The 249,443-nt window shown below is 42.6% G+C and overlaps 1 protein-coding gene and 1 pseudogene across 1 annotated transcript; both read left to right on the plus strand.

Annotated features, from left to right (window-relative positions):
• Positions 1-25,322: 25,322 nt before the first annotated feature.
• LOC124717298 lies at positions 25,323-25,440 on the plus strand (annotated as a pseudogene).
• Positions 25,441-61,075: 35,635 nt separating this feature from the next.
• On the plus strand, positions 61,076-226,863 carry LOC124783274 (tyrosine-protein phosphatase non-receptor type 23-like). Its single transcript, XM_047254012.1, has 6 exons — positions 61,076-61,169; positions 137,746-137,990; positions 208,298-208,612; positions 212,825-213,043; positions 224,431-224,544; positions 226,354-226,863. Exons 1-6 carry the CDS (start codon positions 61,076-61,078, stop codon positions 226,558-226,560), a joined length of 1,194 nt encoding a protein of 397 aa, XP_047109968.1. The 3' UTR covers positions 226,561-226,863.
• Positions 226,864-249,443: the final 22,580 nt, after the last annotated feature.

The following is a 249,443-nucleotide window of genomic DNA, read 5'->3' on the forward strand; positions in this document are numbered from 1 at the left end:
GCAGCTCTCCATGCTAGACTGTTCCATGCAAACCTTTTCAGTTCTGCAGAATGACTGCAATGTACATTTATTTGAACCTCTTTCTGTATTCAAGACTTGCTCTTCTTCTATAATTTTTAACCCTCACACTTTCTTCAATTATCATATCAGTGCATCAGGATGTTTCCTATCAACCAATCTTTACTTTTAGTCGAGTTGTGCCATAAATCTCTTTTTTTCCCCTTCTCAATTCAGTATCTCTTCATTAGCATTATTTGATCTACCCATCTAATATCGGGCAAACTACTGTAACATCACATTTCAAAATCTTCAGTTCCATTCTTGTCTTAACTGTTTATCATCTGCATTTCATATTACATACAATTGTACTCTCCAAACCATACTTTCAGAAAAGACTGTTCGATGTTAACCTCTTGCTATACTTTGACAAGTCCAACTTGTGGAAACCAATGTGGGCCAAACGTAAACATCACGTCACACTCGTGAGAACAAGATTTACGCCAAACTTTTATGTGTCGGATATGGCTCTATTTGATATATACACAATCCAAGAAACAATACACAGTCAGAGAAAGGAAATATGTTGATTACCAAATAAACATAGCAGAGGTAATGATAAAAGATGTCCAATTGCTGGTCTACAAAACTAATACTAGGTGAAACACCTCTTCGATTCCAAGTGCAATATTGAGCCCATTTCTCAAAACATATTGATCTTTGATTCAATGACAAAAAAAGTAGAAGGCACTATGCATGAATCACAAAGTACAAATTGAAACGATGTGGGAATGCATGTAGTGTAAAGTGGCATTACATCTACTGCAGTGCTTTTGAAACTACCATGCCATGCAGGACTACTAATTTTTAGAGTTGTGGGTGTTTTCCTGCTAGAAATTCATTCAAGGGGAGCATTTGTTCATGTAATTACAGTTTTGTTGATAATATCAAGATTTAGGCATATTATTGCATTCCTTTTGAAGAAGCTACACCTGGAGACACCCATGAAGATTATAGTTTCTACTAAAGTACTGTTTATGTGTAAAAATTTACAGTTTTATTTTGAAGCGTTGTTTGAAATATTCTATTACAAGAATATATATAAATAACGAACAAGAATTAGATCAGTGTTACCATCTACAAGAGTAGCTCCACTGGAAACAAATACACATGTAGCTACATAACAGGAAACTTCATGCTGGTTTGTATTGCGATTCTCTCATGAATCATGCCGGCTCGTTTCATATATGTCATCCCCAATCAATTGGGCATAGATTTCATCCAACTAAATGGTACAGCAAGAAGTTAACGATCTTCTATTTTTCAGAAACAGTTTTCTTGCTGCTGCCAACCTCTATTTTATATCTTCTGTACTTTGACTATTGTCACTTACTTTGTTGCCCAAGTAGCAAAACTCATCTACTACTTTTAGTGTTTCATTTCCTAATCTAGTTCCCTGAGCATTGCCTGATTTACTTTGACTATGTTCCATTAACCGTGTTTTAATTTTATTGATATTCATCATATAATCCCTTCCCAGAATATTATCCATTCCATTCTTCTCTTCTTCTAAGTCCTTTGGCTTTGTCATTGTCAAAAACTCAACCTGAACTTTGAGTCCTTTTTCATCTCACCTTAGTTTCCTTTACTGCTTGCTGAGTGTACGAATTGAAAAACATTGGGTACAGGCTATAACTGTGTCTCATTCTCTTCTTAATTTCTGCTCCCCTTTCATGTCCTTCAACTCTATGTACAAGCTGTAGCTAAATTTTCTGCTCTCTCTTTTTCATTCCTATTACATTCAGAATTTTAAATGCTACAGTCCAGTCAATATTGTCAAGAGCTTTCTCTAAATTCTACAAATGCTATAAATGTAGGTTTACGTTTCCTCAGTCTAACTTCTAAATTATGTCATAGGGTCAGTGTTGTCTCATATGTTCATACACTTTACCAAAAAAAAAAAAAAAACTGATCTTCCATGAGGTGAACTTTTACCAGTTTTTCCATTCTTCTGTAAATAACTCATGTATATATTTTGCAATGTGACATATTAAACTGGTTGTTCAGTAACATTCACACCTGTTAGTACCTGCTTTCTTTGGAGCAGGAATTATTACATTCTTGTGAGGGTATTTTACCTGTCTCATACATCCTGAGTACAAAGTGGAATAGTTTTGTTAAGGGTGGCTGCCTCAATGATTTCATTATCATGAGACAATGTCATCTGTTCCCAGGGCTTTTTTTTCACTTACGTTATTCATTGCTTTATCGGTTTCTTCGCACAGTATATCCCCCTGTCATCTTCATCTACTTCCTCTTCCCTTTTTGTAATATCATCATCAAGTTTATTTTCGTTGTGTAGATGCTCTATATATCCCTTCCATTTGCCATCCTTCACTTATGCTTGGTACTGGCTTGCCATATGAGATATATTCCGAAAATGACTCTTTATTTCCCATGGTAATACGTGCTGCCATAGCTTTGCATTTCTGCTCTAGCTAGTCCTGCTTCACCTTTGCTCTGCAGGTGAATCTCATTTTTTAGGCATCTGCATCCCATTTTACCTACTTGATTTGTAGTATTTTTATATTTTCTTCTTTTCTCAGTTAAAATAAATATTTCTTATGCTATGCTAGGATATCTGCTGGGCCATTTTTGCCTGTATGATTCTCTGCTGCCTTCAGTTTTTCAGATGTTTGTGTAGTCCACAGCTATCATGGTGCCTTCGATTACTGCCACAGGTTCCGCGCAACACCAGGTGAATGTCCCCTAAACATAATACTGCCTCCACCAGCCTGCATCTGTAGCACAATGCATGTGTCACGTGGGCATTCATCTGAATAATGGCATGTCCAGGCACAACCATTGAACTGACGCAACAACCGTTGGTCAAATCTCAATGATACCATGCCAATTGCAGTTGTATCTGATGATGTCATAGGGGCACTGTGGGAATACGTAGGAGCTGTCTACTGCAGAGCTCCATATTGAACAATGTGCACTGAGAGGTGTACTCCAGAACAGAATTGTACTCTTTATGATATCTGCCACAAACCACTGCCCTTCCTGCTTTGCTGTGTGGGCAAACCTCCAACCTCCATGTTATGTGACAAGACATGAGCATCCAAGACCCGGTACATGAATGATCGTCTGTCATCCCACCACCTTTTCTCTTTATTTTCCCATACAGGAAAGTTTGGAATTAGCCTAGATAGTATACTGAGGCCAATTACAGAGCTTCAGGATTGAAAAAAGAAACAAATAACATTATGCTCTCAAGTCTCATAAATTCATTCACTGTAGAAATGGCATCATCTAACACCATAAGCTGCTATTGAAGGTATTTGTCAATAAGAATGGATACTTTAATAGTGCATTTATTAATCCTTGCCAACTCCTTGGCTCCATGCAGCTGTGGAAACTCAATCATGGATTGCCTTAAGCAAGCTCTTTTGTCAGTAGGGCAGAGTTTCACTAAGGCAGTGTCTTTTACTTGCTGTTTGCTCTTAACAGTAGCTGTGTGTGCATGCACTCTCCTGTGTACCGCAGTGTCGGCAATAAAGTATACAAATCCCTTCAGTTGCTGCATACATTATTCACTACAAGAATCCCTACTGGATCTTCTACTCGAAGTCATGACAACCTCAGCGAGTAACTGCACATGGTCTTCAAAGCCAAGGTCCTGTGACCATTCACAATCTCATGATGACAGCTGCAGTGGCTTGAAACCTGGTTAATAAGATAATAAATCATTTCTAAAGATTGTGTAGTAATTGATTGCAGTTTCTATACAATTTATTTCTATTATGGAAGAGTCACAGACTTCAGTGCACAGAATACACTGCCATAAAATAAATCGCAACACCAAGAAATAATGTACAGTAATGAAATTTCAGGAATACATTGGTCTAGGTAATATATCTAAGTGTTTAATATTGTGATATCACAGGTGAATGCAAGCATGAGATAAGCTGTTGCAAACGCGAAATGCTGGTACATTAATCACCGATGTAACCATCAGGAAGTTGAATGGAAGCACACAAACGTGCATGCATCATGTCTTGCGGGTGCCAGAAGTCAGTTTGTGGGATGGAGTTGTATGCGTGTTGCTCTTGGTCAGTCAATACAGGCACAGCTAATTCTGGTTGTGGATGACACTGGAATTGTCATCCAGTGATGTCCCACATGTGCTCACTTGGAACACATCTGGTAATTAACTCTGTAGAGCATGTTGGGCCATAATGTGGTATGTGGGTGAGCGTTATTCTGATGGAAAACTTCCCATGGAGTGCTCTTAATGAATGGCAGCACAACAGGTCGAATCACCAGCCTGAAATACAAATTTGCAGCCGGGGTGTGTGGGATAACTATGACAGTGTCCCTGCTGTCATATGAAATCACACCCCAGACCGTAACTCCAGGTGCAGGTCCAGTGTGTCTAACACGCAGAGAGGTCAGTTGCAGGCTCACAGTTGATACCCTTCCAACCAACATACGGCCATCACTGACACCTAGGCAGAAGCAGCAATCAGCATCAGAAAACACAACAGACTTCCACCCTTCCCACCAATGAGCCCTCTCTCAAGATCACTTAAGTCACACATGGCAGTGGTTTGGGGTCAGTGGAATGGGCGTTACAAGGCGTCTGGATTGGAGCTGTCCTGGAAGTAACTGATTTGTAACAGATTGTTGTGTCACTGTGGTGCCAACTGCTGCTCAAATTGCTGCTGCAGATGCAGTACGATGCACCAGAGCCATGTGCCGAACACAATGACAATGGTCTTTCCTCTCAATGTGCCAAGTGGCTGTCCAGAGCACGGTCTTCTTTTAATTGTACATTTTTGTGTCTACTGCTGCCAGCAATCATATACAGCAGCTATATCCCTACGAAGTCTTTCTGCAGTACCGCAGAATGAACATCGAGCTTCTCATAGTCCTGTTAAACGACCTTGTTCAAAATGTCAGGTTTTGATAATGGTGTCTTTGTCACCTCAAAGGCGTTCTTGACTAACACCAATTCACCATGTCTACTCTCAAAGGTAACTAACGCTCACGACCTTTATAGTGTGTATTTAAAGCAAACACGATTTGCCTCCTCATAGTGACGCTACTAGCGCCATTGTTATGCGACTGGCGCAAAATTTGAATAGATATCATCTTTCACATGTACATTAACTGGCACGAAAAATGAAGCACTTCAATTTCTTACAAAAATTGAAATTCATTTTAAATTTATGACACCAATCCACAATCTTATTATGAAATATTGTGGTATGGTCCCATCTAAGAGTCCAACAATGAAAAAAGAAAGACGACTATAAATAAATTTAACAAATTAAGCCAGAGATTCGCTCTTCAAGGAAATTTTGAGTAATCTCATAAAGGTAATGCACGTCTGTTTTGATGTTACACACTTCACTCTTTACTTCACAGACCTCAGAGACACGGTCGGAGACCTTTGTTCGCATTTTCAAAAGCTTGTATTGCCACCTCTTGCACCAGTGGCGACATTCAACCTTTCAGGCATGATCCTGATTAATGCCCTACTGTCCTGTTGATGAATCATATCCCGTTCTTCCAGAAAGGCGTTGCGTAGACCCTGTAGAGTGTCTGGACGGTACTCACTGGCTCTTCTCCGCAGCCAGTCACAAACGCGCTCAGTAGGATTCAAATCAGGGCTTCGAGCAGGCCAACCCATCAGTATGAGACCCTGTTTCATCCAAGAATTCCTGCTCAATTCTCGCAACATGTGGGTGTGTATTAGTGTAAAATCATCACCAATAAATGGAGCGAAATGCACAACATGCTCCACAAGGAGTTCCTCCACACACCAATGTGCAGTAAAGCTCCCAAGCTCCACGAAGTCCAAATCCATCCTTTCAGCTGTATTGATTCGTGCCCACACTGCCACAGAACCTCCCTGAAAAGGCATCCTGGATGAGAATGTGTAAGGTGAATACCTTTCCCCTGTCCTCCAGACCCTCTCTTCCATCCGCTGATCGGAAAACGTAGTCGAGCTGTGCAATGCACTCTAGTTAATTCCGGACCTGTAGCAGGTCTTCTGGACAGAACATTTGCTTCTTCCAGTCTTCTTCGAACAGTTCTCTCAGTAAGATTGACCCATTGAATCTGGTGGAATCGATTTCGTGATTCAATAGCAGTAGTGTTTCTGTTGCGAAGAACTTGAAGTTGTGAGAAGGGTCATCTCTTTCCGATGTTGCTCTTCTCGGGCCTGTTCTTAGTCTCCTTGCAAAGCATCCAGTTTCCCTGTACCTTCGTACGGTTCTGGAAATCGTGAAAGGTGTAGTCCTCAACACTTCAACAGCTTTCGCAGCTTGTTCAGGGCTTAACGGCATGTTTACTCCAGAAAGCTGATTACTACAGTCATAGAAAGATCCTACAAACACGTGTGATTAAAAGGGGAACAATGTAGGATACAACAATAAGCGCTACAAGAGGGGGGAAAACATTATTCTCTCACATTCAGTGATGTGTTTTCGAGGGTCCGCCGGAGACAACAATTGAGGCTAGTGCAATAAACAATCGACGCTTGAATGTTTGCTCGCAAAGCACCGTCAATAACATACCCAGTCTCAAAAATTGGTTGAAATGTTTCACTTTAATTAAACCGATAATTTCACAATGATTACACATCATTTATTGGGTTTTGCGTTTTTCGTACCAGTCGGTGTAGAAACACGCCTACCAACTTTCGTTTATGTCGCACAACTCCTTCTTGGCGTCGCGATTTTATTTTATTTTATTTTATTTTTTTTTTGTCAGTGTAGATAAGATATATTCACACCTAAGATACAGTCACATCTTCGTACTAGTTCAAAAATAAACACAGACTCTTTGAATTTTCTGTTATGTCCTGTTTAAGCTATGTGGTGGTTATCCGTTTTGAAGCCATCATCAGGTAATTACAGATTAATGATGACGAGACAATGCCTCAGAGAAAAATTTATAAATAGACTTTGTATATGTAGTGGGTGGTGTCACCGCCAGACACCACACTTGCTAGGTGGTAGCTTTTAAATCGGCCGCGGTCCGGTAGTATACGTCGGACCCGCGTGTCGCCACTGTCAGTGATCGCAGACCGAGCGCCACCACACAGCAGGTCTAGAGACACTTACTAGCACTCGCCCCAGTTGTACAGCCGACGTTCATAGCAATGGTTCACTGACAAATACGCTCTCATTTGCCGAGACGATAGTTAGCATAGACTTCAGCTACATTTGCTACGACCTAGCAAGGCGCCGTATTCAATTGCTAATTAATATTATGAAGCATGTATAATCAAGAGCGATGTTCTACAATTACGGATTAAAGTTAAGTATTCCAGAAGCTACGTACTTTTCTTTATAGCATTCATTACGTATCCTGTTTCAGACCTCACGCCAGCCTGTGTGAGTTTAAGCGCGTGCCTTTCGGCTTTCTCTCATTGGGTCTAGGCTGTCTTGCCTAGACACAACATAGTGTATTGATTTAAAGTATTGCATAAGATCAGGGCCGGTTTAAGGCACGAGCAACAAAAGCGCTGCCTAGTGTGTCAAGCTGAAGGGGGCGCCAGGCATGCGACAGACGTAAGACTTGTACACGACCTCAGAGACTGCTCGAGGAGCCATGATGAGAGGGGCACCAGAGGCGCCTAGTGTAAGACCTGTATGCAGTGCGTTTCACTATTGGTAGCTAAAACTGACACGGATGAACGTGTACGAGGGAAAAGGATGGAGCGAGAGGGCGCTTGTGTGGAAAAATTAATGTTGCCGAAGCGGCCCTGCATAAGGTGTCAGTATTTTGTAAAAAAAAAAAAAAAAAAGTAATAATAATTCAATCAAACACACGCTCACCAATAATAATATTACAGTCATACAGTCTACTTATACATTCGTTTTGTTAAAGATTTGCCAAACACAAAACATAATTGGACGATGTTAGACAGTAGTAACTGAAAACTGAGTGTCAAAAAAGGTGACTCAGTGTGATACTTAAGTATGAAGAAAACTATGACCACTCGTGGAGGATCAGATTGTACTGATTGAAGGACTTAATCAAAGAGTTGACGTAGGTCTGGGAACAAAATGTCAGTTGCATGGTTAGGAATCCCACTTGCTCTCATATTACCATCGTTATTACTATAACAAAATAACGGGTCCTCCATTCCACCTGAATGATTTAGCAAATCAATACAAATACCTACGAATATGCTAATAATGGATGGTGATATCACGTTCTATGATAGCTTAGACCCACGTAACGGTAAAGCATATGATAAGACTCGATGTGCTGATAAGAAACTGAGAAGATGCAATCTGTGCACGAAAGAGATTGCTTGAAACAATTTGTACAGCCTACACAAGAATACAACTCATTATTCGATTAGTATCTTGTTGGGATAACAGAGTACACAGAATGTTCACGGTTCAGCTCGAATAGTCGGAGTCTTGTTTCGACAACAGGGAGTGTGACAGAATTCTGCTTAATTTGAAGCGACAGGTCTTTGAATTCGTCTAACTTCCTCAGATACCTATTTACTTAATTCCAGCAAACCGTTTTATGAGTAGAATGTACTTCAGCTCTCTGCATATCGTTCCTGCAAAGACTGTGAAAATGTCCTAAGACTAACACAGTATGCGCAGCGCATATATTGCAGTCGTTCTCACCATGCTCCGTTCTTGAACGGTACGGGAAGAAATCTTAATGTATGATAGAATGGAAAGCACGCCGTGCCAAACACTTTTTGTTGGTTTCAAGAGGATAGCAGCGGATATAGAAATCGTAATATGAGCGAGTTTGCACTAAAGTAAATCGACTGTCACCTAAGGGCTTCTATTAAAGGAACCATCCCGACATTGCCAAAGCTGATTTAGGAAAACGGTGAAACACCTAAATCAGGATGGGGAATTCTCTCGACTGCTTTATCACGACATTCCTTCCCACTAACAAGAGAACACAGGACATCCGCAAAGATAATGAGCAACCGTCTTAAATAGTCATTCATAGCTTTTAAGACGAATATTTTTTCTATAAGCAGAAAAAATATTAAACTAGATCATACTGGAATGACTGTTTGATATTCTGTAAGACTGTTTGATTTTCTCTAAGGTTATCATCAAACTCATCTGGTCTTCCCTCGCCCTATAAGCGGGTACATTAAACTGCTGACATACAACGTCGTTTTGTGATTTCGTGAACTGGGCTGTGGTGCACGTAGTCATTCGTAGAGGTCACAATCGTTTTACTGTATTACATATACATATGCTCCCAAATAAGGTTTTTCATAAACCAATTACCCAGTGAGGCGTCTGGCTGGTCATGTAAACAGTCGAATATTCATTCCGAAATATGGGTTTGACTGCCAAATTTTAGCTTCTACAATACGCTTCCGCTCCATGTAAACGTTATACCGCATTTAAACCGTGGTTAGGCGATCAGCTTGCCACTAGCTTAAACAATTAATGTGGATGAAGTGATTTTGTATTGTGTGTAGGGTTACCAATTTCCAAATGAAAAAAACTGTGGATATTACAATCTTTATATGAACGGCAATAACTTTTTTTTTTTACGAAATCATAAAATAAAAATCATTAATAGCCTTTCTGAATACATTAACGACCTGGCTAGCAAAAAGGACTGAATAACCACAGGAAAAGTTTAATTTTTCCTTGGTTACTGGCATCAGTGGTACCATTAAGAAAATTAACTCCTTCCAATTGAAGTTTTAAGTGATCTAGGTACTCAGAGGCTAAGACACTGCTATTTCTTCACATTTAGTTCTATATAAGAAGAGTTTCCAGCAACTTCGCAGTCATCGAGACCCTTTCCAACCAATTTATTGGTACAATCCCGTCGAGATAAACTGATTGTGTTGTAAGGTATTGAATGAAAATGCTACCTCAGCTCCTGCTATGTAGAAATGGAAAGATAAGCAGCTAATTTTCCCTAAATTTGCATTTACAGTTATCTTTAGGCATATTCGAAGCCTTCTATACGATCACAATAATTAATGTCAATGACTTGATGAGCGGTATGCTACTCTAGAGGAGCAAATGCCGTGCCATGATAGTCTACGATCGCGTGTAGTGTTGCCAGCCGGCCTTTATCTCTCCAGTTTATGTCCAGTTTCAATTTCAGTCCATCAGATGACACTTGAAGCCACAGTCCAACCTGATGACATGGAAGTCCTAAAATCGTTGTTTTTTATGAATTTGCCATTGGGGTTTGAAATGGAACATTACAAATCGGGTGGAGCCCAGATAAACCATGTGATGTGGTAGTCCTAGTTGTGTGAACCAGGTGGTACCCGGATAAGCCCCATGATCTGGTAACCTCAGTTGTATGAAGGAAAAGAAAAAGTATTGGACTGTACTGAAAGTTACGTACCTCATTTTTTAATTAGTATGAATCGCCTTTTATAGCGGTTCTAGGCGCTACAGTCTGGAACCGCGCGACCGCTACGGTCGCAGGTCCGAATCCTGCCTCGGGCACAGATGTGTGTGATGTCCTTAGGTTAGTTAGGTTTAAGTAGTTGTAAGTTCTAGGGGACTCATTACCTCAGAAGTTAAGTCCCATAGTGCTCAGAGCCATTTGAACCATATTAAAAGAGAAAAGATTGATAAATGCTATTGTCTTTACTGACGTAGCAAAGTCGAACTCTCCGGCAACAACCCTATATCCTTCGTAGCTGGCTGATTTTTAACTGCCTTACCCACTTCATGACTGGCAAAGGTTCTCGTACAGTAGCAATGGGTAGTGACAAAACATTTGTCAATTCTTAACGCAGCCATAGAACTTTACCTTTACTCATTCGGAGGTTTCCTAGCAGTTTCAAGTTCCAACATTGGCATCCAGTAATGTTCTACCAGTTATAATTTCGTAATTTTTTTCCGCAACCATACGTTCTGGGTGGGCGTAGTAAAAGGTTGTTTCGCAAAAGTTAGCTGACATAAATACGACATTTAAAGATATTTTCCTTGAATCCCAGATCCCGTAAGAATATTACGTGATCTGGGCTTGAACGATTTATTTATGAGTTTACTGACATCCATTAGGAAATCGTACTAACTGTTTATTAAAAACGTTACGAATTAGAGAACAGGACTGGGCTGGACAGCGTTCTTACCAACATTAATGCCCTAAATAATCTGCAGGCTAAAGCCATATTAATGAGCATACTGTCAGTTACGGCCTACAGCCTCGACACAGTGACTCTAAGACAGGTGCTCGTAAACTACAGCGCACACACCGAGCTACGCAGCGACAGATGCTAAAGAGTCAGCTTCAGGGATAGGATTCAGTGAGAGGACATTATAGAGAGAACACAGATAAAAGAAGTTCTAGAGAGAATTGCAAGACTGGGGTGTCAGTGGGTCAGGTAGGTAGCTCGACAAGATTAAAGGATTGGACCTATAAAATTGGTCATTGGAGACCATGGGATCACAAGAGAGGCATTGGAAGACCCTGAGAGAGATGGTTTGATGACAAAGCTGGTGGCTGGAACACAGTGGTACTAGGTGGACCATAACATAAGGAGGCCTATATCCAGCAGTGCACTAAGATAGGCTGAAGAAGAAGAAGGTGAAGAATATTTCGAAGGAACATCATGTGATGAAATTGGAGCAGGTGGTTTGTAGACTCCATTAGTGCAAAACAATTGTCGCTCGGATCACCGGTATTTTATTGGGATGTTACCAAATCGCCTGGTTTATCCAGATTCCACCCGGTTTCTAATGCCCTATTTCCACCCTCAGGTGCAAATTTATAAAACATTAAAAAAACGGTTTTTACACTTCGGTGTCGAGTTGTTATTTCGTGATGCAAAGTGTCGTGTGATGAAAAAACGGTTTTTACACTTCGGTGTCGAGTTGTTATTTCGTGATATCGTGGACTGAAACTGAAACTGGACATAAACTGGGAAAGATAAAATCATGTTAGCAACACTACAGGCGATCGTCGACTGTCATGACTTGGAGATTTGATTTTCAGCTTCGCTCCTCTAGAGTAGTGTATCGCGAATCCAGTCCAGATCACATATACTGCGATCGGGAACATCCTGTCATCTGTCACAAAAAGGATGTTGCATTTGGCAGTGGTAACGTCGATGTCAACTTTGACTAGAACGACCTGGTTTCAACAATGTATTCAGTGAACTGAAGAATGAATTGTGGGACAACATTCTAAGGAGTGGCTGTTTGTACCGTATTATACATAATGCTGATAGAAATGTTACAGACTTCATGAAGATGAATGGGGAAGTTCTTGTCCCGAAAGTATTCTCCCATTTTTCAATTTGTATTTACGAGGACAAAACTCGGTTGAATTCTGTGATTTTGTAGGAACTGAACGTAAGATAATATTTTCTAATCGTAAGACACAGATCGTTATCACTTACAGTTGAAAGAATTTTGCAATTTTACAACGCTCTTAAATCTTGCTTCATGTCTGAAAATAATATCGCCATTACAATTAGGCTTTTCCCAGAAAATCCTCTGGGTGTACGAGACCTACGGTTTCTCCATAACGTCTCTAGTTACTTGCACAAAAAAATATTGCACATTGAAAGTGAGAAAAAGATTGTAATGGAAGTGTATGCTGTCCTGACTGATACTGCTAAAAATAGCAACTTCCCTCAAAGTAAGTAGCCGGCCGAAGTGGCCGTGCGGTTAAAGGCGCTGCAGTCTGGAACCGCAAGACCGCTACGGTCGCAGGTTCGAATCCTGCCTCGGCATGGATGTTTGTGATGTCCTTAGGTTAGTTAGGTTTAACTAGTTCTAAGTTCTGGAGGACTAATGACCTCAGCAGTTGAGTCCCATAGTGCTCAGAGCCATTTTTGAACCTCAAAGTAAGAGATGTCGTCTCTAAATGTGGCAATGACCAGTTTGTTATTTTGTTCAGAAAAGAGATGAATGCATTTATTCTATTTGTAGCGATTACATCAGCAAGTAGATGAAGCAGTACGATGAACTAACTCTGTCCGATTGGTTAACTCTTAGCACAAAATTTGACTGGGAAAATGTGGAAAATGCTGTAGCTTATTTGAGAAACAGAAATGTTCTTGTGGATGACAGTGAATTGTTGCATCACGTAAATCGTCGAAAAACGCTTTTAAGCGAACAGCTCAAACAGCAAACTAGGTAAACATTTTTAGAGATAACTGTATTTGATACATGGCGTGATTTCATTAACAATCGTTCTGGATTTGAATATTCAGAACTTTTGAAAATTATGCAGTACTTTTTTGCAATCCCTGACCATAGTGTACCTGCTGAAAGGGTATTCTCCTTAATAAATATTCATTGGACTGATGAAAGAAATAGTCTTTCTGTACAAGGTGTAAAGAAATTGTTGATCGTCTGTTATAACTATAAAGTTGTCTGCCCCCGGTAGCTGAGTGGTTTGCCGGCACGGTAGCTCAGCGCGTTCGGTCAGATGGCTAGCTGCCCTCTGTAATAAAAAAAACTGAGTTAGTGGAACAACAACTAACTGAAATTGGTGTCTTTCGACAAGGTGGTCAGCGCGACAGATTGTCAATCGTAAGGGCCCAGGGTTCGATTCCCGGCTGGGTCGGAGATTTTCTCCGCTCAGGGATTGGGTGTTGTGTTGTCCTAATCATCATCATTTCATCCCCATCGACGCGCAAGTCGCCGAAGTGGCGTCAAATCGAAAGACTTGCACCAGGCGAGCGGTCTACCCGACGGGAGGCCCTCGTCACACGACATTTTTTTTTACTATAAAGTTCTCACTTGTTGTCAGTACTATGACAACATCAAATCCACGAAAGTTACCCAAGAAGGTTCGCGCAATCGAGAAACATGCTTTTTGTGGTGTCAACGCCAGACACCACACTTGCTAGGTGGTAGCCTTTAAATCGGCCGCGGTCCGTTTGTATACGTCGGACCCGCGTGTCGCCACTGTCAGTGATTGCAGACCGAGCGCCGCCACACGGCAGATCTAGAGAGACGTCCTAGCACTCGCCCCAGTTGTACAGCAGACTTTGCTAGCGATGCTGCACTGACAAATTACGCTCTCATTTGCCGACACGATAGTTAGCTTAGCCTTCAGCTACGTCATTTGCTACGACCTAGCAAGGCGCCATTACCAGTTTATATTGAGATTGTAATTATGTATAAACAAGAGCGATGTTCTCCAATTATGGATTAAAGTTAAGTATTCCAGCCGCTACGTTCTTTTCTTCATAGTATAACTCCTTTAACTGTTCCAGACCTCACGGCAGTCTGCGTGAGCTTAACGCGTGCATTTCGGCCTCCTCTAGCAACACGGTGTTGGCTCTTCTGCCAAAACTACACTTTTGTAAAAAAAAAAAAAAAAAAGCCGCTGTGGTTCGCATAAAAATTACTTGTAATATGCCCCCCCCCCGATTTTTTCATTTGGAAATATATGGTAACCCAAGATCGGGCTAGCGAAATCGATTAAGACTAAACATGCAAATGAGGCAATGAAAATCTGTTTCGGAAATTCCATTTTCGCCTTCCGCAAGTTGTAAAGTTATATCGCACGTAAACGTGGTGTATGTATGGGAAGATGATTGAAACCTGAGCAGCAACGAAAAATCTCGCTATATATGAACAGAACGAGCAGCAGCCCGTTTAATGCCTTACTGGAACCAAAGCACGTGGCCTGCTTGTGTATGCGTCACTTCGGAACCGAACGTCAGTTTCAAGCGCCGTTAGCGTGATTCATCCGACTGACCACGTCCCCGGTTCTCGGTAGTCCCGTAAGCGAAGCACTGAGCCGAGACGAGAGGCTGGTTCTCTGCCGCGACCTTGGCAGTGGCGCTTTGCTGAGTCTCTTGCCCTGTGATCCATAATGTTAATACTCGCCTATTGCCTCGGTCAGCTGTCGTTTGGCACAATTATGAAATATCCATTCAAGAAGACAGCGCCTTCTACCGTGGTTGCTAATACCGTTACAGACGTACAGGAAAATCAGAATTACTCCATACCCCACCAAAGAAATTAAGAATGTAATTAATTCCATCAATAGTAAAAACTCTCACGAAGTTGATAATGTCTTCAATATACTACCAGAACCCTGTTCTTATGCAATATATTCACTCACAAGTGCATCACTATCGCAGGCAATATTTACAGGTAGAATGAAATATGCTATTGTAAAGGTAGTAGTGTGTAACCCGTTGCCAACGATGTTGAAATCGTAGGATACTCTCAGCAGTGTCAATTGTGTTGACAGTTCGAGCGGCGTGGTCTATTGCCCGATGAATTTGTAGCAGTTCTGAAGCGAATACCGTGAAGTGTTTCCTTCAGTTTAGAAATAGAGTTAAACTTAAGAGGGCTTCAGTAAGGGGAGTGCAGTAGGTGGTATAGCACTTAGCAGCCCCATCAGTCTAACAAATCAGTAACAGCTTGCACTATACGTGCTTGAGCATTGTCCTGCAAAATGATGGTCAGGTCCTGCAGAAAGTGTCATCACTCCTGCCTCTATGCTGTTCATTTTTGGAACACAACCTACGACCACATACAGCGCAAGTTTTACTGATTTGTTTGACTGATGGGGCTGCTAAGTGCTATACCACCTCCTGCACTCCCCTTACTTAAGCCCTCCTGAGTTCAACTCGATTTCTAAACTGAAGGAAACACTTCATGGCAATCGCTTCATAATTGCTACAAATTCGTCGGGCAATAGACTGCACCGTTCGAACTGTCAACACAACTGGCAGTGCTAAGAGTACCGTATCCATAGACCTCCACATCGCTGGCAACGGGTTATACACAATGCTGGTGATTGCTTTGAAGGTCAGTAAAACTTTGAAACACGTATCTATTTTATACGAGCTGTAAATAAATAGTTGCCACTATTAAAGTTCCAACCCTCGTAGATATCAATAATTACCGATTAATATCACCACGTACTTCCTTCTCGAAGGTACTGGACGCAACAGCCGTAACAGACGTCCCTCAAAATAAGTCCATCAGCCTCAGTTTGGATTTCAGAAGGGTATCTCCACAGAACACCCTATTTCCCAATCACGAATCAAATTAACGAAGTTGAAATGGCAAAATATTCCAACTGCTAACACTTTATTGTGCAGTTAACAATATCCTAAGGAAGCTAAAATATTATGGTTCTCGGATATCTTGTTGGAAACTGATTTCCCACTTATCTCACTAAATGTATGCGAGGTGCCCCATTAAGAAACGCAAAGGGTTTGCACAACAAAACAGCATCTTCATCATGGGGAATGATCACTACAGGGGCATTACAGGCACCGATATTGGATCCCTTCTTGTTCCTATTATATTTATACCATCTACAATAACATACACAAGAAGTAGGAATATGTAATTATCTTTGCTGACGATACAGTTATTTTAATCAAGCCTACTGGATAAACATCGACACTTGAAAATGTAAATAATATTTCCTTGGAAATTAATAAATGGTTCGTTGGAAACGGGTTATATCTGATCTGAGATAGAACACCATACATGCAATTCAGTACTGTACAAGACCTGACCACATCATTAGTAACATTGCATGAGAGTAAACCAATAAATGGAAGAGAATATCGTAAATTCTTGGGTGCATAAATTGATAAAAGCTTGACCTGAAAGTCACATTAACAGAACTTCTGTTTCTAAGCTCTGAAATTTTTGCGTTGCCGATCATACTAGATTTTGGAGATGAAAATATACAAAAGTTGACTGATTTTCTTTCAGAAGTTCGTTAATTAATGTCTTATGGTATTACTCCCTTATGAATGTTGTTGCCCACAATCATCCACAGTTCGAAAACAATGACATACAGAAATGTATTGCTAGAAAGAGAAATGACTTGCACTATCCATCACACAGCTTTAATGTGACACAGGCGAGGAATGAGATATTCAGCCATCAAACACCTTCGAACACCTACTCAGTTATGTTAAGAACTTTATAAACAAGAATTTCTGAGTGTATAATAATATGGTGTGTGTGTGTGTGTGTGTGTGTGTGTGTGTGTGTGTGTAAAAAGCTACAGGGACTGGACATCGTTAATAAATAAAATAAGAAACCAGCTTCAGAAAATTTTGTAATTGTTCAGTATGTTGGCACATGTTTTACTGAGAAAATGTAATATAATCGTGAAACTGATTCGCCCCACAACAGAAACTGCAAGTGTGACCCATGGCACATCCAAATAACTGACGTATTTTGAGAGAAGAAAAGTTCCACCCATTTGGAATCTATTATGACGCTTCCTTCGCCTTGTGATCTTTCCCTAAGCAAACTATAATAGCCTGTCTTCATTGTATGTCAATGAACACCGAAAATGATGTTCTTCAGATAGTCATACGCCTTCATTTTGGAACTCTACCTCTTCATGATTGTGTTGTATGGCCGTGAAAACCGCATTCCTTGTCATGCCACGTGGTTCAGAGGACACATCTAAATATCTCCTTTTCCTTATCTTTCATGCACTTCTCACAGTTCCAAGCAAATTTCTGTTACATACAGAGCACTGTGAAAATTAAATACCCTTCATTCATAAAAAAGAACTCCTATAAAAAGAAATCTTACCTTGAAGCACGCTATTTCTTTACATCTTAGCCGTTTCGACTTACGCTTATCTCATTTGTTTTTCGCCGCTGTGAACTCTTTTTTATTTGCAAACTTCCATCGTGTAGGCTGATGTTATCACCTTCAAGTTTCTATATCGTCCCAAAGTCGCGACGAGCGTGTGACCGTTGTGCCTATAATACCACATAAGCCACGAAAAATACTCAACTCATTTGTTCCATGTTTGTTTCGAGCAGCAAACTGTTTATTACTTTTTCGTTTCTACGGTTACGACACAAAACAAAAACCGTACATCTATGGTGATTTTTGTCAAACGGGCATTAGGCGCATTGTATGATCAAACACCATAATAAAAAGTGGTTCAAATGGCTCTGAGCACTATGGGACTCAACTGCTGTGGTCATCAGTCCCCTAGAACTTAGAACTACTTAAGCCTAACTAACCTAACGACATCACATACATCCATGCCCGAAGCAGGATTCGAACCTGCGACCGTAGCAGCAACGCGGTTCCGGACTGAAGCGCCTAGAACTGCTCGGCCACAGCGACCGGCTACATCATCCAATTTTCTAAAATTGTAACCATTTGTTTGTCTGTACACGTACATCACGTCTACCGATTTTCGTCCATTCCGATAGTTCCTTTGTAATCCGTCGATTTTCTTTTCTGTTTTCCTTAGAGCGTATTGTTATTGTGAATAGCAATTCCACAGGACTGATAACGATTTTAGAACGAAAAACAGTTTAAACAAGAAGAGAATAGAAGCCTTTGAAATGTGGTACTACCGACGAATGTTGTAGATTAGACGGGTAGATCGGACACCTAATGGGGAGAAACAGAATCGAATTGAGGAGAAATTAAATTTATGCTCAGCTTCACTAAATGAAAGGATCAGTTGATAGGACACGTTCTGAGGCGCCGACGAACGGTTAATTTGTTAATGGAGGAAGGTATGGTGGGTAAAAGTGGTAGGAAGGGACCAAGGCGTGCTGCAGTAAGCAGGTTAAAATGGATGTATGCTGCAGAAGCTACGCAGAGCTGTAGAGGGTTGCACAGGGTAGACTAGCGTAGAAGACTGCTTCACCCCAGTCTCTGTACTGACTACATGCGAGTGTGTGATGTGGAAGATGAAATCGATTTATAAAAATTACTTTATATTAGCCAACATGCAAGTGAATATTAAAACCTTAACTCAAGTACCTCAGAAATTTCCAGCTGTGGGAAAAGAAAAGTAGCATCAGCACATTTGAAATTGTCAGTTGCCCTGGTTCACCGCTATCTGCTGTGACCTAGACTACACGCAAACATTTCTTTCGAAAAACCCACTCGATAACGAATAAATATCACCTATCAATCGCTACAGTTTCCTAGATGAATGAACACCACATCAAAACATCGCCATTCGGAAATCTTGATGTAGCGATTTTGATGTACTGCGAAGAGATGTGGAAGGAAAGTGTATGAAGAACCAGAAATGAACCCGTCACTCAGTATTATTTAGCGTCCAGTCAAGTTTGATGTCATTGAAGAGGAGCGTTATGTTGTACTCTGATAGGCGACTGATACGTTACATCTCTAGGTTTTAGCACTTTATGTGAGTTATCTTTGTAGTCAGCAACGAGTCTAAGTCTTTTGTTTCCCTGAAAGACTGAAATATGCAAGAGGATGGTGCCCTATAATTATAGCTCTATCTTCTTCCTTCTCGTGTTCTCAAAAGTTTTTGAAATGGTAGATCATAACACAAAATGGAACCATTTTTCTGACAATAACCTTTTTACTGCTGCCCAGTTTTACTTTCATAAAAGCTTCTCCACAAATAAAGCAATGTACGATGTGAAAAACTCACAATCAGCTCAGGTAGAACTAGATAATTAAAATTACCCTATTAGCATTTTCGATGAGCTCGTCAAGCCTTCGAATATTAAGATCATAAACTTCTATAAATGAAATTAAAATGGTATGGCATGAGTGGAGTTATACCTTAACAATATAAAACAGATAGTTTACTGTCGAGCTGCTGTTTAGCTAGTTCAAAGTAGTACACAAATACGTCGGCTGAAAAGTGGAAGAGGGAGAGAAGTAGCTGCTTTTCTGCTAATAGACACTGTAAAGTGATTTGATAGTAATTTCCAGACTATCAATGTGAGTAGGTTAGCACTAGTCGTAAATGGTTGTCATTATATTTGACACAAGCAGCTTGCAGTAGTTGCTTCTCTGCCAACTAATATGAGATTTAACTCCTTCTACTCCTTGAAGGCACTGCTTCATGATGGGATTTATGGAACATGAAGGGCGAATGAATTAATTAATGAGTGAACGCGGCATCGTAGACGCAGTAAAGCTCAATTGGCAAAGACCTGGAAGTCGACGGAATGTTAAGTCCCAAACTTCCTTCAGTGGCAGTCCCATCTGTAGCGTACATTTGTCGCCTCGTTCGTTTTCCTTGTAATCAGTTCCCCGTGGCCTTTTTTCTCTCCTGTTGCAGTTTTCTCACTTTTAACCCCACCGTTGATTATTACTGACTCATTTGTCCTTGCCAAACGAAAAGCTATCTCTTTGATGCCTAGGCATCTGCACAGCTATGAACAGATTCACGACGATTAATTATCATGAAAATCACTCCGCTGTCAGATTGCTGGCTCCCAAATCTCATATACAGAATGCTTCACTGTGATCCGGACAGTTTTTGGGATAGGGATTTTTCCTCTACGTCGTACACCGACTTCAAGAAAGCGTCTCTTGAAAATTATTAACCGATCTGTAAATAGTTCTCACTGAATTTACATAAAAAAGACAGGCAATTCTGTACTATACAAGGCCTGGCCACACCGCTAGAATAACACTCGAAGAGATATCAATAAATGACGCAAAATGTTCTGAAGTTTTTGGCACAGTATTTACACGGGTAAGAACAAGAAACTGGGATCACGTGTTACAGTCTTTTTTTTAACATATACATTCTCCAACTTTTGCTTTGCAGGTAAAAGCAGAATTCCGAGATAAAAAATCCAATAAGTTGACTTACTTTTTTCTATTTTCATTTACTAATGCGTTCTTGTTCATGTTCTGTGCCAACTTTTCAGTGTTAAAGAAAGTGATACATCACATAGTAGCGCGTAAGAAAGCTGGTGTGCGTTGTCCACGGAATCCTGACAACGGCCTCGCAGCATATTTATCCTTTAGGAGTGACTGGGTTGAGGGATTCTTGGTAACGAGAAAGCGTCAAGTTGTCTTGGATAGAAAGTCATCGACAGAATAAAAGGACCTTCAAGCATGCCTCAGGGAAGGATGTTTTGGATCCTTGTTGCTCATGTTGTACATTAAGACTCGTCAGGCAATATTAGTAGCGATCTGGGACATTTTACAGATGAACTAGTTATCTATGGTGAAGTTCTGTCTGAGAAAACAAGCTTCAGGAATATTCAATCAGATCTTGAGAAAATTTCAGTTTGGTCCTAACATTTCTTTTTTTTTAAACGCTGAGAAATATAAAATTGTGCAAAAGCCTAAAAAATTTAGTGTCGTATGACTGCAGTATCAATGAATTATTTCGAATCAGTCAAGTCACACAAATATCTTCGCGTAACAATTTGTAAGGGAATGAAATAGAATGATCACATAGGCTCAGTTGGAGGTAAGGCACGTGGCAGATACTGGGAAACTGCAGCTACTCTACAAAGCAGGCTGCTTTCGGATCACTCATACGTCTCATATTAGAATACTGCTCAAGTATGGAGGACCCATAATAGCAGGGAGTATTTGACTGTATACAGAAAAGGGAGATACAAATGGTCACAGGTTTGCCTGACTGACGAAAGAGCGTCATATAAATGTTGAAGAAACAAAATTGGCAACCACTTGAAGACAGATAATTATCACGCGAAAGCCAACATACACTGAGGTGACAAAAGTCATGGGATACCTCCTAATATCGTGTCGGATCTCCTGGCATAGCGCAGCAACTGGATGTGGTATGGACCCAACAAGTCGTTGGAAATTCCCTGCAAAAAATATTGATCCATGCCGCCTCTATAGCCGTCCACTATTGTGAAAGGGTTACCGGTGCAGGATTTTGTGCACGAACTAACCTCTCTATTAAGTCCCATAAATGTTGTGTGGGATTCACGTCGGGCAACCTGGGAGGCTAAACCATTCCCTCGAATTGTCCAGACTGTTCTTCAAACCAATCGCGAGCAGTTCTGGCCCATTGACATGGCACATTGTCATTCATAAGAGTTCCATCGTTCTTTGGGAACAGAAAACTCATGAATGGCTGCAAATGGCCTCCAAGTAACCGAACATAACCATTTCCAATCAATGATCGATTCAGTTGAACCAAGGACCCAGTCCATTCCATGTAAACACAGCCCACACCATTATGGTGCCACCACCAGCTTGCACAGCATCTTGTTGACAACTTGTGTCCATGGCTTCAAGTGGTCCGCACCACGCTCGAACCATACCATCAGCTCTTACCAGCTGAAATCGGAACTCATCTGAAAAGGCCACGGTTTTACAGCCCTCTAGGATCTAAGCGATACGGTCAAGAGCCCAGGAGAGGCGCTGCAAGCAATGTTGTGCCGTTAGCAAAGGCACTCGCGTCGGTCGTCTGCTGCCATAAACCATTAACGCCAGATTTCGCCGCACTGTCTTAACGGATACATTTGTCGTACGTCCCATATTGATTTCTGCGGTTATTTCACGCAGTGTTGCTTGTCTGTTAGCACTGACAACTCTACACAAACGCCATTGCTGTCGGTCGTTACGAGAAGCCCTTCGGCCACTGCGTTACCCATTGTGGTGTGCGTACTACAAGACCTTCGGTGCACACACCATCAGATTATTTGACTTGTCACTCTAACGAAGTAGGCGAGTGTCAGCAATATGTCTCGTGGTCTTATCGTGGCGTGTTTATCTTCGGCCGTTAGGTCAGACGATAGAAATGCCACTTGCACGCTTAGAGTAGCAGATTGACAGTGACCAACGTTAAACAGAACTTGATTAATTTTCACACACATTTATTAAAATAATAAAAAGCATAGACATTACGTAACTTGATTCTGGATGTTGTTTACAATTGACAATCTGAAGTTCCTTTGGTCTTGTTACGTTAATCTTATTCTCACATATCTCTGATACTTGACAAAGTGTCCATTTATCTTCATGGCTATGTACAGGAATATGGTAATCTTATTAGGCGCAGACTGAAACTTGACTATAGACTGTCATAGACTAATGTAGACTGGTACAGACAGGTGCAGACAAATGCAGACTGACTAATCGGAGGTCTGTAGACTCATTATAATACCTCGCACGTTCAGGTATCGCTGCACGAATGTGATCCGCAAGGAGAAAAGCTTCTACGTTAGCAGCAATCTCATTGGCTGCGTTACATATTAATACGCAGATCGGCGGAAGCAGAATTTGGTCCGTCTCTACGGCAGCGCCATCTCGTAGTGTGGAGACGGACGAGCGCTGCGCCTGTGCTGTTGTGCTTAGTGGGGCGCGCTCTAGTGGGAAAGTTGTGTACGCGCTGACTAGGTGGAACTATGTACACAACACCCATGATGAGAGCTAATACTTCAAAGTTGGTATTCCCAGCACACTCTTGACCCTGTGGATCTCGGAATATTGAATTCCCCATCGATTTTCAAAATGTAATGTCCTTTGCGTCTCGCTCCAACTGCCATTCTGCGTTCAAAGTCTGTTAATTCCTGTCGTGCGGCCATAATCACGTCGGAAATCTTTTCCCATGAATCAACTGAGTACAAGTGACAGCTCCGCCAGAGCACTGACCTTTTATACCTTGTGTACGTGATACTGCCTCCATGTGTATATGTACATATCGCTATCCATGACTTTGTCACCTCAGCGTACAACGTCTCAAGAAACAATGTCAAGTGCAGTAGTGACGGTGTGCAGTCCATTACGTATCACTTTCGCAGGGATCGTGGAGACAATAATAGAGTAATTAAAGCAAGCATAGAGTCATTTAAGCATTTCATTCTCCCTGCACTCGATACATGATTGCATTGGGGAGTACACTGTAACATGGGGTGCCATGCTAAGAATCCTCTGTCCTTCACTTCACTGTGTTTTGCAGAGCATAGATGTAGATGTTGACGTTGTGGGGTTTGTTGCCAACCATTAACTACATTTAAAATACAACAGTTACATTCTCCAATACAATACTAAACTCACAAGTGAGCTTACACCGTCATTTCTCAGCCTTGGTCGGACACACAAACAAATGAAGTACTCACTCGCAATTTTTTTTACCACATGCCCAGTGATATGAAGAATCTAATAGATTCAAACAAAAATGGAAATCATACGTCCTTGACAACTCCTTCTATTCTGTAGAAGAATTTCTGAATGTGTAACACTGTAATGTGTGTGTGTGTGTGTGTGTGTGTGTGTGTGACAGAGAGAGGGGAGAGTGTGGTTGCACATGTGATTACATGTACAACATCATAAAATTAAAGTAGGTAACTGGTGTAAATGTCAGTCAAGTAAATAGTCAGTGTGTTGCCATATTTTCACCGAGGAAATGAGACAGATTTGAAAAGTAATTGAAACGTTCCACATCATAGTTAGAGATCGTAATTATTATCAACAAAAGACACAACTAACTGAATCAGTAGAGGTCGTTATGGTCGCTTCGAGTACTTGCGCGCCAGCTGAGAGGATCAACACGTTGAAGTGCTAGGATTCCTTTGAAATTGGAATAAACATAGAATCCAGAATTTTCTTTGTATGTTGGGATGGCACCCATTTCATTTACCTGCTCAGCCTCTTAGTGTCAGCAGTCAGCTATTTAATGTGCTCACTTATGGCAGCAAGTCATGGACGTCAGTAATTAGAACCAATAATCTCGACACACCACCCCGGGAGCTGAATCAGTGGTCAGATAAGGGAAAACACTAGCCAGGCTATAATAGCGTACGTGGATACTTCGTGATGATGGCACAACAACAACAAACTCTTTCTTCGCTATTAACAAACGTAACTCTACAGAGAACGAAGAGGACAATAGTTAAAATATTACTTAATTTCAGTATAGGCCCTCTTCTGTTTTGAGGAGTGCATTCTATACACGTAAGAAACTTATAATGCTATGCTCTCGCAGCTATTAACTACGATGTGCTCTTTATAGCCGTCTTCCCAGACCCACCTAACGTACGAAATGTAATCGAATGTTACAATCTGGTAGTTACTCAAATACGTTAGTAACGTTAAACACATGTGAAACTTGATGGAATATAGTGATTTCGGTGGTTTAGTCGAATGGAGAAATGTGGTGAAAATCATGAGTAGATGAATGCTAGGTTTTAGAGTACAATACAGTTTTACGAAGGAGTGAAATCAACTTTTCTAACTGGAATAACAATATAAAAGTGCTAAACAGAATTTTAATTCTGAAGGAAACAGCGTGGCATTTTCGACTTCAGGATGGGGTTTTGAAATAATTCTACGTCGTGGATTTTCTTGCCACGAAAATTGCACAGAAATCAGGTTCTACATTTAAAATAATATATTAAGAAAAGGGAACAAAAACAGAAAAATGATCTACTTTTGGCAGTATTTGATAAGTGTTATAATATAACTTTTATACGTAAAATTTTAGTCTGCATTTTTTTTTTTTTTTTTTTGCTCACAGAAGTCTAAAAGTAGTCAGTCGATTGCTTTGAAAGTTAAAGTTGCATATGAATACGCGCGTGTTCTTAGATACCTATTTAAAAAAATATAATATATAAATAAATATGTAATATATAAAGGGGAATTGCCAACGGCCTTGCCGCAGTGGCAACACCGGTTCCCGTCAGATCACCGAAGTTAAGCGCTGTCGGGCTGGGCTAACACTTGAATGGGTGACTATCAGGTCTGCCGAGCGCTGTTGGCAATCGGGGTGCACTCAGCCCTTGAGGCAAACTGAGGAGCTGCTTGATTGAGAAGTAGCGGCTCTGGTCTCGCAAACTGACATACGGCCGGGAGAGCGGTGTGCTGACCACATGCCTCTCCGTATCCGCATCCAGTGACGCCTATATGTTGAGGATGACACGGCGGCCGATCGGCACCGTTGGGCCTTCCAAGGTCTGCTCGGATGAAGTTCATATAAATGGGAACATTCTAACCTAACATCTCGAAACGTTTACTTAAAATTTTACACGATACTCTGTCGAATTTGCAGAACTACAGTAGGCTGTATATATTTTTTACTGTACAGAATTCCTAAATATACACGTAGCCAACGGTTTTGTCTCAGTGGTAACACCGGTTCCCGTCAGATCACCGAAGTTGAGCGCTGCGCTAGCACTTGGATGGATGACGTTCTGGTCTGCTGAGCGCTGTTGGCAAGCGGGTGTACTGAATCCTTGTAAAGCAAACTGAGGAGCTACTTGACTTAGAAGTAGCGGCTCCGGTGTAGTAAACTGACAAAAAGACCGGGAGAGCGGTGTGCTGACTACGTGCCCCTCCATATCCACATCCAGTGACGCCTGTGGGCTGAGGATGACACGGCGGCCAGTCGGTACCGTTGGGCCTTCGTTGCCTTTTCGGGCGGAGTTTAGTTTTAAATATATACGTAATATGTAGAGGAAGCATTGTTACCAAAAATCTCAGTAAGTACTTGGCCGATTTACTTGCTCAGGACCTTACCGCTGCCACTGGAACAGTTGTCTCCAGACACACAGTCTACAGGCGACTGAACAGGCATAGTTTATTCGCCCGGAGACCTACAAGGTGCATTCCACTGACCCCTGGTCACAGGAGAGCCCGTAAAGCCTGGTGTCAAGAACACAGTACATGGTCATTGGAACAGTGGTCCCAGGTTATGTTCACAGACGAGTCCAGGTATAGTATGAACAGTGATTCTCGCCGGGTTTTCATCTGGCGTGAACCAGGAACCAGATACCACCCCCTAATTTGTGCTTTAAAATGACCTGTATGGAGGTCGTGGTTTGATGATGTGGGGTGGGATTATGATTGGTGCACGTACACCTCTGCATGTCTTTGACAGAGGAACTGAAACAGGTCAGGGGTATCGGAACGTCATTTTGCACCAGTACGTCTGCCAATTTCAGGGGTGCAGTGGGTCCTACCTTCATCCTGATGAATGATAACACACGGCCCCACCGAGCTGCTATCGTGGAGGAGTGCCTTGAAACAGAAGATATCAGGCGAATGGAGTGGCCTGCTTCTTCTCCAGATCTCGTCTTCAAACCCCTATGACACTTCAGGAGCTCCAAGAGGATGGGAGGCTATGCCCCAGCAGCTGCTCGACCACCTGTTCCAGAGTATGCTAACCCATTGTGCGGCCTGTGTACGTGTGCATGGTGATCAAAATGGCTCTGAGCACTATGCGAATTAACTTCTGATGTCATCAGTCGCCTAGAACTTAGAACTAATTAAACCTAACTAACCTAATGACATAACACTCATCCATGCCCGAGGCAGGATTCGAACCTGCGACAGTAGCGGTCGCTCGGTTCCAGACTGTAGCGCCTAGAACCGCACGGCCACTCCGGCCGGCTGCATGGTTATCATACCCATATTGATGTCGGGGTACATGCACAGGAAACAGTGGCGATTTTTAGCACATGTTTTTCGGAACGGTTTTCTCAACTTATCACCAATACCGTGGACTTACAGATCTGTGTCGTGTGTGTTCCCTATGTGCCTATGCTATTAGCGCCAGTTTCGTGTAATGCCACGTTGTGTGTCACCACATTCTGCAGTTATCCTTAATTTATGAGCATGAGTGTATTATTATTATTATTATTATTGTCATTATTGTTATTACTATCGTAACTGGAAGCAGCAGTAGTGGAAGTACTGCCACTATTAATGTTATTAACTCGTAGTACTATTTATTCAAATTGTCTCCACAGACGCTCAAATCATTTTATTAATATTCGTCATGTTAAAATTATTGTTATTTCTTATGGAACTAATATGTAAAACAGGTACTGTATGCGTGAAACTCCGGTGCGGTGTAAGAGAGGGTCTTGAGTCTCTAATCTGATCAGGTTAAATAAATAAATAATACGGTACTTCCTGTTCGAAGAGGTTTCAGGATTGCAGCTGGTCGTGTTAAGCTTCAGTCCACGACGGCCGACTGCAATCCCTAAAGCTCTTCGAACATTTAATTAACCGGGAAAACTTTAAATTTCACACGGTAGTCCCTGATGTCATGCTTCACATGTACACAGAAAAATGCGGCTGGTTTATTTGATTCTTGATAGTTCAGTCAGTTTGTACGGAATATTTGTAAATTATCTACCCAAATAATCTATGTTAGTCAGTTTGTCTATTAGTGAAAACCGTACCAAAAACTCTGCTGTATTTCCTGAGATTAGTCTTCACATACAGACAGAGAAACGTGGCAGGGGCCTTTTATCTAGTGATGTGTATTGATAATAGATCAATCAATTGCATTTGAGGATGTGATAACGCAACAAATTTGGATGGAAACAACGCGTCGGATTACTCAACGGTGGCTACGGCCACTATCTAGTCCTGGTTTAGCTTTTATCAGGTTTTTATTTTGTATCTGTTTACGGAAGAAGGAAGCAGCACTTAGTTCTGCCTTAAATGTAACAGTCACAGCCATCACACTGTGCTTGGCTTCAACCGTTAGCCGGTATGCAAGACAACGTAGCCACTGGGGTTACGGCGGCGGCAAGTTTTTGTTCAGGGCAGTGCCTGCAGCCGATGACTACTTACGGCAGAAGACAAAAAATGGTGAAGCCGACAACCGCTAGCAAGCCGCTGCCGGGAGCCGTGATCTCAGGATTGTTGCGATAGCAAGGCCGCCAGCACCACAGGCCCTCAACGCTCCCATTGATCCTATAGAGTATGTTTTTATTGTCTGCATACCAAGTGTATCGTGCTGAAAAGAAATCCTACACAGATAGCACAATATTATGTGTCACTGTTATCGATCCGATGGTCAAATCTGATCTCATTCTTTATTAGGTTCCCTTCGTTCTGCTGTTCAAACAATTTCATATGAAGTTAGTTTGGCTTTGATTTTATTGGAAGTCGTAGATGCAAGCAATTCGTACAGTTTGTTTGTTAACAACAAAGACACGACTCAAATACTTTTCCCTGTGTAACCACACCACTCTTTCCTAGTTTCGTTTAGTCCTAATGTGTGATAATCACTCAGTACGTTTGCTGAATCGCCTGTTAGGTAGTCACAATTTCCACTTCTCTGTTCCCAGATGCACCAGTCCCTCACCACCCACCTTTAAAAGACACTCGGTAATTGTATCCTAAGTCACTTCCAGTTTTTAAAGTCCGTTCGCTCCAGTGGCGGTTTGGAAATTTGTGGTAAGGTCTTGCGGGACCAAACTACTTAGGTCATTGGTCCCTAAGCCTACACACTACTTAATCTAACTTAAACGAACTTACGCTATGGGCAACACACACGCCCATGCCCGAGGGAGGACTCGAATCTCCGACGGCGGCGAGCCGCATGGACCGTGACAAGGCTACCCCGCGCGGATCCCGTGGCGGTCATTTTATCTGAATGGCAAATGCTTCCGCTTTTGTCTGCTGCGGCTCAAGGGGTCACGGGGAGATCGTCGCATAGGGATAGCTGCTGGCACGGTATGGGAAACAGATACCCGATCCGGCGCCTGGATCAGCAGATGGTATCTTATTATTAGAGGCTCTGTTTGCTGTCCTCAAACAGAACTTACCTCGCACTCTGGACCTTCTGAACTGGAACTCTGGCTGCGTTTGTTGTTGTTTAAGGCGATTCTGGCGTTATTCATTGGTACTGATTTCAGCTCACCTTAGTTATAGGCTAAACATTCGCTCCTTTCTACCGGATCATTATAATTAAAGTCCAGCTACTCATGGAGATCCAGTGTGGTGTTTAATTATCATTTGGCAGCGAAACATGGTAGATAATATGCTAATGCGTTAATGTGGAACCGATTTATTCCAAAAAAAAGTTAGTTCCATTATGGCCACCAGACGCAAATCTGGCATAACTACAGCCATCTCGCCGACGTCTCCAGTGCTCATATTGAACGAATTGTATGAGCGGTGGTTAATAATAAAAACAATATTATGCCTTTCTCACTCGTTTGAACTTTTCTGCCACCTCGCATTTCTATTCCATCGCATATGTAAACATTTATATACATCTTTCTTGTATTCACAGCGCCAGATTTGCACCTAGTGGTGAGAATTGAAACTATTTTTTTTCAGTATAAATCTGAACTGCGGTAACACATTAGAATATCTACCAAGTTGCGCTGCCATATGATATTTACAACCCACATTGCACCTCTTTGAGTAGCTACACTTTAATTATAACCACAAAATAACGTTCTTGTCCGGCGTCTTAGATTCTATCAAGGTTTCCACTCACAATACGTCATTCGAGCCAGTGACTTTCCTAGTTTGTGTCTGAATTGCACATAAAACAGTTCTTCATCCCAAAAGCAATTATGCCAAGTCTTTGAGTGTTGCTAGCACTCTACCTTCAGATAAAGTGCCTCACAATACCAGAAATTTCCACATATCCCATACTTTCAAAAATAAGCAAGTGGTTAATTTCTTTAAATAATGGCAGCACAGTATTTGTTTTCCACGCTGTCTCTGTATGACAAGAACTTCAGTATCTAGTAGTTCTACATCCAATTACTTAGCATTTTACCCTGACGCTTTCTGTAGTCTTTCACCTTTGTAAATAATTACTCTCGTAAGTTTTGTTTTCGTACTGCAGTCACTATGTAGTTAGATGGAGGGTTGGAGTTTTGTCCTTGCTATCCAGTCTGTGAAATTAGCAACCAATAAAGGAAACCGACGAGAGATTCGAAAACTGCACTAAACTTCAGGGAGAAGAATAGAATCTTTAAAGTTTGCCGTAAACATTGTGATTCTGGAAGGGGCATCGAATGACTTGGAAGATCAGTTTGAACGGAATAGACAGTATCACGAATAGAGGCTCTATGAAGAACGTTAACAAAGGTAATGCCGTGTAGTAAAATTAAATCAGGTGCACTGAAAGAATTATATTACGAAATGAGATATTGAAAGAAAAAAAATGGTTCAAATGGCTCTGAGCCACTGCGGCCGGCCATTGAAAGAAGAAGAGGAATTTGTTTACATCGATAATAAATTCAAGTCTGAAATGTAGATTTATATAGGAGTGAAATACTGATGGTAAAGAATGCAGACACGGAGAGAATAGAAGATTTTGAAATGTGATGCAACAGAAGATTGCTGAAAATTGGATCATATAACTAATGAAAGCCGGCCGCTGTGGGTGAGCGGTTCTAGGCGGTACAGTCTGGAACTGCGCGACCACTACGGTCGCAGGTTCGAATCCTGCCTCGGGCATGGATGTGTGTGATGTCCTTAGGTTAGTTAGGCTTAAGTAGTTCTAAGCTCTAGGGGACTGATGACCTCAGAAGTTAAGTCCCATAGTGCTCACAGCCATTTGAACCATTTGAACTAATGAAGAGAATATTTTCATTCATCATAATCGGTATTTGTAGTGACCCTACAACTGTGTCATTAATGACTGAAATAATAAAACACTTCACCAGCTACGTTTTTTCATGCAAAACACGACGCGCTTGATGAATTTATTCCCATTTTCTAGAGAAACTATTCACATAGGTATTTTATGTGTTGTTCGGATATGTGCTATTCTGTCTCTCTTAATGTAAATGTAGATCTTGAGGTTTTTTTACATACTAACGTTAGATAATAATATTTAGATAATAATATCCTTGCAGATATTGTGCCTCCTTCATCATACAGAAATTCACAGACACACACTTACAATTACTCACACTGTTTGCTTCTGTGAAATCAAAATATAGCACAAAGTGCTTGGATACAGTGAAACGTGTTCCATTTTTAGTGAATTACGTTATTTACATCAAGTCGTCACTTATAACCTCTATCACTATGGCCACTAACTTCTTAAACTGTCAATTATCAATTATTATATTCTATTTTATGCAGTTTGATACACCTATTGATTGGAATATATGAAAGGATGAACATATTTTTGGATTTACTACACGTATTATCTACAGGAGAAACATTTGAAGGAATCGACTCGCTATCTAGCTTGTCATTGAGTATTTTTACTCCTGAATTTTTGTGGTGAATAAAAATTTACAGCTTCTCTATTAAAACTGTTGTATGTGATTCACTGTACGTGATTTCTGGAAGTGATGAAGTGTTTTGAACCTTCTTCTTTGTTTGTGAATGGGTGTCCAGTGATTTTTATGTGTGTTGCTATGGCTGATTTTGTGAATTAGTTAGTGTGTACACAATTGATGTGTTCATTATATCTAATATGAAATTTCCTAACCACTGATTTTACACGTGATTTTATACATGCCTGAATCTGAAAATTTATCTTTACTGTTTTTTAGGTGTGAACTAATTTTGTAGTTTGTTATTTATGAAGAAACCTACACTGTTGTGCAGAGCTTAAGGGCAAAATTAGCTGTCCTACTATTTATCACTGCCAAGTAACATAGCTCGATGAAACTTAGACCATGCATACGGGGGGGAGTCAAATGAAAACTTTAAATATTTTTTAAAATATTATTTATTGTGCAGAAGTTGTACAAAGCTGTATCACTTTTCAACATAATCTTCTTCACGCTCAATGCAAGTCCTCCAGCGCTTACAAAGTGCATAAATTCCTTTAGAAGAAAATTCTTTTGGTAGTCCACGCAACCACTCATGCACCGCGTGGCGTACCTCTCCTTCAGAACGGAACTTCTTTCCGCCCATTGCGTCTTTGAGTGGTCAAGACACATGGAAATCACTTGGGGCAAGATCGGGTGAGTATGGTGGATGAGGAAGACACTCAAAATGCGGGTCTGTGATTGTTGCAACTATTGTACGGGCAGTGTGGAGCCTTGCATTGTAATGTTGCAAAAGGACACATGCTGACAGCAATCCACGTCGCTTTGATTTGATTGCAGGCCGCAGATGATTTTTTAGGAGATCTGTGTATGATGCACTGGTGACAGTGGTCCCTCTAGGCATGTAATGCTCCAAAATAACGCCTTTTTCTTCCCTAATGAGAGTCAGCATAACATTCCCTGCTGATGGTTCTGTTCGAAACTTCTTTGGTTTTGGTGATGAGGAATAGCGCCATTCCCTGCTCTCTCTCTTCGTTTCTGGTTGGTGGAAGTGAACCCAGGTTTCGTCCCCAGTAACGATTCTTGCAAGCCGTCACATTCTCTTTCAAAGCGCCGAAGAAGTTCTTCACAAGCATCGACACGTCGTTCTCTCATTTCAGGAGTCAGCTGCCATGGCACCCATCTTGCAGACACTTTGTGAAGCTGGAGCACATCGTGCACAATGTGGTGTGCTGACCCATGACTAATCTGTAAACATGCTGCAATGTCATTCCGTGTCACTCGGCGGTTTTCCTTCACTATGGCTTCAACTGCTGCAATGTTCTGTGGAGTCACAACTCGTTGTGCCTGACCTGGACGAGGAGTATCTTCCACTGAAGTCACACCATTTGCGAACTTCCTACTCCATTCGTAGACTTGCTGATGTGACAGACAAGCATCACCGAACTGAACCTTCATTCGTCGGTGAATTTCAGTAGGTTTCACACCTTCCACTACGCAGAAACCGAATAACAGAAAGCTGTTCTTCCCTGGTGCAAGTCGCAAGTGGGGCGGCCATCTTTATACTGATACTGCGACGGTATGTGTGCATCTGCACTATGCTGCCACCTACAGGCCATTCTGCACGCTGTTTGTAGCACGCTTAACTTACAGGATAACGGCGCGAAATTTCGATTTGTTATTACAAATTTAAGGTTGTGATTTGGCTCACCCTCGTAAAACGAATTGCTACAGTGTAGTACATAAGGTAACCCAAAAAAACGCGCAATGGGACGAACAGATGACATTTTATTCAAAGACAATAATTACACGGAAGACATTGCGGTTTGTGATGATCCCCTGGAAAGTACAAAAGTTGGGACGTGGATCTTAATAAGGTGTGTCGTCGCCACAGGTAGCTGTGCGTGGTCTGCAATGTGCTCCCACACTGGTCACAAGTTTGGTGAGGAGTTCATGTGGTAGGGTGTTCCATCCACCACCAGCGTGGTTGATAACTAATGGAAACCTGGGTGAAGTTTGGTTTCTGTTTGCAACTGAGGCAGACGTATTACATGTTCACCTCCATTAGGACCTTGCATAGTACGGCGGTGCGGGTCTCCCGCATCGTTCCCCTACGCTCTGTCAAGAAGCACGGTACTTCATTCCATTTCCAAGTAATTAATGTTTTTTAGTTAATCACGAATAGTAATTTTTCTCTGAATTCGTTGTTCGTCTTTTGAATGAATTTCGCCAAACTCTGGAAGTAAGCGAAGCACATCGTACATGCGCGCAATGTAGGTTCGGAGCCTACGTCGCTATGTTTACATGCGACACATCTTCCGAAAGACGAGAACCGAATTTTGGAAACTGTTTTTTGCTACCGAGTTTACATTTTAAGACCTGAAGCGGATTTCCTAGCCCAGTTAAACATGACGTCTTGAAAACTGCTGTTCCAGTTTCTGGCTTAGTTGGCACAATCGCTATTTCTCTTCACTTAAATATTTAAGATAGACAGTTTTACGCTCTGTATGATATTTCTTCTACTCCTTCATTGCACAGGAAGTCACCCCACCGATATTAGTCGAATATTTTGAAAAAAGACTTAACATGACAATACAAACACATTTCAAAAACTCGATTGTGGAAGTGGAAAACAGGCAGTTAGAAAGGGATTTTCGGAACCATATTGACCAAGGAGGAATGGTATTGTAAAATCGGTTTACAAAATACTTTTTTGGGAGCCCTATGCAAACATATTTTACGCAAGTGAATGCACGCGCGTGGCATCCACATGGCCTTGAACAAGAGCACACTCAGCTGTGCCATCCACGTGGCCGTGTACTGTGAGCGAAGTAGCATCGGCGATCTTCGGCAACTTCCGCCAAATTAAGCGAAGTGTTTTCACGCCCTATCTCGCGCACCGTTGCCATTTCTAGTTGCCTAGTAGAGGGAAGATTATTGTAGGCGAAACACAAGCTCAGATTGTTTCAAGGATGGGGAGGGAAAACGGCCGTGCCTTGTCAAAGGGACTATCTCGGCATTTGTCCGGAGCGGTTTGGGGAAATCAGGATGCCCGGACTCAGATTTCGAATGTCGTCCTCTCGAATGCGATCCAGTGCGCTAGCCACTGTCCCACATCGCTCGGTGCCACGCAGATCAGGCATGCGCTTGCAGTGCTTTAGAGGACCGACCTTAATGTTGTGCTGACGTGGTAAGGAATGCAAAGTTGGTAAATTTCAACAGACCGGACCTCACACTGCCAGCTGTTTTTACGAAAAGTTGCACTGCCAACACAGACGTGTCTCCTGTAGGCCCCACTATTCTATACAGAAGCATTAGAACGTCACTCAAAAAAAGTACGCCTTTCCGTTAAAAGAAAATGGTTGCTTCATAATTATGGTAGTCAAAAATTTATTTATTTACTGTTTATTAGCCTGACCAGATTAGGGCCTTAGTAGCCCTCTCTTACATCTGACCAGGAACGTCACATACAAAACACGTTACCTTACAATCACAATATTAATAATAACTATTTTTACAAAAATAATAATCGGCAATAATGTAAAATAAAAGTAACACTAAAAGTTATCATAAAATAATGGAGGAATTAAGAATGGTATTGATTAGTTATTACATGAATAACTCAATATAAATAATTAGCATTATAAGTCTTAGAACCCTAAAGGGGGGAAAATGTTACATTGTAACTAAACTGATGTAAGTTTTACTACTACATGTTTTATTCAAAGCAAGTCATAATTTTTAGTTTATGAGATAATTAGAATTATGTCTCCAACAGTATGTAAAAAGTATCCTGTTGTGTACTGTATACTGATAATACAGGATTGGCAGGAACCACGAATTGGTACCAACTGCAATCGCATGTTAGTAGCATACGGTTAATGTTTGAAATGGCTCTGAGCACTATGAGACTTAACATCTGAGGTCATCAGTCCCCTAGAACTATTTAAACCTAACTAACCTAAGGACCTCACACACATCCATGCCCGAGGCAGGATTCGAACCTGCGACCGTAGCGGTCGAGCGGTTCCAGTCTGTAGCGCCTAGAACCGCTCGGCGACCTCGGCCGGCAGCATACGGTTAATAAAAATAATAATAATAACACAAATAATAATAATAATAAAATAATGGAGGAATGAAGAATGATATTGACAGTTTAGCCCTTTTCAAGCCTTGTTTGGTTCAAATGGCTCTAAGCACTATGGGACTTTAACATCTGAGGTCATCAGTCCCCAAGACTTAGAACTACTTAAACCCAACTAACCTAAGGACATCACACACGTCTATGCCCGAGGCAGAATTCGAACCTGCGACCGTAGCGGCAGCGCAGTACCAGACTGAAGCGCCTAGAACCGCTCGGCCACAAAGGCCGGCTCCTTATTTGGTATTAGAAGAAGCGGCAGGGATAATGGAAGAGGAGATGATTGAAATGAAAATGGTAATGGCTGCCAGGACAGAAGAGATTTTCGACAGAGAACTCTGTAGACAAGGGGAGGTAAAGTGGTGGAGGAGGTGGGGTTGGCGAGACTGAGCTGCTGCAGAGATAGCTGTTTTGACAGAAAGTGTGCCATTAGCTGTCTTTTGAAGTTTGGAAGGATTTTAATTTTCTAATATTTTGATGAATAATATCGGGTTCCTTATACAGAAAATGATTTAGAGGAGGAGGGGGAGACGGAGTGACGGAGCATAAGCTCGGATTAGGGAAAGTTGGGGAAAGAAATCGGCCTTGCCCTTTCAAAGGACCTATCCCGGCATTTGCCTGAAGCGATATAGGGAAATCACAGAAAACCTAAACGACGATGGCCGGACGCGGGTTTGAACCATCGCCGCCCCGAATGCGAGTCCAGTTGCTAACCAATGCGCCACCTCACTCGATAACATGATGTTGTATAGTGGTACAGAGAGGATTTTACTATGTTGAGAATGTACATAGTAGCGTAAGAATGAAGATAAATAGGAAGGAGAGCAATGATTGAGTAGACGATACATGATAATCTCTCTGCTAATCGGCAACCAGCCATGATAATTATTCATAGGCAGGAGTCATATGGTGGAAATAACGTACGGGTACCTCACAAATACATCGCTTACAAGCATTCAGCGCCAGTTCCTGCTGACATGAGCGGGCAAATTGAAGACGTTTGGGGAATAGGTTCTCCATGATCAAGGAACGGGAGTAGGCCTATTAGCCACTCTACAAGTTTCTATTTAAACTCGTCAGGAAATAATTTTTTTTTTATATTTCTGTAATGAATGAAGTGACACTGACACCTTACAGGCTGTAGTTACGTTTTCAGTCCTGTCTTGCCCGGGGTCTGGGTGTTTGTGTTGTCCTCATCATTTCATCCTTATCACCATCGTTCCTGAAAGTGGCTAGATTGGACTGTGTAAAAATTGGACAGTGTACAAAATTGGGACATCGTACGGGCGCTGATGACAGTGCAGTTGAGCACCCCACAAACCAAACATCATCATCATCACATCACAACCATCAATCCTGTCTACGTGGTGGTCCAGAATTATCCCTAGAGTCTTTGCAGAAGATGAAAAAGTTATTTCTGAGCTGTTTAGGATTAACAGTGCAAAAGGTTCTCTGAAATGAGGAGTAATAAGTATTTTGGAGCAACTGAGATTGCTTGCTTTAGATGGTTTAAGTTTCAGACCTATGTTCTGCAGCCTTTCTCATAAAGCAAAGAAGTGAGCATTTACGTTATACACTATGTGATGAAAAGTATCCGGACACCCCCAAAAACATACGTTTTTCATATTGGGTGCATTGTGCTGCCACCTACTGCCAGGTACTCCATATCAGCGACCTCAGTAGTCATTAGACATCGTGAAAGAGCAGAATGGGCCGTTCCGCGGAAGTCACGGACTTGGAACGTGATCAGGTGATTGGGTGTCACTTGTGTCATACGCCTGTACGCGAGATTTCCATACCCCTAAACATCCCTAGGTCCAGTGCTTCCGATGTTACAGTGAAATGGAGCCGGCCGGAGTGGACGAGCGGTTCTAGACGCTTCAGTCTGGAACCGCGCGACCGCTACGGTCGCAGGTTCGAATGCTGCCTCGGGCATGGATGTGTGTGATGTCCTTAGGTTAGTTAGGTTTAAGTAGTTCTAAGTTCTAGGGGACTGATGACCTCAGATGTTAAGTCCCATGCTGCTCAGAGCCATTTGATGTTTGAAACTTTGGGATGTTTTGGAACGCCGACTTCATGCCAGACCTCACCGACCGACATCGATATAGGCCGTTACTAACCAACACGCTACTTAGACTGTATTACTCATCCAAATACAGCATATCACTTCCCTCTATATATTACAAATTATTCTTAACCTCGCTCACTGTGTTACATTTTTTTTTTTATTTTTCCTTGACATTTGCATTGTATAAATTATATTCTCATCAAGTAGGTAGTAACAAATTATATGGAACCGTTTTACAATTGTTAAGCATTCAATTCGCCGGACGGGGTGGCCGCGCGGTTCTAGGCGCTACAGTGTGGAACCGCGCGACCACTACGACCGCAGGTTCGAATCCTGCCTGGGGCATAGATGTGTGTGATGTCCTTAGGTTAGTTAGGTTTAAATACTTCTAAGTTCTAGGGGACTCATGACCTCGGATGTTAAGTCCCATAGTGCTCAGAGCCATTTTTTAAGCATTCAATTCGCTGTAAGCTCAGAGAAATCTTTATATATTATGTTCTTTATATTATTTAAAAACAGCATTAACAACTGTATACCAATAAGACTGTGACAATGAGAAGTCTTCGCTATTCAGAAGCATCCGACCCACCTTACATTTCAAGGCGATGGGTTACTCTGTAGTGTTAATGAAATGAAATAATGAAATCGATACCTCTCCTCAGCGCAGCACTCCGTGAAGAATGGGCTACCATTGTCCAAGAAACCTTCCAGCACCTGATTGAACGTATGGCTGATAGAATGGAAGCTGTCATCAAGGCTAAGGGTAGGCCAACACCATATTGAATTCCAACATTACTGATGGAGGGCGCCACGAACTTTAGTAATTTTCAGCCATGTGTCCGGATACTTCTGATGACATAGTGTAGATTATTGAGTGGAGATTTGTCGTGCTTGCTCTTAGGTATAACTGTAGGTCGTCAGCGTGTAAATGGTATTTGGCATGGGAGATAATAGTTGACTCATCATTAACATATAACGAGAAAAGTAACAGTTGCAATACAGGTCGTTGCCGGCCGGAATGGCCGAGCGGTTAAAGGCGCTACAGTCTGGAACCGCACGACCGCTACGGTCGCAGGTTCGAATCCTGCCTCGGGCATGGATGTGTGTGATGTCCTTAGGTTAGTTAGGTTTAAGTAGTTCTAAGTTCTAGGGGACTTATGACCACAGCAGTTGAGTCCCATAGTGCTCAGAGCCATTTGAACCAGCCAATACAGGTCGTTGTGCGATGCCTGATACTACATACATCCATTGTGATCTTGGCTCCGATCATTACACGCTGCTGGCGGTATGTAACGTGTGACTGGAACCATTGTACTTGAGTGGAAGAAAATTTCAGAGTTCTGAGTTTAATAAATTAGTCATAGACAAAAACATTCTGCCCTTTGAATGCTACAGTGTAATACAAATTTATTCGGTCGCACTGTTGCTGTATGGCGGTGCGTTTATGGATCGTATTGTGCAGATGTCCTCGTCTGTGCCGCCGTGTATGTTCGTGAAAGACAGTTTCTAACCTTGTAAAAATAGCGGCCCAGACAATCGACAGTACAGTTTCGACTGCAAGGACTCCGGATTTGTAACCCAACCAGACGAAATTCCAAGGCTGCTTTATAAGCAGGACTCGCTTCTTGCCTAAACGTCGCGTAATGAGAGAGAAGCGACTTTTTCGCGCCATTCCTCGCGTAAGAGCAGATAGGGAAAGCGATATCGGCAGCGGCCAGCTGTTTTCGAGTAGCGGGAAGAGAGCGGGCAGCCGGAACAGGGGGCGGGCGGGCTACGGCTAACACGTAAGCAACGGCGCGCGACAAGAAAGGCAGTCACGCGACACAGGGCGGCGTTGACTAGCCAAGGCCGCGTCCGGGCCGCAGCTGTGCGCGGGTGCTAGCCAGCTGCGTGTCGCCCGCTAGCCACGCCGCCGGCTGCGGCCGCAGCAGTCAGAGCGGGGAAGTTCTGTCCCCGATCTACGACAGACGCTAAAGCTGTCGGCACACGGACCGTGCATCCGAACGTTGAGCGTGCCGAGTTTCAGACGTCATAGCGTGGAATAGCGCGTTCGGGAGTCTTTCCGAACGTGCAGAGCAATATCTGGCATGTCAGATATTCTGAGCGTGCGTCTGAGCGTTGACCAATGAGATGGCACAACGCCACTTACGTCACACGCACGCCGTGTCCCTTCGGTACAGAGTTGTGAGGCGCCATATTGGCATTCCTTTCAAGCCTATATGTATATATGAGTCGCTTAGATGCCAAACTGTCCATGTCCACTTTTTAAAAAAATTGAGTTGGCAACTCTGGATTGTAGAGCATGACATTTTACACATGCTTGAAATGCTATTTATGCTCAAAGGTCTCCATGTCCTATGGAAAACAGCTCACGAAAAGTGTGGTTAAATTCAAAACTGTCCATGTCCATCAGTAAGTTGGGTGCAAAACTTGCCTTGTCCCTTTTGACAAATCGCATTGAAGGCTGGGGTCATGTGACTGTAATGCAAGATGGCTACCATAAGCATGTAAACATTCTACTTGTGTGGTCTCTTACAGTTGTTTATTCTGAAAGTTATACACATTCTCAGAATCCTATAAAAGTCCAAGGGGAGCCTAATTATAAAACTGAAATCAACCTACCAGTGTCCGTATGCAAACGTGGGAAACACTTAGGACACATAAACCCGAGCTGCATTACGAACACGGTTGTTCCTATTAATGAAAAGAAACTGGACGATGTTTCAAATCTCCTCGAGAAACACTATGGTGAGTCCTGGAGGGAACGTGAATCCCTGTCGTGGTACATGACATTACTGGGGTCCAGCGGGTCAGGGGCATCAGTTGAATCAGAATGCCTAGCAGGAGAAGATGAAGACATTGTTCCAGATATGATGTATTAAGTGGATTGCAGTTTGTCAGTTGTTACACCATGTACCTTCAGAAATATTAAAAGAAATTAAAACTGAATACACAGTTTTGTGTTCACCCCATATCCTCTCCTCATGTACAACTAGTCATGTTCAAAACTGTCCATGTCCATTTCAGTTGCATGCAAAAGTGGCCATCTGCAAAGTCAGATGCAAAACTGTCCAAGTCCATTTTTATTTCGCTTATATCTTATTATCTAGTTAAAATGAAGTCTTTCTGGCCATGAAAGAATGCAAGGAGTGATACAAGTAACATAAATAAAACAAAGCAGACTAAGAAAGATGAAAATTTACCTCTTAATATTGACAGCCTACAAGACGAATGTATCAGAACACTCTTTGCGGCCAGGATGGAAAGGAAACTGGTTGAATCATTTGAAGGAAGTACAGAGGAAATATATGACTACATAAAAGCTAATGTGAAAATCATAGCAACAGAGGTGTTGGGTAAAAAAGATAGCAACCACAACCGGAGGTCCTCGTTAGATAAAAACGAAATGCGTTCCTTCAGTGGTTGAATGATAAATCAGAACAAACAAGATCAATATACAAGGAAAAGAAGAATGAAGTGATGAAAAACATAAGGATGGCAAAAAATGAAGCATGGGAAAGAACATGTGCCAAGGTGAATCGCAAATTAGAATTTGGGAGAGCAAAAGAAGCATGGTCAGTATGGAAAGGGCTTCGACAGGATACAAAAAGCAAAACTAATCTCCAACTGATAACACAAAAGGAATGGAAAGAGTATTTCCAAAAATTATTAAATGAGGACAGAGAAGAATATCCGAAGAAGGAACAGGGGAAGAAAAAGGACATGAAGATGATGAGATCCAGATTTTAGAAAGTGAAGTACTTCAGGCGTTGAGAACAGGAAAGAATGGTAAATCACTGGGACCAGGCAATATCAATCTGGAGTGTCTGAAATATGGTGGTGACAAAATTGTGAAACTGATAACACAGCTCTTCAACAAAATGATACATGGAGATTCAATACCCAACGAGATGAAGCTAGGCTACATTAATACAATATTTAAGAAAGGGGATCGCAAAATTTGTTCAATCTATCGAGGAATTTGTGTTACAAACACAGTAATGAGAATTTTTGCGAAAGTAATTAAAAACAAACTGGAAAAAAATTTTAGAACCCAAGAAGAACAATGTGGATTCACGGCTGGGAGATCATGTGTAGACCATATTTTCACATTACGACAGATTTTGGAAAAACATAGGGAAAAATAAAAAAAATATAGGATTAATTTTCATAGATCTAGAAAAAGCGTATGATACTGTTCCAAGAAAATTACTTTGGAGAGCACTACATATGGCAAACATAAACCCTTCCTTGATTAAAATAATACAACAGATGTATAAAGATAATATCTGCCAAGTGAAAGTTGGTAATAAACTTTCACAGAAATTTAGAACAAGCAAAGGCCTTTTACAGGGCTGTCCCATGTCACCATCATTATTTAAGTTCTATATAGATATTAGTCTTAGAACATGGTCTCGTAAATGTAATAGTATGGGATTAGAAATAAGAGATGGAGTTTACCTACATCATTTATTATTTGCTGATGATCAAGTAGTCGTACCACAAGATGGGGAGGATGCTAACTATATGTGCAATCAACTAGCAGTAGCATACAAAACTTCGGGTTTGAAGATTAATTACCAAAAAACAGAACACTTGACTAATGATTCAGATGAGCTATACATTGAAGTAAAGCAAATCAAAAAGATAAACACGTTCTGTTATTTGGGATCCATTTTAGAAATCGATGGAAAATCAGAGTCAGAAATCAATAAAAGAAGTAGTAGCGGACGGAGGGTCATAGGGATGCTTCACTCAGTCTTATGGAGCAGGAATGTAATGAGCAGAATAAAAAGTTAATATACAAATCCATATTAGAGAGTGTGGTTCTGTATGGAACGGAGACCTGGACAATTAACATGAAGCACATTAAAAAATTACAAGCTATAGAGATGGACTTTTGGAGAAGATCGGCAAGAATCTCTAGGAAAGAAAAGATAAGGAACACCGAAGTAATAAGGAGAATGGAAATAAAAGAAAGAACATATGACGTAATGGATAGGAAGAAATTACAGTGGTACGGGCATGTACGACGAATGGAGAAAGCCAGAATACCAAAATTGATACTGGAGTGGGAACCGGAGGGGAGAAGAAGAGAACGACCTATGACCACCTGGTTCCAAAATGTACAGCACACAATGAGGAGAATGGGCGCAGAGGAAGAAGACACACAAGATCGAAACACCTGGAGGAATATTTTGAGAATATAGTTTAAGAACGTTTATTGTTTGTATTGTAATTTCCAAGTAAATTATTATGTTGGAGATAAGCCTCTGTAATGAGGAAAAGCTCAAAATAATAATAATAATCTTACATGCATTGAGTTCCTGATTTTTTTTCAATAGCCCAAATGGTTTTGCACTAATCCATACTTATGTATACAACATACAGTGTAGGGCAGTGTGTATTTACCCAGTGAAAACAGTTTTTCCACTTTTTCTCAAAACCGTTTATCGAGGACATGGACAGTTTTGCATCTAGGCGACTCCTATGCTGTTTCTGAGCACCAGCAAGTTGAGAACTACTGGAAAACCCGTTGTTAGGTGTGTGGTTCGTTCCAATAAAATAATGAGAAACATCATATTCGTTGCAAAAGAATTATTGTAACTTGCGTATTATGAGAGTAGGCTATTTGAAGGCAGCAACACACTGAAGATCCACCCAAAACGCATTGTTCTTGGTACAATTTGTTATAATTAAATTTCAATTAGTAACATAATTATCTACGATTAACGATTTTAGCAAGGGCTAACATAATATGATTTCCTATATTGTGGGTGTTGTTGGTTTAGTGTAATCAGTAGCCTCCTTGTTCCATTATGAGTTTTTGTTGGGGCGGTGTTTCGCGTCTTAACACTTCCCAATTTTTTTCCCTAACATTCGCGTTTTTATTAGGTTCTGATACTTTCTTGTTAGTTTAATATAATTATATGCAATAATATTTGATGTTATGTAAATATAAGTTGACCTTTTTTTGAGATGTGACTTTGTTTGATTGACTTAATCTACAGGACAGCTTGCGCTACTTGTATAAAGATATTTTGCTACTTTTTCTTTTACGCTTCGTTATTCACGTGTTGCAAAGATTCTGCTACTGGGTAGGAACAGTGATCAAGTAAGACTGACCTTGGGGTTTTACTAAAATGGGGCAATGATGACATAATGTTTATCTTATGCGAATAAGTATTCCAAATTTGTACCGCACTGTTTGTAATGGAACTTTTATAAGCCTGTGTCCTTATTGATTGGACATGTTACTTTCTTTTTGTGGACGATGGAGGAAATGTGCGTTGTAATAGAGCTAACGTGGGAATTTTACGCGCTCCCGTTGAGTAAACAGTGTGATTTACGAACTAGAAACATCCCTCAACTGCCGCTGGAGTGCGTTGCGATCGCGTATACCACGTTGGGGCCCATGTACCGTATGTACAAGTCGCATCGTTCCTGAGCGTTCAGCATCACGTTGAGCTTGGCACGCTCAACGTTAACGTTCGACAGCACGGTCCGTGTACTGACGGCTTAAGCAGTGGGGCTATTCCTCCAAACGAGCGGTTGGCCGTGGTCTTCTTGTCCTCCGAACCGAACTGTTGTGTGTAACTGTTCCGCTCCTAGTGAGAATGCATCGGCGGCATTTTGACTGGAGGGTGGACATCATCTGTCTGAAACAATCAGTGTTGCCTAATCATCTACATCTACATCTACATGGATACTCTGCATATCACAGTTAAGTGCCTGGCAGAGGGTTCATCGAACCACCTTCACAATAATTCTCTATTATTCCACTCTCGAACATCTCGCGGAAAAAACGAACACCTATATCTTTCCGTGTGAGCTCTGATTTCCCTTATCTTTTTATGACAATCGTTTCTCCCTATATGGGTCGGCGTCAACAAAATGATTTCGCATTCGGAGGAGAAAGTTAGTGACTGAAATTATGTGATAAGATTCCGCCGCAACGAAAAAACCTTTGTTTTAATGGTGTCCATTCAAAATCCTGTATCATGTCGGTTTCACTGTTTCCCCTATTTCGCGATAATACAAAACGTGCTGCTCTTCTTTGAACTTTCACGATGTACTCCATTAATGCTGTTGGGTAACGATCCCAGACCGGGCAGCAGTACTACAAAAGAGGACGGACAAGCGTAGTGTAGGCAGTCTCTTTAGTAGATCTGTTACATTTTCTGATTGTCCTGTCAATAAAACGCAGTCTTTGGTTAGCAATCCCCACAACACTTTCTATGTATTATTACCAATTTAATATGTTTGTAATTCCTAGGTCTTTACTTGAATTTACGGCCTTCACATTACACTGATTTATTGTGTAACCGAAGTTTAACGGATTCCTTTTAGCACTCATGTGGATGACCTCACACTTTTCATTCTTTAGGGTCAATTGCCAATTTTCGTACTATTCCTATATCTTTTCTAAATTGTTTTGCAGTTTGTTTTGATCTTCTGATGAGTTTACTAGACGATAAACGACAACATCATGTGCAAACAACCTCAGATTGTCTCCTAAATCGTTTATATAGATAAGGAACAAGAGAGGGTCTATAACACAACTTTGGGGAACGACAGAAATCAATTCTGTTTTACTCGATGAATTTCAGTCGATCTATACGAACTATGAACTCTCTGAGAAGAAATCACGAATCCAGTCACATAACTGAGACGATATTCCATAAGCACGCAATTTTACTACAAGCTGCTTGTATGGTATAGTGTCAAAAGCCTTTTGGAAATCTAGAAATGCGGAATCAATTTGAAATGCCTTGTCAATAGCACTGAACACTTCGTTTGTGTAAAGAGCTAGTTGAGTTTAACGAGAACTATGTTTTCTAAATCCGTATTGACTGTGTGTCAATTCTCTTCGAGGTAATTCATAATGTTCGAACAACATATAGCCTATGTTTCAAAATCCTGCTGCATATCGACGTTAATGATATGGGCCTGTACTTAAGTGGTTTGTCCTACTGCCTTTGTTAAATATTAGTGTAACCTGTGTAACTCCCCAGCTTTTTTAGAGCTAACTTTGACTTCTTTTTAATACCATTTAGCTGGGAAATGAGTTGTTTAGAAAGGGTCCGAAAGTATGGGGTTTTCACAACTATTTGGCTTCTTTTCTAACTTTTCTTACAGCAGGAAAGCATTAAAATCCATGTTGATTAAAGGAAAATTGCGCGTTCCATATTCCATGAAAATGTATTATTTGACTGAATAAAAAAGTACAACAAAACAAACTAAAGCTGTGTTGGCGTGTGTTTTGGGTTTATCATCACACACATACACAGGACCAAGAGCCTTATTGCCTTACTGGAAACGCTGTTGCAGCACAGCTAACATCAGCGAACTATAGCAACTTTATCACAAAGAAGGAAGCAGATCTAAAAAAAGCAAACTTTGATTTATGCATCAGAAGTCATACGTTTCACAGTTGTAGTAAACTATGTTGCAGCAACTGAATTGAGAAGAGGAACAGCGAATTTCTATTCAAGGCGGTAGTTCGCGAAGTGTATGAAATATGTAATATTACAGTGCAGATATTCTGAGGTATCCTGTAAGTATCTCCCAGAAACACTATTTATATTTTTATTGTGAAAAACAGAAAGTTATGCGAAAGAAACGGACATAAAAAGTTTATTTAAATTTATTTTTGCGTCAAAGTATTGAGTTCTTACAAATGGGACAATGGATATTTCATAGAACTAAAACCTCAGATTGTTATACCCACATCCGAAGTAGTAATACATCAAGAAATTACTTCCCTAATGAGATGCACAAGGCGCACCACTAAATTTTTATTCTTTTGCGCTTTCCTCTTCGTCTATTAAAGACATTAAAATGAAACATCGTACACGAACTTAAGATTAAGGCAAAATCCTGTGGAAGCGTTATTTCCTGAAGTTGTTGTAAACCGAATTACATACCTGATATGAGTAAATCTGAGTAAATTATTTTTCAAGAACCTGAACCCAAAGTAAAAAAAAAAGAATCAATCAAAGTAATATCAGAGTTAATTATATTTTAGCATGTCTGTGTATAAAATCTTATCCACCCGCTCTTCATACAGTTGGAGTTACCTAACAATATCTACCTTACTGGATTTTCGTATATGTCGCTCCAGCACTTAAATACCCTACACAGCAAAATTATGGCAAAAATAAAACATCACAATAATGCACCTTGTTTTAGTTCAGTTTTTCTGGCATTTTTGCAGACGCATTTAGCGTAATTCGTTTTGGAGAGTGGGCCGCACTGGAAGCAATCGGTGCTTGATTGCGTACTACAGGTGTCTCCCATTTATCTTGACAGACCCATTAGGGTATTGTCCAGAAGCAAAATAAAAAATGTACAAAGCAAAAGTTGTTCAGCCACTATGGGGACATAAACGAGCATGACTGCTTTTCTTGAAACTTCGTTCGTTACGAAGATAGGAACAGCAAAATGTCTTAAATGGCACCCTATATTTTTTATTCACTTATCCACTTGCTCTGCTCAGGATCTATTCAAAACATATCGCACTGTACCGTTGAGTAAACATGACGTTATTAAAAGCGTATCAGAAGAATGTCTTTGACTTTCCCGCATTAGCAAACAATGGAGGTAGCGGGATAATGTAACTCGTCTACGTGCTGGAGTTGAAAGTAAACGAATGGAAACAAAAGGAAAATGCGTCGTTCAGGATGATATGTGATGAGTATAATGTACAGTAGCGAAGAGAAGATCGGCCAGTGTTAATGTATACATCATTGCAGTTTTCATTGTCAAAAGTAACAGTATTTCCTATAATCGTAGTTTGTTCCGTTACTAAAAACTCATTTAGCGTTTTTAATTTGGCTACTCTACTTTAGAAACTGGTGGATTAAATTTACTTTCTCCGGTACCGTGTGCCAAAAGTTGGAGTAGGTTAAAAAGGTAAAATCAGATGCAGTTGCAGGAGCAAGCTTGCTGCAGCTCTAGTATCAATGTTTGCTTTGAATGAACCTGGCATATATTTCTCAGTGCTCATAATTGTTTCCACGTTTCTGTCATGACTAACTGAATTGTAATGAGCACTCCAGCGGGGATCAGGCAATCGCTTCAAACGTGTTCCTATTATTCCTACAAGTAATTCCCATCTACATGCAAAAGGCGAGAAGAATGAATGTAACTTCTCTACAGTTCCTAAAAAAGGTGACACTAGAGGGAACACAAAAAACTGCACGAACTCCACAAAGAAAAAGGAATGATTAACGCAGGGGCTAAACATAGCTTTTGAACTGACTTCCCGAATTTTTCATTGTACTACTCCATGCACACCTGACATTGGTCAGGTATTGCCATAAACGTGAGCGCTGCACAACGCAATATCCAGCGCGTCTATTTCCAGTTGTTGCTGAACGTCTTTTGACGTACCCTCTGCAGTCTTTACTGACATTAAGGTACCTAACAAATGAAACTACCGAGCACACCGCCGTCAGATTTACTGGTAAGAGGGCCCAGCTGACAGACCGTCAAAAACTGAACGCAGATCAAGCATGAAAACACGAAGAAGGTGTACTGAACTGTGAAAAAAAAGCAAAATAGTGAACGGTCTAAGAACAAGAAGTACAATCAAGAGCAGTCTGACTTGGAATGTGCGTCATGGGTAAGTGGTCATGGTGTTAGACTGTCATGCGGCTGAGCTGTGTTCAAAACTCCCATGTACCATTTGTTTCTTTTTTCCCCACAACATTATAAACTGTCCGTACGGTCACTGGAATGTCTTTCTGCACAGTCTTGCCAGTTGTCATACTATACGTTGCTTACACAGGCCTGCAAAAATTTTTTTTTGCCAGCTGCATGAGGTATTTTTACTAAATTATATGTTTTAGAATGCGCTGATTTCAGACGTGATGTCCATTTTTTCTATTACATAAGGTTTTTCTGCAAATTCAAACACAAAAAATTGGTAAAAACGCTCGTTTATTCAAAATTATCAAACATAATATTTTTTTTACAACCAATGAAACATTATTTTGAGACATATATTAACAATATTATACTTATTTATGTTTTTTATGAAACCTTTTCTTCTTTTCCTTGATACTTCGCCGAGTCCTTTTCCGATTTCCATCTTTAGTTACCTGCTTAAGCATCCAACAGTAGTCAGCAAGCATGGTGACATCCAATCTTCCTTGGTACCGTCTCTCGATATCACGGACATCCTAGTGAAACCGCTCCCCCTGTTCTTCACTCTAAGCTCCCAGGTCTTCAGGAAAACTGTCTATGTGGGGAGCGTAAAAAATGGACCTTCAAGCTCCTCTTGCAGCCTGGAGCTTCGTATGCTGCTAGCATCCACTGAACAATGGTTTTGTAGTCAGGATCCTTAGTATTTCCCAAAAACTTTCGCACTACATCCTTGAACGATACCCAAGCTTCTTGTTCCATCTCATTCACACTTTCCACAAAGAGGGTGTCGGTTAAAAGTTTTCTTATGTCAGGGCCAGTAAAAACTCCATCTTTCAACGTTGCTTCTGACAGCTTCGAGAATTTTATACATAGATACTTAAAACAGTCCCCATCCTTTTGCAGCGATTTTACAAATTGTTTCATCAACCCCAATTTAATATGGAGAGGGGGCAACAAAACCTTTTTTGGTGGTACCAAAGTAGTATTGATAACATTTTTCTCTCCAGGTTTTAAAGTTTCTCGGGGTGGCCAATCACTTTTAGTCCAGTGCTGTTCGCTGGCTCTACTATCCCACAAGCATAAGAAGCATGGGTATTTAGTATAGCCTGCCTGCTGACCCAAAAGCATCGTGAGTATTTTGAAGTCCGCACAAACCATACGTTGATGGTAAAGATATTTGATTTTTTCCAGGATAATGCCCAAATCGAATTAGTTTTCGTCCATATGCACAGAATGTCCCATCGGAAGCGATGAAAATCTGTTTCCATTGTGCAATACTACTACTTTAAGACTAGTTTTGGATGAATCAATGAACAGGCGCCATTCAAATGAGTCATACTGCATATCAAAGCAATGCATGAGTTCTTCCACATCATTGCAAAAAACTAAATTTCCTTCTTTTGAGAAAAGCTGGATAAATTCTTTTTCTCAGTGTCTGTACCATGAAAATGAGGTGCCAGATTATAAAATGTTTTTATTTTTTAATCTAGAACCTAACAGTTCAGCTGCATCTTTTGACAGACCTAAATCTCTTACTAGATCATTGAGCTCACTTTGAGAAAATAGTTGTGGTCTTTCACCTTCGTCTGAAGAAAAATCTGAGCTTGATTCACACTGAGGATGTAATGTAACTTCGTCCTCCAACTCGCCGTCCAAACTGGATGGTGGCTGTGAGATAGGTATTTCAGAGCTACGGGGCACTGGCCGTATAGCTGAGTCAAGGTTGGCATAACTTATGCTTCTTTTGTTATTTGAATTATGCTTCTTTTGTTATTTGAATTACGTCAACTGAACAGAAGTAGCAATCAGTGGTATGGTTTTTCTACTCACGCCATATCATAGGAATTCCAAATCGAAATGCATTTTTCTTACCCTTAAACCACAAACAAATTCTTCATCACATTTTCTACACACCTTGTGCGGGGCCCATGGTTTATCTAGATCACCAAGTTTTAATTTAAAGTAAGCAAAATAAGCTTTCCTCACAAAATCACTTATGTTTCTCTGTTGACTTTTAATAGTGTATTCACCACAGATATAACAAAAACTGTTTGGTGAAATAACACAACCTCTTGTACACATGACTAGACAGAAACAACAGCACTGTCCACTTGAATAGCAATATGTCTACTGAGAGTTTCTCTTCCTTTCATGCGAGGCACAAATCGTCATTTGACTTGTCGCAACACGATAAAACCGAGCGGTAAGATTGTTTGCATTTGCTTCTGGCGCCCAGGAGTTCACGGTAAAACCTGCAAGTGGTAACGAAGAATAGTTAACAGAAAATACTAAAAGCTTGTTCTCAACAGATAAGTAAGATTCTCAGCCACCTGTGTAATAGCTCTCTGGAACAGGGCATTTTCCCTGATAGACTGAAATATGCTATTGTTATACCTTTGCATAAAAAGGGGGATAGATCTGATGTCAACAATTACCGTCCAATCTCCCTTCTAACAGCTTTATCCAAAATTTTTGAGAAAGTAATGTATTCAAGAGTAGCTTCACATATCTGTAAAAATGAAGTACTAACAAAATGTCAGTTTGGTTTCCAGAAAGGTTTTTCAACAGAAAATGCCATATATGCTTTCACCAGTCAAATTTTGAATGATCTGAATAACCGAACACCACCCATTGGGATTTTTTGTGATCTCTCAAAGGCTTTTGATTGTGTAAATCATGAAATTCTGCTAGACAAGCTCAAGTATTGTGGCATGAGTGGGACAGTGCACAAATGGTTCAACTCGTACCTAACTGGAAGAGTGCAGAAAGTTGAAATAAGTAGTTCTCGTAACATGCAAAGATCAGCACATTCCTCAAACTGGGGAACTATCAAGAATGGGGTTCCACAAGGGTCAGTCTTGGGTCCTTTGTTGTTCTTATTATATATTAATGACTTACCATTCTATATTCATGAAGAGGCAAAGTTAGTTCTCTTCGCTGATGATACAAGTATAGTAATCACACCTGAGAAACAAGAATTAACTGATGAAATTGTCAATACTGTCTTTCAGAAAATTACTAAGTGGTTCCTTGTAAACGGACTCTCACTGAATTTTGATAAGACACAGTACATACAGTTCCGTACAGTGAATGGTATGACGCCATTAATAAATATAGACCTTAATCAGAAGCATATAGCTAAGGTAGAATATTCCAAATTTTTAGGTATGTCCATTGATGAGAGATTAAATTGGAAGAAACACATTGATGATCTGCTGAAACGTTTGAGTTCAGCTACTTATGCAATAAGGGTCATTGCAAATTTTGGTGATAAACATCTTAGTAAATTAGCTTACTACGCCTATTTTCACTCATTGCTTTCATATGGCATCATATTTTGGGGTAATTCATCACTGAGGAATAAAGTATTTATTGCACAAAAGCGTGTAATCAGAATAATAGCTGGAGTCCACCCAAGATCATCCCGTAGACAATTATTTAAGGATCTAGGGATATTCACAGTAGCTTCTCAGTATATATACTCTCTTATGAAATTTGTTATTAACAACCAAACCCAATTCAAAAGTAATAGCAGTGTGCATAACTACAATACTAGGAGAAAGAACGATCTTCACTATTCAAGATTAAATCTAACTTTGGCACAGAAAGGGGTGAATTATACTGGCACGAAAGTCTTTGGTCACTTACCAAATAGTATCAAAAGTCTGACAGATAACCAACAAGTATTTAAGAAGAAATTAAAAGAATTTCTGAATGACAACTCCTTCTACTCCATAGAGGAATTTTTAGATATAAATTAAGAAAAAAAAATAAAAAAAATAAAATAAAAAATAAAGAAAAACAAAAAAAACACAAAAAAATAAAGTTGTTATATTAACTGAAGTATGTTGTTAAATTAACCTAATTATGTCATGTATTGGAAAGTTCGACTCATTCCACATCATTACGAAATATCGTATTCATGATCCATGGAACTAGTATTAATCTAATCTAATCTAATCTAATCTAATCCAAATTTTTTATTTTATCAGTTATAATTGATATAATTTTTAATAATTATTAAATTAAAGAAACCACATAGGTTTATTATAAATGAACATAAATACTGCAATATACATAGAAACGTATCTGATAGAATTTTTTTTCCTGTTTTTGGGAGGTCAAAATCTATAAGAAAATGTTAAAAAATCCTATGCAGTTTTTTAGTTGCGGACCTGTGTTATAGAATATGAGTCATGTGGTAAGAATACGTTACCGTCGCAAGTAAATGTGATGAATGAAGAGCAGGCGAGATACCACAAAGACGTCTCACAGAAATGAAAACAACGAATAAGTGGGTGTGGACTATGTTAGGAATCCAAGAGTCAAGACTTCCAAAACGGAAGACACCTTCATAAACGTTAATAACATATGTTTTGGCAGAGCATAGAGAAACTGCGTGATTGTGAAACTGTTGCTTTCATTTGTTACAGTTTATGTGACAAACTATAATGTCCTCATAGTTTCCTTTGGAGTGATCACATTCACATTCATACGAGCACCCATATCGGGCAAGGAGACATATCTCACTCACTTATGAGTCGTACACATTAGGTGCGTCGATAACGGTTTCTTGTCATATGACACACACACTGTTCCTACTGCCGTATATGACACACTAGACGTATTTTCCGGTGGAGGATTCGGTTGACTTGTCACCTTGTCATCAAACATTTGCGGTTCCCATTCGAAATCCACTTTCTTTCGGCTGCTGATAGAGTATTTGTGCAGAATCAACTGTCATTATAGGTCCCCACCTTACACCTCGCAGTTGCAAACGGTCGTTACACCGTGACACAGACAAAAATTTGAATAGAGCAAACAGCAAGCGCAAAAAAATTGACATGTGGGAGGTTTGACCACAGATCAACCACTTCTTTTAATCTCATTTTTTTGTGATTGATCGTTGTATTTGTTTGTGGCGGACGTCCTATGACACTTGCTGAAGTCCATCGTTGATACATTAAGTCAGTTTTTTTTTTTAATTATTATTACAGAGGGCAGCTAAACCTCTGACCGAACACGCTGAGCTACCGTGCTGGCGCCTCACTTGGCAACCCACAACCGTAACCACTAGACCACGATGCTGTTTCGTTCAGCGACACCCTTATATTGCACTTGGACGGCTCACTCTTTCTATTTTACTTTTTTTTCACAATTCAGTTTCTTCCTGTTTTCATGCTTGATGTGTGTTCAGCTATTGTCGGCCGATAGGGTGTTTCTCTTGTAAGAAGGATTATTGAATTTCCACAGTGTGGTCTTCTATATGGACATTTCTAATTATTTGGCTTATTTGGTCAGTCCTGTTTTCATCGGGAGTGATTAGCCTTTTTTATATCAGAAGTAGTTTTTGCTTACCACGTTCACCCAAAATACAAATAAATTCATTTTGTATCTCTTTTGATAAATACGAACATAAGCTCTTTGACCCACGAGCGGACTCTTCAAGTTTTAAACAATGCTCAATAGTGGATTATATTTCGTCATCAGTTGCACCAGTTCTAAGAAATTTGTTTTCCGATGAATCGTCTTCTCGATGACTGCAGAAAGCAAGGTTTTGCTCGGCTAAAAGTAGTGTAATATCTATAAGACGAGTGTGTTATCGACACATACTGTTTGTTTGACATCACGTTGTCACATAAATTGCTAAGAGTCAATTGAAAATGGCAGAAAATAATGCATGTAGTGCAATTCTTTAGAATGCTTGACCTTCTCAGGTAAAGTCATTGTTTAACAGAACAACTATCACCTCTTCCACATAAAAGCATTATCATAGCTGTATGATCTTTGTGTTAAAAGAAGCTTCCTTGTACATAAATGAATAACTACGGTGTACTATAATATAACGCTTTTTTCTATATTATATAATGAATTATTAATTAAGTCTTAAAATTTGTCTTCCATTCTGCATTAGGCATGTTCCACTATATACAAAAAATAAAAATATAAAATTGTATTCACTGCTTCAGAACTAAAATATTTGTACAGTTTGCCAGATTTTGATATACGTATAGCAATCTATCGGTGATGTCAGGTAAGACACTAACACATTCTTTGCTCATACCGATGATGTAATCAGCCAGGGGTTCGGCTAGTGCACATAGAACCTGATGTGCTGCCAAAAAAGGTATGTGACGTTCTGTGAGAGTGTAATGTGAGGCAGTTGCATCACTCTCACAGCCTGCCACGTGAGTGAGAAGACATTCGAAGTACGAATATGTTTCAAAAGGTACTCGCTCCTCGTGGAGAAAATTCTTAACCTTCAAGAATTTATTCCTGTCAGTAGGCATCTCAAAATGTACATGGTCCTTGATAGAGCTATCCAGCAGTTACTGCGTTAATCGCGTACTTGAAGTAAAAAATTTCTTGTAGCCTTATTTTTCGACATTTGGGAGGAGAGAACGCGCGACATGCATCTGATCCAGCAATAGTGCTGTTTCTCACTCTGAGAAATTAACAACAAAACTGCATGTTTCTGGCATCAGCCAGTGAGTCTAGAAAAATAAAAAATTCCAACGACTTTGCATGTAACAACACAATCATCTGTCTTGCAATCCTTCTGGCTGTGTACTCTACCGTCTTGCTATTTCCAGTACGACACCTGAAGATGGGCTTCAAGAGCCCGAAATCGGTCGTGTGATAGTAAAAGAACTGTACAACTGAAGCGGTGTTTTCGCCCGCTGGTAAAATTCTCAGTTGCGGATGTTCCTCCAACAGGATTGTTTGTGTACTTGAATAGGCATTTTGGTATTCTGCCTCTCAAATGTACTGATTTCCTGAAGGCTCATTGGGAATTTAATACCATTATGTTTATAACACCTACTAATTCCAAAGTTAGTTGCAAGCCAGAAGCGACCACAGAAAGCAGTGCTTGTGATATTATCAATGGCTATAACATGCTGCCACAGGTCACACATCACGCAGTCCATGGCCACAGTGCCAGCGTGACCCCTACACATAGCTGCATCTGCAGTATCATGATAGCACTGTCCGACGTAGCCTCACTAAATAGTTACATTTTGATGCTGCTCCAACCATGCTGCGCCATGCCACCCCAAACTCACAAATGGCAGGCATATTCAAACGCCACCAGGGCTTTATAAGTGCACATTGAAACACACTCCTGAGTCTCATCCTGGACTACACTACTCAGCTCCAACGTTCTGCAAGTTTGACACTGCCGCTGTATCAACACCTTGCAGCCTACAACATTTCGGGTCATTTTCAATGATCATATTTTTTTTTCTCTGGCTGGCATAGATATCTTGTGCATTTGCATCAAGATTTTTTTCCTTTAGAGGTCTGCATCGGTTCATTTCCGAGAGTTCATTATAGCTGTCAATAACTACTTCAACTCCCAGATCTCCCAGATGTTGATCACTACTGCACGGTATAAGTTCCTCAAACAAAACGCCAATTCACCTGGTCCTATAGGCAGTGGCTTATGGAGTTATGGGGCATGATCCACACCTGCAAATTCGTATGTCCCTGCAGCAACTCATCACAGACCCCACATTGCTGACTGCTATAGTTCAAAATGTTACTGATTCTAGACTTTGGTAGGAAGTCCTAAACTCTCGAACCTCATGCTTGAGACTCATTTGTGTTATCGAGGCGCAGGAATTGTTTGACACTGCAGAGCTGGAAATGTCACTTGTGGTGGACACTAGACGCACATTGGTCTTCTCCACATGGGGTCTCTGGTCCTACTGGGCACTATAAACAACCTGCCGTAGCGTAATAGCAGAAAATTGCTATCCTGCCCCCAATGCTACATCTCTCATGATAGAGACACTTGCTGTTTCTGCTGAACCAAATGTTTGTTTTGCGACAAGACTAGTCGCATTCCAAACGTTTGCTCAAGGAAATTATGGGTCCCATCTGTTAACTCGGCCAACCATGGTTCTGAAGCAATGGACACCCACCAGGTCAATGATGATGATGCGGCATTCTTAAACCATTTGGCTTCTGAAGAGTCTTTACAGGTGCAAACCTGCTACAGCGTTTCCGCTATGCATGAATCAACTCGCTGGGCTGTCAGTCGCTCCCAGCATCCTTCTGTGCTTGTACGCAACCCAAAGAAACTTCTCATAACATTGTGTATTCAGAACCAGGATCTCCATTTCAAGTTGGATACTGGGGTTCTGTTACACTGATCTATAGTGCTTTTTCGAAAAGCTCTGCTCCCCAATGCTTGAGGCTCCACCAAAGACCCTCACCACATACAATAGGGATCACATCGCTGTCATTGGAAAATGTCTTCTACAGATGCACTAGAGATTCAGCATCAAGACAGTTCCAGTCACTCTGCTTCACTCTTCCAACAATCCTAAAATTTTTGGCCTCAACACCTTTGACATCTTCAGCCTCCAAATCTCGCATAATGTAGCAACGAACTATTCCCATATCCATAACGACAGCGACATGAAGCTCTGTGGCAAATATCATCAGCTTTTTGAGGACTCTTTTTGACGACTCGCTCAGTAAGGCAAAACAATTTTCCACCTACAGTATAACGAAAGATACTACACAATTGTGATTCATCAAAGCACGAGATGTCACCCACGTCATCTGCGAAGACGTTGCAGCAGAGTTCAGATGGATGCAGGACCTGCAGGTTATCACACTCATCTCTGTCAGTCAGTAGGCGCCAACCCATGTCATAGTCAGAAAATCCAACAGAAATCTCTGCCTTTGTGCAGATTTTAAGTCCATTGTCAAAGCACAGTCCGTTGTGGATCCACCTGGACAGGTAATGGCTAAATTACAAGGTGGCCTGTTCTTCTCAAAGACAGATCTGAAGGATACCTCTCTGCAACTTACATTGGATTACGTAACAAAAGCCTTCCTCTTCATTAACATTCATATCAGGCTGTTCCAATACAAGCGTTTATCCTTTGGCAGCGCTTCTGCTCCAACTATCTTCCAACACTTTTTACAGAAAATGTCATCGGAAGTTCCTTCCTGCTCCTTATCTGGACGACGTTGTCGTCTCTGGCAGGACTCCACAGCAGCTCCTCTGGAACCTGGAATGCCTCTTCCAAACACTCACCAATGATGGACTCCAATGCAAGTGGAAGAAATTAGAATTTTTCTCTATTAAAATCGAATACCTCAATCACATCATCGACTCCCACAGAGTTCGCCCTCCCATCAAACACTCGGAGGCTATTTGTAAGCTCCCTTCCTCAATGAATTTCGCTGAGGTCTACGCTTTTCTTGGGAAGATCTCATATTATCTTTGATTTATACCTAAGTACAATGCAGGTCGTTGACCCTTATATGCTCTCGTATGGAAAATTGTTCCTTTCGTCTCATCATATTAGCACGAAACGGCTTTCCAGACAGTAAAGAATGTCTTGCTTAGCGACAGATGTCTAGTCTAAGGCTACTTCAATCCTGCAGTGGATGCCTGCTCATATGGCACTGGGGGAGCTGCCCCACAGGATCCGCGCCAAGGACCTCCCAATTGCTTTTGCGCCATTCCATAAAAAAGTTCAAGTGAATTTCAGTCAACTTGAGAAAAGTTAGCCTTGACAATCGTCTTCTATGGCCTTTTCAAATTTTATCAGTATCTTCACAGATTGTAATTTTTTATGTTAATGGACCACAAGCCTCTCATCAGTTTATTCCACTCAGCCAAACGTGTGCTCATCCAGACAGCACAAAAACTCCAACTTTGGGCTCTTGCCCTGGCCAATTATATTTATGAAATTATTATGGGATGTCAGATCAGATACAAAATTTGATTTTTCTGAGCAAGCTTACTTTCACATTGGCCACACTGATGAAGACACGATGGTTACCTTTACGACTAACCATCATCAGATCGCCATAGATACGAGGCAAGATGGTACCCTCTGGCTCCCTCACCAGTTTATTGGAGGGAGGCTGGCCAGTGGATAGGAAGGTTCTTCCCCATGTGTCTCTCCAGCTTTGGTTCCGCAGTGGGACGTCTTTTCAGTCCAGAATGGAGTTGTGGCCTTACACACACCAAACGAACACACCTAACTGCTGATCGCTGCACCTTTGTGCCAGCAGGTGTCGTAATTACTTTGTAAAGAACATTGGGGCGTCGTCTGTAGAAAGCAGTTCACCAGGTGGCACTGCACATGGCTGAGCATGGACAAGTACATTGACGACATGACCGCACATTGTAAAGGATGCCCATAGAACCTGCCTGTCCCTTATCAACAGATTATTGACTGGCCCTGACTAGATGTCCACTGGCAGCCATTTCATATTGATATTGTAGGGCCATTTTTTGAGGTGCAAATGGCTCTAAGCACTATAGGACTTAACATCTGAGGTTATCAGTCCCCTAGACTTAGAACTACTTAAACCTAACTAACCTAAGGACATCGCACACATCAATGCCCGAGACAGGATTCGAACCTGCGACTGTAGCAGCAGCTAGGTTCCAGACTGAAGGGCCTAGAACCGCACAGCCACAGTGGCCGGCCATTTTTTGGGGTACACGATGTCATATTGTAGTGGATACTTTTCCACATTTCCTTTTGTGGTACCTCTGAATTCTGAAGCATCAGCCAGGACAACTCAAGCTTTAACAATTATATTTTAGCAAGAAGGATTACCAGTCACCATTGTGTCAGATAATGGTCCACAGTTACCTTCGATAGAAATCATGTCTTTCTGTAAGGCCAATGGGATCATACACATTAGATCGGCACCTCTCTCACCACAATCTAACAGCAAACAACAACCTATGTTATTCTTGACAGGTTGGGTCACCATCAACACAGACACTACAATAAACTGCACTCTTGACTATTCCCAGTCCTACTGCAGAACTTTCTGTTCCAGAGCATATTTGGATAGGCTTCTCCGTCAGCAGTTATCCATGGTGGGTCTCATACCAGCAACCCAGCATTACCAACAGCTTTTCCTGCACCACAGCTGCTGCTGCCAGACACATTGGAACCTGGGTCAATTCATCCATGGGCGCTGTACGATCTGCCACTGCACCCCCAACCTCCACAGCCCCTGGCACTGCACCTTTTGTTCTTAAAGTCCGCAGCACTGTAATGAACGCTGCATCTCCTGCCACCCCAGCCATGGCTATTGTCCTCTTTGCCATCATCTACTGACACACCCATGGAAGTGGACTCACTTACGACGATGGTTTGATAAGTGTGGTAAATTTCCATGAAAGAATGGAAAATTTTGTTGTGCTTTCATATTTAGTAAGCTTGATTATTTCAAGCATTGTAGAGAGAATTTCAACAACATACAATTCATTAGATAGCTAACTGAATTGGTAAGTGTGTCAACTGCGATTGAAAATGGAGAAAACCGAGTGTCATGCTGCTATTAAACATTTTCATTTGAAAGGATGAGCTACTGCACAAATAAAAATGCAATTGTATGAAGTTCATGAGGACTCTGCACCATCATTGAAGATGATTAACTTCCGGATTAATGAATTTAAATACAGACGGACAAGAACCAAAGACGAAGCTTGCTCAAGCTGTCCATTTGCGGTCACCACAAAGGAAACCATTCACAAGATCCATGATATGGTAATGCAAGACCGCCAAAAAAATTCTTGAGGTCTTTGAGAGTGTAGGCTTCTCAAACGAGTGAATGTATAATATCCTGCATGGAGAATTGCCTATGAAGAATTCGTGTGCAAAGTGAGTGCTGCAATTGCTCACGGTCGACCAAAAGAGTGCAAAGTGGGTGCAGCAATTGCTCACAGTCGACCAAAAGTGCATCCGGCATAATATTTCAACACCATGCCTGGCGATGTTTAATCGCAATTCTCAAGACTTTCTGCGCGAATTTTTGACTGTTGATGAAACCTAGAGATATCGTTACACATCAGAGTCAAAACAGCGGACGAAGGTTGGTGAAAGTGCACTGAAGAAGGCGCAGATCATTTTGTCAGCTGGTAAGGTGATTGCCACTATCTTTTGAGATTCCCAAAGAATAATCCCAATAGCTCACTTGGAAATAGGCAGAACCATAACTAGACCCTATTACCCTTTATTGTTGGACCCTTTGAAACTTGTGTTGGCAGAAAAAATACGAAGGTTGACATACAAAAAAGTACTATTTCACCAGGCTAATGCCCAATCCATACAGGAACGATAACGAAGGCAAAAGTGGGGCTTTCAACTGATTCCTCATCCATCCTATTTACAAGACTTAGCCCCGAGCACTTCTTCATGTTCCCTAACTTGGAACTTTGGCTTGCTGGAAGAAATTTTCATCAAATGAGGAAATGACTGTTGCAACCAACGAGTATTTTGCAGAGATTCACAGAACCTATTTTTCCAAGGGGATGAAAAGGCTGGAGGGTCACTGGACCAAATGTATATCCTTCTAAGTATGTTATGTCAAGAAGTATGGTGTACTCTTTACGAAACAGACATTTTTCTTGCTTTTTTATCAGACCTATCAAGCCATCCTTGTAAGTCACCAGAACAAGTTAGAGCTGCATTTTGCCTCCAGTTTATCTTTGGGTTTTCCAGACGCTCCTTCAGCGAATGCTGGAAAGTGGATCATGCTGGAATGTTGGTCAGCCATGTCGGGACCCACCTTCTGGCCTGACCTCATCAACATGCCTCAGACTCAGGCCACCCCATTGCCGCCATGGCCCCTCACACTAGACTGCAATGGTGAGACCTTTTTAGGGAGGGGGAAGGGGGAACAGTGTGGCATCATCAGTGTCTATACCATGGCACCTGCCATCACACAGCCACATATCAAACATCACACAGTCCATGGCAAGTGGTTTCTGGCTCTCGTGCAGTGCCGCACAGCCAGACGATGCAGCTGAGGCCCCTGCACATAGCTGCCTCTGCAGTATCATAGAGACACCAGCCAGCATACCCTCACAAAGTAACTCATGCTGACGCCGCTCCAGTCATGCTGTGCCACAACACGGCAGATTCACTGATGGTGGTCATATTCATACACTGCAAGGACTTTATAAGCAAATGTGGCACCACACTCCAGAGTCTCATCCAGAAGTATGCTATAACTGTTACCTCAGCACCTCATCACTCAGATTGCCTTTACCTGGACTGCAACTCTGCATGGAAATGGTACCAATCTGACCAGTGTATTCATCCACAGACTTTGCTAATCGCTGTTCCAGTGGCAGTGCTAGCTCATTTATTAAAGTTATGTATATTTTTGTTTCTTTTCTATTCACAGACGCAACAATATTTATCATTTTTCCTTGAAATTAGTAACAGCACTTTTATCAGCTATATTCTTTGGAAGGAGGATGTAGGACGACCATCCATGTACTGGAGCATACACATGTGGTGAATGTCCAAACACAGAACTCTAAAGAGGGCTATTCCCAATTCTCTTTGTTCGAATTCAGAGAGTCAGGTCTGCATTGACTTTGGGTACATTCATCTTCCAATCAACAATAGATGTGTCTCACAATTCTGTCATTATCACCTTGTTTACGAATAAAGACGATCCTTGAAACACCTTCCTTAGATGGGGAGTGAACTCACAGTGCATCATAGTGCTGCACTTAATGTTAAGATACTGTTGATCCTTTAGTATCTTGGAGAGCTAACTTTCCAGAGTGGGTAAGTACTCATTCATGAAAAGTATTAGATCTTGATACACAGCCAAATAACTGATGCGGGTGAGCAAGATCCTGTGTCCAATTGAACCCTGAATAACTGAAAATGGTAATACTGTGTAGCATACCTGAACATACTTGTCTTCACTTTCAAAATGGGTGGAGAGGGTACTGCTGGCTGATAGTTATTCACCACTAATACTATAAACACCATATCCAGATGATCCTAGTGTCAGTGATGATGGTGCTGCTGAACAGGCTGACTGATCCTGATGGTGGTGGTGGTGATGGTGACATTGATGGTGCTGCTGCTGCCCACGACAGACCAGCTGCCAACAATGCACTGCTGGCCACAGAGGATGGAGCGTGGGGTGTGTCTCAGCCACCATTGGTGCAGGCTTCGGCACTGCAGGCTGTGAATTTCCATGCACATATGTCAACACTGCTGCTCACAAAGGCCCTGTTGCAGATGACAGGAGTGGCAGCTCCAGTTATTAAGAATTTCTGAAAAAACAGCACAACAGTCTATAGGTATCAGATAATTTACACACACACGCACACACACACACACACACACACACTCAAGTAAAAGAGATAGTTAAAAACTCAGTGTCATCATAATCATCATCAAATTCTGAGAGTTGGCTCACAGTGATCCACTGACCTATAACGAATCACATGCCTTGTTGCATCTGGCTCACTACAGCAAACAAAAACAGAACAACTTTTTGTTAAGTATACATGAAAACAGCAGCACTCGACATGTGCACACACACACACACACACACACTATATGATCAAAAGTATCCTGACACATGGCTGAAAATTACTTACAAGTCTGTGGTACCCTCCATCGGTAATGCTGGAATTCAATATGATGTTGGCCCACCCTTAGCCTTGATGACAGCTTACACTCTCACAGGCATACGTTCAATCAGGTGCTGGAAAGTTTTTTGGGGAGTGGCAGCCCATTCATCACGGAGTGCTGCACTGAGGAGAGGTATCGGTATCGGTCGGTGAGGCCTGGCACGAAGTCGGCGTTCCAAAACATCCCAAAAATGTTCTGTAGGATTAAGGTCATGACTCTGTGCAGGCCAGTCCGTTACAGAGATGTTATTGTCGTGTAACCGCTCCACCACAGGCCATGCATTATCAACAGGTGCTCGATCGTGCTGAAAGATGCAATCGCCATCCCCGAATTCCTCTTCAACAGTGGGAAGCAAGAAGGTGCTTAAAACATCAATGTAAGGCGATACTGTGATATTACCACGTAAAACAACAAGGGGTGCAAGCCCCTCCATGAGAAACACGACCACACCATAACACCACTGCCTCCGAATTTTACTGTTGGCACTACACATGCTGGTAGATGACGTTCACCGGGCATTCGCCATACCCACACCATGCCATCGGATCCCCGCATTGTGTGCCGTGATTCATCACTCCATACAACGTTTTTCCACTGTTCAATCGTCCAATGTTTGTGCTCCTTGCACCAAACGAGGCGTCGTTTGGCATTTACCGGCGTGTTGTGTGGCTTATGAGCAGCCGCTCGACCATGAAATCCAAATTTTCTCACCTCCCACCTAACTATCATAGCACTTGCAGTGGATCCTGATGCAGCTTGGAATTCCTGTGTGATGGTCTGGATAGATGTCTGCCTATTACACATTACGACCCTCTTCAACCGCTGGCAGTCTCTGTCAGTCCACAGACGAGGTCGGCCTGTAAGCTTTTGTGCTGTACGTGTCCCCTCACGTTTCCACTTCACTATCACATCGGAAACAGTAGACCTAGCGATGTTTAGGAGTGTGGAAATCTTGCGTACAGACGTATGACACAAGGGACACCCAATCGCCCGAGCAGGTTCAAAGACCTTGAGTTCTGCGGAGCGCCTCATTCTGCTCTTTCACGATGTCTAATGACTACTGAGGCCGCTGATATAGAGTACCTGGCAATAGGTGGCAGCACAATGCACCTACTATGAAAAACGTATGTTTTTGGGGGTGCCCGGATACTTTTGACCACATAATACATATTCAAAAGTAATTGTACACACTTCGTGAGTGCAATGTACAATCGAAATAAGAGTACAATGTTAAATAAAGTTTTGTCTGAAACTGATTTATTATGCAGTAGAAAAGAGATTACAAGGGTAACAGAAAATTGCCGGCCGGAGTGGCCGAGCGGTTCTAGGTGCTACAGTCTGGAAACGCGCGACCGCTACGGCCGCAGGCTCGAATGCTGCCTCGGGCATGGATGTGTGTGATGTCCTTAGGTTAGTTAGGTTTAAGTAGTTCTAAGTTCTAGGGGACTGATGACCTCAGAAGTTAAGTCCCAAAGTGCTCAGAGCCATTTTAACCATTTTTTTTTTTTTTTTTTGTAACAGAAAATTAATTCTTTTCAGAGAGTAACGCTATGAAAGAACCCAAAATTCCACACACGTATGTACTGTACGTTTACCCCAGGATGTGTTCAAAATGATGTCAATATAAACGAAGACAGAGACGTGCTCGACTTTTCTCAACTCTCAGAATGTTGCACGTTCCGTTCATCTTATTCTGGAACGTTGCACACCAATTGTCAGTTCACTGATGTTGTTGCGCTACGTTCTCAATAGCAACAGCATGCAAGAGCTCTTTGAGATGGCCACGAAGATAGAAGTCTAGGGCTTAAAATCCGTAGATCTGATGGCCCAAGCAACTGATTCTGCAGACCTGTCGACTTATCAGGATAAGCAACTCTGAGATACTCTCTTGCCACCTGACTGAAATGAGCAAGGGCTCCATTGACAAAGCAACACCAGTCGATATGCAGATGAACACGACAGGTCAAAAGCCTATACTGGCCCAGAATGTAATGCTTATCGAAAATGACGTTATGCATCATAACTCGTAAATAAAACAGTTTCAGAAAAAAACAGTCTGCTCTCATATTGATCTGCACATCACACCCACGAGGTGCGTACAGTTACTTTTGAGTCACCCTGCATACAGACGGAAAGAGGGCTATATTTCTTACATAGTAAGAAGTCTAGTTTAGTGTGGCCAGTATCACAGTCCATGAGTAAATATCTAATTGTCAGCCCTCTGATGTTGGCGATGCCGAAAATGATGCGAGTGCCTGAAAATTGATCGATTCTGAAATAGTGAGAATGAACCTGAATGACATTAACACGGAGATGTATATACAACACTTATCATAAGAAATTGTAGCCAGCAGCTCAATGCATGTGCTGATGTTTGTACACCAACCTCCTGATACTGTCAAAGCTGTGAATGGTCTTTGTGGTACAACATCATAATTGGTTGTTTCTGAAACAGCAAGAATGATACTAATAAGTAAAATGTGAAAAAATATAGGCGCTCATTCACGTATAGAGGTACGTTCATACTAACATCACCACCGGGATCCTGGGATGGAATGATTAAATCAGTCACATCATTATCATCAGGGTCCTGAGATGGTGTACTCGTAGGGGTTGGCCATAGAGTATAGTCATTCATCAATCGTAAAAACAGCAAGAATATAACAGTCAAGAGTATCGAAAATACAACCATTTACAGACAGAATATGACTAATACCTACATGGAGAGGAAAGATGGCAAACTGTTATCATCAACCTCGCCTTCGAAACGACGGCACTTAGTGCTGCCACTGCCACTATCACTACCTGACCTCTTCTTGATGACGATGATTCTAAGGCTGGTACAAAAATTAGAGGTGAATACTTGGGATTAGATTGAAGTGAAACTAAGCTTGCTAAGCCTCCATATATAGGCCAGGTTGGCGCAGCAGTGGTGAGGGTACATGTCAGCCAGCATTATTTTCGCTTCCACCGGGAGTAGATCTCGTATGTCACGGTGGCTCTTGGGGTAGAGTGTTAGGGACACTTTTTGCGAAATAAGAAGACATCGAAGATACTTTTAAATTAATTTATTTATAATCCAGTTAAATAATACTTTTACGTTATGTAATGCACAAGCAAAATAATTCTTCTTCTACAGCCTAAGGCGATACGGCGAAAGACACGCCTATAGTTCTAGATCTCTAAAAGTGGCATTCTTGCAAACACCATGTATCCATGACGATACATCAGCTTTTACGTAAATAATCGAGTCTGCGTAATAGAAATTTCGAATGATGTCGCCATGTCTTACCAAATTATTCCATCTTCAACCCAGTTGCATAGCGCACTCTTACGCATTTTGAGTCACTTGATGGTGACTCGTGTTAATGCGAACGTTACCATTCCTGATGGAAAGTTTTGAGCGGCTTCAAATTCAATATCAACGTCAGCAGGACCATTTTTTGTAAATTCGTTCTGTTTGGAGTGATCTACAACGGCGATTGGAGGTAGAGTCTTAAATTCCTTTGGACTGAGCTGGCATCTCTTGTTCTCTTCACTCTCACAGAATGCTTGACGAAATCTAGCATACGTACAGAAAAGCAGACAGTGTCACTTTTAGATCCATCTTTCTGTAAGTTATTAGAGTTGATACACCATATAGCTGCTTATAATAAGTAATCTTTATTTGCGACAGACTGCTTCAGCTTAATCGCCATTTTCAAGTGTTCTAGATTGATGTGACGTTCATGTTGCGTCGTTAGTGGACTGTGTTGTAACTGTGACTGTTCTAATAAGATCGTAAATGATGTCAAGATGTTGAAATTAAATGTTAATTACGACGTGACAGCAGTTTGACAGTGCACTCTTACGACGCTACAAGGCTTCCACTCATCTGTTGACAGTGGTTTCTCCATAAACCACCCTGCGTTTTGTAAAACGCTGAAATCTAGTTCTGACGCTGAGGTGCATGCTCTTAAGATTGATATGACCCCTACATTGCTCATGCAGTAAATTTCAACACCATTCAGCTTGTATGTCATTTCTTGAAACAGGAAAGTGAATGCGTTATGTTCAAAATGGCTCTGAGCACTATGCGACTTAACTTCTGAGGTCATCAGTCGCCTAGAACTTAGAACTAATTAAACCTAACTAACCTAAGGACATCACACACATCCATGCCCGAGGCAGGATTCGAACCTGCGACCGTAGCGGTCACGCGGTTCCAGACTGAAGCGCCTTGAACCGCACGGCCACACCGGCCGGCGAATGCGATATGTGTAAGATAGGATGCTGCAGTGGGACTCCCATGCTTTTTAGTGAATATCCCCTCCAAGTACAGGAATTTTTTGCTACGAATGGTCAAAGTGTCTTCGTGCTGGATGATTATGCATACCTCATCATTTTTATCCAGCACTGCCGAAGCAAAATGTTTATGTGAGAACTATTTCAGACCAATGATTCGTTCATCATATTTGACTGAAGCGACTATGTTGAATGTTGACATTTTTGCTGCATGGCTTCAAGCCTAGTGAGGTAAGGAATTGCCGATACTTTGATATTAGCACGTTGTGTTTCGGTTATAAGGTGAAGTGCTGTTGACTGGAGGTGCTTGTCGTATCTTGTATGCCTATTTTGCTTCAAATGAAGGTGTATCACAAGTCCTTCACAGCGAATATCGACGAGACAATCTTTCTGGTCCACAGTCCTCACCTCGAGATCATCTAATGTCTGAACAGTAACTGGGATGTCTCCATAATTTTATATGGTGGACAGATGTATGCAAGAATCAGTAGATTGTATGAATCAATATATCATTGAGAAATGAATTCGCTGCAATACTTTACTCGATTCAAATTATGCTAACCAGTAGTATATCCAGTGAATGAACTGACTCGTGAAATTTATTTGAACCCTTCTGTGGAAACCTACTAACGATCCAATTGAATTTTCCTTTGGAAATTGCAGTATGCGCTTAATCATTCTTATTTCTGTTTTAAGCTTGCTGACATTCACTCATAACACAAAACCTAAAGCATCAAAGTCATATAAGCCACGAAGTACTTGTCACTTCCCAGCTGTGGATTGCAGTTTTATGCTGTGATATTAGGAATAGTCCTGCTTTTTCTAAGCCTGTCAGCACAATACTTCTATCTCCTTTGCTCAGTTCAGATGGTGAAGAGTAATTCGTGCTTAGTACCAGCGATCGACCATTGGAAGTCAAAATGAATGACATTGCTCCTAATGCGCAGCTGACAAACTGGTATTTCTGATTATCATTTTTATATCTTGTTCTTCTTTGTAGCTGTCAGGGCAAACTTGAGACGTAGACGTACTCAGAGGTATGTATTGACCTTGTAGTAATACTGATTACCGCAAAAGCAGCGGCGTAATTCTTCTGGAACTCCAAATCGCAAGCAGCGGCGTAATTCTTCTGGAACTCCAAATCGCAGAATGAGTCAAAATATTAGACATTATTTTATATTGTTCTTCTAACATACGCCACCCAGTGAGTTCCAGGTACTGCCACAATATCTAAACTTACAATTTCACATTCATTATATTTCCACGTAGTCGTAGTGCATTCGACATGAACACTCCACAAAAACTCGAGATAGAAAACTTTTTGACGAACTTAAGCAGGTCGATACCTGTAGCTTTCTTTTTTTTAATCTACCATCCAAGCCCTTTCCTGTGTGATTTTAAATATAGTCCTTTCCCAATAGCCACAGATTCCACGAATCTCTTATGTCATTTTACCTCGTCAAGCTGCTGCAGCGTGTTTTCCTCATTTTTCACTACCTGGCAATAGCTGTCACACTGCTGGCTAAAAAACCACCGCTGAAATCACCGCCAAGGCCAGAACTATGAACGGAACGATCCCAGCTGATATGTTAGGCTATGGTAGGACTCTAGGCATTTTAATCAGTTTTCCTTTTGAGGCTCTTTTAGCTGCTGCCAATGATACCTGAATGCATTTTTTAAACATCCTTACATGCCCTTCTTCTTCTTATTCTCTTTATTGTTCCGTGGACGATGAGCTGCATTTACAACTCGACTAAAATTTAGCCCATACCTAATTTAAGTTTGGCGTGCATTGCTTTATGCACTAAATGCGTAGTGATTCGCTGGCCATACAAATATCTCTTCTTGAGTGTATTTCCTTCACACGATGGGCTAATATTCGATCTGCATCATGATATCCGGGAACATCTTTATTTACTGCGTATGCGATATCTTGATGTCTGAAGGCCTCATCTAAAAGACTGATTCCCTTGTCACGATGCACGAGCCATTTCTGTAACTTGGTTCCAGGTCCACAGTAGATATATGTAGAGATATGAAGTTCTCTAGGTGACTTATCGAGAATACCACTACTTTCAATGATGAGCTTCCTATCACATATGCTATTCTGCTGTGCTGTTTCAGGTTTGTGTTATTACAATTCCTCCAAATGTTGTACGACTAAGGGAAGCTGAGTCATTAAACAAGAGCTTTTCGCCTCTCACTTTATGACATTCGACGACAAAGACATCCGGTTCATTGCTTCTCTGTACTCTTCTGTGTAAAGATCCCTGCCACTGCTACCGTTTAAGATGTAATTTCTAGGGTTTGTTCATCGTTCCTTGGAAACTGTGTATCTGCTGATCAGTCTGGGGGAGGGGGGGGGGGGGGCTACGATTTCTCAAATGCTGTCTCGTCTTTTGAAATATGTAGTAAACTACCTACATTAAATCTCTGTTTGCATGGATCTACCCTTTTGACTGTACACGTAATTTATAAGCACTTTATCATGTACGTCAATTGACCTCATTTATATGATCCCATGGACAGACTAGTTATACATGTCAATGATTTGTAGAAGGATGTCAGTCCATTTACAAGTATCATAAATGTTAAAACACATCCTCATTCGTGTTTTTATTATTCAGTTCAGACACTCAACTGGACATGTCTTCATCTAAGAGAATGTCAAGTGGTACTATAGTCATTGCTGTTCCATTACGATCTTGAAATATCTGTTATAGAGCTCGCTGTTGAGGCAAATTTCGAGTGTGTATCAATAATCATTAAAACTTGTTTAAAACCTTTATTCTCGCATCAATATTTCCTCATATCTACAAAGTCCACATACTTTAAGTCGTCTAAACCTCGAATTATAACTTTCCTACATGGTAGTATTTTGCATGCCGGTTTATGGAGCTTCTGAACAGCTGTCTCCGTAATTATTCGGTGATACAGCCTTCTCTGAACTCAGAAATTACTGAAATTATTTCGTTTAAATGTACTGTATTCCCACCTGCAGTCGATGTGAGCAGCTGTGATAGGTGAACTATTTCGTTGGGATCGTTGTAATAGATGAACTGTTGAGAAATGTTGTTAATATTCTTATTCTGAATGTCGACAATACTAGTACCTAGTACATCCACTAATGCAAGTTTAATAATATTTTTGTAATTCTAATTATTGGAGCATTTTTCTCCTACTACGTCGACTTTCTTATATGCTTCTGAATACGTTATGTATTTTGGTGAATAGCTGTCGAGTTTTCAAGTTTTTAAGAATATTAGATTCAGGAAACTAGGTTTCCATTGAAATTCTCTATCACCAGTCTGTACTGCATTCTTGGTTAAACTTATAGATTGAGTATCAAGCATATATTATTTTTCCTTCTCACCCCCTAAGTTCTGTCTATATGACTACCGCTGTAATGTTTAACGAAATCACCAATAGCCTCCTCTTCTTCTTCTCCATCTTCTTCAGCCTTCAAGAGATGTTAGATTTTGTCATTGGACTGAATGTGTGTCTGAGTGACTGATGTCTTTTCAGATTCCCTAACTTCAACAACTGCAGTTTCTGTTACAGTCTTATATGCTTCAACGACTTTATGTTCTGACGACTTTTTGTTACTAAGCAGACTTAAGAACCGTGTACAATTTATAGTCATATACCCTTTCAGTCACCTTCTTTTCAATTACAATAACCAATGCCACAAACTCTTCTGTCTTCTTTCCAGTTACCCCAACCCTTGCAGTTAATACATTGATTAACCTCGAGATGGTCTGAGAATAAGTATACAATTTCTTTATAATTTTGCTGAATGCTTCAAGTCTAGTAGTAGTAGTTGTTGTTGTGTTCTTCAGTCCAGAGACTCGTTTGATGCAGCCCTCCGTACTACTCTGTCCTGTGCAAGCTTCTTCATATCCATTTCCCTTTTTAAATTTTCTAACCTACCAGCCCGATTAAGGGATCTGGCATTCCACGCTCCGATCCGTAGAGTGCCAGTTTTGTTTCTCCTGATAACGACGTCCTCCTGAGTAGTCCCCGGCCGGAGATTCGAATGGAGGACTATTTTACATCTGTAATATTTTATCCAAGAGGACTCCAACATCATTTAACCGTACAGTAAAGCTGCACGCCCTCGGGAAAAATTACGGCTGTAGTTTCCCCTTGCTTTCAGCTGTTCGCAGTACGAGTACAGCGAGGCCGTTTTGGCTAATGTTATAAGGCCAGATCAGTCAATCATCCAGACTGTTGCCCCTGTAACTACTGAAAAGGCTGCTGCCCCTCTTCAGGAACCACACGTTTGTCTGGCCTCTCAATAGATACTCCTCTGTTGTGGTTGTATCTGGAGTACGGTTATCTGTATCGCTGAGGCACGCAAGCCCCCCACCCCAACGATAAGCTCCATGGTTAACGTTTAATACTATCATTAAACATCTGAATTTTCACATCAGTGTACAAATGAATTTTCTCCCTTCCTCTCTCAGACTGTTTGTGTACACTCACCCACCCACCCACCCACCCACCCACCCACACACACACACGCACGCACACACACACACACACACACACACAATTCATCTCTTAACATCCTCGACCATCATTTAGCATCATAGTATCAATAACTAAAAAGCTGTGCTGTGAATGATTCCAGAAATCTCTGCATAAAGTTGTAAATTCATCAGATTCATTTCAGTTCTTACGTGTGCCCTGTAAATCTGTTTTAGACTCACACTATTCTGTTAGAATGCAATAATAAGGTTTGCATTCGCTCATATCGGTAGTTCTCTAATCCTAGGATATGTCTGTGTCAGCCAAAACAAAAGTATGTGCATGTTTGATCTCGATTTTCCAGTGCCACATTGTCGAATATGAATACTCCTTCAGGTGGTGGGGCGTCATCACTTTGGGTGAAAGTATTGTCTGTAATACGGTCAATGCCTAAAAGTATTTTCTCGAGTAGCTGGTGTTTGAGCTGAAATAGTGTTTTGAAAATGCACATACAGTTTCGAAGCGAGCACCATCTGAAAACATTAGCAGGGGCATGAGAACGTCTGTCTTCCTGCATTTAGGTGGACCTACTGCAGTTGATCTAATACGGTCTGGAAGTAGTGATCCATTCTTCTTTTCAGACCTGTCAGTTACAACAAAATCCTCATGAAGAGGATGTTCCCTCCATTCATTCTTGTTGCATACTGTATGACTACTCAAGCATAACGGGGTTTTATGGGAAAAACAAACATGTCTGTCATATAGGCACTGCATTATTTCTACAGATACACAATCAAATGAGAACGCAATTCTATGCCTACATCAAGTGTTGTAAACTCATACTTGGTTCCATATACTGTCAGGCAACACACATCGAAATATTCAACCATATCTTCTTCTAAAGGATTCAGAGTTTCCTGGAACGGTTCCTGTAAACTGATGCACATTGTTTCATAGAACAGACAAGCGTAATGCTGCCAGCTCAGTCGTTGGTTGAGTGCTTGCGTATGACATACTGCTATACATTAAATTCTTGAAGGTCTGTTCCTGTATGTGAGTCAATTCCGTTGAGTTAAAACATTTTATTTTTCATGGGAAGTCGACAGCACTAATCTTAAAATAACTCAGTACCACAGCAGATGTCTAAGTGTTTTGAGTAAACGTCTACAATTACTACTGAATTGTCACACAACCTGCAGCACTCTACAGTTACTTTCATAATGTGGGTTTTCAAAAATCACTGCTGGCTTGAATTCACGACCAGGGAACATTTCGGCACTGAAACGTTTACTTCAGCTTGAATTTGGGATGAAAGATGAATAAAAAATGGATATATATATTTCCATGAACCATGGACCTTGCCGTTGGTGGGGAGGCTTGCGTGCCTCAGCGATACAGATAGCCGTACCGTAGGTGCAACCACAACGGAGGGGTATCTGTTGAGAGGCCAGACAAACGTGTGGTTCCTAAAGAGGGGCAGCAGCCTTTTCAGTAGTTACAGGGGCAACAGTCTGGATGATTGACTCATCTGGCCTTGTAACAATAACCAAAACGGCCTTGCTGTGCTGGTACTGCGAACGGCTGAAAGCAAGGGGAAACTACGGCCGTAATTTTTCCCGAGGGCATGCAGCTTTGCTGTATGGATAAATGATGATGGCGCCCTCTTGGGTAAAATATTCCAGAGGTAAAATAGTCCCCCATTCGGATCTCCGGGCGGGGACTACTCAAGAGGATGTCGTTATCAGGAGAAAGAAAACTGACGTTCTACGGATCGGAGAGTGGAATGTCAGATCACTTAATCGGGCAGGTACGTTAGAAAATTTAGAAAGGGAAATGGATGGGTTAAAGTTAGATATAGTGGGAATTAGTGAAGTTCGGTGGCAGCAGGAACAAGACTTCTGGTCAGGTGACTACAGGGTTATAAACACAAAATCAAATAGGGGTAATGCAGGAGTAGGTTTAATAATGAATAGGAAAATAGGAATGCGGGTAAGCTACTACAAACAGCATAGTGAACGCATTATTGTGGCCAAGATAGATACGAAGCCCACTCCTACTACAGTAGTACAAGTTTATATGCCAACTAGCTCTGCAGATGACGAAGAAATTGAAGAAATGTATGATGAAATAAAAGAAATTATTCAGATAGTGAAGGGAGATGAAAATTTCATAGTCATGGGTGACTGGAATTCGAATGTAGGGAAAGGGAGAGAAAGAAACATAGTAGGCGGATATGGATTGGGGCTAAGAAATGAAAGAGGAAGCCGCCTGGTAGACTTTTGCACAGAGCACAACTTAATCATAGCTAACACTTGGTTTAAGAATCATGAAAGAAGGTTGTATACATGGAGGAACCCTGGAGATACTAAAAGGTATCAGATAGATTATATAATGGTAAGACAGAGATTTAGGAACCAGGTTTTAAATTGTAAGACACTTCCAGGGGCAGATGTGGACTCTGACCACAATCTATTGGTTATGAACTGTAGATTAAAACTGAAGAAACTGCAAAAAGGTGGGAATTTAAGGAGATGGGACCTGGATAAACTGAAAGAACCAGAGGTTGTACAGAGTTTCAGGGAGAGCATAAGGGAACAATTGACAGGAATGGGGGAAAGAAATACAGTAGAAGAAGAATGGGTAGCTTTGAGGGATGAAGTAGTGAAGGTAGCAGAGGATCAAGTAGGTAAAAAGACGAGAGCTAGTAGAAATCCTTGGGTAACAGAAGAAATATTGAATTTAATTGATGAAAGGAGAAAATATAAAAATGCAGTAAATGAAGCAGGCAAAAAGGAATACAAACGTCTCAAAAATGAGATCGACAGGAAGTGCAAAATGGGTAAGCAGGGATGGCTAGAGGACAAATGTAAAGATGTAGAGGCTTATCTCACTAGGGGTAAGATAGATACTGCCTACAGGAAAATTAAAGAGACCTTTGGAGATAAGAGAACCACTTGTATGAACATCAAGAGCTCAGATGAAAACCCAGATCTAAGCAAAGAAGGGAAAGCAGAAAGGTGGAAGGAGTATATAGAGGGTCTATTCAACGGCGATGTACTTGAGGACAATATTATGGAAATGGAAGAGGATGTAGATGAAGATGAAATGGGAGATACGATACTGCGTGAAGAGTTTGACAGAGCACTGAAAGACCTCAGTCGAAACAAGGCCCCCGGAGTAGACAACATTCCATTGGAACTACTGTTGGCCTTGGGAGAGCCACTCCTGACAAAACTCTACCATCTGGTGAGCAAGATGTATGAGACAGGCGAAATACCCTCAGACTTCAAGAAGAATATAATAAATCCAATCCCAAAGAAAACAGGTGTTGACAGATGTGAAAAGTACCGAACTATCAGTTTAATAAGCCACAGCTGCAAAATACTAACACGAATTCTTTACAGACGAATGGAAAAACTGGTAGAAGCTGACCTCGGGCAAGATCAGTTTGGATTCCGTAGAAATACTGAAACACGTGAGGCAATACTGAACTTCCGACTTATCTTAGAAGAAAGATTAAGGAAAGGCAAACCTACGTTTCTAGCATTTGTAGACTTAGAGAAAGCTTTTGACAATGTTGACTGGAATACTCTCTTTCAAATTCTGAAGGTGGCAGGGGTAAAATACAGGGAGCGAAAGGCTATTTACAATTTGTACAGAAACCAGATGGCAGTTATAAGAGTCGAGGGACATGAAAGGGAAGCAGTTGTTGGGAAGGGAGTAAGACAGGGTTGTAGCCTCTCCCCGATGTTATTCAATCTGTATATTGAGCAAGCAGTAAAGGAAACAAAAGAAAAATTCGGAGTAGGTATTAAAATCCATGGAGAAGAAATAAAAACTTTAAGGTTCGCCGATGACATTGTAATTCTGTCAGAGACAGCAAAGGACTTGGAAGAGCAGTTGAATGGAATGGATAGCGTCTTGAAAGGAGGATATAAGATGAACATCAACAAAAGCAAAACGAGGATAATGGAATGTAGTCGAATTAAGTCGGGTGATGCTGAGGGAATTAGATTAGGAAATGAGACACTTAAAGTAGTAAAGGAGTTTTGCTATTTGGGGAGCAAAATAACTGATGATGGTCGAAGTAGAGAGGATATAAAATGTAGACTGGCAATGGCAAGGAAAGTGTTTCTGAAGAAGAGAAATTTGTTAACATCGAGTATAGATTTAAGTGTCAGGAAGTCATTTCTGAAAGTATTTGTATGGAGTGTAGCCATATATGGAAGTGAAACATGGACGATAAATAGTTTGGACAAGAAGAGAATAGAAGCTTTCGAAATGTGGTGCTACAGAAGAATGCTGAAGATTAGATGGGTAGATCACATAACTAATGAGGAAGTATTGAATAGGATTGGGGAGAAGAGAAGTTTGTGGCACAGCTTGACCAGAAGAAGGGATCGGTTGGTAGGACATGTTCTGAGGCACCAAGGGATCACCAATTTAGTATTGGAGGGCAGCGTGGAGGGTAAAAATCGTAGATGGAGACCAAGAGATGAATACACTAAGCAGATTCAGAAGGATGTAGGTTGCAGTAGATACTGGGAGATGAAGAAGCTTGCACAGGATAGAGTAGCATGGAGAGCTGCATCAAAAAAGTCTCAGGACTGAAGACCACAACATATATATATATATATCATCTGGACATAGAAAATAAATCGAGTTACAATATGCACGCATATATGAGATGCAAGAATACAGATGATACTTACTGGATTTTGACTCATCAATCACCTATCGCTACCTGAAATCATTACTTATCAGTGGTGTGTGTGTGTGTGTGTGTGTGTGTGTGTGTGTGTGTGTGTGTGTGTGTGTACTACATTGGCAGTGCAGTGTGGGGAACCTAATGTTAGAATCTTGGCTTGGATAGTAGATTATGTTCCATCTAAACTGTATGTGGTACCTGCTACATCTGAAATTAAACCAACTTTACTATACCAACAACACTTCTTTATTTACTTTCTTGGTGGATGTTCATCTAAGAGAAAGGTTATTAATGCGTGATTAGCATCACAAAGTTCCTTTATTCGCTGACTGAGTTCCATAATCAGTTTCGAATCAACGTAACCTCTGGTTACCACATCCAAAAAACATTTATTATTATCTGATGAATTATCGTGTTCTGATGGGATTTAAAATTTATTTGTTATGTGGAGTGATCTGAAACTCTATAATCCTGACAAGTGAATTTTCATGGGTCTGATATAAATAATCCTACAGGTCCCTACAAGACTGAGTGCTTTTCTTTATGAGTAAATAATAGGAAGGAGAAAAACATATTAAGTGGATTTTCATCTACACTGGAAGTAAGTCGGCTATATATCAGATGACTGCTACCTGTAGGGTAAAACATCTCCTATGTGAGTTTTCGGAAAGAGCCAGCAGGCTTAGACAAACAGAATTTGTCTTGGCTATAAATAGCTATAAATAGCATCTATTCTAAGTGTATTTCCACTTTGGAAAGTGGAACAGGCATGGGAGAAAAACACAAGCTCAGATTTGCATGAGGAAAACACCTTTCATCTAATGGGCTGACCTGTTGTGGGAGGGGAGAACAGACGTCATTTGCCCTGGATATGAATAACAATCCTGGTAGGTATGGACATTTCTTGGAAAAAGTACCATTTCATTATTGTGAATAGTATGCAGGTCTGGTCCTGTCAGCGATCGTAATCTCTCACATGATTGGGTGACACAGAGGCTTGAGAGGTATGCCCTGAGCACAGGGAAGTGGTAGCTGCTGACTGGAAGCCAAACGGGGGAGGGCAAGCAGATGGGGGTAGCGGCTGTTGGTGTAATATCATGTGCTGCGGAGTGCTGGGCTGTCGAAACAGTCCTCAGTAGCAGGCAGGCAGGACAGTCTGATGTGCTGGGCTGCGGGCAGACTTAACATGGTAGCCTTTGGGTGCAAGTTGCAGCAGGAGCATGATAGAAGTGAGGTGCTCCAGTGAGCTACCACTCCATGTACGAAGCAGTTAGACCTGACTGCCTAGCGTGGTGGCATCTCTGACTGACACAATAGTGCCCACAGCCCAGCCATTTGATTTGTGGATGGGCCCTGCTCTACCAGTGGCAGGTGGCGGGGGTGGTGGTGCTGGTGTGGGAATGGTACAGGTGCAGTGATGGCAATTGTTTCAGAATGATGTGGAGGGTAATGTGGAATGTGGAGCAACCTTCCCTACTAAGATGTCAGTTTCAATAAAGATAAACATTCCTGTCCTTACTCAGCACAGCACAAGTAGAAAGATCCACACTTAGAGTGGTGGCAGAAGGGAACTATACTTTAACATAGGACAAGCAGTATGTGTGACATCAGGGTGGAAAAACCCAAAGACCATCTTGAATTCTATAAGTGACCTGACAGGTCCCTATATGTCTGAGTGAATAATAGAATGAGGAAAACATGTTAAGCGGTTTTTAATGTCGCTGAAAGTAGGTCACCAGGTTTGTCCAGACTAGTTACTACCTGTAAGATGAAAAACATGTTTGGATATCCTGGAAATAGCCAAGAGTCTTAAGACTGGCTCGAGAAAACATCTTTCATCTAAGAGACCGGCTTCTACCCACAGGGGAAACAAACACTTTTGCCTTAGCTGAGAACAGCAGCCTCTGCAGGCTCCAACTAGCATGAGGTCTGAGGAAAACCCAGGAAAACTGACAACAGTGTAGATAGTGCCAATATCCCAGGTTGGTCACCTTGAATATGACAATGCACTATCTTGGATTTTTTAATTTTCCGCCAGTTTGTACATGGGAGAACACCACTACTTCCAAAGTAACAGAATGGGAGAGGGGAAAAACCTGGTAGCACAACTGGGGCATTTTGAATTTCCCAAGTTTTTTTTTAAATTTCATACCAGTTTTTGAATTTCTCACCATTTTATACATAGGGCAATTGACTTTTATCAGAGCAAATCTGGTAACGATACATAACTTCATCTTTGACATCATAGGGAAGGGATAAATTTGGCAACAACGCATTTGGTGTCAGAACTCACAATATCTACCTACAAAGGGGACCCAAAAGTAATGGGAATTGGGCTGTGGTGGAGAGGGAGAGTGGGGGAACCCATTGTCCATTATGGTCACGCCACTTGAGTCAGTGCGCGAAGTTGTGTCACTGTGAGTGCATCGGTTCGCCTGTGAAGAGCCTTTTTAGTAAAACAACTTTTTTCCATTCCGGCGAAAACGTGATGGCAGATTGTCGAGAGCAGCGCACGGCTGTGTAATTTTGTTTCTTGTTAGGGAAATCGGACGCAGAAACCATTGTAATGCTTAAGGCTGCTTATGGGGATGCTGCCCCAAGTAAAATCAGGGTCTATGAGAGGATTTCAAGTTTTAAAAATGGAGAAATGTCAACTGAAGACCAACCCCGTTCAGGACGTCCCTCAACGTCAAAAAGTGACGAAAACGTCGACAAAATTAATGCCCTCGTTCGTGAAGACTGTCGCTGAACCATTGATCAACTCTGTGAGATGTCTAAAATATCATGGAGTTCAATTCAGAGGATTTTATACAGAGATTTGCACATGAGAAGGCTTGCAGACAAATTTGTCTCTCGCCTTCTCACAGACGAGCAAAGGGAGCTTCGACTTCAGGCATGTTTTGAGCTTCAATATCGGCTCAAATAGGACCCTGAATTTTTTCCAATGTGATTACTGGTGATGAATCGGCGAGCTATGGATACGACCCCAAAACAAAGCAGCAATCAAACCAGTGGAAGATAAGTGGCTCTCCTCGTCACAAAAAAGTTCGCCGAGTCACACACAAAATCAATGCTCATTTGTTTCTTCGGTTGCAGAGGTGTTGTGCATGCGGAGTTCATTACCCTGGGTCAAATTGTGAACTGGGAGCTCTACTTGGAGGTTTTGAAAAGATTGAGGGAGAGTATCCAGAAGAAAAGAGCAGATCTTTGGCACACAGGCGACTGGTTCGTCCACCATGACAACGTGCTGGCCCACACTGCCCTTTCCTTCAAGCAGTTTTTGACCAAAAACGGCATGATACCGATTGTGCAGCCCCCCTCCCTCCCTCCTTCCACCCGCTACTCCCCGGATCTAACCCTCTATGATTCCTGTTTGTTCCCCAGCCTCGAAAGAGACATGAAAGGAAAACATGTTGCCACTGTGGAGGAGGTAAAACAAAAATTGCTGGAAAACATAAAGAACATCCAGATAAGTAAATTTAAAAACTGTTTTGAACATTGTGGTCATTGGAGAATACTTCGAAGGTGATCAAAATTTGGTGTAAAAATATTAAGAAATAAAGACTTTGTGAGGAATTTCCCGGTTTTTTTGTCCCCCCCCCCCTCGTACTCTTCCCTTCCATTGGGTGTTTGCGTGACAGCATAGTGTGGGATGGGCGCAACTGATGATACAAGTATCAGGGCATTCCACTGCAGCCAGATGCTGGGCCTGGAGGTCTTGAAGTAAGGCTCTTGATTGTAAATCAAAAGGTAATGGAGTCATATGCCTGTCAGACCCTGATTTTTCAGTCTTTTCGTTGATCAAATCTTCATCATTCAGTGATGTCAAGATTCGCCAGAAACAATAAGTGGTTGGCGTTCCACATTAAACTGTAGTCTTATCTCCCTAGCCGGCCGAAGTGGCCGTGCGGTTAAAGGCGCTGCAGTCTGGAACTGCAAGACCGCTACGGTCGCAGGTTCGAATCCTGCCTCGGGCATGGATGTTTGTGATGTCCTTAGGTTAGTTAGGTTTAACTAGTTCTAAGTTCTAGGGGACTAATGACCTCAGCAGTTGAGTCCCATAGTGCTCAGAGCCATTTGAACCATTTTCTTATCTCCCTAGTAGGATAGCTGGGTATGTTAGGGACGCTAATTCGCTGGAGTGATTTCCAATTGAAAGATTTGCACTAGACCATTAAAGCATAAGAAATTATTTATATTACTGGAGCCAGACGATGAAAGTCTGATGCAGCGGACATTTCCATCTCTGGCATCATATAGGCACTGTACTTCGCCTTCACCTGTGTGAAGCATGTACTGTAGGTAACTCTATCCAGCGAAAACCACCGCGAGGCAGGGACAAGTACTGTAAGCAACAAATGGTTTACTTCCAAGAGCCAACGTCTATTGGCATGGGCCAGGGGAATAATTCACTCCCCAACTCAGTGGTGGGCAACAGCTGGTTTACTAGCTCTTTTTCAGGAATGCCCCTTCTGATTTTCTGTGAACGCTTGGATCTGAGGTTTGATGTCAGTTCCTTGTTCTTTTCTTCTTTGGGTGTCTTTTCTGGTGTCGATATGGGAACACTCAAAGCTAAAATAGTATGTCCCAAGTACAAGTAAATATAATAAGTCGCACTAGTACCGATGTTGAAGATGTACCGTTCTGTGACGTACTATATTTCCCACAGGGGTCAGCGGTCGATCGCCTAAACCCCTCCCACAGGTTAAGGTACTCCACCTATCTGATGTGGTTCCGCCGTCACGAAATCTTGACGTTGGCGCAATGCGAGTTTGAGAGCCCAGTTTTGCACCCCTGTAAGAGATTGCCATGTGTATCGAACATGCTTTCCCAGACAAAAGCTGAGTACTTCAAAACTGGCTGCCATAGTGTTGTGTTATTCGAATATACTTGGCGTCCAACATATAAATGTGGAAGAAAGAAAACTCCTTGCCACCGAATGGTGTTGTGTTATGCGGTGGATTGCTTGAAGGCAGCAACTATTCAGCCTCGTCACAGGGCCAAGTAGGGTTAGGCGACAGCTACCGCAAAATGATGGCAACACAGATTAGAAACAATTTATTTACAGAAACATTGCAGATACTTAGTACAAATATAATAAGTCGCACTAGTTCACTGTTTGCTTGCACTGATCTGCCCTGAACTCTGGTTTAGTCTTCAACCCAATGAACAATAACTATGATCACTTGTAGCATGTGCAGTTGGGTTCTTCTTGGCAGCGACGGTAGACATGGTTCTGCAGCTGTCCTGAGATACTGTTCATACTGTGAGATACTGTGTCGATACAAACTGACGATTGGAGCCACGTGTTGCTTAGTCTGCATTTGGAGGATGCAGTCCACTTTGGGACTATCTGTTTGACGTCAGACGGATGCATAAAATAGGCCTTTCCGATTTGCGCCTTCCGTGGTCGTTAGCCATAGTCAACGGTGCCTAAAGTGTGGGCAGCTCGGCACTCTTCCATGTATGACTGTGTTTCGTGTTTTGAGGACAACAATGTGGTGTCTTGCAGAGGACAACTCTAAGGCCCTGTACGAGTGTGACATCGGATTTAGCAGCGGGTGGAGCTGGCACCGCCTCCCCACACCTTTCTCCATCATCGTGTCGAAACCCGGTTAGACTCCTGTCGAGAGTGACCGCCAGGTACGTGGCATTGCTTCCCCATTACACAGCTACATCTAAGACGTGTACCTGGCTCAGGTCCACAAGCACTGGGCGTCTCGCTACGAAGAGTGCTCGATTCTACGTTGCATTGAAGTCCAACCTCAGTTTCACACCAGGTCGTTGCAGGTTGACTAGAGACTGCATAAACTAGATCTCGTGCTGCGCGTTAATAACGCCGTGCCGTCGGCGTAAAGCGTCAACAGCCGGTCAGAAGGCAGACCATCCTGAAACGCTGTCTCGTGACGGGATGCAGAAGCTGCAGCACAACTTTACCCAACGCACGGACCCAACGGACTTAGAGATTAGTACGGTACTGCTAGTGGTACACGACATTTTATCAGTCTGAGCCCCTAAAATGGTCCCCTGAACCGGCGAGGCGCTGTACACGATGCTTCACGGCGATGGCAATATACGAGCATTTAAAGAAAAAGAGGAGAAAAAAATAAAATGACGACATGAGGTGATGCATACGCCTTGCCAAGCGGGGCACCATTCAGGCAGATGGTGAAGGTATAGGTAGTTGTTGGGGATGTTTCATGTGCACCCGTTCCTTCGACTACAGGACCCCACAGGCAGCCCGTATCTTCAGCAAGAAGACGAGTATTTTTGGGCCTCTCACTATATACTTAACATTAACAATAACACCAAAAATTAAAAATTAAAAAAACGCGATGTATCAATGAGACAATAGCATCGTGTGGCAGGAGTTTCATATTGAAAATATTCAGTTTATCATGACTTTACATAAACGAAATTTTGTGGGATTTTTTTAACGATCGTGTGATAGACTGGGCCGCTTTGATACTTGCTCTGAGCCACATGGGGCTCGCGGCCCGCGGGTTGAGCATCCCTGCTATAGCTTCTGTCCCATTCACTAGGAGAAAGGGGATGTCCATGCGTCATAAGTTAGATGTCTCTAATTCTATTGCTAATGAGCGTTTGTCTTTTGTAAATCACTGAGCCCTCGGTATATATGATGCATCGTTACGTATGAATGATGGAAAAGATCCCAAAATTACAACGCATGCTGTTCGAGACTTCCGTTTACTTAATTGTGACAAACAACACAGTTATTCTCAACTAAACAAGACCTTCATCATATAAGTTTCCGTCAGAGAAATATTGACCAGAGTAAACAACTTTTATCGTTGCAACATTATTTCTAAAACAAATTATATAATTGATCAGGGCGGTTGCAAGGGCTTCGAAGACTGTCTTTCCAGGTGGAAAAGATAGGATAGGGATGAAGAATTTTCAGTGTGTGGGAGGAATGGAGGGGCTGCGGTAGTTAATTCTCGCTGAGGCCTGCAGATGATCAAAATACTTAAAGACACTTCGTGATCTACTTGTTCCTGCACTTCACTAAGGGACATTACTGTCTCATCCAGCAGACCAGTATCACAACTACACGACGCGTACTGCCGTGTATCCATTGTAAAGGTTTAGTGTGTGATTTAAGACGCCTTTATCCATCAGTGCATGAAGAGTGTTTCATGTTGCTCATAGGATTTTGGGACGATGCGGATGAAGCTAACTGCAACCCCTGCATGAAATGCTACGGGCGGAGGTCGTCGCTAGGTATCGCGGATTTTGGTATCAAAAATACCGCCTCAATCTATTTACACCAAATAGAGACGGTCCACTCTTGTACGACATGCTTTTATGTGATTGAACAGATTTTGCAGCAATTTTTTATTCCTACAAATCGCTGGTTAATGAGTTGAAATCTATATGTCTCATTACGTTTTTGTGGCACGCCTTTACCATTTACATTTTAAATGTGGTTACTTCATGGTGTTGCCATTCTGAGGACCAAAGTCCACTGTACAAGATATTGTGAAATATCTTTTCCAGTTCGAATATAATAGTAATAAATGAAATACAGTGCTGAAGGAAAAATGTTCTTCATTTTACTATACTGTATTTACCTTTGTTTTGGAATGGACTGAAGCATGTAGCTATAAAAGTCTTCTACCCTTCAAGAAAGGAAGTAGACTGTAATTTCATAGCAGCTCCTTCTGCACCACAGATATGAAAGCAGAGGTCTGTAAATATTCAGCATGAAGTCTTATATAAATTCAGCCCAAGCGTGTGAAACTCGTGTACCTGAAAATGATAAAGATGGAAATAATTTATGAAGCTTGTAAGTGCTACATGTCATTAGATCTGATACTGAAACCTAATTTTTAGATGTTGTAAGTAGTTCTACCCCACAGAAAACAGAGCTTCCCTTAAAATCTAAGAGATTTTAAATTAACTTGATAAAAGGAAAGAAAAACCGATGTACTGACATTTTCCTTTCTCTTGAAGGGAATGAATTAAAGGACCAATTTAAGTATTATAGCTGCTACCAGTTTCATTCGGTTCTCTCACAGTTTCAACCATTTTCTTTTTTATAATAACCCATTTCTCATGACGTTGACATTATATCCAATTTTTGTCGTAACCGTGTGAGTAATCACGTGTTCCCATTTCATGTACTTCCAGAGAAACGAAGAATAAATATTTCAGTGGTAACATCAAGGTTATAAACGAAATAAGACTACTGATCGGATATTAGAGATATAATAAGAAGAAACCAGTTTTGGAAGCTGCGACAATGCGCATTTATATACACAGTAATCTAAGAGATACACGAATTGCTTCCTTTATTTCCAGTGTACGATTAGAAAACGTCAGACTATCGATTTCGGTCAATAATCGTCATTCACAGATGTTTCATCTTTAACAGATCTGAGGATGCTCATTATTGACTGAATTCGACGGTATGAGGACAATATTGAGTAATTATAGACTGGAAATAAGGAAAGAACTTCCTTAAACTAATTGTGTCAAATTTAACATTCGAAATATATTTTAAACAAATGGCTATTCTGGTTTTCTGAAAGACAAAAATTCTTTTTAAGCAAGCTTATTTTCTGCGAACATTGACGTCAGGGAGTGACAGAGCAATGGTTGCGCGGAAATGATTGACCATGCCGTGACGCCGCCGGTCGGGAAAGAGCAGGAATAATTATCAACAGCCTGCCCCACAAGGCTGGCGCGGTTGTATAACCGCGACTGCTGGGGTCTCAAAGTGAAGCAGGGACTGCCTGCCTCTCGTGTGCCCAGATTTTCAGACAGCGGTTGTACGTGCTGAGAAGCCCTATGCCTTACCACTTGTGACGTGTTGCGTAACTGCTAGCTAGCACTTTTCTATAAGCCACCCGGTGGCGGCGTAGTGCTGGGACTGCTTCTGTGCGCCTTTGCACCCTGAGGACGTGCTTTCGTAATGTGGCCTAAAGTGGCTGCAACCAGCGCAGGCATGAGCAATATCTTGTGCAGTGTGCCCGACTGCTGCCATAATTACCTGCTTTGCACGATGTACATGCACGGTAGACTTTTTTTCTGAACACATCAAGTCCTCTACGTTCCGCTTTCCTCCATGAACATCTGTCTTCATGAAATAAGCTTTTTCGCACAGCCACTTCCATAGTAGAAAGCAGGACGTTGCAACCATACCCCCACTAGAAGCGAACGTGTGAGTCCTTGATACACGTTCTCTTACCAAAGAGAATACGACTACCAACAATCGGCAGCAGCCAATCTGAACAGAGAGCGGACAAAGAGCAGTGTAAAAAGCAAAGCTGTTCTCCATGCAAAGTTTCATTCTCTCCTAGGCATGGCCCTATTGGTGTTCGTTTACCTTCCTCCAATGTTCGAACTGACTGAAGGATAAAACTGAAACTTTGGACACGTTACCAACTAGCCGATGAGCCACACGAGTGCTGCGGGCCTCGAACAATAAGAATACGAATCATTCAAAATAAGAGCGACTGTTACTTCAATAACTGTACACGTTTTGCCGCCTTCCTTTTCTATTTGTGTGCATAGAAAGAGCATTTGAAGGTCAGAGCTCGGTCAACTGACAACACATTCATTGTCCACATCCGACAGTCATACTTTGCTGCAAACCACACGCAGTGCATGGCAGAGGATACTTTCCATTGTACTAGTTTTAGGACTTTTTCCGTTCCACTCGCCTATGGAGCGAGGGAAGATTGAGTGCTTAAAAGCCTCTGGGGAGTCTGATCCGGAAGCAATACGAAAGGGGCTGTACTATTTTCCTGCGTTCCATAGTTAAAGATGGTTGCTGGAACTTTTTAGGTCGGCTCTCGTGGAATAGTTAGTGTTCGTTTTGATGTAATTGCCGATTGAAGTTTATAAGAATCTCCGTAACGCTATCCATGGGTAAAACAGACCTTTGCCCATTAGTGCTGCCCTTCTCTGCGTGTGTAAATATCCCCTGATAGTCCCGGGTCTCAAGCAACTGAGCAATATTCCAGGATTGGTCGCACGAGTGTTTATCGTAAGCAATCTCATTCATAGACTGATTACATTTTCCCAAAATCCTGTCGACGAATCGATGTCTGCAACCTGCTATGCCTACAACTGTGTCTGTGTGATCATTACGATTCATATCCCACAAATTGTTACACCCAGGCATTTGTATGAGTTGATTGATGCCAAATATGACTCACTTATATTGTAGTCATATGGTATTACGTTTTTCGCTTTTTTTTGTTTTTCGGAAATTTTATATTTCTGAACACTTAAAGCAAGTTGTCAACCTTAGCAATCCCCCTTCCACCGCCTTAAATCTTATCTGAATGAATGAATAATTGTGCAGCTCTTTCAAGTAGCACTTCATTACAGATAACTTCAGCACCTGCGAAATGACAGCAGTTACCACTAATATGGTATGCAAGGGTATTAATACAAAACGTGAATAGCAGGGGTCCCAACACTTTTGCTTCGGGTATACCTGAAGTTAATTCTACATACGTTGATGACTTTTGTGGGGCTCCATATTTTAGTGAGCAGCGTCGTCTTTCTTGTCCACTTGAGGCACATCAGGTAGCCAAGAAAAGTGTATTATTTGAATACGCATTTTGCGTATGATGCGTGTACAAAAATATTGTTTCTCTTGTTTGTTTCATGTTGCACGGGGAGGCGCTGGCAACGTGATGCAAAGGTTTCTGCCGACTCAGCAATCGGCAGTGCGGGTCATTGAGCAAAAGGGAACCGACATTCACGGTTGCGAGAACAGCCATCATTGTCAAATCTTCTTTGCGTATTCTTAGTAAATGGATGTTTGAAGTTGATTTATCTATGATGTAAGCTCACATATGATTACTGTATATGATGTCGGCGTGTTATTAATAAGTGTATTAATCTAAATGTGTGTCGACTATAAATATTGAGTAGCATAGTGAACCGCCCGACAAAACACTTTCAGTGTTACTTATTTTTGAGTCACAGTGAATAGCCTATGACTGAAATATATTTAAAGGAAAGGGCTTTAATTTTGACTTTTGTTGATCAGTTAACACTCGTTTGGAAGTTATTAACGAGTAGTCTATCTCAGAAAACATTAGGCCCGCCTGAACATGTACTGAAAGTTACATCTGTAGGCAGTAAATCAAACAATTAATTTGAGAAAAAGTGTTTGAATCATAATTCTGGAAAAATAGAAAAATGGAAACTTTAATTTCTTTAAAGTGACCAATTTTGAACAATGCTTTGCAGTAGTTTCAATTAATTCCTTGAGTTGAGATTTGACTGTGGTGGTAACTCAAGATTTATTGAAGGAGGATAGAATAAAGGGCAGATGGCGTCATGAAGGTAAAAAAAAAAAGAAGGGAGATGGTGCTATAGACTTACGTTATACGTTGTTTTGAAACCAAAGTGGGTGTGTCCCACCGCCATCTTAAATAGACCAAAACATTAGCAGACTACTGTTACGATACTAACAATTACAGTGCTTACATGAATAATACGCCAGGAAAGCCATTTCGACGTTTGAATGCATGGCTGCTGTAGTAATACGACACATTTGGTCTCGTTAATGTAACTTGCTTTTTGTTGACAAATTTCTAAAACCAAAAAGAGAAGGAAACGTGCTTTCGGAATCCGTTTAATTTCACTTTTACTATATTTGTATTGATAGCGAATGAAACTCCGAAACCAATGCTTGTTTGCTTAGTGATACTGCTTTTTGTTATATTTTCACCTTTCAACTCGTATGAACAACATTTTTAATGTTCACGTTTGCAAAAAAAATTACCTGCATGTTCTTTGCTAGCCCATAAACGTCTGCAATAAGGAAAGAAGCAAGGCTTTCTTTCGTATCTTGAGCATGTCAACAAAGTGGACGATTATTGAAATGTCAAAGAAATAGAACTGCAAACAGGTATACCTCCACGCAGAATCGAGTTCTCGTTCTATTATATTGCCAGTGCGTTAGTTTCACTGCAGTTACCTCATCTTCTCACTTTGAAATCTTGCCTATTATGCGCCATTCAGTGTGTGACCAATAGTGGCAATTTACAGGAAAAAATACATAATTTTTTTAAACATGTTCCAGCATTGTGCAATACTATAAACGTGATTAACGGAATGGAATATTGCTTGAACGGCTTTATCTACGAATGAAATACGATTCCTTTAAACTTTAGTTGACGATCCGTTCGATTAGTCCACCCATAAATTTTGGTGGAACAACTACGTCTCCACACAATAAAAGCATCAGATACTATTTGGGACACGACCCCAAAAGTCGACAGATATTTCCAACGGTCGAAACTGGGCAAGGGCACATCCAATTGGCCTCGGGCGCATCAGAGTAACATCAAATGGTTCAAATGGCTCTGAGCACTATGGGACCCAACATCTTTTGGTCATAAGTCCCCTAGAACTTAGAACTACTTAAACCTAACTAACCTAAGGACATCACACACACCCATGCCCGAGGCAGGATTCGAACCTGCGACCGTAGCAGTCCCGCGGTTCCGGACTGCGGCGCCAGAACCGCTAGACAGAGTAACATCACGGGGAAGTATCACCAAGGTGAAACATGGAGTTTTGGACTGTATAATATGGCGGACATCAGCTTCAAGTTTGGGACGTAATGAAAACTCCCTTCATTTTTACCTCCATTGATAGCTTTATCTATGCCGAATATATATGTCACTTGAAGCATGAGCATCATCTTGGTTACTCTTAGAAGTCTGCTTCTTCGTTAAAGCCCTGTTTTATACCTACCCTTTTAGTGTTACGTGTTGATTTGACAGTCAGTTCTGAGTATGTACTTTGAAACAATATACTTTCATGGATGAACACTCATCATCAGACACTGAGAACTTCAGAATGAGACTTTCACTCTGCAGCGGAGTGCGCGCTGATATGAAACTTCCTGGCAGATTAAAACTGTGTGCCCGACCGAGACTCGAACTCGGGACCTTTGCCTTTCGCGGTCAAGTGCTCTGCCAACTGAGCTACCCAAGCACGACTCACGCCCCGTCCTCATAGCTTTACTTCTGCCAATATCTCGTCTCCTACCTTCCAAACTTTACAGAAGCTCTCCTGCGAACCATGCAGAACTAGCACTCCTGAAAGAAAGGATGTTGCGGAGACATGGCTTAGCCACAGCCTGGGGGATGTTTCCAGAACGAGATTTTCACTCTGCAGCAGAGTGTGCGCTGATATGAAACTTCCTGGCAGATTAAAACTGTGTCTTAAGGCAAAGGTCCCGAGTTCGAGTCTCGGTCCGGCACACAGTTTTAATCTGCCAGGAAGTTTCATTGAGAACTTCGTTTGAAACTCCAGTTCTCACTCATTGATCATGGTGTACATCGTGGTTAAACATCCGAACGTTTTATTCCTATTTTAAGTGCAATCGAAGAGCAGAACTACAGTACCAACGCTTCACTAAGACTCAACAATATGGCGGTGATTGGCTTCATTTTTTCGGTGTAATGGCGTCTCCCTACACTCTAACCTCCCTGGAGTTAATATCAAAATATTACGGTTACGGGAACTTTGCGTCAAGTCATAGAACCTGTTGTAAATTCTTCATAACAGTTTAAGATTGGATGGGCGCTCGACGTTTAAGTGAAGAAAAGAACTTTTAAGAATAATAGATCTACGTTCTTATAGAAAGATTAATTAAAGTTTTGGTAGAAAACAGTTTGAAGTGACAAATATTACGACTAGGCAGATTAAACAATCCTGCTATATATAAAACAAGATAGGAATCCATTTTCCGTTAAGAAGAACATAAAATAAATTCGAAGAAATATTCCGATGAGATGAAGTCCCTCCGATTAACACAATCACTTACAGTATATCTACCAAAGAAGCTAGAAGAAGGACATTAATTAATCTGTAATACGTACGACGGAAGAATAGAGCGCCTATATTTGTTCAGCGGAAACCGGCTCACCTCATCGACTTTTATGTGGTGACGGGTGCTCAACTCCGAGGAACACTAAAGATAAGAACGCATAAAATTATTCATATACTCCAAGTAAGAGAGCACGCAGCCGGTGGAGAATATCATCGTGGCTTATATCCAGACGGGACACCTCACTTTGCATACAAGATATCATGCTGGGTCTTTGCTGCCAATAGATCCTCGATTCAATCTCAAATTTTGTTTGATACCCCGTACGATCGTCTTGTACTTTTGAAAATAAGAGTAGATATGATACTGAGTTAAATACTTTTCGCAAAGTCAAAAAATACTGCATCTCTCTGATTACCTTGATCCATGGCTTTCATAGTGTCATGTCAGAAAACGAGAATTGTCTTTCGGATGACAGATGTTTTAGGAATCCATGTTGGTTGTCATGGAGGAAATCATTGTATTTAAGACACTTCATAGAGAGACCGTGAATAGTTACAACTGAAAGAAAAACAGCCCTCGGTCACTATTTTTAACGAATTAACCGGGTTTCAACACTGCTAGGAGTGTCTTCCTCAGAATTTATATTCTGTAATATGGTCACAGAATTATGACTAAAAACGTATGATACAGTATAAGTACGGAATCATCATGAAAGACTGGCAGTACTTATACGTCATTTATAAAATAATAAATATGCCAAAAGGGCATTAGTCACAAAGATATTTAAGATAAAAAAAACTGTGATGGCGAGCCACTAAGGGCTGCTCGTTACTTGCGTGGTGCAGGTTGCAAAACGTTTTGACGTTTTGACGAGCAGCCCTTAGTGGCTCGCCATCACAGTTTTCTTTATCTTAAATATCTTTGTGACTAATGCCCTTTTCGCATATTTATTATTTTATAAATGATATATATGTACTGCCAGTCTTTCACGATGATTCCGTACTTACACTGTAACATACGTTTTTAGTCATAATTCTGTGACCGTGTTATAGAATATAGACCATAGTTTGATTTAAATTCTGAGGAAGACACTCCTAGCAGTATTGGAACCCGGTTAATTGGTTACAAATAGTGACCGAGGGCTGTTTTTCTTTCAATTGTGACATGTCGTATTATGTAATGTAAGAAATAAAAGGGAAATGTGTTGAAAAACTACAGCATACGGTTACACTGCCGGAAAAAATTAGTATACCTGGAAAGACGACGTCGATTTTGATCCTATTACGACATATGCCATCTGGAGGATAGTGTATGTCCTGATAACGGTTTGAGCGTCTTCCGCCAACAGAGGGCGTAATGGTGTATCTACCAGACCGCCATGCGTGTCTACATGTTAATAGGGAATACTCGCAGCCAGGAGGCTCAGTGTGTTGCAGAAGTGTGAAGCAAGCCAGCAAACATGCCGCGGATGGGCATTCGTCGTTCCTACAGGCAACTGAGCGAGTCTGAAAGGCGTCAAATTGTGGCCTTCCGAGTGACGGGATGGTCCTTTCGGAGAACTGCTGAACGAGTTGGACGTGCTGCGTCAGTTGAGCAACGATGTTGGTATCAGTGGTCACGTGAACATTCACACACCCGTAGACGAGGTTCTAAACATCCACGCAGCACAGACGCCTACAAAGATCGGGGTATTGTAAGGTCAGCAGTGGCAGGTACTACAGGCTTCACAGCACAGGCAAGAGGGCTTCTGAGCCCAGGCGTGTCAACACGAACATTTTTGAACTGCTAAATAGCAATGGGACTACGGACACGCACCCGATGAATTTCAGTTTGAAGAGGAAAAATGACAATCTAAAATTAAATGTAGGTGCCACCTCTATAGACTGTGTAACAAATGCAACATTTCTAGGAATGAATATTGATTCTCAGTTGAAGTGGTGTGAACACACAAAAGGTACTTGCAAACATAATGTCGTCAGCATGTTATGCCCTTAGAATCCGATCATCAATGTGTAGCATGCAGTGTCTTTTAGTTACATATTATTCATATGGACACTCAATTCTTAGCTATGGAATTCTTTTTTGGGGAACAAATGCACAAAATATGAACACAATTTTCAAACTCCAGAAAAGAGCCTTAAGAATAATAACCAAAAATACTAGTCGAGCTCATTGTAAAGATCTGTTCAGAACACTTGGGAGTTTAACTGCTCCATGTGAATACCTTTACCAGTCAGTTGTACACATCAAAAATAACATTGGTAATTACTGCACAAACAGCTCTGTCCATGACCATGCTACAAGAGATAGACTAAACTTACATTTACCAAGAAAAAAGAAACATAAAACTCAAAACAGCCTTTTCTACCAAGGAATAAAACGGTACAATAAATTACCAAAAGAGTTTAAAGAAATTGCCAAAATACACTATTTAAAAGGGCAGCTAAAAAGTACATGTTATGCAATACATTTAATACACTGAAGGATTACTTAGCTAAAACAGAGTAGGGGTTTGATAAAAATGTTATACAAATAAATAATAATAATAATGATTATAAAATATCCAACATTCCACATAACACCTTCACTTTATGTCTTTTTTCCTTTCTAGAAATACTTACCCCCAAGCTATGCATAGCACAATACTAACACCTCTCCCTCTTTCTGAGCTCAACATCTCTCTCATTATGGAGGGATGCCGACTCAGTTTTTCAGGATAGCAAATGGGAAGTTGCGGTACAGGAAATGGCCCAGAGATCACCAGTGTGTGTGTGTGTGTGTGTGTGTGTGTGTGTGCAGTGAGTGAAGTGTTATGAAACAATGTGTGTGTAGTGTGTGCAGTGACTGATAGTGAGATATGAGTGAACAGTGTGGCATTACATTATTCAATAAGTTATTCGTAAAAAAAAGTATTATATACCAGGAGTAAATCTAATGATTGTCTATATATAGGGTGTCCCAGCTATCTTGTCCACACAAAATATCTTTGGAACAATAACAGCTATTGGAAAACGACTTTCACCGATATCAATGTACGGCTGGGGCCCATGAATGTACATATTTGGAAACATTCTAAAACGAAAGCATGTGTGTTTTTTAACACAAACTTATGTTTTTTTAAATGGACCTCCTACATTTTTTCTTCAGCAATCCATAGCATGACAAAGCACATACACAATGGCGTTGATTGCATCGCAATATTCCCATTACATCCCGAGATATTGAGACGCAAAGTTGACGCTTGAAACACCCGACATGCGCTGCTAGCGCACGTCCTGAGGCTCACGCGTGAACCCTACATGCTGCCCGTAATCGCGATGTGATTGACATGTGTAATCACACCTCCACACTTATCAAGAGGTCCGAAACGAATAATACGGTCTGCTGCCATCAACTCTCATAAGCACATTTTACGTATCTACGTACACAATATGCACCAGTACCGATCGGTGTACACCCGTCAGGTTGTCTTATTTATCCTGCACACCCAAAATAAGGTTTATCTAATGCGTTATATGACCCATTGTGCCTGTCGCTCAGGGGCTGGCTCTACCTAGTCAAGTGTCCAACGTAGTTCCCACTACTGCCACAGTTACCACTTCGCCTTGTTTATGATTTGCGACCCATGCAAACTCCTGTACTCCACCACCCTCCGAGCATCCCATTTGTTGTTGCTTTGGCGGGCAGTACACCGCTTGCCAGTGTAGTCGTGCATCAGAGTAATCTAGTGACGGCACGGAGGTAGTACACATTGTGAATAAACGTTGTGTTGTGGAACTTATGTACACACATGAAGATGTGGTAGAAATGCTGCTGATCTATGGAGAATGTACGTTGACGGGAAATACGTTATGAGATTGCTAGTTTGTTGATAGTACTGTTAGCGAACATTATGATTATTAAGTTAATATGTCTGTTTTCTACCCTACTCTACATACCTGTACTGTACCCTGTTGTAGGTGGACGAAATGCTGTTCACGCAGAACGGCTGTACAGAAGACGATTCCCTGACAAGCCATCGCCTTCGCGCCGGATGTTTGGTCGTCTCACATCTCGTCTACGTGAAACGGGAAGCTTAAATCCAAGACCTCGACATCGTCCTAGAACACGCACAGATGAACGTGCTGAAGTAGCTGTGCTCGCTACCATAGCTGTGAATCCTCAAATCAGCACACGTCAAATTGAACGTGAAGTTGGTGTGTCGAAATAAAGTGCACAGCGTATTCTCAAACGTCATAAATTTCATCCTTACCATGTTCATTTACACCAGTATCTTCATGGAAATGACTTCCGCAATAGGGTAACATTTTGGCGGTGGGCTCAGCAAAAACTTCTGACTAATCCAAACTTTTTGCAGATGTTCTCTTTACCGACGAGGCATCATTCTCCAACAAAGGAATTGTCATTATGAGGAATATGCATTATTGGTCCGCAGACAATCCAAAACGGCTCCGTCAGGTAGAGCATCAACGTCCGTGGAAAGTTAATGTCTGTTGTGGGATTATTGGAGATACCATTATTCTACCTTTCTCTATAAATGGCATCCAAAATGGCAGACAATACTCCAGATTTATACGACACAGTCTTTCTGTTCTCTTGGACACCGTACCTCAGAACCGGGGAATGGTCATGTGGTATCAGCATGACGGATGCCCCGCACATAACGCCTTACGAGCACGACGGCTTCTGAACCGTAAGTTCCATGGTAGGTGGATTGGACGAGGTGGCCCAGTTAGGTGACCTGCCCGATCTCCGGACCTTACACCGCTGGATTATTTTCTTTGGGGATCAGTGAAGGATGCTGTTTACCAACATGAACCAACAACACCAGAGGACATGAAGCAACGCATTATTGATGCTTGTACAGCCATCAAAGAGGAAACAGTAGCACGAAGTAGGGCTTCCTTCATCCGCAGAGTGACCCTATGTATGCAAGCCAATGGGCATCGCTTTGAGCATGAGATGTGAACGCTATGTTTAGTATGTAGTGCTGGTATCACAGTGGAAGTTTCTACAAAGGGCCATTTTACCCAGTGATGTTAAGAAACATTTGTTTGCAACAATTTGTCAATTAACGCATTAGATAAACATAACATTGATAATTATGTGATAATAAAACTAATTGGTTAAACATGTTTACATTCATCTTCTATGTCCTACCTGAACTTCCCAAATCAAAACATTTTTACGTAAACAACGGTAAAACTTTTAGTCCACTTGCTCGTTTCACTAAAACCATCAACATGAATTTTACTATTACGAGTGAATGATTAACTGTCACTTGCGCTAGATCTACAGTAAAGTAAAGTTTTAACGTTGAACGGCATTACCTTTTTAGTAACGGATTAACGATAAGCGAAGTTAACTTTGTGACTAACGTTGCGGTACACACATATGTTACAGAACCGCATCACCCGTAGCCTATGGGATAAATACGTGCTGGAATGTACGACGTTAATGCAGGATGGCAGCAGACCGTATTATTCGTTTCGGACCTCTCGATAAGTATGGAAGTGTGATTACGCATGTCAGTCACATCGCGATTACGGGCAGCATGGGGTTCACGCCCGAGCCTCAGGACTTCGCGTCTGAATATCTCGGAATGTAATGGGAATATTGCGATGCAATCAACGCCATTGTGTATGTGCTTTGTCATGCTATGGATTGCTGAAGAAAAAATATAGGAGGTCCATTTAAAAAAACATAAGTTTGTGTTAAAAAACACATATGCTTTCGTTTTAGAATGTTCCTTGAACGCCTGGAATCCTTACCCAATCTGCTACCCCCGGAAACCATCCTTGTAACCATTGATGCCACGTCCTTATACACAAATATTCCGCACGTCCAGGGCCTCGCTGCGATGGAGCATTTCCTTTCACGCCGATCACCTGCCACCCTACCTAAAACCTCTTTCCTCATTACCTTAGCCAGCTTCATCCTGACCCACAACTTCTTCACTTTTGAAGGCCAGACATACCAACAATTAAAGGGAACAGCCATGGGTACCAGGATGGCCCCCTCGTACGCCAACCTATTCATGGGTCGCTTAGAGGAAGCCTTCTTGGTTACCCAAGCCTGCCAACCCAAAGTTTGGTTCAGATTTATTGATGACATCTTCATGATCTGGACTCACAGTGAAGAAGAACTCCAGAATTTCCTCTCCAACCTCAACTCCTTTGGTTCCATCAGATTCACCTGGTCCTACTCCAGATCCCATTCCACTTTCCTTGACGTTGACCTCCACCTGTCCAATGGCCAACTTCACACGTCCGTCCACATCAAACCCACCAACAAGCAACAGTACCTCCATTATGACAGCTGCCACTCATTCCACATCAAACGGTCCCTTCCCTACAGCCTAGGTCTTCGTGGCAAACGAATCTGCTCCAGTCCGGAATCCCTGAATCATTACACCAACAACCTAAAAACAGCTTTCGCATCCCGCAACTACCCTCCAGACCTGGTACAGAAGCAAATAACCAGAGCCACTTCCTCGTCCCCTCAAACCCAGAATCCCCCACAGAAGAACCACAAAAGTGCCCCACTTGTGACAGGATACTTTCCGGGACTGGACCAGACTCTGAATGTGGCTCTCCAGCAGGGATACGACTTCCTCAAATCCTGCCCTGAAATGAGATCCATCCTTCATGAAATCCTCCCCACTCCGCCAAGAGTGTCTTTCCGCCGTCCACCTAACTTTCGTAACCTGTTAGTTCATCCCTATGAAATCCCCAAACCACCTTCCCTACCCTCTGGCTCCTATCCTTGTAATCGCCCCCGATGCAAAACCTGTCCCATGCACCCTCCCACCACCACCTACTCCAGTCCCGTAACCCGGAAGGTGTACACGATCAAAGGCAGAGCCACGTGTGAAAGCACCCACGTGATTTACCAACTGACCTGCCTACACTGTGATGCATTCTATGTGGGAATGACCAGCAACAAACTGTCCATTCGCATGAATGGACACAGGCAGACAGTGTTTGTTGGTAATGAGGATCACCCTGTGGCTAAACATGCCTTGGTGCACAGCCAGCACATCTTGGCACAGTGTTACACCGTCCGGGTTATCTGGATACTTCCCACCAACACCAACCTATCCGAACTCCGGAGATGGGAACTTGCCCTTCAGTATATCCTCTCTTCTCGTCATCCGCCAGGCCTCAGTCTCCGCTAATTTCAAGTTGCCGCCACTCATACCTGACCTGTCTTTCAACAACTTCTTTGCCTCTACACTTCTGCCTCGACTTACATCTCTGCCCAAACTCTTTGTCTTTAAATATGTCTGCTTGTGTCTGTATGTGTGGATGGATATGTGCGTGTGTGCGAGTGTATACCTGTCCTTTTTTCCCCATAAGGTAAGTCTTTCCGCTTCCGGGATTGGAATGACTCCTTACCCTCTCCCTTAAAACCCACTTCCTTTCGTCTTCCCCTCTCCTTCCCTCTTTCCTGATGAGGCAACAGTTTGTTGCGAAAGCTTGAATTTTGTGTGTATGTTTGTGTTTGTTTGTGTGTCTATCGACCTGCCAGCGCTTTCGTTCGGTAAGTCACCTCATCTTTGATTTTATATATAATTTTTCCCACGTGGAATGTTTCCTTCTATTATTTTTATATATATATCTGTGTGTGTATACGAATTAGCTTATTTTAAATTGATCTAAATTTGTAAATACTTTGACATTTCCTATATCCTTGTAAAAAGAGATCTACAGATGAATAAAGCTACTACTACTACTACTGCTACTACTACTACCTTAGTCCGCCTTTCAATCACACCACAGCATCGACGCGTACGACTTGGTTGGTACCGTCAAAGGATGACTTGTATTGGCGAGTGGTGGTCTTCAGCGGTGAAAGCAGATTCTGCCAGCATGCAAATGACGGTCGTTTTGAGCATACGGCGCAGACCTGGTGAGCACTGCTTCGTAGAGTGGATTCGTCCAAGACACACTGGTCCCTAAGGTCTGGGGCGCGATATGCTAAAACTTTCGTTCATCTTCGTTGTTTCTGGAGGGAACGCAAACCACCGCTAGGTATGTGCAGAATGTTGTTAGACCCTTCCTTCTCCGTCCCTGCAGCAGTAAGGTGATCTGTTTTGCCAGCCGGAGTGGCCGAGCGGTTCCAGGCGCTTCAGTCTGGAACCGCGCGACCGCTACGGTCGCAGGTTCGAATCCTGCCTCGGGTATGGATGTGTGTGATGTCCTTAGGTTGGTTACGTTTAAGTAGTTCTAAGTTCTAGGGGACTGATGACCTCAGATGTTAAGTCCCATAGTACTCAGAGCCATTTGAACCATTTTTTTTTATCTGTTTGCTCCAACAGGGTAATGCTCGCCCACACACTGCCAGTGAAACTCAACGTGCTCTGCAAGACGTGCAACTTCCCTGGGCAGTATGATCTCTGGACTAGTCTCCAATTGGGAAAGTGTGTGATATGATGGGACGAGAGGAGAGTAGTGTGACTCAGCAACCAACATCTCCTACACAACCACGCGCTCCCTTCGAACAGGCGTGGCATAACATATCCTAGGACAGTATCCGCCATCTGTACGATCGACTGGATGCTAGAATCAACACCTGCATCGCCGCCCGTTTAGGCTACACCACGTGCTAATATGGGTGTTTCAGTATGGGTCAATACTTGTGCTACTAATCTGTAAATGTAATCATCTCATGTACTCCATACGCATTGGTGCAACAATAACCCTTTAGTGAATTTGTAATCTCTATACTCTCTTCCCGAACAGGCCATGAAAGCCCAAAGGCACCGACCGGCCGCCGTGTCATCCTCAGCCCACAGGCGTCACTGGATGCGATATAGAGGGGCACGTAGTCAGCAAACCGCTCTCCCGGCCGTATGTCAGTTTCCGAGACCGGAGCTGCTACTTCTCAATCAAGTAGCTCCTCAGTTTGCCTCACAAGGGCAAGCTCACAGCGCTCGGCAGACCGGATGGTCACCCACCCAAGTGCTAGCCCAGCCCGACAGTGCTTAACTTCCGTGATCTGACGGGAACCGGTGTTACCACTGCGGCAAGGCCTTTGGCGGTAACCTCTAAAAGGGTGTACTAATTTATTTCCAGCAGTGTGTTCACAAAAAACATCCAAAATTAAGTTAATCTTTCTATAATTGCTGTCTTTTTTATTTATAATGACGGTGATGTAGCGATACTAAAATGAAAATTGTTTCGATATAAAGAATACACCATAAGTTCGGCAATGTGTTCGTTATGTTTTAAATTTTTAGCGGCAGATGAATAAGGTAACTCAATAGTTCAAGGGCACAAGGAAGTAGAAATTTCTGTCGTCAGCTGGCGGAGTTTATTTAAGTATGAAAAACCGGCTACGCAGTGGTGTCGTTTGGTGAGAGAATACTCGTAAAAGTTACTATAAACTGAGGAAAACATAAGGCAATTAAAAAGAGAGTACAAAATGCAGATACCAAAGTAATTATTCTGAAACTAACAACTAGAAATTACAGTTCGCTTACTTCATTTATAGGGAGCAGACGACTATATGTTTGAGAGCATGAGGGCAGTAGGTGCAGCGAAAAATCAGAATAAAGATCAAGGATTAAGAGCTCATTAGTGATAAAAAAACTAGGTTCGAGTTGGACAAGAATGAAGCAGAAAATTGGTCACGGCCTTCAAAGGAAACTTCCCGGCAATAGCCTGAGGTGAAAATGTCGGAAAACAAAAAAAACTGGCTGATCAGACGAGAATTGGAATCAGAGTTCGTTGCCTTAACTACTTCGCCATCTCCCTCGGTGAGAAAGAGAAGACAGCTGGGATATTTTGTATGGCTGACTGATGTCAATGTATCATTTATCAAGCTGCTATCCAGGTCCATTGGATAACTGGAGAGAGTTTGCAGTAAAACATAGAGGCAGATGCCTTAACGATCGTTCTTGTGTTGTTCATAGAGTGTGAGAACTATTTCGGCGTCTAAAGGACAAGGTAATGGCTACGAAGCCCGCCATAAGCTGATATTTGCTGTTACGCAGGCGAAGGATTGTGGTCTAAGCTATATTTTAACTATGATCTGTCTCTGCTTCAGCTACACCGACTGTATAGATCTACTATGAATAAGGGGCTGCTCTTTGTACCAGTCATCAGACCTGTGGACCTTGGAGAGGCATGGAGAGGAGTACCATAGTGCCTCAAAGACGGCAGATACAGGAGATATTGGGCACAGTAGCAGCATCGAAGTAGGAAATAGAGAAATACAGGAAATCTAGGACAGGACAGGAATAATGGGAGAACCTAGTAAATGCTCCATACTACAAGGTGTAGACCAAAATTGCACTACACCATGAGATCAAAAGTATCCGGACACTTGGCTGAAAAAGTCTTACAAGTTCGTGGAGCCCTCCGTCGGTAATGCTGGAATTCAGTATGGTGTTAGCCCACCCTCAGTCTTGATGACAGCTTCCACTCTAGCAGGCATACGTGCAATCAGGTGCTGAAAAGTTTCTTGGGGAATAGCAACCCATTCTTCACGGAGTGCTGCAATGAGGAGATCTATCGGTCGGTGAGGCCCGGCACGAAGTCGGCGTTCCAAAACATACCAATTGTGTTCTGTAGGATTCAGATCAGGACTCTGTGCAGGCCAGTCCAGTACAGGGATGTTATTGTCGTCTAACCAATCCGCCATAGGCCGTGTATTATGAACAAGTGCTCGCTGGATCGTGTTGAAAGATGCAATCTCCATCCCCGAATTTCTGTTCAACAGTGGGAATGAAGTAGGTGCTTAAAATATCAGTGTAGTCTTGTGCTGTGATAGTGCCACGCAAAACAACAAGAGACGCAAGCCCCCTCCATGAAAAACACGACCTCACCATAACATCACCTCCTCCGAGTTTTACTGTTAGCACTACACACGCTGGCAGATGACGTTCACCGGGCGTTCGCCATACCCACACCTTGCCACCGGATCGCCACATTCTGTAGCGTGATTCGTTACTCCACACAACTTTTTCCACTGTTCGGTCGTCCAATGCGTACCCTCCGTACACCAAGCGAGGCGTCGTTTGGCATTTACCGGCGTGATGTGTGGCTTATGAGCAGCCTCTCGACCATGAAATCCAAGTTTTCTCACCTCCCTCCTAACTGTCGTAGTACTTGCAGTGGATCCTGATGGAGCTTGCAATTCCTGTGTGATGGTCAGGACGGATGTCTGCCTATTACACATTACGACCCTCTTCAACCGTCGGCGGTCTCTGTCAGTCAACAGACGAGGTCGGCCTGTAGGCTTTTGTGCTGTACGTGTCCCTTCACGTTTCCACTTCACTATCACATCGAAAAAAGTGCACCTAGGGATGTTTAGGAGTGTGGAAATCTCGCGTACAGACATATGACGTAGTGACACTCAAACACCTGACCACTTTCGAAGTCCACGAGGTCCGCGGAGCGTCCCATTCTGCTCTTTCACGATGTCTAATGACTACTGAGGTCGCTGATATGGAGTACCTGGCAGTAGGTGGCAGCACAATACACCTAATACGAAAAACGTATGTTCCCGGGGGTGTCCGGACACTTTTGATCACATAGCGTACATTTCGGCCACCAAAGGCGCAGTACATTACCTTCAGGGCATGGGTTATAACCCTCGCATTTACTGAAAACACGCCAACATATCACAGGCGTGTGCGAATGTGAAGAAATAGGCACCAAAGAGCACATTATCTGGGAAAGTGTTTCAGTCAATGGCTTCTTTGAAAGTAAAACGGTTTATGCTGTAATAAGGACTCGTGAGCTGTGCACATTCTGAGAACTCCGATAGGTAGAACGTCATACCAAGAAATTACAAGGCTATCTGACCGGAAGCGAGACAAAGCTAAACAAAACATCCAATTATTTGCAGCGGCGAGACGAGCCTCGAGGAGAACCAGGAAGTGCTTACTGAGTTCTTGTAGCCATCCATATCGCAGGCTCTTTAACATCGAAAGGGAGAAGAAGAACAAAGGCACAACACCAGCTCTGATTCACGAGGCGTGCGTCATCGCGCCAGCACCGAGCGGGGTGGTCGAGTGGGAGGACACAGGACTCCCATGCGGGAGGGGCGTGTTTCAGATCCCCGTACGGACAACCACATTTAGGTTTTCTATCGCCTAAGGCAAAATCCGGTATGGTATCTGTGAAAAGAACAAGGTCGAATCCCTTTCCCGAGAATATTAGCCAACTTTGTGACGCTGAAATCTTTACGTTGACGTATTTTGCATATTTTCTATCACTGATGTCATACGCGATGCTCTTCTGGGGTAACATAGGAAAAACGTATTCACTGCACAAAACAAAGTGGTTACGCATATGGGACAAATGTTTGCCGATCCAGCTGAAGCCGCTCATTGATTAGTAGACCCTGTAGAGCTACTAAACCGCAGGGATGTTAATTGTCACGTTTCACTCGCTGTTCCGAAGAATGAGAAGACATAGTGGGACCAGGAGAGGTGCGACTGGGTAGCTGCGTGATATTAACTAAGAGACGGATGCGTCCAGCCCTGTGAAGACAGCTGTTGTCATCTTGGAAGACGGGAGTATCCACAGCACATTCACCGTGAATATGCTGAAGAAAGCTCACCGAGCACACTGCTATGTGTCAACCACAAAATAATTTTAATTGGAGTATACCATCATCATCACTGCTAATACTTACTTGCAAGCTACACAGACACCCAAAAAAAAAAGAAGAAGATTGTATATGATTCGTTACTCCACACAACTTTTTCCACTTTCAGGTGTAAAAGAAGCATGCACTATGCTCTACAGTCAGTTCACTGTTATCGCTCGCATAGACACTGCTAAAAAAATTAAAAATATAAAAGATTTGATACTAGACGCTAAAAATGTGATAAATGCAGAGTGATATTATCGTTTTAAATTTATGTGTTGGTAACGAGTGTACACAGCAAGTTCTGAACACCAAAGCATTATTCAGTACTCTGAACTCATCCATTAAACCGAGCGTGGTGGGGCAGTGGTCAGCACACTGGACTCCCAGTCGAGAGGACGACGGTTAAAACCCGCGTCCGGCCATCCAGGTTTAGTTTTTCCTTCATTTCCCTATATCTCTCCAGGCAAATGACGGGATGGTTCCTTTTAAAGGGCATGGCCGATTTCCTTCTCGATACTTGACACAATCCGAGCTTTTGCTCCGTCTCTAATGACCTCAATGTCGATGGGAGGTGAAACCCATCTTCCTTCCTTCATCCATGAAGTTGCTGCTGAAGGAAAATGACTGCAGGACGTTGGTGTTTTCAATAAATCTAGTAAGGCCAGACGCCTTACAAATTCGGTAACAAATTATTCCCCCTTATGTTATGTTACGCAGGTAGAAAGCTATGGATTCGAAGAGAAGGAAGATGAGAGTGATAATATCATGTGAGTGACTTAAATATAAAAATGTGTGTAAGCTGCTTCTTGAAATTTATAAAAGGCTTATGGAAGAGTGGTATAATTTCAACGAAATTATTTTTTCAGTTGCCTTCAGTATTTTAAAGTGATACATTTCTCTCTAAGTACAATTATTGTGATAAATATTTTCAGATGCAGTCATTATAGCTTAGCCAGTTGGGGATACAACAGTAATTCGGTCACTATATTTTATTTAAGCACAAACACGTTACTGAGCGAGCTAAAATGACCGCGCATATCTACTACGCCTCATGATGTCAATCGAGGAGTTACTAGAATGAGACGTACAGGCTCCATGGTCTGCAAAGTCGGCAAATACGACCGGGAGAACTGTGTGCTGACCACAAGCACCACCGTAAGGCATCCGCACGGCGCTGCTTGACAGCGGATGACACGACGGCCGGTCTACGGCCCTTGGGGTCTCAGAGGCTTGCGCGAGGTGCTCATTCTTGTTTTATCAGTTACATTACGGGAGTGATTATGTCCTGCGGACGTGAAAGTGTGAGATCACGGTGCCGTGTTGAGGGCGTAGTTGTAACGTGGGTGCTAACGACTACACAGTAAGGTCAGAAAGTCCTGTCATCCCCCTCTTCTTTGGTCATGATATACAGGGTTATTACAAATGATTGAAGCGATTTCACAGCTCTACAATAACTTTATTATTTGAGATATTTTCACAATGCTTTGCAGACACATACAAAAACTCAAAAAGTTTTTTTTAGGCATTCACAAATGTTCGATGTGTGCCCCTTTAGTGATTCGGCAGACATGAAGCCGATAATCAAGTTCCTCCCACACTCGGCGCAGCATGTCCCCATCAATGAGTTCGAAAGCATCGTTGATGCGAGCTCGCAGTTCTGGCACGTTTCTTGGTAGAGGAGGTTTAAACACTGAATCTTTCACATAACCCCATAGAAAGAAATCGCATGGGGTTAAGTCGGGAGAGCGTGGAGGCCATGACATGAATTGCTGATCATGATCTCCACCACGACCGATCCATCGGTTTTCCAATCTCCTGTTTACGAAATGATTCTGCTTTAACCTTTTCCGTAAGATTTTCCAAACCGTCAGCTGTGGTACGTTTAGCTCCCTGCTTGCTTTATTCGTCGACTTCCGCGGCTACGCGTGAAACTTGCCCGCACGCGTTCAACCGTTTCTTCGCTCACTGCAGGCCGAGCCGTTGATTTCCCCTTACAGAGGCATCCAGAAGCTTTAAACTGCGCATACCATCGCCGAATGGAGTTAGCAGTTGGTGGATCTTTGTTGAACTTCGTCCTGAAGTGTCGTTGCACTGTTATGACTGACTGATGTGAGTGCATTTCAAGCACGACATACGCTTTCTCGGCTTCTGTCGCCATTTTGTCTCACTGCGCTCTCGAGCGCTTTGGCGGCAGAAACCTGAAGTGCGGCTTCAGCCGAACAAAACTTTATGAGTTTTTCTACGTATCTGTAGTGTGTCGTGACCATATGTCAATGAATGGAGCTACAGTGAATTTATGAAATCGCTTCAATTATTTGTAATAGCCCTGTACATTTACACTCTTTATGTCTTTTAGTTCTTTTCAGATGGCGGACACAAGTATTTACAGTGTGAAGGATGATGTTCTGCCAAGTACATGGGCTCATGGACGTGCAAACACAGGAAAAACCGTAACAGATGTGCAATAGTATTTAGCGGCACGATTCCATAAAACAGCTCCACCAAAGTAAACGACACCATGATGGCAACAGAAACTCTTCAGAACCGGATCCATTCTGGATGGAAAGAGGGGATGTCGACCATCAAAACGACAACAAACATGTGCAGCAGTGGCGAATTCTGTGACCATATCTCCCATAAAATAATTACGGAAAAGGGGAATTCCGAAAACGGCTATGTTGGCACACTTGAAAAAAATCTGGAATTAAAATCTTCTTGCCTACGCTCGTAAATGTGTTGAGTGATGGCATGAAGGTTGCTCAACGTAACTCCATATGTGTGACGCTCCCACAACGGGACAAGGTTTTCTTCTCAGACGAATGTGCAATTTATTAATCTTGTCGGAACACCGGTATTTTTTTCTGGAGCAAGAAAACACTATATTATTATGAAGAGGTAGAGAATAATCTCCCACATTATTATGACCTGGACTGCAATATGCAGGAGGCAGCTTACAGGGCCGTATTTCTTTGACGGTGCACTTAATCAACATTGTTACTTGCAAATGTTGCGTGAATGGTTTATCTCAGATCTTCAGAGACTGCACATTCTTGGTGACAGTTGACTTCAACAAGGTGGAACTTCTGCCCATGTTGCTCTCCTTTTTCGAGAATTCTTGGATCGAGTGGCCTCCAAGGAGTCCAGATACGACATCAAGCGACAGTTCGGTGATGGGAATAATTAAGCAGCATGTCGCGAAACAGAGAACTGACGAACTGAAGCAAGCTCTTAAGGTAGCATTCAAGGAAATCACTCTGCCTATAATTCGTAAAATTTCGCAAAGAACCTGGCACCGCATCATTTTGTGCCCTGACAGTGATGTTGCCCATCGATGTTCTGGATCACTAACAAACTCGAACGTAAAGTATCAATATCTGCTATGACATGTTCGAGATAAATAAGTACTCATCATGACCAAAAAAGAGGGATCTGGCAGAGCTTCCGGAACAGACTGTAGAGACCACATGGCTGCTCACATTGTCCGCCAGTGCGCCACGTACGTGTGTCACCTCCGCAGAAGCGGGTGCGAGTATGTTTGCACATAATGTTCCCGTTTCTGCGCGTGCAGACTGCAGCGGCCGATTACAGTTACGAGTCGTGAGTGCGGGTGGCGCGGTCACGCCAAGGCGATTCACTGCTTGCCAAACAGCTTGTCAGACTATCCTTGCGAACAAAACCAGCATCTGCATGCTGAGACAGGAAAGTTATGCATCCAGCATTTCGTTTTTAAGCATTTTCGATGAAGTAATGTGAACCAGAAGCAAGTGCGTTTGCAGTTAGGTTCATGCGCTACGCTGTCTCCATCCCTCCACCCGTTATGAAAAAAAAAAAGATCTGCGCTGCCAAACAAACAGAGATATCGCATCAGTATCAGTTTGAAGTGAACCAGCACATTCATGGATTCTGACTAGTGCCAAGTGTACAATGCCACACAATCCTCGACTACTTCGTCATTCGAAACACGAGGCCCTCCTTCTTCCCACCACAGCTCCCCTGGATGCGCTTTTGTCCACAGTACAATGTATTCGTTTGCTGCCGACCTTGGTGGCCGAACGTTTCTAGGCGCTTCAGTCTGGAACCGCGCTGCTGCTACGGTCGCAGGTTCGAATTCTGCCTCGGGCATGGATGTGTGTGATGCCCTTAGGTTAGTTAGGTTTAAGTAGTTCTAAGTTCTAGGGGACTGATGACCTCAGATGTTAAGTCCCATAGTGCTCAGAGCCATTTGAACCATATTCGTTTGCTGGAGGTGCGGTTGTCAAATTTTTTACCTGAAACCCTGATTTAGATTTCGGTGTTTTATGTAATTCACTCCAGGCGAATGCAAGGATGGCTCATTCAATGAGCATATTACGTCAACTTCCACTGTTCTTGTGCAGCTATCATAAATGCAGGCTTCCACGACCGACATTTGCGTCTGTGGTGATTTTTGTCTTATGCGCATTAGACCGTCGCGCAGGGCATATTTCTTTGCAGGAGCCACCGTCAAAGGCTATAAAAACACGCCACAAGCTCGGCAAGCGGAACTGTTTATACGTACCAGCACAAATGTTCAAATGGGTGTGAATTCCTAAGGGACCAAACTGCTTATGTCATCGCTCCCAAGACATATACACTACTTAAACTAACTTATGCTAAGAACAACGCACACACCCATGCCCCAAGGAACAAATGTCTATTTGTGACATCATCAGAATACTGCCTGAGACCACACAGTCGCACCGACACATGTCAGAAGAAACGGCTACTCTGACCAAATAAACAGCTCAAATGGTTCAAATGGCTCTAAGCACTATGGGACTTAACATCTGAGGTCATCAGTCCCCTAGACTTAGAACTACTTAAACCTAATCAATCTAAGGACAACACACACATCCATGCCCGAGGCAGGAGTCGAACCTGCGACCGTAGCAGCAGCGCGCCTAGAACCACTCGGCCACAGGGGCCGGCCGAATAAACGGCTCACTAAGCCCTAAGAGATATGAAGTTTCTCATGAAAAAGATCTAACTGAAGGAAAAATTTTTTTCCCATTCGTGAAAACAGTCGTAGATCGTTATCAGCAGAGAACTAAGAAGAAGCGGTATCGGCGCAGTGAGTAAACCAACAAGAGAACTGCACGAACATTAGAACTGTGGAACACACCTACGACCGCCACTTTACACTGCAGGAGTATATTAAATTCCTTGTACATACTTTCAAGTGTACGTTGCAACTATAAAAAGAAGTCATATTGAATATTAATAAACCGCTTCAGCTGTATTTAGTCATTTATTATCGGATCGCTACTGGTTTCGTGGCACAAAAAGCAACATCCTCAGATGACTATATAACTAAAGCATTAGAGCTGAAAAGCTCGGAACTTTGTACCCAGCATTCGTTGTCCGTCGGAACAAAACACCGCTAAAAGGTGATACGTCATGCAATAAAATAGCCAGATTCCCCTGCCCGCGATTGCCTATACAGCGGAGAAACGGACCCATCCACTATACTGGAATCCGGCTGTTTTATTGTATGACATATCACGTTTTAGCGGTGTTTTGTTCCGACAGTCAATCAATTTTGGGTACAAAGTTCCGAGCTTTTCAGCTCTAATGTTTTCGTTATCTGTTCACCTGAAGACGTGGCTTTTAGTGTCACGAACTGGTGCTGACGCAATAATAAAGGACTAAATACAGCTGAAGTAGTTTATTAATACCCAAAATGACTACTAACAGCTGTGGTTGCCCTACCTGCGCGGTAATCTGTACAAAAATAAACATTAACACCAGACTTAATGAATTCGAGAGTAATTGTCATCTGAGAAACACGGGTAAATCGGCAGTAGCACATCATGCACTGAGACAGGCGATCCACCAAATTCTTTTCTCCGATACTTTGTTTTTATCAAGATCCTATCATTACTATGCAAGGATGTACAGAGAGGGGACTGAAATTCGAAAGCACAAAAGCAACTGTTACAGAAAAGTAGAAGGATTGAAATTAGGCAAGTTGTGGGCCTTAGTGCTAAATAAAAGAAACGACAACGCTTCCCCACTACAAGCTCCACAACACACATTGGCCCAATCCTGTGAGCTCAGGTAGCGGTCTTAGGATTCCTATAATCTGAGCTGAACTGTCCGCCACGTTTCCCCCCAAGTATAGAATATTCACACGTGTTATGAGTCGCGGTGCAAGTGAAGATTTCTAATTAAACATATTCAAGAATTTGTCGTAAATATGTGTATCTGCTTAGATGTAAATTGCACTAACCATTACGAATATGGTTTTCGTATGTTTAGGTTTCCAAGTGACCTAGATAGAAGATAAAGACGAGCTGTAAATTGTCGCAGAGACAACTGGAAAACAGGACCTGGCACTAAATTGTGTTTTGTATGTATGTGTTAATAAAGGGATTTATAAACTTAAAACAGATGTGTGCCATTGGTATTTCTTCCTCTAGTCGAAAACTATACCAAAGCAGTTCGACTCAAAATTTTTCGATTCATGAGATATTTTCGCAGTGGAGAGGAACATTTATTGTGGTGTGTTTATACGTTACCATAAACATACAAACACAAGGTGAATAATACTTAGCCCTATTTCTTATATAGGTACTGTAGGACGAGTGATAAGTAAGATATTTTTATAGCGGTTTGGTCATTGTGAGGGAACATGCACAAGTAACATAACCTTCAAACAATAAAGTTTTGACCAGAATTCCACAACTAACAAATTTTCTGTCATACTTATGTTAATAAAAATTCGTGTCATCGTAACATCAAACTACATTTTTCCCCCTCTGTAAATTGACACTGAGTTCTTAACTCATTACATTTAATATTTACAAACCGCCACTCAAGTTCCTTGCATACATTTCTATACCCGTGTAATATTACGTTCCAGCTTTACTGTTATATGAAAGGGGCATTCTAAATATATCTACAAACATTAGTTACTGTTCGGTACACTTCATACGAGCAATATCGAATGTTTTGTAAGAAATATTGTAAAAATTTGCGTGGCCCATTACGTAGGAGCTCTAAGCGGTCTGATGACGTCACGAACCAATCGCAGCATGGATACGTATAAACAGTTCTGCCTCTTGAGACTGACAAAGTTTGTACTGTTTTCTGTCTTTATAGGCTCTGATGCTGACAACATTGGAAGACGAAACGTTAGGCAGACAGATATGCCTTTGACTACGGCCTAATCCTCAAAAAACAAAGATCACCTTATTCAACTATGTTATCGTCTAGAGAACATAAGAAACAAAATATTGACTTTGCTTGGCAAACACAGAGGGAGAGAGAGAGGAAGCAGGGGGGGGGGGGGGTGCGGGTGGAAGGGGGCAGCTCAATACATGTATGTAAGTGGCAAAAATCCATCAACCGTCCGTTTATCGGTTATGAGATAACAGACGAGTTGTGGTGCCCTGAAAATATTCCAAGTTCGGAGTTGGCGTGGCCGCACGGGCCACTCGGCAAGCCAGGGTTCGTCAGCTACCGCGTGGTCCTGAACAGTAACCGGAACAAGTGGGGCAGCCCCCAACACGTGGTCTAGGCCGACCGCGTGGCTGGGAATTCCATGTTGACACGTAGGTTCGTATGAGCAGTTGCCAGCGGACTCGTGCGCATGCGCAGAGCTGAATTCGCGTATGAGCAGTGCCTTCCTCCCGCTTCTGGCTACTTGAAGCGTGGCTGTTTGGTGTACGAGCAGTAGCAGCAAGTAGCCAGATGCTACCCGGAAAAATTTTTCCGGCGCTCCCAAGCTGCCCGTTTGCGCACGCGCAGAGCAAGCTGAGTTATGGTGGGGGGATCCTTCCCCACGTGACACGTGTATATGTGTCTTCGTAATATTGCTTATCTCTTCGTTTACAGCTCCCACGTCAAATGAAATCAAAACAGATTTCTGTGCCCGGGAGCCATCAAGGGAATTAATATGCATTCTCATAACCATGAAAAACTAAAATAAGTTAGTAGTTTCAATTTCCTGGTTTTATATTTCCACGTTATTAGCAATCAACCATCAATGTCTTAACGAAGCTATTTCTGTCTGTTTAGTAGAGAAATTTGCTTCTATGATTTTTTTTTCCCGCTGAGGCAGTTAGTTTATTTGAAACGAAGTGTTTGATTCCGCAATATTGGCTACTTTCAACTTCGTTCAGTTTCCAATGCAAATTTTCATTTTCTGGGACGAATAACATTATACCGTAATAAAGAACCAAACATGAGAATACAGTACTGGACCTCCAAGAAAATTGGTATCACGAAAACCACATGAAAAGCTGAATATCAGGTACTTCAGAGTGCATCTGGACATAGAAATGTGCAATTAGAGCGGAATGAAGCATTTTAGTATGGTATATGAAATTCCGATGTTGCTGGAGTAGTCTCTGATGTCCTGTTCCTTTTATGACACTGTAAGATCTCTTAATACTATATACGTACGAACATCCGTAAACACTTACTTGAAGCTGACTAAGTGGGCAAAAGAGTAAAGTCGTATGCCATGAACGGGAGATCCCGAGCCGGCCGCGGTGGTCTAGCGGTTCTGGCGCTGCAGTCCGGAACCGCGGGACTGCTACGGTCGCAGGTTCGAATCCTGCCTCGGGCATGGGTGTGTGTGATGTCCTTAGGTTGGTTAGGTTTAAGTAGTTCTAAGTTCTAGGGGACTTATGACCTAAGATGTTGAGTCCCATAGTGCTCAGAGCCATTTGGAGATCCCTAAGGGCAGGTTCAGACTCCTAATTGGTAAGTGTTTTCCTATCCTTCGTGCCCGCAGTCACCCTTCCTTGGCTTAGTATGAACTGTGAATGTAAGTGTAGATGAGTATAATGGGTACGAGTGTGCAGTGTAGTGTTTGCGTGTTGGAGATGGTGAGAGAAGGGAGAGGGTGAAACCCGGTGCCGGCACAAAGCCTACTCTCTGGAAGAGCGCCAAGGGGGCCGACGGTCTTAACGTCCCAATCCGACGGACGGATCACCGTCTACAGCGTCACATACCGTCAATTCATGAGACATTGCGGAGAGGTTTGACCGGCCGCTGTGCCCGAGCGGTTCTAGGCGCTTCAGTCCAGAACCACGCGGCTGCTACGGTCGCAGGTTCGAATCCTGCCTCGGGCATGGATGTGTGTGATGTCCTTAGGTTAATTAGGTTTAAGTAGTTCTAAGTCTAGGGGACTGATGACCTCAGATGTTAAGTCCCATAGTGCTGAGAGGCATTTCAACCATTCTTTTGGAGAAGTTTGGAATGGAATCCGGGACATTGACGCAGAGACTGGTGATCGGGGTCTTTACGCCATCATCTCTCCTGTCCCCTTTGCCGTAAGGGAAAGGGAAAATCGTCAATAGCACGCGGCGTACCCGGGCAGTCACCCATCCAACCACTGGCCATGTCCGACGGTGCTTAACTTCGGTGATCTGGCGTACCGATCTCGACACGGCCGTCAACCATAATTGTACCATACAGAAATGCGAATACTACACCAGTTTCCAAGGTATCCTTTGCAAAAATGATCAGCAGAGTTGAGGGAATTGTGACAATATTCAACGCCTATACCGAATGAAGTTTTTAACAAAGACCAACGTCGATTTTTTTTTCATACATAACCAACACGGATTCAGAAAATATTGTTCTTGTGCAACACAGCTAGCTCTTTATTCCCATGCGGTAATGAGTGCTGTCGACAACGGATCTCAGATCGACTCCATATTCCTAGATTTCCTGAAGGCTTTTGATACCGTTCCTCACTATTAATCAAATTGCGTGCGTATGGAGTATCGTCTCAGTTGTGTGACTGGATTCGTGATTTCCTCTCAGAGAGGTCACAGTTCGTAGCGATGGACGGTAAAACATCGAGTAGAACAGAAGTGATATCTGGCGTTCCGCAAAGTAGTGTCATAGGCCCTCTGCTGTTCCTGATTTACATAAATGATCTAGATGATAATCTGAGCAGCCCCCTTAGATTGTTTGCAGATGATGATGTAATTTGCCGTCTAGTAAAATCATCAGACGATCAGTTCCAATTACAAAATGATCTAGAGAGAATATCTGTATTGTGCGAAAAGTGGCAATTGGTGAGGTCATCCACATGGGAACTAAAAGAAATCCGATAAATTTTGAGTATACGATGAATCGCACAAATCTAAGGGCTGTCAATTCGACTAAATACCTAGGAATTACAATTACGAGCAACTTAAATTGGAAAGACCACATAGATAATATTGTAGGGAAGGCGAGACAAGGACTGCGCTTTGTTGGCAGAACACTTAGAAGATGCGACAAACCCACTAAAGAGACAGCCTACACTACACTTATCCGTCCTCTGCTGGAATATTGCTGCGCGGTGTCGGTTCCTTACCACGTAGGATTGACGGAGAACATCGAAAAAGTGCAAAGAAGGGAGCCAGCTTCGTGTTATCGCGCAATAGGGGTGAGAGTGTCACTGATATGATACGCGAGTTGGGGTGGCAGTCACTGAATCAAAGGCGGTTTTCTTTGCGGCGAAATCTATTTACGAAATTTCAACCACCAACTTTCTTTTCCGAATGCGAGAATCCGCCAAAGTGTCCGAGCGGTTCTAGGCACTTCAGTGTGGAACCGCGCGGCCGCTGCAACGCAGGTTCGAATCCTGCCTCGGGCATTGATGTATGTGATGTCCTTAGGTTACTTAGGTTTAATGTTCTAAATTCTAGAGGACTGATGACCTCCGCTGCTAGGTCCCATAGTGCTCAGAGCCAATGCGAAAATGTTTTGTTGACACCCACCTATGTAGGGAGAAATGATCATCATAATAAAATAAGAGAAATCAGAGCTCGAACGGAAAGATTTAGGTTTTCCTTTTTCCAACGCGCCATTCGAGAGTGGAATGGTAGAGAAGTAGTATGAAAATGGTTCGAGGAACCCTCTACCAGGCACTTAAGTGTGAATGGCAGAGTAATCATGGACATGTAGATGTTGAACTGCTTGTACCTCTCAGTACTCCGATTTGGAAAAATCTGCTGTTGTTTGAACTCGTCATATGTCTCAGTGCTCCGAAAGATAGACGTGGGGTTCCCCCATAGAAGATAGCCGTTGGGGTTCCCTCATAGCCGCCCAGGGTACTTCCTACTGCAATCTTCTGGACTGCTCCTTGTGTTTCTCTAGCGTCATCTCTTTAAAGTTGTTGAACGGATGGCACACAACTGCAACGGTATGTTCCGATATTGCAACTAGCTGTGTAGATCACGACGTCGGCAAATGCTTAATCTCATACAAGACAGAGAAATAAGAACGAGAAATGTGACCGGTGTTTAGTTCACAGACCTGAGCGCTGCTTATGATATCATCAACGACAAACGACTTATGCTGCGTGTTTTAGGAAGAATATTAAGTACACTGCCAGAAAAAAATTAATACACCGAGAAAGACGACGTCGATTTTGATCCGATGAAGACATGCCATCCAGATGTGCTAATAATGGTGCAACGTACGGGGGTTTTATAGTACAATTATCGATATATTGAAAAATATCTATTGGTAGTCTTAGTCGACCTTGACTTGCTATCTGACCTAAGTTGGCTTTGTTTAAACGCGCGGTTATGCCTCCAGTATCATTTGCATCGTAACTATCATTACACTCTATTTATTAAACTAAAATATGGTGATTGGTAGCTACGAAATCAATAATGCGGTGATTAGCATATGATATCAAATTCAGATTTATTCAGAAAACAGGATGAGCAATATTTCTAGCATGACATGACAATCCAATACACTCGCTAACCTAACTAGCCCATCATTGGCACAATGTATCCTCTTTTCCTAACTACTTAAGTCAACACTGAACCCAGCCGGCCGGTGTGGCCGTGCGGTTAAAGGCGCTTCAGTCTGGAACCGCGTGACCGCTACGGTCGCAGGTTCGAATCCTGCCTCGGGCATGGATGTGTGTGATGTCCTTAGGTTTAATTAGTTCTAAGTTCTAGGCGACTGATGACCTCAGAAGTTAAGTCGCTTAGTGCTCAGAGCCAGCCAACACTGAACCCGCAAGTGACTCTATTGAAGTTCTGACTGAACGGACACAGACTCAGAGTCAAAGAGCTAGTGGAATAGGAACTCATTTTGAATTACAGTGCCCTACTTTGGCTGATGATTGCTAATATCACAGTAATTCTCTGTGATGGTTACGACGGTCGTCCCAGCCAACGTCGTGATGTCGTCTTTCCCGTGAGCGAGCTTGGCTTTAATCTCTAACGTGGACGTGGTTTTGCGTCCGTAAACTCCTGTACGTAAGTGTTCAATTGCGGAGTCCGTTACTAGTCAATATTCAAGCTACTTGCACATATGCCAAGAGTAGTTGGTCGACTCAAGTGCGCGGCAGCAAAGGTACACTTCAGATTACATATGAACACTACAATATAGTACAAATCTGTTTCCCCTCTCAGAGGAACAGATGATGCTACGTGTGTGGAGTCGTATGCTCTACACTATTCAGACTTGGAGAGTAGCCACTGGACTCAATGCCGATAATTTTCCCAACCTACTTCTCTCCACGTTCTCCAAGCAGGGCAGCCAGACACCGCGACTGCTCCGGTCCAGTCCCGACCCCAGAGTCCTCATTCAGATTTTCGCAAACCTGGCGGTTCTTCGCTGCAGGGTAGAATTCATTTCACGCTAGGTGAGGAGAGCGCTACGTCAACGTGACGTAGGCACGCGTCATCATGAGTTTCTCGAGTTGTCCTATCGACTGTCGTGAGCATTCTGTATACATCGACTGTTGTGTGCGTCTTGAATCTGCACTGTTCATTGTTCTTAGTTGATTTACAACATGAAGGTAAAATTAAATGGAACTAGATGGTTTAATATTTCCAGCAACATTCGGAATTACTTCGAACTTCAGTTTCTCAGTTAAACGTTTCTGCCCACATGAATTATGTACAATTCATTGGCTTTTATAAAAATACGAAACTCTTTAATTTCTCCCTATTTCACGTTTTTATCCACATGATTTATGCACAATTAATCGGACTAAAAAATGCCTAGACACTTTCGTTATGGTTATGATTCCTTCATTCAGATATTCTTTACGTTCATGAAACACCCAATAACATCCCGCATTCTTTGGATTGCAGCTTAATAATTATTTCATGTTTCTATCCACAGGATTTAGACACGATTCATCGGATTTTATTAAAAAAATGGGGTAGCATTCATTTCAGGCTAGAAAAATAACAAGACACTTTCGTTATGGTTATGATTCCTTCATTCAGATATTCGTTATGTTCATGAAACACACAATAACATCCTACGTTTTTTGGATTGCAGCTTGATAATTAATTATTTCACGTTTCTATCCACACGATTTATGCACGATTCATCGGATTTTTTAAAAAAATTGACTAAAAGCTTTTTTTTTTTTTACTTTCGTTATGGTTCCTTCGTTCAAACATTTATTATGTTCCTGAAACACATAATACCATCCTAAATTGTTGGGATTACAGCTTAATAATTAATTCAAAGGGATGAGCGTAACAGATAACTCCTGTCACTTCGTTTGTACACATGTATTTACATTTAGCCTTGACGTTATCGGTACAACAGCAAAGATCGATATACGCACTCATGTAGTCGATTTAGATTATTTACGTCACGATGACGTAGTGTTACGTCACTATGACGTAGGGTTCTCCTCACCTAGCGTGAGATGAATACTACCCTTCGCCGCATGGATCCGTGCGCGTTGGTAGCCAATCACGACACAGACTTCCATGTATCCGTGCGCGTTTGTACCCACAACGAGACAGAATTCTCTCGCGGTCACTGATGCCACCAAACTCTTAATATGTATCTCTACGCGCTCTGCACCAATCCCGTCACAGTCTTCCACATATTTTCCACTATGGCGCGAAATTGTCTTTCTCTCTTTCGCATATAGCTCCTTCTCGCTTGTTGTTGTGATGGCCCAGCCTCTCCCATCGTCTTTGGTGGTCTGAATAGCCAGCCGACAAAGGGGTCCGGCAGCGGCCGTCCCGTTAGTCTGACATGACACAAACACCTACCTTTGGGGTTCAGGCCGTGTTCCAACCTCTGCGTCCACCTCGTTAGTTTGACATGACACACACAACTTCCTTTTCTGTGTCCATTCTCTCCTACAGGTGGGCCAATTATCTAGTTTTGTTAAAAGGCTACCTCTGTCTATTCCGTGTATTAGTACTGATTTAGCATCATGTAAGGTGCAAAATCTGCTACCTTACAATGGCCTCAACGTCGTCCGCCAACAGATAAGATAGATGCATAGCTACCAGAGCGCCAGCTACGTCTACGCTTTAATTGGGAATGGCCAAACCAGAAGGCTCAGTGTCGTGCAAACGTGTGAAGCAAGAAGGCAACCATGCCACAGAGTCGCACTCGTACTTCCTACAGTCCGAGTTTGAAAGGAGTCAAATTGTGGTCTTTAGAGTGGTGCGATGGTCCTTTCGGGGAATTGACACACAAGTTGGACGTACTGCGTCAGTTGAGCAGCGATGCTCATATCAGTGGCTATGTGAACATTCTCACACCTGTAGACGAGGTTGTGGACGTCGACGCAGCAAGACGCCCGCCAGGATCGTAATATTGGAAGGTAGCAGTGGCAGATCGAACAGCTACCACAGCACAGATAAGAAAGCTTGTGAGCCAGGTGTGTCAAGACAAACTTGCGAAAAAATGGTTCAAATGACTCTGAGCAGTATGTGACTTAACATGTGAGATCATCAGTCCCTTAGACTTAGAACTACTTAAACCTAACTAACCTAAGGACATCACACACATCCATGCCCGATGCAGGATTCGAACCTGAGACCGTAGCAGCAGCGCGGTTCCGGACTGAAGCGCCTAGAACCGCTCGGTCACAGTCGCTGGCAACTGTTGCCAACTGGTTATTAGCAGTGGGACTACGGGCGTGCACATCTCCAACCCGTCTTCTATTCTCATCACAGCATCAACGTGCACGACTCGACCGGCGCTGTCAGAGGATCACTTGGAATGGCGAGCTGTGGACTTCAGCTATGAAAGCAGGTTCTGCCTGCACGCAAGTCATGGTAGTTTATACAGGGTGGTCTATTGATAGTAACCGGGCCAAATATCTCACGAAATAAGCATCAAACGAAAAAACTACAAGGAACGAAACTCGTCTAGCTTGAAGAGGGAAACCAGATGTCGCTATGGTTGACCCGCTAGATGGCGCTGCCATAGGTCAAACGGACATCAACGGCGTTTTTTTTAAAAATAGGAACCCCCATTTTTTATTACATATTCGTGTAGTACGTAAAGAAATATGGATGTTTTAGTTGGACCACTTTTTTCGCTTTGTGGTAGATGGCGCTGTAATAGTCACAAACGTATAAGTACGTGGTATCACGTAACATTCCACCAGTGCGGACGGTATTTGCTTCGTGATACATTACCGCCGGCCGAAATGGCCGTGCGGTTAAAGGCGCTGCAGTCTGGAACCGCAAGACCGCTACGGTCGCAGGTTCGAATCCTGCCTCGGGCATGGATGTTTGTGATGTCCTTAGGTTAGTTAGGTTTAACTAGTTCTAAGTTCTAGGGGACTAATGACCTCAGCAGTTGAGTCCCATAGTGCTCAGAGCCATTTGAACCATTTGATACATTACCCGTATTAAAATGGACCGTTTACCAATTGCGGAAAAGGTCGGTATCGGTTTGATGTATGGCTATTGTGATCAAAATGCCCAACGGGCGTGTGCTATGTATGCTGCTCGGTATCCTGGACGACATTATCCAAGTGTCCGGACCGTTCGCCGAATAGTTACGTTATTTAAGGAAACAGGAAGTGTTCAGCCACATGTGAAACGTCAACCGCGACCTGCAACAAATGATGATGCCCAAGTAGGTGTTTTAGCTGCTGTCGCGGCTAAACCGCACATCAGTAGCAGACAAATTGCGCGAGAATCGGGAATCTCAAATACGTCGGTGCTGAGAATGCTACATCAACATCGATTGCGCCCGTACCATATTTCTATGCACCAGGAATTGCATGGCGACGACTTTGAACGTCGTGTACAGTTCTGCCACTGGCCACAAGAGAAATTACGGGACGATGACAGATTTTTTGCACGCCTTCTATTTAGCGACAAAGCGTCAGTCACCAACAGCGGTAACGGAAACCGGCATAATATACACTATCGGGCAACGGAAAATCCACGATGGCTGCGACAAGTGGAACATCAGCGACGTTGGCGGGTTAATGTATGGTGCGGCATTATGGGAGGAAGGATAATTGGACCCCATTTTATCGATGGCAATCTAAATGGTGCAATGTATGCTGATTTCCTACGTAATGTTGTACCGATGTTACCACAAGACCACAAGATGTTTCACTGCATGACAGAATGGCGATGTACTTCCAACATGATGGATGTCCGGTACATAGCTCGCATGCGGTTGACGCGGTATTGAATAGCATATTTCATGACAGGTGGATTGGTCGTCGAAGCACCATACCACGTCCCGGACGTTCACCGGATCTGACGTCCCCGGATTTCTTTCTGTGGGGAAAGTTGAAGGATATTTGCTATCGTGATCCACCGACAACGCCTGACAACATGCGTCAGCGCATTGTCAAGGCATGTGCGAACATTGCGGAAGCCGAACTACTCGCTGTTGAGAGGAATGTCGTTACACGTATTGCCAAATGCATTGAGGTTGACGGACAGCATCTTCAGCATTTATTGCATTAATGTGGTATTTACAGGTAATCAGACTGTAACAACATGCGTTCTCAGAAATGATAAGTTCACAAAGGTACATGTATCACATTGGAACAACCGAAATAAAATGTTCAAACGTACCTACGTTCTGTATTTTAATTTAAAAAACCTACCTGTTACCAACTGTTCGTCTAAAACTATGAGCCATATGTTTGTGACTATTACAGAGCCGTCGATCACAAAGCGAAAAAAGTGGTCCAACTAAAACATTCATATTTCTTTACGTACTACACGAATATGTAATAAAAATGGGGGTTCCTATTTAAAAAAACGCAGTTGACATCCGAGCAGTTTGACCCATGGCAGCGCCATCTAGTGGGCCAACCATAGCGCCATCTGGTTTCCCCCTTGAAGCTAGACAAGTTTCGTTCTTTGTAGTTTTTTCGTTTGACGCTTATTTCGTGAGATATTTGGCCCGGTCACGATCAATAGACCACCCTGTATAGTGACAACGATTTCTTTGAAGCAAAATCGTATTTGACGTAGGATTTTATTGTCATTTGATGTGTTATTACACCTGTTATCTATTTTTGAAAATGAATTATGACAACGAGTGTAAAACCAGATGTTAGTTACAAACAGAAAATGGTAGATGTCTATGCAGAAGTTCTGTTCTGTACCTCAAGGTTTTAAAAGCAGTGCCGGATATAAAAAGAAACGGTGGTCCCCCTCTATTCTCGGCTCCTCGCGGCTATACCCCTCGGCGAAAGGAAACGCCCAGTTTTCTGGCGTCAGAAACATCAAGGTGACTGTCGCCAATGTGTTCCACCGGTACTGTGCAAGTGCTAACGTTTAACCGGAGTGCCGCAGTCGTTACTCACCAACGCTATCAGTCGCCACATATCACAGCTACGCAACACTCGTCAGAGATACGTCCAGTCTCCATGTTATGTCCGGCTGGGAACAAATTATCGCAAAAGGAAGTGAAGAACGTCATGGCCCGTTGTCTGTATGCTTTTGTTGCTGTAGGAAATTCGAGATGAAAACGAAGGTTGGCTTGTTCTAAATGAGTCTTAATGAGGACTGTTTTCCCTGAGTAACACATATACAAAAACAAAAAAACAAAACTGGTTCAAATGTCTCTAAGCACTATGAGACTTAACTGCTGTGGTCATCAGTCCCCTAGAACTTAGAACTACTTAAACCTAACTAACCTAAGGACATCACACATATACATGCCCGAAGCAGGATTCGAACCTGCGACCGTAGCGGTCACGCGGCTCCAGACTGTAGGGCCTAGAACCGCATGGCAACTCCTGCTGGCTCAACACATATACAACAAAGTAGCAGTCATAATCGCGATAGTATTCCTTGCATTCGGCTCATTTTCTTCTCAGAGGTTTCTTGAAAATTAACATTAAAATGTGCCAAATATCAGCGTGCTATTTCAGTCACGCAGTGACAGAAAAAATAGAATTTGTGAAATAAACATTCAGTAATCGTTGCTAGGATCTGTGTGGCAGCCAAATATGCTGTCGGAGAGGTACAGACGTCTAAGTGCACGTCGACTGGGTTATCGACACAGAAGGTCCATATGTTTTTGCCTATGAGCAACAGAATAACGTAGTTTCTATTTCCCGGTTGCAATTTAGGTGTATTGGGAGGCCGCCCTTGGTTGTCAGGTGAATACTGGGACTGAAAGCACTCCCAATCGGAAATCTCTTTGCCCGACTCTTGCTGGAACGCAACCGAGAATTTCAGAAGCCACCAGGCTTATATCCATGTACAGATAATGAAATGCGCAAATAACAGATCTGTGATCTACAAAAATTTTCTCGTTATAACCCTCGATATGAAGCAATTGCTTAAATTAATGGCGAAATACGTTCAAAATTAAAAGATTTTATACGCAGCAAGCAAGAAAACTTTTTTCTAACAGTATTTTTACTCGCTGAATGAGATATCGGAACATGAAATCAAAATTTGTCTCGGGGTTGTAATATGCAGAGTACATCATAATTAGGAGTGAAAATTAATACAAGAAAAAATATTCGATAACAGAGGCAAAAACGATCTATTAATCATGAGTGCACAAGCGAATCGTTAGTGAGATAATAGCGTATGTTTGGTTATGAGCCACCGCTGACTTACGAATAAAATATTGTCCTAGTTAATGTAGGTGTATTTGAAATGCAAACTTTTCGATTAAGTTTCCATCTAATTGGACTCAACACTAAATACTAAACCACTTCAGCGCATTACAAGTTACAGTTGACTGCACGCCCGTACCTACTGAAGGATGTGTTCGAAGTGTTGTCCTCACATTCCGGTGCAACGCTGACTGGCCTCTACAGTGAGTTAACCAGTTCTTTCAAACTCTCTAGGATCATCCCGTAAGGCTTGCCGGGACTGTATAGTTCGTTGCTGCAGTTCAGCCGTATCAACGAAAGTGTTTTTACATTTCATTTTTGAGACGGACCCAGATAGAGGAAACCAATAATTCAGGTCAGGCGATCTAGGAGACCGAGGAACATGCCCTGCTCGACGTATTCATCTTGGACCATATTGCCGCGTTACACGTCGTCCTACACCAACAGAAAAATGCGCCGGTGTCACATCATCCACTTACTACCTTCCACAATATTACGCAAGGACAACGTCCTCAAGCAGTCCAGGAAGATCCATCGCAAAAACCGAAGGTACCCAAGCCCAACGACTGTTCTTGGAAGGATGAAGTGCCAAGGACGAAACCTTCGAGTACATCTAACCACACATTCAATGATAAACGTCATTGATGTGTTGTCTCTTGTACATCACGTGGTTTTGTGTGAAATTTGAGCCCAATTAGACGAGTACTTAACCGTAAAGCTAACGTTGCAAATGCATAAGTACTAACAAGGACAATATTTCGTACTGGAGACGGTGGCGATTCGTGTAGTTGCAAATTCGCAACAATCTCGTAAAGGGCTCTTCTGTGGGCCCATAGTTACTTGACCGAGCGAGGTGGCGCAGTGGTTAGACACTGGACTCGCATTCGGGAGGACGACGGTTCAATCCCGCGTCCGGCCATCCTGATTTAGGTTTTCCGTGATTTCCCTAAATCACTCCAGGCGAATGCCGGGATGGTTCCTCTGAAAGGGCACGGCTGACTTCCTTCCCCATCCTTCCCTAATCCAATGAGACCGATGACCACGCTGTCTGGTCTCCTTCCCCAAAACCAACCAACCATAGGTACTTGAACGCTTTTGTTTCTACGGTGGTGTACTTCCGCCCGTATCATTTTGCGTTACTTATTATGATAGACGCAGCATAAATGCTTGTAAAAGCACAGACTCATGTTAACAAGCGTTCGACAGATTTATTTTAGCAAATATGTTAGTAAATTTCAGGTTCTTGGTAACATACATGTCCGAAAGAGCAGACTTTTGATCCTGCAGCCACTATGAATCCAGACACAAAGAAATTAAAAACATTAGCTGCGAGTGGGAATTGATTTATACCAATGGGGCAAGTTGAAAATTTTTGCCGGACAGGGATTCGAATCTGAGCCTCCTGTTTACTAGGCAGATGGGTTGACCGCTACGTCATCCGGACACAGTGGTCACCAGAACAGTACGGACTACCGCAGCACGCCTCCAGTCAGACCCAAATTCTCAACTTGAACCTCACACTGCTGATGTAGTGCTCTCCTCATTAGCCTCATTACTCGCGGCACCTCGCCGATTCGATTAAGTGTTCGAGCTTGCCGTGCATCTGCACTGAAGGGATCATTGGTCGTAATCGATATATATTCATTCGCTCTGATGAGCAGAGCGAATGAATACCAACTGCCTCTCTGCATTGCCTTTGTTGACTTTGAAAAGGCATTTGACTCCGTTACCCATGTAGCTGTCCTCCAAGCTTTGAGTGAGCAAGGAGCGGAAGCAGCATACATTGAAGTGCTCAGGAAAATCTACGAGAATTCTTCAACTTATGTTAACATCGGCGAATCAACTCAAGAATTCCGCACCATGAGGGGTGTCAAGCAAGGCGATCCCATCTCCCCAAAACTGTTCTCTGCTGTATTGGAAATGGCTATGTCAAAGCTGAGCTGGGAAGGTAAGGGAATTAGAATTAATGGAAGAAGGCTTACCAACTTGAGATATGCTGATGATATTGCCTTACTGGCCAAAGACTTCGCAGAGCTCCAAAACTTAGTTACGGATCTTGCATCGGAATGTCAGCTGGTTAGCTTGAACATGAACCTTTCCAAAACAAAAGTAATGTCCAACAAATGGGTCCCAGCTGGAGATGTCAAAGTCAAGGACAGTCTAATAGAAGATATCAGTGAATATGTCTACCTTGGCCAGATTATAAATATGAAGGGAGACATAAGGCCAGAAATCTATCGACGCATCAAGCTCGGCTGGCAAGCATTTGGGAAGAATTCAACAGTATTCAGATCAAAAATGCCAGTAAATCTGAAGAAAGCAGTATTTGATCAATGCATACTTCCTGTGATGACGTATGGCAGCGAGACATGGACACTGAACTCATTCACGAAAGGGAAACTTAGGACAGCACAGAGAGCCATGGAGATTTCAATGCTGGGCTATACAAGAAAGGATAGGAAAAGGGCAGATGACATCCGGTCTGTGACGAAGGTTAACGACATCTTAGAGACCGTAAGTTCCTTCAAATGGCAGTGGGCTGGCCACGTCGCAAGAAGAAAAGAGAACAGATGGACGAAGCTAGTACTGGAGTGGAGTCCGAGAGAGCACCGGAGGCCTAGAGAAAGACCACCAGACAGATGAGACAAAGACATCAAGAAAATCGCTGGTAACACCTGGCAGAGAACTGCCCAGGACCGTCCCACTTGGAGAAGACTGCTGAAAGCCTACCTGAATCCACGACTCGAAGATGCCACATCATTTAATGATTGAATTGGCTGATGATTATATATATATATATATATATATATATATATATATATATATATATAGTCTGTCCAAACAGACCCCTGCAGTATCAAAATCAGGCACTATCGGTGCAGCTTCAATAGGCCAGGCTTGAAAATGAACCAGTAGGGTTCGAAACTAGTCGCCTAATATAAATACTGCAACTGATAACAGAATTTGTAACAAACGCTTTAAGGAATTTAATAAAGTTACTAATTCCCTGTCAACAAAATATTGAAACTGAAGATATTTCAAATTGTTTTAATATGTTTCACAGCACTTAAATGCATAGGACGCGAAATATTTGCAAATGCTGCACATATCACGATCTCACATCTAACAACAACAAAAACTTTAGAAAATTGCGGAGACTGCTTACTGCGGTCTCTAGTGCACATTCCTTGGTGTGATTCAATATAAGACTGAAGCACTAACCAAAATACATCATGTGCCTACGAACAATATCCTCTTCGCACAACACTCTATCATACATCACAAGGCTTAACCCGCTAATAACAAAGTAGAATGCGTCGACTGCAAAAAGAAAGTTCAGAAGTTTCAAGTCTGGTCCGTCATATTTCGCAATGAATGTGCCACTGCTTTCTAGGAACTGAACAAAATTACTGGAATACTGAGACATTTTGAGTGTGTTGATCATATGAGATCTTTTGGTTGTCGATCCCATTCGGCAGCGATCGTGTACCGATTCTGTTATACAAGATCTTTATCAGAAGTAATGGTTTCAACTCAAAACCTAATTAAACTGGTTAAGTGTAACTACTGTGTACGCGTCGCAACTGAGGAGAGCGAGGAAAAAGGCCTGATGTTAAAACATTGTTACGTAGTTCACTTTCAAGATAATGTACTGGTATAAAAATATACTTTTATATTCATTAAATAAATACTACATTTCAACACGCAAACACATGTCAAAAAGTTCATCACCGGCGAAGCTTAGTGTTGGAGAAAGGTAAGATACCAAGTTAAATCGTCTGAGGGATACAAGGGCATTCCACCTATCAGAGTTTGGTTGCCGATCCCATTCGGCAGCGTTGAAATCAATCTCTAGGTTGATGGTACGTGTACGTTCACGTTTTATAGAGGGATGTATGAAGATTTTCTTTTTGTCAAAAAATAATGACTGTGAATATAATACTTCTTTATTTTTAAAATATTTTAACGTTATTTTCCCTGTTTCCTGCATAGCGAAAATTACGAGTAGGCCCTTCTGTACAAACATCTAGCACATCTAAAATATGTTTCATCAGTAGATCTCAATGAATTGCTGTTTCTTTCCTCCATCCGGAAAATATTATTTTCTCAGTTCATTATCAAAGTTACCCGTAAGTCCGACTATTATGGACAAAGTCTACTTGAGAACAGATGCGGGATATACGCTGACAGCCCTAGGCACACTCCCTACATGCTGGGAAAGGATCAGCTCAAACTGAGTCTGCCGAAAAAACAAGCATTTATTTTTTACTTTAGGAATGTAGAGGCAAAAGGTCGTTGCAAAAGTCTCCTAGAAAAGGAAAAAAACTGGAGCTGCGTGCACCTCGAACGTACTTACGGCTTTTGTTGGACTTACCTTGTCTTTTAAGCAGCAAGCTGAAAGAGGTTGTCATATATAACGATTGGAATAACTTGTGGAGTACAGTCAGAAACTGTGGGGACTGCTGCATCCGCTTTGTGCTACTCAGCAGCTGAATAGGTACACCTTGTGTGGCGTCAATCCCGACGTACCAAAGCAGGGCCTGTAGCTATCAGTGAGACAGGCCGCATCATCGCCGGCTGTGTATCGCCCATCCCTCTGGAGAAGCTATACTACATTGCCGAAATTTAACTACTGAAATTTGTTGAGAAGCAGAAAGCAGAAAATAAAAGATAACATGAGTAATATCCGAAGTTCATCCTCAGTTTAGCTACTAGCAAGCACGTATGCGACTGAAAACGTGGAAGTGTTTCCTCAAGACAACTGACACAAATGGTTCAAATGGCTCTGAGCACTATGGGACTCAACTTCTGAGGTCATCAGTACCCTAGAACTTAGAACTCCTTAAACCTAACTAACCTAAGGACACCACACACATCCATGCCCGAGGCAGGATTCGAACCTGCGACCGTAGCGGTTCAAAATGGCTCTGAGCACTATGCGACTTAACTTCTGAGGTCATCAGTCGCCTAGAACTTAGAACTAATTAAACCTAAGGACATCACACACATCCATGCCCGAGGCAGGATTCGAACCTGCGACCATAGCGGTCGCTCGGTTCCAGACTGTAGCGCCTAGAACCGCACGGCCACTCCGGCCGGGCAATTGACACAGTCAGAGCTCTACCACAGCAAACGAGACTGAAACCGTGGCGTGCTAGAACCAGCACTTTCATTACGGTTAATGGCTGAAGATGCACAATCTTGTGGCCACACGGAAGAATGTCATTCAACCCTGAGAGTTTTTGTGCCACAGAGAGCACATCTAATCTGCAGAGATGGAGTCTATGAGCAGAGTCTGTGTTGTGAGACTTCGCTACTGGGGAGACCTCAGCCCACTGATTGCAGTATCGCCTATGGCCAGCCTCGTGCACCAGGGAGGACTTAACAAAAGCTACAGTTAGTCACTTGAGATTACCAAGTCGTGGTTTTCAGTTCTTTAAGACTTTTAACGCGGCTCGTGGTCTTGCGGTAGCGTTCTCGCTTCCCGCGCACGGGGTCCCGGGTTCGATTCCCGGCGGGGCCAGGGATTTTCTCTGCCTCGAGATGACTGGGTGTTGTGTGTCTTTCATCATCATTTCATCCTCATTCACTCGCAAGTCGCCATAGTGGCGTTAAAGAACTTGAGGAGTGGCGGCCGAACCGCCCCGCGAGGGGTCTCCCGGCCACCAATGCCATACGCTCATTATTAGTGCTTATATTTAGTCCTTAAATGGTTCAAAGGGCTCTGAGCACTATGCGACTTAACGTCTGAGGTCATCAGTCGCATAGAACTTAGAACTAATTAAACCTAACTAACCTAAGGACATCACACACAGCCATGCCCGGGACAGGATTCGAACCTGCGACCGTAGTGGTCGATGGGCCCCAGACTGCAGCGCCTAGAACCGCACGGCCACTCCGGCCCGCATTTAGTCCTTAGTTAAGATATAGTGCTCATGTATTTTGTTGCATACTGTTTGTTTCTGGCACGAGAAATAAACTCATAAAGCAGTATCTGGCAAATTGGTGCCTAGGGTGATTTCCCATAGCTACTGGCTTACAAACTTTGCTCTAAAACGTTTACGAGCCGTGAGAGAGCATAGGAGGCACCTGCATCGGCTGCTTAAGTGTGACAACTGTCTGACGGTCAGATGCCACGATGCACACTAAGATTAAGGACGGAGGCGCAGAGAAATTAAGGTTTACGAGACCTTTGGTTCATTGTTTAGAAGCATTAGAAAGCGTTCGCCGACAATTGGCCCTACTCTGTAGCTGTGGCCTTGTGCGCTTCCGGTTTTCCGACTGTGCATCTGAGCCTTAAGAAAGCGGGTTTGCAGTTGAGCCTACGCACCAGTACACCTGACGGTTTCACGGTAGACGAAATACCAAGCATAATCACTTTCAAAGCGCATTGTTTCTTTAAAAAGTCACTCAAATTTAAAGACGGACGTTTTCGCTAACATCTGCAAGGGTTTTATATGCTGGAAGGAAGGAAGAACAGGTTTTAACATCCCGTCGTCCGCCCCTGGTAGCTGAGTGGTCAGCACGACGGAATGTCATACCCAAAGGCCTGGGTTCGATTCCCGGCTGGGTCGGAGATTTTCACCGCTCAGGGACTGGGTGTTGCGTTGTCCTCATCATCATCATTTCATCCCCATCGACGCGCAAGTCGCCGAAGTGGCGTCAAATCGAAAGACTTGCACCAGGTGAACGGTCTACCCGACGGAAGGCCGTAGCCACACGGCATTTCCATTTCCAACATCCCGTCAACAACGAGATCATCCTGAGGAAAAGAGGAACCCGAGGACTCTTTTTCTTTTGCTGTCCCAAACAACATGAAATTACGAACTTGTACCGCTTGTGTTGTGTCGGCCACTGTGGGTGTCAGCACCGACACAAGTAAGGAAAGAGAGAAGTTGCGATGGCCGGTAGCAAGAATCCAAAATGATCTGTACGTTAAACTTAAATATATCACTTCATTTCTAAAAAGGAAAGAACCATTACTTAACTTTTTGTGCTCCCTACATGCAAGTACATTGACAATCTATTACTATTCGCAGAACGCAGGCTAAGCATCGTCTTCCTATTATACAGTACTGATGCTCTCGAAGTCTGCGACCGAACTGGGCAGACCGGCGATTGGCGGCTGGTTAAATCAGCGTTGCCAGGGGGCGCAGGACTCTTGTCTTCCTGAAGTTGTGGCACTGCCCGCTCTTTCAACTGGAACGCGGTTCAGCACCTTCTTGATGCCGTTTCGTGGCGCTGCGCTGATCCTACTGCAGTCAATGCTTCAAGACTGCACAGCTTGGTCATCCGTTGCAACATTGTGAAGGCTCGATTAATATCGCAGGTTCACAGAAATACGACACATTCCTTACTACACTGGCTCCGAAGACATGCCCGTCTATAACAGCCGTAAAGCATCCTACGGACTGAACAAAATCGTTTCGCAGCATTTTAAATAAGATAAAGGAAGCCGCTGATTTCTTATATGGTTAGTTTCGAAATATGCATGCCAGACCGCGTATACGCATATAGACGACATACCGCAACAATAAACGTTTGCAACTAATGAATTAAATTTGTATGCTGTGTGTATAACGTGACTACATGACACAGGGAAAATGTGAATAAATCATATTTAATAAATATTCGCTTCACAACCATAGTGTCACGGTAGAAACGAGGAAACCATGTTGAGGACAGATGTTTCTAGTGTTCGTCGATTTTGAAGACAGACAGAGAGCACTAAGATGCGATGCAAGTGTGGCTCTGGAAAAGTCTAATGAGGACCGCCTGCACAGTAAGCAAATCAAATGATGATGCTTTGAAAGAGGTCAGTGAGGAGAGAAATCTCACAGAAAGTATTTAAAAAAGGAAAACAAAACTTTTTGGACACATATTTGGACACAATAAATATTTAACCGACATACCGGAAGGACAATCTCTGGGATAAAATGCGAGTGAGAGGGTAAGAAAGAAAATATTCCAAGATCTATTGGAAATAACAAAGTGCAAAAATATCGCAGAACTGAAGAGGACAGGATGAACTTGACAATAATGGATACAGCGACATTTCTTAGCCTTTAGAAGAAGATGGTGTGATGATGAATGGAGTATAAGCTACACCGACGCTCGAACTGGACTCTCGCCTTACCAGGTAAGAGATAGTGAAGATGAAACGAAGAGCGGGGTCTTTCGCCACGGTGTCATTTAACTGACGCGAGAGCGTCACGGAGATTCTCAACAGACGCAAGTGACAGACATTACAAGAGAGCAGTTATGTGTCAGGGACAGGTTTACTGTTCAGATTTCGAGAGCTTACTTTCGCCTAAGAGTAACCTTCCTCTCATATACCTCCCGCGAAATGATCGCGACTAGAAAATGAGAGAAATAATATGCCATACAGAGGCTTACCGGGAGTCGTTTTCAGCACACGTAGTTCTTGCATGGAACGGGAAACGGGGGGGAAAAGCACAGTGGTACTAGAAGTGCCTTCCGCCACACATCGTAAGGTGCCCGCGTAGCGAGCGTAGATGTAGATATAGGTCCTTGAGCAGTGGTCATACTGAAACTTCTTTATTTAAATGAGTGTGTCTGTACTTAAATTGCAGAATGACTGAGAAGATGAAACTTCTACGTTATTTGATTCTGAAACAGCTGAGTAAAACTGAACGTACTGAGCCTACTTTCTCTTTACTTTTTATTATCATGTCAACACTGACCCACAATATTCTAGCGCAACGCAATCTTACTGCTCAAAAAAATTAGAACCTGACTCCAAATAATTAATTCAAAAGAATGGCCCTGGCTAAAAAGAAATTCTAACAATAACCTATTCATTTCATTAAGCACTTACCTCACAAAAATCTTCATTACGCGAACTACTGCAATACAGCGAACGTCAATACTGCCGGCTAAATAAAAGATTCTAACTACTAAAGCCACTAACTACTAATAAGCATTTGGTTAGGAAAGGAAAGAGTTTGTTGCAAACCAAATAATGTATTTTTTACCTTAATAATGTGACATCCAGTTCAAACACGAATATAAATCGTCACTGACATCCAGTACAAACATATACAATCATGAATAATTTTCAGTCTCCAAGTCGGATACTTCCAGATCGTTAGCCTACGCTAACACTTCAGACCTCTACCCTCCATCAATGCTAACTTCTCACATCCAACATCCATCACTGGTGGCTGCTCACCTCCAGCTGCCCAACAATACTTCCATCACTGTTGGCGACTAAGTTCCAACTGCCCAACACTACTGGCGATTAACTTCCAACATCGAGTCCGACCAGCCACAGAGTCTCTTACAAAGAAAGCGCAGTCATAGATCCAATGCAAAGCACTGCCAACACAGAAGCAGCCCACTTACAATACCAACTGAGCTGCCTAAGTGCAGTTCCGCGCAATCTTCCATTTCCCAGCAACTCCTTAGTTACCTGTCCATCTCGCGACATACGGTGTTGTTGAAGCGTGCCCGGGTTAGTTCAGCTAGAAAGAGCAATACCCTCGAAAGACAACGATCCAGCGTAAAGTGTCTCTGAAAAAGAGTAATTTGTAAACGTTTAATGTCTATTTAAATGTTAAGATATATTCTCTCAAAGTATTATTTATTATTTATTGTTTAACTGCCCTCAAATGTGAATATACTTTTTAACCACTAAACAGTGAAAATTAGAATTTCTTCTCCTTAGACATGAACATGATTCATTAACGTAACTAAACATTGTTTTTTCACTATTATATAAACAAAGGAAAACTTAATTTCTAAACACTGGAGTTTTCGATTAAAAAAAAAAGAAAAAGAGAGAGAAAATTTGCGTCTTGACTAAGGTTCTGTGGTAAGATTTGAAAATTAAAATAAATCTTGACAGAAAGCGTAGCACCGCTCTATCATGCCTTATTAAAAGACTACTAATACTTGTTGGGAATGGAACCCTAAGACTGTTAAGAGCTGAAAGGAAATGTTCTCAATGTTGATCGTTCTTCAGACAGAGGGAGATTAAATATTAATGTCCCCCACACCTGAGCTGTTGTATTAAGAAATGTCAAAATATCTTAGTTATAGAAGAAATAAATGCGTAGGAAAACTGTTGTGATTAAATATCATCCTCGTGATTGTAGAGATCGCTCTGTGGTGTACTGTAATGAACTGATCATGTGGCATTGATGGCAGGCAGTCCCCAGCTGGAGAAGTTTGCCCGCTGAGTTCCAAGTCGTTTCAGTTGACGCCACGATGGACGACTACGTGTCGATGACAACGAAATAATGATGACAAGCAACACCCAGTCCCAGTCTCCAACCCGGCTGGGAATCGAGCCTGGGCCCACTGCTTGGCAGTCGGACGCACTGACTAATCAGGTAATGCGGCAGTCTGTAGTCTATTGACAAATTGTAAAACCGTGGTAAGCTGGGGATGCGCGGCTGTATCCAAATACAACATTTTTCTTTATTAATAGATGTCTTCCGTTCCTCTTCCCACCGGAATCTGACATCCATTTTAATTTGATATAACAAATCGATGTAATGTAACTTGACATCTAAGAGGACTACCGATATGGCAGCTTCCTTAGGCAACAGGTCTACAGCCTAGTTATACAAAATGCCTGCGTGACCTTTAATTCAAAGTAAATAAGTATATTTGTTTTTTTCCTGAATATTCCGTTATTTCAAATGGTTCAAATGGCTCTGAGCACTATGGGACTCAACTGCTGAGGTCATTAGTCCCCTAGAACTTAGAACCAGTTAAACCTAACTAACCTAAGGACATCACAAACATCCATGTCCGAGGCAGGATTCGAACCTGCGACCGTAGCGGTCTTGCGGTTCCAGACTGCAGCGCCTTTAACCGCACGGCCACTTCGGCCGGCTCCGTTATTTCGTTAGCTACGTCAATAACGACTTCATTGTTGCATTTACTCCAGTTTCTGCTCTCTGTGCCAGTAAGGAAGCTTTTAGAATCAGAAATAATCACAATCCCTTCCTCATTCTGAGTTAAAGGGTACTTAATGACCTTCATGATTGCTACTAATTCCGCCATATATGAAGCAGCTGAAGAAGGAAGCTTATACTATTCAAAGTGATCCGTTCTTGGACAGAAGACAGCACACCCCACGTTACCTTCTAACGCGGTTCTTGAACCATCTGTGTGGATATGTAGAGATCCACTCCATTTTTCTCGGAGATACGTGCTGGTTATCACATTAAGGTTACTGCCAATGTATACACTAAATTCCAAATAAAGCACTGGAACAGAGAACGTGCAGATACGAAGAGGCCCTAGACACACAGGTAGTCTTCTTGTTGTTATAATACTTTATGAAAGACGGTTCAGCGTTGGAAACTTATTAAAAAATCTGGAAGGCGATATGATATTCTCTTGTCGAAGATAGTTTCTTATTTACTAGATGAGTCGTAAATGCTATCCTTTCCAATATACAGGGTGTTTCCGTAAGAGCGTGCAAAAATTTAACAGGACGTAGAGGTTGTCCCACTGAACAGTTTGAGGTAGGGAGCCTGGGGTCGGAGAAGCCAGCTTAAGGAGATAATAGGAATAAAATCACATTATTGTGCACTTTCTTATTTTCATTAGTTAATTGCAAATACCATCATTGACACAATGAACGTACCATTTGTACTATATCTTACGAAATGTGCTGAAACTGACGGCCACCAACCTCAAAGCAAGTATGACATCGGCGAAAAAGTTTCTGACCCACCCTGACAAATATTCCTGATGTCGTCCTTATGTTGCTAAGTCCTTCTTTTCTTTTTTCCAAATGAACCAATCTTCCGCTTTCGTCGATCGAGAGAAAAAAAACATTCGTCGCGGCAGATGATGTCCGTTGGGAAATCGTTCTCTGTACAGCCTTTCAGCAGCGAGAGCTTTACAATTTACTTGCTAATACACAATGTAAATGTCAGTGAGTTCTGTGAAACTGTACCGGTACTGCTCCATCGTATTGTACTGTACGTCTCTGAACAGCACTGAGTAATGAATGGATCTGTTGTTGATTCATAGCACGTTCTGTCATGGGACAGTTTAAATGCGATATAACAGAGCCACCTCATGGGCAAGTGAAGTAAACAAAACCTGCATCATGACTTCCTAGTAATAAGGCTAGTCCTCCTTGTTCCCTTGCAGGGAATAAAGAATGCACATGTAAATAAACAGCACAGTACGTGTAAATTTGTACGCATGTTAGTTGTAAATAAACTGGAAAACAGTAACGCTAGACAAAGCGGTAGACAAGTTTACTTCCATATGTCCTTAAGCTGGTTTCTCCAGGCCCAGGTTCCGCACCTCAAATAGTGCAGTGGAGCATTCGCTATGTCCTGTTACATTTTTGTACGCTCTTACGGGAACACCCCGTATATTTTCTGGGGAGCCATTGTCGCCTAAAATGAAGTGGTGTTTCCAGTGCCTCTACTAAGAGAACATCCGTAGGAATTGTTTTCATTGCCCCCAGATAAGTTCAAATAAAGCTATATTGTAACGTATCTGATTCACAGATATGCTTGTTGCTGGCATTCCCATACACCTTGCAACGATGTTCAGTCCTGCGCCTATTTAACGCCCTACTATACAGTCAACAGAACATTGGGGTTCACACCCCACCAAACTCTGATTCAAGAGCTAATGATATTCGTGATTGGGAGACAAGTGCGAGGGTCACTCCAAAAGAAATGCACACTATTTTTGTAAAAATACAATTTTCATTCTGCATGTGTGAAAGTTTTACAGTGTGTAGATACATCCTACCCGCTTGTTTTCAAACTTAGTTCAATCTGTCCCCGTGAGTGGCGCCGTTCAAATGTTCAGATGTGTGTGAAATCTTATGGGACTTGACTGCTAAGGTCATCAGTCCCTAAGCTACACACTACTTAACCTAAATTAGCCTAAGGACAAACGCACACACCCATACCCGAGGGAGGACTCGAACCTCCGCCGGGACCAGCCGCACAGGTGGCGCCGTCACAGCTCGTCTTCAAGATGGCTGCAACGTGCTGTCATAGAATTCCTGTGCTGTGAAAACGAGTCAGTGAGAAACACCCATAAGAGGTTGATAAAGGTGTATGGAGATGCTGCTGTTGATCGCAGTACAATTAGTCGGGGGGCAAGCAGGTTACGTGATGAAAGCGGGCACGGCAATATTGAGGATTGTCCTCGCAGCGGCAGGCCTCGTACTGCACACACTCCAGACAATGTGCAGAGAGTTAACGAATTGGTGACTGCTGACAGACGTATCTCAGTGAACGAATTGTCACGCTACGTTGGGATAGGGGAAGGAAGTGTTTGCAGAATACTGAAAGTGTTGGCGTTAGAAAAGGTTTGGGCCAGGTGGGCTCCCAGGATGTTGACAGTGGCTCACAAAGAAACAAGAAAAACGGTATGCAGCGAACTTCTGGAACAGTATGAGAATGGTGGAGAAGAATTTTTTGGAAGAATTGTGACAGGTGATGAAACATGGCTCCATCATTTTCCACCAGAGACGAAGAGGCAATCAATGGAGAGGCATCATGCAAATTCACCCAAGAAAAAAAAATTCAAAAGCACACCTTCTGCTGGAAAAGTTATAGCTACGGTGTTTTTCGATTCCGAAGGACTCTTGCTTGTGGACATCATGCCTAGTGGAACCACCATAAATTCTGATGCATATGTGACGACACTGAAGAAACTTCAAGCTCGACTGAGTCGTGTTCGACCACATCAGCAAAAGCAGGATGTTTTGCTGTTGCACGACAATGCATGGCCCCATTTCAGTCAAAAAACCATGGAAGCGACTACAAAACTCGGATGGACAACACTGAAACACCCGTCTTACAGTGCTGACCTGACTCCACGTGACTATCATCTCTTTGGGAAACTGAAAGACTCTCTTCGTGGAATAAGGTTTGAAGATGATGACTCCCTTGTGCACGCTGCCAAACAGTGGCTCCAACGGGTTGGTCCAGAATTTTACTGTGCGGGTATACAGGCGCTGGCTCCAAGATGGCGTAAGGCAGTTGAGAGGGATGGAAATTATGTGGAGAAATGGAAATATTGGTCCTAAAGAATGTATCTACACACTGTAAAACTTTCAAACATGTAGACTAAAAGATGGATTTAAAAAAAAATAGTGTGCGCTTCTTTTGGAGTGGCCCTCGCATTTATATGGAATTTTATTTGTCTGCATTGTAGTCTTGTACGGAAGTGAAACGTGAACAATAAGCAGTTCAAACAAAAAAATAATAGCTGTTTAAACGGCGCCCGACAGAATACTGCTGAAAATTAGATAGGTACACTACTGGCCATTAAAATTGCTACACCACGAGGATGACGTGCTACAGACGCGAAATTTAACCGACAGGAAGAAGATGCTGTGATATGTAAATGATTAGCTTTTCAGAGCATTCACACAAGGTTGGCGCCGGTGGTGACACCTACAACGTGCTGACTTGAGGAAAGTTTCCAACCGATTTCTCATACACAAACAGCAGTTGACCGGCGTTGCCTGGTGAAACGTTCTTGTGATGCCTCGTGTAAGGAGGAGAAATGCGTACCATCACGTTTCCGACTTTGATAAAGGTCGGATTGTAGCCTATCGCGATTGCGGTTTATCGTATCGTGACATTAGTGCTCGCGTTAGTCAAGATCCAATGACTGTTAGCAGAATATGGAATCGGTGGGTTGAGGAGGGTAATACGGAACGCCGTGCTGGATCCCAACTGCCTTGTATCACTAGCAGTCGATATGACAGGCATCTTATACGCATGGCTGTAACGGATCGTGCAGCCACGTCTCGATCCCTGAGTCAACAGATGGGGACGTTTGCAAGACAACAACCATCTGCACGAACAGTTCGACGACGTTTGCAGCAGCATGGACTATCAGCTCGGAGACCATGGCTACGGTTACCCTTGACGCTGCATCAGAGACAGGAGCGCCTGCAATGGTGTACTCAACGACGAACCTGGGTACACGAATGGCAAAACATTTTTTCGGATGAATTCAGGTTCTGTTTACAGCATCATGATGGTCGCATCCGTGTTTGGCGACGTCGCGGTGAACGCACCTTGGAAGCGTGTATTCGTCATCGCCATACTGGCGTATCACCTGGCGTGGTGGTATGGGGTGGCATTGATTACACGTCTCGGTCACCTCTTTTTCGCATTGACGGCACTTTGAACAGTGGACGTTACATTTCAGATGAGTTACGATGCGTGGCTCTATCCTTCATTCGATCCCTGCGAAACCCTACATTTCAGCAGGATAATGCACGACCGCATGTTGCTGGTCCTGTACGGGCCTTTCTGGATACAGAAAATGTTCGACTGCTGCCCTGGCCAGCACATTCTCCAGATCTCTCACCAACAGAAAACGTCTGGTCAATGGTGGCCGAGCAACTGACTCGTCACAATACGCCAGTCACTGCTCTTGATGAACTGTGGTATCGTGTTGAAGCTGCATGGCCAGCTGTGCCTGTACACGCCATCCAAGCTCTGTTTGACTCAATGCCCAGACGTATCAAGGCCGTTATTACGGGTTCTAGGTACTGATTTCTCAGAATCTATGTACCCAAATTGCGTGAAAATGTAATCACATGTAAGTTCTAATGTAATATATTTGTCCAATGAATATGCGTTTATCATCTGCATTTCTTCCTGGTGTAGCAATTTTAATGGCCAGTAGTATAGATCGAATAACAGATGAGTAGGTACTGAAAAGCATTGACTAAAAGAAGGGACCGGTTGATAGGACACATCGTGAGGCGGCAAGGAGTTGTCAGTTTCCTAAGAGAAGGAAGTGTGAGGTGTAAAAAAGTGGTTGACCAAGAGCTGATTAGAGTAAGCAGGTTCTAATGGAGGTAGATTGCGGTAGCTATGCAGAGATGAAGAGGCTTAAATAGGATAGCGTAACATGGAGAGCTGCATCAAACCAATCTTCGGGCTAAGGACCAAAACAACAACAGTGCTGTTGCCAATTCGTTGACCCTAAGTGCTGCGGCGAAGTGTGATACCGGAGGCGGACTTCGGTGGAGGCAGGCGCGGGTAGCGCGACGCGTGCGAGCAAAATCCGCCCCGGTGCGGAGGCGGCCCGCGCGAACCCAGAGCCCTAGTGGCGAGGGGCGCGTGCCTCGGCGGGCCCGGCCAGAAGACAATTAAGTGGGGCAAGAAACCGGCCGGTGCGGAAGGCCGCGCCTTTCGCCGCCGCGGCGCCACGCCCGCGTATAAAACGGGCGGCCCGCCGCCGCCGCCGCTGCTGACCGCCGCTGCTCCGACGCCGAGTCAGGACCTGACCGCCACACCGCCAGCCGACATGGTCCCCGCCACACACGTGAGTAGCCTGCTCCACCGCCACCGCCGCCGCAGCGTCATCCCCAGCAGCGGCTCTTCTGCTGTCACTAACAGTGCGACCGTCCATCAGCCAAAACGATGTGACCAGTTCAGCTTACTTCCCTGACCGAGACTCGAACCACGATACCTGTCTACCGGAAACAATGGTTTTGCGATTGAGCAATTCGAGTACGACTGGTAGACCGACTCATAGTTCTCAACTTGGCTGCAGGCGCGTTGATGTCTCTACCTGCGAGGGCTGTTCAGAAAGTAAGGCACGATCGGCGCAAAATGGAAACTGCAGTGACAAACTGATGAAGCTTTGCATAGATGTGTCAGTTAGTGTCTCTAGTATGCCTGTCGATCGCGTCACGTCGCTCTTTTCAGTTCTGAGCACACTGTGAGCACGGAAAAGTGCCTAGAAAATAGTGTCTCCCGACAATTATGAGGTCCTGAGGTGAGACTTCGCCTGATGTCATGCAGCCCACATAACATAACTGTCACGTGTTCCCTTCTTCATAACAATTCTTGGCCGCACTCAGTAGGGGCTATGGAGATACTCCTGCAGCGTTTTCGATGGGAAGTGTTTCACCACCCACAATACATCTTGTAATTTGTTTTTTTATTCCAGACTTTGATCACAATATCAATTCTTTAGACGATGACCGGTTTCAATCCATAATGACCATCCTCAGATCTTTTTTACACCATGTCCTAAAGTGATAAGGCCATAATGGTATCGTCAAAATGGAGCAAATGGCTCTGAGCACTATGGGACTTAACATCTGTGGTCATCAGTCCCCTAGAACGTAGAACTACTTAAACCTAACTAACCTAAGGACATCACACAACACCCAGTCGTATGGTATCGTCAAAACATATAAATATAATCAGCACAGCGTCGTCTTGTAATTATCTGCCCCTCAGATTCGTCGCTCTTCACATAAACCGTTGACTGTGAAGATAACATTTTGGCACAGACGACGAGCTGTAGACCAGTGTACAGGATTGCCAGAAATCACAGGTGGTTGCCTTCTATGACGAGGCTATTGGAAAGTTGGTACAACGCTACGACTATGTAGAGAAGTAGCTGGAAGGTGTCACAAACTGTTGCAAATAAAACAGTTTTGATTTTCGCAGTGGTTTCCGTTTCACGACCGAGCGGGCCTTACTTTCCGAATTGCCTTCGTAATTCGCCGAGTGTCTCCCTTGACGCTGTAGGACTAGCACCTGCTGAGGATTCTATACGCCAAAGAGATTTAATCGCTGCCTAATAGGTGTAACGCTGAAGACATTCTTTTACTCTTTCTCCTATCTCAGTTACAACCCACAGTTACCGAAAATCTCTTGCGCAGTAAATAAGTCCCTCGTGAGTGCACGAGATTCCTGTTTACAAAGAAGTGAAAGGACGGATGCATGGAATCACAGACCAAGATCGTTGATGTGCGTCCGTTTCATATTCTATCCTAAAACATCTAAATCTACATCCATACTCCGCAAATGCCTGTGAAGTGCATGGCCATTCTACCACTTATTGGGGCTTCTTCCCGATCCGTTAACGTATGAAACACCAGAAGAACGACTGCAGAAATGTCCCCCTGCATGCTGTAACTTATCTAATCCGGTCCTCACTATCCTTAAGTGATCGGTAACGTAGGGGGTTGTAGTATATTCCTAGATTTTTTTATTTAAAGCTGGTTCTCTAAATTTGTGAGTAGGCTTTCTCGCGAAGTTTGAGTCTGTCTTCAAGAGTCTGCTGTTTCAGTTCCTTCAGCATCTCTGCGACACACTGCCACGGTCAAACGCCCTGCGACCATTCGTGCTCCACCACTCTGTGTATGTTCAGTATCCTCTGTTACTCCTATTTGATGCGGATTCCACACACTTGAGCAACCTCGCATGCGGCCCTGCTACCTACTTTACCTACAACTGAGCCTATCTGCTCGTCGTATTTTATATCTCTGCATAGTGTTACATCCTGGTATTTGTGTGAGTTAACCAATTCCAACCGCTCCTCGTTGATACTGTATTCATAGGATGCTACATTCTTTTTCATTTTGTAAAGTGCACAATTTTACATTTCTGAACACTTAAAGCAAGCTGACAATTTTTGCACCACTTTGAATTGTTATCAAGTTCCGACCAAATATTTCTACAGCTTTTTCCAGAGAGTACTTCCTTATAGATAACTGCAAAAGTCTGAGCTTACTGTTAATATTATCTGCAACGCTATCGATATACAACAAGAACGGCGAGCGTCCCAAAACACTTCTCTGGGGCACACCCGAACTTACCTTTACATCTACCGGTAATTCTCCTCCAAGATAACTTCCTGCACGCTTCCTACCAAGAAATACCCAGTCCAATCGGAAATTTTGCTTCATACACCACACGATCCTACGTCTGATAATAAGTGTAGATGTGATACTAAACCAAATGGTTTTTTTTGAAATCGAGAAATACTGCATCTACCTGACGTCGCTGATCCATGGCTTTCGGAATGTCATGTGAGAAAAGTGGGAGCTAGGCTTCAGATGGACATTCTGGAAAGTCATGCCAGGTGGCACTAAAGAGGTCACTTTTCTCGAGATGTCTCATTACGTCTCAGATCACAATGTCGTATAAGACTCTACTGGTGGATATAGAGGATACTGTATGTTAGTTTTGTCGTTAGCTTCTGTTACCCTTCTTGTAGACGGGTGTGACATGTGCTTTCTTCCAACTACTGGCAAAGTTTCTTGTTCGAAGGGGTGAAAGGAGACGACTGCTCGGCAGACTCAGCCGGAAAGCAGTACTCCGAAACAAATGTGCCCGGAGCCGGGTCGTGGTCCAGTATGCAGCCGCAACTTCTAACGTTATTAGTGTTATGGTTCTTCGAAAGCTTATCGGAAACTCTGCATGCGTTTCTTCGACGTGTGAATGTTTAACTAAAGTTAGTTACAAGCACCACAAAAAGCTGTGATTCATAAACGCTTGAAACTGCACGTAAGGTCTGATAAGGTATTAAAATTTACGGAAAAAAGTTTTTTCGCCTTACCGGCCAAATCCAGTTTCACACTTCCTTACTTCCGTTTCCAATCTTATGCGTGACAGCACTACAGACATTATCAGACACTATAACATTCGCCGGCGTTAACTGCTTAGAAACACGAACAGTTCCGTTTCTATACGGTACTGCCATATATAGCAAGAAGAGTTGAACGGCTTTTTCGTACCTGCCAATTATCTCCGACACGTGACGTCATGTGATGGTCGTATTAGTGGATGCGACAGATTAATGGGAAAATTACGACGACTGAAGTTCTAAAAACACTATCTACATGGGGCGTCTTACATTGTGATCACGTTCAGTAACAAACAAAGGACTGTATCAGTGAACGAGCACTAAGCGTACTTACAGTAACTGTACAATTTTTTCTCCAGACGATCATGCAGTCTATGAGTTCTCCTTGTTCGACCTAAACTGTTCCCGAGACAAACTGAACTCACTGAAATGAACTGAATAACATCAATGAAATGGAATGACACGATATAATAGAAGTGAAATCCATTCAGAGATGCTCAACCTGCAAGGTAATATATATGTCGTGACAAATGAAACTCTCTGCAGGACTGTGATTCGAACCCAGATCCCCTCTTATTTCGAGCAGTCTACTTAATCTTATGGCCATCCAAGTCCGGTTCCAGAGGTGGCTCTTTACCTTTAGTGTCTGTCACTGGTGTTTTCTGCTACTACTGAAGAACACCACAACGAGAAGTTGCCTCACGAGCGTGTGGGACAGCATCACTGGGGAAGCAATATGGTGTACGACCGATGGCTAACCCTGTCATAGTGGCGTACACACAAACGAATTACGTTTACTCAAACGTAATGAATGGCATCAACAGTTACGAAATCCGTGACGTGAAATGTATCAGTGAAATTTGAGCAGAAATGCCAGTAATGTAATGAATATGTCGTGATATATGAAAATTTGTTGCACTCCGGTACTCGAACACGGACGGATCTTTTCATAGGTTTTACTTAACGCTTCCCCCTATGGCAGGGTGAGCAGCGGTCCTCCACCATATCAATTTCCCAGTGGTGGTAGTACTAATTTTTGGTTGTAGTGCTCGGAAATCATAGGAAAGGAATTTCAGCAGAGGCGGGATACATGTTCTGAAAGGACAGATGTGACAGTGACTCCCCACGACAAACAAAAGATCCGGGTTCGAATTTCAGTCTGGCGGAAACTTTCATTTGCCACGGCATATTATTTTCAAACTCGGTGCAGTTTGTTTCTCTGCAGAAGTTTGCAACACATGCATTACTCACGTGTGTATGATATCGAAAGCACTGTGTCTTCCAGGATAATCAGTACTTGGCGCCAAGAATCAATAATTAATACCAGAACGATAAGATATGAAGCGGTTCGTCGGAGACATTTTTTAACGACGGGAAAAATGCTCCTATCGGAGCACAAAAAACCCAAATATGTTCCTGTTTATAGAAAAGACTCTGACTGAAAAGCGGGTTACCAGCTGCCTCATTGTACCTTCCTCAGCACCTTTAAAATTTTCTTCCCAGAAATTCTGGTATGCGACCATATTCGCGACTTTTTTTTAACATGCAACTCAACTCAAACTCCAAGCTCCTCTAACTGTAACTCACACCCACTGGTCCATCACTGTAAGTCTGTCTTACCCAGCCACTCCCGGTTGCCCTTCCTCACTCACTCATTCAGCCCAACTTATTTGCATTCTCTCTTTGTGTTCCTCTGTCATTGTTTCCTGTGTTACAGCCACAGTCCCTTTCATTCTCTCCTACTACTACAGTCTCCTCCAACTGTCTTGCTCTCTCTTGCTGCTAATATCTCATTCCTTCCTTCCTTCTTCTGCTGTCTCCTCTCATTGTCACTATCTCTCACTTCCTCTCTGTCACTATCATATTATACTCTGTCCCTCACTGGCACTGACTGTTACCCATTTCCTCATTCTCTTTATCCCTCCCCCCACTGGCACTGTCTCCTCCTCTCTTGTGCTATCACTGTTCCATCACCGTCAGCTACGCTCCACTACCACTGTGTCCCTCTCTCTCACACTACGATTGTCTCCTTCGCCCTTTCTATAACACAACCACTGTCTGCTATCGTCCAGTATTTATTACTTTTTTGTCTCTTTGCCACTACCACTGTCTTCTTCTCTCTAAGTTTAAAAAAGCGCGAATAAGTTTGCATGCCAAAACGTTTGGGATAATTTTTAGATGTTGAGGAAGGTATAATAAGGCAGCTGGTACCCCACTTCTCAGTCTGAGTCTTTTAAATAAGCAGAAACGTATTCTCCTTCTTTGCGCTCCGATAGAAGCATTTTTCTGCTAGTTCTCTTCCTTCCCTTGTTACAGCAGGACATGTAACTCATATGAAAAGAAATTTATTGGTCAATAAAATTTGGATAGTTTACTTATGATAAATTGAAATAGCGCAAAACTAATTTTATATTTAAGACCAGATTTTACAAGCACAACGATTTCGAATGTGCTTCAGTACTGCAACATGGGGTTGCCAGACGATAATGGAGACACTTTACACAATATTTCTCCGTACTATGTCACTGTGTAAACTACGTTTTCGCCTCACAGCGAATTTTACTTGCTTATTTTAGTTTTACGAGTACGGTAACTTTGAACCTCTGTATCTCGGAAACGGATAAAGATATGAAGAACATTTCCAAAGCTGTTAGAGATCGGGATCTTGGGAATATATCGTAAAAATTTCAGCCATTTGCTATATTTAGCCGACTTGGAATCCTCGATGGGTTTTGGCCCGCCAGTGGCGGCAAAAATATAGAACAAAAATAGGGTCTTTCGGAGGAATCATTCATGAGGCGCAATCACCCGTCGAGCGCAGCGGAGACCACATCAGATGCAAAAGGCAACCGATTCGCTCCATTTGCCAAAAGCAGGAGGAAGGGAGTAGTATATACTTTGACCCTGTACTGTAGCATGGTGACACTAAGACGACCCTTCTGTTGGCTGTTTCATAGTTCATAGCCGAAGGGCTTTTTATCACCAATATAACTATAGGAATGAACCCAGGTAAATCCGCGGCGTTTTGGAATATACTAGGCACGCATGCTGTCGCGTATATACCGATACGACCGGATGTAAATCGCATTTTGGAACATATTGGGTACAGTGCTGTCCCATATATACCGATTCGACCGGATATATGTCAGTTTCACTGATGAATTCTTTTCGGATTATCAACTAATCTGCAAAAAAACCGCACACATCTGAGAAAGTATATCCATAAAAACTGGATACGTTAATCTACTATTTGCTACAAACCACATAGCTGTATTTAGCATAGTTCCTTAAAAATAATTTTTTGTAATCTCCGAAAGAGTTTATGTTCGCCCTATTTATTATTACACAGTCGTCAGATTTATGAATAGTTCGATACTATCCTCAGCTCTTCATATCTGCGTACATGCAATATCTCACATCATTTTCCGCCAAGCCATTGAGACGTGTCATAACGTGTCTCTAACTGCAATGTTCACTGTTTACAAACTGTTTCACAACGCTCATGCGCAAATATTTAAATGTAATGAGTAAGGCAAATGTGCAAGAGGAAGCAGTGAAAGCTTGTATTTGAAGAAATTCTGCGTCAGATCTTTCTTGTATCTGGATCGAACGTCGTGAACAAGCAGATAGTGGATTCGTAGTGCAGAGAACTTTCCAGAGATTGTCATAACGCTCCTAATGAACATTGTGAGCCGGAATCCTCATCAGTAACGGCTTCGTGGTGCCGCTGAGGCGATGCATTATGAAAATATGCCACCTTACGATTACGGAAATCAGCACCAATTTCCCGTAAATATCCGTATGCCACAGATCATCGTGTTATGTTGACCCGCAAGAACGATCGTCCAAATAGTATTCAGCGTAGGTATTACGCTACGGGGTGCTTCATCAACCACAGTATTCGTCTGTCTCCCACCGTTCCCCATTCATACTTATGCCTGACTAAATATTAGTTTGGTCAACATTTTCACAGCTGTGAACAGCTCCAGATTGAAGCCATGGAATCATTCTAGGCGGCACATTTCTGTGACACAGGAATACTTAATTTGATTCCACAGACTAACACGTGTTTGATTTTCTGTTGTGAATGTGCCGAGAAGTAGCTCAATGAACGATTTATTTTGTTCTAGATGTTCCCATGTGATTACATTTTCCTTCTGTTTACGGCCCAAGGGATATCTCCTCTCCGATTGCTCCAGCGGTTGCACAACATCATTAAATTTTTTTTAAAAACATATTTTGCACACTGGCGACCCTGCTTAAGCCGTATAGTATTATAGGTATCCGCTAAATCCGCACTCATAAATGCACCCATGTGGTCCACACACAACCATATCTGTGGTGCCACTCCTTGGCGCGCGTCAACAAGCCCGGCCACTACCTGCTGGACAAAGGCGTTTTCCCCACGACCAAAATTTGTGAAGAGGCTCCTACCGCTCCAAGGTATTCGGGTCCCAGGTATCACGAACAAAGACTGCCCTAGAAACCGCTATCGTTACTACATTGTCTTCCGGGTGTGTATTGGGGACAGTAAGACTTCTTCTTCAGATATTTCGGTCGATAACCTTCCTGCCATCTTCATGGTGAGTCGATGACAGCGATAAAACCACTTGACAAAATACTGTGGAATAAATGTACGTGCGTCAGAGATAACACTGTCGGGAACAAGAGCGTCAATCGTAGATAAAACTATGCGTCTAACAAAGCAAGTGCAGCGTCAGCAGATCCGCAGTGCTTACGTGTAGTGTGGCTAATTATTAAAATGGATGACATGTGTTGCAATACCAGGCAACTAAAACTCACAACAATAAATCTTTTGAGAGCACCGAAGCAAAGTGAGGAGTTTGCATGATTTGTCGTCTCTGCTGAGCAGGTCGCCTGATGATTGTACTTCCACTACTTCCTTGGCCATTGACTCCCAGCAGAATGAGGCTGTGGCCAGTATTATGGCTTTCCCATAATACGTGGAATGGCCACTGGAAATAATTGAAGATTGGAAATGGCAAACGTTGTAAGCGCCATTTTTCCACTAATGCGTTTTCAGTGCCGTTGTGTTCTCGGTACCTCGCTGCATGTCCCTAGATTTGATCAAGATGCCAAATCATAGAAAAAGTCTTTCAAACATGCGTTAACAGCTGATATACCGTCTTTGTGCCAAGTACATCCCTCTGGAGTTCCAAAATTTAGACCATATAAGAAGTAGTTTTTGTTGACTTCAGTTCTACTATCTAAAAACATAATGCTCTATTTTTGCACTTTTATTATCACAAATAAAACGCAGTGCCTCAGTATTAATGACGCATGGAACAAAAACTTTCTTCCTACAATTTGTCGAAAACGTGCATTTCTGAGAACGTGACTGTGTCTAAAATACAAGTCGCTGTTAAACACGATGTTTAGTTACACAAATAGCGCCGTTATCGGCTACGGCTGTTCACCTTTATATTACGTTTGTTGTTGTTTGCATTAGTTATTGGAACAAGACAGCCAACAGCTACTGTCAACAACGATAGATGTAACATAAACGTTAACAGCCGTCTGAAGATGAACCTATCTGTTCGAAACCGATTACGGCGTTATTTGTCTAAATAAATAGCATTAATAACTCTGACTGGTTGCTGTTTTCTTCTTTGGAAAAAACAAGTTGTAACAACTTTCTTATCGACACTTACAACCAATCACTTTCCTGGTACGCCAATTAGCACATTGTTAAATAAGTACTCATTTTCTAATTTGTCTCATTATTTTTTGCGGTGATACTGTCAGCAACATAATCCTGTGGTATCTGAATAGTTCAACAATTTTCTTGTATACAAACCCGTTATTACGAGGGCGTGCAGAAAAGTAAAGCCTCCGAATGTTTTCAGTCAAATTTCTTACGGATTTTTAAATAAAAGAAACATCATTAACATTCTACATCTCTATTCTTCTTGAATACATATTTGCAGCCTTCTGGCGCTAGGGGGCCTCCCAATTGTAACGTGTAATATGGCTGCGTGTAACGTAACTGTATCGGTGCGTGAGAAACAGCGTGCTGTAATCCAATTTCGAATTCTTTGAGATCGTTTACGCACGGAGCGTCTTCTCCTTCGGAATGATAATGCCAGACGAGACACGAGCGCTGCTACGTCTGCAACAAAGCGACGCATTGGGTTCACAGTTATCGAACATTCTCCATGTGCATTTCCGACTTAGCCCCATTCGATTTTCGAAACTTAAAGAACACCTTTGAGGACTTCACTTTGACAACGGCGAAGCAGTGCGACAGCGGCGAGGTTGTGGCTCCGTCAATAAAGTCAAACAAACTACCCTTACGGTGTCAACAAACTCGTCTCTCATGGTTCGTCGCAAGGACGACTAAGCTGAAAAATAAATATGTAGAAATGAAAAATAAAGATGTCGAATGTCAATAAAGTTCGTTTTATTTAAGAGTTTTCACATAAAAACCCGGTAGGCATTACATTTCAATGCGCACTCGCGGAAGGAGATATGTATTGGCTATGTATTCTCCTGACAAATGTTACATGCGGCGCTTAGAACGTATCCATTTCAATTCTTCAGTTGTAGTTTTTTGACGCATAGTTTTGTCTGTGACACACGCTCTTGTTTCCGACAGTGTTATCTCTGCTGCACGCGTATTTACTCTACAGTAATATGTCAAGTGGTTTTACTCCTTTCACCGACTCACTTTGAAGATACGGTATCAACAGAAATATCAGAAGACGAAGAAATGCTATCCCGGATGCACGACCGAAAAGTGATGGAGTATTATGGCTGCCGAGAACACTTCTCGAAACACATGCTATCATTATTCATTACACATGCTCCAAGTGACACAATCTCGCACAGCTAAACCAGTCCTTCAGAAATTACGGCAACCATCTAGCAAAAATTCACATTGTGTTTCCTTCATAAACATACAACAAATGGTTCAAATAACTCTGAGCAGTATGGGACTTAACATCTGAGGTCATCAGTCCCCTAGGACTTAGAACTACTTAAACCTAACTAACCGAAGGACATCACACACATCCATGCCCGAAGCAGGATTCGAACCTGCAACCGTAGCGGTCGCGCGGTTCCAGACTGTTGCGCCTAGAACCGCTCGGCCACCACGGCCAGCTACAACAAATGTTAGACCTTCTATTTATTTTATGTCATAAAATAAATATGCTCCCTCCGTGGATGGGTGGATGACATCTGAAACTGGTAACGTATACTGAAATAAATTTCTGCTGGTTGCTGCACGTCCTTCATCAGTAACTTGTCTACATTTCGTACGTTCCAGACCAGCCTTTTCCAGTTTCACCTGGTACGAATCTGATGTACGTATCTGCGACTAAGTAAGAGAGTCTTTGGTAGCCAGTCAAACGCGTTACCTTTATTTATTTTTGACATATCATAATACGAGATTATGTGTGATCATGTCTTCACATCTATGCCTTAGTGGAATAGTATTTCGTTATTGTATACAGTCAAGTATATTTTTTACGAATATTACTAAAGTGGCGCTTCACATTCTATAAGTGTGATTTTCAGTTTGGTTTTACCGTTTTGCAGTTGAGCGGAGTGATACACTGCCGGCGTGTACGCATTGTACCAGGAGTTAATATCAGGATGAACGCTTGATATCTCTCCACACCATTTGATCGTAACGCATGATTCCATATTTATGTCATTATACGCTCTCATCTCTTCTCGTGAATGATCCCCGACCGCAGGAAACAATACAACATTTGTGTAAGCCCTATTGTTTTTTTTAGAACTTCTAGTTCCACAAAAGGTGCGAGAAACATCGAGTAGGAGCCTTTTAGACACGTAACTTGACTTAAATGAAGTATGAAACCAACCTCTAAATCTGGTTGGTCGGGCAGGTATTTCATTCTGATTCTCCCGAATCAGTTCGTCATATTGCTCGGTATTTTCTGTTTACCACGACAACGGTATAGTACAGGAATGATTTAGTCAAATGCTTGCTTGAGTGCATCTTTCAGTCGATACTCCGTATAACAGACTATCCTGTCTTTGTTGCGTTTTACTTTCCCGTAGCTGGCTACTGAAGCCAAAGTCGTGTGTTATATCACTACTGACAACGTAGGATTTTTGTGTAGAGGTAAGGTTTAAAAAAAATGGTTCAAATGGCTCTGAGCACTATGGGACTCAACATCTTAGGTCATAAGTCCCCTAGAACTTAGAACTACTTAAACCTAACGAACCTAAGGAACCTAAGGACATCACACACACCCATGCCCGAGGCAGGATTCGAACCTGCGACCGTAGCAGTCCCGCGGTGCCGGACTGCAGCGCCAGAACCGCACGGCCACCGCGGCCGGCAAGGTTTAAAACGGGATCCTCTTAACCTTCTGATGATGGAACATAAGCACCGACACTGACAAACGAGCCATCAAAGTGTTATCAAATCGAATTACTCACACCACTTTTATTTTGTTTATGATGGTATACAGAACATTGTTGTTTCCTCTTCCCTGCCGACATAGGATAAGACGTCATAATTAAGCTTTGTTCTAGTTTCGTTCCTGATTTATGTCAACACATTGACATTGATTTTATAGTCTTTGTGCTACATCAGTGCGCGAAATCATCTCCAAATAATAGCGTTACTGTAGTGCTCTGTCCCAAATACGTTTTCTTTGTTAACGAATGGTGCCTTACGAACAGGGGATATTTCGAGTTTATAGCAGCGTTGGACTTTTTTTTTTTTTAAGTTGCGGTTCTGTGAAACCAAACAGGCTGAGTATCTACAAACAGAAGTTATCTGATGTAAGTGAAAAGTCAGGCGACGCTGAAAAGCTACGTGCCTACTGGCATGGAGCAGCGCTTGCGGGCGCTGGGAACTAACACGCCTGCCGCCTATGGCACCCTGTACTGAACTTCTCTGCGCCCCCAAACTGACCACGCGGAAGTAATCGTTCGCTGCGAGGCGTGGCTGTCGGGCAGCGAAAGTTGCGACGCACGGCACGCACCCACGGCTTACGGGCAGTGCAGAGCAGCTCGTAGGCCCTCCACAGCCGTGTTTGCATAAACCCAGTTCAGCATTCGGGCCACCTGTTTTCTCCGTATATCCCTTGTAATTAGGCCACGCGATAACGTATTTATCCGGTGCACAATACTTTCTCCAGCACAAAAACTTGTTGCGCCACTGCATCGAATTCGTTTTCTTTCTTTCCAAGCGCTACGTAACAAGCTAATCCAGAAAGGTCGTTGTTGATGGTGCAAGCTGTTCGCCGCAGACAGATCGCAAATGTTCCACATCTACGGGCCAATTCAAGGCCACATCAAGGAGATCCAAACATTGCCTAACAGGGAAGTTCGTCTTTTCCAGTATTAAGGCATAACTGCAACGCCCAGGAAATAAAAGTTAGTGTCAATATTACATTCCAGGGACGCAGGATGTGGCAAAGTGAACACTTTCAAAATAAGAAAGCTAACACATTTTCGCAGTCCCAAGTGCATGCACGTGCGCGCACCCAAGCAGACGCACAAACGTATACAAGCATACACACATGCTCACAGTGCGTGTCACAAGTAATCATTCTTCATAAACATATGGGCGTTTTGACAGACCATCATTTGCAAAGTAGTGAACAGTTCGCCGCATGCTAAACGTTACTAGCGAAGCACAGTGGTATGAAAACATCACGTAACGGCGCCCTATGTTTATTCGTTAACCTTGTAAACCCGTTGTTCACTGTTAATGAGGTCAACATAGTTATGAAGACATTCTGTGCAGCAACAAGAAAAACCCAACATTCTTGCACTTTTCGAGGTTGCGACAGACATTATCCACAATTTTCCGAGGTCTTTTATCAACAAATGACCAAAGACACAAAACAAAAAAATGGTTCAAATGGCTCTGAGCACTATGGGACTTAACTTCTGAGGTCAGCAGTCCCCTAGAACTTAGAACTGCTTAAACCTAACTAACCTAAGGACATCGCAAACATCCATGCCCGAAGTAGGATTCGAACCTCCGACCGTAGTGGTCGCGCGGTTCCAGAATGTAGCGCCTAGAACCGCTCGGCCACCCCGGCCGGCGTCACAAAACAAGAAGCAAACGAAAAGTTACGTCAGTGGAACGGAAAACGAGCCCAAAGTCGCAAAATTTACTTTTTTGTTCACTCGATGACTAGTTTCGGACCGAGACACATTTTCAAATCATCATAACATAGTCGAAAACGGGATTTCCGAAGATGTGAAAACCACATCAAAAACGTGCAACGAACAGCTAGCTGCAGCGCGTACAGTTATCGGAATGCGCTGTAACTCTTAGTTCCACGTTTTTGACACAGTTTTCATATCTTCATAAATGCCATTTTCGACTATGTTTTGATGGTTTGAAAATCTGTCTCGGCCGGAAACTAGTCATCGAGTGAATAAAAAAATAACATTTGCAACATTGGACTGATTTTTCGTTCCACTGCTCAACAGAAATTGCTGACCCCCAGCTACTCCAGCATGATGGAAGTTCGAAAAATTGCGTGTTAAATGTGAAGCGGTTTGCGATTAATGTTGCTCGTATCTAAGTAGCTGAATTAGTAGAAATTCACTATCTTACAGAGATAAAAGCAGTTGTTTATACGAAACTCGTCGTGTAAAAGATCTGTGGAACGTCAGTTTTGTTATCAAGAGACCGTTGCTGCCTTTGGGCTTATCAAGGGTGGTACAATTCCTTGCGGCGTGTTTCCTGCCTTTATGAGCGTTCCTGTTCCATGTTGCCCAGCGTAGTGCCACCGCTTTAGTACAGTGGCCGCAGCTTACAAATCTTAAGCACGTCAAACACCACAGCAGGCTGACAGATACAAACTGCTGAGCGAACAAGGAGTGAAAACCACACAAAATGTTAATAGCAACTCAGCCGCTTGTGAGAAAGGCTTTCTCCGATGCCTGCGCCTGCTTTCACCGTGCGAAGTTAGTCACAATATGCTTGAGTCAATCGCGGAATATTTGGGTCTTAGAAGCTCCTTGCGAAACGCACCGAACAACTGCACAATTACCCCGTTATTTAGCTGGGATTCACTGTCAGTCTCTCTCGAGGTCACTCCTCTTCACATGAAGTCTTGTAAACAGGAATGTGTGCACAGTTGTAGATCAATATCTCTAACGTGTCTCTTCAAGAATGTCATAGAAGATACACGAAGCTTTAATCGCCTGACAAAAAAACTGTTAAAAAAATTGAGAAGCTTCATTTCCTTGAAGCAACTCGATATCTTAAAAATCGCGGAGGCAGGGGAAATTGATAGATTACATTTCCTTAAATGATAGTTTATAGGTTACAAGAAAATAGGAGTACGATCATACGGAGCATCTTAGCTTGAATAAGTTTTGATGGCAGCAACCAGTACATTACTGTCCTAAATGTTGGTCGTTCGTCGGGACTGATAGAGCATCAGAAGTGCCACTAGAAGCATCTTCAGACATCACATACTGTCAACAAATAGAAACGATTAGTCAGACAATGTAAACATTGCTTGATGATTATAATTTAGTTTATAGAAAGACGTCGTCGTTGAATAACGGAAGGGAAATTTATTATGGATTAGACAAAACAACCAGTCTGCGTAGTAAATATCAACTCCATGTAAAAGCGGAAGAATGTGAATCTGTAGGAGATGATGACCGGTAGCGCTTGAATACGGCATTAGTTATGTACCGTTGCAATCGATTATATCGATTTAATACCTACGGCTTTCATTATTATTAATGGCGCAGGGACAAATGAACCAGACTTCGATCCTTGCTCGTTCGTAGGATTTTTTTCTGTCACCTTTAGCTTCTTTTACCTCCGTGCTACTCTATCCTGTGCAATCCTCCTCATCTCCAAGTAACAAATGCAACCAACATGCTTCTGAACCTGCTTACTGCATCCGCCTCTTGGTCTCCCTCTGCAATTTTTACGCTTCCCCCCCCCCCCCCTCTCGGCCCCCGCCCACACTTCACTCCAGAACGAAAGTGCCGATTCCACGGTGTCTCAGAATGCGTCCTATCAACTAACAAATGCTCGTAGACAAGTCATGCCACAAATTCCTATTCTCCCCAAGTCTATTCACTACTTCCTCATTATTTGCAAATATCTATCACTTTAATCTTCAGCGCCACATTTCTAAAGCTTCTTTTCTCTTCTTGTCTGAAATGCTTATTATCCACATTTCATTACCGTGCAAACGCTACACTCGAAGCAATCGCCTTCAGAAAGCCTTCCTAACACTTAAATTTATATTAGCTGTTAGCAAATTTCTCTTCTTCAGAAATATTTTTCTTGGCATCGCAGTTACATATTTCATATCGTCTCTACTTCGGTCATCATGAGGTATTTTACTGCCCAAATAGCAATGCTCATCCACTACTTGACTCCATTCCATTACCCTTGTTTTGCTTTTGCTAGTGGTCACCTTATATCCGCCTTTAAAGACAGTGTCCACTCCGTTCAGCTGAACTTCCAAATAAGTTGCTGTCTCTGCCAGAATTACAATGTCATCGGCAAACCTTAGACTTTTTAGTTCTTCTCCCTGAACTTTAAATTCGTCTCCCAACTACTCCTTGCTAACCTTCACAGATCGTTTAGTGTAAAGATTGAATAACTTTGGGAATAGGTAACAACCCTGTCTCTCTCCCTTCCCAATCACAGCTGCTCTTTCATGCTGTCCGGTTTCTGTACAAGTTGTAAATAATCTTTCGTTCCATGTTATTTACCCCGCCAACCTTCAGAAATTCGAAGAGTGTATTCCAGGCAACATCGTCAAAAGCTTCAAATGTAAGTTTCCCCTTCTTTGACCTGTCTTCTAAGCTAAGCCGTAGGGTCAGCATTGTCTCGCGTGTTCTAACATTTCTCCGGAACCCAAATTGATCTTCCCCAAAGTTAGCTTCTCCAACTTTTTCCATTCCTCTGTAAATTACGAATTGCGTACGTGAAAATGCCAAGCTGCACTGTGCTTTGGAGTTCACCCCGTAGGTCAACCTAAAATTGGGTGGGGAGGTCCCTTCAAAGGTAGGAGTTACGCGGTCTATTTGGACCACGCCCAGAAAAACAACGTGGTATGCAAAACAATCTTCAATTTGATAACAACTTTACCTTGCGGATTAAAGAGAAGACTCAAAAGACTGTACGAAGGCACTGAAACGCCAAATACAAAAAATAGAATAACGTAATTAACTCAATAACTAATACGAATTTGCTATTCTAACACTTTCTACAGTAGCTTACGTACAATATCTTGAAGGGAATTCAGACCTTAGCCGAAGAAATTACAGGTGAATACGAGACAGAATTCACGGTCCTCTACAGGCCACGTACACTATCTGATCAAAAGTATCCGGACGGCCCTATGTAAACCTGAATTGACCGCTAGATGTCACGAGAGGCGAGCCAACCAGTACAAAAGAAGGCGGAAGCTGTTGTGTTGTCAGCAGAATGGGTCGGCCAGGAGACCTCAGTGACCTCGAATGTGGACTAATCATACGACGTAACCTGAGGAACAAATTAAAAATGGTTCATATGGCTCTAAGCACTATGGGACTTAACATCTGAGGTCATCAGTCCCCTAGAACTTAGAACTATTTAAACGTAACTAACCTAAGGTCATCACACACATCCAAGCCCAAGGCAGGATTCGAACCTGCCAACGTAGCGCTCGCACGGTTCCAGACTAAAGATCCTAGAACCGCTCGGCCACAGCGGCCGGCCCAGCGGGTATTGTCTATACTAAAATGCTGTAGAGATGATCATCGAGTTTTAGTGGGAATTGTAGAAATAAAGGTATCGCTTTCCTCGAGAAATGTTACTGTATAAATTTATACAAACAATGCATCAGACAGACTGTGTAAAAATTGCAGTTAGTTCATTTAATGATGTGTTTCTTGAAGTTTTCCCGTTGGTAATAATGTGTCGACATCTTTTTGAAGCGCGCCCATGATGTTACTATTAATTCTTCAGACTTTTCCGTCAGAAGAAGTGTAGCCTGTGAAACTTCGTGGCAGATTAAAATTATTGGCCGGACCGAGACTCGAACCCGAATCTTTGCTTTTCCCTGCCAATGCTCTCCTTTATTCCAGGATATCTAAGCCAGCAAAGTTAAGGGTGTTAATGTTGTTTTGTAGTTTTTATTGAAAAGTACCAGAAATCAGTAGTTAATATATAAATTTATTTATATAAAAGGAAATGTGGTTTGTATGGCTTATTTCAGCTTTTCAGATAATAGGCTATAATTATGAAGAATAAAGAAATAAATGCGTCAGCAAAGCACGCAGGGAGCTTCTGTGAATGTTGGAGAGGGATACTGATAATATGGAAGTACTGTGGACGGGTCGTGAGTCGTCGTAAAGAGTAACTTGCGCGATAGGCTAGCTTCCGGTCTCGATTCCTAGTCCGACACACAGTTTTAATCTGCCACGAAGTCTCTAAACAACGCACATTCCGCTGCACAGATTCATTCTGGGAAGCATAGCCATTACAAAGAGTGGCTATGGCTATACGGCTTGTAGTCGAAATGTCGGGAGAGGAAATAATAACGTCCTAGAAGCATTCCCGAAAGACGTTAGAACACTGCCCTTTATACTCAGAGTAATGGCCTAAGGCCTAGATAAGACAGACGGATACATCTGTAAAAAAAGGGGAGTTATTTTCCCTCAATCCACACGCGAGCTGCGCAGCAAAGGGAGTGATTTAGAACAGCAGCCTCCAATGGGTACTCTACAGTGGCAGTAGGGATAGTAAAGTCGAAACCGCATGTTGCATGCTTCTAGATTTATTAAACAGCAGACGTTATGGTCTCTGAGAAAACGGACGTTAGTACTGCCGCCAAAGGTTCAGTAGCATGTGTGTGTTCCATTGGCGAAGCCTGCAGTGAAATGTACGTATTCGTACGAGGGTTAGAACTTAAATAGTGGCAACTACTTATTCACAACCGATACAAAAGAGTTACATGTTTGCAACTGTTACTGTCCTTTAAAGTAGTCACCAGCGTTGTATAGAGCCCGCTGCCAGCGATATGGAAGGCGTAGTATACCGTTAGCAGTGCCTGTTCTGTTGGTGCGAATGGAGCGGTCTACTGCCTGTCGAATTTCTGGAACAGTTCTGAAGCGAATGACACGAAGTGGTTCCTTCATCTTCGGAATCAAATCAAAGTCACAAGGACTTAAGTCCGGGGAGTATGGTGAATGGTACAGTAATTCCCAGTCCCATCGACCGAACAGAGCAGCCACAGCTTGCGCTGTGTGCGCCCGCGCATTGTCGTGCGAAAAGATGGGTGTGTTGCACAGAAAAGTGTCGCCGCTTCTTTCGCAAAGCTGGTCGCAGGTGATGCTCCAAAAACGAACAGTATTACTGTGCATTGAGGTCTGCCGTGGAGGAACGTAATGCGTTAGGATAACACCACCACAGTCGTGCACGAGAATCACCAGAACTTTAGATCGCGCCATTCGCACCATCAACAGAACAAGCTCTGCTAAAGGTAGGCCTATACTGCACCTTCCACATCGCTGGCAACGGGTTCTACACAACGCTGGTGACTACTTTGAAGAATAGTAACAGGCGCAAACATGTAACTCTTTTGTATCGGTTGTAAATAAATACTTGCCGCTACTTAAGTTCCAATCCTCGTATATCACGCACACCAGCGCTCCACTGCAACTGTTCAGTCAACATAACGGGAGCCTGCGCGCATTCTCCAGTGCCCAGCATTGCTTTCTCATAAATTAAGTAGCCCACCACCAGTAAGCTGTGTCAACTGTAAACTTTTCTGCATCCAAGAACGTTTTGTCGCCTTTTGTGGCAAGGAAATATTAGTTCTCCAAAATGTTATTGCAACTGGTGAGGGTTCGGTCGGGTTGTCGTTAGTCAGCGCGCAATCGTTGTTGACAGCATACGCACAACCGACCTGAAAGCTTTTTCAGTGCGATGCGTTTTCCTTAGTCATCACTGTACGAGGTCTGTTCAAAACATTCCGGAACTTTGTTCACAAATTTTTTCTACGCTTACCTTTTACTTATTCTGCATGGTCTCCTCGAAATACTCTCATTCACAATTGATACACCGCTCCCAATCCTGTTTCCACTTCCGGAAGCGCCTCCTGTGAATTTTCTTTTCCTCGTCTATGGTTGCAAATGTTCATCCTTTTAACGGGGGTTTCAACTTTGGAAATAAAAAAAATGTCCGAAGTGGCCAGATCTGGAGAGTACAGAGTATAAGACAGCACAGTGTTTTCGTTTTTTATGCAACAGTCACGCACCAACAGGGATGAACGTGCTGGTGCGTTATCGTGATGAGAGGGTCATGTACTGCCTCGCCACATTTCAGGCCGTTTCCTTCTCACATTTTCTCGCAGGGGTCGCAACACATCCCGATAGTACCATTGAATAACAGTTGGTCCCTGTAGCACGAATTCATGATGAACTAATCCTTCAAAGTCAAAGAAAACTATCAGCGTGGCTTTGACATTTCACCTGACCTGACGAGCTTTTTTTGGTCTTTGAGAACCTTTCCCAAGCCACTGCGAAGACTGAACCTAGGCCTTAACATCATAACCGTAGACTCACGTCTAATCACCAGTTATGATTCTCTTGGGGAATATCTCGTTCTCATTTGCGGGATCCAAAAGCTCTTCACAAAATGGTTCAAATGGCTCTGAGCACTATGGGACTTAACTTCTGAGGTCATCAGTCACCTAGAACTTAGAACTACTTATACCTAACTAACCGAAGGACATCACACACATCCATGCCCGAGGCGGGATTCGAACCTGCGACCGTAGCGGTCGCGCGGTTCCAGACTGAAGCGCCTAGAACCGCTTGGCCACGCCGGCCGGCCAGCTATTCACAGATTGGGAGGCGAAGGTCTTTCTGGTCTTAACGTATGACTCGTGGGACGAACTTGGCGGCAACACCGTGCATTTCAGGATGTTGTGTCAGGATTTCATGACATGATCCAACTGAAATGTCACATTCTTCTGCTATCCCTCGCACAGTCAGTCTTCAATTGGCTCGCACAATATCGTTTACGTTCCTAACATGAGCGTCGTCGATAGACGTCGAAAGGCGTCCTGAACGAGGGTCAGCTTTAACTTCCGTCTGGCCATTTTTAAACCATATGAACCATTCGTAACACCGAATACAGCTTAAGCACTCATCACCGTAGGCTTCCTGCATGATTTGGTGTGTATCTGTAAAAATGTTCTTGAGTTTCACACAAAATTTAATGCAGACGCGTTGCTCCTTTAACTCTGCCATCTCGAAATTCGCAAACTGTGCGACATAACGTTCTATTCGATTCAGCACTGAGCAATAACTAAGAGACCTACCACAGTGACACTTCCGACAGTTACACATTAAACACAGGCGTGTGCAGGGATGCCAATCGCATTTCTATCCAAAAGACCATTGACTCGAAATTACGAATGTTCCGGAATTTTTTGAACAGACCTCGTACTTGTTTACTGCAATGTCGCCGCCTGTGTCCTGTCACGGCCAAGTGCAATAACATTGTGGGTGAGTAGTAGACTACTTCTCATGAAACCCAAATTGTAAAGGATGAAACTAATCTTGAGGTAATGCATGACTGAACACGAGACGGTAATCTGGGCGTGCTCAAGCACGTCAAAAAAACTGACTTGGGAATTCTGTAAGTCACGTGCCAGCACTCTTCTGCTCTTCTGCAGTTCAAAATGGTTCAAATGGCTCTAAGCACTATGGGACTTTACATCTGAGGGAATCAGTCCCCTAGACTTTGAACTACTTAAACCTAACTAACCTAAGGACGTCACACACATCCTTGCCCGAGGCAAGATTCGAACCTGCGACCGTAGCAGTAGCGCGGTTCCGGACTGACGCGCCTAGAACCGCTCGGCCACAGCGGCCGGCCAAATACTGCAGCCTTTCTTCTAATTCGTGCGTTGCAAGGTAATAACGTCTCGGTAGCGGAGTTTTGGGAATTATTATCTCCATTTCGACTACATGAAAATGTACAGTATAATAAGCTTGTCATTCACCTCAAAGCAGAAAAGCGTCCAGGATTTCTCCACTTAAATGCATTTCATCACGTGCGTACACCTGTTAGCGTAACGGTACCGTTGCGAAACGGTAACATCGTTAATAGTTCGCACTACTCTCCTCAGTAATCGGAGTGTCGCCCCGTCATGTTTCAGAACGAATGGAGTTAAGAATGTCCTTTACCGGCAGCCTGCATCGTCGCCGTCACGTTTAACGAGGGAAGTATTTATAGCTTGACTCTGCAATCAACGCACGAGCAAGGTACGGGCACAGAGTGGAGCGTGGTAACTGCGGAAACTCGATGGTATACGGAAGAAAGACCCTCGCGACGGAAAAACAAAGTGGACTCGCACGCGGCATCTCAAACAGTCCCTCGCGGCATGAATGGTAGGACACAAAAGCTCTGGCTGGTCCCCCCCAGGCAGTCTTCTCTCCCCCATGGCCTACAGCTACGCTAGACGCTCTCGCGCGACCCACTTCACGTCGAACGATCCGTCTTAAAACGCATATAACACTGTACAGGTTTAAGTTTGCGAACTGAGCGTCTATTCGGGAATTTTTTGTCAATACTTCACCACATGTGTTCAATATTGTGTATTTCCGTCTCCATCTCCCTCTACAATTTTTACCCCTACGACTCCCTCTAATACCATGGAAGGTATCCTATGATGTAACCAAAAATTTCCTATTATTCTGTGCCTTCTTCTTGTCAGTTTTTCCGCACATTCCACACCTCATCGACTCTGTGGAGAACTTCCTCATTTCTTATCTTATCTGCCCTCCTCGTTTTCGACGTCGTCCTGTAGCACCACATCTCTCATGCTTCTACTCTCTTCTTATTTTATTTTCGAACTGTCCATGATTCACTTCCTTACAGAGCTGTATGATGACTTACACATGTTGTTGAACACACACACACACACACACACACACACACTCTCTCTCTCTCTCTCTCTCTCTCTCTCTCTCTCTCTATATATATATATATATATATATATATATATATATATATATATATATATATATATATATATATATATATATATATATATATTGTGAGCCGGCCGCGGTGGCCGTGCGGTTCTGGCGCTGCAGTCCGGAACCGCGAGGCTGCTACGGTCGCAGGTTCGAATCCTGCCTCGGGCATGGGTGTGTGTGATGTCATTAGGTTAGTTAGGTTTAAGTAGTTTTAAGTTCTAGGGGACTTATGACCTAAGATGTTGAGTCCCATAGTGCTCAGAGCCATATATTGTGAAAGCCAAGATCGCTCGATTTTAATACCTTTATTGCAATTACTAGTTTCGACTAATCGTCCTGTTATCTTTTGACTGGCATTGAATTCGACTAATCGTCCTGTTATCTTTTGACTGGCATTGAACTTTGTTTATATGTTCACGTACATGTGTCGTCGACTTACACTTTGTTCTAAAAATGTCGGACACATGTATGTGAGTGCCGGCCAGTGTGGCCGAGCGGTTCTAGGCGCTTCAGCCTGGAACCGCGCGACCGCTGCGGTCGCAGGTTCGAATCCTGCCTCGGGCATGGATGTGTTTGATGTCCTTAGGTTAGTTAGGTTTAAGTAGTTCTAAGTTCTAGGGGACTGATGACCTCAGATGTTAAGTCCCATAGTGCTCAGAGCCATTTGAACCATTTTCGAACATGTATGTGAACATTTACGCAAAGTCTACATCTGCATGGATATTCTGCAAATCACATTCAAGTGCCTGGCAGAGGGTTCATCGAAAAGTGTAATGTCAATCAGAAGATTACAGCACAATTCTGTCGAAACTAGTAATTGCAATAAAGGTCTTAAAATCAAGCAATCTTGGCTTTCACAAAGAAAAGTATTTGCAGTCCTGTGCTCTACAGCAGATGTGGTTTCACAGAAATTCCTTCCTCAAATTTTGATACCAGTAGGCCTACAGTTCTTTTCGCCATGAATGCCCGTTTGCCTGTTCCGGTCTACTTTTTATGTCTTGCTTGCTTCAATCGTCATGGGTTATTTTGCTTCCAAGGTAGCAGTATTATTTCACTTCGTCAACATCGTGGTTCCCGGTTTTTATCTTAAGTTTATCGCTTATCCCATTTCTGCTACTCCTTGTTACTTTCGTCTTTCTTTGGTTTACTCTATATTCGGCGCTCATTAGGCTGTTCCTTCCATTCAACACCTTCTGTAAGTCTTCCTCAATTGCACCGAAGATAGCAATCTCATCAGCAAATCTTATCATTCATGTCGTTTCACCTTGACTTTTAATCCCCCTCTTGAACCTTTTATTTCGATCATTACTTCTTCGATATACAGGTTTAACTGTAGGGGAGAATGACTACTTTCCTGAGTTAAACACTTGTCTCTTGATCTTGTTATTGTTTTTCCTTGGTTCTTTTACATACTGTATATTACACATCTTTCCCTAAGCTTATATCTGTTTTTCGAAGAATTAGTAACATCTTGCACCATTTTTCGTGAAGCCATCATACGTACCGACTTGAGAAAGTAAGTTACACGTGTCATCCCACGCGAAGTCCATTGTGCAACAAAAGTGGCGCAATGTCAGGAGAGAGTACACATATTCCGGGTCAACTGCAGACAAAGTTCTGCAGAGGTAAGGATAACAAGTACATCAGAATCTGCGATTCAAATGGCGCGGCAACTGGAAATGTGGTCCAAAATTGAAGTACGCAGGACGTTGCGATTCTTGTGGGCAAAGCGTCTTCATTCCACATAGATTCACCGTGAAATTCGGTCTATATACGAACCAAATGCAATATCGCGTCCAGCGGTAATGAAATGGCGCAAACAATTTTACCAAGGTCGCACAGACGTGGATGATGCTGACCAGGAAATTCATACCTTGCACCTTGAGATTTCTATCTTTTCAGTAAACAGATAACATCGCAGAGGGCGGGGGAGGGGGGGGGGGGTTGAGGGCGGGGAGGACAGGAAAGGGAAGAGATTTTCTGACGAAGTGGACGTTCACGTAGCGGTTTTCGAATGGTTCTGTGACCAAGAAGCGAATATCTATCGTCGAGGAATTAAACGACTCGTAAGATGTTCCGGCCATAGTTTACAGAATTTTATGACTGTATCTGTGTCACTTTTAAGTGTAGAGCAGCATTCAATAAAAGTCACTTGGCTTGTCGTAATGATTTGTAGCTTGCCCTTTGACCCTTTGAAGACCCTTGTACGAGTGTGATGTGTGGGTGGTATAGGCTTCATGATGTACCAGAATCATTACTCTCCGTCCAGTTACATTCGTAAAAGCTACGCAGGAAGGAACATTCCCGTTATCCCATTGTATATGTCCGATTTTCTCTTAATTTTACTATAGTGGTCATTATGCTTGGTATAGGCTGCAGAAAATAATTTTTTTGACTCACACTGCCAGGACTTTAGGAAGCTTTGTAGCAAAGCTCTCTGCAGTGAATACTGCCGTTCTTTCTACTGCAACTCCCAAAATATGTATGTATGGTTTTGGACTCATTAAACCGTTGCATGCGTTTTATGCTGTTCAACTCTTTGGAATAAGCGAAAAGAAGTTCTTCTAAATGGAAGCATTCAGTTGGGATGTAAGGAATTTGCAGGATCGGCGTGTGAGGCTGGGACAGACTTGGAATTCCCGGTGGGACAACAGTCCCCCCTCTCCCTCCCTCTACTCCCGCCATTCCCCTCCTTCGAGAGAATGGACCGGAGAACAGGGGAGCGAGCTATAACGGGCACCCGTAGCTGCCCGCCACAGGGTGTTTCAACGACTGCTTCCAGCTCTGGAAGATTGTCAAATGTTATGTACTCAGGAATGAAGCTCATAAGGAAGTGAAGGAAGTCAACTTTTACAGGAATCAATTGTCAGGTAGACGTGATTCGTACATCACATTTCGAGCAAATTTCTCCATAATTGTAATGCTAATTTTATTTGTCCGTGGAGAGAGAACGATGTGTGGAAGAAGACCAAATTATTGCCTTTATCGACACCCTACAAGATTAAATAGGAAAACAACAAATCTGAGAAAGGAAGTGGGAATTTGACCAGCCTCTTCTAAGCACTAATGCAATAACGTAACTTCCTTGGAGCCACGTTTCGTTAATTTCTTGAAACTGCTTGACTGCAGCATCATGCGTCGTAGTAATTCTCACGAGTCGTAAGGCAGAGCTAGTCACAATAAAAGTTACGTACCGACTGTTAAATGTAGGCCCTCTTTGAGGACCTCTAATGTAGCTTATGTGAATAGCAAACTTCATTTCGAAAACAAGATTATTTGCAAGCATCGAACTTTCTGGCACCATTCAAGTAAAGGAGCGATACCTGCTACGTGCTCGTCTTTGTAAAATTGGTTAGCGTTTTCCGCCGTTGTCGCAGCAATATTGCTTTCCAACGAGGTATTTCAGAACCACTGCCGACTGCAGTCGGGCATCATTGCTATTGTAGTGATTCTGTTCACCCTTTCTGATCCCGTATGCACTCTGCCTCCAATTTATTTACGTTAGGCGACAATTGGTGGCTACACTACGAATCACATCTATAGACATCTAAAACTTCCATGCGATAATTAAATATGGATCAGAAAGACACACTGTGTTCTCAGACGTGTATCTAATACACTTGGTTACCAGGTCTGTTGCATAGTGTATTTACTACTGTCCCTCGGATGGATACTGCGTTCCGTGCTTCCGTCAAACTTACAATATACGAAATCGCCATCTGACTATTGCTACCGTTTAATCGTGTCCCACAGTATTTTAGGAACCATCTGAGAAACCGAGGTCGCTGAGGCGCGCCAGTCCATTGCCGCTCGACCAGAAGGTAATCACTGCGTAGCAAGAAATTTTTATCACCTGTTCTGAGTGACAAGGCAAGGTGATGTGTTGGCCGAAAATTTCTGAATACAACAACTATGCGCCGAATTCCTGTGCTAAATCTCTCCATTGTGCGTTATTGGTTAGTTACATGATACTGGGATGGTGATTCGCCAGCTGAACGGAACACGAGTACCTGCATCCAATTTAAAGCTATTCCAGATGAGTTGGCAATGGATCTAGTTCGGATTTCACGTTCTCTTTCCCTTTAATTCAGCCTTCACCACGCTCTTCCGCACGATAGAAATACAACTTAACTCTTCATAACAGGTCAGAGGCGGGCGACGGCAAACTACATTCACCATTCATTCAATGAAGGCTTTCACGGCCGGATGTTTCAGCTGCTGAGAATTCTTCCGGGTTGTATGGCCGTGATCCATGGAACTCTTCTATCCCTGACGTTTCGTCCCACTTAGTCGTCAAGACTCAGCACAACCAGGAGCACCTCCGAAGATATCCATTGTAGCTTTGGACGAAACGTCAGGGATAGAAGAGTTCCATGGACCACGGCCATACAACCCGGAAGTACATTCACCAGGACTGCACTTTGGAGCACGCTGACCATCCTGATGTTGACTGCCGAAGTGATACTGCCTGACAAAAAAAAAAAAAAAAAAAAAAAAAAATGGAGCATCCAGAACGGGAGGAGAGAACGAAATGAAACATCACAGACTGAGGCAGGTGTGTATGTTATTACACAGAATTTGACAGTATGAGACTAGTTGTCAGTACAACGCAGCACACTCCCTGAGTTTGTTGGGGGGGACGGGGGGAGGGGGGGTCATAAATCTGTTTTGTCCTCTCTTGAGAAAAGTTGATCAACAGCTATTGTAACTGGTCGTTGATATCCTAGACAGTGACAATGGGATGGAGTTGACGGCGCAGATCGTGCCACACATGTTCTATCGGGGAAAGATCTCTGGACCTGGCTGGCCACAGATGTTCGCCAACATCAGGCACACATTTCATAGAGACACTTGCCATATGTGGACAGTATAATTCTGTTAAAAAATGGCAGCACGACACTGTCGCAAGAGAGGTAACTGATGAGGACGAAGGATGTCCATGACACAGAGCTGTGCCGGCCGCTGTGGCCGAGCGGTTCTAGGCACTTCAGTCCGGAACCGCGCTGCTGCAACGGTCGCAGGTTCGAATCCTGCCTCGGGCATGGATGTGTGTGACGTCCTTAGGTTAGTCAGGTTTAAGTAGTTCTAAGTCTAGGGGACTGATGACCTCAGATGTTAAGTCCCATAGTGCTTAGAATCATTTGAACATAGAGCTGTGAAGTCAGAGTTCCCTCAGTCACTACCAATTCTGGCCTGAAGTCCTGTCGGATGTCTGCCAGCACCATGCTACGCCTCTTCAAAACAATGGGAAAAAGGCACTTCTTCACACATTGTCGCTTTACTCGCCGACGATGGTCATTGAGGGCAATGCAGAACCACAGTTCATCCCTGAATAAAATGCGACGCCACCCATAAACAGTCCATGCTTCCTAGTCACGGTACCTCTGCATACACAGCCCTTTGTGTCGCAGTGTTAATGACAGCCTATGCACGGAACAGTAATTTGCTAGTCCGGCTGCTGGTAGTCTCCGACCAGTGGTGCAAAATGACACAGAATGTTGGAAGGAACCATTTACCTGTTCTCGGACGGCATTTGCAGATGTACAGGGTCTACGATGTGCTCTTGGTGTACAGTACGGTGATCTTCCCTTGTGGTGGTCAGACGTGGCCCACCAGAACTTGACGATAAGTACACCTGCCTCAGATTCTCATGCAGTCCCACATCGGTCCATCGGCACATCGGAATTCCCCATAAATTTGTGTACAGCAAGATCCGGCCAGTCGGCCAAATGGAGACTCACGATGAGCTCAGACTCAGACCCTGTCAGGTGCTGATGAGGCTGTGTCGCAAGTGTACGCTGCATTTCTGTGTCCTCCACAGTGGTCACACCCCCTATATACCCAACCAGGCCTGGTAGCAACACTAAACACGAAGAACGCTAATATAAAATGGTTCAAATGGCTCTCAGCACTAAGGGACATAACATCTGTAGGTCATCAGTCCTCTAGATTTAGAACTACTTAAACCTAACTAACCTAAGGACATCACACAAATCCATGCCCGAGATAGGATTCGAACCTGTGACCGTAGCACAAAGGCCGGCCGCTAATATACTCTAGCAGGCGTTCTACCTGTCGCAGAGAATTGCAACTCTAATCATTTACATACCCGCCGATGATGTGTTTGTGTACGAAGCGACGTTTACATCCAACCATGTCTTTGAATGCTTGTTTTTTTTTGTCAGGCAGTGTAGTACTGGCTTTCGAGGCAAATGCTGTACTGAATGCAGAATGTGTGCACATACAAATACCTATTGTATGAAAATCAAGAGAAAACAAAGAGCCATACACATGCATTGCTGCTTCTCGAAGATACACTTGAAAAGGTAATCTATGCATTATTGAGAAAAAAAATTTTCTGTAAGTAGAGCTATCAGATTGGTAATTTTTAAGTATGCAATATTTTCCAATGAGGGAACTGTGGTATCTCAAATAAAGTGTTGCGAATCTCGGTCAGTAGACATTACAGCAGAGATTGCGCGCTCGATATACTTAGGCACAGTACAGTCCCATGGGCTAGAACTTGCGGCTCGGTATCTACCTTTCCTGGAAAGTGCTACGACACCAGCGGACCAAAGCATGTTTCACTGACCGCCGGAGTTTCAACTCGAGACTAATAACGGAACTAAATATACACTTTTTTTAACTGTGTGGCTATAACAACTTGTTGCTGTAAGTATAGCTAATGAAAGACAGTGCAATACTGATGAGAATATTCGTTGCTTAGGCCATACATCAGTAGTCCGACCGACAGACTGTTTGGGTGGAAGGCATGATGCCGATCGGTTTTCGTGAAGCAGCTCCAGACATTAGTGTCTAGCGGAGCTACGAGTTAAGTGTGGATCAGAAGCTATGTGTCGCGGGCCGATTACGCTCGCGGACAGCGGATGTTGAAGGCACTGAGACTGAGACAGAAGAAGGCTTTGATAAAGGAATGAGTTACTCTGCGTTAAGGGCGCTTTGTTAAGCTGAGGAAACGAGATTTCCCAAGTTTCTTGAATGCAAGTTGCCCTCTTTTTTACTGCATAATATGTGCAACGAAAACCAAACAAGTTAGGGGAATTTCATCATAGACCAATATACAGGTGCAACTGATTCACTAAGTCGATTCATGACGAAAAAGCCTGAAGTGACCTTGCAGTCCCTGAAGTTAAGCTTTCGCTCCGAAATACGTATCAGAAATAAAAACTTTAAAAAAGAAATACAGACCATCAATGGATTTTTATTTACAAAAGACAGAAAAGTGACGATATCTATGGATACTTGTATCTGGAAAAAAAAATACGACCGACTTCCTTCTTTATCAATCCCAAAATCCCAGCTCGCGCCTCGGCCCTAATGACCATATCGTGTTGTTGGCAGGTCGCTAAAAACCATCCTTTCTTTCTTTCAGTCTCTTCATTCTAACTGTATCATCCTGTCGTATGGTATACATATTACAGACTTGCAACTAATAAGAATATAATTACAACGTACACGTTTTATGAAGGATTGACGTGTATTTTTCGAGTTTTTCGGACAGTCTGTTTTCTTTCAAATCCTCTTACCCTTCGCTTCAGATTTCTTAAGCGGGAACCTTATTATTAATTACGTTTCCTACTTTATCTCCATCATTCCTTAAATACAAAATTAGGAGTGTTTTCTATTAACGGGATTTTATTGAAAAGGAGATAGTGCACGTGATTCGACGAGAAATCTCGAAGCAGGATGACTTAAATGTCTTATTCTTCTTAAAGTACGTTTTATATGTTGTTTCCAGTAGTTTTATTTGTGCCTATTCTTATGTAACTTTTCTGTGCCGTTATAAATATACAAATGAGGCTGTTTATAGACGTGCACTGCAGCACTGGCGGTCGTCATTTGTTCGTCATATAGTGGCGGTCGTCATTTGTTCATCATATAGCGAAGACCGTTGATTCACGACCGTCAATTTTCTTTGTTCATTGTGGTTATCAAGTTGGGAAGTGAAATTTCATCTGGACCATGCGAAAGACGGGAAGGAACAATTCTGCTAGCTCGAAATTAACCTCCGTCCAGTTAGTTGCGTTTTGAAGTTAATAACAGAAGAAGCGAAATTATGTAATCGGCAAGTGGAAAGAGCAGCTGGCGGGCGGGCGCCGGAGAAAGCAGCGGCCGGCCGTTGCGCCAGAGTGCCTCCCGCCTTGCGAGCGCGTTCGCAGTCCGCCCCAACCCTACCTGCTGCCATTTGCCACAGGCCGGGACGACCTGTCACAATACCAGAAGCTTCAGCCTTGTCGCAATGCGACTGCTTCGCTGCGTTTCTCGTGTTGTCGTTTGTAATACGTTTCATTTTAATTCTCTGTTGGTTGTCATACTCTATAGCTTTTTAATATCGGTAACTGCACAACTGGAAAGTGTGAAATACTTTTACGCGGGTAGTGTTTAGCTTTTATTTATTTATTTAACCAGCGTTTTTTTCATAGTGATATATGTGACCTGAAATTTATAAACATGTGTCTGCTCGTTATTTTACTTAATACATTTCCTATATTTGTTACGGCGTATTAATTTGTGAGGAAGTGTGGATTCGTATTCACAGTTTTTTCTGTATTCCCATATTTCCAGTAGAAATTAACGTCTACCGTCATAAGAAAAGGATTTTATTTGTGCAGGGTGCAAAACCACAATATTTACACTTGATGAACATGTTATACCATATAGTACGTAATTGTTCAGATTTTCTTAAATGTTGAAACTTGCGCAATTTTTACACTAATATCCATACTCTGCAAATGACAGTGGAGTGCACGGTAAGAGGGTGGCTCCCATTCCACCAGTTAATTACGGCTTTTCCCTGTTCTAGTTACGTATGGAGCGCGGGAAGAACCATTGTTTAAATGCCTCTGTGCTCGCTGTAATTGTGGCACTGCGAACCATAAGGGCCCAAAGCATAGAAATAAAGTTCTGAGAAAAATAGATGTTTGCGAGAACGAAATTTGTAGACAAACCACCAATCACGTCGGTCCGATTATTTTGAAACAAGTTTCACCATCCATTACTTCCTACAAAAAATAACCTACCCACTTTATGTTATGAAATATTAATTAATATTTGAGGTTATCTATTATTAACGTTAATTCAGCGTCTACAGTCTGGAACCGCGCGACCGCTACGGTCGCAGTTTTGAATCCTGCCTCGGGCGTGGATGTGTGTGATGTCCTTAGGTTAGTTGGGCTTACGTAGTTCTAAGTTCTAGGGGATTGATGACCTCAGAAGTTAAGTCCCATAGTGCTCAAGGCCATTTGAATCAGGAAACGTCCATACATAGGCTAGTGTCATAGTGCCTTTTTCCAGCTGTAAAGATGATAATCAATTTGAAGTTAGAATCACAACATAAAGAACAGGTACTAAATTCACCACACACACACACACACACAATTATATAAAAAAAAGTTCAAATGGCTCTGAGCACTATGGGACTTAACTTCTGAGGTCATCAGTCCCCTAAACGTAGAACTACTTAAACCTAATTAACCTAAGGACATCACACACATCCATACCCGAGGCAGGATTCGAACCTGCGACCGTAGCAAGCGATCGCTCGGTTCCAGACTGTAGCGCCTAGAACCGCACGGCCACTCAGGCCGGCTCATGCTCCTTATTATCAAATGGTTCAAATGGCTCTGAGCACTATGGGACTTAACTTCTGAGGTCATCAGTCCCCTAGAATTTATAACTACTTAAACCTAACTAACCTAAGGACATCACACACATCCATGCCCGAGGCAGGATTCGAACCTGTGACCGTAGCAGTCACGCGGTTCCGGACTGAGCGCCTAGAACCGCGAGACCACCACGGCCGGCTTCCTTATTATCATCATTTTCATTAAGCACATCCGTCGGCTTGAGTTCCAGATAAAACTGCGATTATAAAGCATTGTACTACGTACATGATGCAGACACTAAATTATGTTTTCAACCCTAGGTATCAACTGAGCAGCGCAGAGCAACATAAGCATGCGTACATACCACAATCTAAAAATCGCTGACGGTGTGCTTTAGGCCATTATGGTACTCAGTGCCTCAATTAGTCTAATACTGTCCTCGCAATCCCTACGGGAGCGATACATACGGGGTCGTACTCTATTCCTAGATTCAGCACTTAAAGTTGCTCTTTGAAACTTTGCAAGTACCGGCAGCCTTCCTAGGGATCGTTTGGGTCTATATTCAAACGTCTGTCGATTCAGTTTTTTTTTTTCAGGTTAAACATTATGTTCTCCGATGGGTGAAACAAACCTGAGACGATCCTTGGTGCTCTTCTCTGTGTGCATTCAGTATTCCACTATAGTCATATCTGGCACGGGTGCCACACACTTGAGCGATTTTCTAGGATGAGTCGGACAGGTGTTTTATTGGCAATCTCCTTTGTAGACTGATTGAATTTCCTTAGTGATCTTAATAGGAAATGTTACATTTCAAATATGGTTGTACCAACTCGGGTGATATTTGATACTGAAGTCAGTGGCGTCTCGTAACTGCACATTTGCAATTATCTTGCAAACGGCTCGTCAGCAGACTCATGTGCACTGGAATTTTTTTTGCTTCTATTTCGTATACTTTGAGTTGTTTCAATTGTCAATATGAATTGTGATACACCCTGCGCAAGTCTACAAAAAATTCCAATAGGAAAGTAAAATAAAAGTATTTAAGCAGAACAAATTACAAATTGTCATTAATCGTCATAAATTGTTTCTGAACCAGTGATACTTTCCATCATCCCTTCGTAATTCATCATTACCACTGTTCTTGTTGTGGTCTTCAGTCCGGAGACTGGTTTGATACAGCTCTCCATGTTACTCTATCCTATGCAAGCTCATCTCGGAATATCTACTGCAATCTATATCTTTCTGAATCTGCTTGCTGTATTCACCTCTCTCTACGACTTTTACCCCCTACACTTACCTGATGATCGCTTGATGTCTCAGAATGTGTTCTGTCAAAGATCCCTTCTTTTAGTCAACTTATGCTGAAAGTTCGTTATCTCCCCAAATCTATTCTGTTCCTCCCCATTAGCTACATGATCTACCTGCCTATCTATAGCATTCTTCTGTAGTACCACATTTCAAAAGCTTATATTCTCTTCTTGTCTAAGCTGTTTATCGGCCCTATTTCACTTCTATACATGGCTACACTCGAGACAAATTCCTTCAGAAAAGACTTCCTAACACTTAAACCCATATTTCATACTAACAAATTTCTCTTCTCCAGAAACACGTTTCTCACCATTGCCAATCTACATTTTATATCCTCTCTACGTCGGCCATCATCAGTTATTTTGCTGTCCAAATAGCAAAACTACTTTAAGTGTGTCGTTTCCTACTGTAATTCCCTCACCATTACCTGATGTAATTACACTACATTTCATTATCCTTGTTTTACTTTTCGTGATGTTCGTCTTATATTCTCCTTTCAAGACGCCGCCAATTCCGTTCTGTTCTTACAAGTTCTTTTTTCTTCTCCTTGAGCTTTAAGCATACTCTAAATTCTTCTTTGGTTTCCTTTACTGCTTACTCATTGTACAGATTGAACAACATTCGAGATAGCCTACGACCCTGTCTCACTTCCTTCTGAAGCACTACTTCCCTTTCAAAACCCTCGACTCTTTACAACTGCCGTTTGGTTTCTGCATAAGTTGTAAATAACCTTTTGCTCGCTGTATTTTACCCCTGCTGTCTTCAGAATTTCAAAGAGGATATTTCAGTCATCATTGTCAAAAGCTTTCTCTAATTGTAAGTCTACAAATGCTATAAGCGTAAGTTTGCCTTTCCTTAACCTATGTTCTAAGATAAGTCAGAGGGTCAGTATTGCCCCGCGTGTTTCTCATTTCTCCGGAATCCAAACTGATCGGCTTCTATCAGTTTTTTGTCCATTCTTCTGTAAAAAGTTCGTTTTAGTATTTTGCACCTATGACTTATTAAACTGACAGCCCGGCAATATTCAAACATTTAGCAACTGCTTTCTTTGGAATTGGGATTATTACATTCTTCTTAAACCCTGGGGGTATTTCGCCTCCCTCATACATCTTGCACACCAGATGGAAGAGTATTGTCATGGATGGCTCTCCGAAGGCTATCAGTAGTTCTGACGGAATGTCGTCTACTACCGGGGCCTTGTTTCGAGTTAGATCTTTCAGTTTTCTGACAAATTCCTCTCGCAGTATCACATCATCCATCTATCTTCATCTAAGTCGTTTTCCATTTCTATAACATTGTCTTCATCTCCGTTGGATGGACCCTCTACACACTTCTTCGCCTTTCAGTTTTCCCTTCTTTGCTTAGGACTGGTTTTGCATCTGAGCCCTTGGTATTCACACAGGTGCCTCTGTTTTCTGGAAAGGTCTCTTTGACTTTCCTGTAGGCGGCATCTATCTTCCGCCGCCCTCTAGCCATTCCTGCTTAGCCTTTCACACTTTCTCTCAATCTCACTTTTTTTACGTTTCTATTCCCTTTCGCTATTTCATTTCGTGTATTCTTATATTTTCTCCTTTCATTAAATCTAATATCTCCTGTGTTATCTAAGGATTTCTACCAGGCTTTGTCTTTTTACCTGTTCGATCCTCTACTGCCTTCACTATTTCATTTCTCAAAGCTACCCATTCGTCTTCTACTGCATTGCTTTCCCCTTTCTAGTCAACTGTTGCCTAGTGCTCCCTCTGAAACTCTCGACAACCTCAGGTCCTTTCAACTTCTCCAGGTCCCATCTCCTTAATTTCCTACCTTTTTCCAATTTCTTCAGTTTTAATCAACAGTTCATAGCCAATAAATTTTGGCCAGAGTCCATATCTGCCCCTGGAAACAATTTAAAAGGTAGTTTCAAAATCTCTGTGTTAGCATTACATAATCCATATGGAACCTTCCTGTATCTCCAAGTCTCTTCCACGTAAACAACGCTTCTTTGCACAGAACACTCCTCACTTATGACTTCACTATTCCATTTATAGTAACTTTTACTGCGGGGAAACGCGTAACTCTAGGCTTCCGTCGAACCACTTCGAACTGGCCGCTTACCGGAGAGGCGTGTAGGAGGCGGCCCGTTCGTTCGACTGCAGGCGCGCTGCAGTGGTCGGTCGGTGGGTCCCCGTGTTGTACCAACACCGACTCAAAGGAAGGCCTCGGCGCTTGTTCGTGACGTCACGTCAGCTAAGCATGGCGAACGCCAGGTCTGTTGCAGGCACATTCATAATGGTGGTGTCTCCCTCTCTGACACAGGAAAATGTGAAACTATTAGCGGTAGTTGACCAACACACTGTTCTGAGAGATTTCTGCAATCAATTAATTGTGCAATTCATTACACTTCTTAACAAATAGTGTACTCCTGAACTTAATTTTTTCCACCTGTTTTAAGGATTGAAATACAAAAACAACTTCATGGTCCAACAGCAACAGAATTCGTGCTTCTTTACCTAATTTGTAAATCTGAGGAAGTTACGTTTGTACTGGGTTGCTTTTACAAGAAACTGTGAACATATTGGTGCTCTTCTTTAGGTATCTTGGTTGACTATGGGGTGAGGAGCACTGAATGTTAATGAAATATCTTGCGATTGTACACGTTGGGGGAGGGGGTGGAGGACAGAAGAAGAGGCAGAAGAGAGATACTTGTTTTATCAAATAAAATTTTTTTATGTTATAAAGTTTCTCCTTTCAGTTGCAAGAGGGGAATATTTACCTTTTCTAATGTGCATGTTTAAAAAAGTTTAAGCTCAGTAGTATTTTCGATGTATGAAGTTATTTTGTTTCCTGTTTAGAATTCCTTTCGTTGAAAACGACTGTAATCTAATGACTGGCCACAGTTGGACATTTACACGTGTAAATTAGTTCACATTTCCAGTGACGATGTCAAACGAAAGTAAATAAATAAATAAAAGAAACGATTTCATTGTAAGGGGATTGGGGTAAGTTCCGATAGCAAAATGGATCAAGTAAATATAGTTACTTGAATATAAAATTTCCAAAGCTTGCAATGGGGTAAAGCATCTTCTGATATTGATCTACGTTTGATTCGACAGAATTCAGTAATACAGAACTATGATCTTCATTTGTATCTTTACAATAGTAAGAAAATCTTTCATTTAAATAAAACTGCAGAATCCAAAACAATACCAAACATTTTGTCCAAAAATAAGAGATTTATAGTGATAAGCATGCCCAGGCATTTCTGCCTGCAACAGACCTGGCGTTAGCCGTGCCTAGCTGACGTGACGTCACCAACAAGCTCCGAGGCCTTCCTCTGAGTCGGTGTTGGTTGTACCGGCCGCCCCTGTCGCAACCTGCTTCCGCGCCGCTGCCGCTGCCGCCGCCGCCGCACGAGCGAAACGCCAAATGGACGGCGCGCGCCGTTCCACATGCTACGTCGCACGGAAAATTGTTCCGCCGCTACCGCAAATGAAAATCGTAAAAGTGCTCGCTAGAAACGCCTGAAAGCCCACGCAAAGCAGCTCTGTTCACGCGCCAAGTGCGACAAGTATATAACGTGCGGGCAACATTAATGTTAGCGACAGTATCTCCACACAACGAACGTCAGTCTACTCCGATCCCTGGCTTGTTGACTTTCGAATGGTGTAGAGTTGGCTTACTGAATAACCAGATCAATATTTTATGGGTGTCATTCACTAGAATTGCTACACATAACGGAATGTAGGTTTCCACGACAGGCAATGTCGGTTCCCGCGCAAACCGAAGTATGGTCGTATCCGTAAGTTAAAGGACCTCGATATCCTCGAAACAACACAGAATGTGCCGATAATGTGTGCTTCAAAAGGTGTTCTGAGAACATCGCGGCGCCAGGTGAATAGGCACAAATGGGTGAAGAGACCCACCACTGTTCTGTTAAGCTACTGTGATTAACCACTGGAACAGTAGCAACCGTAAGATAACTAGCAGTAACCGTCCATAGCGACGGACTGACCACACAAAACTACACTACTGGCCATTAAAATTGCTACACCACGAAGATGACGTGCTACAGACGCGACATTTAACCGACAGGAAGAAGATGCTGTGATTTGCAAGTGATTAGCTTTTCAGAGCATTCACACAAGGTTGGCGCCGGTGGCGACACTTACAACGTGCTAACACGAGGAAATTTTCCAACCGATTTCTCATACACAAACAGCAGTTGACCGGCGTTGCCTGGTGAAACGTTGTTGTGATGCTTCGTATAAGGAGGAGAAATGCGTACCATCACGTTTCCGACTTTGATAAAGGTCGGATTGTAGCCTATCGCGATTGCGGTTTATCGTATCGCGACATTGCTGCTAGCGTTGGTCGAGATCCAATGGCTGTTAGTAGAATATGGAATCGGTGCGTTCAGGAGGGTAATACGGAACGCCGTGCTGGATCCCGACGGCCTCGTATCACTAGCAGTCGAGATGACAGGCATCTTATCCGCATGGCTGTAACGGATGGTGCAGCCACGTCTCGATCTCTGAGTCAACAGATGGGGACGTTTGCAAGACAACAACCATCTGCAAGAACAGTTAGACGACGTTTGCAACAGCATGGACTAACAGCTCGGAGACCACGGCTGCGGTTACCCTTAACGCTGCATCACAGACAGGAGCGCCTGCGATGGTGTACTCAACGACGAACCTGGGTACACGAATGACAAAACGTCATTTTTTCGGATGCATCCAGGTTCTGTTTACGGCATCATGATGGCCGCATCCGTGTTAGGCGACATCGCGGTGAACGCACATTGGAAGCGTGTACTCGTCATCGCCATACTGGCGTATCACCTGGCCTGATGGTATGGGGTCCCACTGGTTACACGTCTCGGTCGCCTCTTGTTCGCATTGACGGCACTTTGAACAGTGGGCGTTACATTTCAGATATGTTACGACCCGTGGCTCTACCCTTCATTCGAGAAACCCTTCATTTCAGAAGGATAATGCACGACCGCATGTTGCAGGTCCTGTACGGGCCTTTCTGAATACAGAAAATATTCAACTGCTGCCCTGGCCAGCACATTCTCCAGATCTCTCACCAATTGAAACCGTCTGGTCAATGGTGGGCGAGCAACTGGTTCGTCATAATACGCCAGTCACTACTCTTGATGAACTGTGGCGTTGTGTTGAAGCTGCATGGGCAGGTACACCTGTACACCCCATCCAAGCTCTGTTTGACTCATGCCCAAGCGTATCAAGGCCGTTATTGCGGCCAAAGGTGGTTGTTCTTGGTACTGATTTCTCAGGATCTATGCACCAAAATTGAGTGAAAATGTAATCACATGTCAGTTCTAGTATAACATATTTGTCCAATGAATACCCGTATATCATCTGCATTTCTTCTTGGTGTAGCAATTTTAATGGCAAGTAGTGTAATTGCAGGAAAAGTAGGTGTCAGGCTGAAATTTATTGGAAGGACATTTAGGTAATCTAATTCGTCCACGAAAGAAGTGGCTTACAAAACAGTTGTACGATCGATTATTAAGTATTGCTCATAACCCTGGAACCCTTACCATGTTGCATTAATAGAAAAGATAGACAAGATTCAACGAAGAGGGGCATGTTTCGTCGTAGAATCATTCTGTAACCTCAAAAGTATTACAGGGATGCTCAACATGGGCGGAGGCCACAAGCGACTTTGTTTGCATCACGGAGACGCTTACTGTTGACATTCCGAGGGCATGTTTTCCAAGACGGGTCAGCCAATATATTGCTTCTTACCGCACACGTCTTGCTAAATGACCATGACGAGAAAATTCGACGAATTAGAGCTAATACAGAGCTGTATCGACGGTCATCCTAGCCGCGCACTATCAGCAATGCAGGTTTCAAACTAAACTGATCGCAAAAAATCGCAACACCAAAAAATAATTAATGGAAAGTTGTGAAATTTCTGGAATGCATCTGTCCAGGTAACGTACCAGGTAACGTATTTAAGTGATTCACATTGCAAGACCGCAGGTTAATGGAAGCACGAAACAAATCATTGCAAATGTGAAATGCTGATACATTAAAGCCGGGCGAAGTGGCCGTGCGGTTCTAGACGCTGCAGTCTGGAACCGTGAGAGCGCTACGGTCGCAGGTTCGAATCTTGCCTCGGCCATGGATGTGTGTGATGTCCTTGGGTTAGTTAGGTTTAACTAGTTCTAAGTTCTAGGAGACTAATGACCTCCGAAGTTGAGTCCCCTAGTGCTCAGAGCCATTTGAACCATTTGATACATTAATAACCGGCGTAACTGCCAACATGTTGAACGCAGGCACGCAATCGTACACGCATTGTGTTGTACTAGTGCCGGATGTCAGTTTGTGGAATGGAGTTCCACGCCTGCTGCATTTGGTCGGTCAGTACAGGGACGGTTAACGCTGTTTGTGGATGACGGTGGAGTTGTTATCCGACGATGTCCCATGTGGGCTCGATCGGAGAGAGATCTGATAATCTGGCACGCCAAGGCAACATGGCGACACTCCGCAGAGCATGTTGGGTTATTACAGCAGTATGTGGGTGACCGTTATCCTGTTGGAAAACACCCGCTGGAATGCTGTTCATGAATGACAGCACAACACGTCGAATCACCAGACTGACGTACAGATTTACAGTCAGGGTGCGTGGGATAACGACGAGACTGCTCCTGCTGTCGTACGAAACTGCATCCCAGACCACAGCTTCAGATGTAGGTCCAGTGTGTCTAGCAAACAGAAAAGTTGGTTGCAGGCCTTCAGCTGACCTCCTCCAAATCATCACACGGCCACCACTGATACCGAGGCAGAACCAACTTTCATCAGAAAACATAACAGAACTGCATCCTGCCCTCCATTGAGCTCTCACTTGACACCACTGAAGTAGCAAATGGCGGCGGTTTGGGGTAAGGGGAATGCACGCTACAGGGAGTCTGGCTCGTAGCTGTCATTGAAGTAACCGATTTGTAGGAGTTCGTTGTGTCACTGTGGTGCCAACTGCTACCCAAATTGCTGCTGCACATGCAGTACGATGCGCCAGAGCCATACGCCGAAAGCGATGGTCTTCCCTCTCGGTAGTGCTACGCGGCCACTCGAAGGCCTGTCTTCTCGCGACCGTGCACTCTCGTAACCACCGCTGCCAGCATTCATTTACACTGGTTACGTTCCTGCCACATCATTCTGTAATATTGCAGAAGGAAGATCCAACTTCTTATTAGCCCTATTACACGACCTCGCTCAAACTCAGTGAGGTGTTGATAATGACATCTTTGACGCCGTAAAGGCATTTTTGACCAACATCAACTCATCACGTCCAGACTCAAAGGTGGGTAACGCTCACGACCGTTATAGCGTGTACTTAAAACAAACCCGATTTATTTCCCTTCACCGGTGGCTATCTATGGGTCACGGGCGCTGAAGACCTTGCTGTCGTGCGCCCATATAAACACCTCCGTCCATCTATCCAACTATGAGTCAGTTGCCCGCACGGTTAGCCGAGCGGTCTAACGCACAGCTTTCCGGAGCGGGAAGGGGAACCTGGTCCCCAGCACGAATCCGCCCGGCGGACTTGTGTCGAGGTCTGGTGCGCCGGCCAGTCTGTGGATGGTTTTTAGGCGGTTTTCCATCTGCCTCGGCGAATGCGGGCTGGTTCCCCTTATGCCGCCTCAGCTACACTACATCGTCGATTGCTGCGCAAACAAGTTCTCCACGTAAGCGTACATCACCATTACTCTACCACGCAAACATAGGGGTTACAGTCGTCTGGTGTGAGACATTCCCTGGGGGGGTCTACCGGGTGCCGAACCGCACAATAACCCTGGGTTCGGTGTGGAGCGGCGGAGGGGTGAAGTGGACTGCGGTAGTCGTCGTGGGGTTGTGGACCACTGCGGCCGCTGGGGGACGGAGCCTCTCCGTCGTTTCTATGCCCCCGGTTAACATACAACATGAGTCAGTTACGGCATCTGACGCCTTCACGCAGTCATACAGCCTGCACAACAATTGTGGTTCGGGCAATACATCATTATTTGCTGTAACACCTCGCATTTGCTGGGCGGGTGCTCTGTGGACATCTGTAAAAATCTGTGCTTAGATATTACTGTTGTTAGCACTTGCGCCTAGCCCGACCTATGTATCTAAGTCGGATGTAAATATGGAAGAGCGAGCTGACCACTAGATACACATGATTTTTTTCAGATTATAAGAATCCGTCCAGCAGGCCAGCGCACTGTGGTCGGCTGTTATCTTTAGTTGAAGCCAACATATGCGCCACGAAAAACATGCACATAGATAGCTCTGCACAGATAAACAGTTGTCGCCACAGTACCTAGACAAACATACTTGCCACAAACTTGATGCCGCCCAAGCGAAAACACTGAAACCATCATGCTTTTATGCGTATCATTCCTGTAGCATGTCCCAAAGATGGGCCAGATGAACAAACAGCATCTCATGTGTGAAGAAAGCATTTACCCGCAGAAAGTAAGTCCACAAACAGCGCCAAGACAACCAGTGCCTTTGCTAAAGAGGAAAGGATCTGGTGGATCGTTGAGCATGCGTTTGGATCTCTCGAAGACGACGATACACAAACAGCGGGAGATGCGTTCTGTCCAATTACCTTCAGCCATTTTCTTGCATACATCGTCCCGCAGACGATCGGTACTTTCAGCAAAATAATGGACCACCCCACCGTTTCCGAATTGTGTTAGAATCGTTTGACGAACACAGTCGAACATAAGGGCGCTTGTACCAATCTTGGCATCAAGATTGTTTACAATCAGACGCTCTCCCCGATGTCGCCACACACAAGAAATTTGCCAATCAGTATTTCGGAGGTCACTGTGTCGTGAAGCGGTGTTATGAAAAATGAAGTGTTATGCTTAATAGCAGCAGCATCTGTGTATGTCGAGCAAGAAACGAAAATAAAACGACAGTTAAAATTTATTAAACTTGTTTTGGACTCACGGAAATGTAGGCTATCTAGCAAGGACGTCTTCAGACCAAAAACGTCTGCGGTTTATCTAAGGAAAAAGAGCTTGTTGGTAGTGTCTGCAATTATGTAGCTGTATTTCATTACTGCATCGTCACTATCATTTAAGCGAATTTCCTCATTTTGCTAATTCCTTTTTCATGCCCCAATTTCTATTATTTTCCAAATCGTTCTTTTTTTTCTTGAAAATTTTGATTCTCTGATGGTTTTCGTTATAATTTTACAATACAGACTGTAATGTGTTTGAACCATGTCGTCACCCGTATCCCATGACGAATACTTTGCATGATATTCTGATTCTATTGGTAGCCCAAAGTTCCTTTGATCTATTTTGAAATGTTAATTTCTTGACAACAGTTTTCAAAGTGGTTTATGACTGCGTTACAGAATAATTATATGTTTCATTAACGCCAGATGTGTTGTTTACACCTTTCCAACCCTGCATTTCGCAAATACATCTTGAAGTGCCCAGTCCTGTTTCATTTATTAGTTTTGTAGTTTAACTACGAGTATTTACACTGTAGCTTTGTAATCTCGATGTACCCATAAAAATGTTATCAACAGCAGTGCTGCTCGTTCCCACAACCCTAGTAATTCGTTTGAGACAGAGATAGATAAATACGAAATGGTAAGGGACTTACGTGCAAGTCTAGAATAGGTACGCCCTAGAAAGTTTACGTAACAGACATAAGTTTTTGAGATGAAATACTCATATAATCTTTGCCACATCATATGAAGGGTTCCATTGGATTTGCTATTCATCGCGACCGGCTGCTATTCGCTGTATAACTCATTTATCTAAACGTCAGTAGCATTACGAGGCCGTGCGGTTCTAGGCGCTACAGTCTGGAACCGCGCGACCGCTACGGTCGCAGGTTCGAATCCTGCCTCGGGCATGGATGTGTGTGATGTCCTTAGGTTAGTTAGGTTTAAGTAGTTCTAAGTTCTAGGGGACTGATGACCATAGATGTTAAGTCCCATAGTGCTCAGAGCCATTTGAATTACAATGCGGTTAAAGGCGCTGCAGTCTGGAACCGCAAGATCGCTACGGTCGCAGGTTCGAATCCTGGCTCGGGCATGGATGTTTGTGATGTCCTTAGGTTAGTTAGGTTTAACTAGTTCTAAGTTCTAGGGGACTAATGACCTCAGCAGTTGAGTCCCATAGTGCTCAGAGCCAATTACAATGCAGTCAGGTCTTTTTGTCAAACTCTCAGTTCAGCTAAATGAAGGGCAACACAGGTAAGAAAACTGACGTAGCCAAATTCAGTGAGAGAATAACAAGCATAATTGTATAGCAGAAGAACAGCCCATTTTATTATCTAGGTAACAGGGAAAAATACCAGTAAATGGATTCATCAAATGGTTCAAATGGCTCTGAGCACTATGGGACTCAACTGCTGTGGTCATCAGTCCCCTAGAACTTAGAACTACTTAAACCTAACTAACCTAAGGACATCACACACACCCATCCCCGAGGCAGGATTCGAACCTGCGACCGTAGCAGCAGCGCGGCTCCGGACTGGAGCGCCTAGAACCGCACGGCCACCGCGGCCGGCAATGGATTCATCAATTAATGTTACACGAAGAGCATTGCAATTTATACACACAGTAACATTATATTTGCCAACCATGCGATAAACGATTTATAACTGAATAGAGGAATGTGCTATTGGTGTCACAAATGACCATGTCACACGACAAACAAGTAGAAACATTAAGTCGTTGCGTTAAATCACTATTATAGCGCGACAATTCGAAGGAGACTGATTTGCACCATAGGAGGGACGGAATGCGCTTTCCACTAAGCTGCCGATGATCTTCGGCATGCAAAGAGTGGGAAGAAAAAGAATAAGTAAAATAAGAAATGGTAGTGCTGCTTGCGAATGTTCTCAGGAATGCACTTGACAGTTCACGTCCGCCTCTACAAAAAAGGATTTATTGTAGTTCTTCGGCCGCTTTCCCCCGAAAAGCGTGACGGTATTTAAAGCAAAGCTGTAGTTAATTCAGGGAACCATGAGCTACGTGCCGAACAGGCGGTGCCGGTGAAAGTCTGTGCTCGACCAGGGCGTTGCAAGAAAACCGCTTTGCTCTGACAAAGGGCAGAGCGCAGCTATTTGCGGGAGGTGCGTGCGAGTTGCAAAAAGGGCTGCTATGGCGCAAGAGCGCCATAGAGTGGGGGCGTGATAGAGACTGCCCGTCCGGCTCCGACTCGTCTACAAAGAAGGCTGTTCAGAAAACACTCGTACCACCCAGCCCAGAGTGTTGTTCAAGTCGGTAGGCCCCGTACCAAGTATGGGTGCTGAAAGCACGTGCAGGCACAGGTTTGTTCGATACATGGGAGAACGCTATGGAAATGTTGAAAACCAGAACTGGCAGACGTCAAGTACTACGCGAAACTCTTTCGAGGCACTCACATATCTGAGAACCTAATACATGTGCTCGGACCATCGTTAAAAGTATGCAGTGCGGCACAGTTTCAAACTCTTGCCGGAAATCTAGGAATATGATACTTCGCAATTGCCCTTCCTTCTTGGTTCGAAAGATATTCTGCGAGAAAAGGGCAAGTTGCGTTTCGGAGGAGGGGCGCTTTGTAAATCCGTACTGATTTGCCGCCAGAAACTTTTCTGTCTCAAGGAAAATTATTGTATTTCAATTTAAAGTATGCTCAAGAATTCAAACGTTAAGGATATTGATCTATAATTACTGGGCTCCGAGTCCAAAATTTTTCTTAAGTCAAGATCGAGACTGCAATCTGCTTTGTCGATATGAGCTCTCAAAACAATTGCGCTACTCTCCATAAGTTAACTTAATCTTATGGACACAAATTACGAACAACATGACCAAGTCACCAGCTTTGAATACACTTCATCGAGATTGTCTACTGGCATGCAAAGTGCGTTGGCAGAAACGTCATAGCGCTGCTTTGACAAAAAGTGGAGCGGCGGTCGCGAAGTTGGCGCTCAGGAGAAAGGGAAGCCGAGCCTTGGATCTGACCGTGACACTCACTCCAGATACAGAGTCAAGGCGCAAACAGATCGCGGACCGGTGTCTCGTGTTTCTGGTGAGGTGAGACTCAAACTTCACGGAAATGCTCAACCCGAACAACACACACGAAAACAGGAAGGTCTACTGTGACTGTAAATGCAACCCATGGAGCGTGTCTGCGTAAATGGTCAGAATACACAAACACTATGATCGATAATGCCAGTCTGGATATATTTTAAAACAACCAACTGAATCTTCCTTCCCTCCGGTACCTTTCACTGCCGTGTTATGAAAACACGTCATCTACGATCATTGTTTCTATATCACATCAAAGGTACCTGTTCGATAACCTAGCGTTCATGGCCGTCCTAGAAAGTTAACGTAAATGATCACTTTGAACTGTTTAATGACCAATATAGAACGATGGGAGGGGACAAAAGTAGCTAAAATTTTTCCTGTGGGCGGAGGGTAAGAAGTGGCAGGTTGTCTTATAACAGACTCTGCTATACACACTTCTGAAGCACTGCGGGAGTACCTGTTAGATAGGGAAGTGCTTACTTTCGTAAATCATGTTTCTCCGGTTCGACGATTTTCGTATTACCCTTTCAGTGTCGTGAAAATATTCTCCTCTTATGTTCCCTTTTATTTTGTACCACAGAAGAAAGTCACAGGGGACACTTCCGAATAGTTCTATCACTCGAAGTTTGTAATAGTGGTTAACTGTGTTATCTTAAGAGAATAATTCATGATATGCAAACTCCTGACGTCGAAACCACTAACCAGCGTTATTTTCACTTTGATTCTCAACTGTTTTGCTTTCTTTATCCGTGATGATGGGCTGTCTTCTACTGGCTCAGCTGTTGCTTGTTTTCTTGTAGCACCTCTCGTCGCCAGCGGTCACCGTTCGAGCCTCTAGTAATAACTGACGTCTCCGTTTCCACGTTCCTCTTAAACTTCTGTGTTACTGAAGGATCTTAGGAAATTTTACTAATCCGCCCCACAGCAGCAGTCCTTTGTGGTGCGCTGAGATAGATCGGGAGACAGCGGCGTTTCGCCGCTGGTGTATACAGTTGGCATCGTTGTCTTAGCTCCTTGTTTTTATTATTTTTTATTTTTGAAGCTAGAAATTAAAACTTTGAGTCTACGCCTTTGGTAAAACCTCCGTTCCGAAACTACATCTACGTCATATCCATACTCTCAAACCACCGTGAAGTGCATCGCGAACCGTAGTCCAAATTGTACCACGTTTTAGAGTTTTTTCTCCATCCGTTTACTTATGCAGCACTGGAGCACTGGAAAAATTGCCCGTAACTTCGTCTGTGCACGCAGTAATTAGTGTAATCTCGTCCTCGAGGACCCTTCGGTAGCGACATATTTTATTTTTATTTATTTATTTACTTAATTGTAAATAGCGAGCTGCGGTATATTCCTACATTCTTCAACACAGTACCTTTGCCTGGACAGCGAGTATCCAGCGGAGACAACGATATCGTCAGGAGTGTCCCAGGGAAGTGTGATAGGAGCGCTCTTGTTCTTTATATACATAAACTATCTGACGGACAGGTTGAACAGCAATCTGCGACTGTTTACTGATTAAGCACTACGGGAAGGTGTCACTAACTGACCTTAGAAGGATGCAGGATGACTTAGAACTGCTACTTTGTATGATGTATGGCAACTTGCTCTATATGAATTAAAACGTGAGCTAATGCAGATGAGTAATTTTCGAATACAATGATGGCGGTGTGTTTCTTGACACAGCCACGTCGATTAAATATCTAGGCATGAGGTTCCAAAAGGAAGGAAGGTAAGGGCTTAACGCGTAACGTTGCAAAGCGACATGAAATGGGACGAGCCGATAAGGCCTGTTGTAGGGAAGGCGAATGGTCGACTTCAATTTATTGGGAGACTTCCTGCAAAGTTTATCTCAACTATAATGCAGACAGCGTACTGATAACTCGTGTGATCCATTAATGAATACTGCTCGAGTGTATATGACTCCCCCCCACAAGGTGGACAAAGGAGGATATTGAATAAATTCAGAGGCAGGCCGCTAGATTTGTCACCGGTAGATTCGATCAACATGCGGGCTTTACGGAAATGCTCCATGAACTCAAATCGAAATCCCTGGTGCGAAGACGACTTTCTTCAGATAGTTTAGAGAATCGTCATTTGCGATTGACCGCAGAACGATTTTACTGCCACCGGCGTACATTTCGTGTAAGGCCCGCGAAGACAAGATGAGAGAAATTAGGTGTTGTGCGAATGCACATAGACTGTCGTTTTTCCTTCGCTCCATTTGCGAGAGGAATATGAAAGGGAAAGACTAGTAGTGGTACAAGGTACTCTCTGCCATGCAGATGGTGGTACCTTGTGTAGTACGTATATAGATACAGATTACTGCAGCCTCCTTCTTACCTACGATACAGCTTTTTTCCGGTTTGGCGACGCTCCTTAATTTATTCTGTGAAAGCGAGGTACTTGATCTGTCTGAATTTCCTAGAAGGTAAACTCGTTCTGCCCGACGTCTAGTGATGTGAGGACCGAAGCAATACTACTGAGCGATGTGATGCAGTATTGCCATATTGTTGAAGAAAGACCCTGGCAATAAGCTAACGCTAACGAATTAAGACGTACCTTCCTAGAGACATCTCTTCGACATGCCCTATAACTCAGCTGCAGTTCTGGAAGTATCTTATTTTGCCCTCTTCTGAACTCCAACGATACATAATTTACTGAGAAACAGATCGTGGACTTTCAGCATCTGGAGACAACTTCTGCAATTCTGGACGGAACATTCTAATTATGGTTCTTCCCTCAAGGGCGCTCTGACCGATCAGACAAAATCAAAAATTGGTTACTAAATCTACGCCAGCCTTTCCATTACTTCGTAGGTTGTGTTACAATTTCATTTCTTTAGCAGTTCTCATGTTTTTACAATATGGTTCACCCTGTGCCGATTTTCTGAACCCATTTTACGAAAAGTCTTTCCATATGGTAGAATAAACAACTTCACCATGTATAGTCTTCTTTCTGAGTACGCCACTTCCCGATTGTCATAGGCTTATAGCGCTAAACTCTAATGACTTAGAGATTTGTCTTTACCTTAGACGAATTTCTCACACCTCCATTCCAAAAAACAACATTTTTCCTTTTTCCTTCCTCTAGAATCAGAGGAACTGTCCCTCGAAATATGGCAGTTATTTCTTCTGTAGGCTATATTTTGCAGTATCCTTTACTCAGAATACGTACGAGGCAAAATTTCACATTTGTAAGTAAACTTATGTCGGCAAATCGATAAAATCATTTGGGGACTTGGTTACTGGACAACTTATGGGAACTGTAACAAAACAATAGGTATATTCTTTCTTTCTAACATCGCAGTATCATCAGATACTCAATGAATTCGAAGATTTATAATTCCCAGGAGCCTAGATATGATGGAAACTTTTCAGAATAAAATCACTAACACGACATTATGGAGGAATGGGGTGTTTTGTCTAAGATATCAGAGTAATGTTCACTGTCACTGGCACTGAAATGTAAAGCTGTCAGTACTTAATTTGCTTCCAGTCTGTTACGTCCCACGGGATCGTGCTCTGGAACAACACCGTCCATATTTCAAATATCGTCTGAATATCCTGAGTGCAGAAAACGCCTGTTAGAAACAAATGCTGTGTCTCTTATTTCTTTCTTGCAGTTTGCTGTTGAAACGTTAGAAATTTTGGCACCATCATTCCAAAAATGCACTATTGTGGTCGATATTCTGGACAAAGCAACTTTCGCAAAGTGAAAATTCATGATTTTGTTCTTGAAAAACACCTATGTAATCACCACTCAGAAAAGTGTTTACTGTTTTATAGAGTTCACTTTTAATAATATTCTAGCAGAAAAGAAAAATTTGAATAATGAACCCCAGATATTCGGGTGCGGCACCTTCCTGCTTGGAAAATTTACAAGCTCTATTCTGCAGAACAGACCTGCGAATGTTCTTCTGAGAGCTTACAAAGAGGCATATCTTTTGAATGAACTCAGAAGAGGACTTAATGTAAACCACAACAAAAATGGACTATCTGACAGCCTATTATGGATGGCAGTGAGTATATATAAGGAGCAGAAAAAATCAAAACGAAACAGACGGAGAAAAACTGCAAGTAAACTGTTTATTATTTCAAAAGTAATCCCCATAACTGTTTGTATATTTTTCCCACTGTGATAGAAGCTACTAGCTGTCTTCATGGAAAAATGTATGCAGTTGCCTATGCAACCATGATTGTACTCAGGCGTGCATCTTTTCGTCCAAAGCAAATCGAGGTCACGAATGTCTTTCTTCAGAGCTCTAAGAGTATGAACTCGCGTGGAAAGAGGTCGAGACTGTATGGAGAATGTGATTGGGGCCACATATTGCCAAGGCTGTTCCGTCTGCGGTGCAGTAGTTTCGATGGGAAGCCCTTACACATCCTCATACAGTACCGATCCCCCCCGCCCCCCCCCCCCCGCCCCCTCCATGCCATTTCCATAGTTTTGGAGCCCTTTAGATATTCGTGGCCGTCGATTTCTTCGGACGAAGAGCTGCACGGTTGGGTACAATCATGGTTTCGTGGGCAATAGCGAGCATTTTTCCATTAAGGCATTGACCATGTTGTCTCAGAGTTGGATAAATGTATGTTATGGCGATTACTTTTGAAATTACACTACTGGCCATTAAAATTGCTAACCAAGAAGAAATGCAGATGATAAACGCATATTCATTGGACAAATATGTTATACTAGAACTGACATGTGATTACATTTTCACGCAATTTGGGTGCATAGATCCTGAGAAATCAGTACCCAGAACAACCAACTCTGGCCGTAATAACGGCCTTGATACGCCTGGGCATTGAGTCAAACAGAGCTTGGATGGCGTGTACAGGTACAGCTGCCCATGCAGCTTCAACACAATACCACAGTTCATCAAGAGTACTGACTGGTGTATTGTGAAGAGCCAGTTGCTCGTCCACCATTGACGAGATGTTTTCAGTTGGTGAGAGATCTGGAGAATGTGCTGGCCAGGGCAGAAGTCGAACATTTTCTGTATCCAAAAAGGCCCGTACAGGACCTGCAACATGGGGTCGTCATTATCCTGCTGAAATGTAGGGTTTCACAGGAATCGAATGAAGGGTAGAGCGACGGGTCGTAACACATCTGAAATGTAACGTCCACTGTTCAAAGTGCCGTCAATGCGAACAAGAGGTGACCGAGACGTGTAACCAATGGGACCCCATACCATCAGGCCGGGTGATACGCCATTATGGCGATAACGAATACACGCTTCCATTGTGCGTTCACCGCGATGTCACCAAACACGGATGCGACCATCATGATGCTGTAAACAGAACCTGAATTCATCCGAAAAAATGATGTTTTGCCATTCGTGAACCCAGGTTCGTCGTTGAGTACGCCATCGCAGGCCCTCCTGTCTGTGATGCAGCGTCAAGGGTAACCGCTGACAGTTCGTGCAGATGTTTGTTGTCTTGCAAACGTCCCCATCCGTTGACTCAGGGATTGAGACGTGGCTGCACGAACCGTTACAGCCATGCGGATAAGATGCCAGTCATCTCGACTGCTAGCGACACGACGCTGTCGAGATCCAGCACGGCGTTCCTTATTACCCTCATGAGCCCACTGATTCCATATTCTGCTAAGAGTCATTGGATCTCGACCAACGCGAGCAGCAATGTCGCGATACGATAAACCGTAATCGCGATAGACTACAATCCGACCTTTATCAAAGCCGGAAACGTGATGGAACGCATTTCTCCTCCTTACACGAGGCATCACAACAACGTTTCACCAGGCAACGCCGGTCAACTGCAGTTTGTGTATGAGAAATCGGTTGGAAACTTTCCTCATGTCAGGACGTTGTAGGTGTCGCCACCGGCGCCAACCTTGTGTAAATGCTCTGAAAAGCTAACCATTTCCATACCACAGCATCTTCTTCCTGTCGGTTAAATTTCGCGTCTGTAGCAGGTCATCTTCGTGGTGTAGCAATTTTAATGGCCAGTAGTGTAATAAACAGTTTACTTGCTTTTTCCTAACTATCTCGTTTCCATCTGACTGCCACTTATAGAAGGGGATTCGATCCCTGATTGTATCGAACAGGGATCGATTGTATTAGACAGCGCACCACATCGCTGGGAGAGTCGGAACGAACCTGCAGAAGAAACCAGAAGTCTTCAAATCACTGCGGCGCCCCGTTCGGTCAGAAAGTGAAAGGGCGCAGCCAGCAGCTGCAAGGTGGCAGGCGGCGGGCCCTGTCACGGAACAGCTGATTACCATCAATATTTCCACACACGCCTCTGGCGGTATCGAGATCCGCGACATGGCCTGCCTCGAGTGGTGTTTAAGTAGTGGCACTGCAAGGCTCGTTCCGGCGAGATATAGCTGCAGGCAATAAGGAACTGCTACTAAAATTTAACACTCGGTACCACTCTATTGTCAGACTGAGTACACTAAAAACAATCGTAGACGTGACGTACGTAGACCTTATGCGAAATTAATTATTTAGGCGACTAGCACGTTTACTGTAAATGCGCTTTTTATGCTTTAACCATGTGGCGCATAGCGCCCACTACAGTGGTCAGCTGTTAATGGTCGTTTCTTTGGCATTTTCAATCAGTCCTGAGGCTGCAAATGCACACAGTTCACAGCAATGGGCACTCCCTACTGGTGTTGTGTGCTGCATGCATTTTCAGCCTCATGACTGATTGAGAACGCCAGAGAATCGACCATTAAAAGTTGTCCACTGCAGTGAAATTCATGCACCACAGGGTTAAAACACAAATTTCCCTAACAGACAAGCAACACCGCGTGAAACAACCGCAGAAATCAATGTGGGACGTACGACGAACGTATCCGCTAGGTCAGGGCGGGGAAATTTGGAGTTAACGGGCAATGGCAGCAGACGACTGACACGAGTTCCCTTGCTCACAGCGCAATATCGCCTGCAGCGCCTCTCCTAGAGTCGTGACTATATCATTTGGACCCTAAATGACTAGAAAATCGTGGCCTGGTCAGATGAGTCCAAATTTCAGTTGGTAAGAGCTGATGGTAGGGTTGCGGTGTGGTGCACATACCACGAAGCCATGAACCCAAGTTGTCAACAAGGCACTGTACAGACTGGTGGTGGCTCCATAATGGTGTGGGCTGTGTTCACATGGAATGAACTGGGTCGTCTGGTCCAACTGAACCGATTGTTGACTGGAAAAGCTTATGTTCGGTTACTTGGAGAGCATTTGCAGCCTTTATGGACTTCACGTTACCAACCAACGATGGAATTATTATTATGGATGCCAATGCACAATGTCATCAGGCCACAATTGTTCTCGAGTGGTTTGAAGAACATTCTGGACAGTGGACGAATGATTTGGCCACCCAGATCGGCCGACATGAATCCAACGAACAGTCATTGGACATAATCGAGAGGTCAGTTCATTCACAAAATCCTGCACTGACGACATTTTCGAAATTATGGACGGCTATAGACGTATTATTGCTCAATATTTCTGCAGGGGACTACCAACGACTAACCTAGTCCACGCCACATTGAGCTGCTGCACTATGCTGAGCAAAAGGAGGTCTGACACGACAGTAGGAGGTATTCCACGTCTTTTGTGACCTCAGTGTATTACGAGTCTGCAGATAAATCAACACGAAACCGTGCCGGCCGAGTGGCCGTACAGTTCTAGGCGCTACAGTCTGAAGCCGAGCGACCGCTACGGTCGCAGGTTCGAATCCTGCCTCGGGCATGGATGTGTGAGATGTTCTTAGGTTAGTTAGGTTTAATTAGTTCTGAGTTCTAGGCGACTGATGACCTCAGAAGTTAAGTCGCATAGTGCTCAGAGCCATTTGAACCATTTTTGAACACCAAACTGCAAGACCTTGGCATGTCCCACTGTTTCTTTCAACGGTACTTTTTGTATATTTCGACCTTAGGTACAGTCCATAAAAACTAAATTTTGTAGTCACACTTGGAACCTAAACCTCTGCGAGGTACATATGCCGCCAAGACCACATAAAGTGATTCTTAAGGTAAACATAGTATGCATCCTTGCTTCCAGTGTTCACAATGAAGTTAGTCCTGTTCTTAGATTCTGCAGAGTTGTCTACGTGACGACCACACACTAGCAAGTAGCAGATTAACTAATTATTCGTTCCAGACAAACTACTCGAATTCTCTTCCTCATATTTGAAAGGTGGCAAGGATATTATTTCTGCTAAGAGATGATACCTTTCTTTTCCTTTTAGTTAACTGGTGTGCACAATGAAGTTAGCCCCAGTAGTTGACCACAGCCGCCATCGGCACATTTAGTTAGTGCAGGTTGAGGCGCATTTAGTTAGTGCAGGTGGCCTACATCAGGGGCAGGTATGCACTCGGAGGCAAACCTACTGTTCTGCTTTGATTCACAGATACTTAACCTATTGTTCTCCTTTGATTGACAGGTCACTAACCTATTGTTCTCCTTTGATTGACAGGTCCTTAACCTATTGTTCACCTGCTCACATCCCCTCCCCCCCCCCCACATGTCAGGAAACCTCACCCCCTCGCTGCTACAAGTACACTTTCAGATCTGAGTTATTGGAATAGCCCCTCTCACTCTTATCAATTTGATTGACTACTTAATTAAATTGATCAATTAATTAACCTCTCCCCCTCTGGTAAAACCCCTCCCCACCGACCCTCCCTCCCCGAAATTGGTGCGAAAAAGACTCAGTTGATAGTTTGTTTACTTAGTTAATGAATTTGTTCGGAAATCGATTGCTGTGTATGGAATATTGTTTAAGCAATCTGGACAATGTGTCAAATATTGTTTATTTAAACAACTGAGCGGATTCAAGGCAGTGTATGGAATATAGTTTATTTATTTAAAGATGTTTTCAGGCAATCGATCACCTCATCACCCCTTCGCCCCCTCCCCTCTCTCCATCCCCTCTCCCCTTCCCTTCCTCTACCTGGAAACTGGCGGCTCTTCGGTGGAGAGGAAGGATCTCATGAAGGGAAATTCAAGGGTATATTGTTTTTTTTTTTATAAGAAAAAAGTTTGCTCATAATCCTCTGCTGCTTGGAAAGACGCAGATCTTGTGAGAAGTAATTACATTGATTGCATTTCTTTTTTATTCCCATTGTGCAAGGATACCATCATGGAACACACATCACACGTAATTACACACAGCTAAAAATCTTTCAATCGTGAAGCATGCACCACCCACCGTACACTGTGCACTGGACCACACAGGATGCTACCGCACGCGCTACCAGGAGTTGGGATGCACCAGTGGCCCCCTCGAAGTGGTGATGTAGCTGTTAGCTGTGTAACCACATGCAGGTGTTAGTCTGGGTCCCACAAGAATGAGGAGGTGGCATCCCTTTGATAGACGACACCTGCGAATACCTGTCGAAATATGTGCTCACCCAGGCACCGTTGCTGGCGCAATGGCACAGAGCTGCACGTCTAGCGCTATAGAAATCTGTTCCAATGTTTGCCCGAATAGCTCAGCCTGCATTGATCCTAGATATCCTAATGGGACATGCGAGCTGTGTCTAGCCATGCATGCATGTTTACATACCCAGCGTGGCTGACACATTGCCGTGCAATGTTAATGTAGTGACTCACCATCGCAGGTGCATCTAAAAGGTTCTCAGTGTTACACTGATGTCATGTGGCTATGTAAATAAGGGCCAACTCGACGTCTCAGAAATTGTAAAATGCCCATAAATAGTTAGCGGTCGCTTTTGCGATGTCTCAGCTTGTCCGCAGGGAAATTCTTGCCCAAATAGGAGATGTTTAAGAAAATAGCTCAGAATAACGACTGAATGCATTCTTTCTGATGGTGCTAACATGGTACCCCATCTGCCACGTGTTAGCCTTCCTGGAAGTCGTTAAGTCCTGCTTTCAAGAAACATCTCCAAAATGGCAAACGTTCTCATCGGTGTGTACAGGCTCCTATGTCCCAGCACAAACAATGTCTTGTGAATGAATGAAGCATTCTGATTGGCTCTTACTGAATTTACCTGCCAACCTGCTGCTGCTGCCGGTGCGGAAACACTCTCCATCTTTTTTTTCTGCAGATGTGGCTTTCAGCTGCAAAACTACTTTGTACAGATGGTCACATCGCACTGACAGTTAAACATTGCATAAGTGGCATACAGATCATCTAATACAGAAAGACACTTCCTCAATTACGCTGCTCTGTCACTCCAAATGGAAGTTTGAATACTAGAGCGTGAAACTGATCTCCAACCCAGAAATATATCACATTGTACTGTGTCGATGTAGTAAACATACAATATGTATCCTGCGCCATAAAAAATCGCCCCTCTTGCATCATGCATATAGCTATCGACCAATGGACACTCATATATATATTGCGAAGACAGACAGCACTGTATATACTCCTTGCAACACTAGATATTTTCCCGCAGCCGATGGTCACAAGTCATCTGCTTCTGATGCTTGACCAGAGCATCCTCGGTGGACTGAAGTCACTCTCCAAACTGTTGTACAAAGATGGGCCCATTTCCCCTTGGCACAAAGGCATCACCGTTTTGTGGTCCCTACCTGCTTGCTTGCTTGTTTTCTACACCAATCTCCATACTCTGCGATTACAAGAATATATATAATTTCACATGGGCTGCCAGAATATCATGTCATTTTCGAGAGACACTTGTACATATAACGCGAAGACTGTTGTACAAAGGCTGGGTTGGTTCCCTTCGGCACACAGGCGTCACCGTTTCTGTTCCCAACCTGCTTGCTTGCTTTTTTCTACACCAATCTCCAGATTCTGTGATTCCAAGAACACATTTATTTTCACATGGTTTGCCAGAATATTATACCATGTACACGATACTTCTCGTTATGAAGCACATAGCAATGTCGCTTGCATAGCACCGTTGCTCATGCAACATAATTCCAAAGATTGTTGTTGTTGTTGTCTTCAGTCCTGAGACTGGTTTGATGCAGCTCTCCATGCTACTCTATCCTGTGCAAGCTTCTTCATCTCCCAGTACTTACTGCAACCTACATCCCTCTGAATCTGCTTAGTGTATTCATCTCTTGGTCTCCCTCTACGATTTTGTCCCTCCACGCTGCCCTCCAACACCAAATCTGCGAGACTGGAAATTATTTCTCTAGAAACCCGAAACTTTAACGAGATGGAGCATGCTGTAAACCACTGAGTATCTAGAATCTTATTCTGTCTGTGAAGACCTTTACATGAAAACTCGATAAAATAGAGGAAACTGATATTTCCACTCACGAATACCCGTTTCAGTGATGTATCAGATTCCAAATAATTCCTATAATTTACAAAGGCAGCCAAGGTGTTTCTTATGTCTATAGAACCAGCAAACATGTCTTCCACCTGTCTTTCACCATCTAGATGTGCACACCACTATCGATGTTCTCTCAACAAAATAAAAGACAGGAAATGTGAAGAAGCAGTCAATCAGACCATTTACATGAGAGAGAATAATGGTCCGCCCAAACAATGTCCATATTGTGTCTTCTCAAATTCCCATAAAAGCTGTCCAACACATCCTATGTACTAGTTCGCTATTAGGCAGTCTAGAGGATGACATGTTAAGTCAGCTACATTCCTGCATCCCAACAGGCCTCTCCATTTGGACAGCTCCTACCGTTAGTCGGAAACGTGAATCATTCCCATCACAGGTCACCGACGCTGCACGCCAAGAACACATGAGTATTATTTTCGCAGATGAACTTTCTCATAAAAAAAAGGCCAGTGCGAGTAGTATTGACAGTCTGAGGGTTCTGTACAAACTTAATTATGTATATAGACAGTTCATCCATCTCAGGAAACGAGAACTACGACGATTTTTGCTTGTTATCGACACTGATACTGCAAGATATTGGTCCTGAGAATTCCAAGACTTTCGAGAATGTTTTAATTTCAAGTCTGAAGTCGGATAACAAATGACAAAACAAAAATCTTTTTTTCGTGTGATATAATTACAAATTAACACTTATCGGTTTTTTTCCCTTTACTAGTACTGTTAATCTTCATTATAGGCGAATGTCATGATTCTAGGTCAACGGGAAGCTCCTTATAGGTTTTAATGAGTGAGCTTGCGGGTATAAAAATACAGGGTGATTCAAAAAGAATACCACAACTTTAAAAATGTGTATTTAATGAAAGAAACATAATATAACCTTCTGTTATACATCATTACAAAGAGTATTTAAAAAGGTTTTTTTTCACTCAAAAACAACTTCAGAGATGTTCAATATGGCCCCCTCCAGACACACGAGCAATATCAACCCGATACTCCAACTCGTTCCACACTCTCTGTAGCATATCAAGCGTAACAGTTTGGATAGCTGCTGTTATTTCTCGTTTCAAATCATCAATGGTGGCTGGGAGAGGTGGCCGAAACACCATATCCTTAACATACCCCCATAAGAAAAAATCGCAGGGGGTAAGATCAGGGCTTCTTGGAGGCCAGTGATGAAGTGCTCTGTCACGGGCTGCCTGGCGGCCGATCCATCGCCTCGGGTAGTTGACGTTCAGGTAGTTACGGACAGATAAGTGCCAATGTGGTGGCGCTCCATCCTGCTGAAATATGAATTGTTGTGCTTCTTGTTCGAGCTGAGGGAACAGCCAATTCTCTAACATCTCGAGATACTGTAGTCCAGTTACAGTAGCACCTTCGAAGAAAAAGGGACCAAAATCTTTATTGGCTGAAATGGCGAACAAATGTACAACTAAATGAAACTTATAGCTCCCTTAATTCGCCGACAGATAGTGTTTAGCTCTGCCTTTTGTCGTTGCAGAGTTTTAAATTCCTAAAGTTGTGGTATTCTTTTTGAATCACCCTGTATATGACATATATGGCCGTATCTTTTGATTTCACAGACTTACAAGCTCCAGTTTTTTACATCGCCAAAGGACCGCAGACTTTAGTATGTAATATACATTTCAATTTTGTACGTTTCCCCCTTTCTAAGGAAAAGAGTTTTTCAACAGTCGTACTGACAGACAGATAGACGCATAATAAATTGATCCTACAAGGGTTCCTTTTCACCGACTGACATACAGAACCCTGAAAGGAGTGATTTGTTATGGAGGATGATACGTGAATAAATTTCATGAAAAAGATTGTAAGTGTAAGAAGGCTAGTGCAACATACGACGAGTGGCTGCAGAGGTTTCTCACAGCTCTTGATTTCTCGCTTTACATCGTCAAATAATTTCTGTGTCGTCCTAATGAACATAGTATGTTTGAGTCAATTTCTGAGTATTCGTTGATATAAGACGATAATGGTATTAAATCTTTCACGAGCGACGTTCCCAGAGACATGAGTGAGGCAAACATGATAAACATACTACGGAGCGTCGGGAGTTCCACGCTGGTAGTTTCTGTACTGTCCCACAGACTGCATTACGGAGGTCTCTGCTGCGATAAATCCCCGAAATTCCAGAACATGGAAGGAGACCGCTTCTCGTCTCTAACATGTGGTAGAAGTCAGACGCCGGTGAAAGGCGTTATTGGGCAGGGTCCGTTATTCGGCGCTTACCACCTGGCAGAACGTCAGCTGCGCGTGCCGGCAGCTGCTGCTGCCAACAACGCCTCTTACAACCGGCGTAAAATTACGAAAATCAACTGATCAATCTGGAGAGTGCAGCTCCACTGCTGCGCTCTTCACTCTCCTTCTCACATGGAAACTTCATAGTCAACTGTAAACTAGGACAGTCTCTCTGATGCAGCGTGCTGTCCGACAACTTCATGTTGCCAACGTCACGTTTCTAAATACTGTTAAACGTTATTTTAACTCAACTTTGCCCTCTGGAGTCCAAGGAATAGTGTTAAGATAGACGCAGTTTACGACAAAGATGTATACTGCGACTACAGCAGTTACAGAAAGGAAAGACTGCACGAAAACTAACAAGGGTACCGCACGAACTTTCCCTCACAGATCTGTTCACACTGTCAGGGTTTGTAGAGCACGAATAGGAATTCAACATATTTAAACAGGACGACGCAACTCTCAACCACTTTCGAGAAAATCAAGGTTTGAAACTTCTAGACCTGCTTACATAATTTCTATGGTCGCTAGGATTCGAGGAGTCTACAGCTGAGCGAGTAACGGCTAGTCACATACGTGCGATGTTGCTGGATCGAATCTGGCTATCGGTAGTTTTTTCTTCATTCCCACTTTTATTGCGCCAACGTACAGTATTAAAGTAGTCCCTACGAAATGTACTCTTCTGGTACAGCCTTGCGAAGTTTGTTTTTACATGCAGGCGACGAAGCTTACAAATCGATAACGAAACTGCGCGTCCATTACCGAACAGAGTAGGGAGACAGCTTCTAGAGAAGATTGCATAAAAATTCAATCAGGCGTTTACCACCAGTCGTCTGTACCAGTACTGGGTGATATGCATCGACATGTGTGGTACGCCACTACACTGCGTGAAGACCGCGAACCGTTTATAACTGCAAACTCACTTTGCTTTGCAAAAGATTCATTGAAAAATCATGCACATGCAAAAATTCGGCCTTCATCAGACGTGATGTATGTCGCAAAAATGACTGTTTTCGACGTTTCTCCGATCAGTATCATCCCGATTTGTGTAGTGCTCCATAGGTTTCATATTATGTTTGTCACAAATGTAGGTACAATAATATAAATGAAATGACTATACTGATTGGACTGAAAGCCTCCTGTATCCTTTTTTTGTTTCCATTCGCCTTACGAAGAAAGTTTTTTTCTCTTTCTTTTAGGATAAATATTATGTACATAACAAATAAATCATTAAGTATTGGTAATTTGCACAGTCAAAAAAAATCTGTTGTTACAATTAGATGGAAATGAAAAAAGTACCAGCAGCAAGGTTCAATCTACAGACCTCGCACTGCAAGGCTACGCACTTGCTCGCCCGATTACGCATTGCTTGAATGTCTGTGACAATACGAAGTATATAAGCACGCCTCAAAATTTTTTAACTCTTTCTTCTCTAAAACGCTCGAGTGTTGCGTCCTTCGGTTTATATATGTTGAGGTCGTAGCACACCCTGTCAATATGAAACAAATCAGAATAAATTACAGGAGCCGATATCAACAGAGGGCCAAAACTACAAAATATACTAAGTATTTTACAGGTAATACAACAGATATGAAAATGTAGTACGTCTAGCAGACAAGATGAAACATGTTTGCGTTTTTGCAGCATGATCATTATAGACATCTGAAGTTTTCGTAGCCAACCTCTATACTGATAATACGAGTACGTTTGTAAAACGGTCGTTCTGCCTGTTTGAACACGATGATCTTCAAAACCACTAGACGAATTTTGATGGGGTTATCGCAAGTAACTTGTGCGTAACTTGAGGCAACGTATAGGCTTTGTTTCATCAAAAACGGGTCACAAAAAAAGAAAAACAAATGTCCATACATTTCATAAACATATATGTACGTTCCACATCCCCTTCCGAAACCCGTGGACCGATTTCAACAAAACTTGGTTCACATATTACCGTCCGGAAACAATCGTTGTGGCGGGTTAGAACCACCAACCTTTTTTGCAACAAGCTTTATAGATGATTTCAAAACTTTACGAAACTTTTTCTCACTGACGACCCCCACAAAATGATGAAACGACAAAAGTTTATCACTTAGTACATTTTCGCTATTCATGGAGTAAAACTGTCGCATCAGGCATGACGTTTTAATTTATTACTTCTTTAGCCTACTACTATCTTTATTCGCGATACATTTTGCAGACAATGTTCACATACGAATAACACCGGATGCACCTTAACTTATATCATTGTACGGCACATAGTTCAGGAAACACTGAACTGCGTGAAAACAAAACTGCAAGGCAACATTCGTCAGACATACATGTGAAATACGTGTACAAATATGTTAAATATATGTGATAGGTGCCTATGTGGGCAAAGCCACGGGCAGAAAAACTCCTCCTAAACCCCTGGATCAATTTCAACCGAACTTGTACACATATTACTTATTACACTACTGGCCATTAAAATTGCTACACCACGAAGAAATGCAGATGATAAGCGGGTATTCATTGGACAAATATATTATACTAGAACTGACATGTGATTACTTCTTCACGCAATTTGGGTGCATAGATCCTGAGCAATCAGTACCAAGAACAACCACCTATGGCCGTAATAACGGCCTTGATACGCCTGGGCATTGAGTCAAACAGAGCTTGGATGGCGTGTAAGCAACAGCTGCCCATGCAGCTTCAACACAATACCACAGTTCATCAAGAGCAGTGACTGGCGTATTGTGACGAGCCAGCTGCTCGGTCACCATTGACCAGATGTTTTCAGTTGGTGAGAGATCTGGAGAATGTGTTGGCCAGGGCAGCAGTCCAACATTTTCTGTATCCAGAAAGGCCTATACAGGACCTGCAACATACGGTCGTGCATTATCCTGCTGAAATGTAGGGATCGAATGAAGGGTAGAGCCACGGGTCGTAACACATCTGAAATGTAACGTCCACTGATCAAAGTGCCGTCAATGCGAACAAGAGGTGACCGAGACGTGTAACCAATGGCACCCCATACCATCACGCGGAGTGATACGCCAGTATGGTGATGACGAATAGACGCTTCCAAGGTGCGTTCACCGCGATGTCGCCAAACACGGGTGCGACCATCATGATGCTGTAAACAGAACCTGGATTCATCCGAAAAAATGACGTTTTGCCATTCGTGCACCCAGGTTCGTCGTTGAGTCATCACATGCGCTCCTGTCTGTGATGCAGCGTTAAGGGTAACCGCAGCCATGGTCTCCGAGCTGATAGTCCATGCTGCTGCAAACGTCGTCGAACTGTTCTTGCAGATGGTTGTTGTCTTGCAAATGTCGCCATGTGTTGGCTCAGGGATCGAGACGTGGCAGCACGATCCGTTACAGCCATGTGGATAAGATGCCTGTCATCTCGACTGCTAGTGATACGAGGCCGTTGGGATCCAGCACGGCGTTCCGAAATACCCTGCTGAACCCACCGATTCCATATTCTGCTAACAGTCATTCGATCTCGACCAACGCGAGCAGCAATGTCGCGATACGATGAACCGCAATCGCGATAGGCTACAATCCGTCCTTTATCAAAGTCGGAAACGTGATGGTACGCATTTCTCCTCCTTATACGAGGCATAACAACAACGTTTCACCAGGCAGCGCCGGTCAACTGCTGTTTGTGTATGAGAAATCGGTTGGAAACTTTCCTCATGGCAGCACGTTGTAGGCGTCGCCACCGGCGCCAACCTTGTGTGAATGCTCTGAGAAGCTAATCATTTGCATATCACAGCATCTTCTTCCTGTCGGTTAAATTTCGCGTCTGTAGCACGTCATCTTGGTGGTGTAGCAATTCTAATGGCCAGTAGTGTACCTGGAAAGAAATACTGTGGGGGTAGGAGCCAGCAACCATCATTTCGCGTGAGGGCAATAATGCGGACACAGAAGCGGGAGGAGGAAATGGAGAGGGGAAGGAGGATATGGGTACATAGAGGGGGGGGAGGCGGGGAGGGGGACGAGACGAACAGAGAAAGGGTGAGGGAGAAGTGAACAGAAAAAACATTGGAGGAGTTGAACAGAGATAGGGGTGAGGAGAAGGTGGACAGAGAGGGGGACAGATGAGACGGACAGAGAGAGGGGGAAGGAAGTGACGGACTAACAGAATTGAAATGAATACAAAGCGCGCAGCGCCTGGTACTCAACCAGTCAACAACATATCCTTATTATTCTTAGCCTTCTGACTAGCTTCAAAAAACTTTCGGAGAATGCTGTCAGGGAAGCTTTGAAGGCATTATTTGTCTCGCCTATCACATTTTAAACACTAATTTCCCCAGTCCACTGAATTTTGGTTGATTGGAGAGAGCGAGGGGGGGGGGGGGGGGGGGAAGCAAGGAAGCTGAAATAATAATGAACTTCGCACAAATAGTGTTCGAGTCAGGTGCAGATTCTACATTAACGAATTTTAATTTCTTATTCACTGCAACAAATATGTCACTTCAGTTTTTAACCTATGCTACACTTACAATATATACCAACTCTGACTTCGAAGATATTCAAAAAATGAAGTTAATCGAATCTTGATGACTACTATCATTTCAAGCTGGCTACTTTTCAGAGCTGATTCCTAGACCGACGGAAATGGGAAGCGTTAGACCATGAAACATCAGTGCGATATTTATCAAAATTTGTGGAAATGTTCATGACTTATTTTTCGATTTCGGTCGTCTATGGAATAACTGAAATAACTTCTCATGATATTATCTTCATTCCTGGTCTTAGATCTTCCCTTTATTTCTTCAATCTTTCACTCTGTTCTATCCTTCTTTCGTCTCCCCGTATAGGGACGAGCTTCCTGAGCTTTTCCCGAAAACCCCCGACCTTTCGAATCTTGTTTCGAAAAATCGCCCAGTCTAGAATTTCTGCTTCCATAATGTTGATTTCTGCTAAGCCCGTTTTCACTCCCCTGAACCGACTGATTTGCATTTTGAGATTTTTTTCGCAATGGGCAAATATTTTTTTAGTCAATCTTTCCGGGTTCATTCGAACCATGTGACCATAAAATGAAATTCTCCTTTTGGGTGTAGATTTCTTCATTACTTCTTGTCATCCATGTGCTTCCAACTTATCTTGAACCGAGTATTTTCCGTAGTTCCTTCCTTTCCTTTTGCTCGAACTTTTCAGTTTCACCCTTTTTGTTGAGAGCCAACATTTCGCTGCATACAGGCACTTCGGTTTTATGATATTTTTTGTTGTAGTACTGGAGTTTTTTTTCATTGAGAGTGATTTTCTATTGCAAACGTTCTTCGTTAAATGGTAAGTCATTTCCATCTTCTAGGCTCTAATTTTGTTTGCATCTTAGCTACACCGTTTGGCTGTATATTTCTCCTAAGTACTTAAATTTATTCCCTGTGTTGATTCTACCATATCTTGTGCTTAAGAATTCTGTCTATAATCGTGCCTTTTTCAGACGTCTCTTTCAAAGCCCGATTTACATGAGCGACTATCTGGTTAAAATCAACCACTCAAAGTGCATCCACCTTTTTTGCACGCGTGTAAATGGGCAACCAATCACGCGTCTTCTAAAATCGAAAGTTAACCTATTTTGCATGAGCTCACTTGTATTATAGAAATGGATTTTGTGATTTCGTGTCTTCTTAATCTTTATTGTGTTGTTTGCTTTGTTTTCGTGACACAAGGTCCTGATATTTTTTTCTACTACCGTTCTCTTACAAGACAGATGAAATATCTGACAGCATAAACACATTTACTTTTTAGAGTCAAAAAGCCTACATCATGCATAAACAAGAACGTAAATAGATAAATGTGTTTCAATAAAAATTATTTCAACGGTGAAGAGGTTATAATTATTTGACGAGAAAGGTAATTTTTTATGTTTAGGAATTATGGTGGATTTTAATGTTTGTTACTAATTCTGTCTTCTTGAAAGAAATTTGTATTCGTGCCTTTCTCCGCAGTCTCTTTCGACAGGTTGGTTCGCTCAGCTGCTGTATCGATGTTTTCGGGAAATATTCCTAAATCTTCCGAAAAGGCTAGACAGCTGAATTTGCAGTTCGAGTTTTTATATTCGGATCTGATTTCTTGGGTTCATTTTTCTTGAAAGATTCTATTCTCTTATTACCTTTTCCAAAGCGCAGTTGATGAACGATGGGGGAGAGGCCATCACCTTGCCTTAGAACAGTTATTATTTCAAATGGTTCTGAAATTTCTCTGTCGAATTTTATTTTGAACTTTGTTCCTGTCCACAGGTGCCGACTCCGTGGGGCCTGAGGGAGCCCAAGCCCCCTCAAAAATTCTTTTTTTTTGGGGGGAGGGCGAGCCCCCCCCCCAATAATTTAAAAAAATTATTAGTTATATTATTCTTTGTAAAATCACAAAATTATGTTGCAATTTTTTTTATTTTCCTTGTTTGACGATAGTTACCTTTTAAAATACATTCAGTAATGAGTTAAAACAAATAATCATTACATTAGTAAGCAGGGTAACTGAAAACGAGTGGTGTGAATCATGATAGTGTTACGGTGCTGCGGGCACGCTTAGAATTTGTCCCCGTGCGCGAAATGTTCGGGTAAAGTTTGGCGCCGGCGAGCCAGCACTGCGGCCGCGGCGACATCAAAATGACGGGAGCAAAAGCGCCTAGAACCCTCCGCCTCGCGTCGCCTTGACACTTCCAGACCTTACGACGCCGTGGCTATATAAAGCCCACCCTGCTGTCGCGGTCATTCAGTGTGGATAGTTTTGTTCAGTGCATGCTGCAGACGTGTTTAGTGTTCCGACTTTAGTGTCTAGTGGACTATTTTATATGACTATATTTTATTCGTTTACTTTAGTCTCTTAGTGTATTGTGAATTAAGTTTGCATTGGATAAATTTGTTACCAAAAGGCGTGCTTGGAAGTTGATGATACTGCAGGTCAACCACCAACAATTATTGTGTCGTCAATTGCTTCGTCGTCTTCAGGCGAGAACCGTTCACAGTCAAAACCTGGACAATCCGGTAAGGGAAGATCATTTCAGAAGTCTTAGTTGATCAAATACTCATGGCTGGAATATGAAGCATCTTACCCAAAAAGTTTTTTGCAAAACCTGAAAAGAGGCAGATGCTACAAATCTATTACAATTTTCTTCAAAAAAAAAAGATGCATTTATTTCCATTGAGTTTTCTAACTGGGAAAAAGCTTTGGAAAAATACCGTCTTCATGAAAATACGCTTGCGCATAAAGAAGGTGTTCTGAAACTAAATTCTAGCGTTAACTAAAGTGTGACCTCCCAACTGAATGAACAATTAGATAGTGATATGAAGAAAGGCCGTTTAGCTCTTGAGACTGTTTTTACAACCGTGCAATTTCTATGCCGACAAGGACTAGCAATTAGAGGGCACGAAGATGTAAACTCATTTTTTTTTCAATCGTGGAACTCTGAATGAATGACATACCTGAGTTTAAAGATTGGTTAGGGCTTTCGGGGTATAAGTGGACGTCCCACGATATTCAAAACAAGATCATTGATCTACTAGGAAAGTCTGTGTTGAGAAAGGTATTGACTTCAGTCAAGAAGTCTGAACATTTTTCTATTATGGTTGACGAAACAAGTGATTCTTCGATTCACAAACAAGTGTCAATTTGTATTCGTACTGTCGATGATTCCTTAATCATCAATGAAGACTTTATTGCCTTATACGAGACCTGCAACACTGAATCACAAACTCTGTTTAGTATTTTAAAAGACTTTTTGCTCGTCTTGATTTGTCAATGGTTAAATTAAGATGACAGTGCTATGATGGTGTCTCGAATATGAGAGGTAAGTTCAAAGGACTAAAAAAGTTAATTTTGGATATACAACCAAAAGCATGTTACGTGCACTGCACTGCTCACAGTTCAAACATGGCAGTTGAAGACAGTTTCCGCCATCTTACGCCCATAAGGGCAAATGTGGCTTTAGCCAAGGACTTAATAAACCCGTAAGGGAATCCAACAAAACTTTTCAGAAGCATACGCTGTGAGAGCGCCAACGACCAAGCTCGTCTACGACCCCTTTGCCCGACTCGATAGACTATGCGAGCTTCTAGTATTTTGAGAACATTCAAAAACTTTGAAGACCTTCTAGTGTTTTTATTTTTTATTTTTTTTGAAACATTTTCTGCAGAGGCCAAACAGAGACAGATTACAAATGTGTAGGCTATCTTGAGTCAATGTAACAATTCAAGACTTATTTCTTTTTACGTCTTTATTGCCAAGCTATCAACCCAGTACAGGACGTTAAAAAAAAATTCAGTGTCCTCATCTAAGTGTTGCTGATCTGGAAAAAAAAATGAGAGTTTCATTTGTATATTGAATGGAAGGTGCGATAGTTCTGAACACTTTTGGGAATTGTGTTTAAAAGAAAAACCTTCACAAGTTGAAGATCCTTCGCTTCTTCAGAATCGAAGTATACCAAAAAAGTATGAAAACAACGAAGCCAGCTCACCGCACACTTTCAAAACCCCAGAGGAATATTACATAGCTATTTACATTGAAGTTTGTGAAACGGTGCGATCTTGCATTACTGAGCGTTTTGCTTCAACTGGACTCACACAGGTCATTGCAGTTGAACAAGAGTACTTGCTTTTAGTAAACAGAGGTGAAACAAATTTGAAAAAATCAACGAGTTTTTCAAAAATGACCTAGACATTGAGAGATTGCGCGTACACTTGAATATGTTAGCCGATATCGCTAATAAAAAGCAACTGGTCTTAAAGAATATGCGTGATGTAAGAGAATACATTACACAAGAGCCTGCAATTGGAGAAATGGTGCGTGAAGTAGTGAATTTCAGTCTTTTCAGAGCTATATATTTACTGATCTGCCATAGTCTATAAGCATGATTATTACCGTAAATTAAATTTTTTTATGAAAATACCGTGCCTGTTTATGTTTTCTTTCTTTTTTCAAAGCCAAAAAATGTGTCAGGCTTCTCGAGCCTCCTAGAGTGTCGAGTTATCGAGAGTCCAGTTTTCGGGGTTCTAATGTTGATCATATGACTCTAAAATGCTTGAAACAACTTTAAAACTCACTATTTTTCATCTAAAATTTAGAAAATTTGCCGGGGCAAGACCACCAGTATGCCGCCCCCCCCCCCCCAATATGTTTTATAAGTCGGCGCCCCTGTTCATATCAATTGTTTCTTTAGTTATTGTCAAAGTTTTGTTGTCAGTGCCCAATTCTTCTAGTGTACTGAAAAGTGTTTGCCTGTCTATGCAGTCGTAGGCTTTCTTGAAATCTTGAAAGGTTACAGTATCGTCTTGTAAATGGTATTAAACTTTCATTTCACTCGAAACTGGTGTCTATCGTTAACAGTAGCATGAGGTGTGTCCCAAGGAGATACAAGGTTGTACGTGTTGTGGCATGTAAAAAAATAGCCTCCGAATGTAATCTTGAGGAATTTATTGCCATGCCTGAAACACATATTGTGTCAGTTCATGAAGACTGTTAACTTGTGGGTGGTAGGAAAGTATACGTCTTCCCATTGCATCCCAGACAACTTCTATGAGTGACAAAAAGGGGGACTGAGGAAATCGGTCAAGAATGCATGCATTCCTCAAGGAGCCTGTGCAGTGAATTTCAGAGTGGGGCCTTGCATTACACTTCTGAAATATTCCATTTGATGCCACGGTAGTGGTTCAAATGTGGGGACTTAACTGCTGAGGTCATCAGTCCCCTAGAACTACTTAAACCTAACTAACCTAAGGACATCACACACATCCATTCCCGAGGCAGGATTCGAACCTGCGACCGTAGCGGTCGCGCAGTTCCAGACTGTAGCGCCTAGAACCGCTCGGCCACTCCGGCCGGCTGCCACGGTAGTGAAGGCGTGACAACAGTTTACCATTCTTGTCACATACTGGGGGACATTCAGCCTGATTTAAGAAATTACTGAACTGGTCTGCTGTCGCACTCAATACCTAACACCACGGAACGCCACACACATCGCAGTTGCAAGTCTTTGTTGACTGTGGTATGGTGTCAATGGTAAACGACAGATGGCAACTCGAGATCTCTGTCCGGATTTCAACTGTTATCAACTGTCCATTCGTCACAGCCAGTGGAACAGTGTTATAATCTTCTTGTGGTGTATTTATTTATTTGTTTGTTTAGAGTATGCTTACAACACAGACAAATAATACTGCACTACGAACTAGCACCTAGGCCACGCATATAATATATTGATCCCTCCGTCATCACCAGGTACTCTGTTGGATCGCCAAGGAAAGTTCTCAGATGACATTCTTTAATGACACGGCGAATAGTCTGCTCTACAGCGCCTCGGTCAGAGCTTGGTGAAATTACAGTAAAACCCCAGCTAACCGAACCCGGGTCGACCGAAACCTAGGTTATCCGAATCAACTCAAAAAATATAAGAAAAAAAAGAAAGAAAGAAAGAAAAAACAAACAAACAAACAGCATTCGTGGAAACAATTTGAGGCGAGAGTGAGCTGGGCTTCGGTTACCGGGAAGAGGTGAAAGTCTGGCCCTGAACTGCTTACTCACCCATTGACTCACCAGTCTAAACAGAGCTGCACTGCCACCTTTCGAGTGCATTTTTCTTCCAGTTGCGTGTTTATTTTTGTGCTATGCTATAAACAATGAAGTACAGTACGCTGTACATTTCGGAGCGACAGAAATAGATTTGCCGGTAAACTAACGTCCTACGATATTCCAAACCAACAGAAAAGTATTCGACGGGAATACCGCGACATCAGGCGTGCAAACAGAGCAGAAATTAAGCCAGACGCTATAATGGCGGGCCCAGCGACATTGTCTGAGAAGCAGCAATCGCGAACGCTCATTCCATGTCACCGACGGCTGGAGGCTAATATACTGTAAACCTAAAATGGCAGTTTTAATAAAGAACACAAGCCTACCATACAAAGTAAATGTAACTCATCAAGGTTCAGGAGTGTGGGACAACGGCTGGTCAATGGAATGTAACAATATTACACCAACAGCCGTTATACTGATATTATCTTATTACGCAACCAGTTTCGACGTGACTGGAACGTCGAAACTCGTTGCCTAATAAAACAATACCAATCTAACAGCTGTTAGTATAATATTGTTACATACCAAACAAATTGATTTTTTAAATTTAACATTCAAAACTTTCAAAAATACGTACAATACAAAATATTGTAGTACACATTAGATGTTCATGATTTAATTGAAGTATACTGATGTCCGATCTAATTTTGTTATATAGTGAATGAATTGGCATGTCTGAGGAGTGTTCTACTGTCCAGAGTAATTTACGCCAAGTGAATGGGGATAAAAATCTGCTGCGGTGCGCCCCACCTCGTAGCATTGATGTAAACTTGTAGTAGATAGCTGTGCACTGCACACGTTGTTTATCAAATCTGTATGTATTTAGCCCGTAAGGCAATTACGTCACGCCGGTTGCGCATGCGCTAAAGATCCTTAAAACGTGCACAACTGAAGATGTGCTCGCGATCCTGATGCCAAGTTTCACGGAGTCTAAAGGAGTAGCAATGTAGCATAGCGCGGTAGATTTGTGCCGTGTATTTCAGGTTACCGCATCTACGTTATGTTTCACAGCACTCAATGAAAAATAACCAATAAATCCGCAAGGTGTCAAAAGTTAGAGTGTTCACATGCTCTTAACAGCGGTCGCCACTGGTGAAGAATGTGCACGGCAGGAGAAGAATTGGTCTAGAAGCAAATCAAATGTTAATAAGGACCACGCGAGACGGTGGTGCCTGCTATCACAGGGAGCTCGCGCTGAGTCTGTGTTCGTCCTTCCTCCCGCAGGCGGCTCCGCTGTTGCTGTCACTGCTGCTGCTGTCGGGGGCGGCGCGCGCCCAGCACGGCCCCGGCGGCAACCCTGGCGCCGGTCCTGCCCCCGGCCAGGACGCAGCGCGCGCGCCACCGCCACCCGCCATCCTGCTGCACCGCCAGGCTCTCACCACGGACGGCGCCTTCAACTTTGCGTTCCGCGCTGAGAACGGCCTGCAGCAGGGCGAGAGCATTGCGCCCGACGGCAGCCGCCGCGGGGCCTACTCTTACGTCGACCCTAACGGCCGGACCATCAGCGTGCGTTACACAGCCGGCAAGGACGGTTTCAAGGTAACTGTATCGTCCGAGCTCTCTCGCAGAATGCGGGAGCCGTGAGCTGTGATCGATAATGGGTTTATTTATTTATTTGTTATTTTCTTTTAGTCAGTCATTACACACAAGAACACACCAAATACTGCACACAAATTTGCACGAATGTAGCACATAATACACTCTAAAACAAAAAACGAGGCGCTAAGGAGGAATTATCCGAATGGGACGAAAATCGGTAGATGTGCCGTATATCTACAGACAAACAAACGATTACAGTTTCAGACAAACTGGATAATTTATTCGTGAGCAAGAGCTTCACAAGCTGAGCAAGTTAATAACGCACTGGTCAACATCTCCCCTTCAAGCAAGTAGTTATTCCACTTGGTATCGATTGCTAGAGTCGTCGGATATCCTCCTGAGGGATGTAGTGCCAAACTCTGTCCAATTTGTACGTTAGTCCATCAAAATCTCGAGCTGGATGGAGGGTCCTACCCTTCATGCTCCAAACGTTTTCAGTTGGCGACTCCTGCGACCTTGCTATCCAGGGTAGAGTTTGGCATGCACGATGACAAGCTGCACAAACTCTCTCCATGTGTGGGTGGACATTATCATGCTGAAATGTAAGCCCAGAATGGCTTGCCATGAAGGACAGCAACACGGGGCATAGACGATCGTCAACGAACTGCTGTCCTGTAATGGTGCCATGGATGACAGCCAAAGGTGTCATCCATGAAAAGAAATGGCATACTAAACCATCACTCCCGGTTGTGGGGCCATATGGCGGGCGACAGCTAGGTTCGTATCCTGCCACTGTGTGGGGCATCTCCATACACGTCTTTGGCCTGGCATCTCATTGACTGGTGTAGAATTGTCTTTCGTGACGAGTCCCACTTCAATCTGAGCCCCAATGACTAGCGAAAACATGTCTGGAGACATTCCAGACAGTGGTGGGATACCAATCTGAATGTCACCTGCCTTACAGCCTGACAACCGGGACTGATGGTCTAGCATACCATTTTTTTTTCATAACAGGACCCCTTTGGCTGTTAATTCACAGCAACCTTACAGCACAGCAGTATGTCGACAATATTCTACGCCCCGTTTTGTTGCCCTTCATGGCAAGACTTCTTGGGCTTACATTTCAGTAAGATAATGCCTGTCTGCACACAGCGAGAGGTTCTACTGCTTCTTTCGTGCTTGCCAAACCCTGTCTTGGCCAGCAAGGTCGCCGAATATCTTCCCAATTGAGAACGTTTGGAGCATTATCGGCAGGACCCTCCAACCAGCTCGGGATTTTGCGGATCTAATGTGCCAATTCTGCAGAATTTGGCACAGTATCTCTAAGAAGGACATCAACAACTCTACCAATCAATGCTAAGCTGAATAATTGCTTGCTTAAGGGCCAGAGGTGGGCCAGTGTAGTACTGACTTGCTCAATTTGTGAAGCTCTTTCTCTTGAATAGATCATCCAATCTTTCTGAAATTGTAATCATTTGTTTGTCCCATCAAACGATTTCTGTTCCATTAGGACAATTTCTTCATGGTGCGTCATTTTTTTTGTCTTAGAGCGTATTTTAACGTAATTTCAAATGTGTTAATATAACTAAGCAGTATGGAGTTTAGGGGTGGTGGTGGTGATGGGGGCGGGAGGGGTGTTCTACACAAACAAAACAAATTGTAATAATTTTTAAAGGAAAGAAAAAACTACTTCTTCATCCTATTGTTTGGCGATATGGTGCACATATATATATGTTCATCTGGAATCCAGAAAGCACATGCTATTGTTCTACTACACTATGCTGTATTGCTGGATCACAAATTTTTCAATTTATAATCCCAATCTACACTACTATACAACACTAAATTACGCAGAAGTCCATTACACTACTGTGCTTGATATCAGACCAAAGCTAGGTACCTCATTTGTCTGAACATCTAGGCCCCAGCATGCTGAGGCACAACTCAGGATTCACAGGGGCTGTGTTTCTTTTCCACCCAAAGTTCAGAGATTGGGTGATGGCTGTCAGGATCTCAGGATATCCTTCCTCGTCCTCCTGAGACTCATCTCCTCACTGCTTCCGGAAAGTCATTGTAGTAGGATGTTCTGCCACGGCACATTTTTACTGTCATGGTGTATGGCCTCTTCTTACTTGTCTCTCAACCATGTACGCTCGTAGTTCATAACCCGATATTCTAGAGAGTCCAATCTGTGCCACAGTTGTATTGTATTGTATTGTATGGAACTGGGGACCTAGAAACGGCGGAGAGGCTTTGTCCCTGCCGTAGCCCTCAGTGGTTCACAACCCAACACCAGGCTACAGCAGTCCACTCACCCCACCTCCACCTCACACCAAACCCATGGTTATTATGCAGTTCGGCCCCCAGTGGAACCCCCGGGAACATTTCACACCAGATAAGTGTAACCCCAATGTTTGGGTGATAGAGTAATTATGGTGTATGCACACATGGAAAAAGTGTTTGTGCAGCAATTGCCGACATAGTGTAACTGAGGCAGAATAAGGGGAACCAGCCCTCATTCGCTGAGGCAGATGGAAAAATGCCGAAAAAACCATCCACAGACTGCCGGCACACCGAACGTTGACACTAATCTGACGGGCGAATTCGTGCCAGGGACCAGAACGCCTTCCCGCCAGGAAAGCAGTGCATTAGACCACACAGCTAATTAGGTGGGCTGTGCCACCGTTACTAATTCCTTATTATGTTATAGGCCACTGTACTACCAGAAAAGTTGCTGTCCTGATCTGTAAAATCTTGTTAACGGCTCACTGCCAGACGATGGGGTTAAGGATGCTAATTGCTCCATATTTAAAAGTGTTTGTGGTGTGTTGCCATGTTTTTAATAAGTGGGTGGGATATGGGCCATGTCCCAACAGCTCCTTTGATCAGAAGGAAGTATGTTGTTCTGGATCTTTCCTTTATGTTAGGAATGAACTGGTAAGTTCTCCACCCTGTTTCTGCCCTGTCCCAGATATCTTGCTATTCTCTATCAATGCATTCATTTATTTCTTTATTCGATTTGGCTTTATTCATCCTTTCAGAGCTAGTATTGTGCACCTCTCTTTCATACAGCTAGCTCCATAGGTAGGAATCCTAGTATCACCAGCAGCACCTCAGTTGGTATTGTCCTACACGTGCTTGTCAAGTGTCAAGTGCAAGAGTACACTTCTCTGTGCTTGCTGTAGAGCCTGTACTGTCCTTACCTATCTGGCTTTATGCACCCAAACACTCAACCTGTAACCCTCAGCAGCGATTAAGATTGTGCTGTGAAACATTTTTATTGTACTTAATGGCAGCTGAAAACTCTGACCAGTTGTTACTGTTTTGTTTAGGATTTTAACGCCTGTCTGGCAGACAGTATGCACGAAAGTTCTGCTTTTCATCAATGTTAATTCAAAGATACCTACATAAATGGATGATAATTTTATTTCTCCTCATTCCTATTAATAAATTTCACTATTTACTTTTTGTTTAGGTCCCTTCATCACAATTTTGTATGCATAACTACTAAATGAATTGTTACTGAAAAAGAGGGTAATTGATCCATATCTTTATTTGTCACTTCCTTTATTTTTTGCCCTATTTCTCTAACCTAGATTAGATTAGTGAAAACTAATTGAAAATTATTTTTGTTTTTATTGGCTGATCATTTATCTTCAGTATGTGCCAAATGTAACTAATTTATATCGCTTCTTTATCATTGCATTCTACTTCAATGGCACTCTGTACAAATTTCTAATCATGTAATAATAGACTATGATAACTATATTTTTCCTTTCAGCCTGTCAGGGAATTCCATGGTTATATTATATTACAGTGATGAATAGTACTGTAAACTAGATATAAAGGAATTAAATACATTAGCTGCCAGTAGCCATTGATTTATATCAATGGGTCAAATTGAAAATTTGTGCTGGATCGGGGTTTGAACCTTGGTCTCCTGCTTACTAGGCAGATGTGCTGACCACTACGCCATCTGGATACATGTTTGATCCTGATTCTGCACAAATTTTCAACTTGTCCCATTGATATAAATCAGTGACCACCAACAATTAATGTCTTTTAATTCCTTTGTGTCTTGATTCATAGAGGCTGCAGGATCAAAATGATGTCTGCTATTTCAAACAAGTCTGGCTAAAAATATGATTTAACAGCAACTTCAATGTTACTGTTGCATTATTACTTGTTATTGAGAGGCAATTATGTACACAGGTGCTGGAAGGCGAGCCATCACCTGGTGCTGCTGCACCACCTCAGCAGTTGCAGGCTCGACCACAGCCTCAGCTGGCATACCAGCAGCAGCCACAACCACAACTGGCCTATCAGCCACAGCCACAACTGCGGCCTCAACCACAGCTGGCATACCAGCCCCAGCCACAGCCACAGGCGCAGCTTGCATACCGTCAGCCACAGCAGCCAGCAGTCTACCAGGTACTCTGCTGCCATCTATTTCAAAACAACCAAAGCAAAATTTTAGACCTAATAATTCTACAGAAGCAACAACAGTTATACAATACACCCAGTTCCTGAGATCAAAGAAGTGAGACATTTCACAATGGATGTTGGTTCATTGCTAACTGCAAATGGCCCGACGCTGTTTACCAGCACGCATCCCCGTTGAATCTCAAACATTATAAGACGAACCTAAATTGTCTTTCAATCATTATCAGATGAGATAATTCAATTCTCTCGTATTACTGGAGGCCCATCATCTTTAGTATGTGTATGGTTGTCTTTTCTTGTAGCACATAAATACAGGTATTCCTAACAGAGTTTTTACTTCAACTGGATTTGTCCGATGAGCATTCCTTTCTCGGGAATAATGTCTCTACTCTTCAAATATCTTCTTATTACTGTATACAGCAATGCTAGAGAACTCATTGTTGAAAAAGCATTCCAGCAGTCCATTAGTGTTCTCTGTGGCAGCTTCCACACCTGGTAAGTGACTGACAATGTTTTGCCATTGAAAGTCAACATTTTATGGTGAACACACTTGACAATTTTGTACAAGTTTTTCTGCCTTGAAAACATTTGTCAACATGATTATCACTATCACTAGAGTCCACTTCTGGCTCACTGATTGTGTTTTCTGTTCATGTTTCCACACCATCTTCTTCCACCGGATTCATCATCTCCCTCTATAGCTGGAATGCAGTGTGTACCTGTCACATGCATTTTCCAGACTTAAGAACCTCTATGAGGCCATTTTAACTGTTACCAACAGCTATTACTAACAAATATTAAAAACTACTAGATTAAATAAAAACAGAATATTTACCTTTAGTGTGGTGAAGATCACATGGAATCTAGTAAGCTCCAGTGATGCAACACTGGGAACGTCATCTTCTCTCCAACACTGTATTGTAACTAATTTGGTGTATGAAAATGAAGTCCCATGCCTCTTGACAGACCATAAGGGAACAATGCAGGAGACCCGCACCGCTGTAGTATGCAAGGTCCTAATGCAGGTGGTTTGCTGTTGCCTTCCTCTGACCATAATGAGGATAAATGATGATGATGAAGACACCACAACAATACCCAGTTATCTTGGGGCAGGTGAAAATCCCTGTCCCCACCGGGAATTGAACCTGGGATCCCATGCTCGAGACGCGAGAACATTACCACGAGACCAAGAGCTGCAGACTTAATTTGGTGTAGATGAGCAAAATTATGTGAATTTAGTTAACTGGAAGGTATATGGTGCCACTAGTCTGCCAGTGTGTCTGTTAAACAATAATGAGTAAATAGTGTGCCTGGCATTGTAAGATTCCATGTGATCACTCCAAGGTTAATTTGGGCTTCATATCATGGCCTTAATACCAGTCACCATAATCTCTGTTAAATTTTGTTGCCTTTTAAAACTTCAAACATAGATTCTGTGAAGGAGAAAGCTCAAGACTACTAATGCCAGCCGCATACTTTTATATTTATTATAGGCTGACATATATTCATCTCTTCCTCCATAATTCCCTCTTAAAGCAGGCCTTTATCTAACATCTCATACTGACTTCCTTGTACTTCATCCTGCCTTAGGAATATTTTCTCATCGCTCTTTTGTATTATGAGCTGTGTCAAGTATTTCTTGCCCTCTTGGATTAATTCTTTATTGATGGCTTTTTGCACGTTGTCTCTTCAGTTCCTATATTGTTACTACTGTCTTACCTAAATTTTTTAAAAATAGTTTTTTCCTCCCTACCTTTGTTATCTACAATGTTGACTGCTTCCTCCATCCTCACATAAAATATTCAAATTCCATCATCCTCGTCAGACTCTGTTTCTCCCATGTCAATTTCCTTTTCTTCTCATTTCACCCCTGTGGTTGAAGATGTAACTATTTTGTTATCTGTGCCGTCACCTCATAGTATTTCTTTCCAATCATCTTCCGTTGAGTCATTTTCTAATTCCTCTTTGAACTCTAGCCTGTCTAAATCCTCTTCACTGTCTGGCTCATCTTTCTCCAGTACTTTCCCTATTACCAACTTATCCTACAATATCTTCCAGTCCACCTGAAACCATATTGCATAATTCCTCTTCCCATTTGGCTAATGTCTCTTTTGGGCACTTATTTTCCACCTGAGCCACATTATCAACTTTAATTGCATTCTCTCCCTGAGATCTGTATTCCAGTGTATTGTTTACAGACTTGTGATTGATTTCCTTCTCCTCTTTCCCTATGATCAAATAGAATTTCAGTAAGGGATTCCTAGACAACTCTTCTCCACTGATTCCATAAACATCAACAATTACTTGTTTAATTCATTCTGATTAACCCTTCTTCCTTCCTCTTCTAAATTCCCTGAAATATGTGTCTGTACATGTGCCCGGTTTCACATGACTCACAATAAATAAACTCACCCCAATTCTGATAGTTCTTTTTCTATTCAATTTTGACCTCCTACTTTTCTTTACCAGTACACACCACCAGTAAAACTTATTTGACCATTTCTTATTTTTGACCCTAGATGAGCCTTTTACTGATGTGGAGAGTTGTTTTACTGATAAACTCTAATTATATCCACCTCAATAATATCCTCAACCTCTTCCTCCTCTCATTCCTGTACACATCTAAACACATCTCATTCTAAAAATATTATCTGCTTTCTCTTCTTTGGGTCTCCCTACTACGCCACATATCTATCTTATTATTAGACTCAAAAGTGGCTCAAAATCAAATTTCATTAGACTCACATACTTTTCCACTTTTCTCGGTAACCTCTACTGTATGGGATAGATTAAATGTTTCTCACACATTGGCAGATTTATATTATACACAATTCTAGACAATCTTGCACTGTATTCCTTCATGGAATAGCATGAATTTTGTCAATACTCATACTGATGATTCTTGGAACCACAATCATTGTTCTCCTTGTTGATCTTTTTCAACCAATATTTAGCCCTGAATTGCATAATCAAGTCTCAGAATGTATTGCTCCCTCCTACTGCTTTAACTGCCCACTCTCAAACATCTCCAGCAACTGAAATTTTTTTCCTCAGTATCAAGCTCCTACATTCATTTATGAGTACCGCTGGAGGCAAGTTACATTTAGAATAAAATTTCTAATCATGATTGGTAACCCCTTGATGCCAATTAGTGATACTCCAAGGATGGCTCCATCCCGTAGTACTATTTTCCAGTGATTCTACTTTTACCTGGATTCCAGAAGTATCTATCCTTAAACTGTACTACCTGTTCCCCAAATTTCCTGTCAACTTGCTTTATAGTCCCCTCCAGAACACTAGCCTCTTCCTTCCATCATTTCAGAACGAATTTTAGAAATCTCTTTCTCAAGATTTTCTTTCATTGCTTCCCAAAGGTTCATGATTTTGATGGTCAGTTTCTCATCTACCTCAGCTATCTGTCATGTTAAACTGATTTCAGTTACATCTATTTGCTGATTTACCTTCTTTTTAACAGATTTGACTTCCTTGCTGACTATCTCAATTTTCACCTCAAAATCCGTTAATCCGTTTTCGTGGCAACGAATTCCTTCAAGAAGTCTAAGCCTCTTCATAGATTCCCCCATCTCTACTCTCTTCTTATAGATTAAGGTCTGCCTTTAGAAACCTGGTATTACCTTGCATTGTATTATCTAATACTTGTTGCAGCATTACATTTGTGTCCATGTAGCAATGATTACCTCAGTCTGACTTTCATCTAAATAATTTGGTTCATCTTTGACTTCTACTGTACCCTCTGGCCTCTCCTTCTTCACTCCCATTCAACCTGATCTCCACGCACGATGACAGAACAGCAACAACGAAAGACAATTCTTAACTTCTTGCAAGAACTCAAGCCCACACTTACACAATAATAACAGAAGTGTTGTAACTGCGACTGGGATGGTCGCGGGGTTAAAATGACAAAAGTGCGGTGGGACCCGTAGAGAGGCCCACAAACAACAACACAATGGGAGAGGACGGACATGACCAATGAAGGACAGAACGAACAACAACAAGATTGAACAACGGAGTCACAGAAAACGTAACAAACACGTCTAATCATACACAGAACAAGTAAGTAAGCTGTCTAACGCGAGGGGATGTGTCCACAGATGTATGCGAGGTTAGACTGACTGGCTGAGTGAAAGGTAGGCACTTAAGTACTCTATCGGGGGTGCTGCTATTGGCCGCTGTAACTACGTGTTCCACTGTGGCGCCCTCACACTAAAAGCGGGCCAGGAGGCGCGCGCCGCCACAGCTTACGACGCGATGGTGCAGAGACCTCTAGGGGTCTTCGACATCCATGACGTCTGGCGCGGATTCAAATTCCGCGGCACGCGGTACCAGATCCCTCCCCCCTGAAACTTGTGCGTAGGGGCGGAAACGCCCCAGACGGTGCCGAGGTGGGCAGCAGTAGGAAAAGGAACTGGGTGCATCAACCGCAACTGGCGGGGTGGTAAGGGACGCCTGAGGTATCCATGACAGCCGATCCAGAGACCAGGGCAGGGGAGGGAGCCGCCGATCCACCCGGAGGCGGAGAGGGCCGGCGGCAGGCCCGTGGGGAGACGGCAACCGTAGGCAGGGGCGGCGACTCGAGGACCACGTCCATACCTGAAGGAGGTAGGGAAAGGGGTGGTGGCAGCGTGAGTCTCATGGGAGCACGAGGGCAGAGCTGATTATGATGGTGGTGCTCCAACCCTTTCGATGTCTGCACCAACGTCACACGCCGCCCATGGGCCGCGACGACCGTGGCAGGTGTCCAACTTGCCTTGCGCCTGTAGTTGCGGGCCCACACGGCCGTGCCAAGGGTATAACGATGCGAGGGCCGGGAGTGGGGGCGGGAGGATGATGGCATCAGCAAATGGAGCACGGTCCGCGGCTGCCGCCTATGGAGAAGCTCTGCCAGACTGCGTCTGTCAATTGGCGTAGTGCGATAGGTGCTCAAAAACAGGGTAAGGGCGACGTGGTTGGAGATGTGTAGACTGCTTTAGTCAACTGGTATTTAAAAGTGCGGACAAGCCTCTCCGCCGCGCCATTGGACGAAGGGTGGAAAGGGGGGCTACGGATATGTTTGATACCGTTGGCCAGACAGAAGTTGTGGAAGGAGGACACCTTGAATTGGGGACCATTATCGGAGACCAATGTGTGTGGCAGGCCTTCAATGGTGAGAACCTGGGCCAGGGCCGTGAGTGTAGCCTCTGTGGTGGTGGATGCCATGCAGACAACATATGGGTATTTGGAGTAGACGCCAATGATGAGTAACCACATGGACCCCAAAAACGGGCCCGCAAAATCGATATGGATGCGATCCCAGGGCCGGCGAGGCACAGGCTATGGCGCAAACAACTGAGGGGCGCTTGCCTGGTGACATGCACAGGCAGTGCACCCATGGACCAGGCACTCAATATTGCCATTGATGCCGGGCCAATACACATGCCGGTGAGCCAAAACTTTCATATGGGACATACCCCAGTGCCCGCGGTGTAACAAACCGAGCACCTGAAGCTGCAACTCTGGAGGTATGACCACCCTGTGGGCATCCGACTCCGTGGCCAACAGAAGGACATCATCGACCACGGAGAGCCTGTGGGTCAGGTGGCGCCAGGGGCTGAAACTGGACTGCATCTGACGAGTAACATAGGACGGCCACCCGTGGACCACATAGTTGAGAACCTGCCGTAAGACAGGATCACGGCGGGTAGCTGCAGCAATGTGAGCAGCCATAAGAGGCATACCGTCCAGCGCATTCTGGTGGGTGGAATCAATGTGAAAGCAGAGGACCTCCTGCTGGTCAAAGGCAGGATCGAAGCCTGCTGGGAGACGTGACAAAGCGTCCGCATTAGCATCGTGGGCAGTGGGCTTATACCGGATGGTGTAAGTGTAATTACGTAAAAACAATGCCCAGTGCTGGAGACGTTGAGCCGTCCGCTCTGGAAGGTGAGAGTGAGGTCCGAAAAGTGGAACCAAGGGTTTATGGTCTGTCAAGAGGGTGAACTTTGCCCCAAAGAGATAGGTGTGAAATTTTTGGACGGCGAACACGATCGCCAGGGCCTCCTTTTCAATCTGGGAGTAGTTCCGTTGAGCTGGGGTCAAAGTCTTCGAGGCATAAGCGATGGGCTGTTTGGAGCCATCGGCATCCCGGTGCGCAAGGACAGCCCCAACGCCGTATGCCGACGCATCAGCTGCCACAACCAAGGGGCGGTCCGGAGAAAACGGAGTAAGGCAAGGGGGTGGACTTCAGCATTGCCTTTAAACGGAGAAAAGCCTGGTCACAGGCTGAAGACCAAACAAAAGGTACCCCTGTGCGACGCAAGTGATTGAGCAATGGAGGCAGCCTGGAGCAAGAACTTTAAGTAATAAGTAACCTTGTCCAAAAACACCTGCAGTTCAGATAAGTCCTTGGGACGAGGAAGGGCCTCAATGGCCGCGACATTATGACCCGAAGGGCGAATGCCATCTTTGCTAAGTTAGTGGCCTACGTATTCCACTTCTGGTTGAAAAAAACAACACCTGTCCACCCGACAGTGTAAACCAGTAGACTGCAGAGCGTGAAATAAGGCGCTGAGGTTTTGCAAATGTTCCTGCTGGGAACGCCTGGTGACCAAGATGTCATCCAGATAATTCACACAGGCAGGGATAGGCTGCGTAAGCTGCTCCAGGAATTGCTGGAAAATGGTCGGTGCCGAAGAGACACCAAAGGGAAGGCGCTTGTACTTACACAATCTGAAAGGTATGTTGATAACCATGATGTTCTGAGATTCGGCGTCCAAGGGCAAATAGTGGTATGCCTCAGCCAGATTGATCTTGTAATAATACTCTCCCCCGGCAAGCTTGGCAAGAAGGTCTTCCTGTCAGGGAATGGGGTAAGTGTCAACAAGGGACTGAGCATTGACTGTAGTGCCGAAGTCCCCACACAGCCGAAAGGACCCATTGGGTTTCCGTATGACCACCAGTGGTGTCGCCCATGCACTGTAAGTTAGAGGCTCCAGCACGCCAGTGGCCTGGAGCCGATCAAGTTCCTGCTTGACCGCTGGCCGTAAGGCCACCGGAAGGGGCCAGGCCCGCAAAAAGCGAGGTTGTGCGTCTGGCCATAGGTTGATGTGCACCTGAAAGCCAGAAGCACATCCGAGATCCGGTGCAAACAATGACGCAAAAGCGGAGCACAGATCGTCCAAGTCCTGAAATGGAACAGTGGTGGAAACGACCTTAACTTCGTCAGAAATTGAAAAGCCAAACAGTTGAAACGTATCGAGGCCAAAAATATTTGAAGCCGACAGATGGTCGACGACAAAGAGGGTAAGGAGCCGGGGAACATGCTTGTATGTCGCCTGGACGACAAACTGCCCATGAAGGGGAATGGAACCGTCTCCGTAGGCGACCAAATGGCGAGAGGGAGGCGACAACGCAGGAGAGCCCAGCCGGGTAAACGTCGCCATATTAATCAGTGAGACGGTGGCCCCAGTGTCGACCTGAAAAGTGACATCCTCTGTGAAAATGCAGAGTGTGGGGAAAAGCTTCTGCACTGATGGGTTATCCTGTGGGATGACTGATTGCAGAGCATGGACGGTATCTGGAGGCCCAGGAGGGGCAGGACTGGAGTGAGTTGAGCGACTACGACAAATCAATTGGATGTGGCCCTCCTTGTTACACAGCATGCACGTTTTCCAGCGGTGGGGACAGTCAGCCTATGAATGGGCAGTAAAGCACTGTGGGCAAGATAAAAGAGGGCCGCACGACCGGCGACGAGGGGCGACCAAAGGCGCCGATGCCATAGAGACGTCAGACAATGAGGAGTCCCGACGGCGCTGGCCTCTGTCGGCCGGGCCACGTCGATGGCACGAGGGCGGAACCCGCCCTGACACCGCGATTGCTGCCACCTGCGGTCATGCCATAAGAGGCTCGTTAGCCGCTTGATCATTTTCAAAGGATTGGGCAATACGGAGAATCTCTTCCAAGTAGGGGTTGTCGAGTTTCAGCGCTGCAGTATGGACCTCAGGATCGGGAGCCAGCTGAACCACCACATCTCGGATTAGGGAGTCCGCATACGAAGCCTTACACTGCTGATTGGTGCATGTAAAATTGCAATGACGGCTGAGACCCTGCAAGTCCGTGACCCAGGAACGATACGATTGACCAGGCTGTTTATGGTACTGGTGGAACTCCAGCCGAGAGGTGACCACATGGCAGCTTTGGGAGTAATAGTTTGTCAGCAAAAGGCAGATCTCCTGGAAAGAGAGAGCCACAGGATCTGACAACGGTGCCAACTTGCGGAGAAGAAAGATCGTGTCCGGAGAGGCCCAAGACAAAAACAACGATCGCCGCAAGGAGTCGTCCATGGCATGAAAAGCCGTGAAATGTTGTTTCATCCAATGTAAGTAGGTTTCCCAGTCCTCTTTAGTGTCACTAAAGGGTGGAAACGACGGCGGACGCGGGAAAGCGTCGGACACCCGAGGACTATGAAGCTGTTGCGGTAACGTGTACGGGGCATCAACTTTGTCCGTTAGCAACTGCAGCAACTATTGTAAGATGTCTAACTGGAGCCGCTGCTGCTGCATGAGCTGCTGCTGTTGCTCCAGCAGACATACCAACTTCGCCTCCATACCAACAACGACCACCATTTACCTCGTCGTCAAGATGTTGCAACTGCGACCGGGACGGTTGCGGGGTTGAAATGACAGAACTGCAGCGGGACCTGTGGAGAGACCTGCGAACAACAACACAATAGGAGAGGACGGACATGACCAATGAAGGACAGAACGAACAACAAGAAGATCGAACAACGGAGTCACAGGAAACCTAACAAACACGTCTACTCGTACACAGAACAAGTAAGTAAGCTGTCTAACGCGGGTGATGTGTCCACAGACGTATGCGAGATTAGACTGGCCGGCTGAGCGAGAGGCAGGCGCTTAATTACTCTATCGGGGGCGCCGCTATTGGCCGCTGGAACCACGTGTTCCACTGTGGTGCCCTCACACTAAAAGCGGGCCAGGAGGCGCGCACCGCCACAGCTTACGGCGCGGTGGTGCAAAGACCTCTAGAGGTCTTCGACATCCATGACGTCTGGTGCGGATTCAAATTCCACGGCGCGCGGTACCAGAAAAAGTAGTGACAGCTTTTACTGATTTTACTGCTTACATTACTACTGAAAGAAATGCTACTGAGAATAAGTTTGGCTCCAGCAGCAAGCCTCAACACAGGTGTAACTGTTCAAGTGAATGACCATTACTACAGTTGTATGTATTTATGATGTCCAGTTACTTGAAGTCATCATGGTTCTGCTCTCCATGCAGTGATATCAAGCTGTGCATTACTTGCTCTCATCTTGAACCCTGCTCAGCGTTTGATCACAAAAGTACCAATGTTTTGAGTCCGCAATGTTTACGTCATTGGCAAAAGAAAAATACATAATTCAACAAACCAGTTATGAATATTATATTCCCCTGAATCATCAGAAACAGTTCTCAACCAGTGTTAGGCCTACATAAATAATGACCACTGTTAGATGGTGACACAGCAAGCTCATTCATTTATAGTTTGTTCCACGATATGGTAGCAATGTCGCATTAAATTGCCACCAGCTTTACAGTTGTGACTCTACCCTATACAGCCTAGACATTATGAGATGACATATCTCTTGTCTCTGCCTGGAGTCTCCCAAATTCGCAGTAGAAGTCTCACCAATGACGGCGGCTGGAAATGGTGTGTTGGGCACCAAGATGCATTGTGGCACCTCACTCATGTATAGCCTCTTACCATGTGACTGTCTCTCTGAATGCATTTTTGTTCAAATAAGGGAACAAAAAGAAGTTGTTTGGTAAGAAATCAGCTGAGTATGGAAAAGAGATATAAATTAAAAGTTTTTACCTCATCAAATAATCAAATTTTTTATGTTCTGTATGACAACAGGTATTGTCTTGATGACGCATGTCACATTTACAGTTGTTTTTGCTGATTTCATCAATCTCTGGTAAACAAACTGTTATATGCCACTGGTCATGACAATGTCTTATGTAACCAAATAAACAAGCAATGATTATCTTGCAAGGTCATCATGAATGACCCACTTTAGTTGGGTCCCTTTTGTGTTGGCTGCTGCTTGATTTCTGGCTTATATGAATATATCCAAGTTAAATCTCCTGTTACAATTTTGTATATGGATTTTGCATTTTCTTGGTTGAATTTTTTGACCATCTGTTTACATCAATAGACACAACCACATTTTTGAGCTATGGGAAACTAGTGCAAAATCTATCAGAAACAGGTCTTTTTGTCTAAATGATCACACAACAAACCAAAGAAGAGCGGCGCATTTCGTCACAGGGTTATTTGGTAACCGTGATAGCGTTACGGAGATGTTTAATAAACTCAAGTGGCAGACTCTGCAAGAGAGGCGCTCTGCATCGCGGTGTAGCTTGCTCGCCAGGTTTCGAGAGGGTGCGTTTCTGGATGAGGTATCGAATATATTGCTTCCCCCTACTTATACCTCCCGAGGAGATCACGAATGTAAAATTAGAGAGATTAGAGCGCGCACGGAGGCTTTCAGACAGTCGTTCTTCCCGCGAACCATACGCGACTGGAACAGGAAAGGGAGGTAATGACAGTCGCACGTAAAGTGCCCTCCGCCACACACCGTTGGGTGGCTTGCGGAGTATCAATGTAGATGTAGATGTAGACAAAAATGATTATATTGCAGTCTTCAATACTTCTAAGAGTGCATCTACTCCACAGTAAACCACATGCCAATCCTTTTCAACCATTTGCTCCGAAGGTGGCTACCAAACAATAAATGAAGCGAATCGAGGCATTGTTGTTACTTTAGAACATGGTAAGAAATCATCCAATGAAAAGTTTTACATGGAATTTCTATTTTTTTCACCGTACTACTTCTTTAAATGATCACAGTAAACAAACTACTTAGCCAATTCCTGAATTGCCAATGTTTTTAACAACAGCAAATGACACATTTTAAAACAATAGTAGTGTCACATCTCAATAGCATCATCTAGTGGTTGACTGCAAAAAGGTAAAAAAGTGATCTTCATATGTTATTTTAACCTTACATTTTTATTTTATGACTAGTATAAGTCAAGACGCATGATTACTGTACAAACTTTTTATAAAGTCTCTGTGACAAAGTGGTGACTTAACTGCTAATTACAAGCAGCTGACCAGCGTGATACCTTAGGTTCTGTTTTGTTGTAGGAAACTTGAAAATGAATGCTGGAGATCCGAAATCACTAGTGATACATTTTAATATCCAAGTGGACTTGGTGCTGCAAACTATAGACTCATCACTTGCTGTTACTCTGTGTCATCATGGAAATATTACAAGGGCGTAAAAAGTAGCTCATGCTTGTTGCTTTGTTCCACAGACAGCAGCTGCAACACCAAGGCCTCCACCGTCTCCAGCAGCTTACCAACCAGCTGTACGTGCACAACCTCTGCCGTACCCACAGCCTGTGCAGCATGCACAGCCTCCATATCAGGTAATCTCCTGGAATACACACACTTTACATATTTAAATGCCATCTGTGTCTCCTGTTCAGTCAGCAACTTTATAAAAACTTCTTAAGATAATATAGATTATGAATATATTGTCTGCATAGATTCATTATATTAATATTAAGCTCCGATGAAACAATTTTCCTACAGGCAACACCCAAAGCGGACAAAGATTTCTAAATGCCATTTTGAATTTTAAGAACTAGTTTGGAATTTCATGCGGCCTGTACCTTGCAGCAGGATTCTGTTTACAACGAAAGACGTACAAACTGCGATACAATGCACTGCAATGACAAATTGTTTAATCACTTTACTACAAACTGCATGGTGCCAATTTTATCCTTGGTTAATGTTTATTTAAACACAATAACACAGTGCCATCATTGTGTCCTAGGGAGTACTGAATTACATTTGTTTTATACATCTGGAAAGGAACAGAAACACAGTGATCACAGCTGGTGTAAGGAATCTACTTAGGTTTGTTTGTTATATTAGTATGAAGTTACCAACATGTGTTTTAAACATTGCATCAAAGAAATTATATCATCAAATAAAGGGCATAAATGTGTCTGGGACAATCTTATAACAGAAATAAATTCTATGAAAATTGGCCATTGCAGCCCCTCTCAAATTATATGGAAATATTTTCCTAGTCATTCCTAATAAGACACTTGTTCTTAAATTTCATCATCATGTTTTGCTAAGAAAAGAATCTTAACACTAATGCCTCACCACATGAAGCACTGGTTGACAGCTAGTTTTGGCTCTCGAGTACCTCAGATTATGAATCCTCTGTGTACAGCCTACCCGAGTTCCATTTATACATGAACCTCTTGTTCTTGGGAACATAACCCTTTACCCCACTGCAGATGATGACACACAACATATGCCTGTCCTGGCACAAAATCGCTCTGTATAGAACCAACAACTTTTGTTGCCATCCTATCAATTTCATTAAAAAGAGAAGATTCACATCACAATAAAATGGCCAATTGCTATTTTATATCCCTACTTTACCCTTTTTTTAAAGGTTCACCAATAATGTTTTATGCAGAGTTACAACTTTTCAGGAAAGATTAAAAATGATAGTCACATTCTGGGTCTCATACCCAAATTACAGAGAAGGCTGCCAGAATGTACCAAGTTTCCACAATATTTTGTGTACTGTGTACAGAATGTTATCAAAGTAATGGGTACATCTGAATATACAAGATTGATATATTTTCAGACCAACTGTAGTCTGTAGTACAGCTGTGATTCATGCAGAATAGTTGTATACAACTTGTTAATATTACTTTCACGAGTTTTGTTCATTCTTTATTTGGTGCAGAAACTAGTCTCATAAGTGAAGACGGTAGAGGAGATAAGCACCTGATAACTCATTTAAATGCACATAATGATGCTTTTTAAGGGTCCAATCACCTGACTACATAGAGGAAAAAAGGTCTAAACATCTTCGTTAGATGCAACAAAGAATAAACTAGTAATCATCACTTATCAAAATTTTAGTCTTTTGTTTTATGACAATATGATGTACATTCATTGAATTGTTAAATGATCATGATATTCAGAGAGCCTAATTATATTTCGTTATATATCTGTACAAAGCTTTCTAGTGGACTGAGCCCATTTGAAGACGGTAACTACTTGCCGAAACTGGTAATGTGAATATTTTTTATAAGTGTGATGTAATAAATTATCATACAAATAATGATTACATATTTCCAATTGGCAATATGTCAGTTTTTAAAAAGATATAAGGGATATTCCAAATTTATTTTTACACTTGACAGGTCCAAGTAACCCCACGTCCAGCACCTCCTGCTCCCCAGGGCAGTTTGGGCCTCTTCCGCTCAACTGCTCCAGCTACATTTCCACAGCAGCAGCACCAACAACAGGCACCACAACTACAGCAGACACCCATAGAGGAACCCCAGGAGGAACAGGACAATGGTCCTCACAGTTTTGGACAGGGATACTCGTTTGAGTTTCAGGGATAAGTGATGGGTTGTTAACAGTCTGACATTATATTGAAGTGCAACATATGTGTTCGTGTTCGTGTTCGTGTGTGTGTGTGTGTGTGTGTGTGTGTGTGTGTGTGTTTGTGTGCACACGCGTGCACGAATTAACATGTGTGTCTGCATGTATATGTACATGCATTTGTCCATTAAGTGGAAAAATGGGACATAAATTTCAAAATTGTGTCTAGTTGTTCACCTGGCTGGAATGGAAAATACCATAACTCATATTTTAAATTTTATGATGTTATCCTGTTTAATTAAATACCACATTACTTATATAAATTATGCTATCAGTGTTTTATTCACTGTAATATCAGTATAGTACTGAGAAATCCATTCTGCAGCAGCTATTGCAATATTTTTCTTATCAAATGACAGAATACATCTCTTCGACATTTTCTAAATTTGGCTCCAGAAATATTTATAGAAACAAGATCCTCTAATATTTTGGAAGTGACAAACCTTCTAATGTCTGGAAGGAACATGTGCAACTAACACTTAGCAGTGATCCATTTGCATACTTCTTATGCTCACGTACTGAAAAACAAGTTACTCAACATTCTGAGCCTTAAAAACAAAGTGAATTTTCTTCTTAGAATGATGAGTAAACTATATTTAAACAGCAGATTGACACATAGACTGTTAGATTTTAGCTACAGGATTAAGTCCTTTGGAGGAAAAGAAAGAGCACACACACACACAAACACACACACACACACACACACACACACACACAGAGCCACTTTCATCTCCATTGGCAGTCTACTATTAAATGCACCATTGTTGAACTCTGCCTCTATCTCGTGATTAACAGTCTATTCTAAAACTCATACTGTTATTTCATCCTGGATCTTTCATTGTTGAACCCCAAGTATTTGCCATTTTGTATCATGAAATAAATGTAGACACAAAATGATGGCCAGAAAGAGACTTCACTATCAGCTCATTGTCAATCACTCACGGATCTATACAAAATTTGTCCATTTGAAAGCTAGACAATTACAGAATGAAGTTGTTGATCCCTCTGCTGTGATCTCACCTATATGGAGGAGTCAATCTTTCCCACAGTTGGATGTAGACTGTCTCTCTTATTACTTAATGTCCAATTCAAAATAATTTCATTCAACTGCCTCAAATCTTCCAAACTGCTTGTTTAACAGAGAATTGTGTTTCTGTTGCTCCCAGCCACTCATTAAGGAGAACCTCCCCTCCTTTATTAATTTCTCATCACTGTTGTATATGTCAGTGAGTCAAGCAGTTAATTCGGATTTACTGTATATGTGAGAAAAAAAGTACTCTAAATGAAAATGTTATTGTGTCACTTATGCTTTGGTAGACTTATCATTTATTACATTATAAGTTATTGTACATTGTATTTCATTACATCATTGTGTTAACTGAATGGTACATTGTATGGAAAACTCATAGCCTTGAATTTTATGCCTAATGACCGGTGGCTAAGGCAGTTTTAAAATGAAAGGCAATATTACCTTCAGACAATGTGCAATAAATACATGAGTAAACATTAAATGAGAAGCTTAACAACAACATTAAATTTTTAACACTTAAGTGCTTGATTTTCAAAGATATTAAGTTATATGATAGCTGTGGATTTACCATATACAATAAGCAAAGTTATCTTACTTGAAATGACAGACATTGTTTTTTGGGAAGGACTGATCAATGTTGAACCTACTTTCAGCCCCTGATCAGAATTGTCAAAAACATGTGATAACATTAGTTGCTGTGAGCACAGATGAGGCAAGAGACAGACAAAGGCTCTTTGGTGCAGCAAAGAACATTTATTAGCAATTTAGAATTTATATTGTTGTTCTTTGGATATTTAGTTAGTTAAGAGTTGAGTTTCAACAAAGAGACTTCCTAAAAACTTGTATTTGTGAGTTTTTGTGGTAGTTACATTTTTCACTGAATAATTACCCATAGTGGTGACCCTGATGTGATTTGATAAAGAAAAGAGTCAGAATTGAAAAAAAAAATTCTTAGTAAATGATAATGACAGATGCACCACCACATTCGACGCACTTAGTAAACAATAATGACAGATGCACCATCATGTTCGACAGGGATAGAAGGTAAGGCAGAGCCAACCAACACTGCAACTATGCTGCATCATGCAATAGCCAAGAGTAATCAGCAAGACAGGTATAGTGCAAACTGACTGGGTGACATCTAGCTTCCAACAGTCTGGCATAATCATCCAAAGATTTGGTTCATGCATATTGAGCGCCTCTTCCAGCAACATGGTAAGCATAAAGACGAAGACAAATACACAATAACCACAATGCATTTAGGAGGAGCAGTTATGGAGGAAATCTAAGATATTCTGTGGCAATGTTCATACTTGTTGATAAAGGAGACACTTGTGTGGCGTTACACTTTGTCGCCAACGATTTGCCTGCAAAGAGCTTTTGACAAGGAACAGATTAGTAACAGATCATCATCACAAATATTGTGAACTTTAAGTGCTTTTACTGGTCCAAAGCTACTACCAGAACAGTTGTTATGAGTGTTGTGGCCACATAAATTATTGGTCAGCAACCATGCAGTTGTGGCAGCTGATCAAGATTTGCCTTTGAGGGAATTAGCCCAGAAAATTGATGCAATAGTGTCTCTCTCCTCTGAAATTCCAGTAGGTGTCAAAAGGGAAAGTGTGGCCGACAGAAGTCATACTGTATAACAAACACTGAAGCAGCAAATGTCAACATGAAGTCAGAACCATGTGCAATGGGCACTGATGCAACAAAAAAAGAGAAAAGTGTGGAGCAGTTGGAAGATCAGGTTGCATGGCTAAATTTGAAGCTGTTGGAACAAAAGAGCACATTTCACAATCACTACGAGTGTGATCCTGAACATTGGATACGGCAGCAGAAAGATAAGCAATGCAGATTTGACGCAACTTCACCACAGTGGTGCTGGTACCAGAGGCATTTTGGGGAAGCTGTTCAGCCACGCATCAATCCTCATGGTCACCCAAATGCTGTAGAAGAACATTAGAGGATGCCAATGTTCCTCACCAACAACATGTGCATTCAAAAAAGCAAGAGTGTGAGGTGCTATGCTAATGCAACACTGTCAGCAATGCAACAGTCACTGTGGTCGTTTGCCTGTGATAATATTTCTAGCCAAAATTTTCTTGTCGGTTCAGGGTTGGATGTGACAATCTATCCAAATGGCTGTGCATTACTATGAACAGATGAACAGACCAATTCAACATATGCTCACTTCAGATACCAACTCTCGCATTGACACTTATGGGGAACATACGATGACATTGGATCTAGAACTACCTCATGAAATTACATGGACATTTATAGTTGCCAATGTTGCTAACCCTATACTCGGCATAGGTCTTTTGCTGCATTTTCATCTGTTGCTGGACTTGGCAAACTGCTGTCTGATAAAGTACTAGTAGATGAAGAGTCAAATGACGATGGGCAGTGGGACAGGAACTTTTTGGTCAACAGAAAACATCATAGTCATTCAGGACAGCATTCTCTTTGGTCTTCTGCTACAGGAATTTTCATCACTTTCTGTCAGGCCACCACTGATAGGAAGAGATATCACATGACAGTGCATCCTATCCACATTTCAGAGGGACAAACTGTGGCTGCTCAGCTGAGAAGGCTCCCAACTCACAAGCTCAAAGCAGCACAAGCAGATTTCGAAGAGATGCTGAAGACAGATATTGTGAACAGATCTAATAGTTTGTGGGGACCTCCACTCCACATGGTGTCCAAAAGAGATGGATCCTGGTGATTGTGTGGGAATTACGGGGCACTAAACATTTGTACAATTCCTGATTGGTACTCTGTACCTCTTGCGACTGATTTTAACAATGTCATCACTCAAGTTCAGATATTTAGCATAGTTGACTGTAGAAAGGCATGTGTACAAAGTCCAGTAGCACCAGAAGATGTGGAAAAAACTGTGGTGACAACAACTTTCGGTCTTTTTCAATGCAACTTCATGCCTTTTGGGTTGCGAAATGTTGGACAAACATGGCAATGCTTTAAGCATGATGTGTTGCAAGGTCTGACATCTATATTTTGTTACATGAATAATATCCTCATCTTGTCTGTATCTATGTCACACACCTAACACAACTTTTTCAGTGCCTGCAAGGGTATAGTATAGTTATTAAAGCAGCAAAGAGTGTTTTTGGCAAGACATGGATCCAATGTTTAGGATATTTAGTCTTGTCAGCAGACCTTCCACCACTTCTGGGATGGATCGCAGAGTGTTAAGATATACTTTTGCTGGTAACTAACAACGGGCTCCGCAGAACTTATGGAATGATCAATTACTACCTGCAACACACTCAACTGTAAAAGCAATAGGAACCACTTAATTCACTGCTTTCAGGCAAACATACATCTGGTGGCTGAAAGTGAGTCGGAGCCCAATAAGTGAAAAGGTGTCCCACAAAGTCAAACAAGGTTTAGCACAAGCACCAATTTGGCTCATCCACACATTAATGCACCACTGGCTCTCATGGAGGAGGAGGAGATTAGTGTTTAACGGCCCATCGACAGCGAGGTCATTAGAGACGGAGCGCAAGCTCAGGTGAGGGAAGGATGGGGAAGGAAATCGGCCGTGCCCTTTCAAAGGAACCATCCCGGCATTTGCCTGAAGCGATTTAGGGAAATCACGGAAAACCTAAATCAGGATGGCTGGAGACGGGATTGAACCGTCGTCCTCCCGATTGCGAGTCCAGTGTGCTAACCAGCTCTCATGGTGAACGTGAGTCAACCTGCGACTGGAGCAGCACTGCAGCAGAAATTGGAGAGCCACTGATAACTGCTCATGTTTTATTCACAAAACCCTACAACACAACAAAGAAATTGGAGTGTTATTGCTTGCAAGTTATTGATGATTCACATGACAAGTCAAGCTTTTTAGTCATCAGTAGAAGGCAGGAATTTTATGGTCTTTACCAATCAAAAACTGATCACTAGTTTCTGCCCATGTGCGACAAATCATGAATCACTTCATCAGTTTAGAGAAACCGAGCGATGTGGAGCAGTGGTTCGCACAATGGACTCGCGTTTGGGAGGACGACAGTTAAAACCCATGTCTGGCCATCCTGATTTAGGTTTTCCATGATTTCCCTACATCGCTTCAGGCAAATGCTGGGATGGTTTCTGTGAAGGGGCACAGCCGATTCTCTACCCCATCCTTACCTAATATGAGCTTATGCTCCATCTCAAATGACGTCATTGTTGACAGGATATTAAACACTAGTCTCCTCCTCCTCCTCCTCATCATCATCAGTCTAGAGAAGCAGAATATATTGCACAATTTACAACTGAAGTGTGTCACGTTTTGGGCAGTCATAATATTGTCACACACTGCTCATCACGAAATTGTGAGTCTACATGCAGTGCCATGGAATGAAATAGCAACGGAACAACAAGAGAACACAATGTTACACAACTTGCTTCTAAGTGAACACACAACTTTGTAATTGAAATGGCTTCCTGTGTCATACTGTACCATGGCCATTTGGTGTGATACAGCATGGAACAAAGCCCATATGTACCTGTAGGACATCGATGTGTAGTGTTTCAAGATTTAAATAATCTGGCCCATATGAGTGTAAGGACAATGGCTGAATTAGTAGCAAGCAAGGTGATGTGGCCAGGAATACAGGAGTAGTGTAAAGTGTGTGTGTGCTCCTGCCAAGAATGTTAGCCCAACAAAGTCAGCTGGCACACTTTACCTCCAGTGGTGCAGTTCCCAACACTGGTGACAATATTTTCACACATAAATGTTGAAATTGTCGGGCCATTATCCTAATCAGATGGTCATCATGTGCTCCCAGCAGTCAATTGCATCACAAGTTGGCCTGAAGCTATTCCCATACCAGACATCTGTGCAGAGACTGTGGCAAAGGCACTGTTATTCACATGGATTTTGAGGTTTGGCATCTCTCAGACCATTATAACTGATCATGGGCATCAGTCGAGTTGCAGCTACTGCAGGAACTCCATCATACCACTAAGCTACCACACCACCAGTAATGGGATGGCACTGATGTGCTATTTGTCTACATGGACAGATGCTCTACTGCTCATATTGCTGGGCATGTGAACAGTCATAAAGGAAGATAACTGATTTTCACATGACCAACTGGTCTATGGAGAGCAGTTACAGGTAGCAGAACTTACTGTACCAGCTCAACACTTCAACCAATACTGACAGAAGTAATGACATATGGCTGCAGAGCTCACACATGTCATAAGTGCGTATAACTCCCCTGTCAGGCGTGGTGAAAGGAAAGTCTTCATTCACAAAGACCTGGTTGCAACATTGCATATCTGGCTCAGTTATCTTCCTTTACAACTGCCGTTATGCGCACCATATACTGGCCCATACAAAGTGTTAATAAAATGAAAGAACACCTTCATCACTGATCAAAACAGCAGGCATGAAACAGTCTCAGTAAAGCAAATAAAACCTGCCTACCTCAGGGGGGAAGAATCTCAGGAACACGGTGGTTTTCTGCCAATCTGCAGCAAACTTTCAGCACAGAACATTGTGGCAGCTGATCATGTGACACAGGAGGACATAACCAATCAACTGGGGGCTGTCACTTCACAAACACCCTGTCAGTTGTTACAAAGGTGGGCTGACAAGTTAAACACCAGTACACCAATATTCCATGGGCATCCAGTTGTTAAAAAAATGGGAGAGGGGGGCAGGGCTGGTGATGCGACATTAGTCACTGTGCACATGGATGGAGCTCGAGACAGAGAAAGGATCTATGGTGCAGCAAAGAATGTTTATTAGCAATTTAGAATTTAATTTATGTTGTTATTCCTTGGATGTTTGGTTAGTTATGAGTTAAGTTTCAATAGGGAGACTTACTGAATACTCATGTGTGCGAGTACACAGTTACATAACTGACTACATAATTATCCACAAATAGAATCCCAGATGATGATGATACCAAATGCAAGTTGATTATATTTAAAATTCATCTGATCTAGTTTTAAAGCTCTTTGTCAGTGAGTGATAACGTAAGAAAGTGAGAAAAGGAAAGAATAATCTAGGGAGGTTTTGCGTAGGACTCACACACTGATGGTTCTGTTGGTTGGTTTGGGGAAGGAGACCAGACAGCGAGGTCATCGGTCTCATCGGATTAGGGAAGGACGGGGAAGGAAGTCGGCCGTGCCCTTTGAAAGGAACCATCCCAGTATTTGCCTGGAGCGATTTAGGGAAATCACGGAAAACCTAAATCAGGATGGCCGGACGCGGGATTGAACCGTCGTCCTCCCGAATGCGAGTCCAGTGTCTAACCACTGCGCCACCTCGCTCGGTCCCGATGGGTCTGTACATACTTCATTGCATATATAGGTAGTTCATTCATCTTGGGAATCAAGAAGCTCAATGATTTTTGCCTGTTATTGATATTGATACTGGCAAGATATCAGTCCAGGGAATTCCACAACTTTCAAGAATATTTAAATTTCAAGTTTAAATTTTTTGTGCAATTTTGCCTTCGCTATTAAAATTTTTCATTTATTTTATTAATTTTGCAGTTATAATAATATGCTACGCCAAATGGCAACTGCAGATGTATTGACTTTGTATGCTCTCAGTCCTACTGCAATTACTGGTAGGACTTGAAGGAAGTCTCCAGAGAATAAAATGGTTCACACAGCAATAGGGTTATTGTTATTACACAAATGTCAAATTATTCTGTGGAACACTTCGTATCCTGTTATGAAATATAGGAACCTCATTCCAAATAATGGGACTCCAATCCTGCATCAGTTACCAGTGTTACTCTGCTCTGGAAGATTAGATGATGCAGTATGAGTCACAGGCATAGGCAGTCAGTGCAGCAGTGAGGTGCTTTTTGCATTAACAATGCTACATGGCAATGGTATCACTTTCACAGTTGCAAGCTACTTTATTTCACCAGAGCGCAGCCACTTAGCACAAAATATTTGTAAATTCCTTGTGAATCAAAAGCCCTACAGTACTTCCTGAGATTTTTGACAGATTATGAATGGAATTTAGGTTTATAATAGCAAAGAATATTTTTTATGTGATTTAATAACAAATTAACAATTTTTGGAATTTTTCTTTTACTTGTATTTCGAAACCTTTCTTCTTGCCAAATTTCATTATTAGAGATCAACAGAAAGTACCCTAAAGGTTTTGATGAGTAAGTGTGTGAGTGTAAAATAGATTGCCATATCTTTTGATTCTATTGACTGAGAAGCTTAAATGTCTTTTACACCCCCAAGGGACTGTAGATCTTAGTATGTGAAATAAATTTCACAATTCCTGAGAAGAAAGAATCTTAACAGTCAGACAGATAGACAAACAGATGAACAACAAAGTGATTTATTTAATCTATTTGTTGTATTTTTTTGCGTGAAGCCACCAACTGGTGACTTCTGCAAATGTCACAGCAATTTTTTACAAGTTTCATACAAACAGATTCATTTTATATATGCATAAAGGATTACATATAGATCTACATAATACAAATATTGGTGTACTTAGTGAGACAATAAATTTACAAGCTTCAAAGAGAGCAGGTACATTTTATATAGGAATAAGTGAAAACATTTGCATGGTACAAATGACAGTGTACTTAGTAAGACAACATAATTTATGTTACATCATAATTATTACAAACATTCAGATTTAACATAACAAGGTAACAAAGATTTCAATTTGATGTACTGATATTCACTCAAAGAGTATAAGCACTTACCAGTCAACAATGATTTTACTTTCACTTTGAATAAGTTCCCTTTATGACACCTTATAGAGCTCAGCAGTTTGTTACACCATATCTGGCTGTTAACATGGACTATACAGTCTGTCATTTTTAGTTTTGTTCTTTGTCCATAGTATCAGTTTTTCTTGTATTATAGATGTGCATATCAGAGCACCTGGTTGGTTTGTTTTGATGTATCACAAAAAATGTAATTAATTTGTAAAGACACAGTGAATAGACTGTGAGGTATGTATGATGTACAAAGGTTTCCCTGTAGGAGCTTCTGTACCTTATTCCATGTATAACCCCGATTGCTCTTTTCTGCAGGATTAATATTCTGTTCACATCTATGTCAGCAGCACAGCCCCATATCTCTATCCCATAACTAATCTGTGCAAAAAATTGTCCTATAATAAATTGTTTTTAATATCTGATTGGAAACTACTTGTGATAGCTGGCTAATTATATCCTATAAGAGTTACATTTTTACCAACTGAGGTATGGAACCCTAGAAAGTAGAAGCTAAAGGCGGTGAAGGAAAAAGTAAAGCAACATGTGAAGTAATAGAAAGCACAATACTGCAGAATACTAACATCAAATTTTTAATGGGAAGATTTTTTACTCCTACCATGAACTGATTTCTAAATTCAAGAAACAGCTGTATTGGAAGATGTAAAATGAGTCACCTGAGTATTTAGCTGTTTGCTGCACATAATTTCATAGTGGATTTGAATTCTATACAATTTCCTGTTGAATCACCAGTAGAGGAAAACAATGGAGCTAACTGTTAATTGGAAAGTATAACTTTCACAATACCTACACTTCACATATCATTTACAAAGAAATTGAAGTTTTTATACGCAGTCACATGCTAGTTCATGGATGACATGTTTCACCTTCATCACCATGAGCAATAATGAAACAATGATTTGCCACTAATGAACATCACTCAAATAGACGCAGCAACACATTTGCATCCATAGGTTTGTAATATGTAACGTATTTAAAATAGTGATAATGTAATGCAAACCCCGCTACGACTACAGGATGGTTGAGAAATCGCTCCCTAGTTTTAAATGTCCACAAATTTTTTCATTGTTGATATTTATTAACGAACGTTGTTGTGTTTTGTTACAGGATACCTGAGAATACCTTGATTATCTGTAGCATCTTCTTATGGTAAATGATGAGCGGTAGGAAAGTTGACTTTACAAGAGTGCACCCAGGTCACTTCACTGTCCAAAGTGTTGCGATTGTTGAGCAATGGTGACACGGTTTTCAGGACCCTCATGCCACACTTGACACTAAAACCATTAGAAATTGTCACGTTAAGCTAATGATAACCACGTCAGTTGTGGATAAAGCAAGAGAATGATGACTTCCAGTGACATGATCTCCAGAAAATGTAGCAGCAGTGAGGGACACCTTCATGCGCAGTCCTAGTTATCACTATTCCAGGCAGCTTGTGAGAGAAGGATCAGCAGGCATGCAGTGAAGGTTGTGTTGAAGAAGGACCTGATCTGGAAACCCCATTATGTATAGGAGTTATTGTTGGAGGATTGTGACAGGCAGATGGAATACAGGGAAATTATGCTGTCGTGGCATAACTACTGGCCACATTTGTTCAAAAATATTATTTGGAGCAGCAATGAGGTGGTATTTCACATTGTGGGATTTGTCAGTTGACACAACTGTCATTACTGGGCAGAAACAAGTCCAGTAATGACAACTGAAAAATCACACAGTTGACCAAAATTGACAGTCTGATGCGGTATGACTGCAGAAAGATCTCACTGGTCCATTCATACTATGAGACACCATGTATAGTGACTGATATCACCAGATGCTTAATGAAAATGTGTGGTCACTGATATCACAATGGGACAATGTTGCAAATATCTTTTTTCAACTAGATAGAGCACCACCTCATTTTGCCTGCACTGATAATGAAAAGGTGGATGAACACTTTTCAGAATGTTGTCCGGAACAGCGAGGACCCCGTGAATTACCTACGAGAAGTCTTGACCTCACCCCTTGTGAATTTTTTTGTGGGATTGTGCCAAAGAAGAGGTGTACTGAACAAACCCACACACACTGGGTGAAATACAGGAGAGGATCACAGTCATCCTTGGAAATGTACCTGCGAATTCCTTGCAGAAATTGATGACATTCCTATATGTTTACACTAATTGGTCAACAATGCAGAAGCATGTGTGTAATTGTAGTGTAGTAAACATAGTCTTATAGTTCTGAGAACTGACTAGAACTTGTTTTGTGCGAAAATATTCATTAATTAAAAAATTTAATGACATTTAAAACTAGAGAGCGACTTCTGACCTGTATAAAGAAAAATTCTTCTAATTGATTGGAATGCAGAGACATTACTGAAACATACCACTAGTTATTTTTTTCCCCACTTCCCAATGCAAATTTCAAAATCAATATGCACATATGCTCACAGTTATCCTACACATTTTTATAACATTATAACCATTTCATCCATTTTCAGGATACTTCAACATCACGCATATAAAAATACTTAAGAGTCAACTGCTCTGCTGAACTACGGAACGTTCCTAATTTCACACAAACTAATCAAAAGCATGTCTGTTGCTTTCTCATTTTTCTCTGTTTGCTCCCTACTACCCATCTTCTCCAAGATGCTTTTAACATTTATCCCTTCAGTAGCATATAGCAAAACAGTTTGACTCAAAGCACAGTCTTCGAAGTTTCAGTTTGTTAGTAATGTAAACCCCCAGTCTAACTGTTCTGCAGTCAGGAAGATGTAACGAGAATTAGGGTTTAATGTCCTATTGACGTCAAGGTCATTAGAGACTGAGCACAAACACAGATTGTTTGAAGAAAGGGGGAGGAAATCAGCTTTCAAAGGAACCATCCAGAATTTGCCTGGAGTGAATTAGGGAAATCATGAAAGGCTAAGTCAGGATGGCTGGATACAGATTTGAATCAATGTCCTGTCTAATGAGAGTCCAGTGTGCTAACCATTGTTCTACCTCACTCAGTGTGCTCTGCAGTCAGAGCACTGCCATTATTGGGAAGTAAAGATTACACTACATCTAGGAACAGGAAAAAATTGTTTTATTTTATGGCCAAATTCAGTGTTGTTTTTTGCCAAGCTGAGTGCTATTTTTTGCCAAATTAGTTGCTACATTTGCAAAACTTTTTGATAGTTTTTTGTCACATTTGGTTATTATCTTTTGACCACATTCAGAGCTACTTTTAGCCAAATTAGATTTTTTTGCCACATTCCATGTTTCTTCTTTGCAAAATTTGGTGTTGTGTTTTGCAAAAGTCAGTGTTATTGTCCAATTCATTTATTTGTCAAATTCTGGGGGTTATGCCAAATTAGGTGTTTCTTTTCATCAAATTATGCAAATTTCTGTGCTATTTTCTTCGTCACATCAAAGTTCATTACATAGGAAATGAACTATCATTTGAAAATTATACACATACCTCAGCTTTGAGGAGATTAGAAGACAAAATGCAACATTGTCTCTACTGTACGACCTGTGAAATATGAATTGCATACTCTTTTGGCAAATGTGGATGTTCTGTTAGGTAAAAACAACATAGTTGTCCAGCTAATAGCCAGGTCAGTTTCCATCTTACAGAAATGTACTACAGCTCAAAGTGCTGCTCCAGCTCTCACTGCTGCAGGAATTCTGAAAATAAATTATAACAAGGCACTTGGTGTGCTATGAGTGTTCTCAAAAGACACGGAACCTATGATATTATTCACAAGCTCCTGTTCCTCGTTGGCTTTAAGTAGTATCCTTATTGGTGGAAATTCAGCTTGTCAACTTGGATCTTAAAATGAAGTTCAACTACAAATAATGTACAGGGTTATTCAAAATGATGGACCCATTTTCAAAACTTCGTATTTATTCAAGTACAAATCCAAAATGAACAAGCTTTATACCAATGAGAAGAGGAAGTTTTAAAGTTTTTTTCATAATGTTTGATATTAATTTAATAATTTGCAATTAATCATCCTCTGACACACGCGGTTGGCCTGTGCTTTTTCCTTTGCCCACACTCCCAGTCAGTTTTAACTGCTTAAACCAACGGCTAATGCTTTTAAGAGTTGGTGGTTGGGGAATACTGAATTTGGTACGAAAAGCCCGCTCACTGAAATCTGTGACTCACTTTTTGTAAACTAAAAAATTCAGAAAACCTTGTGCTTCACAGTCACCATCTCACTCACAACTGACAGAGAAACGGAATGACAGCTGTATTGCCGTGCGAACTCTACCAGCTGCTTCTGAAACAATCACCGTCCGCCCACTGCCGCGTGCCAAAAACTACTTCCTCTTTTCACTGGTATAAAGCTTGTTCACTTTGGATTTGTACTTGAATACATACGAATTTTTGAAAATAGGTCCATCATTTAGAATAATCCTGTATATTTTATAATAAATGCTCCAATATTCATTGCAAATTACTAGTGGAATATTTCATTAAGAGTTCTATAGGCGCAATTAGTGTTCAGTCAATAATAAAACTGACTTGTGCAGTAAAATCTTGTCACAGTGATAAGATTGAGCAATAATTACTGTATATTGGTTGGCAAATCTAAAAGTTGTATAATTAAAAATGTTTTAATTTCATTAATTATGGATTAGCACACATCATTACTCAGTCTTATCACTGTGGCAAGTCATTTTTTCTATTTACTTGTTTATTTCATATTAATATATGTTGTTTTTTTGAGTGATCTGATTTTGGCTATGAGCCGGACAGTTAAGCTGTTTTGCACCTAGCAGAACCATCATGTCTTTGTCAAGGGATGATTCAATTCTTATTTCACAAATTGTATATTACAGTTGAAGAGAATTATCAACAATGTAGGAAAGACAGATTGCTACTTACCGTAAAGAAGGCACATCTAGTTGCAGACAGGCACATTGAAAAGACACTTACTGAATGATTCCATCCTGAGGTGCTGGAATTGGTGGTTATGTGTGTGTGAACAATGCGTGTGCCTACCTGGAACTTGATGTGTCTTCTTTACAGTAAGTAGCAATCTGTCTTTCCTACATTGCTGATATTCCCACCTGTTGTTTCCATTGTTTGGTTTCTCGAGTTATTATTTGTTTACAAGTCAGCGCTGGTGGTGTGTTGTGTTTGGCTTCGTTATACTGGTTGCCATAAGTGCTATTAACAAGTAACACTTACTGTTTTTAAATTTCTGTAAGTCAATCCTGGAACAAAGCTACCAACACGGAGGGTGTTGAGGGATCGCAGATAGCGAGCCATAAGGTATGAAACATGGGAAGACCAGCACAGTTTTCTGTCAAACATAAGTCCCAAGAATTTGGCGACATCCGCGAACAGAAGGTGGACAGGGCCTAGATGTAGGGAAGGCGGAGGAAACTCTGTACGATGCCAAAAATTTACACAGACGGTCTTACTGGTAGAAAAGCAGAAGTCGGTTTCAGTGCTCCATGAGTGGATGCAATTGAGACATCCTTGAAGACATCGTTAAAGAAGGCTGGTCCATTGAGAGCTGCAGTAGATCGCAAAATCATCGACAAAGAGGGAACCCGAGGTATTGGGAAGGAGACAATCCTTAATTGGATTTATGGTGATGGCAAACAGTACAATACTTAGCACGGAGCCCTGGGGCATCCTGCTTTCTTGGGAGAAAGTACGGGAGAGAGTAGTGTTCACCCGCACCTTAAATGTGCGCTCTGTCATAAATTCACGAATAAAAAGGGGTAGCCGACCTCAAAAGCCCCAAGAGAACAGTGTGCGGAGGATGACTGTCCTCCAACAGGTATTGTATGCTCTCTCCAGATCAAAAAATATTGCTACTGTTTGGGGTTTCCTGAGAAAATTGTTCATGATATAAGTGGAAAGAGCAACAAGATGATTAACTGCAGAACGATGCTTTCAGAAACCACATTGGGCAGGTGTTAAAAGGTTTCGGGACTCCAGCCACCAGCCTAAATGTCTATTTACCATATGCTTCAAAACCTTACATACACTACTCGTGAGGGACATGGGGTGATAGCTATATGGGAGATGTTTGTCCTTCCCAGGTTTCAGAACAGGAATGACGATAGCTTCCCACCATCTTCTGGGAAAGGTACTGTCAGTCCAAATTCAATTATAAAGGCGAAGGAGGTAACGCAGACTATCGTATGATAAATGCAGCAACATTTGGATGTGGATGCCATTTGGTCCTGGGGTGGAAGAGTGAGAAGAAGAGAAACATGGAGAAAACAGTGTTATAGCTTTTGCTATTCTGAGAGGAGAAAGCAAGAGGTCGCACTTCCACTGCTCCTTTCTTCAGGAGAAAGGCTGGTGGGTAATTTGAAGAGCTCGAAATCACAGCAAAGTGTTGACCCAATGAGTTAGAAATTGCAACTGGGTCCACTACGGTATCCTGAGCGACAATTATCCCAGAGATCGGGGAGAAACTAGACATGCTAGATAACAGTCCAATTCGACTCCAAACTACAGATCAGGGGAAGGTGTTAAAGGAGCTGTTAAAGAAGTCTCAGCTTGCCTTCTTGCTATCATGGATGATGTGACGGCATTGTGCACGTAGCTGCTTATAGTGGATACAGTTGGCCAACGTAGCATGGTGGCAGAAAACGCAAAAAGCATGTCTCCGCTCGCTTATTGCATCATCGCATGTCTCGTTCCACCAAGGAACTGGGGGGTATTGGGGCAAAGGGGAGGTACAAGGTATTGAACGTTCTGCAGCTCTAAGAATAACTTCCGTAACATGAGTGACCTGATCGTCAATGCTAGGAAACTGACAGTCATCGAATGTCACTAGAGAGGAGAAAAGTGTCAAATCGCCTTGGGAAAACTTCCAGCATCTTGGGCACATAGATGACAGTTGTAGCTGTCATTGAATGACACGTGGAAAATGGTCACTTGAGTGTGTATCAGCAAGACCGAACCATTCAAAGAGCTGAGCTAGCTGAACAGTACCGACCAAAAGGTACAAATGAGTGAAATTTGACATGAAGGCAGACAAAAATGAAGGTTCCCCAGTGCTGGGGCAAACAAGATCTGTTTGGTGGAAGAGATCAATCAATAGGGAGCCTCGCGGACAAGGACACGGAGATCCCCAAAGTGGGTGGTGGGCATTGAAGTCCCCAACCAGCTGGGGAGCTGACCAAGGAGATGTAGGACATTGGCTCTTACCATTGGTGTGGATGATGGAATGTATACGGTACAAAGAGAGAAGGTGTACCCAGAAATGGAAAGACGTACAGCGACAGCTTGGAAGGAACTGTTTAAGGGGATTGGGTGATGATGGACAGTATCACGGAGAAGAATCATAAGTCCCCCGTGTGCCGGAGTGCCATCAACAGAGGGGAGATTAAACCGGACCGATTGGAAATGAGGGGAGACAAAGCAGCTTTGTTTCCTGAAGACATAAGTTGACCAGGGAGTAGGATCATAAGAGGATCGACAATTCATCCTGATTTGAGCGAATTCCGTGGATATTCCAGTGGATAATTGACATAGGGTAAACAGAAAAGAGAAAAATCACTACGGTTGCTGTCAACTCAACAACTGTTGAGACCCGGCAGCTGACGGCGTGAAACAGCCTTCAGCCAAAGGCAGAAGATCCTGACCCATTGGTTTATCGGGGCAGCTCCTGCCGCCTGTGATCCACTGGTTGATCGACCACCAGTGGTGCGTCTAGGCGACACGGAAGATGGCCGAGGGCAGCTGCTGCTGGGTGGCGCTGTAGATGAGACACGTCATGGCGGAGAAGGACAGGAACTTTGTTTCTTATGAGCCTTCTTGGAAGCAGGACATTGAGATGAGGGAGGAATCAATGGTTGTGAGGTCGGGGTAGGTAAAAATTCTTCGCAAGTAGGCTCTTTTTTGTAGTCCGGGCATTCGATTTTGGGGACCATGATTTAGCAGCAGCCAATGAAGGGTGAGCCTTAGAATGAGCAGGTGATGGTGGGGAGATTGAATGGGCGATCTTTGGGCTGGTCGATCTGACGACTGTGGCGCTAAAGGTGAGACTGCAAGTCTGCGTGGCGATCTCATTAGTAGTCCAAGGAGATGCAACGACAGTGCCATATTTACCCGCTGGGAGCATAGTGGGTTTTCTACTGGTGAATAACTTACGAGCAGCAAATGTAGACACGTTTTCCTTCACTCAGATTTCCTGAATAATTCGTTCATATTTGAAAACAGAGCAATCTCTAGAGGAAGCAGCATGGTCACCCATACAGTTGATGCAATGAGGGGATGGAGTGGACATCACCCTCATGGGCATCCCTCCACATTAACGCATTTGGACATATTGGAACACGACTGGCTGGTATGATTAAACCGCTGACAACGATAGCAATGCGTAGGGTTGAGGATGCAAGGGCGGACTGAAATTATCTCATATCCTGCTTTAATGTTCAATGGAAGCTGAACTTTGTCAAACGTCAAAAAGAGAGTCCTTGTCAATTCTTTTCATGACTCGATGTACAGATGTTACACCATCGCCAGACAGGTAATTTTGAATGTCCTCATTGGATAATCCGTTGAGTGAGCATGTATAAACCACCCCATGTGATAAATTTCAAGTGCAGTGCACTTCCACCCGGACAGAAAAGCTATGTAACAGTGTAGTTCGCAGTAATTTTTGTGCCTGTAGGGCACTGGCTGTTTGTAACGATAAGGTGCCATTTCGTATTTGGTAACAAGACTTTACAGGACCTGCAACTGTGTTGACACCTTTCTGGATAATGAAAGGGTTGACTGTGGAGAAGTCTTGACCTTCATCAGACTGAGAAACAACTAGGAACTTTGGCACTGATGGAAGAATTGTCCATGGCTGAGACTCATCTAGCTTTCTATTGTGGGCAGAAGTTGTAGATATAGGGGAAACCATTGCCAAAGTACCTCCATGATTACCGGCGTCTCTGATGGTGTGCTCCTTCCTTGTGGGGGCCTCTCAGACGGCACTCCCACCTTAGGTGATTGTCCACACCTCAGGTCATACCTCCCGAGAAATGGACAGAGGGACCAATTGGCACATTCGGAAGGTACCAGCTCGGGTAATCACCCCTTCCTGGGCCCGGACTTTACCAGGGGGTACGTACATGTCCTACCTGTCTACCCGGGTGGGGAATTACGTGTTACCCCATCACTGGCTACACAAGGGAACTCATGGGTCGGCCTTCAGACACACACAGGAAGGAAAGAAAGAGAAAGGGAGGAGCAAAGAAAAGGAAAGAAGAGAGGTCTCAAATGCCACAGCGGAGAAGAGGGTAAAGAGAAGAGGCAAGAAAAAGAGGGGGACAAAGGGAGGATGGAGACTTTCCAGCATAGAGAGCAAAGAAGAGAAATTACATCTTACAGTCACAAGCGTCCGTCTCCGGATGTAGGCACAAAACACACTCCGAAAGAGAGGGAGAAGTGGAAGGGAAGGGGTGGGGGAGGGGGGGGGGAGCCACAAAAGAGTTGTAAAGGCCTTTACAAATGTCTGCTTGTGTCTGTGTATGTGCGGATGGATATGTGTGGGTGTGCGAGTGTATACCCGTCCTTTTTTCCCCCTAAGGTAAGTCTTTCTGCTCCCGGGATTGGAATGTCTCCTTACCCTCTCCCTTAAAACCCACATCCTTTCGTCTTTCCCTCTCCTTCCCTCTTTCCTGACGAAGCAACAGTTGGTTGCGAAAGCTAGAATTTTGTGTGTATGTTTGTGTTTGTTTGTGTGCCTATCGACCTGCCAGCGCTTTTGTTTGGTAAGTCTCATCATCTTTGTTTTTAGATATAATTTTTCCACGTGGAAAGTTTCCCTCTATTATATTCAAAGGCAAGACTTGGCTAGATACAGTATATGCCACTTAAAAGATACCAATTTAACATAATGTCTTTCATGTTATGTGAATCCAAAAGAGGATATTTACCTGATCAATCCTTTTTTGAACAGATATTTGGATAATTGATAGAACTGAAACATCCTTTTGTACACTGTGGCCAAGAGTGTTGAGTGTTACGATTAATGTTTGATATAGTAGCTTTAGGTATCATTATGATATTCAATATGCAATAGAAGTGACTTTCATGGCACCTTCAAGTTGAACGAGATAATTATCCCAACTGGAATCAAGAGCAAGAATTTGAACATGGGAGATGCTTCAGCTTTCCAGCAAGACAAAGAACAACTCTGAGCTGAAAAATAACAAGAATCTGCTCAGTTTAGTACATAATGCTGATATAGCACAAGCAGAGAACTAATGAAAAAGAATGAGAAAACCTCAAGTCATTCTTGACTAACTAATGAAAGCTAATGATAAAACCTCAAGTCATTCTTGACTAAAACACTACAAGAGCTGGAAAAGATTGTGTAAACAGAACACTTGTCGTATTATGCTCTGCCCTCCATGAGAGAAAAGAAATATTACAAAACGGAAACATTAGTAACAAGGCAGTACACTATATGTAACATGTGTGTCATGCAAATGGCAAGAAAATAAGTAGAGAGAGTCAATACTCTTGTGTTGATGCAAATTGCCTCCTTTATGTTTCTGTGTTTATCACAAAGCTAGTCATGCAAATATGTATTTAATACACACATTGTATCATCAGTTGAACTAAGACTCATATTTTGACCATGAAATATGATAACTGCTATATACCTAGTGTAATGGTTCAAAAATTCAGGGTGAAGAAAAAATTCCACATTCGGAAGTCAGCACATGAGTCCTCATCCAGATTCAAGACAAAAATTTATCTGGCAAAATCAGATCAGGTGCATTTTGAAAACAAGTGTATGAAAACAAGGAGCTAACAATACTGTCACATCATGCAGCGCATCAGAATGTACGTAGGAACTTGTATCACCCAACACTACCATACTAGCAGTCGTAGCTCACTGCATAGACTGCTGGGATGTCGAACCCACATCCACCATGGAGCTGTGGTTCGAAGCCATGTCAGGTTCATTTTTTGTTTTCAGGGTTTCGCACTGCACTTGGTAAGTACTATCTGTCCAGTTCTTAATTTCCCTTGTTCTCAGGAACAGATTGAGGTACCAAGTTCAAATTTATGTGAAGCACTGAGGACTACTGTTCCTTGGCAGTGCAAAAATTTTAAGCTTCCAAGTCAATGCAATCACAAAATGTCATTTATGTCACATTTTTCTACACTCATGAAATCATTTATGATAACCTGTAGGGTAATTCCAGTTGACCTAGAATCATGAAATTTGGCAAGAAGCAAGATTTCACAGTACAAGTAAAGGAAAAAAATTTAAAAAATTGTTAATTTGTAACAATATCAAATAAAAAATATTATTATGCCATTTGTTATCCGTCTGTCTGTCGTGACCCATTTTTCTCAGGACATAAAGTTGAAATTTGTATCAAATACGAATGTCTACTATTCTTTGGTGGTGTAAAAAATTTGTGTTTCTAAGTCAATGCAGTCAAAGGATAGGACCTATCATGTCACATATTTTGATACTTGCAATCTCACGCATCAAAACTTTAGGTAAACTATTTACATACATAATTAAGTTTGTACAGAACCCTTAGAGTGTGAGTCCTACTTGCACTTGTCTGGTTTTTTAGACATCCGTTCTCTAGTTCTCATCATTTACAAGCAGGACACCATTCTGTCACAAGACAATACCTATCACATGACAGTGGGATTCATTAAATTGTGTGCATGCACCTACTAATCATGGAATGCACACTCATAACTGGTCCTGTCAATTCATGTATGGTGGCTTGCCGATGGAGTACACAAATGAAGAATATCTCGATATGCTTTTGGTGCTGAGTGCATCGAATAACCAAGTTGCTGCCGCTGCTAGTGCATATGCTGCATGGTACCCTCAAAAGCGCCATCCCAATAAGAATGTTTTTCATTGCCTGGAGCGATGCTTTTGGGAAACCAATAATCTATGTCCACAAGCAATGGACAGATGTCATCCAAGGACTAGACACGTATTCCACAAACGGAGGACACAATTCTGAAAACCATTCAACAGTTACCTCGGTGAAGAGTCTGTGATATTACAAGGCACTTCCAGATATGTCAAAGACTGGTTTTTGCAGTGTCACACGATGAAGAACTGCATCCACATCATTACATGTTAGCCTAACACCAGTGGCCAGAAGACCGCATTGGCTGAGTATAGTTTTGTGAGCGGCTTTTGCAGTGAGTGGAAGATAATGGAAATTTTATAAATAACATGAAAAGACTGATGACTCTAGCTTTACTTGTGAAAGTATTTTCAACCTCCACAACAGCCATTATTGGTTGGAATGCAACCCACATGTCATCTGTGAATGTGGCTTTCAGGCATGCTTTGGCATAAACTTGTGTGCTTGAATCATGGGAGGAGTGCTTTCAGGCCCTTACATATTGCCGGACAAGTTGAATTCACATCTATATTGTATACTAGCTGACCTGGCGAACTCTGTTCCGCCTTAAAGCCAATAAATAATCAAATTTTGGATGTTAAGTTCAATTTTTTATTAGGAAATACAAATAAAAAATTAAATATTTTAATGATTCTTTATTCTTTATGTTTTTTGGTGGATAGCTTCCACTCTTCAATTAAGTACCTTGTGATACACAACATTTTTTGTTTTATTATCAGGCGCAAGAACAAACAACGCAGATGGTCTTCCACCCCGTGAACATGCCACATATAAATGACCGTGTAAAAAACATGGATATTCCAGATTCAAATCACAAACTTTCAAGGATTGGCCTTGTGATTTGTTAATGGTCATGGTGAATGCAAGACGGATAGGAAATTGAAGTCTTTTGAACTCAAACGGCATATCGGTTAGTATCATCGGAATCCTTGGATGAGAACTTCCTCACCTTCAAATTTTCCTTTGAGTATCGTCGCGTAGATTATTGCATATGGATCACGATACCGCAACCGCGCTAGCGATCTATCGATGAAACAACATACATTTTAGGAAGAGTGGTCCAATTTTTGGACTTTAATGACTAATAGATCTATTACCTGCTACCTAACAGTTCAAGGTCGATTCTACTGCTAAACAGCAAAGTGGTCATTTAGCCAAAAATAGCATAACTAAAGCTAATGGTTCATTGTTCCAAACCAGTTCTTTAAGGCTAATTCAACTGCTAGAAAGCGAGAAATATAATATTCGCTGTAATTTCAGAAATCTGCTCTTGTGAGTGAGAAGCACGAAGTCGAGCCATACTAACGCGGCGCTCTTCACGGGCAATTTGTTGTTCTTCTTCAGTCCTTTCATTCGCAATGTTTTGTATCCTTCTTGCATTACGGCTTTGTCGAGAAATATTCGATCGTATTGGTTGCGGCATTGTTAATGATGATTCAAAGAAAATACAAATTATTTCTTTAAATTTTTAATTAATGATATATACTGATACTGAACCATAGACGTTTAGCTGTCATTTGCGTTTTGTTATTCCACGTCAGATGCGTTTTTGTTATACCACGTTTTATAGTGACGTTTAGCTGACATTTGCGTTTTGTTATTCCATGCCAGATGCGTTATTGTTATACCACGTTTTATAATGGTCGAACGGGATAAAAAGTATCTTATGTCCGTCTCCTGGTTCTAAGCTACCTCTTCACCAATTTTCAGCCAAATCGGTCCAGCCGTTCTAGAGTTATAAATAGTGTAACTAACACGACTTTCTTTTATATATATAGATTTATACAAATTAATGTCTAAAACAAACAAATATAACAGTACCTACCTGAACTTTCGAGACATTTTACACAAAATAAATTTATTTCTGAACGCACACATAAATAGTTGTTACAGTATTTGACAGGATTGGACAACAAATGTTTGACATGTAATAAACAAATGAGCATTTACTGAAATGATTAAGTATTCATTACACATTTCTGAACGCACGCGTAATATTTTTCAATCCTTTTTTTTAAAAAAATACACATAATAGTTCATCATCCATTTTAAACAGTTTATGAACGCATGCATAAATGTCAATCATTACTTACAGATTTTGACAAAAAAATTTGACAGCTCCGAAACTAAAGAACTTTTAGGGAAAATAACGCATTTTTTCAAGTATTCATCAATTTTTCATTATTTTTAAGATGTATTCTGCTATTCGGGGTGGA

The sequence above is a fragment of the Schistocerca piceifrons genome, chromosome 1 (genome assembly GCF_021461385.2).
Source record: "Schistocerca piceifrons isolate TAMUIC-IGC-003096 chromosome 1, iqSchPice1.1, whole genome shotgun sequence".
Taxonomy (NCBI): domain Eukaryota; kingdom Metazoa; phylum Arthropoda; class Insecta; order Orthoptera; family Acrididae; genus Schistocerca; species Schistocerca piceifrons.

Bases quoted from the DNA above. Each gene is read 5' to 3' on its own strand.
- LOC124783274 (XM_047254012.1), top strand. From the start codon at position 61,076: ATGTCGGGACCCACCTTCTGGCCTGACCTCATCAACATGCCTCAGACT. The intron at 61,170-137,745 runs GTGAGACCTTTT...CCCGGTGCGGAG, and splicing joins CCTCACACTAGACTGCAATG to GCGGCCCGCGCGAACCCAGA. The intron at 137,991-208,297 runs GTGAGTAGCCTG...TTCCTCCCGCAG, and splicing joins ACATGGTCCCCGCCACACAC to GCGGCTCCGCTGTTGCTGTC.